This window comes from Scyliorhinus torazame, chromosome 13 (assembly GCF_047496885.1).
Source record: "Scyliorhinus torazame isolate Kashiwa2021f chromosome 13, sScyTor2.1, whole genome shotgun sequence".
Classification (NCBI taxonomy): Eukaryota; Metazoa; Chordata; class Chondrichthyes; order Carcharhiniformes; family Scyliorhinidae; genus Scyliorhinus; species Scyliorhinus torazame.
The window spans coordinates 105,158,481-105,423,462 of NC_092719.1; the positions used below are offsets into that span (position 1 = coordinate 105,158,481).

At 51.6% G+C, this 264,982-nt stretch overlaps 1 protein-coding gene across 4 annotated transcripts; it reads right to left on the reverse strand.

Moving 5' to 3' along the window:
• Window positions 1-94,704: 94,704 nt before the first annotated feature.
• LOC140388217 (aminoacylase-1-like) lies at window positions 94,705-218,477 on the reverse strand. 4 transcript variants are annotated; one of them, XM_072472015.1, is made up of 15 exons: window positions 218,327-218,477; window positions 209,834-209,951; window positions 186,678-186,742; window positions 185,108-185,212; window positions 184,920-185,014; window positions 174,159-174,235; window positions 162,284-162,373; window positions 161,705-161,743; window positions 161,270-161,343; window positions 159,731-159,780; window positions 151,933-152,077; window positions 142,267-142,335; window positions 98,431-98,510; window positions 95,811-95,871; window positions 94,706-95,489 (listed from the first exon to the last, which is right to left on the reverse strand). In XM_072472015.1, the coding sequence occupies exons 2-15, from the start codon at window positions 209,919-209,921 to the stop codon at window positions 95,325-95,327; spliced, it is 1,203 nt and encodes a 400-aa protein (XP_072328116.1). In that variant the 5' UTR covers window positions 209,922-209,951; window positions 218,327-218,477; the 3' UTR covers window positions 94,706-95,324. The 4 variants fall into 4 exon arrangements, with proteins under 4 accessions (XP_072328117.1, XP_072328116.1, XP_072328114.1 ...); XM_072472013.1 differs by having other exon boundaries at window positions 94,707-95,489; window positions 161,687-161,743; XM_072472014.1 differs by lacking the exon at window positions 218,327-218,477 and adding an exon at window positions 216,580-216,600 and having other exon boundaries at window positions 94,707-95,489; window positions 161,687-161,743.
• Window positions 218,478-264,982: the final 46,505 nt, after the last annotated feature.

The window sequence follows — 264,982 nt, forward strand, 5'->3', positions numbered from 1 at the left end:
ACATCCCCACTCCCGACTCACACTGACATCCCCAAACCCAACACACACTGACATCCCCAATCACGACTCACACTGACATCCCTAATCCCGACACACACTGACATTCCCACTCCCGACTCACACTGACATCCCCAATCACGACTCACACTGACATCCCCAATCCCGACTGACACTGACATCCCCAAACCCAACACACACTGACATCCCCAATCCCGTCACACACTGACATCCCAATCCCGTCACACACTGACATCCCCAATCCCGGCTCACACTGACAACCTCAATCCCGACACACACTGACATCCCCAATCCCGACTCACACTGACATCCCCAAACCCAACACACACTGACATCCTCAATCCCGACTCACACTGACATTCCCACTCCCGACTCACACTGACATCCCAATCCCGTCACACACTGACATCCCCAATCCCGACACACACTGACATTCCCACTCCCGACTCACACTGACATCCCCAATCCCGACACACACTGACATTCCCACTCCCGACTCACACTGACATCCCCAAACCCAACACACACTGACATCCCCAATCACGACTCACACTGACATCCCCAATCCCGACACACACTGACATTCCCACTCCCGACTCACACTGACATCCCCAATCACGACTCACACTGACATCCCCAATCCCGACTCACACTGACATCCCCAAACCCAACACACACTGACATCCCCAATCCCGTCACACACTGACATCCCCAATCCCGGCTCACACTGACAACCTCAATCCCGACACACACTGACATCCCCAATCCCGACTCACACTGACATCCCCAAACCCAACACACACTGACATCCTCAATCCCGACTCACACTGACATTCCCACTCCCGACTCACACTGACATCCCCAATCCCGACACACACTGACATTCCCACTCCCGACTCACACTGACATCCCCAATCACGACTCACACTGACATCCCCAATCCCGTCACACACTGACATCCCCAAACCCAACACACACTGACATCCCCAATCCCGACACACACTGACATCCCCAATCCCGTCACACAATGACATCCCAATCCCGTCACACACTGACATCCCAATCCCGACTCACCCTGACATCCCCAATCCCGGCTCACACTGACATCCTCAATCCCGACACACACTGACATCCCCAATCCCGACTCACACTGACATCCCCAAACCCAATACACACTGACATCCCAATCCCGTCACACACTGACATCCCAATCCCGACTCACCCTGACATCCCCAATCCCGGCTCACACTGACATCCTCAATCCCGACACACACTGACATCCCCAATCCCGACTCACACTGGCATTCCCAAACCCAACACACACTGACATCCCCAATCACGACACACACTGACATTCCCACTCCCGATTCACACTGACATCCCCAATCCCGACTCACACTGACATCCCCAATCCCGACACACACTGACATCCTCAATCCCGACTCACACTGACATTCCCACTCCCGACTCACACTGACATCCCCAATCACGACACACACTGACATCCCCAATCCCGACTCACACTGACATCCCCAATCCCGACTCACACTGACATCCCCAATCCCGACTCACACTGACATCCCCAATCCCGACACACACTGACATTCCCACTCCCGACTCACACTGACATCCCCAATCACGACACACACTGACATCCCCAATCCCGACACACACTGACATCCCCAAACCCAACACACACTGACATCCCCAATCCCGACACACACTAACATCCCCAATCCCGACACACACTGACATCCCCAAACCATCATACACTGACATCCCCAATCCCGACACACACTGACATCCCCAATCCCGACACACACTGACATCCCCAAACCCAACACACACTGACATCCCCAAACCCATCACACACTGACATCCCCAAACCCAACACACACTGACATCCTCAATGCCGACACACACAGACATTCCCACTCCCGACTCACACTGACATCCCCAATCACGACTCACACTGACATCCCCAATCCTGACTCACACTGACATCCCCAAACCCAACACACACTGACATCCCCAATCCCGACTCACACTGACATCCCCAAACCCAACACACACTGACATCCTCAATCCCGACACACACTGACATCCGCAATCTCGACTCACACTGACATCCCCAATCCCGACACACACTGACATCCCCAAACCATCATACACTGACATCCCCAATCCCGACACACACTGACATCCCCAATCCCGACTCACACTGACATCCCCAAACCCAACACACACTGACATCCTCAATCCCGACACACACTGACATCCTCAATCCCGACACACACTGACATCCCCAATCTCGACTCACACTGACATCCCCAAACCCAACACACACTGACATCCTCAATCCCGACTCACACTGACATTCCCACTCCCGACTCACACTGACATCCCCAATCCCGACACACACTGACATCCCCAATCCCGACTCACACTGACATCCCCAATCCCGACACACACTGACATCCCCAATCCCGACTCACACTGACATCCCCAAACCCAACACACACTGACATCCTCAATCCCGACTCACACTGACATTCCCACTCCCGACTCACACTGACATCCCCAATCCCGACACACACTGACATCCCCAAACCCAACACACACTGACATCCCCAATCCCGACACACACTGACATCCCCAATCCCGACACACACTGACATCCCCAAACCATCATACACTGACATCCCCAATCCCGACACACACTGACATCCCCAATCCCGACACACACTGACATCCTCAATCCCGACACACACTGACATCCCCAAATCATTATACACTGACATCCCCAATCCCGACACACACTGACATCCCCAATCCCGACACACACTGACATCCCCAATCCCGACACACACTGACATCCCCAAACCATCATACACTGACATCCCCAAACCATCATACACTGACATCCTCAATCCCGACACACACTGACATCCCCAGACCATCATACACTGACATCCCCAATCCCGACACACACTGACATCCCCAATCCCGACACACACTGACATCCCCAAACCATCATACACTGACATCCCCAATCCCGACTCACACTGACATCCCCAATCACGACACACACTGACATCCCCAAACCCATCACACACTGACATCCCCAAACCCAACACACACTGACATCCTCAATCCCGACACACACTGACATTCCCACTCCCGACTCACACTGACATCCCCAAACCCAACACACACTGACATCCCCAATCACGACACACACTGACATTCCCAATCCCGACTCACACTGACATCCCCAAACCCAACACACACTGACATCCTCAATCCCGACACACACTGACATTCCCACTCCCGACTCACACTGACATCCCCAAACCCAACACACACTGACATCCTCAATCCCGACACACACTGACATTCCCACTCCCGACTCACACTGACATCCCCAAACCCAACACACACTGACATCCTCAATCCCGACGCACACTGATATTCCCACTCCCGACTCACACTGACATCCCCAATCCCGACTCACTCTGACATCCCCAATCCCGACTCTCACTGACATCCCCAATCCCGACTCACTCTGACATCCCCAATCCCGACTCACTCTGACATCCCCAAACCATCACACACTGACATCCTCAATCCCGACACACACTGACATTCCCACTCCCGACTCACACTGACATCCCCAATCCCGACTCACTCTGACATCCCCAATCCCGACTCACACTGACATCCCCAATCCCGTCACACACTGACATCCCCAAACCCATCACACACTGACATCCCCAATCCCGACTCACACTGACATCCTCAATCCCGACACACACAGACATCCCCAATCCCGACTCCCACTGACATCCCCAAACCCATCACACACTGACATCCCCAAACCCAACACACACTGACATCCTCAATCCCGACACACACAGACATTCCCACTCCAGACTCACACTGACATCCCCAAACCCATCACACACTGACAGCCCCAATCACGACTCACACTGACATCCCCAATCCCGACTCACACTGACATCCCCAAACCCAACACACACTGACATCCTCAATCCCGACACACACTGACATCCCCAATCCCGACTCACACTGACATCCCCAAACCCAACACACACTGACATCCTGAATCCCGACGCACACTGACATTCCCACTCCCGACTCACACTGACATCCCCAATCACGACACACACTGACATCCCCAATCCCGACTCACACTGACATCCCCAATCATGACACACACTGACATTCCCACTCCCGACTCACACTGACATCCCCAATCCCGACACACACTGACATTCCCACTCCCGACACACACTGACATCCTCAATCCCGACTCACACTGACATTCCCACTCCCGACTCACACTGACATCCCCAATCACGACACACACTGACATCCCCAATCCCGACTCACACTGACATCCCCAATCCCGACTCACACTGACATCCCCAATCCCGACACACACTGACATTCCCACTCCCGACTCACACTGACATCCCCAATCCCGACTCACACTGACATCCCCAAACCCAACACACACTGACATCCCCAATCCCGACACACACTGACATCCCCAATCCCGACTCACTCTGACATCCCCAAACCCAACACACACTGACATCCCCAATCCCGACACACACTGACATCCCCAATCCCGACACACACTGACATTCCCACTCCCGACTCACACTGACATCCTCAATCACGATACACTGACATCCCCAATCCCGACTCACACTGACATCCCCAATCCCGACTCACACTGACATCCCCAATCCCGACTCACACTGACATCCCCAATCCCGACACACACTGACATTCCCACTCCCGACTCACACTGACATCCCCAATCACGACACACACTGACATCCCCAATCCCGACACACACTGACATCCCCAAACCCAACACACATTGACATCCCCAATCCCGACACACACTGACATCCCCAATCCCGACACACACTGACATCCCCAATCCCGACACACACTGACATCCCCAAACCATCACACACTGACATCCCCAATCCCGACACACACTGACATCCCCAAACCCATCACACACTGACATCCCCAAACCCAACACACACTGACATCCTCAATCCCGACACACACAGACATTCCCACTCCCGACTCACACTGACATCCCCAATCACGACTCACACTGACATCCCCAATCCCGACTCACACTGACATCCCCAAACCCAACACACACTGACATCCCCAATCCCGACACCCACTGACATCCCCAATCCCGACACACACTGACATTCCCACTCCCGACTCACACTGACATCCCCAAACCCAACACACACTGACATCCTAAATCCCGACATACACTGACATTCCCACTCCCGACACACACTGACATCCTCAATCCCAACACACACTGACATTCCCACTCCCGACATACACTGACATCCCCAAACCCAACACACACTGACATCCTCAATCCCGATACACACTGACATCCCCACTCCCGACACACACTGACATCCCCAATCCCTACTCACACTGACATCCCCAATCCCGACTCACACTGACATCCCCAATCCTGACTCACTCTGACATCCCCAATCCCGACTCACACTGACATCCCCAATCCCGACTCACTCTGACATCCCCAATCCCGACTCACACTGACATCCCCAATCCCGACTCACTCTGACATCCCCAATCCCGACTCACACTGATATCCCCAATCCCGACACACACTGACATCCCCAATCCCGACTCACACTGACATCCTCAATCCCGACACACACTGACATCCCCAATCTAGACTCACTCTGACATCCCCAATCCCGACTCACTCTGACATCCCCAATCCCGTCACACACTGACATCCCAATCCCGTCACACACTGACATCCCAATCCCGACTCACCCTGACATCCCCAATCCCGGCTCACACTGACATCCTCAATCCCGACACACACTGACATCCCCAATCCCGACTCACACTGACATCCCCAAACCAACACACACTGACATCCTCAATCCCGACTCACACTGACATTCCCACTCCCGACTCACACTGACATCCCCAATCCCGACTCACACTGACATCCCCAATCCCGACTCACACTGACATCCCCAATCACGACACACACAGACATTCCCACTCCCGACTCACACTGACATCCCCAATCACGACACACACTGACATCCCCAATCCCGACTCACACTGACATCCCCAATCCCGACACACACTGACATCCTCAATCCCGACTCACACTGACATTCCCACTCCCGACTCACACTGACATCCCCAATCACGACACACACTGACATCCCCAATCCCGACTCACACTGACATCCCCAATCCCGACTCACACTGACATCCCCAATCCCGACTCACACTGACATCCCCAATCCCGACACACACTGACATTCCCACTCCCAACTCACACTGACATCCCCAATCACGACACACACTGACATCCCCAATCCCGACACACACTGACATCCCCAAACCCAACACACACTGACATCCCCAATCCCGACACACACTGACATCCCCAATCCCGACACACACTGACATCCACAATCCCGACACACACTGACATCCCCAATCCCGACACACACTGACATCCCCAAACCCATCACACACTGACATCCCCAAACACAACACACACTGACATCCTCAATCCCGACACACACAGACATTCCCACTCCCGACTCACACTGACATCCCCAATCACGACTCACACTGACATCCCCAATCCCGACTCACACTGACATCCCCAAACCCAACACACACTGACATCCCCAAACACGACACACACTGACATCCCCAATCCCGACACACACTGACATCCCCAATCCCGACACATACTGACATCCCCAATCCCGACACACACTGACATTCCCACTCCCGACTCACACTGACATCCCCAAACCCAACACACACTGACATCCTAAATCCCGACACACACTGACATTCCCACTCCCGACACACACTGGCATCCTCAATCCCAACACACACTGACATTCCCACTCCCGACATACACTGACATCCCCAAACCCAACACACACTGACATCCTCAATCCCGATACACACTGACATCCCCACTCCCGACACGCACTGACATCCCCAATCCCTTCTCACACTGACATCCCCAATCCCGACTCACACTGACATCCCGAATCCTGACTCACTCTGACATCCCCAATCCCGACTCACACTGACATCCCCAATTCCGACTCACTCTGACATCCCCAATCCCGACTCACACTGACATCCCCAATCCCGGCTCACACTGACATCCTCAATCCCGACACACACTGACATCCCCAATCCCGACTCACACTGACATCCCCAAACCCAACACACACTGACATCCCCAATCACGACACACACTGACATTCCCACTCCCGATTCACACTGACATCCCCAATCCCGACTCACACTGACATCCCCAATCCCGACACACACTGACATCCTCAATCCCGACTCACACTGACATTCCCACTCCCGACTCACACTGACATCCCCAATCACGACACACACTGACATCCCCAATCCCGACTCACACTGACATCCCCAATCACGACACACACTGACATCCCCAATCCCGACACACACTGACATCCCCAAACCCAACACACACTGACATCCCCAATCCCGACACACACTGACATCCCCAATCCCGACACACACTGACATCCCCAAACCATCATACACTGACATCCCCAATCCCGACACACACTGACATCCCCAATCCCGACACACACTGACATCCCCAAACCCAACACACACTGACATCCCCAAACCCATCACACACTGACATCCCCAAACCCAAAACACACTGACATCCTCAATGCCGACACACACAGACATTCCCACTCCCGACTCACACTGACATCCCCAATCACGACTCACACTGACATCCCCAATCCTGACTCACACTGACATCCCCAAACCCAACACACACTGACATCCCCAATCCCGACTCACACTGACATCCCCAAACCCAACACACACTGACATCCTCAATCCCGACACACACTGACATCCCCAATCTCGACTCACACTGACATCCCCAATCCCGACACACACTGACATCCCCAAACCATCATACACTGACATCCCCAATCCCGACACACACTGACATCCCCAATCCCGACTCACACTGACATCCCCAAACCCAACACACACTGACATCCTCAATCCCGACACACACTGACATCCACAATCCCGACACACACTGACATCCCCAATCTCGACTCACACTGACATCCCCAAACCCAACAAACACTGACATCCTCAATCCCGACTCACACTGACATTCCCACTCCCGACTCACACTGACATCCCCAATCCCGACACACACTGACATCCCGAATCCCGACTCACACTGACATCCCCAATCCCGACACACACTGACATCCCCAATCCCGACTCACACTGACATCCCCAAACCCAACACACACTGACATCCTCAATCCCGACTCACACTGACATTCCCACTCCCGACTCACACTGACATCCCCAATCCCGACACACACTGACATCCCCAAACCCAACACACACTGACATCCCCAATCCCGACACACACTGACATCCCCAATCCCGACACACACTGACATCCCCAAACCATCATACACTGACATCCCCAATCCCGACACACACTGACATCCCCAATCCCGACACACACTGACATCCTCAATCCCGACACACACTGACATCCCCAAATCATCATACACTGACATCCCCAATCCCGACACACACTGACATCCCCAATCCCGACACACAATGACATCCCCAATCCCGACACACACTGACATCCCCAAACCATCATACACTGACATCCCCAAACCATCATACACTGACATCCCCAATCCCGACACACACTGACATCCCCAGACCATCATACACTGACATCCCCAATCCCGACTCACACTGACATCCCCAATCCCGACACACACTGACATCCTCAATCCCGACTCACACTGACATTCCCACTCCCGACTCACACTGACATCCCCAATCACGACACACACTGACATCCCCAATCCCGACTCACACTGACATCCCCAATCCCGACTCACACTGACATCCCCAATCCCGACTCACACTGACATCCCCAATCCCGACACACACTGACATTCCCACTCCAAACTCACACTGACATCCCCAATCACGACACACACTGACATCCCCAATCCCGACACACACTGACATCCCCAAACCCAACACACACTGACATCCCCAATCCCGACACACACTGACATCCCCAATCCCGACACACACTGACATCCACAATCCCGACACACACTGACATCCCCAATCCCGACACACACTGACATCCCCAAACCCATCACACACTGACATTCCCAAACACAACACACACTGACATCCTCAATCCCGACACACACAGACATTCCCACTCCCGACTCACACTGACATCCCCAATCACGACTCACACTGACATCCCCAATCCCGACTCACACTGACATCCCCAAACCCAACACACACTGACATCCCCAAACACGACACACACTGACATCCCCAATCCCGACACACACTGACATCCCCAATCACGACACATACTGACATCCCCAATCCCGACACACACTGACATTCCCACTCCCGACTCACACTGACATCCCCAAACCCAACACACACTGACATCCTAAATCCCGACACACACTGACATTCCCACTCCCGACACACACTGACATCCTCAATCCCAACACACACTGACATTCCCACTCCCGACATACACTGACATCCCCAAACCCAACACACACTGACATCCTCAATCCCGATACACACTGACATCCCCACTCCCGACACGCACTGACATCCCCAATCCCTTCTCACACTGACATCCCCAATCCCGACTCACACTGACATCCCCAATCCTGACTCACTCTGACATCCCCAATCCCGACTCACACTGACATCCCCAATTCCGACTCACTCTGACATCCCCAATCCCGACTCACACTGACATCCCCAATCCCGGCTCACACTGACATCCTCAATCCCGACACACACTGACATCCCCAATCCCGACTCACACTGACATCCCCAAACCCAACACACACTGACATCCCCAATCACGACACACACTGACATTCCCACTCCCGATTCACACTGACATCCCCAATCCAGACTCACACTGACATCCCCAATCCCGACACACACTGACATCCTCAATCCCGACTCACACTGACATTCCCACTCCCGACTCACACTGACATCCCCAATCACGACACACACTGACATCCCCAATCCCGACTCACACTGACATCCCCAATCACGACACACACTGACATCCCCAATCCCGACACACACTGACATCCCCAAACCCAACACACACTGACATCCCCAATCCCGACACACACTGACATCCCCAATCCCGACACACACTGACATCCCCAAACCATCATACACTGACATCCCCAATCCCGACACACACTGACATCCCCAATCCCGACACACACTGACATCCCCAAACCCAACACACACTGACATCCCCAAACCCATCACACACTGACATCCCCAAACCCAAAACACACTGACATCCTCAATGCCGACACACACAGACATTCCCACTCCCGACTCACACTGACATCCCCAATCACGACTCACACTGACATCCCCAATCCTGACTCACACTGACATCCCCAAACCCAACACACACTGACATCCCCAATCCCGACTCACACTGACATCCCCAAACCCAACACACACTGACATCCTCAATCCCGACACACACTGACATCCCCAATCTCGACTCACACTGATATCCCCAATCCCGACACACACTGACATCTCCAAACCATCATACACTGACATCCCCAATCCCGACACACACTGACATCCCCAATCCCGACTCACACTGACATCCCCAAACCCAACACACACTGACATCCTCAATCCCGACACACACTGACATCCACAATCCCGACACACACTGACATCCCCAATCTCGACTCACACTGACATCCCCAAACCCAACAAACACTGACATCCTCAATCCCGACTCACACTGACATTCCCACTCCCGACTCACACTGACATCCCCAATCCCGACACACACTGACATCCCCAATCCCGACTCACACTGACATCCCCAATCCCGACACACACTGACATCCCCAATCCCGACTCACACTGACATCCCCAAACCCAACACACACTGACATCCTCAATCCCGACTCACACTGACATTCCCACTCCCGACTCACACTGACATCCCCAATCCCGACACACACTGACATCCCCAAACCCAACACACACTGACATCCCCAATCCCGACACACACTGACATCCCCAATCCCGACACACACTGACATCCCCAAACCATCATACACTGACATCCCCAATCCCGACACACACTGACATCCCCAATCCCGACACACACTGACATCCTCAATCCCGACACACACTGACATCCCCAAATCATCATACACTGACATCCCCAATCCCGACACACACTGACATCCCCAATCCCGACACACACTGACATCCCCAATCCCGACACACACTGACATCCCCAAACCATCATACACTGACATCCCCAAACCATCATACACTGACATCCCCAATCCCGACACACACTGACATCCCCAGACCATCATACACTGACATCCCCAATCCCGACTCACACTGACATCCCCAATCCCGACACACACTGACATCCTCAATCCCGACTCACACTGACATTCCCACTCCCGACTCACACTGACATCCCCAATCACGACACACACTGACATCCCCAATCCCGACTCACACTGACATCCCCAATCCCGACTCACACTGACATCCCCAATCCCGACTCACACTGACATCCCCAATCCCGACACACACTGACATTCCCACTCCCAACTCACACTGACATCCCCAATCACGACACACACTGACATCCCCAATCCCGACACACACTGACATCCCCAAACCCAACACACACTGACATCCCCAATCCCGACACACACTGACATCCCCAATCCCGACACACACTGACATCCACAATCCCGACACACACTGACATCCCCAAACCCAACACACACTGACATCCCCAAACACGACACACACTGACATCCCCAATCCCGACACACACTGACATCCCCAATCCCGACACATACTGACATCCCCAATCCCGACACACACTGACATTCCCACTCCCGACTCACACTGACATCCCCAAACCCAACACACACTGACATCCTAAATCCCGACACACACTGACATTCCCACTCCCGACACACACTGACATCCTCAATCCCAACACACACTGACATTCCCACTCCCGACATACACTGACATCCCCAAACCCAACACACACTGACATCCTCAATCCCGATACACACTGACATCCCCACTCCCGACACGCACTGACATCCCCAATCCCTTCTCACACTGACATCCCCAATCCCGACTCACACTGACATCCCCAATCCTGACTCACTCTGACATCCCCAATCCCGACTCACACTGACATCCCCAATTCCGACTCACTCTGACATCCCCAATCCCGACTCACACTGACATCCCCAATCCCGGCTCACACTGACATCCTCAATCCCGACACACACTGACATCCCCAATCCCGACTCACACTGACATCCCCAAACCCAACACACACTGACATCCCCAATCACGACACACACTGACATTCCCACTCCCGATTCACACTGACATCCCCAATCCCGACTCACACTGACATCCCCAATCCCGACACACACTGACATCCTCAATCCCGACTCACACTGACATTCCCACTCCCGACTCACACTGACATCCCCAATCACGACACACACTGACATCCCCAATCCCGACTCACACTGACATCCCCAATCACGACACACACTGACATCCCCAATCCCGACACACACTGACATCCCCAAACCCAACACACACTGACATCCCCAATCCCGACACACACTGACATCCCCAATCCCGACACACACTGACATCCCCAAACCATCATACACTGACATCCCCAATCCCGACACACACTGACATCCCCAATCCCGACACACACTGACATCCCCAAACCCAACACACACTGACATCCCCAAACCCATCACACACTGACATCCCCAAACCCAAAACACACTGACATCCTCAATGCCGACACACACAGACATTCCCACTCCCGACTCACACTGACATCCCCAATCACGACTCACACTGACATCCCCAATCCTGACTCACACTGACATCCCCAAACCCAACACACACTGACATCCCCAATCCCGACTCACACTGACATCCCCAAACCCAACACACACTGACATCCTCAATCCCGACACACACTGACATCCCCAATCTCGACTCACACTGACATCCCCAATCCCGACACACACTGACATCCCCAAACCATCATACACTGACATCCCCAATCCCGACACACACTGACATCCCCAATCCCGACTCACACTGACATCCCCAAACCCAACACACACTGACATCCTCAATCCCGACACACACTGACATCCACAATCCCGACACACACTGACATCCCCAATCTCGACTCACACTGACATCCCCAAACCCAACACACACTGACATCCTCAATCCCGACTCACACTGACATTCCCACTCCCGACTCACACTGACATCCCCAATCCCGACACACACTGACATCCCCAATCCCGACTCACACTGACATCCCCAATCCCGACACACACTGACATCCCCAATCCCGACTCACACTGACATCCCCAAACCCAACACACACTGACATCCTCAATCCCGACTCACACTGACATTCCCACTCCCGACTCACACTGACATCCCCAATCCCGACACACACTGACATCCCCAAACCCAACACACACTGACATCCCCAATCCCGACACACACTGACATCCCCAATCCCGACACACACTGACATCCCCAAACCATCATACACTGACATCCCCAATCCCGACACACACTGACATCCCCAAACCCAACACACACTGACATCCCCAATCCCGACACACACTGACATCCCCAATCCCGACACACACTGACATCCCCAAACCATCATACACTGACATCCCCAATCCCGACACACACTGACATCCCCAATCCCGACACACACTGACATCCTCAATCCCGACACACACTGACATCCCCAAATCATCATACACTGACATCCCCAATCCCGACACACACTGACATCCCCAATCCCGACACACACTGACATCCCCAATCCCGACACACACTGACATCCCCAAACCATCATACACTGACATCCCCAAACCATCATACACTGACATCCCCAATCCCGACACACACTGACATCCCCAGACCATCATACACTGACATCCCCAATCCCGACTCACACTGACATCCCCAATCCCGACACACACTGACATCCTCAATCCCGACTCACACTGACATTCCCACTCCCGACTCACACTGACATCCCCAATCACGACACACACTGACATCCCCAATCCCGACTCACACTGACATCCCCAATCCCGACTCACACTGACATCCCCAATCCCGACTCACACTGACATCCCCAATCCCGACACACACTGACATTCCCACTCCCAACTCACACTGACATCCCCAATCACGACACACACTGACATCCCCAATCCCGACACACACTGACATCCCCAAACCCAACACACACTGACATCCCCAATCCCGACACACACTGACATCCCCAATCCCGACACACACTGACATCCACAATCCCGACACACACTGACATCCCCAATCCCGACACACACTGACATCCCCAAACCCATCACACACTGACATCCCCAAACACAACACACACTGACATCCTCAATCCCGACACACACAGACATTCCCACTCCCGACTCACACTGACATCCCCAATCACGACTCACACTGACATCCCCAATCCCGACTCACACTGACATCCCCAAACCCAACACACACTGACATCCCCAAACACGACACACACTGACATCCCCAATCCCGACACACACTGACATCCCCAATCCCGGCACATACTGACATCCCCAATCCCGACACACACTGACATTCCCACTCCCGACTCACACTGACATCCCCAAACCCAACACACACTGACATCCTAAATCCCGACACACACTGACATTCCCACTCCCGACACACACTGACATCCTCAATCCCAACACACACTGACATTCCCACTCCCGACATACACTGACATCCCCAAACCCAACACACACTGACATCCTCAATCCCGATACACACTGACATCCCCACTCCCGACACGCACTGACATCCCCAATCCCTTCTCACACTGACATCCCCAATCCCGACTCACACTGACATCCCCAATCCTGACTCACTCTGACATCCCCAATCCCGACTCACACTGACATCCCCAATTCCGACTCACTCTGACATCCCCAATCCCGACTCACACTGACATCCCCAATCCCGGCTCACACTGACATCCTCAATCCCGACACACACTGACATCCCCAATCCCGACTCACACTGACATCCCCAAACCCAACACACACTGACATCCCCAATCACGACACACACTGACATTCCCACTCCCGATTCACACTGACATCCCCAATCCCGACTCACACTGACATCCCCAATCCCGACACACACTGACATCCTCAATCCCGACTCACACTGACATTCCCACTCCCGACTCACACTGACATCCCCAATCACGACACACACTGACATCCCCAATCCCGACTCACACTGACATCCCCAATCACGACACACACTGACATCCCCAATCCCGACACACACTGACATCCCCAAACCCAACACACACTGACATCCCCAATCCCGACACACACTGACATCCCCAATCCCGACACACACTGACATCCCCAAACCATCATACACTGACATCCCCAATCCCGACACACACTGACATCCCCAATCCCGACACACACTGACATCCCCAAACCCAACACACACTGACATCCCCAAACCCATCACACACTGACATCCCCAAACCCAAAACACACTGACATCCTCAATGCCGACACACACAGACATTCCCACTCCCGACTCACACTGACATCCCCAATCACGACTCACACTGACATCCCCAATCCTGACTCACACTGACATCCCCAAACCCAACACACACTGACATCCCCAATCCCGACTCACACTGACATCCCCAAACCCAACACACACTGACATCCTCAATCCCGACACACACTGACATCCCCAATCTCGACTCACACTGACATCCCCAATCCCGACACACACTGACATCCCCAAACCATCATACACTGACATCCCCAATCCCGACACACACTGACATCCCCAATCCCGACTCACACTGACATCCCCAAACCCAACACACACTGACATCCTCAATCCCGACACACACTGACATCCACAATCCCGACACACACTGACATCCCCAATCTCGACTCACACTGACATCCCCAAACCCAACACACACTGACATCCTCAATCCCGACTCACACTGACATTCCCACTCCCGACTCACACTGACATCCCCAATCCCGACACACACTGACATCCCCAATCCAGACTCACACTGACATCCCCAATCCCGACACACACTGACATCCCCAATCCCGACTCACACTGACATCCCCAAACCCAACACACACTGACATCCTCAATCCCGACTCACACTGACATTCCCACTCCCGACTCACACTGACATCCCCAATCCCGACACACACTGACATCCCCAAACCCAACACACACTGACATCCCCAATCCCGACACACACTGACATCCCCAATCCCGACACACACTGACATCCCCAAACCATCATACACTGACATCCCCAATCCCGACACACACTGACATCCCCAATCCCGACACACACTGACATCCTCAATCCCGACACACACTGACATCCCCAAATCATCATACACTGACATCCCCAATCCCGACACACACTGACATCCCCAATCCCGACACACACTGACATCCCCAATCCCGACACACACTGACATCCTCAATCCCGACACACACTGACATCCCCAAACCATCATACACTGACATCCCCAAACCATCATACACTGACATCCCCAATCCCGACACACACTGACATCCCCAGACCATCATACACTGACATCCCCAATCCCGACACACACTGACATCCCCAATCCCGACACACACTGACATCCCCAAACCATCATACACTGACATCCCCAATCCCGACTCACACTGACATCCCCAATCACGACACACACTGACATCCCCAAACCCATCACACACTGACATCCCCAAACCCAACACACACTGACATCCTCAATCCCGACACACACTGACATTCCCACTCCCGACTCACACTGACATCCCCAAACCCAACACACACTGACATCCTGAATCCCGACACACACTGACATTCCCACTCCCGACTCACACTGACATCCCCAAACCCAACACACACTGACATCCTCAATCCCGACACACACAGACATCCCCAATCCCGACTCCCACTGACATCCCCAAACCCATCACACACTGACATCCCCAAACCCAACACACACTGACATCCTCAATCCCGACACACACAGACATTCCCACTCCAGACTCACACTGACATCCCCAAACCCATCACACACTGACATCCCCAATCACGAATCACACTGACATCCCCAATCCCGACTCACACTGACATCCCCAAACCCAACACACACTGACATCCTCAATCCCGACACACACTGACATCCCCAATCCCGACTCACACTGACATCCCCAAACCCAACACACACTGACATCATGAATCCCGACGCACACTGACATTCCCACTCCCGACTCACACTGACATCCCCAATCACGACACACACTGACATCCCCAATCACGACACACACTGACATCCCCAATCCCGACTCACACTGACATCCCCAATCACGACACACACTGACATTCCCACTCCCGACTCACACTGACATCCCCAATCCCGACACACACTGACATTCCCACTCCCGACACACACTGACATCCACAATCCCGACTCACACTGACATTCCCACTCCCGACTCACACTGACATCCCCAATCACGACACACACTGACATCCCCAATCCCGACTCACACTGACATCCCCAATCCCGACTCACACTGACATCCCCAATCCCGACTCACACTGACATCCCCAATCCCGACACACACTGACATTCCCACTCCCGACTCACACTGACATCCCCAATCCCGACTCACACTGACATCCCCAAACCCAACACACACTGACATCCCCAATCCCGACACACACTGACATCCCCAATCCCGACTCACTCTGACATCCCCAAACCCAACACACACTGACATCCCCAATCCCGACACACACTGACATCCCCAATCCCGACTCACACAGACATCCCCAATCCCGACTCACACTGACATCCCCAATCCCGACACACACTGACATTCCCACTCCCGACTCACACTGACATCCCCAATCACGACACACACTGACATCCCCAATCCCGACACACACTGACATCCCCAAACCCAACACACACTGACATCCCCAATCCCGACACACACTGACATCCCCAATCCCGACACACACTGACATCCCCAATCCCGACACACACTGACATCCCCAATCACGACACACACTGACATTCCCACTCCCGACTCACACTGACATCCCCAATCCCGACACACACTGACATTCCCACTCCCGACACACACTGACATCCACAATCCCGACTCACACTGACATTCCCACTCCCGACTCACACTGACATCCCCAATCACGACACACACTGACATCCCCAATCCCGACTCACACTGACATCCCCAATCCCGACTCACACTGACATCCCCAATCCCGACTCACACTGACATCCCCAATCCCGACACACACTGACATTCCCACTCCCGACTCACACTGACATCCCCAATCCCGACTCACACTGACATCCCCAAACCCAACACACACTGACATCCCCAATCCCGACACACACTGACATCCCCAATCCCGACTCACTCTGACATCCCCAAACCCAACACACACTGACATCCCCAATCCCGACACACACTGACATCCCCAATCCCGACACACACTGACATTCCCACTCCCGACTCACACTGACATCCTCAATCACGACACACACTGACATCCCCAATCCCGACTCACACTGACATCCCCAATCCCGACTCACACAGACATCCCCAATCCCGACTCACACTGACATCCCCAATCCCGACACACACTGACATTCCCACTCCCGACTCACACTGACATCCCCAATCACGACACACACTGACATCCCCAATCCCGACACACACTGACATCCCCAAACCCAACACACACTGACATCCCCAATCCCGACACACACTGACATCCCCAATCCCGACACACACTGACATCCCCAATCCCGACACACACTGACATCCCCAAACCATCACACACTGACATCCCCAATCCCGACACACACTGACATCCCCAATCCCGACACACACTGACATCCCCAAACCCATCACACACTGACATCGCCAAACCCAACACACACTGACATCCTCAATCCCGACACACACAGACATTCCCACTCCCGACTCACACTGACATCCCCAATCACGACTCACACTGACATCCACAATCCCGACTCACACTGACATCCCCAAACCCAACACACACTGACATTCCCACTCCCGACTCACACTGACATCCCCAAACCCAACACACACTGACATCCTAAATCCCGACATACACTGACATTCCCACTCCCGACACACACTGACATCCTCAATCCCAACACACACTGACATTCCCACTCCCGACATACACTGACATCCCCAAACCCAACATACACTGACATCCTCAATCCCGATACACACTGACATCCCCACTCCCGACACACACTGACATCCCCAATCCCTACTCACACTGACATCCCCAATCCCGACTCACACTGACATCCCCAATCCTGACTCACTCTGACATCCCCAATCCCGACTCACACTGACATCCCCAATCCCGACTCACTCTGACATCCCCAATCCCGACTCACACTGACATCCCCAAACCCGACTCACTCTGACATCCCCAATCCCGACTCACACTGATATCCCCAATCCCGACACACACTGACATCCCCAATCCCGACTCACACTGACATCCTCAATCCCGACACACACTGACATCCCCAATCTAGACTCACTCTGACATCCCCAAGCCCGACTCACTCTGACATCCCCAATCCCGTCACACACTGACATCCCAATCCCGTCACACACTGACATCCCAATCCCGACTCACCCGGACATCCCCAATCCCGGCTCACACTGACATCCTCAATCCCGACACACACTGACATCCCCAATCCCGACTCACACTGACATCCCCAAACCCAACACACACTGACATCCTCAATCCCGACTCACACTGACATTCCCACTCCCGACTCACACTGACATCCCCAATCCCGACTCACACTGACATCCCCAATCCCGACTCACACTGACATCCCCAATCACGACACACACAGACATTCCCACTCCCGACTCACACTGACATCCCCAATCACGACACACACTGACATCCCCAATCCTGACTCACACTGACATCCCCAATCCCGACACACACTGACATCCTCAATCCCGACTCACACTGACATTCCCACTCCCGACTCACACTGACATCCCCAATCATGACACACACTGACATCCCCAATCCCGACTCACACTGACATCCCCAATCCCGACTCACACTGACATCCCCAATCCTGACTCACACTGACATCCCCAATCCCGACACACACTGACATTCCCACTCCCAACTCACACTGACATCCCCAATCACGACACACACTGACATCCCCAATCCCGACACACACTGACATCCCCAAACCCAACACACACTGACATCCCCAATCCCGACACACACTGACATCCCCAATCCCGACACACACTGACATCCCCAATCCCGACACACACTGACATCCCCAATCCCGACACACACTGACATCCCCAAACCCATCACACACTGACATCCCCAAACACAACACACACTGACATCCTCAATCCCGACACACACAGACATTCCCACTCCCGACTCACACTGACATCCCCAATCACGACTCACACTGACATCCCCAATCCCGACTCACACTGACATCCCCAAACCCAACACACACTGACATCCCCAAACACGACACACACTGACATCCCCAATCCCGACACACACTGACATCCCCAATCCCGACACATACTGACATCCCCAATCCCGACACACACTGACATTCCCACTCCCGACTCACACTGACATCCCCAAACCCAACACACACTGACATCCTAAATCCCGACACACACTGACATTCCCACTCCCGACACACACTGACATCCTCAATCCCAACACACACTGACATTCCCACTCCCGACATACACTGACATCCCCAAACCCAACACACACTGACATCCTCAATCCCGATACACACTGACATCCCCACTCCCGACACACACTGACATCCCCAATCCCTTCTCACACTGACATCCCCAATCCCGACTCACACTGACATCCCCAATCCTGACTCACTCTGACATCCCCAATCCCGACTCACACTGACATCCCCAATCCCGACTCACACTGACATCCCCAATCCCGACTCACTCTGACATCCCCAATTCCGACTCACACTGATATCCCCAATCCCGACACACACTGACATCCCCAATCCCGACGCACACTGACATCCTCAATCCCGACACACACTGACATCCCCAATCCCGACTCACTCTGACATCCCCAATCCCGACTCACTCTGACATCCCCAATCCCGACTCACACTTACATCCCCAATCCCGACTCACTCTGACATCCCCAATCCCGGCTCACACTGACATCCCCAATCCCGACACACACTGACATCCCCAATCCCGACTCACTCTGACATCCCCAATCCCGACTCACACTGACATCCCCAATCCCGACTCACTCTGACTTCCCCAATCCCGACTCACTCTGACATCCACAATCCCGACTCACACTGACATCCCCAATCCCGACACACATTGACATCCCCAATCCCGACTCACACTGACATCCTCAATCCCGACACACACTGACATCCCCAATCTAGACTCACTCTGACATCCCCAAGCCCGACTCACTCTGACATCCCCAATCCCGTCACACACTGACATCCCAATCCCGTCACACACTGACATCCCAATCCCGACTCACCCGGACATCCCCAATCCCGGCTCACACTGACATCCTCAATCCCGACACACACTGACATCCCCAATCCCGACTCACACTGACATCCCCAAACCCAACACACACTGACATCCTCAATCCCGACTCACACTGACATTCCCACTCCCGACTCACACTGACATCCCCAATCCCGACTCACACTGACATCCCCAATCCCGACTCACACTGACATCCCCAATCACGACACACACAGACATTCCCACTCCCGACTCACACTGACATCCCCAATCACGACACACACTGACATCCCCAATCCTGACTCACACTGACATCCCCAATCCCGACACACACTGACATCCTCAATCCCGACTCACACTGACATTCCCACTCCCGACTCACACTGACATCCCCAATCATGACACACACTGACATCCCCAATCCCGACTCACACTGACATCCCCAATCCCGACTCACACTGACATCCCCAATCCTGACTCACACTGACATCCCCAATCCCGACACACACTGACATTCCCACTCCCAACTCACACTGACATCCCCAATCACGACACACACTGACATCCCCAATCCCGACACACACTGACATCCCCAAACCCAACACACACTGACATCCCCAATCCCGACACACACTGACATCCCCAATCCCGACACACACTGACATCCCCAATCCCGACACACACTGACATCCCCAATCCCGACACACACTGACATCCCCAAACCCATCACACACTGACATCCCCAAACACAACACACACTGACATCCTCAATCCCGACACACACAGACATTCCCACTCCCGACTCACACTGACATCCCCAATCACGACTCACACTGACATCCCCAATCCCGACTCACACTGACATCCCCAAACCCAACACACACTGACATCCCCAAACACGACACACACTGACATCCCCAATCCCGACACACACTGACATCCCCAATCCCGACACATACTGACATCCCCAATCCCGACACACACTGACATTCCCACTCCCGACTCACACTGACATCCCCAAACCCAACACACACTGACATCCTAAATCCCGACACACACTGACATTCCCACTCCCGACACACACTGACATCCTCAATCCCAACACACACTGACATTCCCACTCCCGACATACACTGACATCCCCAAACCCAACACACACTGACATCCTCAATCCCGATACACACTGACATCCCCACTCCCGACACACACTGACATCCCCAATCCCTTCTCACACTGACATCCCCAATCCCGACTCACACTGACATCCCCAATCCTGACTCACTCTGACATCCCCAATCCCGACTCACACTGACATCCCCAATCCCGACTCACACTGACATCCCCAATCCCGACTCACTCTGACATCCCCAATTCCGACTCACACTGATATCCCCAATCCCGACACACACTGACATCCCCAATCCCGACGCACACTGACATCCTCAATCCCGACACACACTGACATCCCCAATCCCGACTCACTCTGACATCCCCAATCCCGACTCACTCTGACATCCCCAATCCCGACTCACACTTACATCCCCAATCCCGACTCACTCTGACATCCCCAATCCCGGCTCACACTGACATCCCCAATCCCGACACACACTGACATCCCCAATCCCGACTCACTCTGACATCCCCAATCCCGACTCACACTGACATCCCCAATCCCGACTCACTCTGACTTCCCCAATCCCGACTCACTCTGACATCCACAATCCCGACTCACACTGACATCCCCAATCCCGACACACATTGACATCCCCAATCCCGACTCACACTGACATCCTCAATCCCGACACACACTGACATCCCCAATCCCGACTCACTCTGACATCCCCAATCCCGGCTCACACTGACATCCCCAATCCCGACACACACTGACATCCTCAATCCCGACTCACACTGACATCCCCAATCCCGACTCACACTGACATCCCCAATCCTGACTCACTCTGACATTCCCACTCCCGACACACCGACTCACACTGACATCCCCAATCCCGAAACACACTGATATCTCCAATCCCGAATCACACTGATATTCCCACTCCCGACACACCGACTCACACTGACATTCCCCAATCCCTACTCACACTGACATTCTCACTCCCGACACACCGACACACACTAACATCCCAATCCCAACACGCACTGACATCCCCAATCCCGACACACACTGATCCCCAATCCTGACACACACTGATCCCCAATCCCGACTCACACTGACATCCCCAATCCCGACTCACACTGACATCCCCAATCCCAACTCACACTGACATCCCCAATCCCAACTCACACTGACATCCCCAATCCCGACTCACACTGACATCCCCAATTCCGACTCACTCTGACATCCCCAATCCCGACTCACACTGACATCCCCAATCCAAACTCACACTGACATCCCCAATCCCGACTCACACTGACATCCCCAATCCCGACTCACTCTGACATCCCCAATCCCGACTCACTCTGACATCCCCAATCCCAACTCACACTGACATCCCCAATCCCGACTCACACTGACATCCCAATCCCGTCACACACTGACATCCCCAATCCCGACTCACACTGACATCCCCAATCCCGCCACACATTGACATCCCCAATCCCGACTCACACTGACATCCCCAATCCCGACACACACTGACATCCCCAATCCCGACACACACTGATTTCCCCAATCCCGACTGACACTGACATCCCCAATCCCGTCACACACTGACATCCCAATCCCGTCACACACTGACATCCCCAATACCGACACACACTGACATCCCCAATCCCGTCACACACTGACATCCCCAATCCCGACACACACTGACATCCCCAATCCCGACACACACTGACATCCCCAAACCATCACACACTGACATCCCCAATCCCGACACACACTGGCATCCCCAATCCCGACACACGCTGACATCCCCAAACCCATCACACACTGACATCCCCAAACCCAACACACAATGACATCCTCAATCCCGACACACACAGACATTCCCACTCCCGACTCACACTGACATCCCCAATCACGACTCACCCTGACATCCCCAATCCTGACTCACACTGACATCCCCAAACCCAACACACACTGACATCCCCAATCCCGACACACACTGACATCCCCAATCCCGACACACACTGACATTCCCACTCCCGACTCACACTGACATCCCCAAACCCAACACACACTGACATCCTAAATCCCGACACACACTGACATTCCCACTCCCGACACACACTGACATCCCCAAACCCAACACACACTGACATCCTCAAACCCGATACACACTGACATCCCCACTCCCGACACACACTGACATCCCCAATCCCTGCTCACACTGACATCCCCAATCCCGACTCACACTGACATCCCCAATCCTGACTCACTCTGACATCCCCAATCCCGACTCACACTGACATCCCCAATCCCGACTCACTCTGACATCCCCAATCCCGACTCACACTGACATCCCCAATCCCGACTCACTCTGACATCCCCAATCCCGACTCACACTGATATCCCCAATCCCGACACACACTGACATCCCCAATCCCGACTCACACTGACATCCCCAATCCCGACTCACACTGACATCCCCAATCCCGACACACACTGACATTCCCACTCCCGACTCACACTGACATCCCCAATCACGACACACACTGACATCCCCAATCCCGACACACGCTGACATCCCCAAACCCAACACACACTGACATTCCCACTCCCGACACACACTGACATCCCCAATCCCGACACACACTGACATCCTCAATCCCGACTCACACTGACACCCCCAATCCCGACACACACTGACATCCCCAATCCCGACACACACTGACATCCCCAAACCATCACACACTGACATCCCCAATCCCGACACACACTGACATCCCCAATCCCGACTCATTCTGACATCCCCAATCCCGAATCACACTGACATCCCCAATCCCGACTCACTCTGACATCCCCAATCCCGACTCACACTGACATCCCCAATCCCGACTCACTCTGACATCCCCAATCCCGACTCACACTGACATCCCCAATCCCGACACACACTGACATCCCCAATCCCGACTCACACTGACATCCCCAATCCCGACACACACTGACATCCCCAATCCCGACTCACTCTGACATCCCCAATCCCGGCTCACACTGAAATCCCCAATCCTGACTCACTCTGACATTCCCACTCCCGACACACCGACTCACACTGACATCCCCAATCCCGAAACACACTGATATCCCCAATCCCGACACACACTGATATTCCCACACCCGACACACCGACTCACACTGACATTCCCCAATCCCTACTCACACTGACATTCCCACTCCCGACACACCGACACACACTAACATCCCAAACCCAACACACACTGACATCCTAAATCCCGACACACACTGACATTCCCACTCCCGACACACACTGACATCCCCAAACCCAACACACACTGACATCCTCAAACCCGATACACACTGACATCCCCACTCCCGACACACACTGACATCCCCAATCCCTGCTCACACTGACATCCCCAATCCCGACTCACACTGACATCCCCAATCCTGACTCACTCTGACATCCCCAATCCCGACTCACACTGACATCCCCAATCCCGACTCACTCTGACATCCCCAATCCCGACTCACACTGACATCCCCAATCCCGACTCACTCTGACATCCCCAATCCCGACTCACACTGATATCCCCAATCCCGACACACACTGACATCCCCAATCCCGACTCACACTGACATCCCCAATCCCGACTCACACTGACATCCCCAATCCCGACACACACTGACATTCCCACTCCCGACTCACACTGACATCCCCAATCACGACACACACTGACATCCCCAATCCCGACACACGCTGACATCCCCAAACCCAACACACACTGACATTCCCACTCCCGACACACACTGACATCCCCAATCCCGACACACACTGACATCCTCAATCCCGACTCACACTGACACCCCCAATCCCGACACACACTGACATCCCCAATCCCGACACACACTGACATCCCCAAACCATCACACACTGACATCCCCAATCCCGACACACACTGACATCCCCAATCCCGACTCACTCTGACATCCCCAATCCCGAATCACACTGACATCCCCAATCCCGACTCACTCTGACATCCCCAATCCCGACTCACACTGACATCCCCAATCCCGACTCACTCTGACATCCCCAATCCCGACTCACACTGACATCCCCAATCCCGACACACACTGACATCCCCAATCCCGACTCACACTGACATCCCCAATCCCGACACACACTGACATCCCAATCCCGACTCACTCTGACATCCCCAATCCCGGCTCACACTGAATCCCCAATCCTGACTCACTCTGACATTCCCACTCCCGACACACCGACTCACACTGACATCCCCAATCCCGAAACACACTGATATCCCCAATCCCGACACACACTGATATTCCCACTCCCGACACACCGACTCACACTGACATTCCCCAATCCCTACTCACACTGACATTCCCACTCCCGATACACAGACACACACTAACATCCCAATCCCAACACGCACTGACATCCCCAATCCCGACACACACTTATCCCCAATCCTGACACACACTGATCCCCAATCCCGACTCAAACTGACATCCCCAATCCCGACTCACACTGACATCCCCAATCCCAACTCACACTGACATCCCCAATCCCTTCTCACACTGACATCCCCAATCCCGACTCACTCTGACATCCCCAATCCCGACTCAATCTGACATCCCCAATCCCAACTCACACTGACATCCCCAATCCCGACTCACACTGACATCCCAATCCCGTCACACACTGACATCCCCAATCCCGACTCACACTGACATCCCCAATCCCGTCACACATTGACATCCCCAATCCCGTCACACACTGACATCCCCAATCCCGTCACACATTGACATCCCCAATCCCGACACACACTGATTTCCCCTATCCCGACTGACACTGACATCCCAATCCCGTCACACACTGACATCCGCAATCCCGACTCACACTGACATCCCAATCCCGTCACACACTGACATCCCCAATCCCGTCACACACTGACATCCCAATCCCGTCACACACTGACATCCCCAATACCGACACACACTGACATCCCCAATCCCGACACACACTGACATCCCCAATCCCGACTCACACTGACAACCCAATCCCGTCACACCCTGACATCCCCAATCCCGACACAGACTGACATCCCCAATCCCGACTCACTCTGACATCCCCAATCCCGACTCACACTGACATCCCAATCCCGTCACACACTGACATCCCCAATCCCGACACACACTGACATCCCCAATCCCGACACACACTGACATCCCCAATCCCGACACACACTGATATTCCCACTCCCGACACACCGACTCACACTGACATTCCCCAATCCCTACTCACACTGACATTCCCACTCCCGACACACCGACACACACTAACATCCCAAACCCAACACACACTGACATCCTAAATCCCGACACACACTGACATTCCCACTCCCGACACACACTGACATCCCCAAACCCAACACACACTGACATCCTCAAACCCGATACACACTGACATCCCCACTCCCGACACACACTGACATCCCCAATCCCTGCTCACACTGACATCCCCAATCCCGACTCACACTGACATCCCCAATCCTGACTCACTCTGACATCCCCAATCCCGACTCACACTGACATCCCCAATCCCGACTCACTCTGACATCCCCAATCCCGACTCACACTGACATCCCCAATCCCGACTCACTCTGACATCCCCAATCCCGACTCACACTGATATCCCCAATCCCGACACACACTGACATCCCCAATCCCGACTCACACTGACATCCCCAATCCCGACTCACACTGACATCCCCAATCCCGACACACACTGACATTCCCACTCCCGACTCACACTGACATCCCCAATCACGACACACACTGACATCCCCAATCCCGACACACGCTGACATCCCCAAACCCAACACACACTGACATTCCCACTCCCGACACACACTGACATCCCCAATCCCGACACACACTGACATCCTCAATCCCGACTCACACTGACACCCCCAATCCCGACACACACTGACATCCCCAATCCCGACACACACTGACATCCCCAAACCATCACACACTGACATCCCCAATCCCGACACACACTGACATCCCCAATCCCGACTCACTCTGACATCCCCAATCCCGAATCACACTGACATCCCCAATCCCGACTCACTCTGACATCCCCAATCCCGACTCACACTGACATCCCCAATCCCGACTCACTCTGACATCCCCAATCCCGACTCACACTGACATCCCCAATCCCGACACACACTGACATCCCCAATCCCGACTCACACTGACATCCCCAATCCCGACACACACTGACATCCCCAATCCCGACTCACTCTGACATCCCCAATCCCGGCTCACACTGAATCCCCAATCCTGACTCACTCTGACATTCCCACTCCCGACACACCGACTCACACTGACATCCCCAATCCCGAAACACACTGATATCCCCAATCCCGACACACACTGATATTCCCACTCCCGACACACCGACTCACACTGACATTCCCCAATCCCTACTCACACTGACATTCCCACTCCCGATACACAGACACACACTAACATCCCAATCCCAACACGCACTGACATCCCCAATCCCGACACACACTTATCCCCAATCCTGACACACACTGATCCCCAATCCCGACTCAAACTGACATCCCCAATCCCGACTCACACTGACATCCCCAATCCCAACTCACACTGACATCCCCAATCCCTTCTCACACTGACATCCCCAATCCCGACTCACTCTGACATCCCCAATCCCGACTCAATCTGACATCCCCAATCCCAACTCACACTGACATCCCCAATCCCGACTCACACTGACATCCCAATCCCGTCACACACTGACATCCCCAATCCCGACTCACACTGACATCCCCAATCCCGTCACACATTGACATCCCCAATCCCGTCACACACTGACATCCCCAATCCCGTCACACATTGACATCCCCAATCCCGACACACACTGATTTCCCCTATCCCGACTGACACTGACATCCCAATCCCGTCACACACTGACATCCGCAATCCCGACTCACACTGACATCCCAATCCCGTCACACACTGACATCCCCAATCCCGTCACACACTGACATCCCAATCCCGTCACACACTGACATCCCCAATACCGACACACACTGACATCCCCAATCCCGACACACACTGACATCCCCAATCCCGACTCACACTGACAACCCAATCCCGTCACACCCTGACATCCCCAATCCCGACACAGACTGACATCCCCAATCCCGACTCACTCTGACATCCCCAATCCCGACTCACACTGACATCCCAATCCCGTCACACACTGACATCCCCAATCCCGACACACACTGACATCCCCAATCCCGACACACACTGACATCCCCAATCCCGACACACACTGACATCCCCAATCCCGACTCACTCTGACATCCCCAATCCCGACACACACTGACATCCCCAATCCCGACTCACACTGACATCCCCAATCCCGACTCACACTGACATCCCAATCCCGTCACACACTGACATCCCCAATCCCGACACATACTGACATCCCCAATCCCGACACACACTGACATCCCCAATCCCGACTCACACTGACATCCCAATCCCGTCACACACTGACATCCCCAACCCCGTCACACACTGACATCCCCAATCCCGACACACACTGACATCCCCAATCCCGACTCACACTGACATCCCAATCCCGTCACACACTGACATCCCCAATCCCGTCACACACTGACATCCCAATCCCGTCACACACTGACATCCCCAATCCCGTCACACACTGACATCCCAATCCCGTCACACACTGACATCCCCAATCCCGACACACACTGACATCCCCAATCCCGACACACACTGACATCGCATTCCCTACTCACATAGCGGAAATTAGCTCTGCTGATGCGGGACGCTCCGGGGGCACCAAAATCAGCGGCATTGCAGCATGGCTGTAATTGTCCAATCGAACAGGATCATATGGCGGCCTGCCAATGAATGGTCTGAATGAGTTAGGCACACATTAGCAAAGGCTGAAGGATGATGTGGGAAATTCCAGCATCGTTTGACAGCCGTGCAGGTGCTGCCGCCATTTTGAAATGGCAACGCACCCTTGCTGGGAAGATTAATGGCCATTTGACTGCAGTGCATACAAAAGGTTCGTCAGGTACAGCATTCCAACCAACCAAGACAGCGTATCAAACATCACCTAAACATGATCCACAAAATGACTAGCTAGGCAATCAGACAGATGATGAAGATGATCAGAACATCGATACATGAAGTGAGCAGACATTCTGTATAGTGATCATCAAAGAATGTATTTGAATGTTAGTACAAGGAGAAACTTTGCCACAGACACAGGGACAGCATAAACTATTTGCAAAAACAGGTACAGGTGCAGGTGTAAACATCCTTCCACTTTACAAATTGAAATGTGTATACCTACAGAAGTGGCAAGTGATAACTCATCCAATTACTGCCAAACTTACCATGCACAATAGCTCAGAGATGCCGTCCCTGGGATCCATTACACTTGAGTGAACATGCAAACGTAGAAAATAGGAGCAGTAAATGGCCATTCGGCCCCTCGAGTCTACGCAGCCACTCAATATGATCATGGCTGATTTGTGTGTGTTTCGAATTCCACATTCCCAATTATCCCCCAATCACACTTGATTCCCTTTCCTAACAAGAATCTGTCTGCCTCCACTTTAAAAGTATTCAGTGACCCCCGCCTCCACTACCCTCTGAGGCAGAGAGTTCCAAAATCGCAAAACCCTCTGAGAAAACATAATTCTCATCTCTGTCCTGTAAGGGAGATGATTGAATCTAAATCACTGCCTCCTAGCTCTGGAATCAGCCACAAGAGGAAACATCATTTCCACATCCACCTTGATGAGACCATTCAGGATCTTATACACTTCAATCAAGTTACCCCTCACTCTTCTAAACTCCAGTGGAAACAAGTCCAGTCTGTCCATCCTTTTTGCATAAGACAACCCACTCATTCCAGGGGTCAAGCTAGTAAACCTCTTCTGAACCACCTCCAACACTTTTACATCCTTCATTAAATAAGGAGGCCAAAGCTGTGCACAGTATTCAAAATGTAGTCTCCACACTGCCCTTTATGACTGAAACATAACATCCTTACTTTATGCTCAATTCCTCCATAATAAAGGATAATATACCATTAGCCTTCTTAATTCCTTGCTGCATCTGTTTCCAAACTTTTGTGACTCGTGCAAATGAACATCTAAATCTTTCTGTACCTTGGAATTCTGCAGTTGTTCTATGTTTACGTAACACTCAGCTTTTTATTCTTCCTGCCAAAGTGAACAACGTCACATTTTCCCACATTATACTCCATCTGCCAGACATTTGTCCACTCACTCAATCTATCTACATCCGTCTGTTGTCTTCTTCACAACATACTTTCCTCCCTGTTGTTATGGGCCAGGGTTAGAGAACCCCAAAGTGTATCATGGAGTTCACCTGACCACAACTTTTACTAGATTGTGGTATGGGGAGCACACGGCTCACTCTACAGTTGTGGTACAGCACAAATTGAAAAGTATTTTTTAAAGCAAAACAATGTTTATTCTATGAACTCAAGTTAACCTTCTTAAAACATACAGTGAACATCTTAGCAATCATTAATTCAAATACAACCCCCAAAGAATACAACACTAAGTAATCCTTTAAGCTTTCCTTTTAACATCCATAAGACTTAAAACACCTTTTACCAGAAGCACATCAGATTAATGTCACTACTGTTATTAGTTTTAAATCACCAGGATCAATTTACAGTCTTTAGATTACAGAGAGAGACTCTAATACACCTTCTGGCTGTGACTGTAGCTACCCAGCTCTGAAAACAAAACTAAAACACACCCTGCAGTAAACAGCCTAAAACAAAAGTAAAAAGCTGACAGACAGTCCAGCTCCACCCACTCTCTGACATCACTGCAGTAATAAACACCCATTTCTTAAAGGTTCTCTCACTACAGATACTTATATACATACCCATTTATAAACACCCATTTCTTAAAGGTACTCTCACATGACACCTCCCCCCAAGAAACAAAATAAACCATCAACTTCAAGATGGTTTCATTTTACACCATCCTTTAAGAAATGCACACTGTAAATATACTTTCTCATTTATAAAAAAACAACACAAGCAAACAAGTATAATAATATAGTCCATTTTTTTTCCTTCTTCCTCCAACTGAAATCCTTCTCGATTGACAGTCTCTTTGAACAAGAAGGTCTCTGCAAGATCCATCCATTTCTCTACGCCTCGGCGTTTCTCTTTAAAGTCAGATACTTTAGTCCAATCTGATCACAGAGTCCCTTGTAATTCTCCAACACAGGAGCATTGGTTATCACAGCTTTCAGGCAGTGAAATGACTGTTGAAACTCCGCTGCCCATTGAAATTTTTGACGTTTCTCCAGCAAGTCCATCAGTGGAGCAATCATGCTACAAAACCTTTGCACAAATGTTCGATCAAATCCACTCATGCCAAGAAATCGCATTATTTCCCTTCGTTTTGAGGGTATCGGAAACACCTCAATAACTGTAGGTTTCACATCCCGTGTGACCATTCAATCCTGTCCGATTGTATGGCCAAGGAAAGTGACCTGGGCTGTTCCAAATACACTTTTGGCTAGGTGTAGCACCAAACTCGCCTCCTGAAGTTGATCGAATAACTGGGGCAGCACGGTAGCATTGTGGATAGCACAATTGCTTCACAGCTCCAGGGTCCCAGGTTCGATTCCGGCTTGGGTCACTGTCTGTGCGGAGTCTGCACATCCTCCCCGTGTGTGCATGGGTTTCCTCCGGGTGCTCCGGTTTCCTCCCACAGTCCAAAGATGTGCAGGTTAGGTGGATTGGCCATGATAAATTGCCCTTAGTGTCCAAAATTGCCCTTAGTGTTGGGTGGGGTTGCTGGGTTATGGGGATAGGGTAGAGGTGTTGACCTTGGGTAGGGTGCTCTTTCCAAGAGCCGGTGCGGACTCGATGGGCCGAATGGCCTCCTTCTGCACTGTAAATTCTATGATAATCGATGAAAACTCCATCAGATGTTTTAAATGTTCTTTCCATGTCTGGCTGAAAATTACCAGATCGTCGATGTATACCGCACAATTGGGTAATCCTGAAACGTCTTTGTTAGTTAACCGTTGAAATGTGGCTGGGGCGGTTTGCATGCCAAACGGCATAACTTTGAATTATCATATACCATCTGGAGTCACAAAAGCTGAAATCTCCTTCGCCTTTTCGGATAACGGTAAGTAAATCCACTTTGGAAATAAAAGCTGATTGTCCCCCTTTCTCAATGCAATCCTCCAAACGTGGGATAGGATAAGAGTCCGTTCTTGTAACTGCATTAACCTTTCTATAGTCCACACACAACCGTTGAGTACCATCTGGTTTTGGTACCATCACTGTGGGTGAGCTCCATTGGCTGCAACCCACTTCAATTATGCCATTTTTAAACATACTCACAATCTCTTTGTTAACCTGTGCCAATTTTAAAGGGCTAAGTCTATATGGATGTTGTTTGATTGGAACAGCATTTCCCACATCTACATCATGTATAGCCATTTAGTACTTCCCAATTTATCTCTACAAACTTACCCACGTGATATCAATAACTCATTCAGGTCAGTCCGTTTTTCCTCTGGAAGGTAACTCAACAATTTATCTCAATTTTTAAGAACATCTTCGTTTTCCAATTTAATTTGAGGTCTGTCAAATTCACAGTCATCTGGATTTGGTTCGTCACTTTGAGTTAGAATCATTAAAACCTCCTCCTTTTTCTCTCCTTCCCTTTTAAAGTACCCTTTTAAGCATATTCACATGACTCACTCGATGAGTCTTCCTTCTATCTGGTGTTTTACCACATAATTCACCTCACTTAATTTCCTTTCAATCTGATAAGGTCCACAAAACCTTGTTTTTAAAGGTTCACCTACCACTGGTAACAATACTAAAACTTTATATCCACTGGCAAAACTACGAACTTTGGATTTCTTGCCCGCTACCTGTTTCATCGCATTTTGTGCAACTTTTAAATATTGTCTAGCCAATTCACCTGCTCTATTTAAGTGGTCCTCTTACCTCATGACCAAAAATTAGTTCAAAAGGACTAAATTTGGTTGACTCATTAGGTGCATCCCTAATTGCAAACAGTATGAATGGAATTTCTTTATCCCAATCCTCTGGATAATCTTGACAATAAGCCCTCAACATTGTCTTTAATGTCTGATGCCACCTTTCTAATGCTCCCTGCGATTCTGGATGGTACGTAGTTGATTTAAATTGTTTTATTCCTAAGCTATCCATAACTTCTTTGAATAACCTTGAGGTGAAATTTGATCCTTGATCCAATTGTATTTTTGTGGGTAGTCCATATCTCGTAAAGAATTTAAGTAACTCCTCCACAATCCTTTTAGCTGTAATATTACATACTGGCATGGCCTCTGGAAACCTAGTAGACACATTCATTATAGTCAAAAGATATTTATTCCCACTTTTCATTTTAGGAAGCGGTCCTACGCAATCAATTAGGACCCTTGTAAAAGGTTCCTCAAATGCTGGAATGGGTATTAAGGGTGCTGGTTTTATCACTGCTTGAGGTTTCCCTATCACTTGACATGTGTGACATGATTGACAAAATTTAACTACATCTTTATGTAGTCCAGGCCAATAAAAATGTTTCTGGATTTTAGCTTGAGTTTTCCGTATTCCCAAATGACCTCCCACTGGTACCTCATGTGCAACTCACAACACCTCCTTTCTATACCCAAACAGTAATAGTACTTGATGAACTTCTGCCCACTTTTCATCTGCCTGCATATGTAAAGGTCTCCATTTTCTCATCAAGACATCACTTTTACGGTAATAACACTCTGCTATACACTCAGATTCCTCTTCCGTGTACACTTTCTGATACATCCGTTTTATTTCTATATCTTTTTGTTGTAACTCCGCCAATTTTCCTGAACTAAAAATACCAGCCTCATCCTCCACCTGTTCTTGTTCTTTTTCAACCATCTGATCAAAAATCGTTTCTGATAATTGCACTTCACTCTTTGATTTCTCCTCTTGTCTTAACCTGTGACTTTGCGACCTTGTTACTACACAACCCGGAAAAATCCCAGGATATTCAACCTTCAATCCTTCAGTTGTCTGATTTTCCACTGGCTGATCAACCACAGTAGGCATCACTCCCACCTGCGATCCAGCTATATCATTACCCAAGATAAACTGTATTCCTGGACAAGATAGTTTCTCTATTACTCCTACTACCACTTCACCACACTTCACTGGACTTTCCAACGTTACTTTATATAATGGAACACTACTCCTCTCATCCTGAATTCCACGTATTACCATCTTTTCTGGCAAAATTCTTCCCAAACCACATAACTCCTCATCTCTTACCATTAAAGATTGACTAGCTCCTGTATCTCTTAAAATTGTGACTTCTTTACCTGCTCCTCCTGATACACATGTGTAAACTTTACCCACACAAGTAAAATCTTTAAAGAGATCTGTCACCTTCTTATCAATCACCTCTTGATCAGACTGTGCAATCTTTTGCACCTCCTTCGCTTCACTTGGGCTTTCCTTTACCACTTTAACAAACCCTACTGTCTTATCCTGTTTTACCACATCAGCCTTCCCAGTGCATTCTTCAACCACCAACACTGTGACTTTACATGGCCTAGTTTATTACAGTGAAAACATTTGAAATTTTTCATTTCTTTTCCACCCTCCTGGATTTCTTTTTTAATCTGAGGTACACTCTCCTTATTATCTCCCATCAGTTCACCTTTACCTTTTCTTCTTGAGTATTTCTCATGTCCTCAGTTTCTATCCCTCACAGGCTGAAACTGATGTCGGAAACCAATCTTTGATTTATGAATTAATTCATCATCATCTGCCATTTCTGCTGCTAATCTCGCAGTTTTAACCATCTGCTCTTCCACATGAGTTCTCACTACATCAGGAATTGAATTTTTAAACTCCTCCAAAAGTATAATTTCTCTGAGAGCTTCATACGTTTGGTCTATTTTCAAAGCCCTTATTCACCTATCAAAATTACTCTGTTTGAGCTTTTCAAACTGCATGTATGTTTGACCAAATTCTTTCCCTAAATTTCTAAACCTTTGTCTGTAAGCTTCAGGCACTAGTTAACATGCACCTAAGATGGATTTTTCACCTCCTCATATGTCCCAGATACCCCCTCCGGTACTGATGCAAACACTTCATGAGCCCTACCTACCAGCTTTGTTTGAATCAGTAATACCCACATGTCCTGTGGCCATTTCATTTGTTTAGCTACCTTCTCAAATGAAATGAAAAAGGCTTCAACCTCCTTCTCGTCAAACCTTGGCAATGCTTGGATATATTTAAATAGATTCCCACCAAGACTTCGACAATGACGCTCTTTCTCACTATCCTCATCACTATCATCCAACTGTACGTTTCCCTTTACGCCTGCCAATTTTAACTGACTGTCATGTTTCATGGCCATTTTCTGAAGTTCAAACTCTCTCTCTTTATCTTTTTCCCTGATCTGTATCTCCCTTTCTCTTTCTTGTTGTTCTGCTTGGGCTATTCTTATTGTTTTCCTTTCTTCTCTCTCTTTTTCCTCTCTCTCTCTTTCTCTTTCTTTTTCCTCTCTCGCTTTCGTATTCAAGATGCTTTAATTCTTTCTCATGTTCCATTTGTTAAATTTGCAAACAGATTTTTGTCATTTCCAGTGAGTCAAACTGTATCTCAGGCAACTTTAAATGCTTAGCCACTGCCATAATTACCTAATCTTTTCACACTTTGTCAGGTAATGTTAACTGCAATGTTTTTGCCAAATCTAACAGTCTGCTTTTAGTCTCTGTCCATAAGGTACTGCGTGTGACCGTCTCCACCCCCAAAAACTTCAGAGCCTCTGAAAGAGCTATTGTCCACAACACACTCTCCACTTAAACTAAAATACCACACCTGAAAAGCAACCACAATATGCTCACCCGTCACTGTCTTTAAGTTCACAAAGCCAATCCAATAGATAGATTTTATCCCCCTCGAGCCCCCAATTTGTTATGGGCCAGGGAACCCCAAAGTGTATCATGGAGTTCACCTGACCCACAACTTTTAATCGATGGTGGTATGGGGAGCACATGGCCCACTCTACAGGTGTGGTACAGCAGAAATGGAAAAGTATTTTTTAAAGCAAAACAATGTTTATTCTATGAACTCAAGTTAACCTTCTTAAAACATACAGTGAACATCTTAGCAACCATTAATTCAAATACAACCCCCAAAGAATACAACACTAAGTAATCCTTTAAGCTTTCCTTTTAACATCCATAAGACTTAAAACACCTTTTACCATAAGCACATCAGGTTAAAGTCACTGCTGTTATTAGTTTTAAATCACCAGGATCAATTTACAGTCTTTAGATTACAGAGAGAGACTCTAATACACCTTCTGGCTGTGACTGCAGCTATCCAGCTCTGAAAACGAAACTAAAACACACCCTGCAGTAAACAGCCTAAAACAAAAGTAAAAAGCTGACAGACAGTCCAGCTCCACCCACTCTCTGACATCACTGCAGTAATAAACACTCATGTCTTAAAGGTACTCTCACTACAGATACTTATATACATACCCATTTATAAACACCCATTTCTTAAAGGTACTCTCACATGACACTGTGGAGAGAGAAAACAGAGTTAACGCTTTGAGTTCATATGACTCTGCTTCAGAGTTCTGAAGAAGAGTCAGATGGACTCAGAACGTAACACTATTTTCTTTCTCCACAGATGCTGTCAGACCGACTGGGTCTTTCCAGCATTTTCTGTTTTGGTTTCAGATTTCAGCATTGTCAGTATTTTGCTGATATTACACTTTCCTAACTATCTTTGTGTCATCCGCAAATATAAGTGCACGCCAGCTGATCCAATTCATTGAAATTTAGTATGAAGATTTCTATTGCTAATGAATACAGTGAAGAGTTAATGTTTGTGGGGCATTGACAGTCACATTCTGAGAATGAGAGTATCTACCAATTGTCCACACTCTCTGTTTCCTGCTACACTGCCAACTTCAGAACCAAATCTGCAAGATCCAGGCAAGCGACCGCGAGGAAGTGATGACGGATGGGAACATAAATGGTTTTATTTGACTTACTCACGGCACACTGTACTCCCCGAAGGGTCTCCCGCACCCCGGCCCACACTTGGGCCAGGATAATTATGTCTCAGGGCTCCTTGTGTTAAGGGTGTAGCCCCACACCCTCATCTAGAAACATCGTATTCAGGTGAGGCCACAGGGAACCTAATGGTCAGACCCCGTGGCCTCCAGTAGGGTTATAACGTCCCTCCCCCCTAAGTCCGACACCTCGTCCGTCTCAACAGCTGGACGGGTCTGGTCCTTAGACAGCTTTGCCTGAGGCTGCCTTTTAGGCGTCCGCCGCGTCGGGTCTAATGGTATGTAACAGACTGGGGAGCGATGTTTTCAGGCCAACCGTCAGAACAGCACCACCTCGCTGGAGCAGCGAGCGCCACAGGATCCATGGTGATCTCAGTTGGTTGAATCTCCATGTTGGATTCTGGGCGCAAGTTATCGACACCCGCCTTTCCAAATTGGGTGGGGGGGGCGTCCCCCTCAACGGATGACAGCGGCACCGCCGCTCCACTTTATCCTCGTCGCCAGGCAAGGGACCATGTGGAAGCGATGACGGGTAGAAGCAAAAAGGCTTTATTTGACTTACTGAATACACACTCTACTCTACTCCCTGAAAGGTCTTCTGCACCCTAATCCACACTTGGGATGGGGAATTTATGTCCCAAATGACTCTGCGTTAAGGATATACCCCCACCCCTCATCTAGGGAGATCATACTCATGAGGCCATGGGAAACAAGACCCCATTGCCTCCAGTAGGGTTACAACAAAATCAACAATTTTCTTTCATGCGTTTCAACTCTGGTTAACTATCTCTTATGGGAATCACATTGGTGAATGGTAGAGTGCTCTCTTGAAGCTGGAGCTCCATTTGCCTTATGAACAACTGTAACACTGCCAGAAACCTTTTTAATTCAGTGCAATCCCAGGGCAGCATGGTGGCACTGTGTTTAGCACTGCTGCCTCACAGCACCAGGGACCCAGGTTCGATTCAGGCCCTGGATGACTACGTGGAGTTTGAACTTTCTCCCTGTGTCTGCGTGGATTTCCTCCAGGTGCTCCGGTTTCCTCCCACGGTCCAAAAACATGCGGGTTAGGTGGATTGGCCATGCTAAATTTCTCCTTAGTGTCCAAAAGGTTAGGTGGGGTTGCGGGGATAGATTGGGGGCATGGGCCTAGGCAGGGTACTCTTTCAGAGGGTCGGTACAAACTTGATGGGCTGAATGGCCTCCTTCTGCACTGTAGGGAGTCTATGATTCTAAGGTTAATTATAAGCTATTTTCGTGTGTGATGTTAACGATATTTTAATACTGCGTTAGTAATAAAGTTTGTTTTAATGTACCGTATCCATATTCTGTGTGAAATCACTCCTGGAGCAAGATGTCCCTTCCTCTCAGTCTTACAAAATTAAACTAAAATATTGGGGTTTCTGTCCAGTATCCTAGCCAATGTTGGAGTCTGTTCTGGAATCAGGGGCGAGATTCTCCGACCCGGAATGGCCGTTGGCTGTCGTGAATTCCGCCCCCGCCGCCCGGCGAAGTCTCCGAAGGGAGAAAAGTCGGCAGGGCGTTAATGGCGCCGCAAACGTCGGAGAATGGCACGGGTGGGCGCAAGGCAATGGATTTTGGGTCTGCTGATATTCTCCCGTCCGGATGGGCCGAAGTCCCGCCGACGTGATGACGGGTCACGTCGGCGTAAATCAAACCACCTTTCAATCGGCGTCATCCAGTGCTCAAGGTTTACGCCGACCAGCGAAGAGGTGGGTGACGGCCTGGGGGTTGGCCGCTGGAGAGGCGATGGCGTGGCCGCAGTCTGAATGTGTGAAGGAGAGGTGCGTGTAGGGTTTTTTGTGTGTGTGTGTGTGGCGGGGGGGGGGGGGGTGGTGGTTAGAGTGGGCTGGGCTCCGGGGGAGTGCCGGGAGGGGGGGTGAGTGCCGGGGAGGAGGATGGGGTCCGTGCCGGGGAGGAGTATGGGGTCCGTGCCGGGGAGGGGGATGGGGGGGTCCGTGTCGGGGAGGGGGATGGGGGGGGGTCCGTGCCGGGGAGGGGGATGGGGTCCGTGGCGGGGAGGGGGGTGGGGTCCGTGGCGGGGAGGAGGATGGGGTCCGTGCCGGGGAGGGGTATGGGGTCCGTGCCGGGGAGGAGGATGGGGTCCGTGCTGGGGAGGGGGATGGGGGGGGTTCCGTGCCGGGGAGGGGGATAGGGTCCATGCCGGGGAGGGGGATGGGGTCCGTGCCGGGGAGGAGGATGTGGTCCGTGCCGGGGAGGAGGATGGGGTCCGTGCCCGGGAGGGGGATGGGTCCGTGCCAGGGAGGGGGATGGGGGGACGGGGTCCGTGCCGGGGAGGGACGTGGGGGGGGGGGGGGGGGGGGGGGCAAGTGAGTTGGTCCACCTGGCCAGGTGCCAGCCTCCAACAGTCGGACCCATGCGGTCCATGCCACCTGGCTGGGGGGGAGGAGGGGGTATGGGCAATGATGACATGCCGTCGTTCCCCCCCCCCCCCCCCCACCCTCAGGCCGTCATGTTTTCTGATCAGCCAGCGATGTTGGCCGCCATGGCGACAGCCGCTAATGTCCATGTTGCCGTGGATGAGGAGGAGGAGGAGGAGCGTGCCAGAGAGGCGGCGCAGGCTGCCGCAGAGGGGCAGGCAGCAGCCGACCAGGCTGGAGGGACACCTGACCGACAGGACGAGGAGGGGGAGGAGGACGTCGCGGCCCCACGGCAACAGAAGCATTCGAGGGCGCCCCGTGTGTACCGGCCCCGGCAGTCATACCAGGACCTCACGGACCGAGAATGCAGGAGGAGACTCCGGATGAGCCGGGAAACTGTGGCACACATCTGCCACCTGCTGGCGAACCTGTCACCGCGTGGCACTGGCGGGGGACACCCTCTCCCCGTGTCCGTCAAGGTTACGGTGGCCCTGAACATTTATGCAACGGAGTCATTCCAGGCACCGAGTGGGGACCAGTCCGGCATATCGCAGTCATCAGTGCACCGGTGCATCCGGGCAGTGACAGACGCCCCATATGTCATGGCGCACCGCTACATCCGCTTCCCTGTGGACTGGGCCAGCCAAGATGCCCGGGCCGTGGGCTTCTCTGCCGTGGCCGGGTTCCCCATGGTCCAGGGCGCGATTGATGGGATGCACGTCGCCGTGCGGCCACCTGCAGATAACAGGGCCGTGTTCACCAATAGGACGGGGACCTATTCGATGAACATACAGGTGGTCTGCGACTACCGCATGATGATCCTGCACGTCTGCGCCCGTTACCTGGGCAGTGTACACGACTCATACGTGTTGTCACGATCATACATCACCGGCATGTACGAGGGTCGCCATCCCCAGCTGAGGGGCTGGTTGCTGGGCGACAGGGACTACCCATTGCGATCGTGGCTGATGACGCCTGTACGGAGGCCACGCAATGAGGCAGAGAACCGCTACAATGATGCCCATGTAGCGACAAGGGGAGTGATAGAGAGGTGCTTTGGCGTGCTGAAGATGCGTTTCAGGTGCCTGGACCTCTCTGGGGGCGCCCTCCAGTATCGGTCAGATAGGGTCGGCCGCATCATTGTGGTGTGCTGCGTCCTGCACAATATAGCCCAGCAGAGGGGCGATGTGCCGTATGCAGAGGAGGGCGGAGTGGAGGAGCAGCAGGAAGAGGCGCAGTCCTCCCCAGATGAGGGGGATGGGGGCAATGGTCAGGGCAGACGGGTTAGACACGGGCGGGTGGCAGTCCACCGTTACCGGCTGGGCCAGCGGGCACGGGACAGGCTGATAGCCGCCCGCTTCACTGACTAGATGGGCGTGGGAATCGGGTAGTATGGCTACAGACCGCACACCATGGGAACAGCCGACCACCCACACCCCACACCCATCCACCCACCCAGCACCCTCACCCCCCTCCCCAACCCCACCCACCCCACCCGCATGCACAACACCACCCCCCCAGTGCCGATCCACCTGCGGCACAACGGCCGGGCTCACACAGTTGCCGGTGGACGGGTGTCTATTGCAGGCCATGGAGGATGATGACAACCTGCCCTGCGATGAGCTCCTGGCTCTACATCGTTGGACTATGTCTGACCCATGGCCACAGTACCACCATCCACCCGGACCATCCCTGCATGCGGCTGTGACACTGCAGCGCACGGTCCCGTCCTCTGCCCGGGGGGATGTTGATGGCGGCCCAGGGGGAAGGGGGCAGACTCACCTGGGGCTGAGGTAAGACCACCCCTCACACACACACTTGCGTTCAACGTACATGACACCCCCGCACGCTTTGGACAGAGCACAAAGGCAGCTTCTGTCGGTGTAACATTGACTTTAATAACGAAAGGAATTCATGCTCGTGCCCTAGCCCCTAAAACTCATCTGTGCCCTGCACCCGTGCCAACTTATTCTGTGTCTAATTGTTTGGCCTTACGGACCCTATGACTACGTCTACGTGGTTCCCCAGACGGTACAGCAGAACTGGAGGTGGACTCCTGTGATTCTTGCCCTCTGACACGGGATCCCTTTGGCGGCCGTTTCCTGGGGCGTCCTGGCCTAGATGGGCCAGGCTGCGGCCCGGGCGACTGGGATGGTGAGCTGCCAGCTGCCCGTTGCCCACCCGATGCACCTGGGACGGAAGGGGGGGGAGTCCGAGGTGTCGCAGTGTCCCGGGTCATCCCCTACAGGGGGACCCAGGACGGACCACAGCATCTCCTCCTCCCTCGGGGTGCCCGATGGCCCCCAGGCCTCTACATGGGTGGGGGATGCAAACGGACTGGTCATCCGACGCCCCCCCGACATCTGGCGCTGCCAGTCCTGGAGGCCCGTGCTGGTATCGACAGGGGTCTGCAGGTTTGCAGCCATGGAGCTCAGGGGATTGGCAAACCCTGTCTGTGACTGTGCGACGCCGGCTCGCACATGGGCAATGGCGCCGATGCCCTCAGCGATGGCCTGCAGAGACTGGGCCATGGAATGCAGAGACTGGGCTATGGACTGCTGAGACTGGGCCATGGCGTTGAGCGCCAATGCCATCTGCCGCTGGCGCTGGTTCATGGCCTCCTGTAAGAGGGCAGCCATGTCCTGGGCCACAGACACAGCCTGCACGGAAAGCCCCAGGCCTCGCAAACCGTTCCCCATGTCTGACACCGTCGCACCCATTGCCTCCACCGCGGACGCCACCTGTGCGGTGTCGGCCTGGGTGGCACGCATGACCGGCACCACTCCCAGCTCCTGGACGCGGGTGGACTCCACCACCTGCGACTGCAGCCGCCGCAAGCCGGCCGTCACCCTCTTCGCTCGTCTCTGGTTCGGTGGTTGAATCGGATCTATGGGTGGGTGTGGTAACTCCAGGAACCCGGGATCCATCTGGGCGGCAGATGTTCGCTTGGGCTGGGCTGACCTCCGACCGCCCGGCCCCTCTGCTGCTCCTACCTCCACCTGCTGTACCGGGACGGCTGTGTTGTGCGCACCAGTGAGTGTACCAGACGTCTCATCACTAAAGTGCCCAACCGAGGTGAGCGTCTCTGGCGATGGTGGAGGGTGTTGGTGACAGCAGTGGCATTGTGTCGTGCGCATCGTCCCACTCTGAGTCCATGGCACTTTGGGGTGGCAGTTCGTCTCCGCCCATCCAATCTGTGTCACTGTCCTGCATTTCAGTTTCCTGGGTAGTGGTGTCCTCGGTAGGGGTGTCCTGGGTAGTGGTGTCCTGGGTAGTGGTTTCGTGGCTCGTCTGTGACGGGGGCCTGTGGCTGCCCCTCTCGTCGCTGGGTGGCACACGCCTGTGTCGTCGCACCCGCACGAGACGGGGGCATTGTCTCCCTGTTGCTCCAGGTCACTCCATCTCCAGTGGTCTCCGAGGGACATCGTGCGGGCGTCGCATGCCAGAGGGTCCGGGTCTCTCCATCTCCAGTGGTCTCCGAGGGGCATCCTGCAGGCGTCGCATGCCAGAGGGTCCTGGTCTCTCCATATCCAGTGGTCTCCAAGGGGCATCCTGCGGGCGTCGCATGCCAGAGGGTCCGGGTCTCTCCGTGCCCCGTGGTCTCCGAGGGGCATCCTGCGGGCGTCGCATGCCAGAGGGTCCGGGTCTCCCCGTCCCCCGTGGTCTCCGAGGGGCATCCTGCGGGCGGTCTGCATCTGCGGGGATGGGTGCCTCGACGTTTGCTCCTGCGATACACAATGAAGCATGCATGGTTAGACACGCAGGCAGTGATCAGGTGATATGGGGGAGGGGGATATAAGGGAGGGGGGATATGGGGGAGGGGGGATATGGGGACGGGCTGTCGGTGGCTCACTTGCTGGTGGGCCCCCGACCTCTGCATCAGCAACCTCCCGGTCCTCAGGTCCGCCAGCCAGTTCCAGGGCCCTTTCCTCGTGTACGGTCAGTGGCCTCTCATCAGCGGGGCCTCCTCCAGTCCTCACATGCTCCCTGGTGTTGTGTGCGTGTTTCTCCTGTGTGGGGGGGAGGGGGGGGGTGCGGTGGCAGGGGTAAAAGGCAACAGTGTTAGACAGGTATATGAATGCACGCCATCGGTTGCACGTGTATTGCAGAGGTTAAGGTTAGGGCTGATTCACATGGGGGAATGGGGGAAGGCGGATATGGGGGAGGGGGGATATGGGGAGGGGGGATATGGGGGATATGGATATCGGGCAGGGGGGGGGGAGGCTCACCCTTGCTGCTCTGACGAGGTCGTTCACCTTCTTGTGGCACTGGGTGCCTGTCCGTGGTGTCAGGGCCACAGCGGTGACGGCCTCTGCCACCTCCCTCCACAGACACCGGCTGTGGCGTGGGGCAACTCTGTGGCCGTGCCCGGGAAACAGGGCCTCCCTCCTCTGCTCCACTGCGTCCAGGAGCGCCTCAATGTCACGAGACTGGAACCTCGGGGCTGAGCGGCGGGCGGCCATCCGGTCGGGTGTTCTGGTTGGGTGGGGGGAGCAGCGCGTCCTTAATGAGCCGTCACGCCGTGCGGCGTGTATGACGCTGCACGGCGTGAACCACGTGAGCCAGCGCAGATAGCGTCACGTCGCTGCTAGCCCATTCCGGGCCGGAGACTTTTGACGTTTTTGGCGGCGTGATGCCGGTCGGCGGACTTTGCGCCGATAACGGAGAATTTCGCCCCAGAATTCTGATCCATATTATCATGTTCCACTTCCGAGTTATGTATTACTTTAAAATCCTGCTGTTCCATTTTGGACAATTTACCACATAATGATATTTGCAGTCACAGCTGGAATACCTGGGAACACTCTCCCAGGCATCCCTATGCTATTCATCTGCTCACTCGGAACCCATCTTAGCTTTGCTCACCTCCACTTCAACATATTTGCTTTCACACCTGCACCCTTGTGATATTTTTAACCTTGTAGTCTAACTGTCTCCAGTTTAATTAAATTCATCGCACCCATCCCTACATAAACACACACAGACACACACACAGACACACCCATCTCCACACATACACACACACAGACACACCCATCTCCACACATACACACACACACAGACGCACACATACACACTTACAGACACACAAACAGATATACACACACAGACACACCCATCCCTACACAAACACACAGAGACAGACACACCCATCCCTACACAAACACACAGAGACAGACACACCCATCCCTACACAAACACACACAGATACACACACAGACACACCCATCCCCACACAAACGCACACATACACACACAGATACACAGACACATACACAGACACACCCATCTACACACATACATACACACACACAGACACACACATACACACTTACAGACACACAAACAGATATACACACACACAGACACACCCATCCCCACACATACTCACACATAGATATACATACAGATACACTCATACGCCCACAGACAAACAGATAAATACAAACACAAACACAGACTCACAGAAAAACACAGGCTCACCCATCGCTGCACGTGCACACGCCTGTTTCACAATCTCCCACAGGGATATTAGGAAAATATGTGAGTTCTTTACAGTAATCATACTCTGACATTTTGTACCTGCCTTTGGCTATTTTATTTCTCACAGAAATGACTCAGATTAAAATCTTCTGTCTGAAATAAAAATGCTTAGTTTCCTGCTTTAGGCTACCATCCTCTGTTACGATGTTAAGTTGATTTCAAGACAGTTGGTGAAGTGTAAAACTAGGTACTGATTTCTCAAGTATGCTTTTTGGATGTTTGTAAGTGTTTGTAAGTGTGTATGGTCTCCAAAATGCTTTTCTTTACAGAACGCAGCATTGCAAATGTCTGCTTACTACTGCCTACATAATATCCCAGCAGTCTCTCTTTATAAGTGCTCTGGGTGCTTAATCAACCAATACCCTTTACTTGTGTATCGCCACAACGTAACTATGTCCCTCTCTGCTGCTGTGTCCCCCCTTTGCTGCTGTCTCGCTCTGCTGCTGTCTCTCTCTGCTGCTGTGACTCCCTCTGCTCCTGTCTCTCTCTCTGCTGCTCTGTCTCTCTCTGCTGCTGTCTCTCTCTCTCTCTGCTGCGTCCCCCTCTGCTGCTGTCTCTCTCCCTGCTGCTGTGCCACCCTCTGCTCCTGTCTCTCTCTCTGCTGCTGTCTCTCTCTGCTGCTGTGTCACCCTCTGCTGCTGTCTCTCTCTCTGCTGCTGTCTCTCTCTGTGTGGTGATATGCATCACTGTAAGTACACAAGGGGTTAATGTAAATACACGTAGACTAGATAGACACTAGAGGGAGCACCAGAGACATGACACACAGAAATTCAACCAATAGGCCAGTAAGATAGGACACGACCAATGGGCATTCACGATATACACAGAGGTGACACTACCACAGGAGGGCATTACGCCAACCCATATAAAAGGACACAGCACACATGCTCAGTCTCTTTCCAGTGGAGACACTCAGTGAGTACAGACACAGGGTTGATTGAAACACATCACTCTCACCACGTGGATTGTAGCAGACTGGTTCGTCAGTCTGAGTAGCTATTGAAGGATTAACAGTAGTGTTGAATCCAAGTAGGAGAATCATTAACAGTTTACTAAACGTGTTAAAGCTATCTCCAAGTCTGAACCTTCACATCAAGGAAGCAGCTTATGCAACATCAAGAGCATAACAAAACATGGTACCAGTGAGTAACTGTTTAAATCCATAAAGTTACAACTCAGCAAACAGTGACAACCAGGCAAGATGGTCAAGATTCCGGTTCCACGGCGGCTCAGGTGCCACGGCAATCTCAGTGCAAACTGGCGTGCATTCAGGCAAAGGTTTGAGATCTTCCTGGTAGCAGCCGACCTACAAGATGTGGCCGATGCTGAAAAGACAGAGCTTCTGCTCACCATCGCGGGTGCCAGAGCAGAAGAAAACTTCAAAACATTCAAGTTCTCCAAAGGGCAAAACAGGAGCGCCTTCAGGCAGTCCTGGACAAATTCGAACAATACTGCGAGGAAAACACAAACAATCCAACAGAAAACGGTAAGAGAGGCGCCAATACTCACCACGAGGCCGAGGTGACAGAGCAACGAAAGACAATTTTGATCGGCGGCCATCTTGGAAAAGGTACCGCACACGCGCAGTTGAGACAAATGCGCAAAGTAAAGGAACAGCGATCTGCGCATGCGCAATCCATTCCTACGCTCTACGTCACAAGTGTCATGATGTCAGAGGCCCTGGACCACGCCCACTTAAAGGGTTAATGTCCCAAAACAAGAAAAAAAAATGTTAATACCTTAAAACAAGATTCTTTCACCTGGAACGACAGCACAATGTCTGAAATTCGACCAGTAGCTGAAAGTAACCTCCGCAGAACCCTGCAACGAGCAGTTAGCACCGCCCAAAGAGATGATACAGTCCTTGAAGACTCTGACTCAGACCTTGAATTCTTCTTTGGACATCGCAAGCCCAATGCCAGCTCTGGCACAGAAAGTGATGATACAATCCTTGAAGACTATGACTCAGACGATGATTTCATCATTGGAGATGGCGACCCCAGTACCAAATCCGAACGAGATGTGTTCTATAGTGAAGAATCCGACACAGATGCGGATGTGTTCTTCGGATTTGAGGATCTTCAGCCCAGCTTATATGACATCCCGACTCGTGAGTGCAGGATGATGGTGCGGCCTGACACCAAGAGACAGAGAGCGGTACAAGCCCACAGAGAGCGGCCTGCTGCCATACAGAGAGTGGTCCACGCACCGCGAAGGGTCCCCGACTCCAAACAGAGAGTGGTCAACGCACCACAAAGGGCCTCAGCCTCCACACAGAAAGCGATGAAAGATTCCACAGCGAGACAACTGCACTTCTCCACACAAGAAGTGACTCCAGTGACACAAGCCTCCACAGTGAGCTCGTGGACAGCCTCCATGATAGATGCAATGCAAGACTCCAAAGCGCAGTCAATGCATGAACAAGACCATGAGGGTCTAGCAACCTCCTCTGAGCAACCAGCAGTAGACAATGCAAGTCTGCCACGCTCAAGTGAACAACAGAAAGACTATGACAGTCTGCCATGCTCAAGTGCACAGCAAGAAGACTCTGACAGTCTACCACGCTCCAGTGAACAGCAAGAAGACTCTGACAGTCTACCACGCTCCAGTGAACAGCAAGAAGACTCTGACAGTCTACCACGCTCCAGTGAACAGCAAGAAGACTCTGACAGTCTACCACGCTCCAGTGAACAGCAAGAAGACTATGGCAGTCTACCACCTCAGGTGAACAACAATGCGACTATGGCAGTCCACCCAGATCATTTGAGCCACCAGAAGAAGACTCTGACAGTCTAACCAGCTCAAGTCAACAACAAGAAGACACTGCAGCTCTACCCACTGTACATGAGACAAGTGACGACGGCATCCCACTTCCCGTACCAGATGTGCAACGTGACAGACCTCAGCTAGTGTGTACAGAGGCACTCGACAATCACAGTGAGACTACTGGTGACTCCGGTGACACCACGTTAATTCAAACCTCATTCGTTCGAGCCTCTCCACAAGCAAATGAATTCCTGAACATTTTGACTCCGGACGTGGAGCATCAAGAAACCTCAGAAGATGCAGGTGAACCAGAAAGGGCTGCAGACGGGGAGCATCGACAAGCCAAAACTGACTCAGGTGAAACAGACCAGACTCCAGGCGGGGAGCATCGACAAGCCAAAGCTGATTCAAGTAAGCCGGACATGACTCCAGACAGGGAGCGCCGCGAACTCAGTGACGGCACGCTCAAGGAAACAACAGATGCCACAAAGCACCCTGACACGAGTAACTGTGTGAAGGACTCGTATTATCCACAGAGGGTGGTCCTTGAGCGCAGCAAACACGACAACAAAACCAACCAACACAAAAAAACATCAAAGACTATAGCAAGAAGCGTACCAAAGGCAACAACGTCGACAAGCACGACAGAAACAACACCAATGGGTCTACGACATGTACAACATGGTACAACTCTGCAAATGACACTGTTACTGCTCAGCTCAGTACAATGACATACCATGGCAGGACGATGCATCATACCAATTGACGTTTGCTGCACTACCAACAGGCAACCTGGCTTTCAGGACAGATGCCATCAAGAATTACTACCATAAGCATCGGAAAAAAAAGTCTCCAAATCAGTCAATGAAGTGATTTGAACACTTGAACACCTCCTGATGATCAAACACCAGGACACTGACGGCATTCACAAGGGAATGACAACGTCACCATTGACACTTCTATACCAGACCATATAAATTCATGAACTATTGGACTCATAACTTTTACTTTGTATTGTCTTATCCTCAAAGTTTTTGCAACTATTATTTGGTCTTGTATACTATTGTATAGTCACCACAGTCATCATAACTTGTACATAGCATCACTTATCTACCTATTTTGTTCAATTTTCTTTAACACTGTACAAAAAATATGAAACACGAAAGAAAGGGGGATGTAGTGATATGCATCACTGTAAGTACACAAAGAGTTAATGTAAATATACATAGACTAGATAGACACTAGAGGGAGCACCAGAGATATGACACACAGACATTCAACCAATAGGCCAGTAAGGTAGGACACGACCAATGGGTATTCACGATACACACACAGGTGACACTACCACAGGAGGGCATTACACCGACCCGTATAAAAGGACACAATACACATGCTCAGTCTCTTTCCAGTGGAGACACTCAGTGAGTACAGACACAGGGTTGATTGAAACACGTCACACCCACCACGTGGATTGTAGCAGACTGGCTCGTCAGTCTGAGTAGCTAGAGCAGGATTAACAGTAGAGTCGAATCCAAGTAGGAGAATCGTTAACAGTTTAATAAACGTGTTAAAGCTATCTCCAAGTCTGAACCTTCCTTTGTCAGAGTGCACATCAAGGAAGCAGCTTATGCGACGTCAAGAGCATAACAAAACACTCTCCTGCTGTCTCTCTCTGCTGCTGTGTCTCTCTCTGCTCCTGACTCTCTCTCTGCTGCTGCGTCACCCTCTGCTGCTGTGTCTCTCCCTGCTGCTGTGTCTCTCCCTGCTGCTGTCTCTCTCCCTGCTGCTGTCTCTCTCCCTGCTGCTGTGTCACCCTCTGCTGCTGTGTCTCTCCCTGCTGCTGTCTCTCTCCCTGCTGCTGTCTCTCTCTCTGCTGCTGTCTCTCTCCCTGCTGCTGTCTCTCTCCCTGCTGCTGTGTCACCCTCTGCTGCTGTGTCTCTCCCTGCTGCTGTGTCTCTCCCTGCTGCTGTCTCTCTCCCTGCAGCTGTCTCTCTCTCTGCTGTCTCTCTCTGCTGCTGTCTCTCTCTCTGCTGCTGTCTCTCTCCCTGCTGCTGTCTCTCTCCCTGCTGCTGTGTCACCCTCTGCTGCTGTGTCTCTCCCTGCTGCTGTCTCTCTCCCTGCTGCTGTCTCTCTCTCTGCTGCTGTCTCTCTCCCTGCTGCTGTCTCTCTCCCTGCTGCTGTGTCACCCTCTGCTGCTGTGTCTCTCCCTGCTGCTGTCTCTCTCCCTGCTGCTGTCTCTCTCTCTGCTGCTGTCTCTCTCCCTGCTGCTGTCTCTCTCCCTGCTGCTGTGTCACCCTCTGCTGCTGTGTCTCTCCCTGCTGCTGTGTCTCTCCCTGCTGCTGTCTCTCTCCCTGCAGCTGTCTCTCTCTCTGCTGTCTCTCTCTGCTGCTGTCTCTCTCTCTGCTGCTGTCTCTCTCCCTGCTGCTGTCTCTCTCCCTGCTGCTGTCTCTCTCCCTGCTGCTGTCTCTCTCCCTGCTGCTGTGTCACCCTCTGCTGCTGTGTCTCTCCCTGCTGCTGTGTCTCTCCCTGCTGCTGTCTCTCTCCCTGCAGCTGTCTCTCTCTCTGCTGTCTCTCTCTGCTGCTGTCTCTCTCTCTGCTGCTGTCTCTCTCCCTGCTGCTGTCTCTCTCCCTGCTGCTGTGTCACCCTCTGCTGCTGTGTCTCTCCCTGCTGCTGTGTCTCTCCCTGCTGCTGTCTCTCTCCCTGCTGCTGTCTCTCTCTCTGCTGTCTCTCTCTGCTGCTGTCTCTCTCCCTGCTGCTGTCTCTCTCTGCCGCTGTCTCTCTCTCTGCTGTCTCTCTCTCTGCTGCTGTGTCTCTCTCTGCTGCTCTGCCTCTCTCTGCCGCTGTCTCTCTCTCTGCTGTCTCTCTCTCTGCTGCTGTGTCTCTCTCTGCTGCTCTGCCTCTCTCTGCTGCTGTCTCTCTCTCTGCTGTCTCTCTCTGCTGCTGTCTCTCTCTCTGCTGTCTCTCTCTGCTGCTGTCTCTCTCTCTGCTGCTGTCTCTCTCTCTGCTGCTGTCTCTCTCCCTGCTGCTGTCTCTCTCTGCCGCTGTCTCTCTCTCTGCTGTCTCTCACTGCTGCTGTGTCTCTCTCTGCTGCTGTCTCTCTCTCTGCTGCTCTGCCTCTCTCTGCTGCTGTCTCTCTCTCTGCTGCTGTCTCTCTCTCTGCTGCTGTCTCTCTCTGCTGCTGTCTCTCTCTCTGCTGTCTCTCTCTGCTGCTGTCTCTCTCTCTGCTGCTGCCTCTCTCTCTGCTGCTGTCTCTCTCTCTCTGCTGCTGCTGTCTCTTTCTCTGCTGCTGCGTCCTTCTCCGCTGCTGTCTCTCTCTCTGCTGTGTCTCTCTCTGCTGCTGTGTCTCTCTCTGCTGCTATCTCTCTCTCTGCTGCTATCTCTCTCTCTGCTGCTGTGTCTCTCTCTGCTGCTGTGTCTCTTTCTCTGCTGCTGTGTCTCTCTCTGCTGCTGTGTCTCTCTCTGCTGCTATCTCTCTCTCTGCTGCTATCTCTCTCTCTGCTACCGTGTCTCTCTCTGCTGCTGTGTCTCTCTCTGCTGCTGTGTCTCTTTCTCTGCTGCTGTGTCTCTCTCTCTGCTGCTATCTCTCTCTCTGCTGCTGTGTCTCTCTCTGCTGCTGTGTCTCTTTCTCTGCTGCTGCGTCCTTCTCCGCTGCTGTCTCTCTCTGCTGCTGTGTCTCTCTCTGCTGCTGTGTCTCTCTCTGCTGCTGTGTCTCTCTCTGCTGCTGTGTCTCTTTCTCTGCTGCTGTGTCTCTTTCTCTGCTGCTGTGTTTCTCTCTGCTGCTGTGTCTCTCTCTGCAGCTATCTTTATGCTTTAACTTTCCAAATATTGACTGGAAACACTGTAGTTCGAGTACTTTAGATGGGTCCGTTTTTGTCCAATGTGTGCAGGAGGGTTTCCTGACACAGTGGGCGTCATTCTCCGACCCCCCGCCGGGTCGGAGAATGGCCATTGGCCGCTGTGAATCCTGTCCCCGCCCCTGCCGAAGTCTCCGGTACCGGAGATTGGGCGGGGGCGGGAATCGGGCCGCGCCGGTTGGCGGGACCCCCTGCTCAATTCTCCGGCCCGGATGGGCCGAAGTCCCGCCCAGAAATTGCCTGTCCCGCCGGCGTAAATCAAAGCGGTATTTACCGGCAGGACCAGGCGGGGTGGGCGGGCTCCGGGGTCCTGGGGGGGGGGGCGCGGGGCGATCTGACCCCGGGGGTGCCCCCACGGTGGCCTGGCCCGCGATCAGGGCCCACCGATCCGCGGGCGGGCCTGTGCTGTGGGGGCACTCTTTCCCTTCCGCCTCCGTCACGGCCTCCACCATGGCGGAGGCGGAAGTGACTCTCCCCACTGCGCATGCGCGGGAAACTGTCGGCCGCCGCTGATGTTCCCGCGCATGCACCGCATTTCCGCGCCAGCTGGCGGGGCAACAAACGCCATTTCCGCCAGCTGGCGGGGCGGAAATCCCTCCGGCGCCGGCCTAGCCCCTCAATGTTGGGGCTCGGCCCCCAAAGAAGCGGAGCATTCTGCACCTTTGGGCCGGCGCGATTCCCGTCTGATTGGCGCCGTTTTTGGCGCCAGTCGGCGGACATCGCGCCGTTGGGGGAGAATTTCGCCCCTTATGTAGATAGGAGTGAGAGAGATACGGACAGTGAGAATTTGCTAGTTTGGTGCAGTAAGGTAACCAGGAAAGGTAAGTGGTTAATCTACTTGTGCTGTTTTTCAGTTAAAAGTGCAGGGTAGTGTCTGATTGGCTGAAGCTGCCCCCACCATAACTTAAATTAAACTAATTAATTAATTAGTGATGGCTGGTCAGGTGATGTGCTTGAGCTGCTTGATGTGGGAGCTGGCAGATCCCATTGCGAGCTGCAGCGACCACATCTGCAGTAAGTGTTGGCTGCTCGAAGAGCTCCGGCTCAGAGTTGATGAGCTGGAGTCTGAGCTTCAAACACTGAGGCACATCTGGGAGGGGGAGACTTACCTGGACACTGTGTTTCAGGAGGCAGTCACACCTGTCAGAGTAAGTAGTTTAAATCCTGCTAGTGGCCAGGGACAGCAGGGTGTGACTGCAAGTCAGGCAGGTAAAGGGAACCAGCAGTCAGGAACTCAGGAGCCTCAGCCCTTGACTCTGTCCAACAGGTATGAGGCACTTGCTCCCTGTGTGGATGGCGAACAGGGTTGCAGGAAGGATGAGTCAGTTGACCAAGGCACCATGGTTCAGCAGGCCATTCAAGGGGAGGGAGTAAATAGGCAAGTTGTAGTTGTAGGGGATTCTATTATCAGGGGGATAGATAGTATCCTTTGTGAGCAGGATAAAGAGTCCCGCATGGTATGTTGCCTGCCCGGTGCTAGGGTGCGGGACATCTCTGACCGGCTTGAAAGGATACTGGAGAGGGAGGGGGAGGATCCAGTTGTTGTGGTCCATGTTGGTACCAACAACATAGGCAAGTCTAGGAAAGAGGACCTGTTTAGAGATTATAAAGAGCTAGGATTCAAATTAAAAAACAGGTCCTCAAGGGTCATAATCTCCGGATTACTGCCCGAGCCATGTGCAAATTGGCATAGGGAGGCAAGAATAAGGGAAGTTAACACGTGGCTGAAAGAGTGGTGTGGGAATGAGGGGTTCCTTTTCATGGGACACTGGCATCAGTTTTGGGACAGGGGGGACCTATACCGTTGGGATGGTCTTCACCTGAACCGAGCTGGGACCAGTGTTCTGGCGAAAAGAGTAAATAGGGTGGTCAATAGGACTTTAAACTAAAGATTGGGGGGGAAGGGAAAGTCAGGGAACCAAGAGGTGAAGTAATCAGTGGGAAGCGTAGCTGCTTAGGAATACAAAAAAGCACGAAAAGACAGAACTCAGGAGAGGTTACAATAGTCCCCATCCCACAAAATATGACACAGTGTATGGAAAGGCTCAGTAAACCAAGGTCCACCACACTAAGAAAACAAAAAGGGACGGTCAATAGAGAATTAAAGGTGCTATATTTAAATGCGCGCAGTGTACGGAACAAGGTAGATGAGCTTGTGGCCCAGATTGTGACTGGCAGGTATGATGTGGTAGGCATCACAGAGACATGGTTGCAGGGGGTTCATGACTGGCATTTAAACATCCAGGGATTCACAACCTATCGAAAAGACAGAGAGGTGGGCAGAGGGGGCTGGGTTGCCTTGTTAATTAGGAATGAAATTAAATCAATAGCACTAAACGACATGAGGTCGGATGATGTGGAGTCTGTGTGGGTAGAGTTGAGGAACCACAAAGGCAAAAAAACCATAATGGGAGTTATGTACAGGCCTCCTAACAGTGGTCAGGACCAGGGGCACAAGATGCACCACAAAATAGAAAGTGCATGTCAGAAAGGCAAGGTCACAGTGATCATGGGGGACTTCAATATGCAGGTGGACTGGGTAAATAATACTGCCAGTGGACCCAAGGAAAGGGAATTCATTGAATGTTTACAGGAGGGCTTTTTGGAACAGCTTGTGATGGAGCCCACGAGGGGACAGGCCATTCTGGACTTGGTGTTATGTAATGAGCCAGACTTGATTAAAGATCTTAAAGTAAGGGAGCACTTAGGAGGCAGTGATCATAATATGGTCGAATTCAATCTCCAATTTGAAAGAAAGAAGGTAGAATCAGATGTAAAGGTGTTACAGTTAAATAAAGGTAACTACAGGGGCCTGAGGGAGGAACTGACGAAAATCGACTGGGAGCAGACCCTAGTGGGAAAGACAGTAGAACAGCAATGGCAGGAGTTTCTGGGAGTAATTGAGGACACAGTACAGAGGTTCATCCCAAAGAAAAGAAAGGTTATCAGAGGGGGGATTAGGCAGCCATGGCTGACAAAGGAAGTTAGGGAATGCATCAAAGCAAAAGAGAAAGCCTATAATGTGGCAAAGAGTAGTGGGAAGTCAGAAGATTGGGAAGGCTACAAAAACAAACAGAGGATAACAAAGAGAGAGATAAGGAAAGAGAGGATCAAATTTGAAGGTAGGCTAGCCAGTAACATTAGGAATGATAGTAAAAGTTTCTTTAAATACATTAAAAACAAACGGGAGGCAAAAGTTGACATTGGGCCGCTCCAAAATGATGCTGGTAATTTTGTGATGGGAGACATGGAAATAGTCGAGGAACTGAATAAGTACTTTGCGTCAGTCTTCACAGTAGAAGACATGAGTAATATCCCAACAATTCCGGAGAGTCAGGGGACAGAGTTGAATATGGTAGCCATCACAAAGGAGAAAGTGCTAGAGAAACTAAGAGGTCTAAAAATTGACAAATCTCCGGGCCCAGATGGGCTACATCCTAGAGTTCTAAAGGAGATAGCTGAAGAAATAGTGGAGGCATTGGTGATGATGTTTCAACAGTCACTGGAGTCAGGGAAAGTACCAGAGGATTGGAAAATCGCTGTTGTAACCCCACTGTTCAAGAAGGGAACAAGGAAAAAGATGGAAAATTATAGGCCAATTAGCCTGACCTCGGCTGTTGGCAAGATTCTAGAATCCATTGTTAAGGATGAGATTTCTAAATTCTTGGAAGTGCAGGGTCGGATTAGGACAAGTCAGCATGGATTTAGTAAGGGGAGGTCGTGCCTGACAAACCTGTTAGAATTCTTTGAAGAGATAACAAATAGGTTAGACCAAGGAGAGCCAATGGATGTTATCCATCTTGACTTCCAAAAGGCCTTTGATAAGGTGCCTCACGGGAGACTGCTGAGTAAAGTAAGGGCCCATGGTATTTGAGGCAAGGTACTAACATGGATTGACGATTGGCTGTCAGGCAGAAGGCAGAGAGTTGGTATAAAAGGTTCTTTTTCCGAATGGCAACCAGTGACGAGTGGTGTCCCGCAGGGTTCAGTGTTGGGACCACAGCTGTTCTCTTTATATATTAACGATCTAGATAACGGGACTGAGGGCATTCTGGCTAAGTTTGCCGATGATACGAAGATAGGTGGAGGGGCAGGTAGTATGGAGGAGGTGGGGAGGCTTCAGAAAGATTTAGACAGTTTAGGAGAGTGGTCCAAGAAATGGCTGATGAAATTCAACGTGGGCAAGTGCGAGGTCTTGCACTTTGGAAAAAAGAATAGAGGCGTGGACTATTTTCTAAACGGTGACAAAATTCATAATGCTGAAGTGCAAAGAGACTTGGGAGTCCTAGTCCAGGATTCTCTAAAGGTAAATTTGCAGGTTGAGTCCGTAATTAAGAAAGCAAATGCAATGTTGTCATTCATCTAAAGAGGCTTGGAATATAAAAGCAGGGATGTACTTCTGAAGCTTTATAAAGCATTAGTTAGGCCCCATTTAGAATACTGTGAGCAATTTTGGGCCCCACACCTCAGGAAGGACATACTGGCACTGGAGCGGGTCCAGCGGAGATTCACACGGATGATCCCAGGAATGGTAGGCCTAACATACGATGAACGTCTGAGGATCCTGGGATTATATTCATTGGAGTTTAGGAGGTTGAGGGGAGATCTAATAGAAACTTACAAGATAATGAATGGCTTAGATAGGGTGGATGTAGGGAAGTTGTTTCCATTAGCAGGGGACACTTGGACCCGGGGGCACAGCCTTAGAATAAAAGGGAGTCACTTTAGAACAGAGATGAGGAGAAATTTCTTCAGCCAGAGAGTGGTGGGTATGTGGAATTCATTGCCACAGAGGGCGGTGGAGGCCGGGACGTTGAGTATCTTTAAGACAGAAGTTGATAAATTCTTGATTTCTCAAGGAATTAAGGGCTATGGAGAGAGAGCGGGTAAATGGAGTTGAAATCAGCCATGATTGAATGGTGGAGTGGACTCGATGGGCCAAATGGCCTTACTTCCACTCCTATGTCTTATGGTCTTATGGTCTTATAGGCCAATGAGAGGCGAGGCCGTATTGGATTTGGTACTGGGTAATGAACCAGGACAGGTGTTAGATTTGGAGGTAGGTGAGCACTTTGGTGATAGTGACCACAATTCAATTACGTTTACTTTAGTGATGGAAAGGGATAGGTATATACCGCAGGACAAGAGTTATATCTGGGGGAAAGGCAATTATCATGCGATGAGGCAAGACTTAGGGTGCATCTGATGGAGAGGAAAACTGCAGGGGATGGGCACAATGGAAATGTGGAGCTTGTTCAAGGAACAGCTACTGTGTGTCCTTGATAAGTATGTACCTGTCAAGCAGGGAGGAAGTGGTCGAGCGAGGGAACCGTGGGTTACTAAGGCAGTCAAAACACTTGTCAAAAGAAGGAAGGAGGCTTATGTAAAGATGGGACATGAAGGTTCAGTTAGGGCGCTTGAGAGTTACAAGTTAGCTAGGAAGGACTTAAAGAGAGAGCTAAGAAGAGCCAGGAGGGGACATGAGAAGTCTTTAGCAGGTAGGATCAAGGATAACCCTAAAGCTTTCCATGGACATGTCAGGAATAAAAGAATGACTAAGGTAAGAGTAGGGCCAGTCAAGGACAGGATGGGAAGTTGTGCTTGGAGTCCGAGGAGATAGGAGAGGTGCTAAATGAATATTTTTCGTCAGTATTCACACAGGAAAAAGACAATGTTGTCGAGGAGAATACGGAGATTCAGGCTACTAGACTAGAAGGGCTTGAGGTTCATAAGGAGGAGGTGTTAGCAATTCTGGAAAGTGTGAAAATAGATAAGTCCCCTGGGCCGGATGGGATTTATCCTAGGATTCTCTGGGAAGCTAAGGAGGAGATTGCTGAGCCTTTGGCTTTGATCTTTAAGTCATCTTTGTCTACAGGGATAGTGCCAGAAGACTGGAGGATAGCAAATGTTGTCCCCTTGTTCAAGAAGGGGGAGTAGAGACAACCCCGGTAACTATAGACCAGTGAGCCTTACTTCTGTTGAGGGCAAAATCTTGGAAAGGTTTATAAGAGATAGGGTGTATAATCATCTGGAAAGGAATAATTTGATTAGAGATAGTCAACACGGTTTTGTGAAGGGTAGATCGTGCCTCACAAACCTTATTGAGCTCTTTGAGAAGGTGACCAAACAGGTGGACGATGGTAAAGCAGTTGATGTGGTGTATATGGATTTCAGTAAAGCATTTGATAAGGTTCCCCATGGTAGGCTACTGCAGAAAATACAGAAGCATGGGATTCAGGGAGAATTAGCAGTTTGGATCAGAAATTATCTAGCTGGAAGAAGACAAAGGGTGGTGGTTGATGGGAAGTGTTCAGACTGGAGTCCAGTTACTAGTGGTGTGCCACAAGGATCTGTTTTGAGGCCCCTGCTGTTTGTCATTTTTATAAATGACCTGGAGGAGGGTGTAGAAGGATGGGTGAGTAAATTTGCAGATGACACTAAAGTCGGTGGAGTTGTGGACAGTGCGGAAGGATGTTACAAGTTACAGAGGGACATAGATAAGCTGCAGTGCTGGGTTGAGAGGTGGCAAATGGAGTTTAATGCAGAAAAGTGTGAGGTGATTCATTTTGGAAGGAATAACAGGAAGACAGAATACTGGGCTAATGGTAAGATTCTTGGCAGTGTGGATGAGCAGAGAGAACTTGGTGTCCATGTACATAGATCCCTGAAAGTTGCCACCCAGGTTGAGAGGGTTGTTAAGAAGGCGTACGGTGTGTTAGCTTTTAGTAGAGGGATTGAGTTTCGGAGCCATGAGGTCATGTTGCAGCTGTACAAAACTCTGGTGCAGCCGCATTTGGAGTATTGCGTGCAATTCTGGCTGCCGCATTATAGGAAGGATATGGAAGCATTGGAAAGGGTGCAGAGGAGATTTACCAGAATGTTGCCTGGTATGGAGGGAAGATCTTATGAGGAAAGGCTGAGGGACTTGAGGCTGTTTTCGTTAGAGAGAAGAAGGTTAAGAGGTGACTTAATTGAGGCATACAAGATGATCAGAGGATTGGATAGGGTGGATGGTGGGAGCCTTTTTCCTCGGATGGTGATGTCTAGCATGAGGGGACATAGCTTTAAATTGAGGGGAGATAGATATAGGACAGATGTCAGAGGTAAGTTCTTTACTCAGAGAGTAGTAAGGGCGTGGAATGCCCTGCCTGCAACAGTAGTGGACTCGCCAACACTAAGGGCATTCAAATGGTCATTGGATAGACATATGGACGAGAATGGAATAGTGTAGATGGGCTTTAGAGTGGTTTCACAGGTCGGCGCAACATCGAGGGCCGAAGGGCCTGTACTGCGCTGTAATGTTCAATGTTCTATCTCTCTCTCTGCTGCTGTGTCTCTCTCTCTGCTGCTGCTGTCTTTCTCTGCTGCTGTGTCTCTCTCTGCTACTGTGTCTCTCTCTCTGCTGTGTCTCTTTCTGCTGCTGTCTCTCTCTGCTGCTGTGCCACTCTCTCTCTGCTGCTGTGTCTCTCTCTCTGCTGCTGCTGTGTCTCTCTCTCTGCTGCTGCTGTGTGTCTCTTTCTGCTGTTGTGTCTCTCTCTCTGCTCCTGTGCCCCCTCTGCTGCTGTCTCTTTCTCTGCTGCTGTCTCGCGTTCTGCTGCCGTGTCCCCCTCTGCTGCCGTGTCTCTCTCTCTGCTGCTGTCTGTCTCTCTGCTGCTGCCATGTCTCTCTCTGCTGCCGTGTCTCTCTCTCTGCTGCTGCTGTGTGTCTCTCTCTCCTGTTGTGTGTCTCTCTCTGCTGCCGTGTCTCTCTCTCTGCTGCTGTGTCTCTCTCTCTCTCTCTGCTCCTGTGCCCCCTCTGCTGCCGTGTCTCTCTCTCTGCTGCTGTGTGTCTCTCTCTGCTCCTGTGCCCCCTCTGCTGCCGTGTCTCTCTCTCTGCTGCTGTCTATCTCACTGCTGCTGCCATGTCTCTCTCTGCTGCTGTCTATCTCACTGCTGCTGCCATGTCTCTCTCTGCTGCCGTGTCTCTCCCTCTGCTGCTGTCTATCTCACTGCTGCTGCCATGTCTCTCTCTGCTGCCATGTCTCTCTCTCTGCTGCTGTCTATCTCTCTGCTGCTGCCATGTCTCTCTCTGCTGCCGTGTATCTCTCTCTGCTGCTGTCTATCTCTCTGCTGCTGTCTGTCTCTCTGCTGCTGCCATGTCTCTCTGCTGCCGTGTCTCTCTCTCTGCTGCTGTCTATCTCACTGCTGCTGCCATGTCTCTCTCTGCTGCCATGTCTCTCTCTGCTGCCATGTCTCTCTCTGCTGCCATGTTGATGTGCTGTCAATTACCACGAGACGAGAATGGTGGAACAATTGAGGCTTTATTGCACAAGATGTTGTGCCTCCTGCAGTTGGAACCAGAATGGGAGCAGCACAGGAGAGCAGACACTTTTATACACCACCTGCTGAGAGGAGCCAGCAGACAGGGATTTACCATGGTACCTGTAATACATGGGCATTACCGTAATACATGCAATGTTACTAGTGGTGTTTACCACATTCACCCCCTGTTTAAAAAAGAGTCCGGGGGGGATGAAGAAAACATTACAGATTGAGTCTGTTGGGGGCTCTGACCCTCCGCTGCGATCGCCTCAGTCCTGGTGGTGATGTGGGCGCCGACGTGGACTCCGGGAGCATGTTGTCATCCACTTCGTCACCCCTTAGTGGATCCGGTGAGGGGACGGATCCTGCGGGGAGGGGGCTGCGGTGAGGTTCGCTGGTGGGAGGGTGGGTGGCGCAGGGGTGAATGAAGCAACCGGGAGGGGGTGCGGTATCAGGTCGGGGGTTGTGGGTGGCGACCCAGCGGATGCCAGGCCCCGGAGGGAGATTGTGTCCTGTCGTCTGTGGGGGTGTTCCACGTAGGCGTACTGCAGGTTTGCATGGAGGAGGTGGACTTTCTCAACCAAGGGATCCGATTTATGGCTCCGCACATGCTTCCGCAGGAGGACAGGCCCAGGAACTGTCAGCCACGTTGGGAGCGAGACCCCGGAGGTGGACCTCCTGGGGAAGGCAAACACACGTTCATGAGGGGTCTCATTAGTCGCGGTGCACAGGAGCGACCGGATGGAGTGGAGCGCGTCGGAGAGGACCTCCTGCCAGCGGGAGACCGGGAGATTTCTAGACCGAAGGGCCAGCAGGACAGCCTTCCAGACCGTCCTGTTTACCCTCTCCACCTGCCCGTTTCCCCGGGGGTTGTAGCTGGTCGTCCTGCTCGAGGCAATGCCCTGCTCGAGGCGATGCCCTTACTGAGCAGGAACTGACGCAGCTCATCACCCATGAAGGAGGATCCCCTGTGGATGTAGGTGGGGAAAATGAACAGAGTGAAGATGCTGTGCAGGGCTTTGATGACCGTGGCAGAAGTCATGTCGGGGCAGGGGGTGGTGAAAGGGAATCGGGAGTACTCATCAAGTACGTTGAGGAAGGGCACGTTGCGGTCGGTGGAGGGGAGGGGCCCTTTGAAGTCCATGCTGAGGCGCTCAAAGGGGAGGGAGGCCTTCACCAGGTGCGCTCTATCTGGCCGGTAGAAGTGCGGCTTGCACTCTGCGCAGACTTGGCAGTCTCTGGTTACGGCCCTGACCTCCTCAATGGAGTGGGGCAGGTTGCGGGCCTTGACAAAATGGAAGAACCGGGTGACCCCCTTGTGGCAGAGGTCATAGTGGAGAGCCCGGAGTCGGTCCACTCGTGCGCTGGCACATGTACTGCGGGATAGGGCATCAGGGGGCTCATTGAGCTTCCCTGGGCGATACAAGATCTCATAGTTATAGATGGAGAGCTCGATCCTCCACCTCAAGATCTTGTCATTTTTTATCTTGCCCCTATGCGTATTGTTAAACATGAAGGCAACTGACCGTTGGTCAGTGAGGAGAGGGAATCTCCTGCCGGCCAGGTAATGCCTCCAATGTCGCACAGCTTCCACAATGGCTTGAGCCTCCTTTTCGACAGAGGAGTGCCGAATTTTGGTAGCATGAAGGGTGTGGGAAAAGAATGCCACGGGTCTGCCCGCCTGGTTGAGGGTGGCGGCCAGAGCGACGTCTGATGCATCGCTCTCCACCTGAAGGGGGAGGGTCTCGTCGACCGCGTGCATCGTGGCCTTGGCGATGTCCGCCTTGATGTGGTTGAAGGCCTGGCGGGCCTCAGCCGTCAGGGGAAAAACTGTGGACTGAATGAGTGGGCGGACCTTGTCCGCATAATTCGGGACCCACTGGGCGTAATACGAGAAAAACCCCAGACAGCGTTTTAGGGCCTTGGGGGAGAGGGAGTTCCAGGAGCATGCGGTCGGGGTCAGGCCCTAGAACTCCATTTTCCACTATGTAGTCAAGGATGGCTAAGCAGTTGGTGTGGAACACACTTTTCTCCTTATTCTATGTGAGGTTAAGGAGTTTGGCGGTATGGAGGAATTTTTGGAGGTTCCCGTTGTAGTCCTGCTGATCGTGGCCACAGATGGTGACGTTATCTACGTACGGGAAGGTGGCCCGCAGCCTGTACTGGTCCATCTCTCGCTGGAAGACCGAGACCCCATTGGTGACGCCGAAGGGAACGCTAAGGAAATGATAGAGGCAGTCAGCTGCTTCGAAGGCAGTGTATTGGTGGTCCTCTGGGCGGATGGGGAGCTGGTGGTAGGCGGACTTCAGGTCCACTGTGGAAAAGACTCGATACTGCGCAATCTGATTGACCATGTTAGATATGCGTGGGAGGGGGTACGCGTCGAGCAGCGCGTACCGATTGATGGTCTGACTGTAGTCAATGACCATCCTGTGCTTCTCCCCAGTCTTCACCACCACCACTTGAGCTCTCCAGGAGCTGTTGCTGGCCTCAATGATCCCCTCCCGCAGAAGCCGTTGGATCTCCGACTTGATAAAGGCCCTGTCCTGCGCACGTCTGCTCCAAGTGGCGACGGGCTTGCAGTCCGGCGTGAGGTTTGCAAACAGTGACGGTGGCTTGACCTTAAGAGTCGTGAGGCCGCAGACGGTGAGGGGGGGGCAGGGGTCCGCCGAATTTCAAAGTAAAGCTTTGGAGGTGGCATTGAAAATCAAGACCTAGTAACAGGGCAGCGCAGAGATGGGGGAGGACGTACAGCCTGAAGTTGCTGAACCCTACGCCCTCGATGGTGACCGTCATCACACAGTACCCCCGGATTTCCACAGAATGAGATCTGGAGGCCAGGGAGATTTTCTGGGTGACGGGAAGTACCGGGAGGGAGCAGCGCCTTATCGTAGCAGGGTGGATGAAACTGTCTGTGCTCCCAGAGTGAAAGAGGTAGGTCGTCTCGTGCCCGTTGATCTTTACTGTTGTCGTAGCGGTCGCGAGGTTGTGGGGCCGAGACTGGTCCAGGGTGATGGAGAGGAGCTGCGGAAGATGCTGGGAGGTTCCGGGCCGATCAGCGGTGTCGGAGGTATCAGTGGGCAGCGAACGGCCCGACGAGCAGGGGTCCTGAGGCGCGGTCCAAGATGACGGCACCCACGGGCCGCACGTGGCTTGTGGTGGAGAAGATGGTGGCGCCCACGGGCCGCACGTGGCTTGTGGTGGAGAAGATGGTGGCGCCCCTGGATCACACGTGGGGGGTGTAGCGATGCCGGGCCTGGAAACAGCGGCGCCCGACTGAGCCTGACAAACAGAAACAAAGTGGCCCTTCTTCCCGCACCCGTTGCAGGTCGCGCTCCGCGCTGGGCAGCGTTGCCTGGGATGTTTGCTCTGGCCGCAAAAATAACATTTGGGCCCTCCGGAGCTGGCTGGCGGCCACGCGGCGCAGGCTTGCGGTGAGGTTGAGTAAGCAGCTGGTGGGGACCACGATGCCCACAAGGGTGCCGCGCGGTTGGGGGTGTAGGACTCCAGATTACGGGAGGCCACTGCTAGTGAATTCGCAAGCTGCCTCGTCTCTGCAAGATCGAGCGTACCCCCTTCCAATAGTCGCTGGCGAATGTACGTAGACTTCATGCCCGTGACATAAGCGTCTCTGATTAATAGTTCGGTGTGTTCGACTGCCGAAACTGCCTGGCAGTCACAGTTCCTACCGAGAGTCTGTAGAGCCCGCAAGAAATCGTCCAGAGTCTCCCCCGGGAGTTGCCGTCTCGTGGCCAGAAGGTGCCTGGCGTACATTTGATTCACCGGCTTAAAGTAATGTCCCTTTAGTAGCGTCATCGCTTCAGAGTAGGTGGGCGCATCCCGGATGATGGGGAAAATTTCAGGGCTCACCCGTGAATAGAGGACTTGCAGCTTCTGTGTGTCCGAGAGTTCTTCAGTGGCTGCTCTGAGGTAGCCTTCAAAGCAGGCTAGCCAGTGCTCGAAGGCGGATGTGGCGTTGGTTGCGTGAGGGCTCAGCTCCAGGCGATCAGGCTTGATTAGGAAGTCCATCTTTTAAAATCTTGTGCAATAAATTGATGTACCGTCAATTACCACGAGACGAGAATGATGAAACAATCGAGGTTTTATTGCACAAGATGTTGTGCCTCCTGCAGCTGGAACTAGAATCGGAGCAGCACAGGAGAGCAGACACTTTTATACGCCGCCTGCTGGGAGGAGCCAGCAGGCAGGGATTTACCATGGTACCTGTAATACATGGGCATTACCGTAATACATGCAATGTGTTACTAGTGGTGTTTACCACACATGTCTCTCTGCTGCTGTCGCTCTCTATATTGCCGTGTCTCTCTCTGCTGCTGTGTCTCTCTCTGCTGCTGTGCCTCTCTCTGCTGCTGTGCCTATCTCTCTCTCTAGAACAGCCATCTCTTGGGATATCTGGTACACCCCTTCCCATCTTCACCTTTTCCTAGTGGTTGTGAGCCTACATCCCCTGCAGGCAGAAGGGGGAGAGAGTGTGTCCAGGATTTGTTTTGCTGGAACCCTTAATGCCAGCTGGACATCAGGCATGACGGGCATGTGTCTCCAACACGATCACTGCTGTCGGCCTGGACAGACACTGACACACCGAGAGTTGCCTGTCATCCACATCCAGCCATTCCTCCTGAGCCAGCTGTGACCTAAAAGGCAAACCTGATCGCTTCCTGAGTCATGACCCTTGGCTTCCTGCACACCCTGGAAACGCAGGACACATGACATTTACTCAGATTCACCCTTGCAAGTACAGAATCACCCTCTTCCTGCATAGGATCCAGTCTGTTTGCAATAATCTACCCATGGAACCAGAGTAACCTCTTTGGCATGCTCACACAACGAAAACAGGAAATGAAAAACTCAGCAGGTCTGGCAGCATATGTGGAGAGAGAAACAAAGTTACCGTTTTGTAATAGGTCCACGGAGGCAGAAGTCCCGCCACCAGAATTCCTTTTATTTACAAACCCAACAGCTGAACAACCATGAGCATTCCGTCTGCTGTCTACACCGGGAGTGCAGGGGATCTGACACTCCCTGTTATATACACAGAAAGGGGTTCCCTGATTCGGCCATGTGGTGATACACCACTGTACTTCCTTAGCATTGTACATAGTTATATAATAGTTGTGTGTAACGTGGCCCTGTAATCCTGTGTATTGTACTGTAGCTCTGTAGAGGTTCGGTCACCTGTATGTAACCTGACCTGGCCACGGAGAGCTCCGCCTTGGCCACTCCCCCGGGAGTTAGGTATAAAACCCCGCTTCTCAGACCTGACCCATTTTGTCTGGGGTCGTCTGTGTCGGGTAAGCTTCCTATGTAGTGTATTAAAGCCTTGGTTAAAGTCTCACATGTCTTTGTGGTTCTTGACGCTTAGTGCATCAGGCCACTAATCAGGGAACTCGGATTCTAATTGGCCAATCTCAAAGGCCTGGTGAGTTTAGGGAGTTAGGCTGGAAGTTAAAAGCCAGGACAGACAGAGTTGTCATCTCTGGTTTGTTGCCGGGGCCACGTGATAGCGAGGCTAGGAATAGGGAGAGAGTGCAGCTGAACACGTGGCTGCAGGAATGGTGTAGGAGGGTATTTGGATAATTGGAGTGCATTCTCATAGATTATCATAGAATTTACTGTGCCGAAGGAGGCCATTCGGCCCATCGAGTCTGCACCGGCTCTTGGAAAGAGCACCCTACCCAAGGTCAACACCTCCACCCTATCCCCATAACCCAGTAACCCCAACCAACACTAAGGGCAGTTTTGGACACTAAGGGCAATTTGTCATGTCCACCTAACCTGCACATCTTTGGACTGTGGGAGGAATCCGGAGCACCCGGAGGAAACCCACGCACACACGGGGAGGATGTGCAGACTCCGCACAGACAGTGACCCAAGCCGGAATTGAACCTGAGACCCTGGAGCTGTGAAGCAATTGTGCTATCCACAATGCTACCGTGCTGCCAGTACTGGGGAAGGTGGGACCTGTACAAGCAGGACGGGTTGCATCTGAACCAGAGGGGCACCAATATCCTGGGAGGGAGGTTTTCTAGTACTCTTCGGGAGGGTTTAAACTAATTTGGCAGGGGAATGGGAACCGGATTTGCAGTCCAGCAACTAAGGTAGCCGATATTCAGGGCGCCAAAGCGTGTAATGAGGCAGTGGGGAAGGGAACACTGACAAAGGAGAGTTCTTGCAGGCACGGAGATGGGTTGAAGTGTGTATACTTCAACGCAAGAAGCATCAGGAATAAGGTGGGTGAACTTAAGGTATGGATCGGTACTTGGGACTACGATGTGGTGGCCATCACGGAAACTTGGATAGAAGAGGGGCAGAAATGGTTGTTGGAGGTCCCTGGTTATAGATGTTTCAATAAGATTAGGGAGGGTGGTAAAAGAGGTGGGGGGGTGGCATTGTTAATTAGAGATAGTATAACAGCTGCAGAAAGGCAGTTAGAGGAGTATCAGCCTACTGAGGTAGTATGGGTTGAAGTCAGAAATAGGAAAGGAGCAGTCATCTTGTTAGGAGTTTTCTATAGGCCCCCGAATAGTAGCAGAGATGTGGAGGAACAGATTGGGAAACAGATTTTGGAAAGGTGCAGAAGTCACAGGGTAGTAGTCATGGGTGACTTTAACTTCCCAAACATTGAGTGGAAAATCTTTCGATCAAATAGTTTGGATGGGGTGGTGTCTGTGCAGTGTGTCCAGGAAGCTTTTCTAACACAGTATGTAGATTGTCCGACCAGAAGAGGGGCAATATTGGATTTAGTACTTGGTAATGAACCAGGGCAAGTGATAGATTTGTTAGTGGGGGAGCATTTTGGAGATAGTGACCACAATTCTGTGACTTTCACCTTAGTAATGGAGAGGGATAGGTGCGTGCAACAGGGCAAGGTTTACAATTGGGGGAAGGGTAAATACGATGTTGTCAGACAAGAATTGAAGTGCATAAGTTGGGAACATAGGCTGTCAAGGAAGGACACAAGTGAAATGTGGAACTTGTTCAAGGAACAGGTGCTACGTGTCCTTGATATGTATGTCCCTGTCAGGCAGGGAAGAGATGGTCGAGTGAGGGAACCATGGTTGACAAGAGAGGTTGAAAATGTCTTGTTAAGAGGAAAAAGGAGACTTATGTAAGGCTGCGGAAACAAGGTTCAGACAGGGCGTTGGAGGGATACAAGATAGCCAGGAGGGAACTGAAGAAAGGGATTAGGAGAGCTAAGAGTGAGCATGAACAATCTTTGGTGGGTAGGATCAAGGAAAACCCCAAGGCCTTTTACACATATGTGAGAAATATGAGAATGACTAGAGCGAGGGTAGGTCCTATCAAGGACAGTAGCGGGAGATTGTGTATTGAGTCTGAGGAGATAGGAGAGGTCTTGAACGAGTACTTTTCTTCTGTATTTACAAATGAGAGGGGCCATATTGTTGGAGAGGACAGTGTGAAACAGACTGGTAAGCTCGAGGAAATACTTGTTGGGAAGGAAGATGTGTTGGGCATTTTGAAAAACTTGAGGATAGACAAGTCCCCCGGGGCCTGACGGGATATATCCAAGGATTCTATGGGAATCAAGAGATGAAATTGCAGAGCCGTTGGCAATGATCTTTTCGTCCTCACTGTCAACAGGGGTGGTACCAGGGGATTGGAGAGTGGCAAATGTCGTGCCCCTGTTCAGAAAAGGGACTAGGGATAACCCTGGGAATTACAGGCCAGTTAGTCTTACTTCGGTGGTAGGCAACGTCATGGAAAGGGTACTGAAGGATAGGATTTCTGAGCATCTGGAAAGACGCTGCTTGATTAGGGATAGTCAGCACGGATTTGTGAGGGGTAGGACGTGCCTTACAAGTCTTATTGAATTCTTTGAGGAGGTGACCAAGCATGTGGATGAAGGTAAAGCAGTGGATGTAGTGTACATGGATTTTAGTAAGGCATTTGATGAGGTTCCCCATGGTAGGCTTCTGCAGAAAGTAAGGAGGCATGGGATAGTGGGAAATTTGGCCAGTTGGATAACAAACTGGCTAACCGACAGAAGTCAGAGAGTGGTGGTGGATGGCAAATATTCAGCCTGGATCCCAGTTACCAGTGGCTGTGTCACTGTCTGTGCGGAGTCTGCACGTCCTCCCCATGTCTGCGTGGGTTTCCTCCGGGTGCTCCGGTTTCCTCCCACAGTTCAAAGATGTGCAGGTTAGGTGGATTGGCCATGATAAATTGCCCTTAGTGTCCAAAATTGCCCTTAGTGTTGGGTGGAGGTGCTGACTTTGGGTAGGGTGCTCTTTCCAAGAGCCGTTGCAGACTCAATGGGCTGAATGGCCTCCTTCTGCACTGTAAATTCAATGATAATCTATGATTAATCTAGGATAAAGGTTCGGCACAACATCGTGGGCCGAAGGGCCTGTTCTGTGCTGTATTTTTCTATGTTCTAAGGCATTACACCCTGTGGTAGTCATCACTGTTGTATTATATTGTACATATGGGTATTACGGTAAGGCCCCTGTACTACAGGTACGGGGGTAGATCCCTGCCTGCTGGCTCCGCCCAGGAGGCAGAGTATAAATGTGCGTGCTCTCCGAACAGCAGCCATTTTGTAAGCTGCTGTAGGAGGCCACACATCTCTGTGTAATAAAGCCTCGATTACATTCTACTCTCGTCTCATCGTAATTGATAGTGCATCACACCCCTCCCCCCCCAAAGCCCGAGGAGCCCCCATGGTCCTCGTGACTCATGAGCATCCTGCTTAGTTTTTGCACCGGGTCCGGCTCCTCCACTTCAGCCTCCGACGTAGGGGGGTTATAACGGCTAGGCGCCCGTCTTTTCCGATGTGAGCGCCTGAGGGGCGGTTCGCCCCTCTCCTCCGGCGGCAGGGGTACAGCTGCGGCATCATCCACGGTGTCCATATCCGAGTCCGATGTCCTCACCAGTGCTGTCGGAGGGGCGTGAATAGTTTGTCGGGGAGGGCTCTCCACGGTCCTTGGTATACTGGTCTGAGTCACCTCCGGGGGAGGAAACGAATCTGAGGCCCACACCTGGTCCAGGTGTTTCTTTATTACATGTTTTCCAACACGTATCTCATACGACACAGGTCCTGTCCTGGCCTTGACTGTTCCTGCTACCCATGTGGGGCCATTCACATAATTTCTGACCCATACCTTTTCACCCGTGATGAACTGCCTTTCTCAGTGGGTGTTGTCGTGGCCCCTGCATTGGGCCTCTTGGTGTCGCTCTATTCTGCCACCTAAATTCGGGAATAGTAGACTCAGCCGGGTTCGGGGTCGTCTGCCCACGAGTAGCTCTGCCGGTGCTATTCCCGTTGTGGGGTTGTTCTGTAGTCAGATAGCCAGCGCGACAGTTTGGTGTCCAATGATTCTGCTGACTGTTTCTTCAACCCAACTAAGGTCTGGAGAGCTCTCTGCGCCAAACCATTCGATGCCGGGCAGTATGGTGCCGCCCTTGTGCCGAATCCAATTCGACTTCATAAATTTTGTGAAGTCCTGGCTGGTGAAAACCGATCCATTATCCAAAACTAACACCTCCGGGATACCATGAGTTGCGAACGAGGTGAGGAGTTTTTCCAATGGTAGTTGTTGAATTTTCAGAGTTCATTTTGTAGACATCCAGCCATTTGGAATGGGCGTCTACTATTATAAAAAACATTGAACCCATAAATGGGCCTGCAAAATCGACATGAAGTCGCGACCATGGTCTATCTGGCCATTCCCATGGGTGCAGCGGGGCTGCCGGTGGCACCTTCTGCCCTTGTTGGCATTCTTGGCACCGACCTACCAATGCCACGATGTCTGTGTCCAGGCCCGGCCACCAGATATAGCTTCTGGCCAGCATCTTCATTTTTGAGACTCCAGGGTGCCCATGATGTAGTTCAGCCAGTATGGCTCGACGGCCTTGACTTGGAACTATTACTCGAGCCTCCCCATAGCAGGATCTTCCAAGGTGATCTGCTCTCTTCTGCTCCAGTAAGGGTGGAATTCCGCCTGGACCGGTCTTTTCATCTCCCCAGTTAGCACCATGTGGTTTATTTTTGATAAAACCGGGTCCCTTTGGGTCCATAAACAAATGTTTTGTGCGGCCACTGGAAGGGTGTCCAGGAAATGTAACGTCATTACCGTTTCCTCTACTTTGGTTACTAATGGCGGGGTGTCCGGTAATGGCAGCCTGCTTAGTGCATCGGCGTTTGTCACCCGGGTTCCTGGCCGATGCTCCAGTTGATACTGGTACGCCGGCAGTAGTAGGGCCCAGCGTTGGATCCGCCCGAAGCTATTGGTGGTATTGCTTTGTCTTCTTTCAACAAAGGCTTGTGGTCTGTAATTATAGTGAATTTCCGCCCGTACAAGTACTGGTGAAATTTCTTCACCGCGAAGATCACAGCCAGTCCTTCCATTTGGATTTGGGTGCACTTTCGTTCTGTTGCTGCCAGCGTCCTGGAAGCAAATGCTATAGGTGGTTCCTGCCCGTTTTGTCCTCTGTGTGCCAAAACTGCACCAACGCCATATGGAAACGCGTCGCACGTGAGCACCAACTCTTTCCTGGGGTCGTAGTGTGCCAAGACGTTCTCTGAGGAAAGCTGTTCTTTTATCTTCTTGAAAGCCCTGTCTTGGTGGGCGGACCACTCCCAGGCTTGCCCCTTTTTTAGTAATTGGTGTAGGGGGTCCAAGATGGGAGCTCTGTTCTGTATGAACTTTCCATAATACGTCACCAGTCCTAAAAAAGACCTTAACTCCTGGATTGTGGTGGGGGCCGGGGCATCTTTAATCGCCCTCACCCGATCCTCCAAAGGGTGTAGCCCTGATTTGTCAACCTTGTACCCCAGATAGGTTACTTGAGGTGCGAGGAAAACACATTTCTCCCTCTTTAGGCGCACGCCTGCTGCTGAAAACCTCCTAAGGACTTCCTCCAGGTTTTGCAGGTGTTCTGCCTTTGTTTTTCCCGTAATGAGGACGTCATCCAGGTAAATGGTGATTTGTGGTAGCCCTCGTAATATATTCTTCATTGTCCTCTGGAATATCGCACAAGCTGACGATTCCCCGAATCTTGTGTACTGAAAAAGGCCCTTCAGGGTGTTTATCGTTGAGAATTTTTGGGACTCTTCGTCCAGCTTCAGCTGTAGATATGCGAGGCTCATATCCAGCTTTTAGAATAGGCGTCCTCCAGTCATACAAATCCTCAATCCAGGGAATTGGGTATTTGTCCAGTTGTGAGTAGCGATCAATCGTTTGTTTGAAATCTCCACAAAGGCGGACCAAGCCGTCCGGCTTCAGGATAAGCACCACGGGTGTCGCCCACTCTGCAAACTGGACGGTTTTATTATTCCCTCACGCTCTAAACATTTTATTTCCATATTGACTTTCTGCCTTAACGCAAAGGGTACTAGTCGGGCCTTGTAGAAGGCCTCTGGATCTACATGCAATGTCGCCTTTGCTCCCTTTATTGTTCCGAGCCCTTCTCGGAAAACCTCTGGGTATCTGCATAATGGTCTGCATCAGGCGCCCATTTTCCAGCTGGAAAATGTTTACCCAATCCAGCTGGAACTCTTTTAGCCAGTTTTGTCCCAATAAGCTTGGCCCCACACCTTTCACTACCATTAAAGGCAGCCTAACCAGTTGCTCTCCATAAGCCAGTTACATGTGTTGTGCCCAACACTCTCAGTGGTTCCCCTGTGTATGTCCTCAGTTTTGCCGAGGTCCTGGTTAGGAATAAGAGTTGGAGTCCAGTGCGAATTTTATTGAATACTGTTTCCCCTATCACTGATACCGCTGCTCCAGTGTCGACTTCCAACAACGTGGGATGTCCATTCAACCTTATTGATAATTTAATGGGTTTTGATTTCACCACCGTTACACAATTTAGTTGTTCCTCGGCAGAAGTAGGTGGGGCTTCTGGGGTATGCATTCTCCTGTACCCTGGCCTGCGTGACCTTCTCCAAGATGTTGGTTTTGGGCTTCTATTTCTCCTTTCTGGCTCCGATCCCTGGCAGCAACTACAATATTTTGCCGGGCATTAGGCTGCATGGGTTGCCGTCTGTCTAGACCTAATTTTCCCTTGTTTGGGAGGGCTTCTGTGAGTGGGCCTGGGTAACTTAGTATCCGAGTCATTCCTGAGGGTGGCTATGTAGTTGCCTATCCCCCAGCGGTAGTCCCTTAACTCAGTTTCACTGGTGTGGGCGTCTACCTCCATCAGAGTACCCTGTAACTCGTGCTCTGCTTGCCGCTTTTTCTAAGGACAAAGCCAGCTGCAACGCTTATTTGCAATCCAGCTCGGCCTCTGCTAACAGACGTTTCTGTATCGCTAAATAATTTATTCCACATACCAAACGGTCTTGGAGCATCTCATTTTGCGTCAGGCCAAATTCGCAAGCCTCTGCTAATCGCCTTAATCTTGTTCAAACGTTTGTTACTGACTCCCCAGTGTCACGGAATGCTGAGTAAAACCGGTATCTTCGCAGGATCAGAGGTGGTTTAGGGTCATAGTACTCTTTTACTAAGTCCATCAATTCCTGGAAAGTATTCGTGTCCGGTGCCTCTGGAAAAGTGAGCCTGCGCATAATGGCAAAGGCTGTCGGCCCACACGGGGTCAGCAGAATGGCCCGTTGCTTTTCATCCGGAATTATATCGTTTACTCTAAAAAAGTACTTCATCCGCTCCACATATTTGGCCCAGTCTTTCACTGCAGGGTCAAAAGAGTCCAACTTTCCAGCATTTTCTGTTTTTATTTCAGCTTTCCAGAATCCCGTGTTTCACGTTTAATCAGACAACAAGGATTGGTAAATCAATAATGTGAGTTGTTTATTTGAGCTCCACGACAGCTGCCTGCTAAGCCCCCTGCAAGGCAGTGAATCTGTGGCCTTTTGACGCCAGTTTTCCTGGTGTAAAAGACCACAGTTTTCACAACGGCATGGGGACATAGTCCCGAAAATGGAGAATCCAGCCCCCCATCTAGAGGACTGCTGCTCCGGTCTGTCTTCAGAGGACATGGGATTATACATCACGGGCCGCTCATGGTGGATAGTGACGGACAGCAGTTTAAGATATGCTCCCTTAGGCATACATCACAACAATCTCCCGTTTTTCTAAATTGAAGTTTTATTCTTAAAGAATCAAAAACTATTAATGTTACAGCAAAACAAAGTGTTTGAATACATAATTGCACAAAACAATGAATTTCTAAGACTCTTAAGTGTACTAGCAGTTTGTGTTACAGTTCATTTGGTTTAAGATGTACTTTTCTAAAAGTATTTTTTACAGCGTCTTGCAGTAACCCCATTGCCATTCACTTCAGGTGCAAATATTTCCCAGACCATGTCTGTTTGAAGGAAATTATACATGATAGCATGGCATCAGTTAGTCAGGACGAGGATAGCAAGGACTGTGAAGTGACACCAAGTGAACAGCCGATTAACCCACATACCTGCAAAAATTCACAGTGCCTCTTTAAGGTAAAAGAAGCAAATTGCAAAGGAGATGAAATAATCGTTGATCAATTCCTTTTGATGTGGAGATGCCGGCGTTGGACTGGGGTGAGCACATTCCTTTTGAAAATGAGGAGGAAGGTGGATGAAGAACCAACCAGTGATTCTGCAACCACATCTGTTAAAATAAAACAAAGTTCATGGAGCCAATAACATGCCATCCTCTGTGTCTGAAAGTAAATAAGTATAGTTGAAATCTGGAAAGTAAAAATTGTTTCAGTCTGTAATATTAAATGTGGCTGTGGCTCCGAAGACTCTGATGAGGTAAAAGCTGTAAAAAGAATGGTGCATATACAGCCAATCAACTCTGAGAGGATTGAACTCACAGCTGCACTTGTTCCTGAAGGTAACCATGTGAAGGAAAAGAGAGAATGTAAAGCTGAATGGGTTGCAGAATATTTATTGATTAAAAACAAACCAAATATTTTCCTTAGCATTAACTAGTAGTTTGGCTGTAGAAGATCCACAAAATTTGGATAAACATTCGTTGGATAACCGGAAGAGACTGGCTGCATTGCACTAGGGACAGAAATGCAGAAGAAACTCATTCCAGGGGTGTCCTCTCTGATTTAGACCATCAAAAGCCTGACAAAAGGAAGCATGTTGTCTTTGATTTTCGTAAAGAGTGAAAACAAGACACGGTTTGAAGATATCAGAGGGAGTTCCAAAACCAAAGGTGCAAACCTATCATGAGAAGAAGAACAGAGAGAAGAAATAATAAAGATAATGAAAGAGCATAGACAGAGTTGTATGGAAACGCCAGGGTATACTCTATTAACTAGTCATACTGTAGACATATGAAACTCTGACAAATAAAGCTACATCTGTCTCACCTAAAACCATGGAAACTGGCTCAGTTACAGACTGAAATACAGTGAATGTTCGATATGTTGTGGAAACAAGCGAAAAAGCTGTGGTCCACCAAGTAGAGCTTGAGAGACTGAAGGCTATGTTAGTTGCCAAACCGGTGCTGGTTGCCCTGGGCTTTTCCAGGCCATTTAAAGTGGCCACAGATGTCAGTGACCTGGGGGTAGGGGCAGTGCTCCTAGTCCTTTAGCACTTTGATGTATATGTCCGACATGACAATAAACAAAGCTTAGGTTACATAGACCATAATTCACTTGCGTTTATAGAGAAGGTTAATACCCAAAATGGAAGGTTGTTCCATTGGAGTTTATTCTTCCAACAGTTCAATGTTAAAATTGTATATGTTCCCAGAAAGGATAATGTGATAGCGGATGCATTGTTGTGGGTTTAAAGGCTGACTAGTTACCAATGTAGAGACTGGGATGGGAACCTATATAATAGGGTTGGATTGGATGGATATGTGTTTATGATTTATGTCTTGCATACCTCATAATGAAATGTCCGTGCCTTGAAATTTCATTCTTGTAGGGTGGGAGTCATGTAAGGGTCCTTCCTGTTTATTTCCTTATTTTCCCTTTATTTTATATTGTTGTTATCATTTTTGATCCATGGGTGATTAATGGAAAGAACCTGCTCTCATTCTCCCTCCAGAAAGGCTGTGAATGCTGTATTTCTGAAAATACAGAGACCTGAATGAATCTACAGTAAAACCTTGAACTAAGATTACAACGGACATTGACAGGACGCAGAGCTGGGCTGAGAAGTGGCAGATGGAGTTCAACCTAGATAAATGTGAAGTGATTCATTTTGGAAGGTCGAATTTGAATGCTGAATACAGGGTTAAAAGCAGGATTCTTGAAAGTGTGGAGGAACAGAGGGATCTTGGGGTCCACGTACATAGATCCCTCAAAGTTGCCACCCAGGTTGATAGGGTTGTTCAGAAGGTGTATGGTGTGTTGGCTTTCATTAACAGGGGGATTGAGTTTAAGAGCTGTGAGGTTTTGCTGCAGCTTTATAAAATCCCGGTTAGACACACTTGGAATATTGTGCCCAGTTCTGGTCGTCTCACAATAGGAAGGATGTGGATGCTTTGGAGAGGGTGCAGAGGAAATTTACTAGGATGCTGCCTGGACTGGAGGGCATGTCTTATGAAGAAAGGTTGAGGGAGCTAGGACTTTTCTCACTGGAGCGAAGAAGGAAGAGAGGTGACGATAGAGGTGTACAAGATGATGAGAGGCATGGGTAGCGTGGATAGACAGAGACCTTTCCCCAGGGCGGAAATGGCTGTCACGAGGGGACAAAAGTTTAGAGGTAGGGTCTTTACACAGAGTCGTGGGTGCGTGGAATGCACTGCCAGCAGAGGTGGTGGAGTCAGAGTCATTAGGGGCATTTAAGCGACTCTTGGACAGACACATGGACAGCAGTAAATTGAAGGGGTGTAGGTTAGGTTGATCTTAGATGAAGATAAATGGGCGGCACAACATTGTGGGCCGAAGGGCCTGTACTGTGCTAAACTGTTCTATGTTCTAAAAGCAAAGTTTGGAGAGGAGTAAAGTGCGAAAAACCACCGCCTGAAACAAAGATTCTTTTTTTTCCCTTTTACTTACGTTTTTTTTTAATTTACAAACCTGGTGATTGTAATTATTGGGCAGCCAAGGGCCAAAGTCTTTGGGTATTTTTCTAAGAAGTATTGGTTAATTCAATTGTGTTGTAACTCCAGGTCAAGGGGGGCTGGAATTGACCCCACACTAGCCCAGGGTGTGGTAACATAATTTGGGGGCTTGGGTCAGGGATCTTTGGAACAGTAGACACAAAGTTTGGGTCACAGTATAAATTAAATCAAAACAGAAACACCAGGGGCGAAATTCTCCCCCAATGGCGGGATGTCCGCCGACTGGCACCAAAGACGGCGCCAATCAGACGGGCATCGCGCCGGCCCAAAGGTGCGGAATGCTCCGCATCTTTGGTGGCCTAGCCCCAACATTGAGGGGCTAGGCCGACGCCGGAGGGATTTCCGCCCCGCCAGCTGGCGGAAATGGCGTTTGTTGCCCCGCCAGCTGGCGCGGAAATGCGGCGCATGCGCGGGAGCGTCAGCGGCCGCTGTCAGTTTCCCGCGCATGCGCAGTGGGGAGAGTCTCTTCCGCCTCCGCCATGGTGGAGGCCGTAGCGGAGGCGGAAGGGAAAGAGTGCCCCCATGGCACAGGCCCGCCCGCGGATCGGTGGGCCCCGATCGCGGGCCAGGCCACCGTGGGGGCACCCCCCGGGGTCAGATCGCCCCGTGCCCCCCCCAGGACCCCGGAGCCCGCCCACGCCGCCTGGTCCCGCCGGTAAATACCAGGTTTGATTTACGTCGGCGGGACAGGCAATTCCTGGGCGGGACTTCGGCCCATCCGGGCCGGAGAATCCAGCGGGGGGTCCCGCCAACCGGCGCGGCCCGATTCCCGCCCCCGCCCAATCTCCGATACCGGAGACTTCGGCGGGGGCGGGGGCGGGATTCACGGCGGCCAACGGCCATTCTCCGACCCGGCGGGGGGTCGGAGAATGACGCCCCAGGTTTCTTGTGATATAGCAGGATTGGTCTGGAAGTTGATAAGATTTTTCTTCAGTTAGATGACTTGTCTCTGGTTTATTTAAAAGAGCTTTGAAAGGACAAGTTAGTTGAATTAGCAGGGGAATTAAAAATAGAGGTACCAGCCAGAGCTAGGAAGGTGGAGATAACTGAAGCGATTGCGCAACAGTTAAATTTATAAATGATCTTGATAGTTTCAGAACTGCAGCACTCACAGCCTTTCTGGAGAGAGAGAACAGGTTCTTTTCTTTGTTTGCAGCCTGTAATGGTTCCCTTCATTCATTCAGGTTCTCTGCAGCTTCAGGAATACAGCACTCACAGCCTTTCTGAAGAGGGAGAGAAAGCAGGTCTTTGTCTTTGTGTCCAGGACTTAGTTGCTCCCTCAGGTCTCTGAGAACCATCCCACCGGGATAGGATCCAATCACCACCTGTTACTGTGCAGAATACGGCCTTTTTCTCAATTACTTGGCCACCGGCCAATCAATCAAACCAAGTCCCACCCCAAATCTCTCTCTCTGGTGCCAAAAAGTCTGAAGCTCCTGTTCAAACTAGCGGAGACGAGAAGAGTGTTCTTTCCTGGAATTTATGAATTCCTCATTCTCTCTGCTGTTTGACTTAAAGACACATGTCCATTAATCACCTATTGGTCAAAAATGATAATGGCAAAATAAAAAAAGGGGGAAATAAGGGAATAAACAGGAAGGACCCTAACACACTGCAAACTGTGCCGTGCAGCTTGTTGGCTAATGATCTGTGCTGTATGCAGAGATGCTTCAGTGGGATTTGGACAGGCTGAGTGAGTGGGCTTATGCATGACAGATGCAATGTAGAGTGGGGGAGCCACACTTGAGAGACAGGGTCCGGTGGGCCACGTGATGAACAGCCCACCTGCCGCGGTTCTGCTTCCCTCGTGAAGGGCGTACGAGGACTCTTATCAACAGCTCCACTGCATTATGGCACCCCGAGTCACCGCAATTCGAGTGTCCCTTTTGGTAAGTGGGCACCGACATGGAGATGGATACTGGAGCAGCTGTGTCTGTGATCAACCGACGCACATTTGAGGGCATCCATACCGGCCTCCACACATTGACCAACCATGATCGCCAAAAGTCGACTCTGATTTGGACCAGCTCAAACATTTAGGGATCATCTGTTCCATACAATTCACCAATTGGCTGGCCTTGTCGTGCCAGTCCTCAAACCAGATGGTTCCGTGCATCTCTGTGGGGACTCTAAGATGATGGTGAACCACGTTTCCCATTTGGACTGGTCCCCCGCATCAAGGACCTCTATGCAAAGCTGAGCGGAGAATGAACGTTCACGAAACTGGACATGAGTCACACATATCTACAGTTCATACTGGGCCCAGACTCCCGGCGGTTCATCACCGTGAGCACCCACAGGGGTTTATACGAATATCCCCGGTAGCCATTTGGGGTCTCGTCCACATATGCTATTTTCCAGCGTGTGATGGGGAACATCCTGTGGGGGTTACACAGGGTGGCCATCTACTTGGACGATGTCCTCACCACTGGCACGTCCGACCAGGAACATCTGCCGAACCTGGCCGAGATCCTCCGACATTTAGAGCAGGCGGGCGTCTGCCTCCAGCTGGGAAAATATGTTTTCATGTCCCCGAGGTCACTTATTCGGGGCACCGAGTGGACCAGAATGGGTTACATCCTTAGAGGACAAGGTGCGATTGATAAAACAGGCCCCCGTCTCTGGCAGCCAGACAGAACTTTGCTTTTTCCACGGATTAGTGAATTATTACAGGAAGTTCATCCTGAAACTGGCAACCCTCCTCAGTGCCCTCCACCTCCTGCTAAAGAAGAGTCAACCATGGGTCTGGACACGGTCTCAACAGCGGGCATTAGACGCGGTAAAACTCGTCATCCTCAAAACTACTAATGCACTTCGACCCCGCCAAGCCGCTGCTGTTGGTATGTGACGTGTCCCCTTATGGGATGGGTGCGGTCCTCGCTCACTGCATTGCCGATGGGACAGAATGACCAATCACATTTGCATCCCGCACACTCGCTGATGCTGAGCGCATGCAGACGTGGGGAGAACGTGCAGACTCTGCACAGACAGTGACCCAAGCTGGGAATCAAACCCAGTTCCCTGGCACTGTGAAGCAACAGTGCTAACCACTGTGCTACCTGCCGCCCATACACACCCACTGAGAGGGATACAGACAGAAAAGGAATGACAGAGACTCCACAGCACATGACAGGGACAATGTAAGATGCACACATGCATACACAGAAGAGGGAGCTAGAGAGTCAGAAAGATAAATGTTTCAGTAACCTGTCAGTGGATTTGTTGAATAAAAGTGCCATCTAGTGGGGATTATAATAACCTGCAGAGCTACTGGTATGACAGAGAGGCAGAGTCAAGCAGCGCGTGCCTGACACTGCAGGCCCCCACCCCAATACAGCATTGTTCTGTGCAATCAATTTCTTGTCAGGAATAGAACATAGAACATACAATGCAGAAGGAGACTATTCAGCCCATCGAGTCTGCACCGACCCACTTAAGCATTCACTTCCACCCTATCCCCATAAGCCAATCACCATTCCTAACCTTTTTGGGCACGGGCAATTTATCAAGGCCAATCCACCTAACCTGCACATCTTTGGACTGTGGGAGGAAACCCGGAGGAAACCCACGCAGACACGGGGAGAACGTGCAGAATCCGCACAGACAGTGACCCAGCGGGGAATTGAACCTGGGACCCTGGCGCTGTGAAGCCACAGTGCTAGCCATGAGTGCTACCGTGCTGCCCTAAATACATGGTTCATATCTGTATGTTTTGGAATACAACTTGTCATTGAGGAATATAAGGTTAATAGTGGTGATAACAGAGACTTGGCTCAAGGAAGGGCAGGACTGGGTGATAAATATTCCAGGGTACAAGATGTTCAGGAAAGATAGGGAAGGAAGGAAAGGTGGATGGGTGGCGGTATTGGTGGTTCAAGGACAGAATCAATTTGGCCAGCGCTAAGGAACAAAACGGGTGCAATCACATTGCTCGGTGCAATTTATAGATCACCAACTAGTGAGAAAGATGCAGAGGAACAAATCTGCAGGGAAATTAGAGACTGATGGGAACATTATAGAATAGTTATAATGGGAGACTTTACCTAAACATAGACTTGGACAGTGATGGTATAAAGGATGTAGAGAGGCAAACATTCCGAACTCCCCCGGTAATTGGGTAATTCCCCCTGAACAGGAAAGGCTCCGCAGTATAAAAACCCCGGCCTGGGTGCAGGTTGGGGAGGGTAATCCTTCGGGGCATGGGAATTTAGTCATGTATCTTAATAAATCTCTTTCTTTGTATCCTATCGTGTGACCTATGAGTGTTCCTCGCCCGTTGGATTCTACACTGGCGATGAGGCTGAAGTTGAGTTGTCGCCGGCACCGCGTGTTCCACAACCAGGCCCCAAGACGCCTTACCTAAACCGACCGAAATGCCAGATATCAGAAAGCTGGAGGCCAACAATGTGAGTAACGATGATTGGGCTCAATATATAGAGCGTTTGCAAATTTGTTTTTGGACCAACACCATAATTGTACATGAGCGGCAGACTGTAACCCTACTAACAGCGGTTGGTGGGCCAACGTATGCACTCATCAAAAGCTTGGCACACCTGGATGCGCCTGACTCCCGGTCTTTTGCAGCTTTGGTAGCCTTGGTAGAAACCATTAAAATCTAAAACCGCCGCTCATCATTTCCCGATTCCACTTCCACACGGCCGCCAAAGCCCAAGACGAATCATTTAAGGAAGCTGGCTGAGACTTGCGAGTTTGGGCCTTTGAGCAAATCCCTTTGCGACCATTTATCTGCGGGTACCGGGACGCCGCCACACATACAAAGTTGTTGACCGAAACCCAGCTGACTTTGCAGCGGGTAATTGAGATTGCTGCCTCCCGCCAGAGCACAGAGCTGGGAGTCCAAGAGCTGTAGGGAATTGCGGTATTGAATCTGGGACACTCCAGAAGAAGCCGCCAAGATCCATCCCAGCCGGAGGGCCGGGAGACCCGGTAGTGGGATGCCTACCCAAAAGGCGGCAGCCGCCACTGCAGAGCAACGGTGGAGCACAAGGACGAATCCACAGAACCAGGGTCCGCAGGCAGACATCCCGGCCCAAGGCCCAGTGGGCCACACGATGAACAGCCCACCCGCCGCCCCTCCAGACGGTTATGCACCCCTCGTGACAGGCGTACTAGGACTCTTACCAACAACTCCACTGTGTTATGGCACCTCGAATCCCCACAATTTGAGTGTCTCTTTTGGTAAGTGAGCACCCCCCAATATGGAGCTGGATACTGGAGCAGCTGTGTCTGTGATCAGCCGCCACATATTTGAAGGCAACCGCACCAGCCTGCACACATTGACTCTCCGTGACTGCCAAAAGTCAGCACGGTAGCATTGTGGATAGCACAAATGCTTCACAGCTCCAGGGTCCCAGGTTCGATTCCGGCTTGGGTCACTGTCTGTGCGGAGTCTGCACATCCTCCCCGTGTGTGCGTGGGTTTCCTCCGGGTGCTCCGGTTTCCTCCCACAGTCCAAAGATGTGCGGGTTAGGTGGATTGGCCATGCTAAATTGCCCATAGTGTCCAAAATTGCCCTTAGTGGTGGGTGGGGTTACTGGGTTATGGGGATAGGGTGGACGTGTGGACCTTGGGTAGGGTGCTCTTTCCAAGAGCCGGTGCAGACTCGATGGGCCAAATGGCCTCCTTCTGCACTGTAAATTCTATGATTCTATGATTCTATGAAAGTCGATTCTGAATTGGACCAGCTCAAACATTTAGGGATCATCTGTCCCATATAATTCATCAATTGGGCCGCCCTTGCTATGTCAGTCCTCAAACCAGACGGTTCCCTGATTCTCTGTGGGGATTCTAAGATGCCGGTGAATCATGTTTCCCATTTGGACTGGTCCCCTGCATAAGACCATAAGACATAGGAGGAGAATTAGGCCACACGGCCCATTGAGTCTGCTCCACCATTCAATCATGGCTGATATTTTCCTCATCCCCATTCTCCTGCCTTCTCCCCATAATCCCAGTTTGCCTTATTGATCAAGAACCTATCTATCTCTGTCTTAAAGACACTCAGTGATTTGGCCTCCACAGCCTTCTGCAGCAAAGAGTTCCACAGATTCACCACCCTCTGGCTGAAGAAATTCCTACTCATCTCCGTTTTAAAGGATCGTCCCTTTGGTCTGAGATGGTGTCCTCTGGTTCTAGTTTTTCCTACAAGTGGAAACATTCTCCCCACACCCACTCTATCCAGGCCTCGCAGTTTCCTGTAAGTTTCAATAAGATCCCCCCTGATCCTTCTAAACTCCAACGAGTACAGCCCCAGAGTCCTCAACCGTTCCTCATACAAGCTCTTCATTCCAGGGATCATTCTTGTGAACCTCCTCTGGATCCTCTCCAAGGCCAGGACATCCTTCCTTAGATACGGGGCCCAAAACTGCTCACAATACTCCGAATTGGGTCTGACCAGAGACTTATATAGCCTCAGAAGTACATCCCTCGTCTTGTATTCTAGCCCTCTCGACATGAATGCTAACATTGCATTTGCCTTCCTAACTGCCGACTGAACCTGCATGTTAACCTTAAGAGAATCATGAACAAGGACTGCCAAGTCCCTTTGTGCTTCTGATTTCCGAAGCATCTCCCCATTTAGAATATAGTCTATGCCTCCATTTCTCCTTCCAAAGTGCGTAACCTCACACTTTTCCACATTTTATTCCATCTGCCACTTTTTTGCCCACTCTCCTAGCCTGTCCAAGTCCTTCTGCAGCCCGCCTGCTTCCTCAATACTACCTGTCCCTCTACAGATCTTTGTATCATCTGCAAACTTAGCAACAGTGCCTTCAGTTCCTTCTTCCAGACAATTAATGTATATTGTGAAAAGTTGTGGTCTCGGCACAGATTCTTGAGGCACACCACTAGTCACCGGCTGCCATCCTGAAAAAGACCCCTTTATCCCCACTCTCTGCCTTCTGCCAGTCAGCCAATCCTCTATCCATGAAAGGATCTTACCCTTAACACCATGGGCTCTTAATTTAGTTAACAGTCTCCTATGCGGCACCTTGTCAAAGTCCTTCTGGAAATCTAAATAAATCACGTCCACTGGTTCTCCTTTGTCTAACTTCCTTGTTACTTGCTCAAAGAACTCTTAACAGATTTGCCAGACCTGACCTCCCCTTGACGAAGCCGTGCTGACTCAGTCTTATTTTATCATGCATTTCCAAGTATGCCACGATCTCAATTTTAATAATGGATCCTAAAATCTTTCCATTGACGAAGTCAGGTTAACCGGCCTATAATTCCCGGTCTTCTGTCTCCTTCCCTTCTTAAACAACGGTGCTACATTAGCCACTTTCCAGTTCTCTGGCACCCTCCGTGCCTCCAGTGATTCCTGAACGATCATCACCAATGCCTCCACAATCTCCTGAGCTCTCTCTTTTAGAACCCTGCGGTGTAGTCCATCCAGTCCAGGTGACTTATCCACCTTCAGACCTTTCAGTTTCCCCAGAACCTTCTCCTCAGTAATGGTCACTGCACTCACCTATGCCCCCTGGTTCTCTTGGAGCTCTGGCATCCCATTGGGGTCTTCCACCGTGAAGACTGATATAAAGTAACTATTCAGTTCCTCTGCCATTTCTTTGTTTCCTATTATTACTTCTCCAGCCACATTTTCCAGTGGTTCAATGTCTATTTTTGCCTCTCTCTCACCTTTAATATAGTGAAAAAAACTCTTCCTATCTTCCTTTATATTACTAACTAGCTTGCACTAATACTTCATTTCCTCCCCCCTTATTGCTTTTTAATTGTCCTCTGCTCATGTTTAAAGGCTTCCCAATCTTTGGCTTCCCACTAAACTTTGCCACTTTGTATGCTTTCTCTTTAGCTTTTATGCAACCCTTGACTTCCCTCATCAGTCATGGATCCCTTAGCATGTTTCCTCTTCCTTGGGATGAATTTCTATTGTGCCTCCCAAATAACTCCCCAAAACTCCTCCCATTGCTGTTCCACTGTCTTCCCTGCTAGGCTCCTTTTCCAATCAACTCTGGCCAGCTTCTCCCTCATGTCTTTATCGTTACCCTTATTTAATTGTAATACTGTTACATCTGATTGCAGCTTCTCCCTCTCAAACTGCAGGGTCAATTCTATCGTGTTGTGGTTACTGCTCCCTAAAGGTTCCGTTACTTTAAGTTCCTTAATCAAGTCTGCCTCATTACACATCACCAGATCCAGAATTCCCTAGTAGACTCTGTCACAAGCTGCTCCAAAAACACATCTCTTAGACATTCCACAAATTCCTTTTCCTGGGATCCACTACCAACCTGATTTTCCCAGTCCACCTGCATATTGAAGTCCCCCATGATTATTGTATTATTGCCTTCTTTACATGCCTTTTCTATCTCCTGATTTATTTTCTGCCCCACATCCTGACTACTGCTAGGGGGCCTGAACATAACTCCCATCAGGGTCTTTTTATCTTTGCGATTCCTCAACTCTACCCACAGAGATTCTATGCCTTCTGATCCTATATCACTCCTTGCTATCGATTTAACTTCATTCCTTACTGACAATGCAACCCCACCCCCTTTACCCATCTGCCTGTCCTTTCAATAGGACACATATCCTTGGATATTTAGATCCCAGCACTGATACCCTTGCATCCACGTCTCTGCGATGCCCACAACATCGTACCGGCTGATTTCAATGTGCGCAACAAGCTCATTTTCCGTATACTGCGCGCATTTACGTACAACAGCACGGTAGCACAAGTGATTAGCACTGTGGCTTCACAGCGCCAGGGTCCCAGGTTCGATTCCCCGCTGGGTCACTGTCTGTGCGGAGTTTGCACGTTCTCCCCGTGTCCGCGTGGGTTTCCTCCGGGTGCTCCGGTTTCCTCCCACAGTCCAAAGACGTGCAGGTTAGGTGGATTGGCCATGCTAAATTACCCGTAGTGTCCATAAGGGTTGGGAGGGGTTATTGGGTTGCGGGGATAAGGTGGAAGTGAGGGATTAATGTGGGTCGGTGCAGATTCGATGGGCCGAATGGCCTCCTTCTGCACTGTATGTTCTATGTAATCTATGTAATTCTGAATTGACCACCTCCCTTTTCACACTTTTCAACTTTTCTGCTCTGTCTGAGGGTGATGTTGTTCTTTTATTTTTGTTCTCTATTGCCCCTTCAGTTATGACACCTTCTAAGCTCACATTCTGGTTCCCACCCCCTGCCATACTTGTTTAAATCCTCCCGACTGAATCTAGCAAACCTCCCAGCCAGGATATTGGTGGACCTCCAGTTTAGATGAAACCCTTCCTTCTTGTACAGGTTCCACCTGCCCCAGAAGAGATCCAAATGGTCCAAAAATCTGAAACCCTTCCTCCTACACCACCAGTTTAACCACGTGTTTAGCTGCACTATCCTCCTATTTCTAACCTCATTGGTACTTGGCACAGGGAGTAATCCTGAGATTACAACCCTAGAGGTCCTGTTTTTTAGCTTACTGCCTAATTCTCTGAACTCCTTCTGCAGGACCTCATCACTCTTCCTGCCTATGTCGTTAGTACCTATGTGTACTACAACCTGTGGCTGTTCACCCTCCCCCTTCAGGATGTCCTGTGTTCGTTCAGAGACATCCTTGACCCTGGCACCAGGGAGACAACATGCCATCCTGGAGTCTCTGTCACGTCCACAGAAGCCCCTAGCTGTGCCCCTTACTATAGAGTTCCCTATAACTATCGCTCTCCTGCATTTTGCCCTCCCCTGCTGAGCAACAGAGCCAGTTCTGGCTGCTGTTGTTTTCCCCTAATGGGCTATCCCCCCAACAGCATCCAAAACGGTATACCTGTTAGAGAGGGGGGCAGCCACAGGGGATTCCTGCACTGACAGCCTGCCCTTTCGAGGAGCTCTATGCACAGCTGAGCAGAGGACGAATATTCACGAAACTGGACATGATTCGAGCATATCTACAGTTAATACTGGACCTGGACTCCCGCCGGTTCGTCACCATGAACACCCACAGGGGTTTCCGGATATCCCTGGTAGCCATTTGGGGTCTCATCCACATGCATTATTTTCCAGTGTGTGATGGGGAACATCCGGCGGGGGTTACACAGAGTGGCTGTCTACTCATCACTGGGACATCCGACCAGGAATATCAGGAGAGCCTGGCCGAGGTCCTCCAGCATTGAGAAGGCGGGCGTCTGCCTCCAGCTGGAAAAATGTTTTCATGCCCCCGAGGACACTTATTTGGGGCACTGAGTGGACCAGAATGGGTTACATCCTTAGAGGACAAGGAGCGGCCAGACAGAACTACGCTCTTTCCCTCGGATTAGTGAATTATTACGGGAAATGCATCCCGAACCTGGCAACCTCCTCAGTCCCCTCCACCTCTTGCTAAAGAGTCAACTGTGGGACTGGACACGGTCTCAGCAGCGGGCATTAGATGTGGTAAAAGGGCAGCTGTCATCATCGAAACTACTAACGCACTTCGACCCCGCAAAGCCGCTGCTGTTGATATGTGATGGCCCACCACATGGCCGATAGATCAGAATGACCCATCACATTCGCAGGCCGCAAACTCGCCGAAGCTGAGCGCAATTATGCGCAGATCGAGAAAGGAACGGTTCGCAGACATCTTTGGAGTCCGTAAATTCCATCAAAACATTTATGGGCACACTTTCGCGAACAATATTGACCTATTGGGCCTATTCAAAGAGGACAAGCAATTCCTCCAGTCGCGTCTGCCAGGATGCAGCTTTGGCCCCATCGCTGGGGCATATGAGTATAGCTTGGAACATCGCCCCTGTGCGAAGATCCTGCACTCGGATGAGATAAGCCACCTCCCCTTCTCCCCAAGGCCGCTGACACCCCCCTTCATGGATTAGGTGGTGACTGTGCTCCACTTTATGGACTCATTGCCGTTGATGATGGCCCGAAAAAAGGATTGGACGCAGGCAGACCCACAGTTGTCCCGGAACTGCCACTCAGAGCTGTAACAGGGCCCAACACAGGGCAACACCTGACAATTTGAAGGCCTTCACCTCAGAGTGGAAGACAACGTCCTCCTTTGGGGGACCAGGGTGGTCGTCCCGGAATGCAGGCGAGCCACCGTACTACAGGACTTCCATAAGTAAAAACCGGGGGGGGTCCAAGGTGAAGATGCTCGCCCGCAGTTACAGCTGATGGCCGTGCATCGACATGGATACAGAGAAGTTGGCCCAACACTACGGGCTATGCCAGGAGAACCAGAAAGTTCCACCAGTAGCATTGTTGCACCCTTGGGAATGGCTAGGCCGACCATGGTCGTGCTTTCCCATAGACTTCACTGGTTCTTTTCAGGATCAACGTTCCTGATCATTGTAGACACACACACCCAAAGTGGCCCAAGGTCCACAGGATGTAGGCAATGTACGCAAGGGTGACTGTGGACCGCCTGTGCTACACCTTCAGCGCACGTGGCATCCCGGGGATAATCATCTCCGACAACGGAGCTACTTTCACTAGTACGGAGTTCGAGGCATTCGTGGCCATGAACAGGATCGGCCCCGTATCACCCGGCCTCAATCTGACTGGCCGAGTATTTAAGAGGGAGATGAAGAAGCTGACCAGCAGAACCTGGGAAGCCCGATTGGACTGTTTTCTGTTTAGTTACAGGACCACACGTCGTGCGATCACAGAGGTGGCACCGGCTGGGTCAGCGTCTCATGCGGTTACGTTTGGTCATTCTGGACGCAGGGAAGAAGGTTCAACAGGATCAAGAGCGGAACATCAGAGGCTACTCTGCAGTGTCACTCCGAGGGATGCCATATACGTCCGGAATTCCGGGGATCGTGCTATGCCACACGGGGCAGTATCTTATTCTGTAGGGGGATTGGGCCGGGAATTTAACTGCCATGTGGACCACATCCGCAGCCGCCTCCAAGAATTGCCAATGCCTGCCGCCGTCACCCAGATTCCACAGATCCCCCAGCCACAACATCCGCCGCAACCAGCGTCCACTCCAACCTTCGGCCAGGAGGTGGAGATGCCAACATGGAAGAAGCCAGTGCCATTAATGCTGTGATGCACGTCATAAAAAATGTGGTCTCAGTGCAGGAGGCCATCTTGAGCGCACCAATAACATACAGCAAAAGAAACGTGGTCTCGATGCGGGCGACTATTTTAAGCAACAAGCCCCCTCCGCCATTTTGTGCCAGAAGTGTGGCACTTGACATGGCCCACAGAGATGTCCAGCCTTTAGCAGAGTCTGCATCAGGGGCAGCCGTGCTGGACATTTGTGGAAACAGTGCTCCGTCCGTGTATTGTGAGGATGGGGATGTGGTGATATACCTATGGGCTGCATCATAGTTGGATGGTGCACGACCTCAAAACAGCAGGTGGCAATACAGACACCCCATGCAGTCGCCAGACCAAGGTCATGTGACCTGGGACCTGGATATAAAGAGGCATCTTCAGAAGAAGAAGGAGGGTAATAAGACGTACATGGAATTGGACAGTGCTAGGTGTAAGTTCCAGAGGAGGAGCAAGACTCCATGATAACGTGCTCTGTATCAGATTAGCATCCTACCATGGGACACAATAAAAGGATCCTGGTTTGGACATATCAAAGTGTTTGTTGAGTTATTTCATAAAGTACACGGGACCGAACACAACATCCGGGACCCTTGTAATCTCTCCCTCCTCAGGCCCAACATGGGCTCTAGCCCTGCTGTTGCATTGCTTCCCTCAGCCTGGCAGCCCTCAGCACACAGACCAATGTCTCATGACTCCAAGGAGTCTATCAGAAGCAAACGGGGTAGAGAAATGGCCTGTGATTAGAGCTCCATGAAGAATCGTCCATTGAAGCCGTACTTTGGACAAAGCTGATCTAAATCATTCTTAAATACAGTGAATTGTTAAGGCTCCAATATAGATTCCTGAGAGACCCCACGATCAGATCCTGCCAATTAGAGTATCGGCTCATTATTCCTACTCTCCAACTCTTCACTCAGCCAATTTTGTAACCAGGTCAATAATGTGCCTTCAGCTCCAATATGCTCTAACTCTAGCTAACAGTATCTAATGAGAGACTTTATAATATACCTTCTGGAAGTCGATATAAATAATGCCCTGAGGCATTTTCCTGTCCGCTAATTAAGGGCAGCACTATAGCACAAGGGCAGCACAGTAGCACAAGGGATGTCACTGTGGCTTCACAGCACCAGGGTCCCAGGTTTGATTCCCCGCTGGGTCACTGTCTGTGCGGAGTCTGCACGTTCTCCCTGTGTCTGCGTAGGTTTCCTCCGGGTGCTCCAGTTTCCTCCCACAGTCCAAAGATGTGCAGGTTAGGTGGATTGGCCATGATAAATTGCCCTTAGTGACCAAAAAGGTTGGAGGGGTTAATGGGTTATGGGGATAAGGTGGAAGTGAGGTCTTAAGTGGGTCGGTGCAGACTCGATGGGCCGAATGGCCTCCTTCTGCACTGTATGTTCGATGTTCATCTTCGCAAAATTGAGATTGGTGCTAATTGTTGAGAGGGTGAGATGATGGCGGGTGGGAGCAGACTCGTGCTCAGCACAAACACTGATATGGCTAGGTGGGCTGAATGGCGTTTGTGTACTTTGGAATATATATGCAGTGAAAGAGAAAAACAAAGAAAGCAGACAACCAGAAATTCATGTTCTGAAGCCCCTTGCTTTCAATCAAGCTTTATTTTTGAAGAACAAAATCATATTGAAATCAGACAATATGTCTACTCTCATGCATCATGCTGCTGCCTCAACACCATCTTTCCTCCACCTTTCTCAGCATCTGGACATTACTGGCTAGGCCAGAATGTATTACCCATCCATAATGGACCTCGAGAAGGTGGTGGTCAACGGCCTCCTTGATGTACATGTAACTGGTCAGTGCGAGGTGTAAGTTCCAGAGGAGTAGCAGTCCATGAGGTGTAGGTACACCCACTGTGCTGTTGGGGAGAGTTCCAGGATTTTGACCCAGTGACATTAAAGGAACGCCGATATATTTCCAAGACAGGATGGTGAGTGACTTTGAGGGGAACGTCCAGTTGGTGGTGTTACCATGTATCTGCTGCCCTTGTCCTTCTAGATGGAAGGTGCTGTGTAAGGAACCTTGGTGAGTTACTGCAGAGCATCTTGTAGATGGTACACACAGCTGTCACTGTGCTTCGGTAGCGGAGGGTTTGAATGTTTGTGGAAGGGGGAACAATCAAGGGGGCTGCTTTGTCCTGGATGGTGTTGAGCTTCTTGAGTATCGTTGGAGCTGCACTCAACCAGGCAAGTGTAGAGTATTCCATCACACTCCTGACTTGGGGATGTAGGAAGTAAGTTAGTCGTCGCAGGATCCCAAGCTCTGACCTGCTCTGACAGCCACAGTTTTTATATATATAGCTAGTTCCAGTTTCTGGGTTCCTGCTCCCCCTATTCTCTGGTCTCCTCACAAATCACCTCAAGAGGTTCAAATTCAGAAATGAATTTGTAATTAAATGACAAAAAAAATGGCTAAAAGTATCTGATAATGTTTGGGGTAGGGAGGGATAGGTCGAAATATCATTACAGTGACCGTCTCCAGTGAGAATGTCACACCAGAATTTCAAAACTCACTCTCTGTCAGGGAATCTGGTTGGAACCCTGGAAAACCATTGTGCCGGTAACATGGAGAGGGACATTCCCTCTGCACCACCATGGTTGCTGGCGATGCACAGCCAGTTAACAGACAATGATGCGATGCCCCTACAGTCAAATAGTTCCCCACACAGGAAGACTTGGGGTGAGGCACCGAAGGATTGTGTCTGAGGACAGCAAAAACGTAAAAAGGGCAGCGGGAATGAGCGAGGCTAAGGTAGAAGAACTGCTTATTTCACAAGTGGTTAGCACTGTTGCCTCACAGCTCCAGGGACCCGGGTTCAATTCCAACCTCGGGTGACTGTGTGGAGTCTGCATGTTCTCCCCGTGTCTGCGTGGGTTTCCTCCGGGTGCTCCGGTTTCCTCCCACAGTCCAAAGATGTGCAGGTTAGGTGGATTGGCCATGATAAATTGCCCTTAGTGTCCAAAAAAGGTTAGGTGGAGTTACGGGGATAGGCCTAGGTAGGGTGCTCTTTCAGTGGGTCGGTGCAGACTTGATGGGCCGAATCGCTTCCAGCACCGTACTGATTCTGTGATTCGAAGTCGCCAGGATAGAGAAAAATAAATTAAAAATCTAGATAGCTTCTCTGAGTAAAGGCCAGTCAATTAAAAAACATAAAAGATTAAGATAATCAATAGAATATCTAGTCACATTCATCATTGAAAGTCCGATGAGACAATATATTGAAAGCCTGAGTTAATTCGATACAGGAGGTAAATTTGGCAGAATCAAAACAGCAGAAAGGAGGGGGTGGGAGTGAGGGCAGGGCTGTGAGAGACGGGTGGAGGGAGGGGGAAAAGGGGTGTGAGGGAGGGGGAAGGGGTGTGGGGGAGGGGGGGAAGGGGTGCGGGGAGGGGGGGAAGGGGGGCGAGGGAAGGGGGAGGGAGGGGGGAAGGGGGGCGAGGGAGGGGGGGAAGGGGGGCGAGGGAGGGGGAGGGGGGCGAGGGAGGGGGGGAAGGGGTGCGAGGGAGGGGGGAAGGGGTGCGAGGGAGGGGGAGAAGGGGTGCGAGGGAGGGGGAGAAGGGGTGCGAGTGGGGGTCTGGGGAAGGGAAGTGGGGGTGTGAGGGAGGGGAGGCAGGGATGTGAGGAGTGGGGAAGGGGGAGTGGGGAAGGGGGAGTGGGGAAGGGGGAGTGGGGGAGTGGGGAAGGGGGAGTGGGGAAGGGGGAGTGGGGAAGGGGGAGTGGGGAAGGGGGAGTGGGGAAGGGGGAGTGGGGAAGGGGGAGTGGGGAAGGGGGAGTGGGGAAGGGGGAGTGGGGAAGGGGGAGTGGGGAAGGGGGAGTGGGGAAGGGGGAGTGGGGAAGGGGGAGTGGGGAAGGGGGAGTGGGGAAGGGGGAGTGGGGAAGGGGGAGTGGGGAAGGGGGAGTGGGGAAGGGGGAGTGGGGAAGGGGGAGTGGGGGAGTGGGGAAGGGGGAGTGGGGGAGTGGGGAAGGGGGAGTGGGGAAGGGGGAGTGGGGAAGGGGGTGTGGGGGTGTGGGGAAGGGGTGTGGGGAAGGGGAGTGGGGCAGTGGGGAAGGGGAGTGGGGCAGTGGGGAAGGGGAGTGGGGGAGGGGAGTGGGGGACGGGAGTAGGGGAGGGGAGTAGGGGAGGGGAGTGGGGGAGTAGGGGAGGGGAGTGGCGGAGTGGGGGGGGGACTGGGGAAGGGGAGTGGGGGTCTGAGGAAGGGGAGTGGGGGAGGAGAGTGGCAGAGTGGGGGAGGGGAGTGGGGGGTGGGGAGGGGAGAGGAGTGGGGGAGGGGAGTGGGGGAGGAGAGTGGGGGAGGGGAGTGGGGGAGGGGAGTGGGGGAGGGGAGTGGGGGAGGGGAGTGGGGGTGTGAGGGAGGGGAATGGGGGAGTGGGGAAGGGGAGTGGGGGTGTGAGGGAGGGGAGTGAGGGTGTGAGGGAGGGGAATGGGGGTGTGAGGGAGGGGAATGGGGGGTGTGAGGGAGGGGAATGGGGGTGTGAGGGAGGGGAAAGGGGTGTGAAGGAGAGGAAAGGGGTGTGAGGGAGAGGACAGGGGAGTGGGGAAGGGGAGTGAGGGAGGGGAATGGGGGTGTGAGGGAGGGGAATGGGGTGTGGGGAAAGGGAGTGGGGGTGTGAGGGAGGGGAAAGGGGTGTGAGGGAGGGAAAGGGGAGTGGGGGTGTGTGGAAGGGGAGTGGGGGTGTGAGGGAGGGGAAAGGGGTGTGAGGAAAAGGACAGGGGAGTGAGGGAGGCAGGGGGTGTGAAGGACAGCGTGTGCAATGCGACTGTGTGTAAGAAGGACAGGATGGAGTTTTAGGAAGAGTGTGGGAATTGTGGAGGAGGGTTGTCGGGGAGGTGTGGATGGGAAGGGTCTGGGGAGAGGAGGGGGGGGAAGAGGAGGGGGGCGGTGTCGGGGAGAGGAATGGTGCAGGGGATCTTGAGGAGAGAGGAAGGGGTGGAGGTGAGGGATGAGCTTCCGAGCCCTGCACTCTCAGGTCTCCCCTTCCAGGGGTGGAACTGCGGCGAGAGCGGGGATCAGGCTGGCGTAGATCTCGATGCCGTTCAAAAAGACTCTCTCGTTCAGGAACTCATTATGATCGTGCAGCAGGATAGGAGTCTGGTTCATGGGTGAGAATCCGATAGCAGGGTAACCCATCTGTGGAAGGAGAGAGGAGTGTGTCACGGACATAACAGCAAGATAAACCAAGCCACAACAACCCCCAAACATTTTCCTCATCCCAACAATAATCCCAAACGTCCCACACACTCACAAACACACTAAAACCACAAATACTCGACTAAACACCTTCCTTAACCCGACAAAGCTGCCCCATAAACTGCTCCACCTTGACAAACATCGCCAAGCATAATCCGCAGCTCCCTGCCCCTCAACAGATACATGCCCAGAAACACCACCCCTCTCTGGTCAGGTTGAGAGGCATTCGGACAGGCCCCATGTTAGGATTCAGACACTCACAGCGCGAATGAAGTGGCTATCAGTGGCAGCCGGGAAGATCTCACATTCCAGATTCATGTTCCTGAAAACACAGCACAATGAGGCAGGTACACACCCCTCCCGTAGCACCATAAATTAACACAATTCCACGGAATTCAGTATACAGACCCTGACTATAACAGTCTCACAGCAGTCAGTACACAGTCCGTTATTATAACAGAGTCCCACAGTAGTCAGTACACAGGCCCTCACTGCAACACAGTCCACAGCAGTCAGCACACTACCTCATAGTAACAGTCACATAGTAGTCACTACAATCCCTCATCGCAGTAAGTACACAGTCCCTCACTGTAACAGTCTCACAGCAGTCAGTATGCAGTCCTCACTGTAATACAGTCCCCAGTAGGCAGTACACAGTCTCCCACTGTAACACAGTCCTACAGCAGTCAGAACACAGGCCCTCATTGTAACACAGTCCCACAGTAGGCAGTGCACCATCCTTCACTGTAACACAGACCCACAATAGTCAGTAGAAAGTCCCTTGCTGCAACACAGTCCCACAGCAGTCAGTACACAGTCCATCATTGTAACACAGTCCCATAGCAATTAGTACAGAGTCCCTCACTGTAACACAGTCCCACAGCAGTCAGTACACAGTCCATCATTGTAACACAGTCCCATAGCGATTAGTACAGAGTCCCTCACTGTAACACGGTCCCACAGCAGTCAGTACACAGTCTGTCATTGTAACACAGTCCCTTGATAGTCTGTACACAGTCTGTCATTGTAACACAGTCCCATAGTAGTCTGTAAACAGTCCCACACTGCAACACAGTCCCACAACAATAAGTACAGACTATCACTACAACAGAGCCCCACAGCAGTCAGTACACATTCACTTGCTATAACAAGTCACACAGCAGTCAGTGCAGAGTCCCTCACTGGAAGACAGTCCCACAAGTCAGTAAATAGTCCCTCACTGGAAGACAGTTCCTGAGTAGTCAGTGCACAGTCCTTCAATGTAACACAGTCCCACAGCAGTCAGTACACAGTCCCTCGCTGTAACCCTATCCCACAACAGTCAGTACACAGTCCCTCACTGTAACACAGTCCACAGCAATCAGTACACAGTTCGTCATTGTAAAACAGTCTGTCGTTGTAACACAGTCCCATAGCAGTCAGTACACAGTCCCTCATTGAAACACAGTCCCACAGCAGTCAGAACACGGTCCCTCATTGTGATACAGTCCACAGCAGTCATACACAGTCTGTCACTGTACCACAACCCACAGCAGTCAGTACGCAGTTCCTTACTGTATAACAGTCCCACAGTAGTCTGTACACAGTCTCTCACCATAACACAGTCCCACAGCAGTCAGTACACAGGCCCTCAATGTAACACAGTCCCACAGCAGTCAGCACACAGTCACTCATTGCAACACAGTTCCACAGTAGTCACGCTATCACAGTGCCACAACAATTAGTAAGCAGTCCTTCAGTGTAATACAGTCTTATGGCAATCAGTACACAATCAGTCATTGTAAAACAGTCCCATAGTAGTCCGTACACAGTCTGGCATTTAAACACCATCCCAGTGCAGTCAGTATACTGTCCTTCACTGCAACACAGTCCACAGCAGTCAGTACACAGTTCGTCATTGTAATCAGTTCCACAGTAGTCCATACACAGTCTGTCACTATAACACAGTCCCACAGCAGTCAGTACACACTTGCTTCCTACAGCAAGTCACACAGCAGTCAAGTACACAGTCCCTCACTGCAACACAGTCCCACAGCAGTCAATACATAGTCCCTCGCTGTAACAAAGTCCCATAGCAGTCAGTACACAGTACACTCTTCTAACACAGTCCCACAGCAGTAAGTACACACTCCCTCACTGTAAAACAGTCCCATAGCAATAACTACACAGTCCCTCACTGTAACACAGTCCTGCAGCTGTCAGTACACGGTCCCTCACTGTAACACAGTCTCTACATAGACCCTCACTGTAACTCAGTCCAACAGCAATCAGTGTGCAGTCATTCTCCTCAATCTTTAACATCCTCCAATCTGGTAAACCCTGTTCAGTAACTGATCTATAATAATCTTTAATATTGTCACAAGTAGGCTTACATTACATGGATTGGCCATGCTAAAATTGCCCTTAGTGTCCAAAATTGCCCTTAGTGTTGGGTGGGGTTACTGGGTTATGGGGATAGGGTGGAGGTGTGGACCTTGGGTCGGGTGCTCTTTCCAAGACCCGGTGCAGAGTCGATGGGCCGAATGGCCTCCTTCTGCACTGTAAATTCTATGTTCTATTACGGTAACTGTAATGAAGTTACTGTGAAAAGCCCCTAGTCACCACATTCCAGCGCCTGTTCGGGTACAGAGGGAGAATTAAGAACGTCCAATTCACCTAACAAGCACGTCTTTCGGGACTTATGGGAGGAAACCGGAGCACCCGGAGAAAACCCATGCAGACATGGGGAGAACATGCTGACTCCGCACAGACAGTGACCCAAGCGGGAATCGAACCTGGGACCCTGGAGCTGTGAAGCAACAGTGCTAACAACTGTGTACCGTGCCGCCCTATATAGTGAACAGTTTCCACAGGTCTCAGCAACGGAAATGTCACTACTCACAATTTCTGGCAGGTGCTGATGAATGAGTTCCACCAGGGGTCAGACTTCTCAATTGATGTCACTGTCTGGTCCATGCCTTTCTGCAGGTAAATTGAGAACTGTGAATATTCCTGTCAATAGGCAGTATACAAAACTCGTATCAATACCGCTGTATACACAACTGCCATGAATGCCCACCGCGGTATACACAACTCCCATCAATAACCCGATATACTCAACTCCCATCAATAGCGCAGTATAGAGATCCCCCATTAATTTAATAAAAATTTTAAATTAAAAATGCAATTTTATTACACCACTCCCATCAATAAATCCAGTATACGCAACTCCCATCAATAGTCCAGTATACGCAACTCCCATCAATAATCCAGTATACGCAACTCCCATCAATAATCCAGTATACGCAACTCCCATCAATAATCCAGTATACGCAACTCCCATCAATAATCCAGTATACGCAACTCCCATCAATAATCCAGTATACGCAACTCCCATCAATAATCCAGTATACGCAACTCCCATCAATAATCCAGTATACGCAACTCCGATCATTAATCCAGTATACGCAACTCCCATCAATAATCCAGTATACCCAACTCCCATCAATAATCCAGTATACGCAACTCCCATCAATAATCCAGTATACACAACTCCCATCAATAACCCAGTATACGCAACTCCCATCAATAATCCAGTATACGCAACTCCCAACAAAAAAACGGTACACACAACTCCCTTAAATAGCCCAGTAGCACTGCTCCACATCAATATTGCAGTATTCACAACTCCCATCAATAACCCAGTACACACTACTATCAATAACCCAGTATTCACAACTCCCATCAATAACTCAGTACACACAACTCCCATCAATAACCCAGTACACACTACTATCAATAACCCAGTATACACAACTCCCATCAATAACCCAGTACACACTACTCCTATCAACAACCCAGTACACACTACTCCTATCAATAACCCAGTATACACAACTCCCATCAATAACCCAGTACACACTACTCCTATCAATAACCCAGTATACACAACTCCCATCAATAACCCAGTACACACTACTCCTATCAATAACCCAGTATACACAACTCCCATCAATAACCCAGTACACACTACTCCTATCAATAACCCAGTATACACAACTCCCATCAATAACCCAGTACACATTACTCCTATCAATAACCCAGTATACACAACTCCCATCAATAACCCAGTACACACTACTCCTATCAATAACCCAGTATACACAACTCCCATCAATAACCCAGTACACACTACTCCTATCAATAATCCAGTATACGCAACTCCGATCATTAACCCAGTACACACAACTCCCATCAATAACCCAGTACACACAACTCCCATCGATAGCCTAGTACACACTGCTCCTAACAATAAGCCAGTATACCCAACTCCATCAATACTGCAGTATACACAACTCCCATCAATAACCCAGTATAAACCACTCCCATCAATAACCAGTATACACAACTCCAATGAATACTGCAGGATGCGCAACTGCCATCAATAAACCCAGTATACACAAATCCCATCACTACCACAGTATACACACATCCGATCAATGACCAAGGATACGCAACTCTCATCAATAACACAGTACACGCAACCTCCATCAATAACACAGTACACGCAACCTCCATCAATACCGCAGTATACACAACTCCCATCAATAACCCAATAAACACTGCTCCCCTCATTAACCCAGTATACACAACTCCCATCAATAACCCAATAAACACTGCTCCCCTCATTAACCCAGTATACACAACTCCCATCAATAACCCAATAAACACTCTGCTCCCCTCATTAACCCAGTATACACAACTCCCATCAATAACCCACAAAACACAACCCCTCCATCAATAGCCCAGTACACACTGCTCCCACCAATAACCCAGTATGCGGAACTCCCATCAATGCAGCAGTATACACAACTGCCATCACTAACGACGTATACACAACTTCCATCACTAAAGCAGTACACACAACTCCCATTACCAGCGCAGTATATGCAACTCCTGTCAATACTGCAGTATACACAACTCCCATCAATAACCCAGTACATACTGCCCCATCAATAATCCGGGAGATACAACTCCCATCAAGAACCCAGGATACACAGTTCCCTGTTCACACAGCGAGTGTCCAGTCCGTACACACGGTGTACACACAGCAAGTGTTCAGTCGCACACACTGTGTCCACACAGCGACTGTCCAGTCCGCACATACTGTGTCCACACAGCGAGTGTTCAGTCCGCACACACTGTCCACACAGCGACTGTCCAGTCCGCACATACTGTGTCCACACAGCGAGTGTTCAGTCTGCACACACTGTCCACACAGCGAGTGTCCAGTCCGCACACACTGTGTCCACACAGCGAGTGTTCAGTCGCACACACTGTGTCCACACACCGACTGTCCAGTCCGTACATACTGTGTCTACACTGCGAGTGTCCAGTCTGCACATACTGTGTCCACACTGCGAGTGTCCAGTCCGCACATACTGTGTCCACACAGCGAGTGTCCAGTCCACACACACTGTGTCCACACAGCGAGTGTCCAGTCCACACACACTTTGTCCACACAGCGAGTGTCTGATCCGCACACCGTGTTCACACAGCGAGTATCCAGTCCGCACACACTGTGTCCACACAGCGAGTGTCCAGTCCGCACGCACTGTGTCCACACAGCGATTGTCCAGTCCACACACTGTGTCCACACAGCGAGTGTCCAGTCCGCACGCACTGTGTCCACACAGCCAGTGTCCAGTCCACACACACAGTGTCCACACAGCGAGTGTCCAGTCCACACACTGTGTCCACACAGCGAGTGTCCAGTCCACACACACTTTGTCCACACAGCGAGTGTCCGGTCCGCACACTGTGTCCACACAGCGAGTGCCCAGTCCACACACAGTGAGTGTCCAGTCCACACACAGTGAGTGTCCAGTCCACACACAGTGAGTGTCCAGTCCACACACAGTGAGTGTCCAGTCCACACACAGTGAGTGTCCAGTCCACACACAGTGAGTGTCCAGTCCACACACAGTGAGTGTCCAGTCCACACAGTGAGTCTCCAGTCCACACACAGTGAGTGTCCAGTCCACACACAGTGAGTGCCCAGTCCACACACAGTGAGTGCCCAGTCCACACACAGTGAGTATCCAGTCCACACACAGTGAGTGTCCAGTCCACACACAGTGAGTATCCAGTCCACACACAGTGAGTGCCCAGTCCACACACAGTGAGTGCCCAGTCCACACACAGTGAGTGCCCAGTCCACACACAGTGAGTGCCCAGTCCACACACACTGAGTATCCAGTCCACACACAGTGAGTATCCAGTCCACACACAGTGAGTGTCCAGTCCATACATTGTGTCCACACAGCGAGTGTCCAGCCGCACACACTGTATCGACACAGCAAGTGTCCAGTCCACAGTGTCCACAGCGAGTGTCCAGTCCATACATTGTGTCCACACAGCGAGTGTCCAGTCTGCACACACTGTGTCCACACAGCGAGTGTCCAGTCCACACACTGTGTCCACACAGCGAGTGTCCAGTCTGCACACTGTGTCCACACAGCGAGTATCCAGTCCACACACTGTGTTCACACAGTGACTGTCCAGTCCACGGTGTCCACACAGCGAGTGCCCAGTCCACACACAGTGAGTATCCAGTCCACACACAGAGTATCCAGGCCACACACAGTGAGTATCCAGACCACACACAGTGAGTATCCAGTCCACGCACAGTGAGTATCCAGTCCACACACAGGGAGTATCCAGTCCACACACAGTGAGTATCCAGTCCACACACAGTGAGTGTCCAGTCCATACATTGCGTCCACACAGCGAGTGTCTAGCCGCACACACTGTATCGACACAGCAAGTGTCCAGTCCACAGTGTCCACAGCGAGTGTCCAGTCCATATATTGTGTCCACACAGCGAGTGTCCAGTCTGCACACACTGTGTCCACACAGCGAGTGTCCAGTCTGCACGCACTGTGTCCACACAGCGAGTGTCCAGTCCACACTGTGTCCACACAGCGAGTGTCCAGTCCACACTGTGTCCACACAGCGAGTGTCCAGTCCAAGCAGTGTCCACACAGCGAGTGTCCAGTCCGCACACAGTGTCCACATAGCGAGTGTCCAGTCTGCACGCACTGTGTCAACACAGCAAGTGTCCAGTCCACACACACTGTCCACATAGCGAGTGTCCAGTCCACACACACTGTGTCCACACAGCGAGTGTCCAGTCCACACAGCGAGTGTCCACACAGCGAGTGTCCGGTCTGCAAACCCAGTGTCCACACAGCGAGTGTCCAGTCTGCACGCACTGTGACCACACAGCGAGTGTCCAGTCCACACACACTGTGTCCACACAGCGAGTGTCCAGTCCACACACACCGTGTCCACACAGCGAGTGTCCAATCCGCACACACTATGTCCACACAGCGAGTGTCCAGTGCACACACACCGTGTCCACACAGCGACTGTCCAGTCCACGGTGTCCACACAGTGAGTATCCAGTCCGCACACACTGTGTCCACACAGCGAGTGTCCAGTCTGCACGCACTGTGTCCACACAGCGAGTGTCCAGTCCACACAGCGAGTGTCGACACAGCGAGTGTCCGGTTCGCACACCCAGTGTCCACACAGCGAGTGTCCAGTCCACACACACTGTGTCCACACAGCGAGCGTCCAGTCCACAGTGTCCACAGTGAGTGTCCAGTCCACACAGCGAGTGTCTGGTCCGCACACCCAGTGTCCACACAACGAGTGTCTGGTCCGCACACCCAGTGTCCACACAACGAGTGTCTGGTCCGCACACCCAGTGTCCACACAGCGAGTGCCCAGTCCACACATACTGTGTCCACACAGCGAGTGTCCAGTCCACACACACTGTGTCCACACAGCGAGTGTCCAGTCCACACAGCGAGTGTCCACACAGCGAGTGTCCGGTCTGCAAACCCAGTGTCCACACAGCGAGTGTCCGGTCTGCAAACCCAGTGTCCACACAGCGAGTGTCCAGTCTGCAAACCCAGTGTCCACACAGCGAGTGTCCAGTCCGCAGACACTTTGTCCACACAGCGAGTGTCCAGTCTGCACGCACTGTGTCCACACAGCGAGTGTCCAGTCTGCACACACTGTGTCCACACAGCGAGTGTCCAGTCCACACACAGTGTCGACACAGCGAGTGTCCAGTCCACACACTGTGTCCACACAGCGAGTGTCCAGTCCACACAGCGAGTATCCAGTCCACACACATTGCGTCCTCACTGCGAGTGTCCAGTCTGCACGCACTGTGTCCACACAGTGAGCATCCAGTCCGCAGTGTCCACAGCGAGTGTTCAGTCCGCACACACTGTGTCCACACAGCGAGTGTTCAGTCCGCACACACTGTGTCCACACAGCGAGTGTCCAGTCCACACACTGTATTCACACAGCGACTGTCCAGTCCACGGTGTCCACACAGTGAGTGTCCAGTCCACACACATTGTGTCCACACAGCGAGCGTCCAGTCCACAGTGTCCACAGTGAGTGTCCAGTCCACACAGCGAGTGTCTGGTCCGCACACCCAGTGTCCACACAACGAGTGTCTGGACCGCACACCCAGTGTCCACACAACGAGTGTCCGGTCTGCAAACCCAGTGTCCACACAGCGAGTGTCCAGTCCGCAGACACTGTGTCCACACAGCGAGTGTCCAGTGCACACACACCGTGTCCACACAGCGAGTGTCCAGTCCACACACTGTGTTCACATAGTGAGTGTCCAGTCCACACACATTGTGTCCACACAGTGAGTATCCAGTCTGCACACACTGTCCACACAGCGAGTGTCCAGTCCACACACACTGTGTCCACACAGCGAGCGTCCAGTCCACAGTGTCCACAGTGAGTGTCCAGTCCACACAGCGAGTGTCTGGTCCGCACACCCAGTGTCCACACAACGAGTGTCTGGTCCGCACACCCAGTGTCCACACAACGAGTGTCTGGTCCGCACACCCAGTGTCCACACAGCGAGTGCCCAGTCCACACATACTGTGTCCACACAGCGAGTGTCCAGTCCACACACACTGTGTCCACACAGCGAGTGTCCAGTCCACACAGCGAGTGTCCACACAGCGAGTGTCCGGTCTGCAAACCCAGTGTCCACACAGCGAGTGTCCGGTCTGCAAACCCAGTGTCCACACAGCGAGTGTCCAGTCTGCAAACCCAGTGTCCACACAGCGAGTGTCCAGTCCGCAGACACTTTGTCCACACAGCGAGTGTCCAGTCTGCACGCACTGTGTCCACACAGCGAGTGTCCAGTCTGCACACACTGTGTCCACACAGCGAGTGTCCAGTCCACACACAGTGTCGACACAGCGAGTGTCCAGTCCACACACTGTGTCCACACAGCGAGTGTCCAGTCCACACAGCGAGTATCCAGTCCACACACATTGCGTCCTCACTGCGAGTGTCCAGTCTGCACGCACTGTGTCCACACAGTGAGCATCCAGTCCGCAGTGTCCACAGCGAGTGTTCAGTCCGCACACACTGTGTCCACACAGCGAGTGTTCAGTCCGCACACACTGTGTCCACACAGCGAGTGTCCAGTCCACACACTGTATTCACACAGCGACTGTCCAGTCCACGGTGTCCACACAGTGAGTGTCCAGTCCACACACATTGTGTCCACACAGCGAGCGTCCAGTCCACAGTGTCCACAGTGAGTGTCCAGTCCACACAGCGAGTGTCTGGTCCGCACACCCAGTGTCCACACAACGAGTGTCTGGACCGCACACCCAGTGTCCACACAACGAGTGTCCGGTCTGCAAACCCAGTGTCCACACAGCGAGTGTCCAGTCCGCAGACACTGTGTCCACACAGCGAGTGTCCAGTGCACACACACCGTGTCCACACAGCGAGTGTCCAGTCCACACACTGTGTTCACATAGTGAGTGTCCAGTCCACACACATTGTGTCCACACAGTGAGTATCCAGTCTGCACACACTGTCCACACAGCGAGTGTCCAGTCCACACACACTGTGTCCACACAGCGAGCGTCCAGTCCACAGTGTCCACAGTGAGTGTCCAGTCCACACAGCGAGTGTCTGGTCCGCACACCCAGTGTCCACACAACGAGTGTCTGGTCCGCACACCCAGTGTCCACACAACGAGTGTCTGGTCCGCACACCCAGTGTCCACACAGCGAGTGCCCAGTCCACACATACTGTGTCCACACAGCGAGTGTCCAGTCCACACACACTGTGTCCACACAGCGAGTGTCCAGTCCACACAGCGAGTGTCCACACAGCGAGTGTCCGGTCTGCAAACCCAGTGTCCACACAGCGAGTGTCCGGTCTGCAAACCCAGTGTCCACACAGCGAGTGTCCGGTCTGCAAACCCAGTGTCCACACAGCGAGTGTCCGGTCTGCAAACCCAGTGTCCACACAGCGAGTGTCCGGTCTGCAAACCCAGTGTCCACACAGCGAGTGTCCAGTCCGCAGACACTTTGTCCACACAGCGAGTGTCCAGTCTGCACGCACTGTGTCCACACAGCGAGTGTCCAGTCTGCACACACTGTGTCCACACAGCGAGTGTCCAGTCCACACAGCGAGTATCCAGTCCACACACATTGCGTCCTCACTGCGAGTGTCCAGTCTGCACGCACTGTGTCCACACAGCGAGCATCCAGTCCGCAGTGTCCACACAGCGAGTGTCCAGTCCGCACACAGTGTCCACACTGTGAGTGTCCAGTTCACACATACTGTGTCCACACAGCGAGTGTCCAGTCCGCACACACTGTGTCCACACAGCGAGTGTCCAGTCCACACTGTGTCCACACAGCGAGTGTCCAGTCCACACACACTGTGTCGACACTACGAGTATCCAGTCCGCACACACTGTATCGACACAAGCGACTGTCCAGTCTGCACGCACTGTGTCAACACAGCAAGTGTCCAGTCCACACACACTGTCCACATAGCGAGTGTCCAGTCCACACACACTGTGTCCACACAGCGAGTGTCCAGTCTGCACACACTGTGTCCACACAGCGAGTGTCCAGTCCACACACTGTGTCCACACAGCGAGTGTCCAGTCTGCACGCACTGCGTCCACACAGCGAGTGTCCAGTCCACACTGTGTCCACACAGCGAGTGTCCAGTCCACACTGTGTCCACACAGCGAGTGTCCAGTCCACACTGTGTCCACACAGCGAGTGTCCAGTCCAAGCAGTGTCCACACTGCGGGTGTCCAGTCCGCACACACTGTGTCCACACAGCGAGTGTCCAGTCCAAGCAGTGTCCACACAGCGAGTGTCCAGTCCGCACACAGTGTCCACACTGTGAGTGTCCAGTTCACACATACTGTGTCCACACAGCGAGTGTCCAGTCCGCACACACTGTGTACACACAGCGAGTGTCCAGTCCACACTGTGTCCACACAGCGAGTGTCCAGTCCACACACACTGTGTCGACACTACGAGTATCCAGTCCGCACACACTGTATCGACACAAGCGACTGTCCAGTCTGCACGCACTGTGTCAACACAGCAAGTGTCCAGTCCACACACACTGTCCACATAGCGAGTGTCCAGTCCACACACACTGTGTCCACACAGCGAGTGTCCAGTCCACACAGCGAGTGTCCACACAGCGAGTGTCCGGTCTGCAAACCCAGTGTCCACACAGCGAGTGTCCAGTCTGCACGCACTGTGACCACACAGCGAGTGTCCAGTCCACACACACCGTGTCCACACAGCGAGTGTCCAGTCCACACACACCGTGTCCACACAGCGAGTGTCCAATCCGCACACACTATGTCCACACAGCGAGTGTCCAGTGCACACACACCGTGTCCACACAGCGACTGTCCAGTCCACGGTGTCCACACAGTGAGTATCCAGTCCGCACACAGTGTCCACACAGCGAGTGTCCAGTCTGCACGCACTGTGTCCACACAGCGAGTGTCCAGTCCACACAGCGAGTGTCGACACAGCGAGTGTCCGGTTCGCACACCCAGTGTCCACACAGCGAGTATCCAGTCCACACACACTGTGTCCACACAGCGAGCGTCCAGTCCACAGTGTCCACAGTGAGTGTCCAGTCCACACAGCGAGTGTCTGGTCCGCACACCCAGTGTCCACACAACGAGTGTCTGGTCCGCACACCCAGTGTCCACACAACGAGTGTCTGGTCCGCACACCCAGTGTCCACACAGCGAGTGCCCAGTCCACACATACTGTGTCCACACAGCGAGTGTCCAGTCCACACACACTGTGTCCACACAGCGAGTGTCCAGTCCACACAGCGAGTGTCCACACAGCGAGTGTCCGGTCTGCAAACCCAGTGTCCACACAGCGAGTGTCCGGTCTGCAAACCCAGTGTCCACACAGCGAGTGTCCAGTCCGCAGACACTTTGTCCACACAGCGAGTGTCCAGTCTGCACGCACTGTGTCCACACAGCGAGTGTCCAGTCTGCACACACTGTGTCCACACAGCGAGTGTCCAGTCCACACAGCGAGTATCCAGTCCACACACATTGCGTCCTCACTGCGAGTGTCCAGTCTGCACGCACTGTGTCCACACAGCGAGTGTCCAGTCCACACACTGTATTCACACAGCGACTGTCCAGTCCACGGTGTCCACACAGTGAGTGTCCAGTCCACACACATTGTGTCCACACAGCGAGTGTCCAGTCTGCACACACTGTGTCCACACAGCGAGTGTCCAGTCCACACACTGTGTCCACACAGCGAGTGTCCAGTCTGCACGCACTGTGTCCACACAGCGAGTGTCCAGTCCACACTGTGTCCACACAGCGAGTGTCCAGTCCACACTGTGTCCACACAGCGAGTGTCCAGTCCAAGCAGTGTCCACACAGCGAGTGTCCAGTCCACACTGTGTCCACACAGCGAGTGTCCAGTCCAAGCAGTGTCCACACAGCGGGTGTCCAGTCCGCACACACTGTGTCCACACAGCGAGTGTCCAGTCCAAGCAGTGTCCACACAGCGAGTGTCCAGTCCGCACACAGTGTCCACACTGTGAGTGTCCAGTTCACACATACTGTGTCCACACAGCGAGTGTCCAGTCCGCACACACTGTGTCCACACAGCGAGTGTCCAGTCCACACTGTGTCCACACAGCGACTGTCCAGTCCACACACACTGTGTCGACACTACGAGTATCCAGTCCGCACACACTGTATCGACACAAGCGACTGTCCAGTCTGCACGCACTGTGTCAACACAGCAAGTGTCCAGTCCACACACACTGTCCACATAGCGAGTGTCCAGTCCACACACACTGTGTCCACACAGCGAGTGTCCAGTCCACACAGCGAGTGTCCACACAGCGAGTGTCCGGTCTGCAAACCCAGTGTCCACACAGCGAGTGTCCAGTCTGCACGCACTGTGACCACACAGCGAGTGTCCAGTCCACACACACCGTGTCCACACAGCGAGTGTCCAGTCCACACACACCGTGTCCACACAGCGAGTGTCCAATCCGCACACACTATGTCCACACAGCGAGTGTCCAGTGCACACACACCGTGTCCACACAGCGACTGTCCAGTCCACGGTGTCCACACAGTGAGTATCCAGTCCGCACACACTGTGTCCACACAGCGAGTGTCCAGTCTGCACGCACTGTGTCCACACAGCGAGTGTCCAGTCCACACAGCGAGTGTCGACACAGCGAGTGTCCGGTTCGCACACCCAGTGTCCACACAGCGAGTATCCAGTCCACACACACTGTGTCCACACAGCGAGTGTCCAGTCCACACACACTGTGTCCACACAGCGAGCGTCCAGTCCACAGTGTCCACAGTGAGTGTCCAGTCCACACAGCGAGTGTCTGGTCCGCACACCCAGTGTCCACACAACGAGTGTCTGGTCCGCACACCCAGTGTCCACACAACGAGTGTCTGGTCCGCACACCCAGTGTCCACACAGCGAGTGCCCAGTCCACACATACTGTGTCCACACAGCGAGTGTCCAGTCCACACACACTGTGTCCACACAGCGAGTGTCCAGTCCACACAGCGAGTGTCCACACAGCGAGTGTCCGGTCTGCAAACCCAGTGTCCACACAGCGAGTGTCCGGTCTGCAAACCCAGTGTCCACACAGCGAGTGTCCAGTCCGCAGACACTTTGTCCACACAGCGAGTGTCCAGTCTGCACGCACTGTGTCCACACAGCGAGTGTCCAGTCTGCACACACTGTGTCCACACAGCGAGTGTCCAGTCCACACAGCTAGTATCCAGTCCACACACATTGCGTCCTCACTGCGAGTGTCCAGTCTGCACGCACTGTGTCCACACAGCGAGCATCCAGTCCGCAGTGTCCACAGCGAGTGTTCAGTCCGCACACACTGTGTCCACACAGCGAGTGTTCAGTCCGCACACACTGTGTCCACACAGCGAGTGTCCAGTCCACACACTGTATTCACACAGCGACTGTCCAGTCCACGGTGTCCACACAGTGAGTGTCCAGTCCACACACATTGTGTCCACACAGCGAGCGTCCAGTCCACAGTGTCCACAGTCAGTGTCCAGTCCACACAGCGAGTGTCTGGTCCGCACACCCAGTGTCCACACAACGAGTGTCTGGACCGCACACCCAGTGTCCACACAACGAGTGTCCGGTCTGCAAACCCAGTGTCCACACAGCGAGTGTCCAGTCCGCAGACACTGTGTCCACACAGCGAGTGTCCAGTGCACACACACCGTGTCCACACAGCGAGTGTCCAGTCCACACACTGTGTTCACATAGTGAGTGTCCAGTCCACACACATTGTGTCCACACAGTGAGTATCCAGTCTGCACACACTGTCCACACAGCGAGTGTCCAGTCCACACACACTGTGTCCACACAGCGAGCGTCCAGTCCACAGTGTCCACAGTGAGTGTCCAGTCCACACAGCGAGTGTCTGGTCCGCACACCCAGTGTCCACACAACGAGTGTCTGGTCCGCACACCCAGTGTCCACACAACGAGTGTCTGGTCCGCACACCCAGTGTCCACACAGCGAGTGTCCAGTCCACACACACTGTGTCCACACAGCGAGTGTCCAGTCCACACAGCGAGTGTCCACACAGCGAGTGTCCGGTCTGCAAACCCAGTGTCCACACAGCGAGTGTCCGGTCTGCAAACCCAGTGTCCACACAGCGAGTGTCCGGTCTGCAAACCCAGTGTCCACACAGCGAGTGTCCGGTCTGCAAACCCAGTGTCCACACAGCGAGTGTCCGGTCTGCAAACCCAGTGTCCACACAGCGAGTGTCCAGTCCGCAGACACTTTGTCCACACAGCGAGTGTCCAGTCTGCACGCACTGTGTCCACACAGCGAGTGTCCAGTCTGCACACACTGTGTCCACACAGCGAGTGTCCAGTCCACACAGCGAGTATCCAGTCCACACACATTGCGTCCTCACTGCGAGTGTCCAGTCTGCACGCACTGTGTCCACACAGCGAGCATCTAGTCCGCAGTGTCCACACAGCGAGTGTCCAGTCCGCACACAGTGTCCACACTGTGAGTGTCCAGTTCACACATACTGTGTCCACACAGCGAGTGTCCAGTCCGCACACACTGTGTCCACACAGCGAGTGTCCAGTCCACACTGTGTCCACACAGCGAGTGTCCAGTCCCCACACACTGTGTCGACACTACGAGTATCCAGTCCGCACACACTGTATCGACACAAGCGACTGTCCAGTCTGCACGCACTGTGTCAACACAGCAAGTGTCCAGTCCACACACACTGTCCACATAGCGAGTGTCCAGTCCACACACACTGTGTCCACACAGCGAGTGTCCAGTCTGCACACACTGTGTCCACACAGCGAGTGTCCAGTCCACACACTGTGTCCACACAGCGAGTGTCCAGTCTGCACGCACTGCGTCCACACAGCGAGTGTCCAGTCCACACAGCGAGTGTCCAGTCCACACTGTGTCCACACAGCGAGTGTCCAGTCCAAGCAGTGTCCACACAGCGAGTGTCCAGTCCGCACACAGTGTCCACACTGCGGGTGTCCAGTCCGCACACACTGTGTCCACACAGCGAGTGTCCAGTCCAAGCAGTGTCCACACAGCGAGTGTCCAGTCCGCACACAGTGTCCACACTGTGAGTGTCCAGTTCACACATACTGTGTCCACACAGCGAGTGTCCAGTCCGCACACACTGTGTCCACACAGCGAGTGTCCAGTCCACACTGTGTCCACACAGCGACTGTCCAGTCCACACACACTGTGTCGACACTACGAGTATCCAGTCCGCACACACTGTATCGACACAAGCGACTGTCCAGTCTGCACGCACTGTGTCAACACAGCAAGTGTCCAGTCCACACACACTGTCCACATAGCGAGTGTCCAGTCCACACACACTGTGTCCACACAGCGAGTGTCCAGTCCACACAGCGAGTGTCCACACAGCGAGTGTCCGGTCTGCAAACCCAGTGTCCACACAGCGAGTGTCCAGTCTGCACGCACTGTGACCACACAGCGAGTGTCCAGTCCACACACACCGTGTCCACACAGCGAGTGTCCAGTCCACACACACCGTGTCCACACAGCGAGTGTCCAATCCGCACACACTATGTCCACACAGCGAGTGTCCAGTGCACACACACCGTGTCCACACAGCGACTGTCCAGTCCACGGTGTCCACACAGTGAGTATCCAGTCCGCACACAGTGTCCACACAGCGAGTGTCCAGTCTGCACGCACTGTGTCCACACAGCGAGTGTCCAGTCCACACAGCGAGTGTCGACACAGCGAGTGTCCGGTTCGCACACCCAGTGTCCACACAGCGAGTATCCAGTCCACACACACTGTGTCCACACAGCGAGCGTCCAGTCCACAGTGTCCACAGTGAGTGTCCAGTCCACACAGCGAGTGTCTGGTCCGCACACCCAGTGTCCACACAACGAGTGTCTGGTCCGCACACCCAGTGTCCACACAACGAGTGTCTGGTCCGCACACCCAGTGTCCACACAGCGAGTGCCCAGTCCACACATACTGTGTCCACACAGCGAGTGTCCAGTCCACACACACTGTGTCCACACAGCGAGTGTCCAGTCCACACAGCGAGTGTCCACACAGCGAGTGTCCGGTCTGCAAACCCAGTGTCCACACAGCGAGTGTCCGGTCTGCAAACCCAGTGTCCACACAGCGAGTGTCCAGTCCGCAGACACTTTGTCCACACAGCGAGTGTCCAGTCTGCACGCACTGTGTCCACACAGCGAGTGTCCAGTCTGCACACACTGTGTCCACACAGCGAGTGTCCAGTCCACACAGCGAGTATCCAGTCCACACACATTGCGTCCTCACTGCGAGTGTCCAGTCTGCACGCACTGTGTCCACACAGCGAGTGTCCAGTCCACACACTGTATTCACACAGCGACTGTCCAGTCCACGGTGTCCACACAGTGAGTGTCCAGTCCACACACATTGTGTCCACACAGCGAGTGTCCAGTCTGCGCACACTGTGTCCACACAGCGAGTGTCCAGTCCACACACTGTGTCCACACAGCGAGTGTCCAGTCTGCACGCACTGTGTCCACACAGCGAGTGTCCAGTCCACACTGTGTCCACACAGCGAGTGTCCAGTCCACACTGTGTCCACACAGCGAGTGTCCAGTCCAAGCAGTGTCCACACAGCGAGTGTCCAGTCCACACTGTGTCCACACAGCGAGTGTCCAGTCCAAGCAGTGTCCACACAGCGGGTGTCCAGTCCGCACACACTGTGTCCACACAGCGAGTGTCCAGTCCAAGCAGTGTCCACACAGCGAGTGTCCAGTCCGCACACAGTGTCCACACTGTGAGTGTCCAGTTCACACATACTGTGTCCACACAGCGAGTGTCCAGTCCGCACACACTGTGTCCACACAGCGAGTGTCCAGTCCACACTGTGTCCACACAGCGACTGTCCAGTCCACACACACTGTGTCGACACTACGAGTATCCAGTCCGCACACACTGTATCGACACAAGCGACTGTCCAGTCTGCACGCACTGTGTCAACACAGCAAGTGTCCAGTCCACACACACTGTCCACATAGCGAGTGTCCAGTCCACACACACTGTGTCCACACAGCGAGTGTCCAGTCCACACAGCGAGTGTCCACACAGCGAGTGTCCGGTCTGCAAACCCAGTGTCCACACAGCGAGTGTCCAGTCTGCACGCACTGTGACCACACAGCGAGTGTCCAGTCCACACACACCGTGTCCACACAGCGAGTGTCCAGTCCACACACACCGTGTCCACACAGCGAGTGTCCAATCCGCACACACTATGTCCACACAGCGAGTGTCCAGTGCACACACACCGTGTCCACACAGCGACTGTCCAGTCCACGGTGTCCACACAGTGAGTATCCAGTCCGCACACACTGTGTCCACACAGCGAGTGTCCAGTCTGCACGCACTGTGTCCACACAGCGAGTGTCCAGTCCACACAGCGAGTGTCGACACAGCGAGTGTCCGGTTCGCACACCCAGTGTCCACACAGCGAGTATCCAGTCCACACACACTGTGTCCACACAGCGAGTGTCCAGTCCACACACACTGTGTCCACACAGCGAGCGTCCAGTCCACAGTGTCCACAGTGAGTGTCCAGTCCACACAGCGAGTGTCTGGTCCGCACACCCAGTGTCCACACAACGAGTGTCTGGTCCGCACACCCAGTGTCCACACAACGAGTGTCTGGTCCGCACACCCAGTGTCCACACAGCGAGTGCCCAGTCCACACATACTGTGTCCACACAGCGAGTGTCCAGTCCACACACACTGTGTCCACACAGCGAGTGTCCAGTCCACACAGCGAGTGTCCACACAGCGAGTGTCCGGTCTGCAAACCCAGTGTCCACACAGCGAGTGTCCGGTCTGCAAACCCAGTGTCCACACAGCGAGTGTCCAGTCCGCAGACACTTTGTCCACACAGCGAGTGTCCAGTCTGCACGCACTGTGTCCACACAGCGAGTGTCCAGTCTGCACACACTGTGTCCACACAGCGAGTGTCCAGTCCACACAGCTAGTATCCAGTCCACACACATTGCGTCCTCACTGCGAGTGTCCAGTCTGCACGCACTGTGTCCACACAGCGAGCATCCAGTCCGCAGTGTCCACAGCGAGTGTTCAGTCCGCACACACTGTGTCCACACAGCGAGTGTTCAGTCCGCACACACTGTGTCCACACAGCGAGTGTCCAGTCCACACACTGTATTCACACAGCGACTGTCCAGTCCACGGTGTCCACACAGTGAGTGTCCAGTCCACACACATTGTGTCCACACAGCGAGCGTCCAGTCCACAGTGTCCACAGTCAGTGTCCAGTCCACACAGCGAGTGTCTGGTCCGCACACCCAGTGTCCACACAACGAGTGTCTGGACCGCACACCCAGTGTCCACACAACGAGTGTCCGGTCTGCAAACCCAGTGTCCACACAGCGAGTGTCCAGTCCGCAGACACTGTGTCCACACAGCGAGTGTCCAGTGCACACACACCGTGTCCACACAGCGAGTGTCCAGTCCACACACTGTGTTCACATAGTGAGTGTCCAGTCCACACACATTGTGTCCACACAGTGAGTATCCAGTCTGCACACACTGTCCACACAGCGAGTGTCCAGTCCACACACACTGTGTCCACACAGCGAGCGTCCAGTCCACAGTGTCCACAGTGAGTGTCCAGTCCACACAGCGAGTGTCTGGTCCGCACACCCAGTGTCCACACAACGAGTGTCTGGTCCGCACACCCAGTGTCCACACAACGAGTGTCTGGTCCGCACACCCAGTGTCCACACAGCGAGTGTCCAGTCCACACACACTGTGTCCACACAGCGAGTGTCCAGTCCACACAGCGAGTGTCCACACAGCGAGTGTCCGGTCTGCAAACCCAGTGTCCACACAGCGAGTGTCCGGTCTGCAAACCCAGTGTCCACACAGCGAGTGTCCGGTCTGCAAACCCAGTGTCCACACAGCGAGTGTCCGGTCTGCAAACCCAGTGTCCACACAGCGAGTGTCCGGTCTGCAAACCCAGTGTCCACACAGCGAGTGTCCAGTCCGCAGACACTTTGTCCACACAGCGAGTGTCCAGTCTGCACGCACTGTGTCCACACAGCGAGTGTCCAGTCTGCACACACTGTGTCCACACAGCGAGTGTCCAGTCCACACAGCGAGTATCCAGTCCACACACATTGCGTCCTCACTGCGAGTGTCCAGTCTGCACGCACTGTGTCCACACAGCGAGCATCCAGTCCGCAGTGTCCACACAGCGAGTGTCCAGTCCGCACACAGTGTCCACACTGTGAGTGTCCAGTTCACACATACTGTGTCCACACAGCGAGTATCCAGTCCGCACACACTGTGTCCACACAGCGAGTGTCCAGTCCACACTGTGTCCACACAGCGAGTGTCCAGTCCCCACACACTGTGTCGACACTACGAGTATCCAGTCCGCACACACTGTATCGACACAAGCGACTGTCCAGTCTGCACGCACTGTGTCAACACAGCAAGTGTCCAGTCCACACACACTGTCCACATAGCGAGTGTCCAGTCCACACACACTGTGTCCACACAGCGAGTGTCCAGTCTGCACACACTGTGTCCACACAGCGAGTGTCCAGTCCACACACTGTGTCCACACAGCGAGTGTCCAGTCTGCACGCACTGCGTCCACACAGCGAGTGTCCAGTCCACACAGCGAGTGTCCAGTCCACACTGTGTCCACACAGCGAGTGTCCAGTCCAAGCAGTGTCCACACAGCGAGTGTCCAGTCCGCACACAGTGTCCACACTGCGGGTGTCCAGTCCGCACACACTGTGTCCACACAGCGAGTGTCCAGTCCAAGCAGTGTCCACACAGCGAGTGTCCAGTCCGCACACAGTGTCCACACTGTGAGTGTCCAGTTCACACATACTGTGTCCACACAGCGAGTGTCCAGTCCGCACACACTGTGTCCACACAGCGAGTGTCCAGTCCACACTGTGTCCACACAGCGACTGTCCAGTCCACACACACTGTGTCGACACTACGAGTATCCAGTCCGCACACACTGTATCGACACAAGCGACTGTCCAGTCTGCACGCACTGTGTCAACACAGCAAGTGTCCAGTCCACACACACTGTCCACATAGCGAGTGTCCAGTCCACACACACTGTGTCCACACAGCGAGTGTCCAGTCCACACAGCGAGTGTCCACACAGCGAGTGTCCGGTCTGCAAACCCAGTGTCCACACAGCAAGTGTCCAGTCTGCACGCACTGTGACCACACAGCGAGTGTCCAGTCCACACACACCGTGTCCACACAGCGAGTGTCCAGTCCACACACACCGTGTCCACACAGCGAGTGTCCAATCCGCACACACTATGTCCACACAGCGAGTGTCCAGTGCACACACACCGTGTCCACACAGCGACTGTCCAGTCCACGGTGTCCACACAGTGAGTATCCAGTCCGCACACACTGTGTCCACACAGCGAGTGTCCAGTCTGCACGCACTGTGTCCACACAGCGAGTGTCCAGTCCACACAGCGAGTGTCGACACAGCGAGTGTCCGGTTCGCACACCCAGTGTCCACACAGCGAGTATCCAGTCCACACACACTGTGTCCACACAGCGAGCGTCCAGTCCACAGTGTCCACAGTGAGTGTCCAGTCCACACAGCGAGTGTCTGGTCCGCACACCCAGTGTCCACACAACGAGTGTCTGGTCCGCACACCCAGTGTCCACACAACGAGTGTCTGGTCCGCACACCCAGTGTCCACACAGCGAGTGCCCAGTCCACACATACTGTGTCCACACAGCGAGTGTCCAGTCCACACACACTGTGTCCACACAGCGAGTGTCCAGTCCACACAGCGAGTGTCCACACAGCCAGTGTCCGGTCTGCAAACCCAGTGTCCACACAGCGAGTGTCCGGTCTGCAAACCCAGTGTCCACACAGCGAGTGTCCAGTCCGCAGACACTTTGTCCACACAGCGAGTGTCCAGTCTGCACGCACTGTGTCCACACAGCGAGTGTCCAGTCTGCACGCACTGTGTCCACACAGCGAGTGTCCAGTCTGCACACACTGTGTCCACACAGCGAGTGTCCAGTCCACACAGCGAGTATCCAGTCCACACACATTGCGTCCTCACTGCGAGTGTCCAGTCTGCACGCACTGTGTCCACACAGCGAGCATCCAGTCTGCAGTGTCCATAGCGAGTGTTCAGTCCGCACACACTGTGTCCACACAGCGAGTGTCCAGTCCACACACTGTATTCACACAGCGACTGTCCAGTCCACGGTGTCCACACAGTGAGTGTCCAGTCCACACACATTGTGTCCACACAGCGAGCGTCCAGTCCACAGTGTCCACAGTGAGTGTCCAGTCCACACAGCGAGTGTCTGGTCCGCACACCCAGTGTCCACACAACGAGTGTCTGGTCCGCACACCCAGTGTCCACACAACGAGTGTCCGGTCTGCAAACCCAGTGTCCACACAGCGAGTGTCCAGTCCGCAGACACTGTGTCCACACAGCGAGTGTCCAGTGCACACACACCGTGTCCACACAGCGAGTGTCCAGTCCACACACTGTGTTCACATAGTGAGTGTCCAGTCCACACACATTGTGTCCACACAGTGAGTATCCAGTCTGCACACACTGTCCACACAGCGAGTGTCCAGTCCACACACACTGTGTCCACACAGCGAGCGTCCAGTCCACAGTGTCCACAGTGAGTGTCCAGTCTACACAGCGAGTGTCTGGTCCGCACACCCAGTGTCCACACAACGAGTGTCTGGTCCGCACACCCAGTGTCCACACAACGAGTGTCTGGTCCGCACACCAAGTGTCCACACAGCGAGTGCCCAGTCCACACATACTGTGTCCACACAGCGAGTGTCCAGTCCACACACACTGTGTCCACACAGCGAGTGTCCAGTCCACACAGCGAGTGTCCACACAGCGAGTGTCCGGTCTGCAAACCCAGTGTCCACACAGCGAGTGTCCGGTCTGCAAACCCAGTGTCCACACAGCGAGTGTCCGGTCTGCAAACCCAGTGTCCACACAGCGAGTGTCCGGTCTGCAAACCCAGTGTCCACACAGCGAGTGTCCGGTCTGCAAACCCAGTGTCCACACAGCGAGTGTCCAGTCCGCAGACACTTTGTCCACACAGCGAGTGTCCAGTCTGCACGCACTGTGTCCACACAGCGAGTGTCCAGTCCACACAGCGAGTATCCAGTCCACACACATTGCATCCTCACTGCGAGTGTCCAGTCTGCACGCACTGTGTCCACGCAGCGAGCATCCAGTCCGCAGTGTCCACACAGCGAGTGTTCAGTCCGCACACACTGTGTCCACACAGCGAGTGTCCAGTCCACACACTGTATTCACACAGCGACTGTCCAGTCCACGGTGTCCACACAGTGAGTGTCCAGTCCACACACATTGTGTCCACACAGCGAGCGTCCAGTCCACAGTGTCCACAGTGAGTGTCCAGTCCACACAGCGAGTGTCTGGTCCGCACACCCAGTGTCCACACAACGAGTGTCCGGTCTGCAAACCCAGTGTCCACACAGCGAGTGTCCAGTCCGCAGACACTGTGTCCACACAGCGAGTGTCCAGTGCACACACACCGTGTCCACACAGCGAGTGTCCAGTCCACACACATTGTGTCCACACAGTGAGTATCCAGTCTGCACACACTGTCCACACAGCGAGTGTCCAGTCCGCACACACCGTGTCCACACAGCGAATGTCGAGTCTGCAAATACTGTGTCCACACAGCGAGTGTCCAGTCCACACACTGTGTTCACACAGCGACTGTCCAGTCCACAGTGTCCACACAGTGAGTATCCAGTCCACACACACTGTGTCCACACAGTGAGTACCCAGTCCGCACACACTGTGTCGACACAGCGAGTGTCCAGTCCACACACATTGTGTCCACACAGCGAGTGTCCAGTCCACGGTGTCCACACAGTGAGTATCCAGTCCACACACACTGTGTCCACACAGTGAGTATCCAGTCCGCACACACTGTGTCGACACAGCGAGTGTCCAGTCCACACACATTGTGTCCACACAGTGAGTGTCCAGTCTGCACACACTGTCCACACAGCGAGTGTCCAGTCTGCACACACTGTGTCCACACAGCGAGTGTCCAGTCTGCACACACTGTATCCACACAGCGAGTGTCCAGTCTGCACGCACTGCGTCCACACAGCGAGTGTCCGGTCCGCACACCGTGTCCACACAGCGAGTGCCCAGTCCACACACTGTATTCACACAGTGACTGTCCAGTCCACGGTGTCCACACAGCGAGTGCCCAGTCCACACACAGTGAGTATCCAGTCCACACACAGTGAGTATCCAGTCCACACACACTGAGTGTCCAGTCCACACACAGTGAGTATCCAGTCCACACACAGTGAGTGTCCAGTCCATACATTGTGTCCACACAGCGAGTGTCCAGCCGCACACACTGTATCGACACAGCAAGTGTCCAGTCCACAGTGTCCACAGCGAGTGTCCAGTCCATACATTGTGTCCACACAGCGAGTGTCCAGTCTGCACGCACTGCGTCCACACAGCGAGTGTCCAGTCCACACTGTGTCCACACAGCGAGTGTCCAGTCCACACAGCGAGTGTCCAGTCCAAGCAGTGTCCACACAGCGAGTGTCCAGTCCGCACACAGTGTCCACACAGCGAGTGTCCAGTCCACACTGTGTCCACACAGCGAGTGTCCAGTCCACACTGTGTCCACACAGCGAGTGTCCAGTCCACACTGTGTCCACACAGCGAGTGTCCAGTCCACACTGTGTCGACACTACGAGTATCCAGTCCACACACACTGTCCACATAGCGAGTGTCCAGTCCACACACTGTGCCCACACAGCGAGTGTCCAGTCCGCGCAGTGTCCACACAGCGAGTGTCCAGTCCACACACACTGTGTCCTCACAGCGAGTGTCCAGTCTGCACGCACTGTGACCACACAGCGAGTGTCCAGTCCACACACACCGTGTCCACACAGCGAGTGTCCAGTCTGCACGCACTGTGACCACACAGCGAGTGTCCAGTCCACACACACCGTGTCCACACAGCGAGTGTCCAGTCCACACACACCGTGTCCACAGAGCGAGTGTCCAATCCGCACACACTATGTCCACACAGCGAGTGTCCAGTGCACACACACCGTGTCCACACAGCGACTGTCCAGTCCACGGTGTCCACACAGCGAGTGTCCAGTCTGCATGCACTGTGTCCACACAGCGAGTGTCGACACAGCGAGTGTCCGGTTCGCACATCCAGTGTCCACACAGTGAGTATCCAGTCCGCACACACTGTGTCCACACAGCGAGTGTCCAGTCTGCATGCACTGTGTCCACACAGCGAGTGTCCAGTCCACACAGCGAGTGTCGACACAGCGAGTGTCCGGTTCGCACACCCAGTGTCCACACAGTGAGTATCCAGTCCGCACACCCAGTGTCCACACAGCGAGTGTCCAGTCTGCACGCACTGTGTCCACACAGCGAGTGTCCAGTCCACACAGCGAGTATCCAGTCCACACACATTGCGTCCTCACAGCGAGTGTCCAGTCTGCACGCACTGTGTCCACACAGCGAGCATCCAGTCCACAGTGTCCACAGCGAGTGTTCAGTCCGCACACACAGTGTCCACAGTGAGTGTCCAGTCCACACAGCAAGTGTCTGGTCCGCACACCCAGTGTCCACACAACGAGTGTCTGGTCCGCACACCCAGTGTCCACACAACGAGTGTCTGGTCCGCACACCCAGTGTCCACACAGCGAGTGCCCAGTCCACACATACTGTGTCCACACGGCGAGTGTCCAGTCCACACACACTGTGTCCACACAGCGAGTGTCCAGTCCACACAGCGAGTGTCCACACAGCGAGTGTCCGGTCTGCAAACCCAATGTCCACACAGCGAGTGTCCAGTCTGCAAACCCAGTGTCCACACAGCGAGTGTCCAGTCCGCAGACACTTTGTCCACACAGCGAGTGTCCAGTCTGCACGCACTGTGTCCACACAGCGAGTGTCCAGTCCACACAGCAAGTATCCAGTCCACACACATTGCGTCCTCACAGCGAGTGTCCAGTCTGCACGCACTGTGTCCACACAGCAAGTGTCCAGTCTGCACGCACTGTGTCCACACAGCGAGCATCCAGTCCGCAGTGTCCACAGCGAGTGTTCAGTCTGCACGCACTGTGTCCACACAGCGAGCATCCAGTCCGCAGTGTCCACAGCGAGTGTTCAGTCTGCACACACTGTGTCCACACAGCGAGTGTCCAGTCCACACACTGTATTCACACAGCGACTGTCCAGTCCACGGTGTCCACACAGTGAGTGTCCAGTCCACACACATTGTGTCCACACAGCGAGCGTCCAGTCCACAGTGTCCACAGTGAGTGTCCAGTCCACACAGCGAGTGTCTGGTCCGCACACCCAGTGTCCACACAACGAGTGTCTGGTCCGCACACCCAGTGTCCACACAGCGAGCGTCCAGTCCACAGTGTCCACAGTGAGTGTCCAGTCCACACAGCGAGTGTCTGGTCCGGACACCCAGTGTCCACACAACGAGTGTCTGGTCCGCACACCCAGTGTCCACACAACGAGTGTCCGGTCTGCAAACCCAGTGTCCACACAGCGAGTGTCCAGTGCACACACACCGTGTCCACACAGCGAGTGTCCAGTCCACACACTGTGTTCACATAGTGAGTGTCCAGTCCACACACATTGTGTCCACACAGTGAGTATCCAGTCTGCACACACTGTACACACAGCGAGTGTCCAGTCCGCACACACCGTGTCCACACAGCGAATGTCGAGTCTGCAAATACTGTGTCCACACAGCGAGTGTCCAGTCCACGGTGTCCACACAGCGAGTGTCCAGTCCACACACATTGTATCCACACAGCGAGTGTCCAGTCCACACACATTGTGTCCACACAGCGAGTGTCTAGTCTGCACGCACTGTGTCGACTCAGCGAGTGTCCAGTCCACACATTGAGTGTCCGGTCCGCACACCCAGTGTCCACACAGTGAGTGTCCGGTCCGCACACCCAGTGTCCACACACAGTGGACTGTCCAGTCCACGGTGTCCACACAGCGAGTGCCCAGTCCACACACAGTGAGTATCCAGTCCACACACACTGAGTATCCAGTCCACACAGTGAGTATCCAGTCCACACACAGTGAGTATCCAGTCCACACACAGTGAGTGTCCAGTCCATACATTGTGTCCACACAGCGAGTGTCCAGCCGCACACACTGTATCGACACAGCAAGTGTCCAGTCCACAGTGTCCACAGCGAGTGTCCAGTCCATACATTGTGTCCACACAGCGAGTGTCCAGTCTGCACACACTGTGTCCACACAGCGAGTGTCCAGTCCACATACTGTGTCCACACAGCGAGTGCCCAGTCTGCACGCACTGCGTCCACACAGCGAGTGTCCAGTCCACACTGTGTCCACACAGCGAGTGTCCAGTCCACACTGTGTCCACACAGCGAGTGTCCAGTCCAAGCAGTGTCCACACAGCGAGTGTCCAGTCCGCACGCAGTGTCCACACTGCGGGTGTCCAGTCCGCACACACTGTGTCCACACAGCGAGTGTCCAGTCCACACTGGGTCCACACAGTGAGTGTCCAGTCCGCACACAGTGTCCACACTGTGAGTGTCCAGTTCACACATACTGTGTCCACAGCGAGTGTCCAGTCCGCACACACTGTGTCCACACAGCGAGTGTCCAGTCCACACACACTGTGTCGACACTACGAGTATCCAGTCCGCACACACTGTATCGACACAAGCGACTGTCCAGTCTGCACGCACTGTGTCAACACAGCAAGTGTCCAGTCCACACACACTGTCCACATAGCGAGTGTCCAGTCCACACACAGTGTCCACACTGCGGGTGTCCAGTCCAAGCAGTGTCCACACAGCGAGTGTCCAGTCCGCACACAGTGTCCACACTGCGGGTGTCCAGTCCACACACACTGTGTCCACACAGCGAGTGTCCAGTCCGCACACACTGTGTCCACACAGCGAGTGTCCAGTCCACACTGTGTCCACACAGCGAGTGTCCAGTCCACACAGCGGGTGTCCAGTCCAAGCAGTGTCCAGACAGCGAGTGTCCAGTTCGCACATACTGTGTCCACACAGCGAGTGTCCAGTCCGCACACAATGTCCACACAGCGAGTGTCCAGTCCACACTGTGTCCACACAGCGAGTGTCCAGTCCACACAGCGAGTGTCCAGTCCACACACACTGTGTCGACACTACGAGTATCCAGTCCGCACACACTGTATCGACACAAGCGACTGTCCAGTCTGCACGCACCGTGTCAACACAGCAAGTGTCCAGTCCACACACACTGTCCACATAGCGAGTGTCCAGTCCACACACTGTGTCCACACAGCGAGTGTCCAGTCCGCGCAGTGTCCACACAGCGAGTGTCCAGTCCATACATTGTGTCCACACAGCGAGTGTCCAGTCTGCAAACCCAGTGTCCACACAGCGAGTGTCCGGTCTGCAAACCCAGTGTCCACACAGCGAGTGTCCAGTCCGCAGACACTTTGTCCACACAGCGAGTGTCCAGTCTGCACGCACTGTGTCCACACAGCGAGTGTCCAGTCTGCACACACTGTGTCCACACAGCGAGTGTCCAGTCCACACAGCGAGTATCCAGTCCACACACATTGCGTCCTCACAGCGAGTGTCCAGTCTGCACGCACTGTGTCCACACAGCAAGTGTCCAGGCTGCACACACTGTGTCCACACAGCGAGTGTCCAGTCCACACAGCGAGTATCCAGTCCACACACATTGCGTCCTCACAGCGAGTGTCCAGTCTGCACGCACTGTGTCCACACATCGAGCATCTAGTCCGCAGTGTCCACAGCGAGTGTTCAGTCCGCACACACTGTGTCCACACAGCGAGTGTCCAGTCCACACACTGTATTCACACAGCGACTGTCCAGTCCACGGTGTCCACACAGTGAGTGTCCAGTCCACACACATTGTGTCCACACAGCGAGCGTCCAGTCCACAGTGTCCACAGTGAGTGTCCAGTCCACACAGCGAGTGTCTGGTCCGCACACCCAGTGTCCACACAACGAGTGTCCGGTCGGCAAACCCAGTGTCCACACAGCGAGTGTCCAGTCCGCAGACACTGTGTCCACACAGCGAGTGTCCAGTGCACACACACCGTGTCCACACAGCGAGTGTCCAGTCCACACACTGTGTTCACATAGTGAGTGTCCAGTCCACACACACCGTGTCCACACAGCGAATGTCGAGTCTGCAAATACTGTATCCACACAGCGAGTGTCCAGTCCACACACTGTGTCCACACAGCGAGTGTCCAGTCCACATACACCGTGTCCACACAGCGAGTGTCCAGTCCACACACATTGCGTCCTCACAGCGAGTGTCCAGTCTGCACGCACTGTGTCCACACAGCAAGTGTCCAGGCTGCACACACTGTGTCGACACAGCGAGAGTCCAGTCTGCACGCACTGTGTCCACACAGCGAGTGTCCAGTCCACACATTGTGTCCACACAGCGAGTGTCCAGCCCACACACACTGTGTCCACACAGCGAGTGCCCAGTCCGCGCAGTGTCCACACAGCGAGTGTCCAGTCCATACATTGTGTCCACACAGCGAGTGTCCAGTCTGCAAACCCAGTGTCCACACAGCGAGTGTCCGGTCTGCAAACCCAGTGTCCACACAGCGAGTGTCCAGTCCGCAGACACTGTGTCCACACAGCGAGTGTCCAGTGCACACACACCGTGTCCACACAGCGAGTGTCCAGTCCACACACTGTGTTCACATAGTGAGTGTCCAGTCCACACACACCGTGTCCACACAGCGAATGTCGAGTCTGCAAATACTGTATCCACACAGCGAGTGTCCAGTCCACACACTGTGTTCACACAGCGACTGTCCAGTCCACGGTGTCCACACAGTGAGTATCCAGTTCACACACACTGTGTCCACTCAGTGAGTATCCAGTCCGCACACACTGTGTCGACACAGCGAGTGTCCAGTCCACACACATTGTGTCCACACAGCGAGTGTCCAGTCCACGGTGTCCACACAGTGAGTATCCAGTCCACACACACTGTGTCGACACAGCGAGTGTCCAGTCTGCACACACTGTGTCCACACAGCGAGTGTCCAGTCTGCACACACTGTATCCACACAGCGAGTGTCCAGTCTGCACGCACTGCGCCCACACAGCGAGTGTCCGGTCCGCACACCGTGTCCACACAGCGAGTGCCCAGTCCACACACTGTATTCACACAGTGACTGTCCAGTCCACGGTGTCTACACAGCGAGTGCCCAGTCCACACACAGTGAGTATCCAGTCCACACACACTGAGTATCCAGTCCACACACACTGAGTATCCAGTCCACACACACTGAGTATCCAGTCCACACACACTGAGTATCCAGTCCACACACACTGAGTATCCAGTCCACACACAGTGAGTGTCCAGTCCATACATTGTGTCCACACAGCGAGTGTCCAGCCGCACACACTGTATCGACACAGCAAGTGTCCAGTCCACAGTGTCCACAGCGAGTGTCCAGTCCATACATTGTGTCCACACAGCGAGTGTCCAGTCTGCACACACTGTGTCCACACAGCGCGTCTCCAGTCCACACACTGTGTCCACACAGCGAGTGTCCAGTCTGCACGCACTGCGTCCACACAGCGAGTGTCCAGTCCACACTGTGTCCACACAGCGAGTGTCCAGTCCACACAGCGAGTGTCCAGTCCAAGCCGTGTCCACACAGCGAGTGTCCAGTCCGCACACAGTGTCCACACAGCGAGTGTCCAGTCCACACTGTGTCCACACAGCGAGTGTCCAGTCCACACTGTGTCCACACAGCGAGTGTCCAGTCCAAGCAGTGTCCACACAGCGAGTGTCCAGTCCGCACACAGTGTCCACACTGTGAGTGTCCAGTCCGCACACACTGTGTCCACACAGCGAGTGTCCAGTCCACACTGTGTCCACACAGCGAGTGTCCAGTCCACACTGTGTCCACACAGCGAGTGTCCAGTCCACACACACTGTGTCGACACTACGAGTATCCAGTCCACACACACTGTCCACATAGCGAGTGTCCAGTCCACACACTGTGCCCACACAGCGAGTGTCCAGTCCGCGCAGTGTCCACACAGCGAGTGTCCAGTCCACACACACTGTGTCCTCACAGCGAGTGTCCAGTCTGCACGCACTGTGACCACACAGCGAGTGTCCAGTCCACACACACCGTGTCCACACAGCGAGTGTCCAGTGCACACACACCGTGTCCACACAGCGACTGTCCAGTCCACGGTGTCCACACAGTGAGTATCCAGTCCGCACACACTGAATCAACACAGCGAGTGTCCAGTCCACACACAGTGTCCACACAGTGAGTATCCAGTCCGCACACACTGTGTCCACACAGCGAGTGTCCAGTCTGCATGCACTGTGTCCACACAGCGAGTGTCCAGTCCACACAGCGAGTGTCGACACAGCGAGTGTCCGGTTCGCACACCCAGTGTCCACACAGCGAGTATCCAGTCCACACACACTGTGTCCACACAGCGAGTGTCCAGTCTGCATGCACTGTGTCCACACAGCGAGTGTCCAGTCCACACAGCGAGTGTCGACACAGCGAGTGTCCGGTTCGCACATCCAGTGTCCACACAGTGAGTATCCAGTCCGCACACACTGTGTCCACATAGCGAGTGTCCAGTCTGCATGCACTGTGTCCACACAGCGAGTGTCCAGTCCACACAGCGAGTGTCGACACAGCGAGTGTCCGGTTCGCACACCCAGTGTCCACACAGTGAGTATCCAGTCCGCACACACTGTGTCCACACAGCGAGTGTCAAGTCTGCACGCACTGTGTCGACACAGCGAGTGTCCAGTCCACACAGCGAGTGTCCACACAGTGAGTGTCCGGTCTGCAAACCCAGTGTCCACACAGCGAGTGTCCGGTCTGCAAACCCAGTGTCCACACAGCGAGTGTCCAGTCCGCAGACACTTTGTCCACACAGCGAGTGTCCAGTCTGCACGCACTGTGTCCACACAGCGAGTGTCCAGTCCACACAGCGAGTATCCAGTCCACACACATTGCGTCCTCACAGCGAGTGTCCAGTCTGCACGCACTGTGTCCACACAGCGAGCATCCAGTCCACAGTGTCCACAGCGAGTGTTCAGTCCGCACACACAGTGTCCACAGTGAGTGTCCAGTCCACACAGCAAGTGTCTGGTCCGCACACCCAGTGTCCACACAACGAGTGTCTGGTCCGCACACCCAGTGTCCACACAGCGAGTGCCCAGTCCACACATACTGTGTCCACACGGCGAGTGTCCAGTCCACACACACTGTGTCCACACAGCGAGTGTCCAGTCCACACAGCGAGTGTCCACACAGCGAGTGTCCAGTCTGCAAACCCAGTGTCCACACAGCGAGTGTCCACACAGCGAGTGTCCAGTCTGCAAACCCAGTGTCCACACAGCGAGTGTCCAGTCTGCAAACCCAGTGTCCACACAGCGAGTGTCCAGTCCGCAGACACTTTGTCCACACAGCGAGTGTCCAGTCTGCACGCACTGTGTCCACACAGCGAGTGTCCAGTCTGCACACACTGTGTCCACACAGCGAGTGTCCAGTCCACACAGCAAGTATCCAGTCCACACACATTGCGTCCTCACAGCGAGTGTCCAGTCTGCACGCACTGTGTCCACACAGCAAGTGTCCAGTCTGCACGCACTGTGTCCACACAGCGAGCATCCAGTCCGCAGTGTCCACAGCGAGTGTTCAGTCTGCACACACTGTGTCCACACAGCGAGTGTCCAGTCCACACACTGTATTCACACAGCGACTGTCCAGTCCACGGTGTCCACACAGTGAGTGTCCAGTCCACACACATTGTGTCCACACAGCGAGCGTCCAGTCCACAGTGTCCACAGTGAGTGTCCAGTCCACACAGCGAGTGTCTGGTCCGCACACCCAGTGTCCACACAACGAGTGTCTGGTCCGCACACCCAGTGTCCACACAGCGAGCGTCCAGTCCACAGTGTCCACAGTGAGTGTCCAGTCCACACAGCGAGTGTCTGGTCCGCACACCCAGTGTCCACACAACGAGTGTCTGGTCCGCACACCCAGTGTCCACACAACGAGTGTCCGGTCTGCAAACCCAGTGTCCACACAGCGAGTGTCCAGTGCACACACACCGTGTCCACACAGCGAGTGTCCAGTCCACACACATTGTGTCCACACAGTGAGTATCCAGTCTGCACACACTGTACACACAGCGAGTGTCCAGTCCGCACACACCGTGTCCACACAGCGAATGTCGAGTCTGCAAATACTGTGTCCACACAGCGAGTGTCCAGTCCACGGTGTCCACACAGTGAGTATCCAGTCCGCACACACTGTGTCGACACAGCGAGTGTCCAGTCCACACACATTGTATCCACACAGCGAGTGTCCAGTCCACACACATTGTGTCCACACAGCGAGTGTCTAGTCTGCACGCACTGTGTCGACTCAGCGAGTGTCCAGTCCACACACCCAGTGTCCACACACAGTGGACTGTCCAGTCCACGGTGTCCACACAGCGAGTGCCCAGTCCACACACAGTGAGTATCCAGTCCACACACACTGAGTATCCAGTCCACACAGTGAGTATCCAGTCCACACACAGTGAGTATCCAGTCCACACACAGTGAGTGTCCAGTCCATACATTGTGTCCACACAGCGAGTGTCCAGCCGCACACACTGTATCGACACAGCAAGTGTCCAGTCCACAGTGTCCACAGCGAGTGTCCAGTCCATATATTGTGTCCACACAGCGAGTGTCCAGTCTGCACACACTGTGTCCACACAGCGAGTGTCCAGTCCACATACTGTGTCCACACAGCGAGTGCCCAGTCTGCACGCACTGCGTCCACACAGCGAGTTTCCAGTCCACACTGTGTCCACACAGCGAGTGTCCAGTCCACACTGTGTCCACACAGCGAGTGTCCAGTCCACACTGTGTCCACACAGCGAGTGTCCAGTCCACACACACTGTGTCGACACTACGAGTATCCAGTCCGCACACACTGTATCGACACAAGCGACTGTCCAGTCTGCACGCACTGTGTCAACACAGCAAGTGTCCAGTCCACACACACTGTCCACATAGCGAGTGTCCAGTCCACACACACTGTGTCCACACAGCGAGTGTCCAGTCCAAGCAGTGTCCACACAGCGAGTGCCCAGTCTGCACGCACTGCGTCCACACAGCGAGTGTCCAGTCCACACTGTGTCCACACAGCGAGTGTCCAGTCCACACTGTGTCCACACAGCGAGTGTCCAGTCCACACACATTGTGTCCACACAGTGAGTATCCAGTCTGCACACACTGTCCACACAGCGAGTGTCCAGTCCGCACACACCGTGTCCACACAGCGAATGTCGAGTCTGCAAATACTGTGTCCACACAGCGAGTGTCCAGTCCACGGTGTCCACACAGTGAGTATCCAGTCCGCACACACTGTGTCGACACAGCGAGTGTCCAGTCCACACACATTGTATCCACACAGCGAGTGTCCAGTCCACACACATTGTGTCCACACAGCGAGTGTCTAGTCTGCACGCACTGTGTCGACTCAGCGAGTGTCCAGTCCACACATTGAGTGTCCGGTCCGCACACCCAGTGTCCACACAGTGAGTGTCCAGTCCGCACACCCAGTGTCCACACACAGTGGACTGTCCAGTCCACGGTGTCCACACAGCGAGTGCCCAGTCCACACACAGTGAGTATCCAGTCCACACACACTGAGTATCCAGACCACACACAGTGAGTATCCAGTCCACGCACAGTGAGTATCCAGTCCACACAGTGAGTATCCAGTCCACACACAGTGAGTATCCAGTCCACACACAGTGAGTGTCCAGTCCATACATTGTGTCCACACAGCGAGTGTCCAGCCGCACACACTGTATCGACACAGCAAGTGTCCAGTCCACAGTGTCCACAGCGAGTGTCCAGTCCATATATTGTGTCCACACAGCGAGTGTCCAGTCTGCACACACTGTGTCCACACAGCGAGTGTCCAGTCTGCACACACTGTGTCCACACAGCGAGTGTCCAGTCCACATACTGTGTCCACACAGCGAGTGCCCAGTCTGCACGCACTGCGTCCACACAGCGAGTGTCCAGTCCACACTGTGTCCACACAGCGAGTGTCCAGTCCACACTGTGTCCACACAGCGAGTGTCCAGTCCACACACACTGTGTCGACACTACGAGTATCCAGTCCGCACACACTGTATCGACACAAGCGACTGTCCAGTCTGCACGCACTGTGTCAACACAGCAAGTGTCCAGTCCACACACACTGTCCACATAGCGAGTGTCCAGTCCACACACACTGTGTCCACACAGCGAGTGTCCAGTCCAAGCAGTGTCCACACAGCGAGTGTCCAGTCCACATACTGTGTCCACACAGCGAGTGCCCAGTCTGCACGCACTGCGTCCACACAGCGAGTGTCCAGTCCACACTGTGTCCACACAGCGAGTGTCCAGTCCACACTGTGTCCACACAGCGAGTGTCCAGTCCAAGCAGTGTCCACACAGCGAGTGTCCAGTCCACATACTGTGTCCACACAGCGAGTGCCCAGTCTGCACGCACTGCGTCCACACAGCGAGTGTCCAGTCCACACTGTGTCCACACAGCGAGTGTCCAGTCCACAGTGTCCACACAGCGAGTGTCCAGTCCAAGCAGTGTCCACACAGCGAGTGTCCAGTCCGCACGCAGTGTCCACACTGCGGGTGTCCAGTCCGCACACACTGTGTCCACACAGCGAGTGTCCAGTCCACACTGGGTCCACACAGTGAGTGTCCAGTCCGCACACAGTGTCCACACTGTGAGTGTCCAGTTCACACATACTGTGTCCACAGCGAGTGTCCAGTCCGCACACACTGTGTCCACACAGCGAGTGTCCAGTCCACACTGTGTCCACACAGCGAGTGTCCAGTCCACACACACTGTGTCGACACTACGAGTATCCAGTCCGCACACACTGTATCGACACAAGCGACTGTCCAGTCTGCACGCACTGTGTCAACACAGCAAGTGTCCAGTCCACACACACTGTCCACATAGCGAGTGTCCAGTCCACACACAGTGTCCACACTGCGGGTGTCCAGTCCAAGCAGTGTCCACACAGCGAGTGTCCAGTCCGCACACAGTGTCCACACTGCGGGTGTCCAGTCCACACACACTGTGTCCACACAGCGAGTGTCCAGTCCGCACACACTGTGTCCACACAGCGAGTGTCCAGTCCACACTGTGTCCACACAGCGAGTGTCCAGTCCACACAGCGAGTGTCCAGTCCAAGCAGTGTCCACACAGCGAGTGTCCAGTTCGCACATACTGTGTCCACACAGCGAGTGTCCAGTCCGCACACAATGTCCACACAGCGAGTGTCCAGTCCACACTGTGTCCACACAGCAATTGTCCAGTCCACACAGCGAGTGTCCAGTCCACACACACTGTGTCGACACTACGAGTATCCAGTCCGCACACACTGTATCGACACAAGCGACTGTCCAGTCTGCACGCACTGTGTCAACACAGCAAGTGTCCAGTCCACACACACTGTCCACATAGCGAGTGGCCAGTCCACACACTGTGTCCACACAGCGAGTGTCCAGTCCGCGCAGTGTCCACACAGCGAGTGTCCAGTCCATACATTGTGTCCACACAGCGAGTGTCCAGTCTGCAAACCCAGTGTCCACACAGCGAGTGTCCGGTCTGCAAACCCAGTGTCCACACAGCGAGTGTCCAGTCCGCAGACACTTTGTCCACACAGCGAGTGTCCAGTCTGCATGCACTGTGTCCACACAGCGAGTGTCCAGTCTGCACACACTGTGTCCACACAGCGAGTGTCCAGTCCACACAGCGAGTATCCAGTCCACACACATTGCGTCCTCACAGCGAGTGTCCAGTCTGCACGCACTGTGTCCACACAGCAAGTGTCCAGGCTGCACACACTGTGTCCACACAGCGAGTGTCCAGCCCACACAGCGAGTATCCAGTCCACACACATTGCGTCCTCACAGCGAGTGTCCAGTCTGCACGCACTGTGTCCACACATCGAGCATCTAGTCCGCAGTGTCCACAGCGAGTGTTCAGTCCGCACACACTGTGTCCACACAGCGAGTGTCCAGTCCACACACTGTATTCACACAGCGACTGTCCAGTCCACGGTGTCCACACAGTGAGTGTCCAGTCCACACACATTGTGTCCACACAGCGAGCGTCCAGTCCACAGTGTCCACAGTGAGTGTCCAGTCCACACAGCGAGTGTCTGGTCCGCACACCCAGTGTCCACACAACGAGTGTCCGGTCTGCAAACCCAGTGTCCACACAGCGAGTGTCCAGTCCGCAGACACTGTGTCCACACAGCGAGTGTCCAGTGCACACACACCGTGTCCACACAGCGAGTGTCCAGTCCACACACTGTGTTCACATAGTGAGTGTCCAGTCCACACACACCGTGTCCACACAGCGAATGTCGAGTCTGCAAATACTGTATCCACACAGCGAGTGTCCAGTCCACACACTGTGTCGACACAGCGAGTGTCCAGTCCACACAGCGAGTGTCCACACAGTGAGTGTCCGGTCTGCAAACCCAGTGTCCACACAGCGAGTGTCCGGTCTGCAAACCCAGTGTCCACACAGCGAGTGTCCAGTCCGCAGACACTTTGTCCACACAGCGAGTGTCCAGTCTGCACGCACTGTGTCCACACAGCGAGTGTCCAGTCCACACAGCGAGTATCCAGTCCACACACATTGCGTCCTCACAGCGAGTGTCCAGTCTGCACGCACTGTGTCCACACAGCGAGCATCCAGTCCACAGTGTCCACAGTGAGTGTCCAGTCCACACAGCAAGTGTCTGGTCCGCACACCCAGTGTCCACACAACGAGTGTCTGGTCCGCACACCCAGTGTCCACACAACGAGTGTCTGGTCCGCACACCCAGTGTCCACACAGCGAGTGCCCAGTCCACACATACTGTGTCCACACGGCGAGTGTCCAGTCCACACAGCGAGTGTCCACACAGCGAGTGTCCGGTCTGCAAACCCAGTGTCCACACAGCGAGTGTCCAGTCTGCAAACCCAGTGTCCACACAGCGAGTGTCCAGTCCGCAGACACTTTGTCCACACAGCGAGTGTCCAGTCTGCACGCACTGTGTCCACACAGCGAGTGTCCAGTCTGCACACACTGTGTCCACACAGCGAGTGTCCAGTCCACACAGCAAGTATCCAGTCCACACACATTGCGTCCTCACAGCGAGTGTCCAGTCTGCACGCACTGTGTCCACACAGCAAGTGTCCAGTCTGCACGCACTGTGTCCACACAGCGAGCATCCAGTCCGCAGTGTCCACAGCGAGTGTTCAATCTGCACACACTGTGTCCACACAGCGAGTGTCCAGTCCACACACTGTATTCACACAGCGACTGTCCAGTCCACGGTGTCCACACAGTGAGTGTCCAGTCCACACACATTGTGTCCACACAGCGAGCGTCCAGTCCACAGTGTCCACAGTGAGTGTCCAGTCCACACAGCGAGTGTCTGGTCCGCACACCCAGTGTCCACACAACGAGTGTCTGGTCCGCACACCCAGTGTCCACACAGCGAGCGTCCAGTCCACAGTGTCCACAGTGAGTGTCCAGTCCACACAGCGAGTGTCTGGTCCGCACACCCAGTGTCCACACAACGAGTGTCCAGTCCGCACACCCAGTGTCCACACAACGAGTGTCCGGTCTGCAAACCCAGTGTCCACACAGCGAGTGTCCAGTGCACACACACCGTGTCCACACAGCGAGTGTCCAGTCCACACACTGTGTTCACATAGTGAGTGTCCAGTCCACACACATTGTGTCCACACAGTGAGTATCCAGTCTGCACACACTGTCCACACAGCGAGTGTCCAGTCCGCACACACCGTGTCCACACAGCGAATGTCGAGTCTGCAAATACTGTGTCCACACAGCGAGTGTCCAGTCCACGGTGTCGACACAGCGAGTGTCCAGTCCACACACATTGTATCCACACAGCGAGTGTCCAGTCCACACACATTGTGTCCACACAGCGAGTGTCTAGTCTGCACGCACTGTGTCGACTCAGCGAGTGTCCAGTCCACACATTGAGTGTCCGGTCCGCACACCCAGTGTCCACACAGTGAGTGTCCGGTCCGCACACCCAGTGTCCACACACAGTGGACTGTCCAGTCCACGGTGTCCACACAGCGAGTGCCCAGTCCACACACAGTGAGTATCCAGTCCACACACACTGAGTATCCAGTCCACACAGTGAGTATCCAGTCCACACACAGTGAGTATCCAGTCCACACACAGTGAGTGTCCAGTCCATACATTGTGTCCACACAGCGAGTGTCCAGCCGCACACACTGTATCGACACAGCAAGTGTCCAGTCCACAGTGTCCACAGCGAGTGTCCAGTCCATACATTGTGTCCACACAGCGAGTGTCCAGTCTGCACGCACTGCGTCCACACAGCGAGTGTCCAGTCCACACTGTGTCCACACAGCGAGTGTCCAGTCCACACTGTGTCCACACAGCGAGTGTCCAGTCCAAGCAGTGTCCACACAGCGAGTGTCCAGTCCACATACTGTGTCCACACAGCGAGTGCCCAGTCTGCACGCACCGCGTCCACACAGCGAGTGTCCAGTCCACACTGTGTCCACACAGCGAGTGTCCAGTCCACACTGTGTCCACACAGCGAGTGTCCAGTCCAAGCAGTGTCCACACAGCGAGTGTCCAGTCCGCACGCAGTGTCCACACTGCGGGTGTCCAGTCCGCACACACTGTGTCCACACAGCGAGTGTCCAGTCCACACTGGGTCCACACAGTGAGTGTCCAGTCCGCACACAGTGTCCACACTGTGAGTGTCCAGTTCACACATACTGTGTCCACAGCGAGTGTCCAGTCCGCACACACTGTGTCCACACAGCGAGTGTCCAGTCCACACTGTGTCCACACAGCGAGTGTCCAGTCCACACACACTGTGTCGACACTACGAGTATCCAGTCCGCACACACTGTATCGACACAAGCGACTGTCCAGTCTGCATGCACTGTGTCAACACAGCAAGTGTCCAGTCCACACACACTGTCCACATAGCGAGTGTCCAGTCCACACACAGTGTCCACACTGCGGGTGTCCAGTCCAAGCAGTGTCCACACAGCGTGTGTCCAGTCCGCACACAGTGTCCACACTGCGGGTGTCCAGTCCACACACACTGTGTCCACACAGCGAGTGTCCAGTCCGCACACACTGTGTCCACACAGCGAGTGTCCAGTCCACACAGCGAGTGTCCAGTCCAAGCAGTGTCCACACAGCGAGTGTCCAGTTCGCACATACTGTGTCCACACAGCGAGTGTCCAGTCCGCACACAATGTCCACACAGCGAGTGTCCAGTCCACACTGTGTCCACACAGCGAGTGTCCAGTCCACACAGCGAGTGTCCAGTCCACACACACTGTGTCGACACTACGAGTATCCAGTCCGCACACACTGTATCGACACAAGCGACTGTCCAGTCTGCACGCACTGTGTCCACACAGCGAGTGTCCAGTCCACACACACTGTCCACATAGCGAGTGTCCAGTCCACACACTGTGTCCACACAGCGAGTGTCCAGTCCGCGCAGTGTCCACACAGCGAGTGTCCAGTCCATACATTGTGTCCACACAGCGAGTGTCCAGTCTGCAAACCCAGTGTCCACACAGCGAGTGTCCGGTCTGCAAACCCAGTGTCCACACAGCGAGTGTCCAGTCCGCAGACACTTTGTCCACACAGCGAGTGTCCAGTCTGCACGCACTGTGTCCACACAGCGAGTGTCCAGTCTGCACACACTGTGTCCACACAGCGAGTGTCCAGTCCACACAGCGAGTATCCAGTCCACACACATTGCGTCCTCACAGCGAGTGTCCAGTCTGCACGCACTGTGTCCACACAGCAAGTGTCCAGGCTGCACACACTGTGTCCACACAGCGAGTGTCCAGTCCACACAGCGAGTATCCAGTCCACACACATTGCGTCCTCACAGCGAGTGTCCAGTCTGCACGCACTGTGTCCACACATCGAGCATCTAGTCCGCAGTGTCCACAGCGAGTGTTCAGTCCGCACACACTGTGGCCACACAGCGAGTGTCCAGTCCACACACTGTATTCACACAGCGACTGTCCAGTCCACGGTGTCCACAAAGTGAGTGTCCAGTCCACACACATTGTGTCCACACAGCGAGCGTCCAGTCCACAGTGTCCACAGTGAGTGTCCAGTCCACACAGCGAGTGTCTGGTCCGCACACCCAGTGTCCACACAACGAGTGTCCGGTCTGCAAACCCAGTGTCCACACAGCGAGTGTCCGGTCTGCAAACCCAGTGTCCACACAGCGAGTGTCCAGTCCGCAGACACTGTGTCCACACAGCGAGTGTCCAGTGCACACACACCGTGTCCACACAGCGAGTGTCCAGTCCACACACTGTGTTCACATAGTGAGTGTCCAGTCCACACACACCGTGTCCACACAGCGAATGTCGAGTCTGCAAATACTGTATCCACACAGCGAGTGTCCAGTCCACGGTGTCCACACAGTGAGTATCCAGTTCACACACACTGTGTCCACTCAGTGAGTATCCAGTCCGCACACACTGTGTCGACACAGCGAGTGTCCAGTCCACACAGTGAGTGTCCGGTCCGCACACCCAGTGTCCACACAGTGAGTGTCCGGTCCGCACACACAGTGTCCACACAGCGAGTGTCCGGTCTGCAAACCCAGTGTCCACACAGCGAGTGTCCAGTCCGCAGACACTTTGTCCACACAGCGAGTGTCCAGTCCACACTGTGTCCACACAGCGAGTGTCCAGTCCACACAGCGAGTGTCCAGTCCACACACACTGTGTCGACACTACGAGTATCCAGTCCGCACACACTGTATCGACACAAGCGACTGTCCAGTCTGCACGCACTGTGTCCACACAGCGAGTGTCCAGTCCACACACACTGTCCACATAGCGAGTGTCCAGTCCACACACTGTGTCCACACAGCGAGTGTCCAGTCCGCGCAGTGTCCACACAGCGAGTGTCCAGTCCATACATTGTGTCCACACAGCGAGTGTCCAGTCTGCAAACCCAGTGTCCACACAGCGAGTGTCCGGTCTGCAAACCCAGTGTCCACACAGCGAGTGTCCAGTCCGCAGACACTTTGTCCACACAGCGAGTGTCCAGTCTGCACGCACTGTGTCCACACAGCGAGTGTCCAGTCTGCACACACTGTGTCCACACAGCGAGTGTCCAGTCCACACAGCGAGTATCCAGTCCACACACATTGCGTCCTCACAGCGAGTGTCCAGTCTGCACGCACTGTGTCCACACAGCAAGTGTCCAGGCTGCACACACTGTGTCCACACAGCGAGTGTCCAGTCCACACAGCGAGTATCCAGTCCACACACATTGCGTCCTCACAGCGAGTGTCCAGTCTGCACGCACTGTGTCCACACATCGAGCATCTAGTCCGCAGTGTCCACAGCGAGTGTTCAGTCCGCACACACTGTGGCCACACAGCGAGTGTCCAGTCCACACACTGTATTCACACAGCGACTGTCCAGTCCACGGTGTCCACAAAGTGAGTGTCCAGTCCACACACATTGTGTCCACACAGCGAGCGTCCAGTCCACAGTGTCCACAGTGAGTGTCCAGTCCACACAGCGAGTGTCTGGTCCGCACACCCAGTGTCCACACAACGAGTGTCCGGTCTGCAAACCCAGTGTCCACACAGCGAGTGTCCGGTCTGCAAACCCAGTGTCCACACAGCGAGTGTCCAGTCCGCAGACACTGTGTCCACACAGCGAGTGTCCAGTGCACACACACCGTGTCCACACAGCGAGTGTCCAGTCCACACACTGTGTTCACATAGTGAGTGTCCAGTCCACACACACCGTGTCCACACAGCGAATGTCGAGTCTGCAAATACTGTATCCACACAGCGAGTGTCCAGTCCACGGTGTCCACACAGTGAGTATCCAGTTCACACACACTGTGTCCACTCAGTGAGTATCCAGTCCGCACACACTGTGTCGACACAGCGAGTGTCCAGTCCACACAGTGAGTGTCCGGTCCGCACACCCAGTGTCCACACAGTGAGTGTCCGGTCCGCACACACAGTGTCCACACAGCGAGTGTCCGGTCTGCAAACCCAGTGTCCACACAGCGAGTGTCCAGTCCGCAGACACTTTGTCCACACAGCGAGTGTCCAGTCTGCACGCACTGTGTCCACACAGCGAGTGTCCAGTCCACATACACCGTGTCCACACAGCGAGTGTCCAGTCCACACACATTGCGTCCTCACAGCGAGTGTCCAGTCTGCACGCACTGTGTCCACACAGCAAGTGTCCAGGCTGCACACACTGTGTCGACACAGCGAGTGTCCAGTCTGCACGCACTGTGTCCACACAGCGAGTGTCCAGTCCACACACAGTGAGTATCCAGTCCACACACAGTGAGTATCCAGTCCACACACAGTGAGTATCCAGTCCACACACACTGAGTATCCAATCCACACACAGTGAGTGTCCAGTCCATACATTGTGTCCACGCAGCGAGTGTCCAGTCTGCACACACTGTGTCCACACAGCGAGTGTCCAGTCCACACATTGTGTCCACACAGCGAGTGTCCAGTCTGCACGCACTGCATCCACACAGCGAGTGTCCAGTCCAAACAGTGTCCACACTGCGGGTGTCCAGTCCAAGCAGTGTCCACACAGCGAGTGTCCAGTCCGCACACAGTGTCCACACTGCGGGTGTCCAGTCCACACACACTGTGTCCACACAGCGAGTGTCCAGTCCGCACACACTGTGTCCACACAGCGAGTGTCCAGTCCACACAGCGAGTGTCCAGTCCAAGCAGTGTCCACACTGTGAGTGTCCAGTTCGCACATACTGTGTCCACACAGCGAGTGTCCAGTCCGCACACAATGTCCACACAGCGAGTGTCCAGTCCACACAGCGAGTGTCCAGTCCACACAGCGAGTGTCCAGTCCACACACACTGTGTCGACACTACGAGTATCCAATCCGCACACACTGTATCGACACAAGCGACTGTCCAGTCTGCACGCACTGTGTCAACACAGCAAGTGTCCAGTCCACACACACTTTCCACAGAGCGAGTGTCCAGTCCACACACTGTGTCCACACAGCGAGTGTCCAGTCCGCGCAGTGTCCGCGCAGTGTCCACACAGCGAGTGTCCAGTCCATACATTGTGTCCACACAGCGAGTGTCCAGTCTGCACACACAGTGTCGACACAGCGAGTGTCCAGTCTGCACACACTGTGTCCACGCAGCAAGTGTCCAGTCTGCACACACAGTGTCGACACAGCGAGTGTCCAGTCTGCACACACTGTGTCCACACAGCGAGTGTCCAGTCCACACACACACTGTCCACACAGCGAGTGTCCAGTCTGCACACACTGTGTCCAGTCCACACAGCGAGTGTCCAGTCCACACAGCGAGTGTCCATTCTGCACGCACTGTGAGTGTCCAGTCCGCACACACTGTATCCACACAGCGAGTGTCCAGTCCACACACTCTGGGTCCACACAGCGAGTGTTCAGTCCGCACACACTGTGTCCTCACAGCGAGTCTCCAGTCCACACAGCGAGTGTCCAGTCTGCACGCACTGTGAGTGTCCAGTCCGCACACACTGTGTCCACACAGCGAGTGTCCAGTCCGCACACACTGTGTCCACACAGCGAGTGTCCAGTCCACACACACTGTGTCCACACAGCGAGTGTCCAGTCTGCACGCACTGTGTCCACACAGCGAGTGTCCAGTCCGTACACACTGTGTCCACACAGCGAGTGTACAGTCCGCACACACTGTGTCCACACAGCGAGTGTCCAGTCCACACACCGAGTGTTCAGTCCGCACACACTGTGTCCACACAGCGAGTATCCAGTCCACACACACTGTGTCCACACAGCGAGTGTCCAGTCCGCACACACAGTGTCCACACTGCGGGTGTCCAGTCCACACAGCGAGTGTCCAGTCCGCACACACTGTGTCCACACAGCGAGTGTCCAGTCCACACACACTGTCCACACAGCGAGTGTCCAGTCCACACACACTGTATCCACACAGCGAGTGTCCAGTCCACACACTCTGGGTCCACACAGCGAGTGTCCAGTCCACACACACTGTGTCCACACAGCGAGTGTTCAGTCCGCACACACTGTGTTTACACAGCGAGTGTCCAGTCCACACAGCGAGTGTCGACACAGCGAGTGTCCAGTCCACACAGCGAGTGTCCACACAGCGAGTGTCCAGTCCACACACACTGTCCACACAGCGAGTGTCCAGTCAGCACGCACTGTATCCACACAGCGAGTGTCCAGTCCGCACACACTGTGTCCACATAGCGAGTGTCCAGTCCACATATACTGTGTCCACACAGCGAGTGTCCAGTTCACAAACACTTTGTCCACACAGCGAGTGTCCAGTCCACAAACACTTTGTCCACACAGCGAGTGTCCAGTCCACACACTCTGGGTCCACACAGCGAGTGTCCAGTCCACACACAGTGTCCACACAGCGAGTGTCCAGTCCACACAGCGAGTGTCCAGTCCACACAGCGAGTGGCCAGTCCACACAGCGAGTGGCCAGTCTTCACACAATGTCCAAAAAGCGAGTGTCCAGTCCGCACACACGGTGTCGACACATCGAGTGTCCAGTCCACACACATTGTGTCCACACAGTGAGTGTCCAGTCCACACAGCGAGTGTCCAGTCCGCACACAATGTGTCCACACAGCGAGTGACCAGTCTTCACACAATGTCCAAAAAGCGAGTGTCCAGTCCGCGCACACGGTGTCGACACAGCGAGTGTCCAGTCCACACACATTGTGTCCACACAGCGAGTATCCAGTCCACACAGCGAGTGTCGACACAGCGAGTGTCCAGTCTGCATGCATTCTGTCCACACAGCGAGTGTCCAGTCCACACACACTGTCCACACAGCGAGTGTCCAGTCTGCACGCACTTTATCCACACAGCGAGTGTCCAGTCCACACAGCGAATGTCCAGTCTGCACGCACTGTGTCCACACAGCGAGTATCCAGTCCGCACACAGTGTCCACACTGCGGGTGTCCAGTCCACACAGCGAGTGTCCAGTCAACACACATTGTGTCCACACAGCGAGTGTCCAGTCCACACACTCCGTGTCCACACAGCGAGTGTCCAGTCCACACAGACTGTGTCCACACAGCGAGTGTCCAGTCCACAGTGTTCACACAGTGAATGTCCTATCCACACACACTGCATCCACACAGCGAGTGTCCAGTCCGTACACAGTGTCCACACAGCGACTGTCCGGACAACACACATTGTGTCCACACAGCGAGTGCCCAGTCCACACACTCTGGGTCCACACAGCGAGTGTCCAGTCCACACACACAGTGTCCACACAGCGAGTGTCCAGTCCACACACACTGTATCCACACAGCGAGTGTCCGGTCCGCACACCGTGTCCACACTGCGAGTGTCTGTCCACACTGTGAGCTCATAAAGGCTGCCGATGCTGGGAGAATCTAATCTGCTCAAACAAGATTATCATCCTGTTTTACTGGGAGCTGGGACATTTCATACTTTGGATTTTTGACAATACGCTGAGAACGAACTGCAGAATAAACTATGCAGAAGATTTATTTATCACTTATCACCTGGTTAAACTCGTACTCAACTCCATCACCTGCGTCCTGACACCACGCCTTAATTTGATCCTCGAATGCCTGAAACAAGACAAAGTCACATGGGCTGTATTATCCGACATACTGTCTAAGACACACCTCCCATTGCTGATATAGGAAACAACTTATATTCATAAAGCACCACTGAATGAATTAAACGTCCCAAGGCTCTTTCACTAACACTGTAAAACAGAGCACGCCGCCAAGTCAGAGAGATGTGTAAATGGAGAACCAGGTGGAGAGGGATGTCTCGGCAGGGAATTCCACAGCTTGAGGCCAAGGAGCAGGAAGACATGACCACGAATGGTGGAGCAATCACAATTGGGAATGGGCAACAGTCCAGAATTCGAGGTGAGCAGATATCCCGGAGGGTTATGGGGTTGGAGATTGCAGAGATCGGGAGGAGCAAGGACATGTAGGGGTTTGACCACGAGAAAAGCAGTGTACCAATTCCGCCAGACACGGGGGACCTTCTACGAACACGGAGACAAGGCTGGCCGCCTATTGGCTCACCAGCTGAGAAAGCAGGCAGCCACGAGGAAAATAACGCAGGTTAAGGATAGCAAAGGCAGACTGGTAACAGAGCCAAAGGAGATCAATCGGGCATTCGAGACCTTCTACCCGAGACTCCACTCCTCCGAGCGCCCCGACGGGGATGCGGGAATGAAACAGTTCCTAGAAAGACTGGAACTGCCAGTGGTGGGGGGAGCTGGAAGCACCAATAGACCTGGGAGAAATCATGGAGAGCATCAGCTCCAAGCAGGCGGGGAAGGCACTGGGACCCGACGGGTTCCGGCGAACTTCTACAACAAATTCGCACCAGTCCTGGCCCCACACCCAAGTGTTATGGGTCAGGGTTGAGAGAACCCCAAAGTGTATCATGGAGGTCACCTGACCCACAACTTTTAATAGATTGTGGTATGGGGAGCACACGGCCCACTCTACAGGTGTGGTACAGCAGAAATGGACCAGTGGTTTTTTAAAATATATTTTATTCAAATTTTTTTCGGCCAAACAAAAGAGTACAAAAATCTTTCCCTTTTACAACAATAAAACAATATAAATAATAGTGACCGTTTTTAACAAATAAATAAATAATATATAAACTAAATGGCAACTGCCATAACAAAATATTAACTCTCCCAGATAATAAAGTCAAACAAGCCAATATACATGTCCAACTAAAAATATCCATACAAAAATTTCATATGTAGCCTTTGTCTTTCTCTGTACAGTCCCTCCTCCGGAGCCTCTGCATATTGCCTGTCTACCCTCAGAAGTTCTCTCAACAGTCGCTCCCTTTCTTTGCTCTCTTGCTTCCCTTTGTGGGCCCTTATGGATATCAGTTCCCCTCTGACCACCGCCTTCAGCGCCTCCCAGACCACTCCCACCTGGACCTCTCCGTTATCATTAAGCTCCAGGTACCTTTTGATACACCCCCTCACCCTTAGACATACCCCCTCATCCGACAACAACCCCATATCCAATCTCCAGAGTGGGTGCTGCTCCTTTTCCTCTCCTACCTCCAGATCTACCCAATGTGGAGCGTGGTCCGAAATGGCTATGGCCATGTACTCCGTCCCTGTCACCTTCGGAATCAGTGCCCTTCCCAGGACAAAAAAGTCTATCCGTGAATACACCTTGCGAACATGGGAGAAAAATGAAAACTCCTTACTCCTAGGCCTAATAAATCTCCAGGGGTCTACTCCTCCCATCTGCTCCATGAAGTCCTTAAGCACCTTGGCCGCTGCCGGCCTCCTCCCGGTCTTAGACCTAGACCGGTCCAGCCCTGGATCAAGCCTGTATTGAAGTCTCCCTCCATTACCAGCTTTCCCGCCTCCAGGTCCGGGATACGCCCCAGCATACGCTTCATGAAGTTTACATCATCCCAGTTCGGGGCGTATACGTTCACCAGAACCACCACCTCCCCTTGCAATCTGCCACTCACCATCACGTATCTACCCCCACTGTCCGCCACTATGGTCTTTGCCTCAAACAGTATCCATTTCCCCACTAGAATAGCCCCCCCCCTATTCTTCGCATCTAAGCCCGAATGGAACACCTGCCCCACCCATCCTTTACGTAGTCTGACCTGATCTGCCAGTTTCAGGTGCGTCTCCTGCAACATGACCACATCTGCCTTTAAGTTCTTTACGTGTGCGAGTACCCGTGCCCTTTTAATCGGCCCATTCAGCCCTCTCACGTTCCACGTGATCAACCGGGTTGGGGGGCTCTTTACCCCCCCCTCCCCCCCATGTCGACTAGCCATCCCCTTTTCTCACCCAGCTCCTCACCCGGTTCCCATGTACCTGTATATCCCACCGGCGGTGCTCTCCCGTCCCGACCACCCCGCCCCATAACAGCTCCCCCTTCCCCTTAGCAGCAGCAACCCAGTTAACTCCACCCCACCCCCCCTCCGCTAGATCCCTTTCTAGTGTAGTTGCACCCCCCATGTTGCTCCCAGAAGTCAGCAAACTCTGGCTGACCTCAGCTTCCCCCGTTTGTCCTCAGCCCCTCATCGTGCGAGGCCCCCTCCTTCCTGCGTCCCCGTTCCCGCCACAATTACCATAGCGCGGGAGCAAAGCCTGCGTTTCCCACTCGGCCCCGCCCCTGATGGCGCAGTTCCCTTCTCCTTCCCCTTTCCTTCCCACCGGCACCCACAGTTCCCCATACTCCCCCCCCACCCCCCACGAGGGGAAAAGAGAAGTTACAAAATTGAAAAAATTCCCCCCCCTTCCCCTTCCTCGTCCACATAATCACCCCACCACTTTATTACAGAAGCTTTTTCTCTCGCCAGACTATTCCAGCTTCTCGTCCACAATGAATGTCCACGCCTCTTCTGCCGTCTCAAAGTAGTGGTGCTTCCCTTGGTGTGTGACCCACAGTCTCGCCGGCTGCAACATTCCAAATGTAACCTTCTTTTTGTGGAGCACCGCCTTGGCCCGGTTGAAACTTGCCCTCCTTCTCGCCACCTCCGCACTCCAATCCTGGTACACGCGGATCACCGCGTTCTCCCACCTGCAGCTCCGAGTTTTCTTCGCCCATCTTAGAACCATCTCTCTGTCATTGTAGCGGTGAAACCTCACCACTATGGCTCGAGGTATTTCTCCTGCCTTTGGTCTTCGCGCCAGAACTCGATAAGCTCCCTCCACCTCCAAAGGGCCCGTCGGGGCCTCCGATCCCATTAGCGAGTGAAGCATCGTGCTCACATATGCCCCGACGTCTGCCCCATCTGTGCCTTCGGGAAGACCCAAGACTCTTAAATTCTTCCTCCTCGAGTTATTCTCCAGGGCTTCCAACCTCTCCACACACCTTTTGTGCTGTGCCTCGTGCGTCTCTGTCCTTACCACCAGGCCCTGTATTTCATCCTCATTCTCCGCAGCCTTTGCCTTCACAACCCGAAGCTCCAACTCCTGGGTCCTCTGCTCCTCCTTTAGTCCTTCAATCGCCTGTAGCATCGGGGCCATCACCTCCTTCTTCAGCTCTTCCACACAGCGCCGCAGGAACTCTTGTTGCTCCGGGCCCCATACCAAACAGCCACCTTCCAACGCCATCTTGCTTCGAGCTTCCCTTCCTTGCCGCTGCTCCAGTGGATCCACTGCAATCCGGCCGCTATCCTCTCCTTTATCCATATTTATCCGGGGGGATTCCCTCCTATTTCACCGCACAATGATTTTGGCCGTTAAAAATTGCCGTTGGGGCTCCTAATAAGAGCCCAAAAGTCCGTTTCAACGGGAGGTGCCGAAACGTGCGACTTAGCTGGTCATCGCCGCACCCGGAAGCCTCAATAGAAAGTATTTTTTTAAAGCAAAACAATGTTTATTCTATGAACTCAAGTTAACCTTTCTAAAACAAACAGTGAACATCTTAGTAACCATTAATTCAAATACACCCCCCAAAGAATACAACACTAAGTAATCTGTATGCTGTCCTTTTCACCCAGAAGACTTAACAAACCTTTAAACAGGAGCACATTAGGTTAAAGTCATTACTGCAAGCAGTTATTAGTTTTAAATCACCAAAGGATCCAGAGATAGTCTTTCATGGCAGTGAGAACAGCAGTAGAGCTGCTTTTTCTGACTTCAGCTGCAACACACCGAAAAACGAAACCAAAAAGACAGACACACCCAAGCTTTTCTCAAACTGAAACTAAAAGCAGAACCAGAGCTCAGCTCCACCCACACTCTGACATCACTGCAGCAACATGAGCAGCCAAACATTTCTTAAAGTGACATTCTCATGACATAAGGGACATGTTGGCAGACTCACTGACAGGGGGCACCCTGCCCCCAACGCTAGTGCAGGTCACAATCTCACTAATACCCAAAAAAGATAAAGACCTGACGGAATGCGGATCATACAGACCCATTTCACTGCTGAACGTGGATGTGAAAATACTCGCAAAGGTCCTGGCCAAAAGGCTGGAGGGCTGTGTACCAGAGGTGGTCGCAGAGGACCAAACGGGCTTTGTCAAGGTAGGCAGCTCACAGCGAACATCAGGCGGCTGCTGAACGTAATAATGACCCCCTCTGGGGAGAGAACACCAGAGATGATCGTCTCCCTGGACGCAGAAAAGGCTTTTGACAGAGTCGAATGGAGCTACCTCCTCGAGGTACTGGAATGGTTTGGGCTAGGAGGGGGGTTCACCGCCTGGGTGAGGCTCCTGTACAACGCCCCCAAAGCGAATGTCTGAACTAACACCACCAGCTCTGAATACTTCCAGCTACAGCGAGGAACATGACAAGGCTGCCCCCTGTCCCCACTCTTGTTCGTGCTAGCGATCGAACCCCTGGTGATAGACCTGCGGGACTCAAAAAGCTGGATGGGAATCCGGAGAGGAGACAGAGCACAGAGTCTCACTCTATGCAGATGACCTGCTCCTCTATGTCTCGAAGCCACAGGAGGGACTGACGGCAATACGGCAAATACTGAAAGAGTTTGGAACCGTCTCAGGCTATAGCTTAACCTGGGCAAAAGCGAGACATTCCCAGTGAACCCAAAAGGGGGAGGGACAGAGCTGAAGGGGCTCCCGTTCAAAACAGCCCAGAACAGATTCCGTTACCTGGGGATCCAAATAGCCAGAGACTGGACACAGATCCACAAGTGGAACCTGACCAGCCTGGTGGAGGAAGTAAGAAAGACCTTCAACGGTGGGGTTCATTCCCACTCTCCCTGGCGGGAAGAGTGCAGACGACCAAGATGAACATACTGCCAAGGGTCCTCTTCCTGTTTAGATCCATCCCGATCTTCATCCCCAAGGCCTTTTTCCAAAACATAGACAGGCTAATCATGGCATTTGGGGGGGGGGGGGGGGGGGGGGGGGGAGAGAAGAGCAAGAACCCGAGAATTCCCAAACCGACACTGCAAAGAGGGAAAGTCAGAGGGGGCCTGGCTCTACCGAACATGCAACACTACCACTGGGCAGCAACGGCAGAAAAAGTGAGGGGATGGGTCAATAACCCGACACAGATTGGGTACAAATGGAGGAGGCATCCTGTAAAGGAACAACCCTCCGGGCCCAGGCCACAGCAGCACTCCCATCCTCCTCAACAAGGTACACAACGAGCCCAGTGGTAGCGGTCACGCTGAGAACGTTGATCCAATTGAGACAGCATTTTGGGATAACCAAAATGTCCCTTATGGCCCCTATCTGCGGCAATCACAGATTCCCCCCAGCCTTGCTAGACCACCTTCAAAAGATGGAGGCGGGACGTGGGCAGACTGACGGTCGGGGACTTCTACGTAGGGCGCAGACTGGCGACACTGGACGAACTGACGAGGAAGTGGAAACCAGCAAGAGGACAGGAATTGAGACACCTCCAAATAAAGCACTTCCTCCGCAAAGAGACAGTAGGGAACCCCGGGGCCCCAGAAAGCACACGGCTAGAGGACTGATAGGCACAAGCAGCGTAAAGGGAGGGGCTATGTGGGAAAATATACAGACAGCTACTGGACAGAGCCCGAACACCACTGGATGGGACCAGACAAAAATGGGAGGACGAACTGGGGACAGTGGTAGGATGGGGACTCTGGAGAGAAGCACGGAGCAGGGTGAACTCCACCTCCTCCTGCGCAAGGCTAAGCCTAATGCAGCTCAAAGTGGTGCACAGAGCGCACCTGACCAGAACCCGAATGAGCAGGACAAATGTGAGCGGTGCCAAAGGGGCCCGGCCAACCACACCCATATGATTAGGGCTTGCCCCAAGCTTGCTGGGCTCTGGACAGCCTTCTCCGAGGCAATGTCCAAGGTTGTGGGGGTGAGGATGAAGCCATTCCCAATAGTGAGAATCTTCAGGGTATCGGAGCAGCCAGAGCTACACATGGGGAAGGTGGCCAACGCTCCTGCTTTCACTTCCCTAATCGCACGCTGGAGAATCCTGCTCGGCTGGCGATCGGCAGCGTCACCCAAAGCTGCAGACTGGCTCGCTGACCACTCGGAATTTCTCCACCTGGAGAAGATTACGCACGCCATCCGAGGGTCAGAGGAAGGCTTCCTGGATACTTGGGGGCGGTTCATCGGCCTGTTCCAAAACCTGTTCGATGCCGGCAACGAGGAGTGAGCCAGGGGAAACTGCGCAACCCGGGAGGGGGGGGGGGGAGAACCCAAAAGAGAAACGGAAGGGTGCTGAAACCAATGGAGGGGTGGGGCTGGGGGGGGGGGGGGGGGGGGGGGTATCATCGGCCGATCCAGAGGGCAGCAAAATGTACGTACAGTTAGCCAAATGAAGGACAAAACCTCTCTGTAAAATAAAGCAAATTAACGCAGGCAAGAAAAATGTAATGTATATAAATAACAACTGTTTATAAATATGGGAAATGCTAATAAAAAGATTTTCAAAAAAAACAATGTAGGGGTTTTGTTGCTAACTTTTGGTTGGTTCAATTGGCTCTGTTTTATAACCTTTGCTCTAGAGTCGCCAGGTATCTTTATGATACTGCCACGAGGTTCAAGTTCAAGTAATGATCAATAACTCAATACACCAATTAGTAAGATTCAAATCAAAGCACATTTATTATAAACAGTAAATCGCTACTCATGCATAAACTCTACTTTCTGAGCTATTTCTATCACTAACAGGCCAATACTTAGCTTCGGACTGGCCCACCAGGTCAGGGGAACAAATGGCCTTTTGTTCGGGTACTGAGTCTGCGGGATTCAAAAGCTGGTATGGACTGGTAGCTAGGGGGGCCTATCTCGTAGCGAGCGTTGACTTGAAACTTACGTTTTTGGAGGCCGCCGGACAGGTCACTGTCAAGGGTTGCTTCGCGTTGCTGAGTGACCCTGTCAAGAAGAACGATTTGAACTTGGGGGCTTTACTTTATAGTCCCCAGGGGCATACCCGCCTTTTGGGGCTGACCCCGTACCTGGTTTCAAGTGATTGGACTTTGTTCCAATCGCTTGGTTCGATTTCTCCAATACTGGAGCTGTTCCCTGATCGTTGGGCGGTCTTTAAGTGTCCGTTAACCTCTTTTGTGTTGGCTCCTGCTGGCACCGAGGAGTCTGGCTTGGCCTTGTTTACCTCAAATGTTTCGATTGTTCGTGGGAATCGCTCATTAGTATGTCGATGGCTGCTACATTACTATGCAGATGGCTGCTTGTATCGATGCTGTCTGAGCTTTTGCAGAGTCTAATACACAGTAAACTTGCACCTGCTAGTTTTTGCCTTTGTTGGCTGAATTTCCCTTCAGCCTTTGCTGTTCTCCATTTTAAGTCGGGAAGTGGCCAACCCAGGTGGCTACAGTTTGACAAGGAGAAGTTTAGAATCATCAAGATATTGCCTGACTGGAAGCTAATATAGGTCGGTGAGCACAAGGATAATGGGAAACAGGACACGGTGCGAGTTAAGATGCGAACACAGCGTTTTGGATGAACTGAAGGATACAGAGGGTAGAACGTCACTAACCAGTCAGCTACACGTTGGATAGGGCGGCATGGTGGCACAGTGGTTAGCACTGCTGTCTCACAGTGCCTGGGACCCAGGTTCAATTCCAGCCAACTCTGTGTGGAGTTTGCACTTTCTTCCCTTGTGTGCGTGGGTTTCCTCCGGGTGCTTCAGTTTCCTCCCACTGTCTAAAGATGTACAGGTTAGGTGGATTGGTCATGATAAATTGCCCCTTAGCGTCCAAAAGGTTGGGTGGGGTTTACAGGAATGGGGTGGAGGTGTGGGCTTAAGTAGGGTGCTCTTTCCAAGGGCTGGTGCAGACTCAATGGGCCGAATGGCCTCCTTCTGCACTGTAAATGTTGTGAATGTTCAAGACTAGAGGTAACAAAGGCACAAATGAGGGCTTCAGCAACTGATGAGCTGAGACAGGAGTGAAGTCAAGAGATATTACTGAGAAAGAAACAGGTGGTCTTTGTGTGTCATGTGAGAGTACCTTTAAGAAACGGCTGTTTATCAGTGATGTCAAGGTGTGGGTGTAGCTGGGCTGTCTGTCAGCTTTTTACTTTCGTTTTAGGCTGTTTGCTGCAGGGTGTGTTTTAGTTTCGTTTTCAGAGCTGGATAGCTGCAGTCACAGCCAGAAGGGGTATCAGAGTCTCTCTCTGTAATCTAAAGACAGTAAATCGATCCTGGTGATTTAAAACTAATAACAGTAGTGACTTTAACCTGATGTGCTTCTGATAAAGGTTTTGTTTTTAAGTCGTATGGATGTTAAAAAGGAAAGCTGAAAGGTTTACTTAGTGTTGTGGTCTTTGGTGGTTGTATTTGAATTGATGGTTGCTAAGATGTTCACTGTATGTTTTTAAAAGTTTAAATTGAGTTCATAGAATAAACATTATTTTGCTTTAAAAAATACTTTTCCATTTCTGCTGTACCACACCTGTAGAGTGGGCCGTGTGCTCCCCATACCACAATCTATTAAAAGTTGTGGGTCAGGTGAACTCCATGATACATTTTGGAGTTCTCTAAACCCTGGCCCATAACAAGTGACAGTATAAATATGAGGTCGGTAGCCCATCACAGGATCAAATGTGACAGCAAAGTTACAAACCGACTAGCTTAATTTCTAGAGAGAGAAATGGAGCCAATGGAGAGATTGATACATGACTCCTTTTATCAATGGCTGACACACATCCCCCTTTACTGATATTCGAGATGGAATGAAGGGCTTGTCATTGTGGAGTGGTTGAGGACTCTGGGTCTGTACGCGATGGAGTTTAGCAGGATGAAGGGGGAATCTCATTCAAACTTACAGAATACTGAGAGTCCTGGATAGAGTGAACGTGGAGACGATGATTCCACCAATACGAGAGACTAGAACCTGAGAGCAGAGCCCCAAACTGAAGGGACAATCCTTTAAAACAGAGATGAGGAGGAATTTCTTCAGACAGAGGGTGGTGAATTTGTGGAACTCATTGCCACAGAAGGCTGCGAAGGCCAAATCAGAGTGTCTTTAAGACAGCGATAGATAGGTTCTTGATTAATAAGGGGATCAGCGTTACGGGTAGAAGGCAGAAGACTGGGTATGAGAAAAATATCGGCCATGATCAAATAGCGGAACAGACTCCATGGACCGAATGGCTTAATTCTGCTCCCATGTCTTACGGTCTGATATCTCCCTTTACTGATATATGACACATATCTCCCTGTACTGATATAACCGAGAACAACAAAACCAAAAAAACAGACCCAGTCATACCTTAAGGTCCACAGTTGGGGGGATCCGGATATCAAAGCTGGCCATTAGCTCCTTGGGGACTACATTATGGGCCACACCGCCTTGTAAGAAGGTCAGATTGACAGTGGTGACATCTCCCAGAGTCAGGCACGCACTCAGATTCAATCTAAAACATAGACCAAGAGCATGGTTATAGCTGCGGCTGAGTTACTGCCCTGTACCTGTGTTCTCGAAACCCGTGGTTGTTGCCTCAGATGTCTCCACCCCATCCGTACCTTTCGTTATTTTACAGGTGCTGCCATGATTTCACCCTTTTAGATTTTCCACCTCATCTCGGTCACCCAAGACTGAGAGCCACCCTGGTCACTCTGCTCTGAGCTCGCCCCACCGTAACTCTGTCCTCTATGGGAATGGCTGGCCAAAAAGGACACACCTTTACTCCAGAGGTTAAAAACAGGAAGCACTGGAAACATTCTGACGAAAGCTCACTGAAGCAGCCAATTCACTTTCTCTCCACAGACACTGCCACGGCCGACTGGCTGAGCATTTCCACAGTTTCCTGTTTTTATGATGATTTCCAGCATTGATGGGATTTTGCTCTGCATCAGTCTCCAAGAGTGGTCTCAATGTTGATCAGTACATTATCAACCGTGCTTGTAATGGTTGGGAAATGCATGGTGGAGGAGCAGTCAGTTTGGGGGTGGATGGAGGCGGCCTTGTGTAAGGGGATAAGGCTTAAGGCACTGTTGTTGGTGCCCCTTCTATTCTAGCCGGTCAGTTACTCCACGAGCCTGGTGGGGGCATTTGGAACCAGTGTTGACAACACTTTGGGTTGGAAGGCAGGTCTGTGTGGCTGCTGATTTGCAATTATCATCGGTTTGCGCCGGCGGAGTTGGATGCGAGGTTCCAGGGGTGGCGATAGGTGTGGGGATACATTATTTAGGGATTTGATTGTGGGAGGGAAGTTTGCAGGCCTGGAGGAGATGGGGGGGTGGACATATCAGTTGCCGAAGGGGAATGGGTTCAGGTATCTGCAGATTGAGGAAGGATGAGCCCTTGTTTCCGATTCTGCTTTCCCCGGTGTTGCAGGATAAGCATCTGTCCGAGGATGAAATAGGGGAGGGCAAGGTTGCAGACATGTATGGGGATTTGATGAAGAAGAAGAATTCTCCCGTGGAGGAGGTTAGGTGTAAGTGGGAGGAGGGGTTGGGTGGGGCATTGGGGCCAGGGGTATGGAGTGAAACTCTGAGGAGGGTGAATGCATCCTCATCTTGTGCAAGACTAGGCCTTATTCAATTTAAGGTGCCGCAAAGGGCCCACATGACAGTGTTCAGGATAAGTTGGTTCTTTCCCAAGGTGGAGGATGGGTGCGGGTGGTGTGCAGGGGAGGCCGGTGAACCACGTGCATAGGTTTTAGGGTGTCCGAGGTCGAGGGGGTTTTGGAAGGGATTTTCGGACAAAATGTCAAAACTCTGGGAGTAGAGATAGGTCCGGATCCGGAGGTGGTGATATTTGGAGTGTTGGAGGATCCGGGAGTACAGTGGGGAGGGAGGCTGACTTGTTGGCCTCTGCCTCCCTGATAGAGCGAAGACGGCTATTGGTGTGCTGGAGGGACTCCCTGGAACATAAGAGCATAAGAACTGGGAACAGGAGTAGGCCATCTGGCCCCACAAGCCTGCTCCGCCATTTAATGAGATCATGGCTGATCATGAACCTCGCATCCAACCCCGCAGGCGTAAACCGATGATAATTGCAAATCAGCGGCCGCACAGACCAGCCTTCCAACCCAAAGCGTTGTCAACACTGGTTCCAAACACTCAGTGCCACTGAGTGCCGCTGAGCGCAGGGGCACGGGTCAGCGATTTGGCAGAGTTCCTGCATTCGAAAAAGATCAAGCTCTCCATTCGAGGTCCGGAGAAGGAGTTCATCTCGAGGTGGAAACTGTTCATCGACTTGGTTAAGGGGTATTGAGTTGTCAGCGGGAGTTTTGTTTTTCGTTTGCGTGGGGGGCTGGGGTGAAAAACTGGAAAAGGAGGGCAGATGTTGGTGTGGCAGTGAGGTGAATGGGGGCGGGGGGGGGTATGTTGGGGGGAGTGCAGGGAGGGAGGGATTTATTTCCTGTTGCCGCGGTTGACTTGTGTATTACTTGGTTATGTTTATATTGAAAATGTCTTCAATAAAACGTTTTTTTAAAGTTATTACAGTCAAATAGAGCTGTATGTGGGAATACATTGGGAAGGACAAAAGTAATTATGCATGATGTAGATATAGGAAATGCTATTCCCATCAAACAACATCCATACAGGCTCAATCCACTAAAGTTAGCAAACCTGTTTTCCCTTCAGCACCGCAGCCATCCCTGATGGATGAAATCTTACGGCTGGCGAGGGTTTGACGGGGGGGGGGGGATCTTGAATATCTAAGGGTGGACCATTTCATCGGAACCTGTACCGCTTGATCAGGTGAAGATGAAATGGGAGGAGATGTTGGGACCCACCCTAGATGAGGATGTGTGAAATGAGGCCCTTTGGATGGTGTTGGGGACAACTGTGAGGGGGGGGGGTGGTCAGGCTGTGGTAATGGCTGGGGCGGGGCACACCAGAAGGACCCGCCCCATCACCAGCAGATCTTGCAAGACAAGGCGCATGATTAAACCGCGGGCCGGGGTGTGGTGGTAGTGGGGGTGAGGGTGGTGCGGGGGTGGGGGGTGAGGATGATGTGGGAGTGGTATTGGGGGGGGGGGGGTTGACACACGTGGCATGGGGACCACAACTCAGTGGGGTCTCACTTCCTTGCCCCATGGCCGATCTCCACCCTGGTGACTTCCCTTTCCTCTGGGCCGCCAACCACGTCCAAGCCCACTCCTAAGCTACGGTCAGGAGAGTATGTTCGGTGATCCCCCTCCAGTTTTCTTCTGTTCCCGGTGATTACGGGCAGCCTAGGGAGACCGATGACTCGAACAATGGTCTCTTGCCCCCCCTCCCCCCCCCCCCCCCCCCCCAACCTGGAGATGGATGGAAGATGTTCCTGATCAAGGATCTGTTGCCAAAGAGGGAGGCAATAAAGGTGGAGATCCAGGTGGCAGTCAAGGTGGCTGTGACAGAGGCACTGGTCACCATGCAGTCGACGATCGATGGTGTGGGGAAGAAGCTGGAAACTCAAGAGAAGACAATCCTGGAGCTTGAAAAAGCATCGACAGACCAGAGCAACAGGATTGTTGCTCTGGAGGCCGAGATTGAAAGGTTGGTGACAACCCAGGGGAGCCTAAAGGGGAAGGTTGAGGACTAGGAGAACCGGTCCTGGCATCAGAATATACGGATCATGGGCCTGCCAGAGGGATCATGGGCAGGGGCCCGACAGACTATGTGGCCCAGTTGCTGGGCAACCTGGTCGGGAAGGACAGCTTCGCCAAACCGCCGGAGATTGATAGGACACACAGATCACTCCGACTGAAGCCCAAAACGGGGGAGCAGCCAAGGGCAATAATTGCCAAATTGCATCGGTATCGGGACCGGGAGAAGATCCTATGTCGGGCTCAGAAGACAAAGGCGAGCAACTGGGAAGGACACAGAATCCAAGTCTACCAGGGCATTGGGGCAGACCAGGCAAAGCGCAGGGCCGAATTCAACCAGGCAAAGTTGGCCCTGGACAGGAGTGGAGTGAAGTTTGGAATGTTGTTTCCAGCCAGGCTATGCGTCACAATCCAAATGAAAGAATATTATTTCAATACCCCTGCAGAGGCAGGCGACTTCGGACAAGGGGCAGGAGAGACAGCGCTGAGGGCGAAACAGAGGAAGGAAAAAGGGGAGAAAGAAAAAGAACAATGAAAGACTTAAACCATGTTTGCGCGGGACAGTTCTGCCTCACTCTGAACAACAAAAATGTTAAAACACAGGAAAGGGCAGGGACAGCGGAGCACAGGAGAACAACAATCTAGTGGGCTGAAGAAAGAGGTAAGATCAGCCCCAGGAGGGGCACCACCACACTAGCTGGGGAAAGCTAGCTCAGGAAGTATGAGAAGGGGGGGGGGGCCGCGGCGAACCTCCCGGCACAGAGGGAGCATCTGGCAGCGGGGGGACCCAGAGGCAGGAAGGGAGAGTGCAAAGGGGGAAATAGGGAAGGAGGGACACAGGGAAGGGGGGGGAAGGTAGGCAGCAGAGGGGGGGGGGGGGACATAAGGGATAAGAAAGGGTTGGTTTGTGATTGGCTTCAGCAGGTAAGGTGCAGGTTGAGGGAAAGAGATGACACCACAAGCAGCCACTTTAGTGGGTCCCTGGGCAAAGGGAAACCCCGAAGCACAGGGGCGCGTCCACCAAGTAAATATGGTTGATCCCGCAGGAAGGGGGGGGGGGGAACAGAAATCCCCCACCAGGATTATCACCTGGAATGTCAAGACACACTTGAGAAGTTTGAAAGCCGACAGTCTTCCTCCAAGAGACGCACCCGAGGGAAAAGGACCGACTGCGGGTAGACAGACCTACCACTCATGGTACGGGACGAGGGATAGGGGGTAGCCATACTGATTAGCAAGAGGACAAAGTTTATGGTGACAAGGACGGTTATGGACGAAGGAGGACAGTACGTCATGGTCAGCGGTGTCCTGGACAGGGCACCGGTAGTCTTGGTAAACGTGTACGCACCCAACTGAGATGACACAGATTTCATAAAGACCGTGGCAGAAATCCCGGACACCAACTGAACATGGGGAGGGACTTTTACTATGTGCAGGACTCATTGATGGACTGATCAAACCCCAGAATGGTGCAAAAGACGGGCATGGCTCGGGAATTGGGAGCATTCATGGAACAGATGGGGGTTGTGGACCCATAGAACATAACAGCGCAGTACAGGCCCTTCGGCCCACGATGTTGCACCAAAACAAAAGCCATCTAACCTACACTATGCCATTATCATACATATGCTTATCCAATAAACTTTTAAATGCCCTCAATGTTGGTGAGTTCACTACTGTTGCAGGTAGGGCATTCCACGGCCTCACTACTCTGCGTAAAGAACCTACCTCTGACCTCTGTCCTATATCTATTACCCCTCAGTTTAAAGCTATGTCCCCTCGTGCCAGCCATTTCCATCCGCGGGAGAAGGCTCTCACTGTCCACCCAATCTAACCCCCTGATCATTTTGTATGCCTCTATTAAGTCTCCTCTTAACCTTCTTCTCTCCAACGAAAACAACCTCAAGTCCATCAGCCTTTCCTCATAAGATTTTCCCTCCATACCAGGCAACATCCTGGTAAATCTCCTCTGCACCCGTTCCAAAGCTGCCACGTCCTTCCTATAATGAGGTGACCAGAACTGTACGCAATACTCCAAATGCGGTCGTACCAGAGTTTTGTACAGCTGCAACATGACCTCATGACTCCGGAACTCAATCCCTCCACCAATAAAGGCCAACACTCCATAGGCCTTCTTCGCAACCCTATCAACCTTGGTGGCAACTTTCAGGGATCTATGTACATGGACACCGAGATCCCTCTGCTCATCCACACTTCCAAGAATTTTACCATTAGCCAAATATTCCGCATTCCTGTTATTCCTTGCAAAGTGAATCACCTCACACTTCTCTACATTAAACGCCATTTGCCACCTCTCAGCCCAGCTCTGCAGCTTATCTATGTCCCTCTGTAACCTGCAACATCCTTCCGCACTGTTGACAACACCACCGACTTTAGTGTCATCTGCAAATTTACTCACCCACCCTTCTGCGCCCTCCTCTAGGCCATCTATAAAACTGACAAACAGCAACGACCCCAGAACAGATCCTTGTGGTACGCCACTTGTAACTGAACTCCATTCTGAACATTTCCCATCAACCACCACCCTCTGTCTTCTTTCAGCTAGCCAATTTCTGATCCACATCTCTAAATCACCCTCAATCCCCAGCCTCCGTATTTTCTGCAATAGCCTACCGTGGGGAACCTTATCAAACGCTTTACTGAAATCCATATATACCACATCAACTGCTCTACCCTCGTCTACCTGTTCAGTCACCTTCTCAAAGAACTCGATAAGGTTTGTGAGGCATGACCTACCCTTCACAAAGCCATGCTGACTATCCCTAATCGTATTATTCCTATCTAGATGATTATAAATCTTGTCTCTTATAATCCCCTCCAAGACTTTACCCACAACAGACGTGAGGCTCACCGGTCTATAGTTGCCGGGGTTGTCTCTACTCCCCTTCTTGAAGAAGTAGGTGTAGAATATAAGTTGTATATAATCTTAAGAAATGTTCAACGTTAAAAGGGCTTTAGAAAAATGCTGGTTCATTTTTGTTTTTAGGGGGGAGGTGACGATTTGAAGATGTTTGGAAACTTGGATAATAAATGTAGTGAGCAATTTAAGGCTTAAAAGCCTGGGATTAGAATGTATGTTTTTATCAGAAATCTGTTCTGCAGGGCCTGGGTGGTTTTAGCAGCCAGCAGGTGAAATTGACAAAGGAATGTGTTTTTAAGTCTGGGATAATGCATAGTGATTTGCCTGGGGAAGTCCCTGGGGAGTTAATTTGCTTTGTAGCCTGCACAGATGTTATTTTTCAGCTTGGGGAGATGAGGTCATTGCTGGGTAGAGCCAAGGACGGCAGAGAGACATTTTGAAAAGCTTTAGAGAGGCAGCTGGTGGAGAAACTATGGAGAGAGGAGTTGAATTCTCATCTGTCCGATGCGGAGTCCACAATTCTTCCACGGTAAGATAGATTGAGATCTGTATGTTTCATGGGAAATTGTGTAGTAGTGTTTAAGGTGTAAATTGGAAGCTGTTCTTTTTTGGGTGTGAAGTTAATAAGTTTAATATTGTAGTTATAATAAAGTTTTGTTTTAAAAATACCAAAGCCCTATTTTTCCATGCAATCACTCCTGGAGCGAATCATTCTTTCTGCCCTATCTTTCAAATAAATTAAAATATTGGGGTTTCAGTCCAGTAGCCTAGCCACTCTTGGGGTCTGGTCTGGGATCGTAATACTATAAATAAGTGGCATTTGACCTGTATGTGTGAATTTTGCTTAACTGAAAGTTTAGGAGTAGGTGGAAAAGTTAGCTCAAAGACCTCTCTTTATTTTTTTTAAGAACTGTTTAACTGTTAATTGAGGGGTGGCAGTGGTTAGCATTGTTGCCTCACAGCGCCAGAGACCCAGATTCAACTCTGGCTTTGAGTGACCGTCTGTTTGGAATTTGCACATTCTCTCCCTGTCTGCGGGTTTCCTCCAGATGCTCCAGTTTCCTCCCACCGTCCTGGCCCTCTGTGCAGGTTAGGAAGATTGGCCATGCTAAATTTCCCCTTAGTGTCCAGGGATCTGTAGATTAGATTGGGTTACGTGGATGGGCCGGGGGAGTGGGCCTAGGTAAGATGTTCTTTCGGAGGGTCGGTGCAGACTCGAGGGGCCAAATGGCCTCCTTCTGCACTGTAGGGATTCTATGGAAAATCTGTTTTCGCCTTGGTTGTCAATAGGGTTAATCCTGGGTTAATAATGTTTGTTTCACTGGAATCACTCCTGAGGGTGAAGTATCCTTTCCTCACAGTTCTCAAATTGAAAAATTGTTTGGGTTTCTCGGCCAGCTTCCTGGTATAAATTGGGGTCTTGTCCGGTACCGTAACAATGAATTAATGACATAGATGACGAAACAGACAATCATGTCAGTCACCATCTACTATAATGGTTCAGAATTCCCTCAGTACTGCAGTTTCAGGTCAGACCATTGGGGGGGGGCGTCTGGAGTGAGTGCTCAGAAGTAGCTCCAACAATCCAGTCAAGAAAATGGCACCAACCCAAAGATGACATAACCGGAGACACAACGGAACCTCACCTCGTCTTCTCCTTCTCTCTGAAGTCCAGGAATGAATTGAGAACTCTGCGCTGAAATATTTTTTTTAAAAAACGAAAAAATTAATGAGGCTGTAAGTTAAATTTCCTCAGCGTTAACTTCCCAATCCTCACCGGGGAATAGCAATGCTGTTTGATGCCAAGCAACAATGATTAGATCAGAGATGCGGGGCAGGAGGGGAGCGGAAAGAGGTGGCCAGGAGAGTAGGGGAGTAGGCATGGGGCCAGGGATGCGGGACAGAGGGGGAGCAGGGGACAGGGAGTGGGGAGGGGAGGAAGGTGGGAGGGAGGGGCCAAGAGTTCAGGGGGGAGGAGGGAGGGGGCCATGGGTGCGGTGGTGGGGGAGTGGGCCAGGGGTGTGGGAGAGGGAGGCCAGGGGTGCAGTGGAGGGGTGCCGCAGGTGCGGGGGAGAGTAGGGTGTCGGGGGGGCACCAACAGTGAGGGGTGAGGTTGGGCCATAGGTGCGAGTGAGTGGGGGGTGTCAGTGGTGCGAGGGAATGGGGGCTAGGCATTTGGGGGAGGGGGAAAGGATTTGAGGGTATGCCAGGGGTGCAGGGGAGAGGGGGCCAGGCATACGGGGGAGAGGTGATACCAGAGATACAGGGGGCAGGGGAGGCCAGACGTTCAGGAGTGGGGAGAGCCAGGCGTTCGAGGGAGGGGGAGGGGTAAGGGAGGGGTGCCTGGGTGCAGGTAAGGGGGAGACAGGTGTGCGGGGGAGGGAGCACCAGGGGTGTGGGGGAGGTGGGAGCCAGGATTCGAGGGGCAGTGGGGGTTGCCAGGGGTGCTAGGTGAGGGGGGGTAGCGTGCGGGGGAGGGAGTGCTGGTGGTGCAGGGCAGGGGGAGGCCAAGGGTGAGGGTAAGGGTGTGGGTAAGGGTGTGGGTAAGGGTGTGGGTAAGGGTGGGCCACGGGTTCGGGGGAGGGGGGGCCACGGATTCGAGGGGGGTGGCCTAGGGTTCTGGATTGTTGCCTGGTATGGAGGGCATAAGCTATGAGGAGCGGTTGAATAAACTCGGTTTGTTCTCACTGGAACGAAGGAGGTTGAGGGGCGACCTGATAGAGGTATACAAAATTATGAGGGGCATAGACAGAGTGGATAGTCAGAGGCTTTTCCCCAGGGTAGAGGAGTCAATTACTAGGGGGCATAGGTTTAAGGTGAGAGGGGCAAGGTTTAGAGTAGATGTACGAGGCAAGTTTTTTACGCAGAGGGTAGTGGGTACCTGGAACTCGCTACCGGAGGAGGTAGTGGAAGCAGGGACGATAGGGACATTTAAGGGGCATCTTGACAAATATATGAATAGGATGGGAATAGAAGGATACGGACCCAGGAAGTGTAGAAGATTGTAGTTTAGTCGGGCAGTATGGTCGGCACGGGCTTGGAGGGCCGAAGGGCCTGTTCCTGTGCTGTACATTTCTTTGTTCTTTGTTCTTTGTTGATTGGGCAGATTTGTTACTGGAATAGGAGTTGTGGGATTCAGTAACGCGGAGAGACTGGGGAGAGTGTCACTAAAATTCAACATTTACCAGCTTTTCAGCTGCATTGTTCTCTATGAAGCGGGATCCATGTCCTGGACTCCCCGGGCACCGGACTGTAACCCCTAGAGAGACACATGTGATTTAGGATGGGGTTATTTCAGCATTCTCACCCCTTCACTCATCCACCCCAACTCCCAGGAGGTCAGTACTGGGAAGAGGATTCTCTTCTTTTCCAGTCATCCGCTGGCAACTTCCCCATCAAACATTCCCAAGGCAGGTACAACACAGAATTAGATACAGAGCAGAGCTCCCTCTACACTGTCCCCACCAAACACTCCCAGGACAGATATAGCATGGGGTTAGGCACAGAATAACGCTTCTTATCTATCCCCAATGGCACCCCACCCACAACCTCTCAAGAGGCACTGCACATCTGTTTGCACCCATGAAATTTGAAGTACTTACACCACACATTCCTCTCACCGTAGTACACCGTGTAGCCATTGCTGGGGTTAGCCAGACCTGGGGACACAATGGGGAATATTAGCAATCGTATTCATGGCCAGAAGGAGAGAACTTCACAGTTAATATCAGCCCTGATATCTCAGGTAAGAGCAGAAACAGATGAGCCGGTTACTGCACACTAAGTCAATCAAGCTACAGTCTGATCTGGGGACTCAGGAGATGAAAATCACAGGAGGAGTCCATGCTTGATCACAGCCCAGCGTTAGCAAGTAGCCGACACCTGAAGGGGGTGGAAGAGGGGGAGATCGTGTTGGGGGTGGGGGGGAGGGGGCGCCAATCCATCACTCCAGGATAGAAATCACCTTGCAGCCGCTTCTTAAGTGGGCAAATCAATCACCACTCTGCCAAAGTCGTCACCTGGTGCTTCTCCACAAAGGACAACACACAGACAGCAGGGCACCCCTCTCTCTCTGATACTGGCACAGGATTGGGCACAAGGAGATCTTGTCTAGATGCTGGTCCTGGCACCTTAACACCCGAGAAAGCAAAAAAAAGAAATAACGGAAGACAGGCAGAAAAATGGAGAAGAGGTCCTACCTTCATCAAGACCAAAGCCGATGTTCAATGCCCTGAACTCCTCCTGTTTAACAAACGTTGCCATCCCATTCTGACCCTCAATTTCTTCATCTGCATCACAGAAAATCGCTTCAGACACAGCAATAGAAGATTGGCCACTTCATATTTGGCAAGACTGCTGCGCCCACCTACTCCGTGCCTACCTCCCCCTCGCCCTGCAGCCACCTTCCCCTCGCCCATCTCCCCCTCACCCACCTCCCCTGCTCCCACTTCCCCTGCACCCATCTCCCCTTGCCCTGCGTCCACTTCAGAGAGCTAGTGCAACAAGGTCAGCAATAGAGTGGAAGGGAGGATTGAGAAGGTAAAGGACTTGGTTTAACATCCTATCCGTGGGACTCTTATATTACCTTCTTTTTTAAAAATAAATTTAGAGTACCCAATTCATTTTTTCCAATTAAGGGGCAATTTAGCATGGTCAATCCACCTAACCTGCACATCTTTGGGTTGTGGAGGCGAAACCCACGCAAACACGGGAGGTAGCACTGTGGATAGCACAATTGCTTCACAGCTCCAGGGTCCCAGGTCTGTGCGGAGTCTGCACGTCCTCCCCGTGTGTGCGTGGGTTTCCTCCGGGTGCTCCGGTTTCCTCCCACAGTCCAAAGATGTGCAGGTTAGGTGGATTGGCCATGATAAATTGCCCTTAGTGTCCAAAATTGCCCTGAGTGTTGGGTGAGGTTACTGGGTTATGGGGATAGGGTGGAGGTGTTGACCTTGGGTAGGGTGTTCTTTCCAAGAGCCGGTGCAGACTCGATGGGCCGAATGGCCTCCTTCTGCACTGTAAATTCTATGATAATCTATGATAATCTATGAATGTGCAAACTCCACACGGACAGTGACCTAATGCCGGGATCGAACCTGGGACCTCGGCGCCGTGAGGCAGCAGTGCTAACCACTGTGCCACAGTGCTGTCCTTTATTTTACCCTCCATGAGAATCGGTAGTCTGGTTGGTGGCTTTACTATTATTAATTACTCACTTGAATAGACTTCAATAAGAACGGGGGTAAAAATTTAGAAACAAAATATCAAACAATACATTAAAAAGTCAAGCACATGGCAAAAAGCATAAAGCACAAAAGGAAATCACTTTAACACAAACAAACAGATAGATGATTCAAGAATTCAGGAAGAAAGACCTCGACCGTGAGGTTCTATTTTTAAGGGAATTCTTATCTTTGGTTTAACCCTTCATTTACGTTCATTGGCTTCTAATTCTCAGCTGAGACCTCCTGGTTTGTTCAAATGAATGTCTGTTCCTTAGAGGTAACTTGTTAATCAAACATTGGACATTACTTAAGATTGACTGGTGCCTTTCAAAACTCAGCGTCTGCGTGTGCAATCTTTGGAAAATTACTGGATATGTTTCTCACACTTTCCATGTTACGCAGCTTGTTGGAGACCTTGCTAGAACCGATTAGTTGATTAGACAGAGTACAATACATTCTTAGTCTGAATACACTGGAATGCAATCGTTAATTCATTATGTGAGACAATGACTGGATTCCCAGTCAAGACTCTTTTAATATATTTACTTCTTAACTACATGCATTCAACGAGCAGCTATATGAATAAAACTATGAATAAAACAATCCTTATACTATCTGAAAAAGGTTTTCCAACAGTGCAGCATTCCCTGAGTATTTCATTGGGGGGGGGGGGGGGGGGGGGGGGTGTTAACCTAGGTTTTTGTGATCAAACTTCTGTAGTCAGGCTGAATGTTGCCTTTAAGCTGCATATAGGAACACAAGAAATTAGAGGAATAGACCATTCGGCCCATCGACCTTCCACCATTCAATACATTCTTGGGGTCCACTCCATTTTTCCACCCACTCTTCATAACGAAATAGGGATACGGTATATTAAAACAAACTTTATTACGAACACAATATTAAAATATCTTTAACATCACACTGGAAAATAGCTTATAATTACCCCTTAAACATTGCTACTCAATACAGTGAATACAGTAACCCTTAACTGCTATTTTTTTATCCAAATCGAACATCAAAAAATCTCAACTCTCAATCCACTTTAAATATCATTAACACATAGGAATACCTGCTGTACAGAGATGGTCTTTGAGAAAGAGAGATCTGACTCCTGTCAGAACCATGCAGAAACACCGGACTGCATTTCTTAAAAAGAGGCTTCTCAGCTCACCTTCTAATCAGACAACTCTGAACTGCTTTGGTGGTGCTTGACCTTCTGAGAGGTGGGACTGTTACTCACTCAGTCACGGGGACAGATCACTTCCCTTCAGGGTACCTCTGGACCTGAAGCTCCGGGTTAAGTCCAATGCCAGGACTTGTTGACCACAGAAGGAGCGTTCATACCGTGGTTCACTGAGTTGACAATCAGCTCTGGAACTCTTCCATCACTTCCCCCACTATTCCCCACAGGGCGAAAAACAGTGTGGGTGCAAAGATACACTAAAAAAAAATTTCAGACAAATGAAGAGGGAGTTTTGGAGATGGGATGCACGCCCGCTGTCACTGGCGGGGAGGGTGCAGACTGTAAAGATGACAATCCTCCCTAGATTTCTGTTCGTCTTCCAGTGCCTCCCAATCTTTATCCCATGGTCCTTCTTCAAAAGGACTGGCAAAATCATCATGAGCTTTGTCTGGGCGGCAAAATCCTCGCGGGTGAAGAAGGCGATGCTTGAAAGGAGCTGCAGCGAGGGGGGACTGGCATTGCCGAGTCTGATCAACTACTACTGGGCGGCTAACATAGCCATGATAAGGAAGTGGATGGTGGGTACGGGGTCTATCTAGGAGTGAGTGGAGGTGGCTTCGTGCAGGGGCACCAGTTTGGCAGCCCTGGTCGCAGCTCCCCTACCGCTGTCGCCAGCCAGGTACTCCACCAGCCCGGTAGTGGGAGCAGCCCTGCGGATATGGGGCCAGTGGAGGAGGCATGGGGGGGGGGGGGGGGGGGGGGGCGGCGTCTGTCTGGGCTCCAATATGTGATAACCATCGATTTGCCCCTGGGAACATGGATGGAGGGTTTCGAACATGGCGATGGGTGGGGGTGGGGAGGGTGGGCGATATGTTCCTGGAGGGGAGCTTTGAGAGTTTGAGGGGCTTGGAGCAGAAATTTGGGCTGGTAAGGGGAAATGACTTTAGGTACTTACAGGTGTGGGACTTTGTACACAGACAGGTCCCATCCTTCCCACGCCTCCCGCCAATAGGGATCCAGGACAGAATAGTCTCTAGAGGAGGAGGAGGAGAGGGTAGAGTCTCAGATATCTACAAGGTGCTCATGAAGGGGGAAAGAGTCACAGAAGGAGGAACTGAAACTCAAATGGGAGGAGGAGTTTGGCGGGGAGATGGAGGACGGGCTGTGGGCGGAAGCCCTGAGCAGGGTAAACTCAACCGCAATATGTGCCAGGCTCGGCCTGATTCAATTTAAGGTCGTTCACCGGGCCCACATGACGGTAGCTCGGATGGGCAAATTCTTTGGGGTAGAGGACTAGTGCGCTAGATGCGCGGGAGGACCAGCGAACCATGTTCACATGTTTTGGGCATGTCCTAAGCTTAGGGGGTACTGGGAGGGATTTGCGGGGGTTATGTCCTGGGTGCTGAAAACAAGGGTGGTGATGAGTCCAGGGGTGGCAATTTTCGGGGTTTTGGAAGACCCGGGAGTCCAGGGGGAGAAAGAGGCAGATGTTCTGGCCTTTGCTTCCCTAATAGCCCGGCGGCGAATACTGCTGGCATGGAGGGACTCAAAACCCCCGAAGACCGAACTATGGCTTTCGGACATGTCAAGTTTTCTGGGTATGGAAAAAATTAAGTTCGCCTTGAGGGGATCTGTACTGGGGTTCGCCCGAAGGTGGCAACCATTCATCGACTTCTTCGCGGGAGAGTGAACATCAGCAGGGGCGGCGGGGGGGGGGGGGGGGGGGGGGAAGATTAGAGTAGAGTAGGAGGGATAAACTAGGGGAGAGGAGCGGGCATGTGCAGTATGGTTTGATTGAAGTATTGGTTTTATATTGATGTTTGCACATTTCTGTTATCTGTAACTGTTTACAATGCCAAAAAATACCTCAATAAAATTGTTTGTTTAAAAAAAACGTTCAGGGCAGAAGGGAGAGTAAGCTGCAAAAAGAAAAACCAAGTTGCATCACATTCGAGGCAGCGAGCAAGAAATTAAATACTTTTTGGTTTTCGCAGGAAACACTTGCTCATCCTAAATTGCCCTTCGTGTCCAAAAAGGTTAGGTGGGGTTACTGGGTTACGGGGATAGGTGGAAGTGTAGGCTTAAGGAGGGTGCTCTTTCCAAGGGCTGTTACAGACTCAATGGGCCAAATGACAAATGACCTCCTTCTGCACTGTAAATTCAATGATTCTATGAAGCTGCTCCGGCAAGAGAGAGAGAGCGAGAGAAAGAGAAAGAGAGAGAGCTTCTGCTTTCGAATGCTCTGCCCTCTGTCTTTTTAAATGAGTTTTCACACCTTGCGGCTATCTTCAAAAGCGATGAGCCTCATAATAATAATAATCCTTCACAATGTCAAAACTCCATCTAAACCCGAACAAGTAGACTTAGCGGACAAGCTAACCTTTAAATTCCAAGTTATCCTTAATGTCTTCCATTTTCCAACCTTATCATCTTGATCTCGCTGATTTAAAAAATCTACTTAAATAATTCAGGTTTTCTACATTTCTTGGATTTCAGTCAGTCAGCGCCTCCCCATAATACCATAGAAACGTTACAGCACAGAAGAAGGCCATTCGGCCAATCTTGTCCATACCAGCCCGAGGACACGCAGATGCCCTTTCTAATCCCATTTTCCTGCACCCAGTCCATAGCCCTGTAGCTTGCAGCACTTAAGGTGCAGATCCAGGTACTTCTTGGAAGAGTTTCGGGTCTCTGCCTCCACCACCAACTCGGGCAGCGAATTCCAGGCTCCCACTACACTCTGCGTAAAACGTGCTTCCTCATGTCCCCCTCTACACCTTCTGCCATTTATCTTGAATCTATATCCCCTGGTTCTAGAATTCTCCACAAAGGGAAACAATTTTATCCTGTCCACTATCTCTTCCCCTCTTCATTTTGTTCATTTCCATTGTCACACCTCAACTTTCTTTGTTCCAAGGACAATAACCCCAACCTATCCAATCTCTCCTCGTAGCTACACTTTTCTAGCCCTGGCAACATTCTTGTAAACCTCTTCTGCACTCTCTCCAGAGCAATAAGCTCCTTCCTGTAATGTGGTGACCAGAATTGCACACAATACTCCAGCTGTGGCCCCAACAGTGTTTTATACAATTCCAACATTATATCCTTACTTTTATATTCTATACCTCTGCCAATGAGGCAGAGCATTCCATATGCTTTATTTACAAACTTGTACTGCTGCTTTTAGGGACCTGTGTACTTGTATGCCAAGATCACGCACTTCATCTACCCCATTTATTGTGTGCTCCCTGTAACTGTTTGACTTTCCTAAATGCATGACCTCACAGTTCTCGGTGTTAAATTCCATCTGCCGCTTTATCGCCCACTTCATCAACTCATCTATATCATTTTGGAGATTTAGCTATGCTCTACACTGTCTACCACTCGGCCAATCTTTGCGTTGTCTGCAAATTTCCCAATCGTGCTCCCCACGTTCACATCCAAATCGTTAATATATAACACCAATAGTGAGGGTGCGAACACCGAGCCCTGTGGAACACCACTTGAAACAACTTTCCATTTGCAAAGGTAGCCATCGACCTTACCCCTTGTTTCCTGTTACTAAACCAACTTTTTATCCAGTTTCTCACATTGCCCTGAATCCCATGGACTTGTACTTTTTTGACTAATCTGCCATGTGGGACTTTGTCAAACACCTTGCTACAATCCATGTACACCACATCCACTGCACTACCTTCATCAACCCTTCTTGTCACTTCGTCAAAAAATTCAATCAAATTTGTGAGACAAGAACTTCTTTTCACAAATCCATGCTGACTATCCCCGACTAGTCCTTTCTATGTGACAGTTCTATGTCCCATTTTGCACATATTGGAACCAATAATCTCACCTTGTTTATATTCGAAATACATGACCCTCTGAGATCATTGCATGCCTCTGGTCTCTTGCACATCAGGGAAGGACGATCCACATTGTGGATCGCACAATTGCTTCACAGCTCCAGGGTCCCAGGTTCGATTCCGGCTTGGGTCACAGTCTGTGCGGAGTCTGCACCTCCTCCCCATGTGTGCTTGGGTTTCCTCCGGGTGCTCCGGTTTCCTCCCACAGTCTAAAGATGTGCGGGTTAGGTGGATTGGCCATGCTAAATTGCCCATAGTGTCCAAAATTTCACTTAGTGTTGGGTGGGGTTTCTGGGTTATGGGGATAGGGTGGAGGTGTGGACCTTGGGTGGGGTGCTCTTTCTAAGAGCCGGTGCAGACTCGATGGGCCGAATGGCCTCCTTCTGCACTGTAAATTCTATGAAAGCCTTTGGTCACCTGTCTTAATATCTCCTTTGGCAGCTCAGTCACACATGTCCAAGTCTAATTACATCTGATAACACTCATGAATTTGGATTTTGTTTATTGTCACGTGTACCGAGGTACAGCTTTTTCTGGGAGCAGCGCAACAGATCATTAAGTACATGAAAAGAAAATCAAATTTTAAAAATACGTAATAGGGCTTCTGAGAAGTGCCTTGGGACAGTTGGCTGTATTATAAATGCAAATTTGTTGTTGAACTGTGGCTTGTCAATTCCTTGAGCACATTTGCCTGCACACCCACCCAAAACACCCAAGCCATATGTGGTCTAGTTAAGCTGAGCAGAGAGTTCTGGGCAACAGCTGTCTTTCAAAGTGAGCAATAAATGGACGATGCATTTCATTATGTGAGGAAACTTGCTGTGGAACAGATGTGCTCCCATGTTTCCTACATTACGACAGTGTCTTCACTGCCATTTTTGGACATCCTGTACTCATGAAAGGAGCTATGAATTCATGGCTATTTAGAGTCAGAGACATGGAGATTTACACCACAGAAAGAGGCCCTTTGGTCCATCGTTTCTGTGCCGGCCACCAAGCACCTCTCTATTCTAATCCCATTTTCCAGCACTTTGTCCATAGCCTTGTGTGCTATAGCATTTAAAGTGCTCATCTAAATGCTTCTTAAATGTTGTGAGGGTTCCTGCTTTTACTACCTGTGGTGAATGTGGGAATTTCAGATATGTTGAAATTCTCCGCCCTGCCGCACCAGTTTTTTGGTGAGGCACGCCCCTGCTTGTGGCAGGATTCTCCGTCTCGCCAGCCGGCCAATGGGGTTTCCCATTGTGGGCAGTCCCACGCCGTCAGGAAATCCCCGTGCATGGGTGCGCTGTCGGAGCAACAGAGAATCCCGACAGCGGAGAATCCAGCCCATTATATTTTATGTATTTGGTGCAGTAAAGGTGAAAAGCCAGAGTTAGTGGGCGTATGACTGCTGCAGTAGTGTTTTTAAAATTCCTGGTTTGCAAGACAGCTCGGCTTTTTGGAGCCAGAGGTGCAATTAACGAATCATAAAAGTTTGGGCTAACGGAATTTTTTTGTTATTAAGAGAGCTCCCAGAGGAGTAGACAATTAGAGACATTGGGTGGGATTCTCCGACTTTCGCCGGGTCGGGGAATCCCTGGGGGGAGGCGCGAAGCACACCCCGCCGCCGTTTTTCGGGCGGTCGGATGCAGTTGGCAGCGCCCCCCCCCCACCCCCCGGCAATTTTCCAGGCCCCGACGGGCCAAGTGGCCATCCGTTTTTTGGCCTGTCCCGCAGGCATGGCTTACGTATGGTCCCACACGGCGGGACCTGGCAGGTAAGTCGGCTGGGGCAGTCCTCGGGGGGGGGGGGGGGGATGTGACCCCGGAAGGGGGCCCCACGGTGGTTTGGCCCGCGATCGGGGCCCACCGATCAGCAGGCGGGCTTGTACCATTGGGGCAATTCTTCCTTCCGCGCCAGCCCCTGTAGAGCTCTGCCATGGCTGGCGCAGAAGTGAACCCCCCCGCGCATGCACCAAAACACGCCGGCGGTTCCGCGCATGCGCGAGATCACACCGGCCCTTTGCCGCCGGCTGGTGCGGCGCCAACCCCTCCGCCGTCAACCTAGCCCCCAAGACAGGTGAGAATTCCTCACCTTGGGGGCCCGTTGATGCCGGAGTCGTTGGCGCCGGAGTCGTTGGCGCCGGTTTTCCCGGCGGCGTGGGGACTTAGTCCCCGGAAAGGAGAATCCCGGTCATTGTGTTCAGTTTGGCAACAGGATGGGGTTAATGGGAGGAAACGAGTTGAAGCAGTCTGGAAGGTGAGCCGAGAAAGTTTCTGAAAAAACACAGCCAGAGATTCTGCTTTATTCTGACAGGGCGTCATGTCTCTTTCTTTAAGCAGTCTCAAAAATCTCTCTTTCTCCAAGACATCTCTGTACAGCGAGTATTCCCGAGTGTTAATTGTATCTAAAAGTGGATTGTGATCTGCGATGGTTTTGTTGTTTGAGTGGAAATAAAGATAGCAATTTAGGTTATTGTGGCACTGTATCGATTAGCATTGTTTAAAGGGTAATTGTAAGCTATTTTCTGGTGTGATGTTAAAGATATTTTTAAACCGTGTTAGTAATAAAGTTTGTTTTAAAATACCATATCCGTATTCTGTGTGAAATCACTCCTGAAGCGAGGTATACTTTCCTTGCAGTCTTACAAAATTAAAATAAAATATTGGGGTTTCTGTCCAGTGTCCTAGCCACAGTTGGAGACTGGCCCGGGATTGTGAGACACCCTTTCAGGCAGTGGGCTCCAGATTTCAACCCTCTCTGGATGAAAAGGTTCTACCTCAAATCCCCTCCAAATCTCCTGCCCCTTACCTTAAATCTTTGCCCCCAGTCATTGACCACTCTGCTATGGGGCAATGTTTCTTCCTATCTACCCTATCCATGTGCCTCAGAAGTTTGTACATCTGAATCAGGTCCCTTCTCAGCCTCCTCCGCTCTAAGGAAAACAACCCAAGCCTAACCAACCTGTCTTCTAAGCTGAAACGCTCCAGCTCTGGCAACATCCTGGTGAATCTCCTTTGCAACCTGTCTAGTGTAACCACGTCCTTCCTATAGTGTGGCGACCATAACTGCACACAGTACGACAGCTGTGGCCTAACCAGGGTTTTATACAGCCCCATCATAACCTCCCTGCTCTGATATTCTATGCCCCGGTTAATAAAGGCATGTCTCCCATATGCCTTCTTAACCACCTTATCTACCTGTCCTGCTGCCTTCAGGGATCTTTGGACATGCACCCCAAGGTCCTTCTGATCCTCTGTATTTCCTAAAGTCCCACCATTCATTGTGAATTTCCATGTCTTGTTGGTCTTCCGAAAATGCATCACGTCACTTTTCATGGCTAAATTCCATTTACCACTATTCTGCCAATCTGGCCAGCCCATTTATATAATCCTGTAATCTAAGGCTTTCCTTCTCACCATTTACCACACAACCAATTTTTGCATCATCTGCAAACTTGCTGATCATAGCACCCACATTCCTGTCTATATATTTAATATACATTACAAACAGCAAGGGACCCAGCACCAATCCCTGCGGTACACCACTACACACAGGCTTCCAGTCACAAAAACAACCTTCCACCATCACCCTCTGCCTCCTGCCACTAAGCCACTTTTGGATCCAATAGGGGCTAGTTTAGCACTGGGCTAAATAGCTGGCTTTTAAAGCAGACCGAGGCAGGCCAGCAGCACGGTTCAATTCCCGTACCAGCCTCCCTGAACATGCGCCGGAATGTGGCGACTAGGGGCTTTTCACAGTAACTTCATTTGAAGCCTACTTGTGACAATAAGCCATTTTCATTTTCAATTTGCCAAACTGCCCTGGACCCCATGAGCGCGTGCTTCTTGATCAGTCTCCCATGCGGGGCCTTGTCAAAAGCCTTATTGAAGTTCATGTAGACCAGGCATAGTCAAACATGGGGGCGCGACCCGCGGGTGGGTCGCGGGCGGGAGTCGGGAGGGTCGCGGAGCCGTCCGTTGCGGCGCTCCCGATCGCGCAAATCAGCCGGCTGTTAAAAACGCTGGCTGCAAGCCGCCTTCAAAATGGCCGCGAACACGTAAACAAAATGCGGCCGCACTGCGCATGCGTGCCAGATCAGCACGCATGCGCAAAACTACGCGCATACGCGCCGATGATCGGACAGGCAACCGCAGTGCAGCTGCATTTTTTTTATAAACTGTCGCAGCTTTTTTTTTTTTTTACAAGGTCGGGGGGGCGGTTTATTCATTTTATTTTTATCATTTATTTTATTCATGTTATTTTTTTTTACAAGTTCGAGGGGGTTTTATTTGCTAAAGTTTTACAGGGAAAAAATGCAGAACTTTGGCCAAATTGAGACTCCAAACTTTCTGACACAGGAAGGCTTCACCTCCATCCAATAGGTTCCATTGGAGGAGCGTGTACGAGGGCCAAAGGGACCCAAACCCATTTCCTCCATTTTTGTCAGCAGCAAATAAGGTAAGAGAAAATGGTGGGTCGCGAAGGTCGGCCGGCGTGGGTCGCGAAGGTCGGCCGGCGTGGGTCGCGAAGGTCGGCCGGCGTGGGTCGCGAAGGTCGGCCGGCGTGGGTCGCGAAGGTCGGCCGGCGTGGGTCGCGAAGGTCGGCCGGCGTGGGTCGCGAAGGTCGGCCGGCGTGGGTCGCGAAGGTCGGCTGGCGTGGGTCGCGAAGGTCGGCCGGCGTGGGTCGCGAAGGTCGGCCGGCGTGGGTCGCGAAGGTCGGCCGGAGTGGGTCGCGAAGGTCGGCCGGCGTGGGTCGCGAAGGTCGGCCGGCGTGGGTCGCGAAGGTCGGCTGGTTGGTAAAAATGGGTCCCCAGAAAAAAGTTTGAAAAACACTGATGTAGACTACTATATCAATGCACTGTCTTCATCTACACACCTCCTTGAAAAATTAAATCAAATTTGTTGGACATGGTCTCGCATGATAATGCCATGCTAACTATCCTTGCCTCCTCAAGTAGAGATTAACTCTGTCCTTCAAAGTTTTTTCCAATAATTTCCCGACCACTGATGTTAGACACACTGGTCTGTAATTTCCTGGTTCTTCCCTTCTTGAATAATGGCGCCATATTAGCTGGCTTCCAGTCCTCTGACACCTCTTCTGTGGCCAGAGAAGATTTGAAAATTAATGTCAGAGCCCCTGCAATCCTCTCTGCCTCACACAGCAGCCTGGGATACATCTCATCTGGGCCTGGAGATTTATCCACTTTTAAACTCGCTAGAGCTGCTAACACCCCCTTCCTCTCAATGTTAATCCGTTCAATTGTATCACAGTCCTAATTCCTGCTTCCTATACCTACAGCGCCCTTCTCCATAGCGAACACAGATCAAAATACTCATTTAATACCACACTTGCGTCTTCCGCCTCAACACACAGGTTGCCACTTTAGTCTCGAATAGGCCCTATTCTTTCCCTGGTTACCCTCCTGCCCTTAATGTATTTTTGAGACAACTTGGGATTTTCCTTTATTTTGCCCGCTAGTATTTTTTTTTGATGCCCCCTCTTCGCTCACCTCATTTATTTTTTAAGTACCCCCTGCATCCATTGTTTTGACCCTCCTGTATCTGCCATAAACTTCTCTTTTATTCCTTATCCAATCCTGTATATCCTTTGACATCCACGATTCTCTAGACTTTTTGGTCCCACTCTACCATTTTTCCAATTACTGGATTAAACAGGCTGCTGCCAATCAAAAAAGATTACATAGAAGGCACCATTTTTGTCACAAGCACTGCAGATAAAGGAATTCGGGACAGTCACTGTGCCAACAGCCAATACAACTGCCTCCTTACCCAGGGGAAACTCAAACCCTTTTCATATTTACCAGGAACAAATGACAAGTGAATTGTCCGAGGAAATCGTTTCCCTTCTGATTTCAACTTCCGAATGGCTTCAATGTATCTGAAAGAGACCAAAGAGAAATACTTCTGCAATCAAAATATTTATAACCAGTTCCTGGCATCAGTGCATACATGCCACGATAAACAGTACAGTTTCTCACCCTCTTCTGCCACGACTAGCCTCGATGACCCTGGACCAGTCTCGGCCCGAACACTCTTGACTGCAACAGCGACCATGTCTGATCGACTCTGGGAGCACGGAGAGCTTCATACACCCCAACACGGTAAGGCGCTGTTCTCTCCCCGTTCACCCAGTTAACCAAAAAATCTCTCTGGCCTCCGGGTCTCATTCAGTGGAGATCAAGGGGTTCTGCGTAGCGAACCTCATGGTCCAGGGAATGGAGTTTAAAAATTACCGGCACTACGTCCTTCCCCACCTCTGCGCTGCCACACTCCTAGGGTTAGATTTTCAATGCAACCTCCAAAGCTTAACCTTTAAATTCGGCGGCCCTATACCCCTCCTCACTGTCTGCAGCCTCGCGACCCTCAAGGTCGATCTACCTTCCCTGTTTGCGAACCTCACCCCGGATTGCAAACCTGTCGCCACCAGGAGCAAACGGTACAGTGCCCAGGACCGGACCTTTATTAGGTCGGAGGTCCAGCGATTACTGAGGGAAGGTGTCATTGAGGCTAGCAACAGTCCCTGGAGAACTCAAGTAGTGGTTGTAAAGACCGGGGAGAAGCATAGGATGGTCATCGATTATAGCCAGACCATCAACAGGTATGCGCAGCTTGATGCGTACCCTCTCCCCCGCATATCCAATCTGGTCAACAGGATCGCACAATACAAGGTCTTTTCCACGGTGAATCTTTAGTCCGCCTACCACCAGCTCCCCAGATGTGCGGCCCTACCACTTCCTAAGGGGTCCCTTCGGTGTCACAAATGGAGTCTCGGTCTTCCAACGAGAGTTGGACCGAATGGTTGACCGGTACGGTTTGCGGGCCACGTTTCCATACCTCGACAATGTCACCATCTGCGGCCACGACCAGCAGGACCACGCCACCAACCTCCGAAAATTCCTCCATACCGCAAAAATCCTTAATCTCACATATAACAAGGATAAATGCGTGTTCAGCACCAACCGTCTAGCCATCCTCGGTTACGTAGTGCATGATGGATTTATAGGCCCAGACCCTGAACACATGTGCCCCCTCATGGAGTTCCCCCTCCCACTGCTCCAAGGCCCTGAAACGCTGCCTGGGACTTTTCTCTTAATATGCCCAGTGGGTCCCCAACTATGCGGACAAGGCCCGCCCGCTGATCCAATCCACTGTTTTTCCCCTGTCAACAGAGGCCCACCAGGCCTTCAGCCGCATCAAAGCGGACATCGCAAAGGCCACGATGCACGCCATTGACAAGTCCCTCCCCTTCCAAGTCGAGAGCGATGCGTCCGACGTAGCTCTGGCAGACACCCTCAACCAAGCGGGCAGACCCGTGGCCTTCTTCTCACGCACCCTCCACGCTTCAGAAATCCACCATTCCTCAGTTGAAAAGGAGGCCCAGGACACAGTAGAAGCTGTGCGGCATTGGAAGCATTACCTGGCCGGCAAGAGATTCACTCTCCTCACTGACCAACGGTCAGTGGCCTTCATGTTCGATAATGCTCAGCGGGGCAAGATAAAGAACGACAAGATCTTACGGTAGAGGATCGAACTCTCCACCTACAACTATGAGATGTTGTATTGTCCCGGGAATCTAATCGAGCCTCCTGATGCCCTATCATGTGCCAACGCACAAGTGGACCGCCTCCGAGCCCTCCACAAGGACCTCTGCCACCCGGGGAGTGGTGCGACCATCAATTCACTCAAGGACTCATGTCGGAGTAAAAGAGTGGTTTTAATTAACTATCAACTTTGCTTGCCTGCGACTGATACATACTGAGGACAGACCCACAGGCAAGCTACTCTTATGCTCCTTCAAAGGGGCGGAGCCATGGGTGGAGCCATGGGCGGAGCCCGTACACACTCCAACATCTCCCCCTGTGGAAGAAGCCATACAATGGCCCACAGATAAAACCCACAGGGTTAATAACATAGAACATAACTGGTGAATTAACTGTATTTACATTCACCACATTCATCCCCTGTAAAAAAATAAAGTCCGGCGGGGGTGATGGGTCACAAGTTCAGCCAGTCCGGATCGTACACTGCGACCGCCGAAGCACTGGTGTTGCAGCCGCTTCAGGTGGCTTGGGAAGTGGGTCCGGTGCAGCCCCAGGGGTGGACTCCAGGAGCGGCTCTTCCCGAGCTTCATTCCTGCGGACTGGTGTGCCGGGTGGAAGGGAGCGCGGGAGCCAAATGGGCGCGGGGGTGCTGGGCATGGGAGAAAGAACGGGGTACAGCGCGGGGGGTATTGTGGACGTTGTGGTGGCGGAACCTGCGGGCGCAAGGTCTCGGAGGGAGACGGTATCCTGTCGACCATCGGGGTGCTCAACATATGCATAATGCGGGTTTGAGTGCAGGAGCTGGACCCTCTCTACCAGGGGATCGGTCTTATGGGTCCGAACATGTTTCCGGAGGAGAACTGGACCCGGTGACATCAGCCAGGGTGGGAGCGAGGCCCCTGAGGTAGCTCCCCTAGGGAAAATAAACAAGCGGTCATGAGGAGTCTGGTTTGTGGCCGTGCAAAGGAGGGACCTAATAGCATGGAGCGCATCGGGGAGGACTTCCTGGCAGTGGGAAACCGGGAGATTCCTGGACTGTAGGGTCAGTAGGACGGTCTTCCAGATCGTCGCGTTCTCCCTCTCCACCTGTCCGTTTCCCCGGGGGTTATAACTGGTAGTCCTGCTCGAGGCGATGCCTTTACTGAGCAGGTACTGACGCGGTTCGTCGCTCATGAACGACGAGTCCCTGTCGCTGAGGACGTAGTTGGGGAAACCAAACAGGGTGAAGACACTGTGCAGGGCTCTGATAACAGTGGGAGTGGTCATATCGGGGCACAGGATGGCAAACGGGAAAACTCATCAATAATATTGAGAAAGTAGGTATTGTGATTATTCGAGGGGAGGGCCCTCTGAAATCGATACTGAGGCGTTCAAAGGGCCGGGACGCTTTCACCAGGTGGGCCTTATCTGGTCGATAGAAGTGCGGTTTACACTCCGCACAGATTTGGCAGTCCCTAGTTACAGCTTTGACCTCCTCGGTGGAGTAGGGCAGGTTGCGGGCCTTGATATAATGGGCGAGCCGGGTGACCCCTGGGTGGCAGAGGTCGTCGTGGATAGCCCGTAGTCGGTCCTCTTGCGCACTGGCGCATGTGCCGCGGGACAGAGCATCTGGGGACTCGTTGAGCTTCCCAGGACGATATACTATATCGTAATTATAGGTGGAGAGTTCGATTCTCCACCTCAAGATCTTATCGTTCTTGATTTTGGCCCGCTAAGTATTGTCGAACATGAAGGCAACCGATCATTGGTCGGTGACGAGGGTAAACCTCCTACCAGCGAGGTAGTGCCTCCAGTGCCGCACGACTTCCACGATGGCTTGAGCCTCTTTTTCAACCGAGGAGTGTCGAAGTTCAGAGGTGGTGAGGGTGCGTGAAAAATACGCAACCGATCTGCCTGCTTGATTGAGAGTGGCGGCGAGAGCGACCTCTGATGCGTCGCTCTCCACCTGAAAGGGGACGGACTCATCCACTGCGCGCATCGCGGCTTTGGCGATGTCCGCCTTGATGCAGTTGAAGGCCTGGCGGGCATCGGCTGCCAGAGGGAAAAGGGTGGCCTTAAATAGTGGGCGGGCTTTGTCCACATACTGGGGGACCCACTGGGCGTAGCAGGAAAAAAATCCAAGGCACCTCTAGAGGGCCTTGGGACTGTGAGGGAGAGGGAGTTGCAAGAGGGAGTGCAGACGGTCAGCGTTGGGCCCTAGGACTCCGTTTTCCATGGCGTAGCCGAGGATGGCTAGCCTGGTGGTGCGGAAAATGCATTTCTCCTTATTATAGGTGACATTAAGTTTTTGGGTGGTTTGGTGAAATCGGTGGTGGTTGGCGCGTGGTCGGCGCGTGGTCCTGCTGATCATGGCTGCAGATGGCGATGTTGTCCAAGTACTGAAACGTAGCCCGCAGCCCGTACTGTTCCACCATTCGGTCCATTGCTCGTTGGAACACCGAAACCCCGTTCGTGACGCCAAAAGGGACCCAGAGGAAATGAAAAAGGCGGTCGGCTGCCTCAAACGCCGTGTAGTGGCGATCCTCCGGACAGATTGGGAGCTGGTGGTATGCAGACTTCAGATGCACCATGGAGAACACGCGGTAGTGAGCGATCTGATTGACTATGTCTGCAATCCGGGGAAGGGGGTACTCATCAAGTTGCATTAACCGGTTAATGGTCTGGCTGTAATCAACCACCATTCGGAGCTTCTCCCCGGTTTTGACGACCACCACCTGAGCTCTCCAGGGGCTATTGCTGGCCTCTATGACTCCTTCCCGCAAGAGACGCAGGACCTCAGACCTAATAAATATTCTGTCCTGCATGCTATATCGCCTGCTGCAAGTGGCTACTGGCTTGCAATCAGCGGTGAGATTAGCGAAGAGGGAAGGAGGGTCGACTTTCAGAGTGGCTCGGCTGCACACAGTGAGTGGGGGCACGGGTCCGCCAAAGCTAAGCGTCAGGCTCATGAGATAACATTGAAAATCGAGCCCTAAAAGGAGGGGGCCGCAGAGGTCTGGGAGCACGTACAGCTGGAAATTAGTGTACTCAGCGCCCTGTACCACTAAGGTTACCGTAGTGCACCCACGGATTTGTACCAAGTGTGACTCGGAGGCGAGGGAAATTGTTTGTTGTGCCGGGAATATCGGGAGCGAGCAACGGCTTATCAGATCTGGGTGGATGAAACTCATGGTGCTCCCGGAGTCGAACAGGCAAGGTGTCTCGTACCCGTTAATCCGGACGGCCTTCATTGAGCTCTTGAGGTGCTTGGGTCGCGACTGGTCCAAGTTGACTGCGCTGAGTTGAGGGTAACCGGCGGCGTGGTCGGCTATGCTGGGGCGGCCCCCCGGTGAATATCCGAGCAGGTCGTACGCGTCAAGCGGCGTAGCACATGGCGTCCAAGATGGCGCCCCCATTGATCAAGCGTGGCGAGCGTCGAGGAAGATGGCGTCCAAGATGGCAGCCCCCATGGATCGCACATGGCCGGCCGCGTGGGGGAGAATGGCCAAAATGGCGGCCCCCGTGAGTCGCACGTGCTGTGCGGAGTCGGAGTCGGCAGGCACGTTGCCACATTGCGAGGTCTGCGGGCCCGAGAGTCGGTAGTCCGGGTCTGAGAGTTCGCGTGCTTAGGCCTGGCGAGGCAGGCCTTGGCGAAGTGCCCTTTTCGGCCGCAACTGTTGCAGTATGCGTTGTGGGCCGGGCAGTGCTGTCGAGGGTGTTGAGGCTGGCCGCAAAAATAACAAGGCAACCCCCCATGATGAGCGGGCGGGCGCGCAGCACAGGCCTTGGGTAGTCTCTGGTCGGGAGCCCACGAGGGGGTCGAGTGTTCGGCCGGAAATGCAGTGAGGCTCTGGAAAGCGACCTCCAGTGAAGTCACCAGTTTCACCGTCTCGTCCAGGTCCTGGGCCCCTTTCTCGAGCAGTCGCTGCCGCAAGTAATTTGATCTGACCCCCGCAACGTAGACGTCTCGGACGGCGAGCTCCATGTGCTGAGTGGCCGTAACGGCCTGATAGTTGCAGTTGCGCGCGAGGGCTTTGAGGTCGCGCAGATAGTTGTCCTGTGACTCCCCGGGGCGCTGGCGTTGAGTAGTGAGAATATGGCGCACATAGACCTCGTTCACAGGCCGCACGTAGATGCGCTTGAGGATTGCGAATGTGGCGGTATATGAGGTGACCTCTTCGAGTTGCACAGAAATGCGGTGACTCACCCGTGCGTGGAGGAGACTCAATTTTTGTTCGTCCGTGACGGATGGCGTCGACGACGCGGCAAGGTAGGCCTTGAAACACCGCAGCCAGTGTGAAAAGATTTCCTTCGCCTCCGCGGCCTGTGGATCGAGCTCCAGTCTGTCAGGTTTGAGGGCTGACTCCATAATCGTTTTTGTTCAGAAAGTTAATTAAATTGATGCAACCATCAATTCACTCAAGGACTCGTGTCGGAGTAAAACAGTGGTTTTAATTAACTATCAACTTTGCCTGCCTGCGACTGGTATATACTGAGGACAGTCCCACAGGCAAGCTACTCTTATACTCCTTCAAAGGGGTGGAGCCATGGGCGGAGCCGGTACATGCTCCAACACCCCCCCCCCCTGTGGGTGAAGCCATACAATGGCCCACAGGTAAAAAAAACCCCACAGGGGTAATAACATAGAACATAACTGGTGAATGAACTGTATTTACATTCACCACAGGGGTCACTCGATTCTTCCATTTCATTGAGACCCTCAACCTGCCCTACTCCATCGAGGAGGTCAGGACAGCCACCAGGAACTGCCAAATCTGCGCGGAGTGCAAGCCGCCTTCTACAGGCCAGAGAAAGCCACCTGATAAAAGGCTTCCCGTCCCTTTGAGCGCCTCAGTATGGACTTCAAAGGGCCCCTCCCCTCCACCGACCGCAACACGTACTTCCTGAACATAATTGACGAGTACTCCCGGTTCCCATTCGCCATTCCCTGCCCCGACATGACCGCAGCCACCGTCATAAAAGCCCTCCAGCGGGCGCACAAGTCGGACCCATTGGTCGAGAGGGTCCATCTCCTCCACGTTAACCCTCAGTACGCATACGTGGCGTACCCCGACAGCCGACAGGTTACAGTCTCCCTCCAGGACCTGGCGCCCGCTGGATCCCCACCCCCACCGCCAGTCCCATCCTCCCTCCCACCGGCGCACCCCACAGCCGCCCCCTTCCCAGGTGGATCGGTCCTCCCACCAGTCCCGTCTCGGGGTGATGAAGCTGCCGAAGAAGCCAAAGCCACGCTCCCGGAGTCACAGATGCCCGAGCCGCCGCCTGCATCACCACTGAAGCTACGACGATCGCAGAGGACGACCAGGGCCCCCAATCGACTAATTGCTTCATTCTGAATTGTAAATAAATTTTGTAAATAGTTGCGATGTAACGTGGCAAAACCACTGTGCTGATGTATACCAGGTACCTCCATAACCTTAACCTCTACCACTGTATAATGCGAGGCCACCACCCCCGCCGGACTCTTTTTTTTAAACAGGGGATGAATGTGGTAGTCGGTATTAGAGGTATTATGGTACACTGTAATGCTGTAAGGCCATTGGTGTAGAATGTACTGCTTTCATTGGTTTAGCCTGCCTGTTGGTTGCGCCCAGTAAGGCGGAGTGCAAGAACCCGTGTCGCCCCAGCAGCTGCCTTCTGTGCCTGGGGGAAAATCTAGTGCACTAAAGCCTTCAATTGTCTCCAATCTCGCTTCTGGAGTTATTGATCGAGCATCAGACAGATAAGCACGGGGTTAGATATAGAGTAAAGCTCCCTCTACACTGTCCCCATTAAACACTCCCAGGACAAATACAGCACGGGGATAGATACAGAGCAAAGCTCCCTCTACACTGTCCCCATCAAACACTCACAGGAGAGATACTGCACAGGGTTAGACACAGAGTAAAGCTCCCGTGTACAAGCACAGGGTTAGATACAGAATAAAGCTTCCTACATTCTTACCATCAAACATTCCCAGGATATGTACGGCAAGGGGTTTGATACAATGTAAAGCTCCCTGTACACTGTCTCCATCAAACATTCCCACGGCAGGTACAGTACCTGGTGAGATACACAGTAAAGCTCCCTCTACGCTGTCTCCATCAAACACTGCCAGGATAGGTACAGCATGGGGTTAGATACAGAGTAAAGCTCCCTCTACACTGTCCCCATCAAACACTCCCAGGACAGGTACAGCACAGGGTTAGATACAGAGTAAAGCTCCCTCTATACTGTTCTCATCAAACACTTCCAGGACAGGTACAGCACAAAGTTAGATGCAGAGTAAAGCTCCCTCTACGCTGTCCGCATCAAATATTCCCAGAGCAAGTTTAGCACAGGGTTAGATACAGAGTAAAGCTCCCTCTACACTGTCCCCTTCAAACACTCCCAGACAGTTACAGCACAGGGTGAGTTACAGAGTAAAGCTCCCTCGACACTGTCCCCATCAAACACTCCCAGTCCCCAATCGGAAACCCTGGCTCAACCGAAAGGTCCACTCCCTGCTAAAGTCCCGGACGGAGGCATTCAAGTCTGACGATGCTGACCTTTATAAGAAATCCAGGTACGATGTACGGAAAGCCATCAGGGACGCCAAAAGACAATACCGGATCAAACTAGAGTCCCAGGCCAATAACACAAACCCAAGACGTCTGTGGCAGGGCTTATATGAGATTACAGGCTGCAAAGCAAGGCCAGGCGGAATCTCTGGGGCTGGAGCATCCTTCCCCGATGCACTGAGCAACTTCTATGCCCGCTTTGAACAGTCAGCCAATACATCAGTGCCACCCGCCACAACAGCCTTGGACACACCCATACCCACTATTACAGCCTCGAGGTAAGAGCTGCCTTCGTGAAAGTAAACCCGCGGAAAGCGACAGACCCCGACGGTGTCCCTGGGCGAGCACTCAGAGCCTACGCTGATCAGCTGGCGAGTGTATTCATAGATATCTTCAACACCTCACTTCTCCACTCCGAGGTCCCTACCTGCTTCAAGAAGACCACCATAATACCAGTACCAAAGAAGAACAAGGTAGTGTGCCTCAACGACTACCAACCAGTGGCCCTGACGTCTGTTATCATGAAATGCTTTGAGCGGCTAGTCAGGAGACAGATCAACACCAGCCTCCCAGATGGTCTCGATCCATTGCAGTTCACCTACTGTGGCAACCGATCCACAGCAGATGTTATCTCTCTGGCCCTACAATCAACTCTCGAACATCTCGACAACAAGGACACCTACGTGAGACTGCTGTTCATAGACTACAGCTCCGCCTTCAACACCATTATCCCAACAAGACTAATAACCAAACTCTGCAACCTTGGACTTGACCCCTCCCTGTGCAGCTGGATCCTTGACTTTCTCACCAACAGACCGCAACTTGTCAGGATAGGTAACAACACCTCCTCCACAATATTCCTCAACACCGAGGTCCCGCAAGGATGTGTGCTCAGTCCTCTATTATACTCCCTATATACACACACAACTGTGTGGCGAGATTCAACTCCAATTCAATCTATAAGTTTGCAGATGATACGACTGTAGTGGGTCGTATCTCAAACAACGACAAATACAGAAGGGAGATAGAACATTTGGTTGCGTAGTGTACCGAAAACAACCTCTCTCTAAATGCTGGAAAGACCAAGGAACTGATCATCGACTTCAGGAAGCGTAGCACGACACCCGCCCCCCCCCCCCCCCCGTCTACATCAATGGCTCCGAAGTAGAGATGGTCGATAGCTTTAATTTCCTGGGGGTCACCATCACCAACAGTCTGTCCTGGTCCACTCACGTTGATGCAACAGTCAAGAAAGCTCAATAACGTCTCTACTTCCTATGGAAGGTAAAGAAATTCGGCATGTCTGCACCAACTCTCACAAACTTCTACAGATGTGTCATAGAGAGCATCCTATCCGGCTGCATCACAGTTTGGTATGGCAATTGCTCGGTCCAAGATCGCAAGAAACTGCAGTGTGGTGAACTCAGCCCAATACATCACACAAGCTTGCCACCCTCACACTCATTCTGTATACACCTCCCGCTGCCTCAGAAAGGCAGACAGCACTGTCAGAGACCCCTGGCACCCAGGATTTGCATTCTTCCAGGCCCTTCCATCAGGCAGAAGATACAGAAGTCTGAAGACCCGCACATCCAGACATAGGAACAGCTCCTTCCCCACAGCTACTAGACTCTTAAACGACTCTCCCTCGGACTGATCTGTTCCCTGTAAGAACACTATTCACAACACCCTCTGCTGCTCTTGTCTTACCTTGTTCCGCACTGCAACCAATCACTAATTGTTGATGCACCACTGTCAATGTACTCTGTTGATTATTCTTTTGTCTACTATGTACGTACTGTGTACGTTCCCTTGGCCGCAGAAAAATACTTTTCACTGTACTTCGGTACATGGGACAATAAATATCAATCAATCAATCAGCACGGGGTTACATACAGAGTAAAGCTCCCTCTACACTGCCCCCATCAAACTCTCCCAGTCAGGTACAGCACAGGGTTAGATACAGAGTAAAGCTCCCTCTGCATTGTCCGGTCAAACATTTCCAGGTCAAGTAAAGCACAGGGTTAGATACAAAGTAAAGCTCCCTCTACACTGTCCCCATCAAATACTCCCAGGGCAGGTACAGCACAGGGTTAGATACAGAGTAAAGCTCCCTCTACACTGTCCCCATCAAACACTCCCAGGGCAGGTACAGCACAGGGTTAGATACAGAGTAAAGCTCCCTCTACACTGTCCCCATCAAATACTCCCAGGACAGGTACAGCACGGGGTTAGATTCAGAGTAAAGCTCCCTCTACACTGTCCCCATTAAACACACCCAGGACAGGTACAGCACAGGGTTAGATACAGAGTAAAGCTCCCTCTACACTGCCCATCTAACACTCCCAGGACACACTTTGACTGGAATCTAAAATAATTATTGGAGTCAGAGTGCCCATATCTCTGACCTTGCTGAAATGAGCTAATTCAGCACGGACAGGGAACTAATGCCAGATCCTTCGCAGCCAGTCGATGAACTCACTGAATGGTAACACACTTCATGTCCTGTGCCCCTCGGCCATAAATATTCCCCTGTTGGTCCTTCACCGCTTCAAATGGATCGTGTTTCCAGTGCTCCTGCACACAGAAAAATGGAGTGAGCCCAGTACCACCAGCGGAATTCCAACCCACATCCCCAACATTCCCACTGCTCTCCTCTGCAGATCCTACCTCGAAGACTGGTACCACATCTGTGTGGGAGTTGAGGAGAATAGATTTCAGCTTGGGGTCCGTCCCCTCCCAGGTAATGATGACAATTGTACGTCCTGGGTGAACCTAGTCAAAAAGATGAAGTTTCAGCTCTCCGCCCAATCCATTCTGCATTCAAAACAACTGACAATTCTACAGTGTCTGTGACATAGTCACAAAGCACCTGCCCAAGCGGAAGCAGAAATTGTGACAAAAATTCATTAGACGAGGCAAACGAAGGTTGAGCTAAAGAAATGGGTTTCAATGTATTTGTTTTTTTTACTTTTAATGGGCCAGCACAGTGGTTAGCACTGCTGCCTCGCGGCACCAGGGACCCAAGTTCGATTCCGGCCTTGGGTGGCTGTGTGGAGTTTGTACGTTCTCCCAGTGTCTGTGTGGGCTTCCTCCAGGTGCTCCAGTTTCTTCCTGCAGTTCAAAGATGTGCAGGTTAGGTGGGTTGACCATGATAAATTGCCCTTTAGTGTCCAGGTCAGGTTATGGGGTTATGGGGATAGGGCGGGGTGAAAGGGGTGTGGACATTGGCAGAATGCCCTTTAGAAAGGTCAGTGCAGAGTCAATGGGCCGAGTGGCCTTCTTATATGATTTATTACCCTTGGACTGAGTGGCTTTTTAGGCCACTTCAGGGGGCATTTTAAGAGGCAACCCCTGTGCTGTGGGCCTGGGTTCACACTTAGGCCAGACCGGGGAAGGAAGACAGATTTCCTTCCCCAAAGGGCATTAGCAAACCAGATTTTTACGACAATAAACAATGGTTTCATGATCATCATTAGACTTTAAAATCCAGATTATTATTGAATTAAAATTTTGCCATCTGCTCTGGTGCGATTCGAACCCAGGTACCCAGAGCATTACCCTGGGATTCTGCATTACTACTTCAATTACAATACCACTGCGTCACCGCCTCAGTGGAGGAGAGATGGGCGAAGAGGTTTCGGGAGAAAATTGAGACCGCGTCAGTGGAAGGCCCAGTCACTGATGCCTGTACAATGCAAATCAGGAATGGGCCTAGGGTTGGTGCAGACTCGGTGGATCGAGTGGCCTCCTTCTGCACTGTAGATATTCGATTGAATTTGAACACAGAGATGAGAATTCTTTATTGGGTCAATGTCGGACAGCAAGGCTCGTGATGATGGGTGTGAAGGATTTTAGTGTAGTCTGCATGGTGTAGGTACACCCATCGTGATGTTCGTGAAGGAGTTCAAGGTTTTTGATCCCATGACAGTGAAGGAACAGACGATATATTTCCAAGTCAGGATGGTGAGCGACTCGGAGGTGAAAGATGGTGGCGTTGCCATGCACCCTTGGTGACACAGCAATGTCAGGTGGACATGCGCACCAAGACCACCTTGCCAAGTACATCCCCCCAAATGAAGCAACCTGCTTCAGGGACCTCAATTATAAGTCTTTAAAATGGGAGAGTTGTGCCTCCCACTATTCCTACATCTCCTATTTCCTTCCCCACACTTCATGGAATGAGCAAAGTCCAGGTTCTTTGTTAGATATCTGTTGCAATACTGCGCCGATTTCTCACCTCAATCTTCTTACAGGGAAGGCCCAGTTCCACACTCAACCTCTCCAGGAACTTAACTGCACCATCTGAAAAAAAAACACAGGCATTGTGAGCCCTGAAACATCCACGGACAGACTGAGTATTTTTATAACATTGTTACCCTCCAAACTGGAGGAATGGCACAAAGATGAGAGGAAAGAATTCAAACCAGTGGTGAAAGAGCAAGATCTGGGTGTTCTTGTATATTAACCTTCACATGACAATTCACTAGAAAACAAAACATACCATTTTGTCCTTGTACATGACCTTGGATCGGCGTCAGAATACTGTGTCCAGTTTTCATGTCTTCACATGGTAAGCAATAGTGAGGCTTTGGAAAGGTGCAGAGAAGAGTGATAAGACTAATTCATGGCTGAAAACTTCTTAGTGACCCCAAAAAGGCTCAAAGAAATAAGGATATTGCACTCTACAAAAGTGTCACTCCAGGAGCAAATTGATCCAAGTTTATAAAATTACAAAGGAACTATGTTTACCTGGACCAATTGTTTCAGCTAAATCATACAAAGGCAAAGCAAGGTTCGATATTACGAGGTGGTTCCTTTCCCAGAGAATCCTGAACCTCTGGAACAGGTTGCTGTCTGTAGGAGTGGCCTCTAATTCACCATATTCTTTCCAGCGAGAGGCGAACTAGTTTCTGACTGGGTGGAAATCACATTGAACACGTTCAGTATCCTCCAATATGAATCAAGCCAGAGTGGTCTCCGAGATTGCTTGTGACAGCCTGAGGGGGTGGAAGAGGAATATTCGGAATATTCCCCCTAATTGGCCTGGGTTCTTAATTTGCTTCACTACCTCCCCCGGAAGATCCCATGTTTCCGGGTGGACTGGGAAGTATCTGTATGTTGGCATGATTGACTGGGACAGGCTCAGTGGACCAGAAGGCCTGTTACTATCCCTTAATTTAATTTGATTGGCTGTATACAAGTGGTAGCAAAGAGCGGAAAAAGACACAAAGTTCCTTGGTGACTAGTAGTAGCCACTAGGCTTAATTTTAGATCAAATAGGAACATGACCCATGAATTGGGGAAGAGGTCCCATTACAGTTGGGGCTGTACAGACAGAACAGGAGACAGAGATCTGGAGCAACAAACTATCCTGAGGAACTCCTGCAATGATGTTCTGGGACTGGAATGACTGACCCCCAACAACCACAACCATCATCTTTCAGGCTCGGTACTACTCCAACCAGTGGAGATCTTTCCCCCTGATGCCCATTGATTTAAATTTTTGCTAGAGCTCCTTAATACCATACTCGGTCAAATGCTGCCTTGATAGCAAGGACAGTCATTCTCACCTCACCTCTGGAGTTCAGCTTGTTTGTCCATATCTGAACCAAAGTTGTAATGTGGCCTGGAGTTGAGTTTTCCAGGCCCCATAGCCTTTTCAGTGTCTAGTGCCTTCAACCATTCCTTGATATCATGTGGATGCTGCATAACTCTGGAGGAGGCCGAGATGGACCATCCACTTGGTACTTCTGGCCAAAGATGAAAAAGCTTCAGCTTCATTCTTTGCACTGCTGTGCTGGGCTGATAGTAATGGACTGGGGCTGGTGGAGGTGTCATGCTGCCCATTATCCCACATGGGATAAGAGGAACTAAGCCCAAGTAAGTAAGAAGCACCTTGAGACATACTAAAGGCCTGGTATAAAGATAACTTGTAGCAATTGAGATCATGGCACTTCACATTATGGTTGACATCAAACCCACATAAAGTGATATTAGGCCAGATCCATAGAATCCCTACAGTGTAGAAGGAGGATATCCCCGTAACCCCTTAACCTGCACATCTTTAGACACCTAAAGGGGCACTTTTAGCTCTGCCAATCCAGAAGGTTGGTCAAAGAAATAGGTTTTAAAGAATGTCTTAAAGGGTGCAGAGGAGAGGTTTGGTTGGGGAGGTGGAAGGCCTAAGGAGCTTGTACGTTCTCCCCCTGTCTGCGTGGCTTTCCTCCAGGTGCTCCGATTTCCTCCTGTCATGCACACAATGAGATACAGACAGGCAGTGACAGACACCCAGTACAGCCAATCAACACACAGGACAGAACACAACCAATCACCAGGCAGAGCACTAGTGGGGGGTTTCCCATGATAAAACACACGAGGCATCAGCACTCTGCCTCTTTCCACTGGTGACAGCTGTAGTGACAGTCAGGGTGTATATATCAGTTAGCACCTTCTACACGTGGCTCAGAGCTAGTCTGGTCTAGTTAGTTATAGTTAGTACGCTAGATTAGTAGAGTGTCAACCCACAGCAAGCTGTGTGCACTGCTCAGCAAGTTCAATAGAGTGCATTGAACTTACATCAAAGTTTGGTGTCTACTTTCAAGTACAACTGCATCCAGTTGCAGTCCGTGTTACCCCAGGGTGAATAACACCACACCTCCCACTGTCCAAAGGTGTGCAGGTTAGATGGGTTGGTCATGATAAATTGCTCTTAAGTGTCCGAAGGTTAGGTGGGGTGACAGGGTTATGGGGATAAGGCAGCATTGGGCCTAGGTAGGGTACTCTTTCGGAGAGTCGGTGTAGACTCAATGTGCTGAATGGCCTCCTTCTGCACTGTAGCGATTCTATGATTCTAATACAGAAGCATTGGGGATGGGGGAAAAGAGGATTTACAATGTGTGGATATACACATCGGGAAAGCATCGACATGCTGACTCTCTTTTGGAAAAAGGATAGGAGTAACCCAATTTTTTTTAATTTTTTTTTAAAGGCAAATAATTAAAGTTATGAAAGGCTTTGATGGACTGGATACTGAGACAATGTCCGGGTCTCTGAATTACAGGTCCAGTAATATAGCCACAATGCTACTGGACCCAGAATCCTCGCTTTAATGAGTAACATTTTATCACTTTTTGAGAAAGATGAATTATGTTCGATAAATGTTGTGAATTCATTATCAGGCAAAACTGTAATGGAAAAATGAGCTGACTTTAAAGGGGAGACAGCTTGGGGATTCCCCAAAAAGGGAAGGATGTGGCAAACAAGTCCAGACCCCTTGGATGACAAGCAAGATAGACAGTAAAATGGAACAGGAAAAGGATATATGACTGATGTCAGGTGGATAATCCAACTGAGAATGAAGCACAATACAGAAGGTCCAGAAAGGAATTGAAAAAGAAAACAAGTGAAGTAAAGGGATTATAGAAGCTCAAGGAATTGGAAGCAAATTATTAACCTGGCTCAGAATACGAGTGAGCAGGAGTCAGAGAGGCGGGATAATGAGCAAAGACTCTAATTATCAGGGTGTAACTCATTCTGTCCCACTGGAATCTGTGTCAGGGCCTCAACTATCCACTGTATTCATTCATGACTTGGATGATGGATGGAAAACCACAAATCCAAATTTTCCAATGACAAAAACAGGCAGATGGAAGCATAAAATAGAGAATTTAATATACTATGTGACTGGGTAAAACTGTGGCAAATGTGAGGTCACCCTCTTTGGACCGAAACGGGATAAGATAGGATTCTTTCAAAGTGGTGAAATGCTAGGAATAGTGGACATTCAAAAAGACAAGCAGAAAATAATCAGAAAGGCAAATGGAATGCTGGCCTTAATATCTAGAGGAATAGAATACAGGGGGCACATAAGCCCTGTTTCAGCTACACAAAGTCTTGGTTAGACCACGATTATCATAGCAAATTACTCTAGGTGCTGGAGGTCTAAATTAAAAACAGAAAATACTGCAAAGATTCAGCAAGTCTGGCAGCAGCTGTGGAGAGAGAAATAGAATTAACGTTTCAAAGTCCAATATGATTCTTTTTCAGAACTGGTTAGACCACACATGGAGTTACTGAGCAGTTCTGAGCACCACACCTAAGGACGCTTATATTGACCTTGGGGGTAATGTAGTGATTACCAGAACCATAGCTGGACCCCAAGGCATCAGAATTTGCACATTATGGGGCAGCACGGTGGTGCAGTGGTTAGTGCTGCTGCCTCACGGCGCCAAGGTCCCAGATTCGATCCCGGCTCTGGGTCACTGTCCGTGTGGAGTTTGCACGTTCTCCCCGTGTTTGCATGGGTTTCGCCCCCACAACCCAAAGATGTGCAGGGTAGGTGGATTGGCCACGCTAAATTGCCCCTTAATTGGAAAAATGAATTGGGTACTCTAAATTTTTTTTTTAATTTTTTTTTAAAGAATTTGCACATTATTAAGGGGGTTTGTGGGGGGGGGGGGGGGCGGTTATGATTGCTACAGTCATGTTTTTAAAGAATCCTGGTTTGGAAGACATCTAGGCTTTTTGGAGCCAGAGGTACAATTAAAGCATCATAAAAGTTTGGGCTAACCAATTTCTGTTTGGATTAAGCGGGTTCCCTGTGGAGTTGTTCATTATGGGTATAATGGTTAGTTAGTAAGATGATGTTCATAGAATTTCATAGAATTTACAGTGCAGAAGGAGGCCATTCGGCCCATCGAGTCTGCACCGGCTCTTGGAAAGAGCACCCTACCCAAGGTCAACACCTCCACCCTATCCCCATAACCCAGTAACCCCACCCAACACTAAGGGCAATTTTGGACACTAAGGGCAATTTATCATGGCCAATCCAACTAACGTGCACATCTTTGGACTGTGGGAGGAAACCGGAGCACCCGGAGGAAAGCCACGCACACACGGGGAGGACGTGCAGACTCCGCACAGACAGTGACCCAAGCCGGAATCGAACCTGGGACACTGGAGCTGTGAAGCAATTGTGCTATCCACAATGCTACCGTGCTGCCCCCTGTTGTTAATGGGAGGAACCAAGGGCTGAAACAGTCAGATGTTGATGTTTCAGTTTTAGACTGGGATGTCAACAAAAATCAAGCATCTGCTCTCGATACAGTTTAATGATCTGTCTGTAGGAGGCCTGACAAATCTGTTAGAATTCTTTGAGGAGGCACCGAACTAGTGGACGTGATCTAGTTGGATTTCCAGAAGCCCTTTGACAAGGTGCCATACAGAAGGCTGATAAATACGATAAGAGCCCATGGTGTTCAGGGCAAGGTACTGGCATGGATAGAGGATTGGCTGACTGGCAGAAGGTTGACAGTGGGTAGAAGAGGGTCTTTTTCAATATGGCAGCCAGTGACTAGTGGTGTTCCGCAGGGGTCAGTGTTGAGACCACAGCTTTTCACAATATACATTAATGATCTGGAAGAAGGAACTGAGGGCTTGTTGCTAAGGTTACAGATGATACAAAGATATGTAGAGGGACAGGTAGTATTGAGGAAGCAAGGAGGCTGCAGATGGATAGTGGACAGGCTAGGAGACTGGGCAATGAAGTGGTAGATGGGATACAGTGTGGAGAAGTGTGAGGTTATGCAAGGAAGAATAGAGGCATAGACTATTTTCTAAATGGGAAAAGGATTAGGAAATCTGAAGCACAAATGGATTGAGGAGTCCTTGTGCAGATACTCTAAAGGTTAATACGCAGGTTCAGTTGGCAGTTAAAGGTAAATGCAATGTTAGCATTCATATCAAGAGGGCTAGAATACAAGAGCAGGGATGTACTGCTGAAGCTGTACAAGACTCTGGTCGGACCCCATTTGGAATATTGTGAGCAGTTCTGGGCCCCGCATCTAAGGAAGGATGTGCTGACCTTTGAGGGGGTCCAGAGGAGGTTCACAAGAATCATCCCAGGAATGAAGGACTTGCCATATGAGAAGCGGTTGAGAACTCTGGGTCTGTACTCGATGGAGTTTAGAAGGATGAGGAGGGATCTCATTGAAACTACAGACTACAGAGAGGCTAAGATAGCGATTTTTCCAATAGTAGGAGAGACTAGAACCCAAGGGCGCAGCCTCAGACTGAACGGACAATCCTTTAAAACTCAGATGAGGAGGAATTTCTTCAGCCAGAGAGTGCTGAATCTATGGAATTCATTGCCACAGAAGGCTGTGGAGGCCAAATCACTGAGTGTCTTTAAGACAGAGCTGGATAGGTTCATGATTAATAAGGGGTTCAGGGGTTACGGGAAGAAGGCAGGAGAATGGGGGTGAGAAACAGATCAGCCATAATGGTGGAGTAGACTCAATAGACCGAATAGACTATTTCTGCAACTGTATCTTATGGTCTTAGGGACTAGCCGTTTCTTTCCAAATAGTTGTTAGGAGCTAGAAGGTAGCTATGAAAGCAATTTCTGAAGACTTCATCTGGGGTTATGGGGTTACAGGGATAGGGAAGGGGAGCAAGCATACGGCAGAGGAATGGACATAGGTAGGATGATCTTTCTGAGGGTTGGTTTAGACTCAATGAGCCAAATGGTTTCCTACTGCACTGTCAGGATTCTATGATTCTAGAGATCCTGCATTATTTTGACGTGGTAGGGTGTCGTTCTTTAAAACAGTCAAAAGATCTATTTTTCTAAAACTGGAATATCCAGACAGCTCGGTTAGCAAGTGCTAACTGTATTTAAAAGTGGATTGGGATCTGAGATGGTTCTGTTGTTTTGATGGAAGTAAAGATAGCAGTTAATAATAATAATCTTTATTGGTGTCACAAGTAGGCTTACATTAACACTGCAATGAAATTACTGTGAAAATCCCCTGATCGCCACATTCCGGCGCCTGTTCGGGTACACAGAGGGAGAATTCAGAATGTCCAATTCACCTAATAAGTACGTCTGTCAGGACTTGTGGGAGGAAACCGGAGCACCCGGGAGGAAACCCATGCAGACACATGGCAAACATGCAGATTCCGCTAAGTGACCCAAGCCAGGCATCAAACCTGGGACCCTGGTGCTGTGAAGCAACAGTGCTGACTACTGTGCCACCCAGTTAAGCATTATTGTGTCATTGTATTGATTAGCATTGTTTAGAGGGTGATTGTAAACTGTTTTTCGTAAGCACTGGTGAGACCATATCTGGAGGATTGTGTGCAGTTTTGGTGTCCTTATCTGAGGAAGGATGTTCTTGCTATGGAGGGAGTGCAGCGAAGATTTACCAGGCTGATTCCTGGGTGGCGGGACTGTCATATGAGAGACTTAGTCGGGTAGGATTATATTCATTGGAATTTGGAAGAGTAAGACGGAATCTCATAGAAACTTACAAAATTCTAACAGGATTAGACAGGGTAGATTCAGAAAGAATGTTTCCGAAGGTGAGGGAGTCCAGAACTAGGGGTCATAGTTTGAGGATAAGGGGTAAACATTTTAGAACTGAGGTGAAGAGAAATTCCTTCACCCAGAGAGTGGTGAATCTGTAGAATTCGCTACCACAGAAAGTAATTGGGGACAAAACATTATGTAATTTCCAGAAGGAATTAGATATAGTTATTGGGGCTAAAGGGATCAAGGAATGTGGGGGGAAAGCAGGATCAGGGTATTGAACTTGATGATCAGCCATGATCATAATGAATGGCGGAGCAGGCTCGAAGGACCGAATGGCCTCCTCCTGCTTCTATTGTCTATGTTTCTATGTCCCTCTCTCCATTATTCCCTCTCCTCCAGGGTCCTGATCCTCTCCCTTGTTATTCTCTCTCTCCCAGTGTCCTGATCCTCTCTCCTTTATTCCCTCTCTCCTAGTGCCTCGATCCTTACTCCAGTATTCCCTCTCTTCCAGTATGCTGACCCTCTCCCCTGTTATTCCCTGTCTCCCAATGTCCAGATCCTCTCCCGGTACTCCCTTTATCCCAGTGTCCTGATCCTCTCTCCGATACTCCCTTTATCCCAGTGTCCTGATCCTCTCTCCGATATTTCCTCTCTCCCAAAGTCCTGATCCTCTCCCGTTATTCTCGCTCTCCCAGTATCTTGACCATCTCTCCATTATTCCCGCTCTTCCAGTGTCCTGATATTCTCTCCGTTATTCCCCATCTCCCAGTGACCTGATCCCCTCTCTGTTATTCCCTCTCTCTGTTTTGCCCTCTCCCCATTAAGCCTTCTCTCCCAGTGTCCTGATGCTCTCCCTTGTTATTCCCTCTTTCCCAGTGTCCTGACCCTATCGACGTTATTCCCTTTTTTTCCATGTCCTGATCCTCGCCCTTGTTACTCCGTCTCTTCCCATGTCCTGCCCCTTTCCTATTATTCCTTCTCGCAGTGCCGACCCTCTCTCTTTTTATTCTCTCTCTCCCAGACTCCTGACCCCCTCTCCGTTATTCCGTCTCTCTGTTATTCCTTTTTTTAAAATAAATTTAGAGTACCCAATTCATTTTTTCCAATTAAAGGCCAATTTAGCGTGGCCAATCCACCTATCCTGCACATCTTTGGGTTGTGGGGGCGAAACCCATGCAAACACGGGAAGAATGTGCAAACTCCACACATAGTGACCCAGAACCGGGATCAAACCTGGGACCTTGACGCCATGAGGCAGCATGCTGCCCTGTTATTACTGCTCTCCCAGTGTCCTGATTCTCTCCCCATTATTCTTTCTCTCGCTGTGCCCTGACCCTCTCCCTTGTTAATCCCTTTCTCCCAATGTCCTGACCTTCTCCCCTGTTATTCTATCTCTCCCAGTTATCTGATCCTCTCTCCATTATCCCCTCTCTCCCAGTGCCCTGATCCTTTTCCCATTATTCCCTCGATCCCAGTGTCCTGATCCTATCCCTTGTAATTCTCTCTCTCCCAGAGTCCTGACCCTCTCTCCGTTATTCTCCCTCTACCAGTGTCCAAACCTGCTCTCCGTTATTCCCTTTCTCCCAGTGCCCTGATCTCTCTTGCTATTCCCTCTCTCCCAGTGTCCTGATCCACTCCCTATTATATCCCCTCTCCCAGGGTCCTGACCCTCTCCCTTGTTATTCCCTCTTTCCAAGTGTCCAGACCCTCTTCCCTTGTAATCCCCTCTCTCACCGTGTCCTGTCGCTTCCCATTATTATTCCCTCTCTCCACTGGTTTACAAGCCAAATGTCACACTCAGTCTCTTAACCCTTCTGCAATCACAACCAATTTACTGTTTGCAGAAAAGTGTAAAATTCCTCCTGCAACATCTAGTGAGTGCTTCAGTGTGAAATATACACAGCAGAGTCATTTAGGTCACCAGTTAGCAATTCAAATCAGTATAAGAGTCAAGAACAAGACAAGTCCGGTATTTATATAGCACCATTCTAAAGCAAAGTTTGACTGGCCGAAAGTATTAACCTGTCCTTCCTCTCTCTGCAGCCTGACCTACTGATTTTCAGAAATAGTCAGACAATCCATGTTACTGATGTTGGTTGACTGATAAATGGCAGAGAGGTCACCAATGTCAACCCTTTTCCTCGACCTCAAATAATAATAATAATAATCTTTATTGTCACAAGTAGGCATTAACACTGCAATGAAGTTACTGTGAAAAGCCCCTAGTCATCACATTCCGGATCCTGTTCGGGTACACCAATAAAAAGGAAGGACGGTAGAAAGAGGGAAAATCGACCGCGGATATCTAAGGAAATAAGGGAGAGTATCAAATTGAAGGAAAAAGCATACAAAGTGGCAAAGATTAGTGGGAGACTAGAGGACTGGGGAATCTTTAGGGGGCAACAGAAAGCTACTATAAAAGCTATAAAGAAGAGTAAGATAGATTATGAGAGTGAACTTGCTCAGAATATAAAAAGATAGTAAAAGTTTCTACAAATATATAAAACAAAAAAGAGTGGCTAAGGTAAATATTGGTCCTTTAGAGGATGAGAAGGGAGATTTAATAATGGGAGATGAGGAAATCGCTGAGGAACTGAACAGGTTTTTTGGGTCGGTCTTCACAGTGGAAGACACAAATAACATGGCAGTGACTGATAGAAATGAGGCTATGACAGGTGAGGACCTTGAGATGATTGTTATCACTAAGGAGGTAGTGATGGGCAAGCTAATGGGGCTAAAGGTAGACAAGTCTCCTGGCCGTGATGGAATGCATCCCAGAGTGCTAAAAGAGATTGCTAGGGAAATTGCAAATGCACTAGTGATAATTTACCAAAATTCACGAGACTCTGGGGTGGTCCCGGCGGATTGGAAATTAGCAAACGTGACACCACTGTTAAAAAAGGAGGTAGGCAGAAAGCGGGTAATTATAGGCTAGTGAGCTTAACTTCGGTAGTAGGGAAGATGCTGGAATCTATCATTAAGGAAGAAATAGGGAGGCATCTGGATGGAAATTGTCCCATTGGGCAGACGCAGCATGGGTTCATAAAGGGCAGGTCGTGCCTAACTAATTTAGTGGAATTTTTTGAGGACATTACCAGAGCGGTAGATAACGGGGAGCCAATGGATGTGGTATATCTGGATTTCCAGAAAGCTTTTGACAAGGTGTCACACAAAAGGTTGCTGCATGGCATTAAGGGGAAAGTAGTAGCATGGATAGAGGATTGGTTAATTAATAGAAAGCAAAGAGTGGGGATTAATGGGTGTTTCTCTGGTTGGCAATCAGTAGCTAGTGGTGTCCCTCAGGGATCAGTGTTGGGCCCACAATTGTTCACAATTTACATAGATGATTTGGAGTTGGGGACCAAGGGCAATGTGTCCAAGTTTGCAGATGACACTAAGATGAGTGGTAAAGCAAAAAGTGCAGAGGATACTGGAAGTCTGCAGAAAGATTTGGATAGGTTAAGTGAATGGGCTAGGGTCTGGCAGATGGAATACAATGTTGACAAATGTGAGGTTATCCGTTTTGGTAGGAATAACAGCAAAAGGGATTATTATTTAAATGATAAAATATTAAAACATGCTGCTGTGCAGAGAGACCTGGGTGTGCTCGTGCATGAGTCGCAAAAAGTTGGTTTACAGGTGCAACAGGTGATCAAGAAGGCGAATGGAATTTTGTCCTTCATTGCTAGAGGGATGGAGTTTAAGACTAGGGAGGTTATGCTGCAATTGTATAAGGTGTTAGTGAGACCACACCTGGATTATTGTGTTCAGTTTTGGTCTCCTTACCCGAGAAAGGACGTACTGGCGCTGGAGGGTGTGCAGAGGAAATTCACTAGGTTAATCCCAGAGTTGAAGAGGTTGGATTACGAGGAGAGGTTGAGTAGACTGGGACTGTACTCGTTGGAATTTAGAAGGATGAGGGGGGATCTTATAGAAACATATAAAATTATGAAGGGAATAGATAGGATAGATGCGGGCAGGTTGTTTCCACTGGCGGGTGAAAGCAGAACTAGGGGGCATAGTTTAGAGGCTGTTTAGCACAGGGCTAAATAGCTGGCATTGAAAGCAGACCAAGGCAGGCCAGCAGCACGGTTCAATTCCCGTAATAGCCTCCCCGAACAGGCGCCGAAATGTGGCGACTAGGGGCTTTTCACAGTAACTTCATTTGAAGCCTACTTGTGACAATAAGCGATTTTCATTTTCATTTCATCATTCATAGCCTCAAAATAAAGTGAAGTAGGTTTAGGACTGAGTTTTGGAGGAACTTCTTCACCCAAAGGGTTGTGAATCTATGGAATTCCTTGCCCAGTGAAGCAGTAGAGGCTCCTTCATTCAATGTTTTTAAGATACAGATAGATAGTTTTTTGAAGAATAAAGGGATTAAGGGTTATGATGTTCAGGCCGGAAAGTGGAGCAGAGTCCACAAAAGATCAGCCATGATCTCATTGAATGGCGGAGCAGGCTCGAGGGGCCAGATGGCCTACTCCTGCTCCTAGTTCTTATGTTCTTATGTTCTTACACAGAGGGGGAATTCAGAATGTCCAATTCACCTAACAAGGACTTCTTTCGGGACTTGTGGGAGGAAACCGGAGCACCCGGAAGAAACCCACGCAGACACGGGGTGAACGTGCAGACTCCACACAGTGACCCAAGCCGGGAATCGTACCTCATATCCTGGTGCTGTGAAGCAATAGTGCTAACCACTGTGCTACTCTGTCGCCCTGTCATGGGATCAGTTACATCACCTGAGAGGAATGTTGGGCCTCACTTCAACTTCTCACTCAAGGCACATCGCCAATGGTGCAGCCTCGGTACACACAAACTGAGATGGTGGGGACACGCTTTCAGTGCACTGAGTGGGATGCGGATTCCCTATCGGTACACCGGCAGTAGGATTGGGATCCCTATCAGTACACACGCAGTGGGATGGGGATTCCCTATTGGCACACGGACAGTGGGATGGGGATTGCCTATTCGGAACACACGCAATGGGATGGGGATTCCCTACCGGCACCCGGACAGTGGGATGGATATCCCCATCAGTACACGGACAGTGGGATGGGGATCCTTATCTGGATACGGAAAGTGAGATAAGGATCCCTATTCGTGCATGGACAGTGGGATGGGAATCCCTGTCGGTAAACGGGCAGTGGCATGGGGATCCCTATCAGTACAGGGACAGTGGGATGGGGATCCCTATCAGTACAGGGATAGTGGGATGGGAATCCCTATCGGTACACGGACAGTGGGATGGGAATCCCTATCGGTACACGGACAGTGGGATGGGGACCCCAATCAGTACACGGACAGTGGGATGGGGACCCCAATCAGTACACGGACAGTGGGATGGGGACCCCAATCAGTACACGGACAGTGGGATGGGGACCCCAATCAGTACACGGACAGTGGGATGGGGATCCCTATCAGTACAGGGACAGTGGGATGAGAATCCCTATCAGTACAGGGACAGTGGGATGAGAATCCCTATCAGTACACGGACAGTGGGATGGGGATCCCTATCAGTATAGGGACAGTGGGATGAGAATCCCAATCAGTACAGGGACAGTGGGCTGGAGATCCCTATTGGTACACGGACAGTGGGATGGGCTGTTATCTGGGAAGTGGATGCCCTAACGGTGCACAGACAGCAATGGCCCACACCCCAATGTTCATCTGTCCTTCTTCTCAGGTTACGAAACCCTTATCCTCCAATGCTCCCTTTCTTTTTGCTATTCTGCTGTCACCATTTATATCACTGCTGGACCCAATTGTTATTTAGTTTTCTGTCCAATGATCACTGCCTCCTGTCATTCACTGTTTTACAATTTAAACACCCCTACCTTGCTCTCCTTATTTTCCCTTGACCCCTCTGTATTGACGATGAACTGTTAAATCGGCAATAGTTTTTGGATCATAGCCGCCATATGATGATCTCAAAGCTCCCAGTTGATCGGGACCTGCAGTATTTAACTCGATTTCCACCCCCATGGAATGCTGCACTGACCTGCTGAGTATTCCCAGCATTGTCAGTTGTTAATCGGAATAGTTCTTCTAATCGAGAGCAACAGATACGTGCCAACCATTGCGACCTGTTTACATCTTTTTTTTTTTAAATATTTTATTGAAAATTTTTGGTCAACCATCACAGTACATTGTGTATCCTTTACACAATAATATAACAGTATAAATAACAATGACCTGTTTTATAAACAAAGAATAAATAATATATCACAAAAACTAAAACTAAATGGCAACTGCCTTGTCTCAGATAAACACTCTCCAAAAATATGATTTAACAGTCCAATATACAATTATTTATAGCAACGACCTATACATATTATACATATATATTAACAACCCTGAGAGTCCTTCTGGTTCCTCCCTCCCCCCCCCCCCCCCCCCCCCCCCGCTGGGCTGCTGCTGCTGCCTTCTTCTTTTCCATTCCCTCTATCTTTCTGTGAGGTATTCGACGAACGGTTGCCACCGCCTGGTGAACCCTTGAGCCGATCCCCTTAGGACGAACTTAATCCGTTCCAGCTTTATAAACCTTGCCATGTCATTTATCCAGGTCTCCACCCCCGGGGGCTTGGCTTCCTTCCACATCAACAGTATCCTGCGCCGGGCTACGAGGGACGCAAAGGCCAAAACATCGGCCTCTCTCGCCTCCTGCACTCCCGGCTCTTGTGCAACCCCAAATATAGCCAACCCCCAGCTTGGTTCGACCTGGACCCCCACTACTTTCGAAAGCATCTTTGTCACCCCCACCCAGAACCCCTGTAGTGCCGGACATGACCAGAACATGTGGGTGTGTTTCGCTGGGCTTCTCGAGCATCTCGCACACCTATCCTCTACCCCAAAAAATTTACTGAGCCGTGCTCCAGTCATATGCGCCCTGTGTAACACCTTAAATTGAATCAGGCTTAGCCTGGCACACGAGGACGATGAGTTTACCCTACTTAGGGCATCCGCCCACAGCCCCTCCTCAATCTCCTCCCCCAGCTCTTCTTCCCATTTCCCTTTCAGCTCATCTACCACAATCTCCCCCTCGTCCCTCATTTCCCTATATATATCTGACACCTTACCGTCCCCCACCCATGTCTTTGAGATCACTCTGTCCTGCACCTCATGCGTCGGGAGCTGCGGGAATTCCCTCACCTGTTGCCTCGCAAAAGCCCTCAGTTGCATATACCGGAATGCATTCCCTTGGGGCAACCCATATTTCTCGGTCAGCGCTCCCAGACTTGCGAACTTCCCATCCACAAACAGATCTTTCAGTTGCGTTACTCCTGCTCTTTGCCATATTCCAAATCCCCCGTCCATTCTCCCCGGGGCAAACCTATTGTTATTTCTTATCGGGGACCCCACCAAGGCTCCAGTCTTTCCCCTATGCCGTCTCCACTGTCCCCAAATTTTCAAAGTCGCCACCACCACCGGGCTTGTGGTGTATTTCTTCGGTGAGAACGGCAATGGGGCCGTCACCATAGCTTGTAGGCTAGTCCCCCTACAGGACGCCCTCTCCAATCTCTTCCGCGCCGCTCCCTCCTCTTCTCCCATCCACTTACTCACCATTGAGATATTGGCGGCCCAGTAGTACTCACTTAGGCTCGGTAGTGCCAGCCCCCCCCTATCCCTACTACGCTGTAAAAATCCCTTCCTCACTCTCGGGGTCTTCCCGGCCCACACAAAACTCATGATACTCTTTTCGATCCTTTTGAAAAAAGCCTTCGTGATCACCACCGGGAGGCACTGAAACACAAAGAGGAATCTCGGGAGGACTACCATTTTAACCGCCTGCACCCTCCCTGCCAGTGACAGGGATACCATGTCCCATCTCTTGAAGTCCTCCTCCATTTGTTCCACCAATCGCGTTAAATTTAACCTATGCAATGTACCCCAATTCTTGGCTACCTGGATCCCCAAGTAACGAAAGTCCCTTGTTACCTTCCTCAGCGGAAAGTCCTCTATTTCTCTGCTCTGCTCCCCTGGATGCACCACAAACAACTCACTTTTCCCCATGTTCAGTTTATATCCTGAGAATTCTCCAAACTCCCGAAGTGTCCGCATTAGCTCTGGCATCCCCTCCGCCGGGTCCGCTACATATAACAAGTCATCCGCATACAGAGATACCCGGTGTTCTTCTCCTCCTCTAAGTACTCCCCTCCACTTCTTGGAACCCCTCAATGCTATTGCCAGGGGCTCAATCGCCAGTGCAAACAATAATGGGGACAGAGGGCATCCCTGCCTTGTCCCTCTATGGAGCCGAAAGTATGCAGATCCCCGTCCATTCGTGACCACACTCGCCACTGGGGCCCTATACAACAGCTGCACCCATCCAACATACTCATCTCCAAAACCAAATCTCCTCAGCACCTCCCACAGATAATCCCACTCCACTCTATCAAATGCTTTCTCGGCATCCATCGCCACTACTATCTCCGCTTCCCCCTCTGGTGGGGGCATCATCATTACCCCTAGCAGCCTCCGTATATTCGTATTCAGCTGTCTCCCCTTCACAAACCCAGTTTGGTCCTCATGGACCACCCTCGGGACACAATCCTCTATCCTCATTGCCATTACCTTGGCCAGAATCTTAGCGTCTACATTTAGGAGGGAAATAGGTCTATAGATATCGTTGCCTCAGACATAGTCGGGGGCAGCTGTCCCCATTCCTTTGCCTCATTAAAGGTCCTCATCAGTAGTCGCGGGGCGAGCAAGTCCACATATTTCCTGTAAAATTCAACTGGGAATCCATCCGGTCCCGGAGCCTTCCCCGCCTGCATGCTCCTAATTCCTTTCACTCCTTCCTCTATTTCAATCTGTGCTCCCAGTCCCACCCTTTCCTGCTCCTCCACCTTGGGAAATTCCAGCCGGTCCAGAAAGCCCATCATTCTCTCCCTCCCATCCGGGGGTTGAGCTTCGTATAATTTTTTATAAAATGCCTTGAACACTCCATTCACTCTCTCCGCTCCCCGCTCCATCTCTCCTTCCTCATCCCTCACTCCCCCTATTTCCCTCACTGCTCCCCTTTTCCTCAATTGGTGGGCCAGCAACCTGCTCGCCTTCTCCCCATATTCGTACTGTACACCCTGTGCCTTCCTCCACTGTGCCTCTGCAGTACCCGTTGTCAGCAAGTCAAATTCTACGTGTAGCCTTTGCCTTTCCCTGTACAGTCCCTCCTCCGGTGCCTCCGCATATTGCCTATCCACCCTCAGAAGTTCTTGCAGCAACCGCTCCCGTTCCCTACTCTCCTGCTTTCCTTTATGTGCCCTTATTGATATCAGCTCCCCTCTAACCACTGCCTTCAACGCCTCCCAGACCACTCCCACCTGGACCTCCCCATTATCATTGAGTTCCAAGGACTTTTCAATGCACCCCCTCACCCTGAGACACACCCCCTCATCTGCCATTAGTCCCATGTCCATTCTCCAGGGTGGGCGCCCTTCTGTTTCCTCCCCTATCTCCAAGTCCACCCAATGTGGAGCGTGATCCGAAATGGCTATAGCCGTATACTCCGTTCCCCTCACCCTCAACGCCCTTCCCAAAACAAAAAAGTCTATTCGCGAATAGACTTTGTGGACATAGGAGAAAAACGAAAACTCCTTACTCCTAGGTCTGCTAAATCTCCACGGGTCTACTCCTCCCATCTGCTCCATAAAATCTTTAAGCACTTTGGCTGCTGCCGGCCTCCTTCCAGTCCTGGACCTCGACCTGTCCAGCCCTGGTTCCAACACCGTATTGAAATCTCCCCCCATTACCAACTTTCCCACCTCTAGGTCCGGGATGCGTCCTAGCATACGCCTCATAAAATTGGCATCATCCCAGTTCGGGGCATATACGTTTACCAAAACCACCGTCTCCCCCTGTAGTTTGCCACTCACCATCACGTATCTGCCCCCGCTATCTGCCACTATAGTCTTTGCCTCAAACATTACCCGCTTCCCCACCAATATAGCCACCCCCCTGTTTTCCCATCTAGCCCCGAATGGAACACCTGCCCCACCCAACCTTTGCGGAGTCTCACCTGGTCTATCAGTTTCAAGTGCGTTTCCTGTAACATAACCACGTCTGCCTTAAGTTTCTTAAGGCGTGCGAGTACCCGTGCCCTCTTTATCGGCCCGTTCAGCCCTCTCACGTTCCACGTGATCAGCCGGGTTGGGGGGCTTTTTACCCCCCCCCCTTGTCGATTAGCCATCCCCTTTTTCCAGCTCCTCACCCGGTTCCCACGCAGCTGTGTCCCCCCCCAGGCGGTGCCCCCCCGCCCATCCCACCCCATGCCAGCTCCCCCCTCTCCCCAGCAGCAGCAGCCCAATAATTCCCCCCTCCCACCCCCCCCCCCCCGCTAGATCCCCCACTAGCGTAGTTACACCCCCCATGTTGCTCCCAGAAGTCAGCAAACTCTGGCCGACCTCGGCTTCCCCCGTGACCTCGGCTCGCACCGTGCGACGCCCCCTCCTTCCTGCTTCCCTATTCCCGCCATGATTATCATAGCGCGAGAACCGAGCCCGCGCTTCCCCCTTGGCCCCGCCCCCAATGGCCAACGCCCCATCTCCTCCACCTCCTTTCCTCCCCCCACCACCTCCTGTGGAAGAGAGAAAAGTTACCACATCGCAGGATTAATAACATAAAACTCCTCTTTCCCCCCTTTTTACCCCCCTCTTCGCCCCCCATACTCGCCCCACCACTTTGTTTCAAACATTCTTTTTTTAATAACCCGCTCATTCCAATTTTTCTTCCACGATAAAAGTCCACGCCTCATCCGCCGTCTCAAAGTAGTGGTGCCTCCCTTGATATGTGACCCACAGTCTTGCCGGTTGCAGCATTCCGAATTTTATCTTCCTTTTTGTGAAGCACCGCCTTGGCCCGATTAAAGCTCGCCCTCCTTCTCGCCACCTCCGCACTCCAGTCTTGGTATACGCGGATCACCGCGTTCTCCCACTTACTGCTCCGAGTTTTCTTTGCCCATCTAAGGACCATCGCTCTATCCTTAAAACGGAGGAATCTCACCACTATGGCTCTAGGAATTTCTCCTGCTCTCGGTCCTCGCGCCATCACTCGGTATGCTCCCTCCACCTCCAGCGGACCCGCCGGGGCCTCCGCTCCCATTAACGAGTGCAGCATCGTGCTCACATATGCCCCGACGTCCGCTCCCTCCGCACCTTCAGGAAGACCAAGAATCCTTAGGTTGTTCCTCCTCGCGTTGTTCTCCAGCGCCTCCAGCCTTTCCACACATCGTTTATGGTGTGCCTCATGCATCTCCGTCTTCACCACCAGGCCCTGTATGTCGTCCTCATTCTCGGCAGCCTTTGCCTTCACGACCCGAAGCTCCCGCTCCTGTGTCTTTTGCTCCTCCTTTAGCCCTTCGATCGCCTGTAATATCGGGGCCAACAGCTCCTTCTTCATTTCCTTTTTGAGTTCTTCCACGCAGCGTTTCAAAAACTCGTGTTGTTCAGGGCCCCATGTTAAACTACCACCTTCCGACGCCATCTTGGTTTTTGCTTGCCTTCCTTGCCGCTGCTCTAAAGGATCCACCGCAATCCGGCCACCTTCCTCTCCTTTTTCCATCCGTATCCAGGGGGGATTCCCTTCTGGTTCACCGCACAGTACTTTTAGCCGTTAAAATTGCCGTTGGGGCTCTTATTAAGAGCCCAAAAGTCCGTTCCACCGGGAGCTGCCGAAACGTGCGACTCAGCTGGTCATCGCCGCACCCGGAAGTCCGCGACCTGTTCACATCTTATCTGCTTACATGGAGAAATGTTTAATAATCTGAGAAGGAATCCACATCATCATCTTTTTAAGAAACATTTTCAGTCTGTAGCCGGTATTTATAGCCCATTCCGAATTGCCCTGATGCTGATGAGGTGTCGTCTACTTTTACACCACTGAATGGCTAGCCCATCACCTTCAGATGACAAGGATCAAGCGCGTTGGTGTTGGACTTGCGTCACATAAAGGCCAGACGTGTTCTCTCATCTCCCCTGAAGGGCGTGAATGAATCCAGTTTGGTTTTTATGATGAGCCAATAGCTTTATGGTCACTTTTACTGATCCCAGCTCCAGGTTTTTCCAACCTGAATTCAACATTCTCAAACTGGTGGGGTCCATGGTCCATTCTACAGTGCAGAAGGAAGCCATTCAGCCCATCGGGTCTACATGGACCCTTTGTAAGAGTATCCCACCTGGGCCCACTCCCTGTCCTATCCCCATAACCTAACCTACACATCTTTGGACTAAGGGACAATTAAGCACGGACAATCCACCTAACTTGCACATCTTTGGGCTGTGGGAGGAAACTGGAGCACCTGGAGGAGACCCATGCAGACACGAGGAGAATGTGCAAACTTCACAGTCTCCCAAGGCCGGAATTGACCCCGGGTCCCTGACGCTGTGAGGCAGCAGTATTAAGCACTGTGCCGCCCACATTCTCTAGATTGTTAGTCCACTGACATAACCACTACACTACCACAGTTCTCACAGGGATCGACAGGTGAGATGTAGGAAGGATGGCCAGGGAACCTTGAACCAGGGACACAGTCTCCAAATAGGCCAATTAGGATTGAGGAGGAATTTCTTCATTCAGACAGGTGGTAAATCTTTGGAATTCTCTACCCCATAGAGTTGCGGAGGCTCAGTCATGGAGTATGGTTCCTAGTCGGCGAATAGATTGGTCTGTGTCTTCCTACATCATCACACATCAGATTAAAGGAAAGGGGGAGGAAGAATTTGCATTTCTGTTGAACTTTGCACACACCCAGCTGCACAATGGCACCTCAAAGTCATAGAGGTCCACAGCACAGAAAAGGTCCTTCGGCTTATCGTGTCTGCGCCGGTCTCAAAAACCACCACCTAACTATTCTAATCCCATCTTCCAGCACTTGGATGGGGTTGGCCCATAGCCTTCTTTGCCCTGAGATCGCAAGTGCACATCAAAATATTTCTAAAATGTTGTGAGGGCCTCTGCCTTCCCCACCCTTTCAGGCAGTGAGTTCGAGAATCCCACCACCCGCTGGGTGAAAATGTTTTTCTTTACATCTCCTCTAAACCTCCTTCCCCTTACCTTAAATCTATGCCACCTGGCCATAGATCCCCTCACCAAAGAGAAACATTTTCCCTATCTACACTCTCTATTCCCCTCATAATTTGATATATCTCAATCTCCTCCGCTTCAAGGAAAACCACCCAGTCTATCTATTCTCTCTTCATAGCTAACACTCTCCAGCCCAGGCAACATCCTGGTAAATCTCCTCTGCACCCTTTCCAGTGCTAAAACATCCCTCCTGTAATGTGGGTTCCAAATACTCTAGCTGTGGCCGAACCAACATTTCATACAGTTCCAGCATAACCACCCTGCTCAACCACCACTCTATGCCTCGGCTAATAAAGGTAAGTCCACCATAGGCCTTGTGTGAAGGCCTTTCCTGTTGTTTCCCTTATTTCCCATTGCTTTTACATTGTGATTATCATTTTTATCCATCGATATTTAATGGACATGTACCTTTAAGTTGAACAGTGGAAATGTGGAACTCAAAAGTTGCAAAATAGTACACTGCTATTGGAGAATTAGCTTGTGAACTCAGACTTTCTTGTATCCGAGTGATCGGAGGGATTTGGTTTGGCTGGTGGCCAATGAATTGGCCGAAGACCGTTTTCTGCCTGGCGACAGGCAGTAACTCGATCTTACTCGAGAGGAATAGTTTTCAAAGGACCCAGAAAGGGAGAGTCGGGACCTGGACGCTGATAGAATCATAGAATTTACAGTGCAGAAGGAGGCCATTTGGCCCATCGAGTCTGCACCGGCCCTTGGAAAGAGCACCCTACCTAAGCCCACACCTCCACCCTATCCCCGTAACCCAGTAACCCCACCCAATCTTTTGTACACTAAGGGCAATTTAGCATGGCCAATGCACCTAACCTGAACATCTTTGGACTGTGGGAGGAAACCGGAAACCCGGAGGAAACCCACGCAGACACGGGGAGAACGTGCAGACTCCACACAGACAATGACCCAAGCTGGGACTCGAATCTGGGACCCTGGAGCTGTGAAGCAACTGTGCTAACCACTGTGCTACCATGCTAGAAGAAGCTGTCTCTTTCTCTCTGTCTACCTCACTCTCTTTTTCTCAAGAAATGCTGCCTACCTGTTGTTTTGTGACCTGCACAGAAGTTTTGAGACCTGGGGCGGCATGTGGCACAGTGCTTAGCACTGGGACTGCAGTGCTGAGGACCCAGATTCGAATCCCGGCCCTGGGTCACTGTCCATGTGGAGTTTGCATTCTCCCCATGTCTGCGTAGGTTTCACCCCCACAAACCAAAAATGTGCAGGTTAGGTGGATTGGCTACGCTAAATTGCCCCTTAATTAGAAAAAAAAAAAAATTGGGTACTCTAAATTTACTTTTAAAAAGTTTTGAGACCTGAATGAATCTACAGTAAAAACCATTACAGACTGGAAGCAAAAACCTCCAACTGAAGGCCTAAGTTGGAAGAAAGGTGTACTGAAGACATCCATCTGAAGCAGAGCCTTTTATCTTTTACTTCCCCTCTTTCCCTTCTATGTTTGTAGAGAGTGGGGTGAGTTAAAGAGGTGGGGGGTGGTTAGGAATTTGATAATAGTTAACCAGTTGTATTTGCTGCCTATTTAATTATAGTTACTGTTATTAATAAAAATTAATTGTGCTTAACTTTACAAATCTAGTGACTGTAGTTATTGGGCAGCCAAGGGCCAAAGGCTTCAGGTTTTTTCTAAGATTGAATTGTTAATTTCAATTGTGTTGCAACTCCGGGTCAACTGGGGCTGGAATTGACCGCTCACTAGTCCAGGGTGTGGTAACACTTTTAAAACACTGTATCTACCTACCCTGCTACCTTAAGGTACCAGTGTACATGCACACCAATGAATTACTTTTGAAATGTCACTGCTTAATTTAATGCAGGAAGACGGAACTGATCATTTCTTGAATCATCCAATGGTGACAGTACAGGAGGCCATTCAGCCCATCCTGTGTGCTGACTCTTGGCAAGAGCAACTCACCCAATCCCAATCCCCCCACCTTTCCCTGGAGCCCTGCAAAATCTTTCTCGTCAGATAATCATCCGATTTCCTTTGGAAAGCCAATACGGAATCTGCCTCCACCACAGTCTCAGGCAGGACATTTCAGATCCCAACCACTCGCTGCATGAAGCCTCTGGTTCTTTTTCTAATTGCCTTTAATCAGCGTCCTCTGGGTCTCCACTCTCGCACCAACAGGAACAGTTTCTCCCAATCTACTCTGTCCAGACCCCTCATGGTTTCCGATTAAATCTCCTCGGTACCTTCTCTTCTCCAAGGAAAACAGCCCCGAGATAAACAAATCTATACTGCATTAGATGAGGTTCTCTCTCACGTGTGCTGCCAGACCGGCAGAGGATTTCCAGCGTTTTCTCTCATTATCTTTGATCGTGTTGGGTCAGGGATAAATACTGGCCAGGATAGAACTTCCCAACTCTAATTCAAAGAGTCCCCCGCAGGATGTTTCATGTTCAGTTACGAAGGCAGATAAGGTTTCCGCTTAACAGCTGAAGCTAAAGTAGACATTAAGCACTGTCAGTCTGGACAGGGAGTTACCACTGACATAGGGGCTGTTGGGGTGGAAGACTATGTCTGCCGTAAGGGTCCCAAGAGAAAGGAGCCCCTTATTGTGAATGGACACAATATAACCACCGCCCCCGCTGAAATTCCCCACCAACTTACAAACTTACTCATGTGGTAGTTGGCCCGTGTGGAAAAATGCCACATTGTGGTTCACTGTTTTATGAAAGGCCCTTCACTCTGACCTGCCTGTGCTCCACCAATCCTAGAAATGCGTGATGCTTGTAGTGGGCCACAACAATAGAAACTATCTTTGTCCAACATTAACATCTCCCCTCTCCCCCCTTTCTCCCCCCCCCCCCCACTCTTGAGCAGTAGAAACAAAGTTAGCAAGAAAAAAAGCGAAACATTTGGCCGAACAAATAGCATATGTAAGCTGGTGTGTGTGAGCATCTACAAGTTGAAGGTATGTCCCACAGGTTAGGTCGGAGTTCAGAGTCTCAATTTCCATCCAGCTTACCATAGTCTGGCTGAGGGTGTACAGTTCTGATTCTCAGGTACTCCCGGAACAACCGGACAGCCGGCTGATCTTCTTGCAGTCCACCCATGCTGTGGAAATGCTGTGCAAGTACGTCACTCTGTGTGAGACACAGCAGATTTGGAGAAAATCATTGCTATAGTCACAGGCACTGCTGATAACACGGGTAGCAACACACAGGAACAAGGGAAAAGACACATGGGAACATAGCATAACGCAGAACACAGGCAGTGGAACATAGGACGCAGGCAGTGACACACAGGAACACATAGAAACACAGGAAACAAGCAGTGACACACAGGAATCTTTAGCAACACAGAACACAGGCGGTGACAAACAGGAATACATAGCAGCACAGGAACATGGGGAATAATACAGGGGAACACATGGCGAAACAGGGACGGAGCGCCTGATGGAGGAGCCGGGTTTGTGAGAGCGGCCGAATGGGTGCCGCGCATCAGGGAGTGGGGAGGGCCTGTGTGAAAGCTGCCCAGGGAACTCCAAGTCACCCAGGATACAGGTGTCACCCAGGATACAGGTGCCCCCCCCCCACAAGACCCATGCCCCTCCCCGAGACCTATCCACCCCCTCGCCGCCCCATCCGTTCCCCTCCGCCGATACCCATCCCCCCACTGCCCCCGAGAACCATCCGCTCCGCTACCCGGGGACCTATCTGCACCGCCCGTGCCCCAGATGCCTCCGCCCCCCCCCCCCCCCCCCCAAGACCCATCCGTCCCCCCAAGGACCCATCCGCCCCCCCAAAGACCCAACCGTCCCCCCAAAGACCCATCTGTCCCCGCAACGACCCATCCGTCCCCGCTCTCCAAGACCCAGTCCCATCCCCCTCCAAAACCCAGCCCCAACAGCCCCCGAGACCCATCCTCCCGCCCCCCCCCCTCCCCCCCGAGTGGAACATTGTCTTTGTATGTCAAGTAGCAGGACGTGTATAGGGACATACAGAATTGGTAGTCCGATTGGTGGGATGTGTCAAAAATAGGTCTTTATTATTGTTAATTACTCACTTGAATAAGAACTGAATAAAAAAAATTTTTTAAAAAAACTTAGAAACAAAATATCAAACAATACATTAAAAAGTCAAGTACATGGCAAAAAGCATAAGCACAAAAGGAAATCACTTTAACACAAACAAACAGATAGATGATTCAAGAATTCAGGAACAAAGACCTCAACCATGAGGTCCTACTTTTAAGGGAATTCTTATCTCTGGTTTAACCCATCATTTACTTTCATTGGCTTCTAATTCTCAGCTGAGACCTCCGTGTTTGTTCAAATGAATGTCTGTTACTTAGAGGATGATTTGTTAATCAAACATTGGACATTACTTAAGATTGACTGGTGCCTATCAAAACTAGCTTAGTGTCTGCGTGCCCAATATTATGAAAATTACTGGATATGTTTTCTCACACTTGGCTATGTTACACAGCTATGCAGAGACCTTAAGAATTGATTAGACAGAGAACAATACATTCTTAGTCCTGAATACACTGGAATACAATGGTTAATTTATTATATGAGACAATGACTGGTGTCCCACAGTCAAAACACTTTTAATATTTTTGCCTCTTAGCTATATGCATTCACCTAGCAGCTATATGAATAAAACTTTGATTACAACTAGACTCTATCAACATGTTAAACGGAATCATCCATAAAGTGATGGATTGCTATGAGGCAGAACCTACTCAGCAATAACCCACTCAGTGGCGCTCAGTCTGGGTTCCAACAGAGGAATTCAGCTCCTGATTCATTACAGCCTGGACAAAAGAGCTGTGCAGTGAGTGTGACTGCCCTTGACATTAAGGTCCGAGTACGGCATTAGGGAACCTATCAAAATTTGAGTCAATGGGAATCAGGGAGAAATCTCTCAGCAGACTGGGGTCCTGTCCAGCAGAGGGTGATTGTGGGTGTTGGAGATCGGGCACCTCAGTCCCGTGACATCACTGCAGGAGGGGCGGCATGTTGGCACAGTGGTTAACACTGCTGCGTCACAGCTCTAGGGATCAATTCCGGCCTCAGCTGACTGTGTGTGGAGTTTGCACTTTCTCCCCGTGTCCACGTGGATTTCCTCCGAGTGCTCCAGGTACCTCGCACAGTCCAAAGATGTGCAGGTTAGGTGGATTGGCCATGCTAAATTGCCCTTAGTGTCTAAAAGGTTCGGTGGGGTTATTGGTTTGCGGGGATAGGGTGGAGGCATGGGCTTAAGTAGGGCGCTCTTTCCAAGGGCTGGTGCAGACTCGATGGGCCAAATGGCCTCCTTCTGCACTATAAATTCTATGATTCTATGACACAGGCAGTGACACACAGGGACACATAGCAACACAGGAAAACAGGCAGTGACACACAGGGACACATAGCAACAAAGGCATATTTGGAATGACACACAGGAAAACATGGTGACACAGGGACTCAGATGGTAACATAAGAACTAGGAACAGGAGTAGGATATCTGGCCCCTCAAGCCTGCTCCGCCATTCAATGAGATCATGGCTGATCTTTGTGGACTCAGCTCCACTCTCTGGTACATACACCATACCCCCGAATCCCTTTATTCTTTAGAAAGGTATCTATCTTTTTCTTAAAAACGTTTAAAGAAGGAGCCTCAACTGCTTCACTGGGCAAGGAATTCCAGAGATTCACAACCCTTTGGGTGAAGAAGTTCCTCCTAAACTCGGTCCTAAATCTACTTCCCCTTATTTTGAGGCTATGCCCCCTAGTTCTGCTTTCCCCGACCAGTGGAAACAACCTGCCCACATCTATCCTATCTATTCCCTTCATAATTTTATATGTTTCTATAAGATCCCCCCGCATCCTTCTAAACTCCAATGAGTACAGTCCCAGTCTACTCAACCTCTCGTCATAATCTAATCCCCTCAATTTTGGGATCAACCTAGTGAATCTCCTCTGCACTCCCTCCAGTGCCAATATGTCCTTTCTCAGGTAAGGAGACCAAAACTGAACACAATACTCCAGATGCGGCCTCACCAACACCTTATACAATTGCAGCATAACCTCCCTAGTCTTGAACTCCATCCCTCTAGCAATGAAAGACAAAACTCGATTAGCCTTCTTAATCACTTGTTGCACCTGCACACCAACGTTTTGCGACTCGTGCACCAGCACACCCAGGTCCCTCTGCACAGCAGCATGTTTTAACATCTGACCGTTTAAATAATAATCCATTCTGCTGTTATTCCTCCCAAAATGGATAGCCTCACACTTGGCAACATTGAATTCAATCTGCCAGACCCTAGCCCATTCACCTAACCTATCCAAATCCTTCTGCAGACTTCCGGTATCCTCTGCACTTTTTGCTTTACCACTCACCTTAGTGTCGTCTGCAAACTTTGCCACATTGCACTTGGTCCCCAACTCCAAATCATCTATGTAAATTGTGAACAACTGCGGGCCCAACACTGATCCTTGAGGGACCCCACTAGTTACAGGTTGCCAACCAGAGAAACACCCATTTATCCCCACTCTTTGCTTTCTGTTAGTTAACCAATCCTCTCCCCATGCTACCACTTTCCCCTCAATGCCATGCATCTTTAGTTTATGCAGCAACCTTTTGTGTGGCACCTTGTCAAAAGCTATCTGGAAATCCAGATATACCACATCCATTGGCTCCCCGTTATCTACTGCACTGGTAACATCCTCAAAAAATTCTACCAAATCAGTCAGAAACGACCTACCCTTTGTGAACCCATGTTGCGTCTGCCCAATGGGACAATTTCCCTCCAGGTGCCCCGCTATTTCCTCCTTAATGATAGATTCCAGCATTTTCCCTACATGGCCAATCCACCTAACCTGCACATCTTTGGACTGTGGGAGGAAACCGGAGCACCCGGAGGAAACCCACGCACACACGGGGAGGACGTGCAGACTCCGCACAGACAGTGACCCAAGCCGGAATCAAACCTGGGACCCTGGAGCTGTGAAGCAATTGTGCGATCCACAATGCTACCGTGCTGCCCCTTTTATTATTTGTAGAAGCTTTTACTATCTGCTTTTATGTTCTGAGCAAGTTTACTTTCATAGTCTACCTTACTCTTCTTTATAGCTTTTTTAGTAGCTTTCTGTTGTCCCCTAAAGACTTCCCAGTCCTCTAGTCTCCCACTAATTTTTGCCACTTTGTATGTTTTTTCCTTCAATTTGATACTCTCCCTCACCTCCTTAGATATCCACGGTCGATTTTTCCCCTTTCTACCGTCTTTCTTTTTTGTCGGTATGAACCTTTTCTGAACACTGTGAAAGATCGCTCGGAAGGACATCCACTGTTCCTCAACTGTTTCACCATGAAGTCTTTGCTCCCAGTCTACCTTAGCTAGTTCTTCTCTCATCCCATTGTAATCGCCTTTGTTTAAGCACAAAACACTTGTGTTTGATTTTACCTTGTCATCCTCCAACTGTATTTTAAATTCCACCATATTGTGGTCGCTCCTTCCAAGACGATCCGAACTATGAGATCATTAATCAATCCTGCCTCATTACACAGGACCAGATCTAGGACCGCTTGTTCCCTTGTAGGTTCCATTACATACTGTTCCAGGAAATTATCCCGGGCACATTCTATAAACTCCTCCTCAAGGCTGCCTTTACCAACCTGGTTAAACCAATCGACATGCAGATTAAAATCTCCCATGATAACCGCTGTACCATTTCTACATGCATCCGTTATTTCTTTGCTTATTGCCTGCCCTACCATCCTGTTACTATTTGGTGGCCTATAGACTACTCCTATCAGTGACCTTTTCGCCTTACTATTCCTGATTTCCACCCAAATTCATTCAACCTTGTCCTCCATAGCACCAATATCATCCCTTACTATTGCCCGGATGCCATCCTTAAACAACAAAGCTACACCACCGCCCTGACCGTCCATTCTATCCTTTCGTATAGTCTGATACCCTTGGATATTTAACTCCCAGTCGTGACCATCTTTTAACCATGTTTCAGTAATGGCCACTAAATCATAGTCATTCACGATGATTTGCGCCATCAACTCATTCACCTTATTCCGTATACTACGAGCATTCAGGTAAAGTACACTTGTGCTGTTATTTATGTCCTTGTTATGAATCCTAACACCTTGATCAGTAACTTTTCACAAATTATTTTTCCTCTTACCCTTTCTCTTAATTTTCCTTGTCTTTGAACCCATATCTCTACATAATAACCTGTCACGTAACCTGCTGCCTTGCTCTCCATTAACCATTATACTGTCCATAGCTTTACCCTTCCCTTCCCCCCAACTTGCTAGTTTAAAGTCCTTGTGACCAACCTATTTATCCTATTCGCTAGAACACTGGTCCAAGAATGGTTCAGGTGAAGACCGTCCCAACGGTACAGGTCCCTCCTGCCCCAGTACTGATGCCAATGCCCCATGAAATTGGAATCCCTCTTTCCCGCACCACTCCTTTAGCCACGTGTTAACTTCCCTAATTTTCTCAACCCTATGCCAATTGGCACGTGGCTTGGGTAGTAATCCAGAGATTATAACCCTGGAGGACCTGTTCGTTAATTTAGTCCCTAGTGTTTGATAATCCCCAAACAGGTCCTCTTTCCTAGTCTTACCTATGTTGTTAGTCCCAACGTGGACCACAACAACTGGATCCTCCCCCTCCCTCTCCAAAATCCTTTCAAGCCGATCAGAGATGTCCCTCACCCTGGCACCGGGCAGGCAACATACCATGCGGGACTCACGATCTGGCTTACAAAGGATGCCATCAATCCCCCTAATTATAGAATCCCCTACAACTACCACTTGTCTTTTTGCTCCCCCCTCTTGAATGGCTTCCTGTACCATGATGCAGTGGTCAGTCAATGCATCCTCCCTACAGCCCTCTTCCTCATCCACACAGGGAGCAAGTACCTCATACCTGTTGGACAAGGTCAAGGGCTGAGGCTCCTCAACTCCTAAACTCAGGATCCCCCTACCTGCCTCCCTTGCAGTCACACCACTCTGTCCCTGACCACTGACCGAATTAACAGTACTTATTCTACCGGGTGTGACTGCCTCCTGAAACAAAGCGTCCAGGTAATTTTCCCCCTCCCCGATGTGCCGCAGTGTGTGCAGCTCGGTCTCCAGCTCATCAATTCTGAGCCGAAGTTCCTCGAGCAGCCAACACTTGCTGCAGATGTGGTCACTGACGGTCTCAATGGGATCCACCAGTTCCATCATCATACAGCAACAGCACATCACCTGTTCAGCCATATTCAACTAGTTAATTCATTTAAATAATTTTTTTTTAAAAATGTTATAGAACCTCAAGGATAAACCCGAACACCAACAAAAACACAGCCCTCTCTCGCCACTCACCCAAACTCAGATGCACTCTGTTCCAATCAGCACTCACCTAAACTCAGATGCACTCTGTTCCAATCAGCACTCACCTAAACTCAGATGCACTCTGTTCCAATCAGCACTCACCTAACCTCAGATGCACTCTGTTCCAATCAGCACTCACCTAACCTCAGATGCACTCTGTTCCAATCAGCACTCACCTAAACTCAGATGCACTCTGTTCCAATCAGCACTCACCTAAACTCAGATGCACTCTGTTCCAATCAGCACTTTGCGTCTAAAGGCACTCCTGCCACACCTTTTGTACCCTGCCTGATTTCCAATGAGCCAATAGGCCCGCTCCAGGAAGTGAAGTCTCCAACTGCCACTCGACCTGTAAACTAAGCTCTTTTAAATATGCACTCACCTCTCCCAGCAACCCTGCAGCCTGTGGCCTGCTCCAGGAACTGAAGTCTCTTTTAAATATGCACTCACCTCTCCCAGCAACCCTGCAGCCTGTGGCCTGCTCCAGGAAATGAAGTCTCTTTTAAATATGCACTCACCTCTCCCAGCAACCCTGCAGCCTGTGGCCTGCTCCAGGAAGTGAAGTCTCTTTTAAATATGCACTCACCTCTCCCAGCAACCCTGCAGCCTGTGGCCTGCTCCAGGAAATGAAGTCTCTTTTAAATATGCACTCACCTCTCCCAGCAACCCTGCAGCCTGTGGCCTGCTCCAGGAAATGAAGTCTCTTTTAAATATGCACTCACCTCTCCCAGCAACCCTGCAGCCTGTGGCCTGCTCCAGGAACTGAAGTCTCTTTTAAATATGCACTCACCTCTCCCAGCAACCCTGCAGCCTGTGGCCTGCTCCAGGAAATGAAGTCTCTTTTAAATATGCACTCACCTCTCCCAGCAACCCTGCAGCCTGTGGCCTGCTCCAGGAAGTGAAGTCTCTTTTAAATATGCACTCACCTCTCCCAGCAACCCTGCAGCTTGCTCCAGGAACTGAAGTTTCTTTTAAATATGCACTCACCTCTCCCAGCAACCCTGCAGCCTGTGGCCTGCTCCAGGAAGTGAAGTCTCTTTTAAATATGCACTCACCTCTCGCAGCAACCCTGCAGCCTGCTCCAGGAACTGAAGTCTCTTTTAAATATGCACTCACCTCTCCCAGCAACCCTGCAGCCTGTGGCCTGCTCCAGGAAATGAAGTATCTTTTAAATATGCACTCACCTCTCCCAGCAACGCTGCAGCCTGCTCCAGGAACTGAAGTCTCTTTTAAATATGCACTCGCCTCTCCCAACAACCCTGCAGCCTGCTCCAGGAACTGAAGTCGCTTTTAAATATGCACTCACCTCTCCCAGCAGCCTGTGTCCTGCTCCAGGAACTGAAGTAACACATGAACATATGGCAACAGACAAGACACAGCAACACACAGGAACATAGCAACACACAGAACACTCCACTCACACAGGATCACAGTGACACACAGGTACACAAAGACACAGGAATATAGGTAATGACGTACACGAACATGGATAACTCTCCATTTATTTTTCTCACTCCCTCTTTTTCTCTCCCTCTATTTAGCTCTCCCTTTGTATTTATTTCTCCCTAATTTCCTCTCTCTATTTCGTTGCCTAATTCTCTCTATTTCCCACCCTTTTTCTCTCTATTTCTCTCCCTCTATTTCCTATTTTCACTCCCCATCTATTTCACTCTCATACTCTATTTACTATTTCTCTCTCTAAATCTCTCACACAATTTCCTATTTTATCTCTCTACTTCTCTCACAACTTCCCTCTCACTACTCTATATATTTCTCTGTCCCACACTCTATTTCTCAATCTTTCTCTATATGTCTCTGTGCCACTCTATTTCTCAATCTTTATTTCTCTCCCACACTTTATCTCTCTCGTACTTTCTCTATCTCTCACACTTTTACTCCCCTCCCACACACTATTTCTCTCTGTCTCTCTATTTCTCGATCTTTATTTCTCTCTTACACACTCCATTTCTCTCACCCACTCTCTCCCACACTATTTCTCTGTCCATCACTCCCTTTCTCACACACACACTCTCTCCATTAGGCCTCGCTGTTGCTCTGATCCCGAATCCGAGGCGGGGAGGAGCCGAAGACCGGCCCGGAATTAACCCGCCTGCAACCTCCGCAGTCACCTTGTCCGGGATCTATGGCCGCTCTCCCCTGGCCGGTCTCTCCGCGGGCTCCGGGTCGCTGTCTCGGGCTCTCCGCGGGCTCCGGGTCGCTGTCTCGGGCTCTCCGCGGGCTCCGGGTCGCTGTCTCGGGCTCTCCGCGGGCTCCGGGTCGCTGTCTCGGGCTCTCCGCGGGCTCCGGGTCGCTGTCTCGGGCTCTCCGCGGGCTCCGGCTCGCTGTCTCGGGCTCTCCGCGGGCTCCGGGTCGCTGTCTCGGGCTCCGGGTCGCTGTCTCGGGCTCTCCGCGGGCTCCGGCTCGCTGTCTCGGGCTCTCCGCGGGCTCCGGGCCGGCTCTCTTGCTGACTGCTCGGAGGTGACTGCCGGCCAAGGGGCAAGTTTAACTGAGGAGCAATGATCAGAGCGGCTGTTTGGATCTGAAGCAGCAAACTCATGCCAAACTCCACAATAATCTCACTGCCACCGGCCAGAGTGCAGAGAAACTAAACCAGGCGCGACTGAGTTCACCCTCGCTGACTGTTCAAAAATCTATCCATCTTTGCATTAAAAACATTCTGTGGAGATGCCGGCGTTGGACTGGGGTGCACACAGTAAGAAGTCTTACAACACCAGGTTAAAGTCCAACAGGTTTGTTTTGATGTCACTAGCTTTCCGAGCGCTACTCATTCTTAAAAACATTCAACCAGGTTACCTCAGCTGCTTTATTGGGCAGAAATTTCCATAGATTCACAACCCTTTGGGTGAAGAGGTTCCTCCTCAAAACGGTCCTAAATATGCTCCCTCGTTTTTTGAGGCTGTGCCCCCTAGTTCCAGGTTCATCAGCCAGTGGAAACAACCTTCCTGCTTCTATCTTAACTATCCCTTCATAATTTTATATGTTCCTATTTATTCTTCTAAATTCCAATAAGTATAGTCCCAGTCTACTCAGTCTCTCCTTATAAACCAATCTCTCAACTCTGGAGCACACACACTGACATGAGTTCACACTCACAGGTTGAGTTTTTTTGGAAAATATTTTATTGAAGCATTTATACTTTTCACAGTTTAACACATTAACATCCCTTAAACAACCACGCAGGCTGACACACGTAAAGAAAGAAAAAAAACCTACAGAACAACACCCCCTACTCCCCCTGCTCTATTCCCTAGCTGCCGCAAACTATATTCTCTGTCCCGTTGTAACATTGCCATGCCTCCTGTTCCCCCCCCGCCCCCCTTACTGCTGACGTTCAATTTTCCTTGAAGTAGTCTATGAACAGCTGCCATCTCAGGGCGAACCCTTGAATTGATCCTCTCAAAGCAAATTTAATTTTCTCCAGACTGAGAAACCCTGCCATATCGCTGACCCACACTCCTGACTTCGGGGGCTCCGGGTCCCTCCATCCCAGCAAAATCCATCTCCGGAACACCAGGGAGGAGAAGGCCAGAGCATCGGCCTACCTCCCCCTCCCTTTGTTGATTCCCAAATTTCTTTCTCTGTCAGTCTGGCCTCAATAAAAGTTGAGATGGATTCGCACGTAAAAAGAAGTTATTTATTTAGCTTGCAAGCTTGATTCATTTCATAGAAATATAAGAGACATCCAGTTTCCTATATCCCAGAAAGCGAATGAACAAAGAAACAAAGGGATCTCTGCAAATCAATTCAAATGGTATCAAGTTTCACATGCTCGACGCCCATAGGTCAGCCTATATCCCTCCTGACCTGTTTGATCTATTCTGATTGGCTCACTTCCAATCCCTTTCTCTGGCCCCTATCAATGCAGTATCACTCTCATAGACACACCTCTTCCTGCTTTTTCCATGCGGTCTCAAATCCCTTTGTCCCTAACTGCCAGAATCAAAGTGGCTTATTTCTACATTACATTAACTAGTATCTCTAAAGTAACTATTTTATATCACATTCGTCATTCCCTCCTTTTATCATTCCATGATAACCGAACTATCCAATCCATAGCTACGGTTCCTCATCTAAAAGATCCGTCGCTGCATTTCCAATTCCTGTCTTAGCCCCCCTTCATCTGCCTCACCCTCATGGATTTTAACAGTTAAATTTTTTTTTTGGTGATTGGGGCGGTGATCTGATCCAGTGCACCCCGCATTCTACCCATCACACATTTAAGGATGGCCAGGCCCACAAAGATGCAGCCGATAGCTACCACTAGATACATGGCCATATTTATCAACCAGTCCTTCCATCCTCCAAATCCCCAGTTACCCCAAGAGCCCGGATCCTGCATCCCGTCCAAGTGATCCCGTATGCGATCCATAAATTTAGTAATGTTAGCGGTCAAGTCCTGAACTCCCATGATACACTTGCCCTGTACTATGGCGCATACCCCACCCTCACGGGCCAGAAGATAGTCAAGAGCATACCGGTTCTGCATTGCAAACAACCGTAGCTGAGACAACTCCTTGGTTATTGCCCCGAGGGCTCCCAAGGTTTACTACCCGGGTTTTCCTCAGTTTGGCCTTTAACTAACTTAAGTGTATCTCCCGGTAACCTACGTTCTAGCTGTACTTCCCTTCTCATACGCCCCGTCCTCTCTCTAGTCCCTTTCTCTTTCTCATAGCCTCTTCCTACACTCTTCTGACAGCCTGATTTTACCTTTATTGTACCACACTTAACACATCCAAAATCAAATTTACATGTATTCCAAAAACAAGGCAATGTCCATATAATGTTCCCTTCCTATCGCCGGGACCGGTGCAACTGCTTCATAACTCCTGCATTCTCCTTAACTTTGATGACCTTCCATGAGTCGATACCATGTCCTCGTATATGGGGGCAGCGAAGAACATCACCTTTGCATAGGTGATGTATCCTTGTAGATTGGTTGGGGCTACACAGATACATAATATTCCCCTTTTCCATGTCCATCGCCAATAACACGCCAAGCGAAGTGAGGCCAAATATCAGACAGACGATGCGTAGCCACTCCATCCTGTAAAATAGCACTGGAGAAGGGAGGCAGGTTAGTATCCGACCTTTTACAGTAGTGGAGATGGACTCAATTTACAGTGATGTAGGTGGACCCAAGCACTTCGCCCCTCCACTTTAACTGCTGTGGGGGTGGTAAGGAGAACTTGGAAGGGCCCATCCCATCGCGGCTCCGACCCCTTCCTAGCCCAATTTTTGACCATGACATAACTACCGGGCTGGACTGAAAGTGAGCTAGGTACTGGGGGCAATGGCTGGTGAGCCGCGCGGACCTGGCCATGGAGTTCCTTGAGCACTTGCGTGAGGGCTAGAACATAGGCGGTCATTTCTTCAGTCATCTGATGAAACTGAACCAGTCTGGGAACCTGCAGGCTCCAGGGAGTTCTAAGAGGCCTGCCATAAAGAATCTCGGCGGGAGAGAGCCGGGCCGGTCCCGCAGGTGTAACCCGCAGCTGGAAGAGGGCAACGGGGAGCAACTTAAGCCATGTCAGTCCCGTGTCTGCTCTTAATTTAGCCAATTTAGTTTTGAGGGTCTGATTGTGTCTCTCAACCAACCCGGCCGCCTGCGGTCTGTAAGCACAGTGTAACTGCTGGCGTATGCCCAACTGGGAGCAAAACTCCTTGTTAATTTGTCCAATAAAATGAGGCCCATTATCAGAACTTAACTGAGCTGGTATACCGTACCGGGGAATGATTTCCCTCATCAAGACTTTAACCACAGTAGCAGCTTTATTATCGATAGTCGGATACGCCTCGACCCATCTGCTGAACACATCCACAATGACCAAAACATATTTATAACATTGACACCTTTCCAACTCAATGTAATCCATTTGGAGCGTCTCAAAGGGACCACTGGGCAATGGGGTTTGCCCCTTCCCACAAGGGATACCTTTTCCGGTGTTATATTGCTGACAAATCAAACACCGATTACTGATACTTTGGGCCAACCCCTGCATTTTAGGGTGCCACCAAGTGTCCAGCAACAAATCACTAGTCCCTCGAGCCCCACAATGAGTTGCAAAGTGTACACATTCAATGACCCATAAAGCCAGCACATCAGACATACAAGTCTGATGTGCAGGCGTGGTCCATAAAGAGGAAACCGAATCACATGTACAACCTAACCGTTTCCACATTTGTTTATCACTCTCAGGAGCGTCCTCCTGTAACCTTATGACGTCTTGGATGGTTGGCATTGACTTGTCAGAAGCAGACATATTTATAGTAGATCGTTTAGTCTGACTTAACATCTTAGGCACCATCACTTGCTGAATTTGCGCGGCTGTTCGCGCTGCACGATCTGCTCGTTCATTACCAACGTCAACTGGGGTTGTACCATTCGTGTGAGTCTGGGGGGCTGGGGGCTGGGAGTCTGGGGGCTGGGAGTCTGGGGGCTGGGAGGCTGGGAGTCTGGGGCTGGGAGACGGGGGCTGGGAGTCTGGGGCAGGGAGACGGGGGCTGGGAGTCTGGGGGCAGGGAGTCTGGGAGCAGAGTATCTGGGTCAGGGAGACGGGGCTGGGAGACGGGCTGGGAGTCTGAGGCAGGGAGACGGGGGCTGGGAGTCTGGGGGCAGGTAATTTGGGGCCACTGAGTCTGGGGGAGGGAGTCTGGGGGCAGGGAGTCTGGGAGCAGAGTATCTGGGTCAGGGAGACGGGGCTGGGAGACGGGCTGGGAGTCTGAGGCAGGGAGACGGGGGCTGGGAGTCTGGGGGCAGGGAATTTGGGGCCACTGAGTCTGGGGGAGGGAGTCTGGGGGCAGGGAGTCTGGGGGCAGGGAGTCTGGGGGCAGGGAGTCTGGGGGCAGGGTGTCTGGGGGCAGGGAGTCTGGGGGCAGGGAGTCTGGGGGCAGGGAGTCTGTGGGCTGGGAGTCTGGGGGCTGGGAGTCTGGGGGCTGGGAGTCTGGGGGCAGGCAGTCTGGGGGCAGGCAGCCTGGGGGCTGGGGGCTGGGAGTCTGGGGGCTGGGAGTCTGGGGGCTGGGAGTCTGGGGTCTGGGGGCAGGGAGTCTGGGGGCAGGGAGTCTGGGGGCAGGGAGTCTGGGGGCTGGGAGTCTGGGGGCAGGGAGTCTGGACAGGGAGTCTGGGAGCAGAGTATCTGGGGCAGGGAGACGGGGGCTGGGAGTCTGGGGCGGGGAGACGGGGGCTGGGAGTCTGGGGCAGGGAGACAGGGGCTGGGAGTCTGGGGGCAGGGTGTCTGGGAGCAGAGTATCTGGGTTAGGGAGACGGGGGCTGGGAGTCTGGGGGCAGGGAATTTGGGGCCACTGAGTCTGGGGGCAGGGCGTCTGGGGGCAGGGCGTCTGGGGGCAGGGCGTCTGGGGGCAGGGCGTCTGGGGGCAGGGAGTCTGGGGGCAGGGAGTCTGGGGGCAGGGAGTCTGGGGGCAGGGTGTCTGGGGGCAGGGAATCTGGGGGCAGGGAGTCTGGGGCAGAGAGACAGGGGCTGGGAGTCTGGGGGCAGGGCGTCTGGGGGCAATGAGTTTTTGGGGCACTGAGTCTGGGGGAGGGAGTCTGGGGGCAGGAGGTCTGTGACAGAGAGTCTGAGACAGGGGGGCTGGAGTCGCGAGCCTGGGGCAGGGAGGGGGCAATTTTCAGCCTACGTTGCAGTCAGCGAGAATGGCAATGCGGATGCAAAATATGGCGAGAATCAGGAAATATTTTCCAATTTTCCTGGCCCCTCGCCAGTGACATACGAGAACACTGCAGGGGGGGCATGGTATCTCATTTAAATACATTAGCATCTTATTAACTAGCCATCCAACGAGACTCTGCCCCCTCACTGAATATTCATTGCACACCAGCAGGACATCACGCTGGCGCGATTTACAACCAGCAGGACATCACGCTGGCGTGATTTACAACCAGCAGAACATCACGCTGGCGCGATTTACAACCAGCAGGACATCACGTTGGCGCGATTTACAACCAGCAGGACATCACGCTGGTGCGATTTACAACCAGCAGAACATCACGCTGGCGCGATTTACAACCAGCAGAACATCACGCTGGCGCGATTTACAACCAGCAGGACCTCACGCTGGCGCGATTTACAACCAGCAGGACATCACGCTGGCGCGATTTACAACCAGCGGAACATCACGCTGGCGCGATTTACAACCAGCAGGACATCACGCTGGTGCGATTTACAACCAGCAGAACATCACGCTGGCGCGATTTACAACCAGCAGGACATCACGCTGGCGCGATTTACAACCAGCAGAACATCACGCTGGCGCGATTTACAACCAGCAGAACATCACGCTGGCGCGATTTACAACCAGCAGAACATCACGCTGGTGCGATTTACAACCAGCAGGACATCACGCTGGTGCGATTTACAACCAGCAGAACATCACGCTGGTGCGATTTACAACCAGCAGGACATCACGCTGGCGCGATTTACAACCAGCAGAACATCACGCTGGCGCGATTTACAACCAGCAGGACATCACGCTGGCGCGATTTACAACCAGCAGGACATCACGCTGGCGCGATTTACAACAGCTTTCTAAAATCGAGATCAGCAGGCTCAGGTCACCAGTACCCTCACTGTGAGGTTCATGGATCATGGGTGTTGCCCCATGAGATGCCAGGCTGCAACGACAGAGTGGGGGGCTCTGAGAAGGGGTGTTTTCCTGTCTCAAGAGGCCTGAAGAGGGGGGAGGACGACTGCAGTGAGAATGAACCCCCACATGGAACTTAATGGAGGCCAGGTTGTCAGGGATTAGTGTCTGGGTGGCTGGCTGTTCGAGTTGGAAGAGTCGTTTAATCCACAGCCCATGGAGTCGGGAGAATGAGGGTGCCCTCTGAGCATGAAGTTGACTGCAAATTGCAGGCTTCACATGCAAGGGGCCCAGGACCTAAGGCCTGGAAGCTTACAGCCTGAAACAGGAGGAGGAAAAGCAGGTTTGTACTGAGGATTTGTATGAGAGGGGGAGAGAGGGTGCAAGAGGAGGTGGGTGAGGAGGTGAAGAAAAGGCTATCGTTGGCTGGGCCCCTCTTCGGCCCAAGTTCCCTTCCTCCCCCATCAATTGAAGGAAAACTTGCAAATCAACCCGCCCTCCACTCCACCTGACCTAGGGCACATGTCCATCCTGCGCCCCACCTATTCTATTCCCTCCTATGCCTCTCTGTCTTCCCTCTCCGCGTGTCTCAATCTAACACCATGGAGAGAGGGCCTTCTTTTATAACTTGCTCTCTCCCTTATGATAAACATAACAATGACCATTTGGAGTAGCTGTAGCAAAACCCTACAACAACACCTTTTTTTGTTGGAGGCGAGCCCTCTAGGTACACCTTTTCAGGAGCAGTGGCGCGCTCGGTCTCTGCTCCCCCCATCGTCCAGAAGCCATTTAAATTCAGAATCAGAAAACTTCAGAATCAGAAAACTGGGTTGCCGGCCCCTGGGCCATTGTCACAGCCTCGAAAATGTAGTATTCTTCACACCCTGGAAAGGGGGCTCACGGTGGATGGAACCCTCCTGCTGGTGGATCCACAGGCGACCACAGCCCAGAGATTAATATTATCAAATGTCCTGCCCTCCGTCCTCAGTGAGCTCCTCCTCCCCCATCTCCATCAGTTGGGGGAGGTTTGCACCGGGGAAGCGCCGCTCCCGCTCAGCCTGAAGGAAACGAGCCTCAGAATCCAGCTGGTCAGACCCGGCCGGTCCGGTACGCCCGTGCCTATGGTAAAGGGACGCTGGACATGTGCGGGGAACGAGCGCCGGCTGAACGACTTCCTCACCGGGCTCCTGAACGGGTGGAGGGACACATGTGCCTCTCCCTCTGAGCCTTAAAGTCGTGATGGTGACAGGAGCAAAACATTTCTAACATGAAGGTGACCATCAATGGCAGCAGAGGGGCACAGCGCAGGTTCCAGAACCTCGCGGTTGTCCGGTACAGGAATTATGCATGTGCTACCTACAAGAAACCCACACCGTTCCGGGGATGAAGCCACGTGGCTTCTGGAGTGGTGAGGGGGTGTCTACGAGTCACCAGGCCTCCCATTCTGGTGGGGTAGCTATCTTGGTGGCCCCACATTTTGAGCCGGTACTCTTGGGGGTCAAGGACCCAGTGCCAGGCCGATTGCACGAGTTAGCATTACACTCTGTGTGCTTCACCGGATGTCTATGTATTTACATTGTGTATTTATCAAATATCCTATATTTTTCATGTCTGGAACGATCTGTCTGGACTGTTCACAGAACAATACTTTTCACTGTATCTTGGTACACGTGACAATAAATTTAAATCATATAAAATCAAATTGCTGCACCGAATGGCCTGCGAGGGGGGGGGGTTGCTTCACTTAGTAAATATCTATGCTATCAACATTTTTTGAACAAGTGCCCACTCTTCTCATCTCCATTGACGTGGGCGAGTGCATCAACCTCGGGAGGAGGTTTCAACTGCACCCTTGGGACAAAGAACCACCTCGGTGCCCAGTGGTGGTGAGGTTGAGGTTGAGGGACCTGGTTGGGTCCCTCGACTTGGTGGACGTCTGGCGATTTCTCCATCCTGATTCCGACGTGTTCACTTATGTGAGGTCTAGAGACGGAGTGTCCAGAATCGACCGCCTTTACATTTCAGAGGCATACCTGCCCTGTGTTCCAGCTGCTTCTGTGCAGCAGGTGCCATGCTCGGACCACTAGTGTGGGCGGAGCTCGCTCCATCTCATGGTCCGCGTACTGGCACTTTAAAACCTGTTGCTGGAGGACGAGCGGTTCCTGGGCTCGTTTTGTCAATTCTGGGCCAGCAGGAGAAGGAAGCAGGTAGGCTTTCCCCCCCTGAGATTATAGTAGGACGTGGGCAAGACTTAGTCAGTCCCTTCTGTCAGGAGTATGCGAGGTGGAAATCCAGGGTTGAGGAGTTGGAGAATGAGGTGCTCGACCTGGAGTCACGTCTCGCTCAGCCCAATGAGGATCCGACTTGCGGCTGGTGTACAGAGAGAGGAAGGGCACCTGCAACTTGTCGGCTCCCACGGTGCATACGGGAGGTCACAGATCCAGTTCCTCATGGACCTGGACCACAACTCCACCTTCTTCTATTCGTTGGAAAAAAGACACGGGTTCTATCAGCAGCACTTTATGCTGCTGGCCAATGATAGATTTCTCGTCTCAGAACGGGAGGGCATCAGGACCCACAAGTGTCCACCCCTACGTATCCCCATAATCCCATAACCTAACCTGGACACTAAGGGTAATTTAGCATGGCCAATCCACCTAACCTGCACATTGTTGGACCGTGGGAGGAAACCGGAGTACCCGGAGGAAAGCCACACAGACACGGGGAGAAAGTGCAAACTCCTGTTATGGGAGAGGTGTTTTCAGAACCCCAAAATGCATCATGAAGTTCAACCAACCTCCCCCTTTAATGGATTGTTGCTTTTGAAGCACACGGCTTGTTTCCCAGGTGTGGTATTACAATTATGGACACGTGGTTTTTAACACAAATCAATCTTTATTCCACGAACTCAACTTAACCTTTTAAATAAACATTGGATCACTTAACACCCCTTCCTTCAAAGATGACCGCGAAAATAATACAACACTAAATACTCCCTCAAAATGTTCCTTCAAACATCCAAAAGGCTTCAAACCTTCAAAACAGTAACACACCAGGTCACAGTTAATATATATTTTCTGTTGGATGGCAGAGATATATCAGCTTGGTTGACTTCAGCTCCAGCACCTTGCTTTTCTTCCTGCAGCTCTCTGTAAACACACAGACACACCCAAGCTGCTCTCTCAAATTGAAACCAACAGCAGAAGTGAGCTCAGCTCTAACATCACTTCAGTAATATGATCAGCTTCATTCCTTAAAGGTACATTGCTTAAACATCCATTTCTTAAAGGTACTCTCACATGACACCTCCCCCCAAGAAAAAAAATAAACCATCAACTTCAAGATGGTTTCATTTTTCACTTTTGCACCATCCACTAAGAAATGTACACAGTAAATATACCTTTTTGTTTTTAAAAAAAACACACGCAAACAGGTATAATAATATAGTCCATTTTCCTTTGTTCTTCTTCCTCCAACCGAAATCCTTCTCGACTGACAGTCTCTTTGAACAAAGTCTCTGCACAATCCATCATTCCTCTACTCCTCGGCATTTCTCTTCAGAATCAGATTCTTTAGTTCGATCTGGCCACGGAGTCCCTTGCAATTCTACAACACAGGAACATAAGAACAAGGAACAGGAGTAGGCCATCTGGCCCCTCGAGCCTGCTCCGCCATTTAATGAGATCATGGCTGATCTTTGTGGACTCAGCTCCACTCTCCGGCCTGTACACCATATCCCCGAATCCCTTTATTCTTTAGAAAGGTATCTATCTTTTTCTTAAAAACGTTTAAAGAAGGAGCCTCAACTGCTTCACTGGGCAAGGAATTCCAGAGATTCACAACCCTTTGGGTGAAGAAGTTCCTCCTACACTCCGTCCTAAATCTACTTCCCCTTATTTTGAGGCTATGCCCCCTAGTTCTGCTTTCCCCGACCAGTGGAAACAACCTGCCCGCATCTATCCTATCTATTCCCTTCATAATTTTATATGTTTCAATAAGATCCCCTCGCATCCTTCTAATCTCCAATGAGTACAGTCCCAGTCTACTCAACCTCTCGTCATAATCTAATCCCCTCAACTTTGGGATCAACCTAGTGAATCTCCTCTGTACTCCCTCCAGTGCCAATGTGTCCTTTCTCAGGTAAGGAGACCAAAACTGAACACACTACTCCAGATGCGGCCTCACCAACACCCTACACAATTGCAGCGTAACCTCCCTAGCCTTGAACTCCATCTCTCTAGCAATGAAAGACAAACTCGATTAGCCTTCTGAATCACCTGTTGCACCTGCACACCAACTTTTTGCGACTCGTGCACCAGGTCCCTCTGCACAGCAGCATGTTTTAACATCTTAGGAACATTGGTTACCACAGCTTTCAGGCAGTCAAATGCCTGTTGAAAGTCCGCTGTCCATTGACATTTTTGGCGTTTCTTTAGCAAGTCCATCAGTGGAGTAATCATGCCACACATTTTTTTGCACAAAGGTTTGATCAAATTCATTCATGCTAAGAGATCGCATTATTTCCCTTTGTCTTGAGGGGATCGGAAACTCCTCAAGGAAAGTGATTCAGGCTTCTCCAAATTCACTTTCGGCTAGGTTCATCACCAAACCCGCCTTCTGAAGTCAATCGAAGAACTCCATACAATGTTTTAAATGTTCTTTCCATGTCTGGAAGTTGGAAATAGACGCAGAATGTCCCACTTTCTCAAAGCAATCCTTCAAACGTGGGCTCGGATAAGAGTCCGTTCTTGTAACTGCATTCCCCTTTCTGTAGTCCACACACAACCGTTGGGTACTGTCTGGTTTAGGTACCATCACTATGGGTGAGCTCCATTGGCTGCAACCCACTTCAATTATGCCATTTTTAAGCATACTCTCAATCTCTCTGTTAACCTGTGCCAATTTTAAAGGGTTAAGTCTATATGGATGTTGTTTGATTGGAACAGCATTTCCCACATCTACATCATGTATAGCCATTTAGTACTTCCCAATTTATCTCTACAAACTTACCCACGTGATATCAATAACTCATTCAGGTCAGTCCGTTTTTCCTCTGGAAGGTAACTCAACAATTTATCTCAATTTTTAAGAACATCTTCGTTTTCCAATTTAATTTGAGGTATGTCAAATTCACAGTCATCTGGATTTGGTTCGTCACTTTGAGTTAGAATCATTAAAACCTCCTCCTTTTTCTCTCCTTCCCTTTTAAAGTACCCTTTTAAGCATATTCACATGACTCACTCGATGAGTCTTCCTTCTATCTGGTGTTTTTACCACATAATTCACCTCACTTAATTTCCTTTCAATCTGATAAGGTCCACAAAACCTTGTTTTTAAAGGTTCACCTACCACTGGTAACAATACTAAAACTTTATCTCCACAGGCAAAACTACGAACTTTGGATTTCTTGCCCGCTACCTGTTTCATCGCATTTTGTGCAACTTTTAAATATTGTCTAGCCAATTCACATGCTCTATTTAAGTGGTCCTCTTACCTCATGACCAAAAATTAGTTCAAAAGGACTGAATTTGGTTGACTCATTAGGTGCATCCCTAATTGCAAACAGTATGAATGGAATTTCTTTATCCCAATCCTCTGGATAATCTTGACAATAAGCCCTCAACATTGTCTTTAATGTCTGATGCCACCTTTCTAATGCTCCCTGCGATTCTGGATGGTACGTAGTTGATTTAAATTGTTTTATTCCTAAGCTATCCATAACTTCTTTGAATAACCTTGAGGTGAAATTTGATCCTTGATCCAATTGTATTTTTGTGGGTAGTCCATATCTCGTAAAGAATTTAAGTAACTCCTCCACAATCCTTTTAGCTGTAATATTACATACTGGCATGGCCTCTGGAAACCTAGTAGACACATTCATTATAGTCAAAAGATATTTATTCCCACTTTTCATTTTAGGAAGCGGTCCTACGCAATCAATTAGGACCCTTGTAAAAGGTTCCTCAAATGCTGGAATGGGTATTAAGGGTGCTGGTTTTATCACTGCTTGAGGTTTCCCTATCACTTGACATGTGTGACATGATTGACAAAATTTAACTACATCGTTATGTCGACCAGGCCAATAAAAATGTTTCTGGATTTTAGCTTGAGTTTTCCTTATTCCCAAATGACCTCCCACTGGTACCTCATGTGCAACTCACAACACCTCCTTTCTATACCCAAACAGTAATAGTACTTGATGAACTTCTGCCCACTTTTCATCCGCCTGCATATGTAAAGGTCTCCATTTTCTCATCAAGACATCACTTTTACGGTAATAACACTCTGGTATACACTCAGATTCCTCTTCCGTGTACACTTTCTGATACATCCGTTTTATTTCTATATCTTTTTGTTGTAACTCCGCCAATTTTCCTGAACTAAAAATACCAGCCTCATCCTCCACCTGTTCTTGTTCTTTTTCAACCATCTGATCAAAAATCGTTTCTGATAATTGCACTTCACTCTTTGATTTCTCCTCTTGTCTTAACCTGTGACTTTACGACCTTGTTACTACACAACCCGGAAAAATCCCAGGATATTCAACCTTCAATCCTTCAGTTGTCTGATTTTCCACTGGCTGATCAACCACAGTAGGCATCACTCCCACCTGCGATCCAGCTATATCATTACCCAAGATAAACTGTATTCCTGGACAAGATAGTTTCTCTATTACTCCTACTACCACTTCACCACTCTTCACTGGACTTTCCAACCTTACCTTATATAGTGGAACACTACTCCTCTCATCCTGAATTCCATGTATTACCATCTTTTCTGGCAACATTCTTCCCAAACCACATAACTCCTCATCTCTTACCATTAAAGATTGACTAGCTCCTGTATCTCTTAAAATTGTGACTTCTTTACCTGCTCCTCCTGATACACATGTGTAAACTTTACCCACACAAGTAAAATCTTTAAAGAGATCTGTCACCTTCTTATCAATCGCCTCTTGATCAGACTGTGCAATCTTTTGCACCTCCTTCGCTTCACTTGGGCTTTCCTTTACCACTTTAACAAACCCTACCGTCTTATCCTGTTTTACCACATCAGCCTTCCCAGTGCATTCTTCAACCACCAACACTGTGACTTTACATGGCCTAGTTTATTACAGTGAAAACATTTGAAATTTTTCATTTCTTTTCCACCCTCCTGGATTTCTTTTTTAATCTGAGGTACACTCTCCTTATTATCTCCCATCAGTTCACCTTTACCTTTTCTTCTTGAGTATTTCTCATGTCCTCAGTTTCTATCCCTCACAGGCTGAAACTGATGTCGGAAACCAATCTTTGATTTATGAACTAATTCATCATCATCTGCCATTTCTGCTGCTAATCTCGCAGTTTTAACCCTCTGCTCTTCCACATGAGTTCTCACTACATCAGGAATTGAATTTTTAAACTCCTCCAAAAGTATAATTTCTCTGAGAGCTTCATACGTTTGGTCTATTTTCAAAGCCCTTATTCACCTATCAAAATTACTCTGTTTGAACTTTTCAAACTGCATGTATGTTTGACCAAATTCTTTCCCTAAATTTCTAAACCTTTGTCTGTAAGCTTCAGGCACTAGTTAACATGCACCTAAGATGGATTTTTCACCTCCTCATATGTCCCAGATACCCCCTCCGGTACTGATGCAAACACGTCACGAGCTCTACCTACCAGCTTTGTTTGAATCAGTAATACCCACATGTCCTGTGGCCATTTCATTTGTTTAGCTACCTTCTCAAATGAAATGAAAAAGGCTTCAACCTCCTTCTCGTCAAACCTTGGCAATGCTTGGACATATTTAAATAGATTCCCACCAAGACTTCGACAATTACGCTCTTTCTCACTATCCTCATCGCTATCATCCAACTGTACGTTTCCCTTTACGCCTGCCAATTTTAACTGACTGTCATGTTTCATGGCCATTTTCTGAAGTTCAAACTCTCTCTCTTTATCTTTTTCCCTGATCTGTATCTCCCTTTCTCTTTCTTGTTGTTCTGCTTGGGCTATTCTTATTGTTTTCCTTTCTTCTCTCTCTTTTTCCTCTCTCTCTCTTTCTCTTTCTTTTTCCTCTCTCTCTTTCGGATTCAAGATGCTTTAATTCTTTCTCATGTTCCATTTGCTAAATTTGCAAACAGAATTTTTGTCATTTCCAGTGAGTCAAACTGTATCTCAGGCAACTTTAAATGCTTAGCCACTGCCATAATTACCTAATCTTTTCACACTTTGTCAGGTAATGTTAACTGCAATGTTTTTGCCAAATCTAACAGTCTGCTTTTAGTCTCTGTCCATAAGGTACTGCGTGTGACCGTCTCCACCCCCAAAAACTTCAGAGCCTCTGAAAGAGCTATTGTCCACAACACACTCCCTACTTAAACTATAATACCACACCTGAAAAGCAACCACAATATGCTCACCCGTCACTGTCTTTAAGTTCACAAAGCCAATCCAATAGATAGATTTTATCCCCCTCGAGCCCCCAATTTGTTATGGGGCAGGGAACCCCAAAGTATATCATGGAGTTCACCTGACCCACAACTTTTAATAGATTGTGGTATGGGGAGCACACGGCCCATTCTACAGGTGTGGTACAGCAGAAATGGAAAAGTATTTTTTAAAGCAAAACAATGTTTATTCTATGAACTCAAGTTAACCTTCTTAAAACATACAGTGAACATCTTAGCAACCATTAATTCAAATACAACCCCCAAAGAATACAACACTAAGTAATCCTTTAAGCTTTCCTTTTAACATCCATAAGACCAGAAGCACATCAGGTTAAAGTCACTGCTGTTATTAGTTTTAAATCACCAGGATCAATTTACAGTCTTTAGATTACAGAGAGAGACTCTAATACACCTTCTGGCTGTGACTGCAGCTATCCAGCTCTGAAAACGAAACTAAAACACACCCTGCAGTAAACAGCCTAAAACAAAAGTAAAAAGCTGACAGACAGTCCAGCTCCACCCACTCTCTGACATCACTGCAGTAATAAACACCCATTTCTTAAAGGTACTCTTACTACAGATACTTATATACATACCCATTTATAAACACCCATTTCTTAAAGGTACTCTCACATGACACTGTGGAGAGAGAAAACAGAGTTAACGCTTTGAGTTCATATGACTCTGCTTCAGAGTTCTGAAGAAGAGTCAGATGGACTCAGAACGTAACACTATTTTCTTTCTCCACAGATGCTGTCAGACCGACTGGGTCTTTCCAGCATTTTCTGTTTTGGTTTCAGATTTCAGCATTGTCAGTATTTTGCTGATATTACACTTTCCTAACTATCTTTGTGTCATCCGCAAATATAAGTGCACGCCAGCTGATCCAATTCATTGAAATTTAGTATGAAGATTTCTATTGCTAATGAATACAGTGAAGAGTTAATGTTTGTGGGGCATTGACAGTCACATTCTGAGAATGAGAGTATCTACCAATTGTCCACACTCTCTGTTTCCTGCTACACTGCCAACTTCAGAACCAAATCTGCAAGATCCAGGCAAGCGACCGCGAGGAAGTGATGACGGATGGGAACATAAATGGTTTTATTTGACTTACTCACGGCACACTGTACTCCCCGAAGGGTCTCCCGCACCCCGGCCCACACTTGGGCCAGGATAATTATGTCTCAGGGCTCCTTGTGTTAAGGGTGTAGCCCCACACCCTCATCTAGAAACATCGTATTCAGGTGAGGCCACAGGGAACCTAATGGTCAGACCTCATGGCCTCCAGTAGGGTTATAACGTCCCTCCCCCCTAAGTCCGACACCTCGTCCGTCTCAACAGCTGGACGGGTCTGGTCCTTAGACAGCTTTGCCTGAGGCTGCCTTTTAGGCGTCCGCCGCGTTGGGTCTAATGGTATGTAACAGACTGGGGAGCGATGTTTTCAGGCCAACCGTCAGAACAGCACCACCTCGCTGGAGCAGCGAGCGCCACAGGATCCATGGTGATCTCAGTTGGTTGAATCTCCATGTTGGATTCTGGGCGCAAGTTATCGACACCCGCCTTTCCAAATCGGGGGGGGGGCGTCCCCCTCAATGGATGACAGAGGCACCGCCGCTCCACTTTATCCTCGTCGCCAGGCAAGGGACCATGTGGAAGCGATGACGGGTAGAAGCAAAAAGGCTTTATTTGACTTACTGAATACACACTCTACTCCCTGAAAGGTCTTCTGCGCCCTAATCCACACTTGGGATGGGGAATTTATGTCCCAAATGACTCTGCGTTAAGGATATACCCCCACCCCTCATCTAGGGAGATGATACTCATGAGGCCATGGGAAACAAGACCCCATTGCCTCCAGTAGGGTTACAACAAAATCAACAATTTTCTTTCATGCGTTTCAACTCTAGTTAACTATCTCTTATGGGAATCACATTGGTGAATGGTAGAGTGCTCTCTTGAAGCTGGAGCTCCATTTGCCTTATGTACAACTGTAACACTGCCAGAAACCTTTTTAATTCAGTGCAATCCCAGGGCAGCATGGTGGCACTGTGTTTAGCACTGCTGCCTCACAGCACCAGGGACCCAGGTTCGATTCAGGCCCTGGATGACTACGTGGAGTTTGCACTTTCTCCCTGTGTCTGCGTGGATTTCCTCCAGGTGCTCCGCCCTCCCACGGTCCAAAAACATGCGGGTTAGGTGGATTGGCCATGCTAAATTTCTCCTTAGTGTCCAAAAGGTTAGGTGGGGTTGCGGGGATAGGTTGGGGGCATGGGCCTAGGCAGGGTACTCTTTCAGAGGGTCGGTACAAACTTGATGGGCTGAATGGCCTCCTTCTGCACTGTAGGGAGTCTATGATTCTAAGGTTAATTATAAGCTATTTTCGTGTGTGATGTTAACGATATTTTAATACTGTGTTAGTAATAAAGTTTGTTTTAATGTACCGTATCCATATTCTGTGTGAAATCACTCCTGGAGCAAGATGTCCCTTCCTCTCAGTCTTACAAAATTAAACTAAAATATTGGGGTTTCTGTCCAGTATCCTAGCCAATGTTGGAGTCTGGTCTGGAATCAGGGGCGAGATTCTCCGACCCCCCAGCGGGTCGGAGAATGGCCGTTGGCTGCCGTGAATTCCGCCCCCGCCGCCCGGCGAAGTCTCCGAAGGGAGAAAAGTCGGCAGGGCGTTAATGGCGCCGCAGACGTCGGAGAATGGCACGGGTGGGCGCAAGGCAATGGATTTTGGGGCTGCCGATATTCTCCCGTCCGGATGGGTCGAAGTCCCGCCGACGTGATGACGGGTCACGTAAATCAAACCACCTTTCAATCGGCGTCATCCAGTGCTCAAGGTTTACGCCGACCAGCGTGGAGGTGGGTGACGGCCTGGAGAGGCGATGGCGTGGCCGCAGTCTGAATGTGTGAAGGAGAGGTGTGTGTCGGGTTTTTTGTGTGTGTGTGTGGCGGGGGGGTGGTTAGAGTGGGCTGGGCTCCGGGGGAGTGCCGGGAGGGGGGGTGAGTGCCGGGGAGGAGGATGGGGTCCGTGCCGGGGAGGAGTATGGGGTCCGTGCCGGGGAAGGGGATGGGGGGGGGTCCGTGTCGGGGAGGGGGATGGGGGGGTCCGTGCCGGGGAGGGGGATGGGGTCCGTGGCGGGGAGGAGGATGGTGTCCGGGGAGGGGGATGGGGTCCGTGCCGGGGAGGAGGATGGGATCCGTGCTGGGGAGGGGGGTGGGGGGGGGTCCATGCTGGGGAGGGGGATGGGGGGGTTCCGTGCCGGGGAGGCGGATAGCGTCCGTGCCGGGGAGGGGGATGGGGTCTGTGCCGGGGAGGAGGATGGGGTCCGTGCCGGGGAGGAGGATGGGGTCCGTGCCGGGGAGGGGGATGGGTCCGTGCCAGGGAGGGGGATGGGGGGACGGGGTCCGTGCCGGGGAGGGACGTGGGGTGGGGGGGGGGGGGCAAGTGAGTTGGTCCACCTGGCCAGGTGCCAGCCTCCAACAGTCGGACCCATGCGGTCCATGCCACCTGGCTGGGGGGGAGGAGGGGGTATGGGCAATGATGACATGCCGTCGTTCCCCCCCCCCCCCCCCCCCCCCCCACCCCCAGGCCGTCATGTTTTCCGATCAGCCAGCGATGTTGGCCGCCATGGCGACAGCCGCTAATGTCCATGTTGCCGTGGATGAGGAGGAGCGTGCCAGAGAGCGTGCCAGGCAGGCTGCCGCAGAGGGGCAGGCGGCAGCCGACCAGGCTGGAGGGACACCGACAGGACGAGGAGGGGAAGGAGGACGTCGCGGCCCCACGGCAACGGAGGCACCCGAGGGCGCCCCGTGTGTACTGGCCCCGGCAGTCATACCAGGACCTCACGGACCGAGAATGCAGGAGGAGACTCCGGATGAGCCGGGAAACCGTGGCACACATCTGCCACCTGCTGGCGCACCTGTCACCGCGTGGCACTGGCGGGGGACACCCTCTCCCCGTGTCCGTCAAGGTTACGGTGGCCCTGAACTTTTATGCAACGGAGTCATTCCAGGCACCGAGTGGGGACCAGTCCGGCATATCGCAGGCATCAGTGCACCGGTGCATCCGGGCAGTGACAGACGCCCTATATGTCATGGCGCACCGCTACATCCGCTTCCCTGTGGACTGGGCCAGCCAAGATGCCCGGGCCCTGGGCTTCTCTGCCGTGGCCGGGTTCCCCATGGTCCAGGGCGCGATTGATGGGATGCACGTCGCCGTGCGGCCACCTGCAGATAACAGGGCCGTGTTCACCAATAGGACGGGGACCTATTCGATGAACATACAGGTGGTCTGCGACCACCACATGATGATCCTGCACGTCTGCGCCCGTTACCCAGGCAGTGTACACGACTCATACGTGTTGTCGCGGTCATCCATCCCCGGCATGTACGAGGGACGCCATCCCCGGCTGAGGGGCTGGTTGCTGGGCGACAGGCGATCGTGGCTGATGACGCCTGTACGGAGGCCACGCAATGAGGCGGAGAACCGCTACAATGATGCCCATGTAGCGACAAGGGGAGTGATAGAGAGGTGCTTTGGCGTGCTGAAGATGCGTTTCAGGTGCCTGGACCTCTCTGGGGGCGCCCTCCAGTATCGGTCAGATAGGGTCGGCCGCATCATTGTGGTGTGCTGCGTCCTGCACAATATAGCCCAGCAGAGGGGCGATGTGCCGCAGGCAGAGGAGGGCGGAGTGGAGGAGCAGCAGGAAGAGGCGCAGTCCTCCCCAGATGAGGGGTATGGGGGCAATGGTCAGGGCAGACGGGCTAGACACGGGCGGGTGGCTGTCCACCGTTACCGGCTGGGCCAGCGGACACGGGACAGGCTGATAGCCGCCCGCTTCACTGACTAGATGGGCGTGGGAATCGGGTAGTATGGCCACAGACCGCACACCATGGCAACAGCCGACCACCCACACCCCCCACCCATCCACCCACCCAGCACCCTCACCCCCCTCCCCAACCCCACCCACCCCACCCGCATGCACAACACCACCCCCCCATTGCCGATCCACCTGCGGCACAACGGCCGGGCTCACACAGTTGCCGGTGGACGCGTGTCTATTGCAGGCCATGGAGGATGATGACAACCTGCCCTGCGATGAGCTCCTGGCTCCACATCGTTGGACTATGTCTGACCCATGGCCACAGTACCACCATCCACCCGGACCATCCCTGCATGCGGCTGTGACACTGCAGCGCACGGTCCCGTCCTCTGCCCGGGGGGATGTTGATGGTGGCCCAGGGGGAAGGGGGCAGACTCACCTGGGGCTGAGGTAAGACCACCCCTCACACACACACTTGCGTTCAACGTACATGACACCCCCGCACGCTTTGGACAGAGCACAAAGGCAGCTTCTGTAGGTGTAACATTGACTTTAATAACAAAAGGAATTCATGCTCGTGCCCTAGCCCCTAAAACTCATCTGTGCCCTGCACCCGTGCCAACTTACTCTGTGTCTAATTGTTTGGCCTTACGGACCCTATGACTACGTCTACGTGGTTCCCCAGACGGTGCAGCAGAACTGGAGGTGGACTCCTGTGATTCTTGCCCTCTGACACGGGATCCCTTTGGCGGCCGTTTCCTGGGGCATCCTGGCCTAGATGGGCCAGGCTGCGGCCCGGGCGACTGGGATGGCGAGCTGCCAGCCTGTCCTGCCCGTTGCCCACCCGATGCACCTGGGACGGAAGCGGGGGGGTGTCCGAGGTGTCGCAGTGTTCCGGGTCATCCCCTACAGGGGGACCCGGGACGGATCACAGCATCTCCTCCTCCCTCGGGGTGCCCGATGGCCCCCAGGCCTCCACAGGGGTGGGGGATGCAAACGGACTGGCCATCCGACGCTCCCCCGACATCTGGCGCTTCCAGTCCTGGAGGCCCGTGCTGGTATCGACAGGGGTCTGCAGGTTTGCAGCCATGGAGCTCAGGGGATTGGCAAACCCTGTCTGTGACTGTGCGACGCCGGCTCGCACATGGGCAATGGCGCCGATGCCCTCAGCGATGGCCTGCAGAGACTGGGCCATGGAATGCAGAGACTGGGCTATGGACTGCTGAGACTGGGCCATGGCGTTGAGCGCCAATGCCATCTGCCGCTGGCGCTGGTTCATGGCCTCCTGTGAGAGGGCAGCCATGTCCTGGGCCACAGACACCGCCTGCACGGAAAGCCCCAGGCCTCGCAAACCGTTCCCCATGTCTGACACCGTCGCACCCATTGCCTCCACCGCGGATGCCACCTGTGCGGTGTCGGCCTGGGTGGCACGCATGACCGGCACCACTCCCAGCTCCTGGACGCGGGTGGACTCCACCACCTGCGACTGCAGCCGCCGCAAGCTGGCCGTCACCCTCTTCGCTCATCTCTGGTTCAGTGGTTGCATCGGATCTATGGGTGGGTGTGGTAACTCCAGGAACCCGGGATCCATCTGGGCGGCAGATGTTCGCTTGGGCTGGGCTGCCTCCGACCGCCCGGCCCCTCTGCTGCTCCTACCTCCACCTGCTGTACCGGGACGGCTGTGTTGTGCGCACCAGTGAGTGTACCAGACGTCTCATCACTAAAGTGCCCAACCGAGGTGAGCGTCTCTGGCGATGGTGGAGGGTGTTGGTGACAGCAGTGGCGTTGTGTCGTGCGCATCGTCCCACTCTGTGTCCATGGCACTTTGGGGTGGCAGTTCGTCTCCGCCCATCCAATCTGTGTCACTGTCCTGCATTTCAGTTTCCTGGGTAGTGGTGTCCTCGGTAGGGGTCTCCTGGGTAGTGGTGTCCTGGGTAGTGGTTTCGTGGCTCGTCTGTGACGGGGGCCTGTGGCTGCCCCTCTCGTCGCTGGGTGGCACATGCCTGTGTCGTCGCACCCACACGAGACGGGGGCGTCGTCTCCCTGTTGCTCCAGGTCTCTCCATCTCCAGTGGTCTCCGAGGGACATCGTGTGGGCGTCGCATGCCAGAGGGTCCGGGTCTCTCCATCTCCAGTGGTCTCCGAGGGGCATCCTGCAGGCGTCGCATGCCAGAGGGTCCTGGTCTCTCCATCTCCAGTGGTCTCCAAGGGGCATCCTGCGGGCGTCGCATGCCAGAGGGTCCGGGTCTCTCCGTCCCCCGTGGTCTCCGAGGGGCATCCTGCGGGCGTCGCATGCCAGAGGGTCCGGGTCTCTCCGTCCCCCGTGGTCTCCGAGGGGCATCATGCGGGCGGTCTGCATCTGCGGGGATGGGTGCCTCGACGTTTGCTCCTGCGATACACAATGAAGCATGCATGGTTAGACACGCAGGCAGTGATCAGGTGATATGGGGGAGGGGGGAAATGGGGGAGGGGGATATGGGGGAGGGGGGATATGGGGACGGGCTGTCGGTGGCTCACTTGCTGGTGGGCCCCCGACCTCTGCATCAGCAACCTCCACCGGGTCCGCCAGCCAGTTCCAGGGCCCTTCCCTCATGTTCGGTCAGTGGCCTCTCATCAGCGGGGCCTCCTCCAGTCCTCACATGCTCCCTGGTGTTGTGTGCGTGTTTCTCCTGTGGGGGGGGGGGGGGGGGGGGGGGGCGGTGGCAGGGGAAAAAGGCAACAGTGTTAGACAGGTATATGAATGCACGCCATCGGTTGCACGTGTATTGCAGAGGTTAAGGTTAGGGCTGATTCACATGGGGGAATGGGGGAAGGCGGATATGGGGGAGGGGGGGATATGGGGGAGGGGGGATATGGGGGAGGGGGGATATGGGGAAGGGGGGTTATGGGGCGGGGGGGATATGGAGGAGGGGGGGATATGGAGGAGGGGGGATATGGGGGAGGGGGGATATGGGGAGGGGGGATATGGATATCGGGCAGGGGGGGGAGGCTCACCCTGGCTGCTCTGACGAGGTTGTTCACCTTCTTGTGGCACTGGGTGCCTGTCCGTGGTGTCAGGGCCACAGCGGTGACGGCCTCTGCCACCTCCCTCCACAGACGCCGGCTGTGGCGTGGGGCGACTCTGCGGCCGTGTCCGGGATACAGGGCATCTCTCCTCTGCTCCACTGCGTCCAGGAGCGCCTCAATGTCACGAGACTGGAACCTCGGGGCTGAGCGGCGGGCGGCCATCCGGTCGGGTGTTCTGGCCGGGTGGGGGGAGCAGCGCGTCCTTAATGAGCCATCACGCCGTGTGGCGTGTATGACGCCATACGGCGTGAACCACGTGAGCCAGCGCAGATAGTGTCACGTCGCTGCTAGCCCATTCCGGGCCGGAGACTTTTGACGTTTTTGGCGGCGTGATGCCGGTCGGCGGACTTTGCGCCGATAACGGAGAATTTCGCCCCAGAATTCTGATCCATATTATCATGTTCCACTTCCGAGTTATGTATTACTTTAAAATCCTGCTGTTCCATTTTGGACAATTTACCACATAATGATATTTGCAGTCACAGCTGGAATACCTGGGAACACTCTCCCAGGCATCCCTATGCTATTCATCTGCTCACTCGGAACCCATCTTAGCTTTGCTCACCTCCACTTCAACATATTTGCTTTCACACCTGCACCCTTGTGATATTTTTAACCTTGTAGTCTAACTGTCTCCAGTTTAATTAAATTCATCGCACCCATCCCTACACAAACACACACAGACACACACACAGACACACCCATCTCCACACATACACACACACACAGACGCACACATACACACTTACAGACACACAAACAGATACACACACACAGACACACCCATCCCTACACAAACACACACAGATACACACACAGACACACCCATCCCCACACAAACGCACACATACACACACAGATACACAGACACATACACAGACACACCCATCTCCACACATACATACACACACACAGACACGCACATACACACTTACAGACACACAAACAGATATACACACACACACAGACACACCCATCCCCACACATACTCACACACAGATATACATACAGATACACTCATACGCCCACAGACAAACAGATAAATACAAACACAAACACAGACTCACAGAAAAACACAGGCTCACCCATCGCTGCACGTGCACACGCCTGTTTCACAATATACCACAGGGATATTAGGAAAATATGTGAGTTCTTTACAGTAATCATACTCTGACATTTTGTACCTGCCTTTGGCTATTTTATTTCTCACAGAAATGACTCAGATTAAAATCTTCTGTCTGAAATAAAAATGCTTAGTTTCCTGCTTTAGGCTACCATCCTCTGTTACAATGTTAAGTTGATTTCAAGACAGTTGGTGAAGTGTAAAACTAGGTACTGATTTCTCAAGTATGCTTTTTGGATGTTTGTAAGTGTTTGTATGTGTGCATGGTCTCCAAAATGCTTTTCTTTACAGAACGCAGCATTGCAAATGTCTGCTTACTACTGCCTACATAATATCCCAGCAGTCTCTCTTTATAAGTGCTCTGGGTGCTTAATCAACCAATACCCTTCACTTGTGTATCGCCACAACGTAACTATGTCCCTCTCTGCTGCTGTATCCCCCCTTTGCTGCTGTCTCGCTCTGCTGCTGTCTCTCTCTGCTGCTGTGACTCCCTCTGCTCCTGTCTCTCTCTCTGCTGCTCTCTCTCTGCTGCTGTCTCTCTCTCTCTCTGCTGCGTCCCCCTCTGCTGCTGTCTCTCTCTCTGCTGCTGTGCCACCCTCTGCTCCTGTCTCTCTCTCTGCTGCTGTCTCTCGCTGCTGCTGTGTCACCCTCTGCTGCTGTCTCTCTCTCTGCTGCTGTCTCTCTCTGTGTGGTGATATGCATCACTGTAAGTACACAAGGGGTTAATGTAAATACACGTAGACTAGATAGACACTAGAGGGAGCACCAGAGACATGACACACAGAAATTCAACCAATAGGCCAGTAAGATAGGACACGACCAATGGGCATTCACGATATACACAGAGGTGACACTACCACAGGAGGGCATTACACCAACCCATATAAAAGGACACAGCACACATGCTCAGTCTCTTTCCAGTGGAGACACTCCGTGAGTACAGACACAGGGTTGATTGAAACACATCACTCTCACCACGTGGATTGTAGCAGACTGGTTCGTCAGTCTGAGTAGCTATTGAAGGATTAACAGTGGTGTCGAATCCAAGTAGGAGAATCATTAACAGTTTACTAAACGTGTTAAAGCTATCTCCAAGTCTGAACCTTCACATCAAGGAAGCAGCTTATGCAACGCCAAGAGCATAACAAAACATGGTACCAGTGAGTAACTGTTTAAATCCATAAAGTTACAACTCAGCAAACAGTGACAACCAGGCAAGATGGTCAAGATTCCGGTTCCACGGCGGCTCAGGTGCCACGGCAATCTCAGTGCAAACTGGCGTGCATTCAGGCAAAGGTTTGAGATCTTCCTGGTAGCAGCCGACCTACAAGATGTGGCCGATGCTGAAAAGACAGAGCTTCTGCTCACCATCGCGGGTGCCAGAGCAGAAGAAAACTTCAAAACATTCAAGTTCTCCAAAGGGCAAAACAGGAGCGACTTCAGGCAGTCCTGGACAAATTCGAACAATACTGCGAGGAAAACACAAACAATCCAACAGAAAACGGTAAGCGAGGCGCCAATACTCACCACGAGGCCGAGGTAACAGAGCAACGAAAGACAATTTTGATCGGTGGCCATCTTGGAAAAGGTACCGCACACGCGCAGTTGAGAGAAATGCGCAAAGTAAAGGAACAGCGATCTGCGCATGCGCAATCCATTCCTACGCTCTACGTCACAAGTGTCATGATGTCAGAGGCCCTGGGCCACACCCACTTAAAGGGTTAATGTCCCAAAACAAGAAAAAAAAATGTTAATACCTTAAAACAAGATTCTTTCACCTGGAACGACAGCACAATGTCTGAAATTCGACCAGTAGCTGAAAGTAACCTCCGCAGAACCCTGCAACAAGCAGTTAGCACCGCCCAAAGAGATGATACAGTCCTTGAAGACTCTGACTCAGACCTTGAATTCTTCTTTGGACATCGCAAGCCCAATGCCAGCTCTGGCACAGAAAGTGATGATACAATCCTTGAAGACTATGACTCAGACGATGATTTCATCATTGGAGATGGCGACCCCAGTACCAAATCCGAACGAGATGTGTTCTACAGTGAAGAATCCGACACAGATGCGGATGTGTTCTTCGGATTTGAGGATCTTCAGCCCAGCATATATGACATCCCGACTCGTGAGTGCAGGATGATGGTGCGGCCTGACACCAAGAGACAGAGAGCGGTACAAGCCCACAGAGAGCGGCCTGCTGCCACACAGAGAGTGGTCCACGCACCGCGAAGGGTCCCCGACTCCAAACAGAGAGTGGTCAACGCACCACAAAGGGCCTCAGCCTCCACACAGAAAGCGATGAAAGATTCCACAGCGAGACAACTGCACTTCTCCACACAAGAAGTGACTCCAGTGACACAAGCCTCCACAGTGAGCTCGTGGACAGCCTCCATGATAGATGCAATGCAAGACTCCAAAGCGCAGTCAATGCATGAACAAGACCATGAGGGTCTAGCAACCTCCTCTGAGCAACCAGCAGTAGACAATGCAAGTCTGCCACGCTCAAGTGAACAACAGAAAGACTATGACAGTCTGCCACGCTCAAGTGCACAGCAAGAAGACTCTGACAGTCTACCACGCTCCAGTGAACAGCAAGAAGACTCTGACAGTCTACCACGCTCCAGTGAACAGCAAGAAGACTATGGCAGTCTACCACCTCAGGTGAACAACAATGCGACTATGGCAGTCCACCCAGATCATTTGAGCCACCAGAAGAAGACTCTGACAGTCTAACCAGCTCAAGTCAACAACAAGAAGACACTGAAGCTCTACCCACTGTACATGAGACAAGTGACGATGGCATCCCACTTCCCGTACCAGATGTGCAACGTGACAGACCTCAGCTAGTGTGTACAGAGGCACTCGACAATCACAGTGAGACTACTGGTGACTCCGGTGACACCACGTTAATTCAAACCTCATTCGTTCGAGCCTCTCCACAAGCAAATGAATTCCTGAACATTTTGACTCCGGACGTGGAGCATCAAGAAACCTCAGAAGATGCAGGTGAACCAGAAAGGGCTGCAGACGGGGATCATCGACAAGCCAAAACTGACTCAGGTGAAACAGACCAGACTCCAGACGGGGAGCATCGACAAGCCAAAGCTGATTCAAGTAAGCCGGATATGACTCCAGACAGGGAGCGCCGCGAACTCAGTGACGGCACGCTCAAGGAAACAGAAGATGCCACAAAGCACACTGACACGAGTAACTGTGTGAAGGACTCGTATTATCCACAGAGGGTGGTCCTTGAGCGAAGCAAACATGACCACAAAACCAACCAACACAAAAAAACATCAAAGACTATAGCAAGAAGCGTACCAAAGGCAACAACGTCGACAAGCACGACAAAAACAACACCAATGGGTCTACGACATGTACAACATGGTACAACTCTGCAAATGACACTGTTACTGCTCAGCTCAGTACAATGACACACCATGGCAGGACGATGCATCATACCAATTGACGTTTGCTGCACTACCAACAGGCAACCTGGCTTTCAGGACAGATGCCATCAAGAATTACTACCATAAGCATCGGAAAAAAAAAGTCTCCAAATCAGTCAATGAGGTGATCTGAACACTTGAACACCTCCTGATGATCAAACACCAGGACACTGACGGCATTCACAAGGGAATGACAACGTCACCATTGACACTTCTATACCAGACCATATAAATTCATGAACTATTGGACTCATAACTTTTACTTTGTATTGTCTTATCCTCAAAGTTTTTGCAACTATTATTTGGTCTTGTATACTATTGTATAGTCACCACAGTCATCATAACTTGTACATAGCATCACTTATCAACCTATTTTGTTCAATTTTCTTTAACACTGTACAAAAAATATGAAACACGAAAGAAAGGGGGATGTGGTGATATGCATCACTGTAAGTACACAAAGAGTTAATGTAAATATACATAGACTAGATAGACACTAGAGGGAGCACCAGAGACATGACACACAGACATTCAACCAATAGGTCAGTAAGATAGGACACGACCAATGGGTATTCACGATACACACACAGGTGACACTACCACAGGAGGGCATTACACCGACCCGTATAAAAGGACACAGTACACATGCTCAGTCTCTTTCCAGTGGAGACACTCAGTGAGTACAGACACAGGGTTGATTGAAACACATCACTCCCACCACATGGATTGTAGCAGACTGGTTAGTCAGTCTGAGTAGCTATAGCAGGATTAACAGGAGAGTCGAATCCAAGTAGGAGAATCGTTAACAGTTTAATAAACGTGTTAAAGCTACCTCCAAGTCTGAACCTTCCTTTGTCAGAGTGCACATCAAGGAAGCAGCTTATGCGACTTCAAGAGCATAACAAAACACTCTCCTGCTGTCTCTCTCTGCTGCTGTGTCTCTCTCTGCTCCTGACTCTCTCTCTGCTGCTGTGTCACCCTCTGCTGCTGTGTCTCTCCCTGCTGCTGTATCTCTCCCTGCCGCTGTCTCTCTCCCTGCTGCTGTCTCTCTCCCTGCTGCTGTGTCACCCTCTGCTGCTGTGTCTCTCCCTGCTGCTGTATCTCTCCCTGCTGCTGTCTCTCTCCCTGCTGCTGTGTCACCCTCTGCTGCTGTGTCACCCTCTGCTGCTGTCTCTCTCCCTGCTGCTGTCTCTCTCCCTGCTGCTGTCTCTCTCCCTGCTGCTGTCTCTCTCTGCCGCTGTCTCTCTCTCTGCTGTCTCTCTCTGCTGCTGTGTCTCTCTCTGCTGCTCTGCCTCTCTCTGCTGCTGTCTCTCTCTCTGCTGCTGTCTCTCTCTCTGCTGCTGTCTCTCTCTCTGCTGCTGTCTCTCTCTGCTGCTGTCTCTCTCTGCTGCTGTCTCTCTCTCTGCTGTCTCTCTCTGCTGCTGTCTCTCTCTCTGCTGCTGTCTCTCTCTCTGCTGCTGTCTCTCTCTCTCTGCTGCTGCTGTCTCTTTCTCTGCTGCTGCGTCCTTCTCCGCTGCTGTCTCTCTCTGCTGCTGTGTCTCTCTCTGCTGCTGTGTCTCTCTCTGCTGCTATCTCTCTCTCTGCTGCTATCTCTCTCTCTGCTGCTGTGTCTCTCTCTGCTGCTGTGTCTCTCTCTGCTGCTGTGTCTCTTTCTCTGCTGCTGTGTCTCTCTCTCTGCTGCTATCTCTCTCTGCTGCTGTGTCTCTCTCTGCTGCTGTGTCTCTTTCTCTGCTACTGCGTCCTTCTCCGCTGCTGTCTCTCTCTGCTGCTGTGTCTCTCTCTGCTGCTGTGTCTCTCTCTGCTGCTATCTCTCTCTCTGCTGTTGTGTCTCTCTCTGCTGCTGTGTCTCTTTCTCAGCTGCTGTGTTTCTCTCTGCTGCTGTGTCTCTCTCTGCAGCTATCTTTATGCTTTAACTTTCCAAATATTGACTGGAAACACTATAGTTCGAGTACTTTAGATGGGTCCGTTTTTGTCCAATGTGTGCAGGAGGGTTTCCTGACACAGTGGGCGTCATTCTCCGACCCCCCGACGGGTCGGAGAATGGCCGTTGGCCGCCGTGAATCCTGCCCCCGCCGAAGTCTCCGGTACCAGAGATTGGGCGGGGGCGGGAATCGGGCCGCGCCGGTTGGCGGGACCCCCTGCTCAATTCTCCGGCCCGGATGGGCCGAAGTCCCGCCCAGAAATTGCCTGTCCCGCCGGCGTAAATCAAAGCTGGTATTTACCGGCAGGACCAGGCGGCGTGGGCGGGCTCCGGGGTCCTGGGGGGGTCGCGGGGCGATCTGACCCCGGGGGTGCCCCCACGGTGGCCTGGCCCGCGATCAGGGCCCACCGATCCGCGGGCTGGCCTGTGCCGTGGGGGCACTCTTTCCCTTCCGCCTCCGTCACGGCCTCCAACATGGCGGAGGCGGAAGTGACTCTCCCCACTGCGCATGCGCGGGAAACTGTCGGCCGCCGCTGATGTTCCCGCGCATGCGCCGCACTTCCGCGCCAGCTGGCGGGGCAACAAACGCCATTTCCGCCAGCTGGCGGGGCGGAAATCCCTCCGGCGCCGGCCTAGCCCCTCAATGTTGGGGCTCGGCCCCCAAAGATGCGGAGCATTCCGCACCTTTGGGCCGGCGCGATGCCCGTCTGATTGGCGCCGTTTTTGGCGCCAGTCGGCGGACATCCCGCCGTTGGGGGAGAATTTCGCCCCTTATGTAGATAGGAGTGAGAGAGACACGGACAGTGAGAATTTGCTAGTTTGGTGCAGTAAGGTAACCAGGAAAGGTAAGTGGTTAATCTACTTGTGCTGTTTTTCAGTTAAAAGTGCAGGGTAGTGTCTGATTGGCTGAAGCTGCCCCCACCATAACTTAAATTAAACTAATTAATTAATTAGTGATGGCTGGTCAGGTGATGTGCTTGAGCTGCTTGATGTGGGAGCTGGCAGATCCCATTGCGAGCTGCAGCGACCACATCTGCAGTAAGTGTTGGCTGCTGGAAGATCTCCGGCTCAGAGTTGATGAGCTGGAGTCTGAGCTTCAAACACAGGCACATCCGGGAGGGGGAGACTTACCTGGACACTGTGTTTCAGGAGGCAGTCACACCTGTCAGAGTAAGTAGTTTAAATCCTGCTAGTGGCCAGGGACAGCAGGGTGTGACTGCAAGTCAGGCAGGTAAAGGGAACCAGCAGTCAGGAACTCAGGAGCCTCAGCCCTTGACTCTGTCCAACAGGTATGAGGCACTTGCTCCCTGTGTGGATGGCGAACAGGGTTGCAGGAAGGATGAGTCAGCTGACCAAGGCACCATGGTTCAGCAGGCCATTCAAGGGGAGGGAGTAAATAGGCAAGTTGTAGTTGTAGGGGATTCTATTATCAGGGAGATAGATAGTATCCTTTGTGAGCAGGATAAAGAGTCCCGCATGGTATGTTGCCTGCCCGGTGCTAGGGTGCGGGACATCTCTGACCGGCTTGAAAGGATACTGGAGAGGGAGGAGGAGGATCCAGTTGTTGTGGTCCATGTTGGTACCAACAACATAGGCAAGTCTAGGAAAGAGGACCTGTTTAGAGATTATAAAGAGCTAGGATTCAAATTAAAAAACAGGTCCTCAAGGGTCATAATCTCCGGATTACTGCCCGAGCCACGTGCAAATTGGCATAGGGAGGCAAGAATAAGGGAAGTTAACACCTGGCTGAAAGAGTGGTGTGGGAATGAGGGGTTCCTTTTCATGGGACACTGGCATCAGTTTTGGGACAGGGGGGACCTATACCGTTGGGATGGTCTTCACCTGAACCGAGCTGGGACCAGTGTTCTGGCGAAAAGAGTAAATAGGGTGGTCAATAGGACTTTAAACTAAAGATTGGGGGGGAAGGGAAAGTCAGGGAACCAAGAGGTGAAGTAATCAGTGGGAAGCGTAGCTGCTTAGGAATACAAAAAAGCACGAAAAGACAGAACTCAGGAGAGGTTACAATAGTCCCCATCCCACAAAATATGACACAGTGTATGGAAAGGCTCAGTAAACCAAGGTCCACCACACTAAGAAAACAAAAAGGGACGGTCAATAGAGAATTAAAGGTGCTATATTTAAATGCGCGCAGTGTACGGAACAAGGTAGATGAGCTTGTGGCCCAGATTGTGACTGGCAGGTATGATGTGGTAGGCATCACAGAGACATGGTTGCAGGGGGTTCATGACTGGCATTTAAACATCCAGGGATTCACAACCTATCAAAAAGACAAAGAGGTGGGCAGAGGGGGCGGGGTTGCCTTGTTAATTAGGAATGAAATTAAATCAATAGCACTAAACGACATGGGGTCGGATGATGTGGAGTCTGTGTGGGTAGAGTTGAGGAACCACAAAGGCAAAAAAAAACCATAATGGGAGTTATGTACAGGCCTCCTAACAGTGGTCAGGACCAGGGGCACAAGATGCACCACGAAATAGAAAGTGCATGTCAGAAAGGCAAGGTCACAGTGATCATGGGGGACTTCAATATGCAGGTGGACTGGGTAAATAATACTGCCAGTGGACCCAAGGAAAGGGAATTCATTGAATGTTTACAGGAGGGCTTTTTGGAACAGCTTGTGATGGAGCCCACGAGGGAACAGGCCATTCTGGACGTAGTGTTATGTAATGAGCCAGACTTGATTAAAGATCTTAAAGTAAGGGAGCACTTAGGAGGCAGTGATCATAATATGGTCGAATTCAATCTCCAATTTGAAAGAAAGAAGGTAGAATCAGATGTAAAGGTGTTACAGTTAAATAAAGGTAACTACAGGGGCCTGAGGGAGGAACTGACGAAAATCGACTGGGAGCAGACCCTAGTGGGAAAGACAGTAGAACAGCAATGGCAGGAGTTTCTGGGAGTAATTGAGGACACAGTACAGAGGTTCATCCCAAAGAAAAGAAAGGTTATCAGAGGGGGGATTAGGCAGCCATGGCTGACAAAGGAAGTTAGGGAATGCATCAAAGCAAAAGAGAAAGCCTATAATGTGGCAATGAGTAGTGGGAAGTCAGAAGATTGGGAAGGCTACAAAAACAAACAGAGGATAACAAAGAGAGAGATAAGGAAAGAGAGGATCAAATTTGAAGGTAGGCTAGCCAGTAACATTAGGAATGATAGTAAAAGTTTCTTTAAATACATTAAAAACAAACGGGAGGCAAAAGTTGACATTGGGCCGCTCCAAAATGATGCTGGTAATTTTGTGATGGGAGACATGGAAATAGCCGAGGAACTGAATAAGTACTTTGCGTCAGTCTTCACAGTAGAAGACATGAGTAATATCCCAACAATTCCGGAGAGTCAGGGGACAGAGTTGAATATGGTAGCCATCACAAAGGAGAAAGTGCTAGAGAAACTAAGAGGTCTAAAAATTGACAAATCTCCGGGCCCAAATGGGCTACATCCTAGAGTTCTAAAGGAGATAGCTGAAGAAATAGTGGAGGCATTGGTGATGATGTTTCAACAGTCACTGGAGTCAAGGAAAGTACCAGAGGATTGGAAAATCGCTGTTGTAACCCCACTGTTCAAGAAGGGAACAAGGAAAAAGATGGAAAATTATAGGCCAATTCGCCTGACCTCGGTTGTTGGCAAGATTCTAGAATCCATTGTTAAGGATGAGATTTCTAAATTCTTGGAAGTGCAGGGTCGGATTAGGACAAGTCAGCATGGATTTAGTAAGGGGAGGTCGTGCCTGACAAACCTGTTAGAATTCTTTGAAGAGATAACAAATAGGTTAGACCAAGGAGAGCCAATGGATGTTATCTATCTTGACTTCCAAAAGGCCTTTGATAAGGTGCCTCACGGGAGACTGCTGAGTAAAGTAAGGGCCCATGGTATTTGAGGCAAGGTACTAACATGGATTGACGATTGGCTGTCAGGCAGAAGGCAGAGAGTTGGGATAAAACGTTCTTTTTCGGAATGGCAACCGGTGACGAGTGGTGTCCCGCAGGGTTCAGTGTTGGGACCACAGCTGTTCTCTTTATATATTAACGATCTAGATAACGGGACTGAGGGCATTCTGGCTAAGTTTGCCGATGATACAAAGATAGGTGGAGGGGCAGGTAGTATGGAGGAGGTGGGGAGGCTTCAGAAAGATTTCGACAGTTTAGGAGAGTGGTCCAAGAAATGGCTGATGAAATTCAACGTGGGCAAGTGCGAGGTCTTGCGCTTTGGAAAAAAGAATAGAGGCGTGGACTATTTTCTAAACGGTGACAAAATTCATAATGCTGAAGTGCAAAGAGACTTGGGAGTCCTAGTCCAGGATTCTCTAAAGGTAAACTTGCAGGTTGAGTCCGTAATTAAGAAAGCAAATGCAATGTTGTCATTCATCTCAAGAGGCTTGGAATATAAAAGCAGGGATGTACTTCTGAAGCTTTATAAAGCATTAGTTAGGCCCCATTTAGAATACTGTGAGCAATTTTGGGCCCCACACCTCAGGAAGGACATACTGGCACTGGAGCGGGTCCAGCGGAGATTCACACAGATGATCCCAGGAATGGTAGGCCTAACATACGATGAACGTCTGAGGATCCTGGTATTATATTCATTGGAGTTTAGGAGGTTGAGGGGAGATCTAATAGAAACTTACAAGATAATGAATGGCTTAGATAGGGTGGATGTAGGGAAGTTGTTTCCATTAGCAGGGGACACTTGGACCCGGGGGCACAGCCTTAGAATAAAAGGGAGTCACTTTAGAACAGAGATGAGGAGAAATTTCTTCAGCCAGAGAGTGGTGGGTATGTGGAATTCATTGCCACAGAGGGCGGTGGAGGCCGGGACGTTGAGTATCTTTAAGACAGAAGTTGATAAATTCTTAATTTCTCGAGGAATTAAGGGCTATGGAGAGAGAGCGGGTAAATGGAGTTGAAATCAGCCATGATTGAATGGTGGAGTGGACTCGATGGGCCAAATGGCCTTACTTCCACTCCTATGTCTTATGGTCTTATAGGCCAACGAGAGGCGAGGCCGTATTGGATTTGGTACTGGGTAATGAACCAGGACAGGTGTTAGATTTGGAGGTAGGTGAGCACTTTGGTGATAGTGACCACAATTCAATTACGTTTACTTTAGTGATGGAAAGGGATAGGTATATACCGCAGGACAAGAGTTATATCTGGGGGAAAGGCAATTATCATGCGATGAGGCAAGACTTAGGGTGCATCTGATGGAGAGGAAAACTGCAGGGGATGGGCACAATGGAAATGTGGAGCTTGTTCAAGAAACAGCTACTGTGTGTCCTTGATAAGTATGTACCTGTCAGGCAGGGAGGAAGTGGTCGAGCGAGGGAACCGTGGTTTACTAAGGCAGTCAAAACACTTGTCAAAAGGAGGAAGGAGGCTTATGTAAAGATGGGACATGAAGGTTCAGTTAGGGCGCTCGAGAGTTACAAGTTAGCTAGGAAGGACTTAAAGAGAGTCGTTACACGGCCGCCAAAGCCCAAGACGAATCATTTAAGGAAGCTGTCTGAGACTTGCGAGTTTGGGCCTTTGAGCAAATCCCTTTGCGACCATTTTATCTGCGGGTACCGGGACGCCGCCACACATACAAAGTTGTTGACCGAAACCCAGCTGACTTTGCAGCGGGTAATTGAGATTGCTGCCTCCCGCCAGAGCACAGAGCTGGGAGTCCAAGAGCTGTAGGGAATTGCGGTATTGAATCTGGGACACTCCAGAAGAAGCCGCCAAGATCCATCCCAGCCGGAGGGCCGGGAGACCCGGTAGTGGGATGCCTACCCAAAAGGCGGCAGCCGCCACTGCAGAGCAACGGTGGAGCACAAGGACGAATCCACAGAACCAGGGTCCGCAGGCAGACATCCCGGCCCAAGGCCCAGTGGGCCACACGATGAACAGCCCACCCGCCGCCCCTCCAGACGGTTATGCACCCCTCGTGACAGGCGTACTAGGACTCTTACCAACAACTCCACTGTGTTATGGCACCTCGAATCCCCACAATTTGAGTGTCTCTTTTGGTAAGTGAGCACCCCCCAATATGGAGCTGGATACTGGAGCAGCTGTGTCTGTGATCAGCCGCCACATATTTGAAGGCAGCCGCACCAGCCTGCACACATTGACTCTCCGTGACTGCCAAAAGTCGATTCTGAATTGGACCAGCTCAAACATTTAGGGATCATCTGTCCCATATAATTCATCAATTGGGCCGCCCTTGCTATGTCAGTCCTCAAACCAGACGGTTCCCTGATTCTCTGTGGGGATTCTAAGATGCCGGTGAATCATGTTTCCCATTTGGACTGGTCCCCTGCATAAGACCATAAGACATAGGAGGAGAATTAGGCCACACGGCCCATTGAGTCTGCTCCACCATTCAATCATGGCTGATATTTTCCTCATCCCCATTCTCCTGCCTTCTCCCCATAATCCCAGTTTGCCTTATTGATCAAGAACCTATCTATCTCTGTCTTAAAGACACTCAGTGATTTGGCCTCCACAGCCTTCTGCAGCAAAGAGTTCCACAGATTCACCACCCTCTGGCTGAAGAAATTCCTACTCATCTCCGTTTTAAAGGATCGTCCCTTTGGTCTGAGATGGTGTCCTCTGGTTCTAGTTTTTCCTACAAGTGGAAACATTCTCCCCACACCCACTCTATCCAGGCCTCGCAGTTTCCTGTAAGTTTCAATAAGATCCCCCCTGATCCTTCTAAACTCCAACGAGTACAGCCCCAGAGTCCTCAACCGTTCCTCATACAAGCTCTTCATTCCAGGGATCATTCTTGTGAACCTCCTCTGGATCCTCTCCAAGGCCAGGACATCCTTCCTTAGATACGGGGCCCAAAACTGCTCACAATACTCCGAATTGGGTCTGACCAGAGACTTATATAGCCTCAGAAGTACATCCCTCGTCTTGTATTCTAGCCCTCTTGACATGAATGCTAACATTGCATTTGCCTTCCTAACTGCCGACTGAACCTGCATGTTAACCTTAAGAGAATCGTGAACAAGGACTGCCAAGTCCCTTTGTGCTTCTGATTTCCGAAGCATCTCCCCATTTAGAATATAGTCTATGCCTCCATTTCTCCTTCCAAAGTGCGTAACCTCACACTTTTCCACATTTTATTCCATCTGCCACTTTTTTGCCCACTCTCCTAGCCTGTCCAAGTCCTTCTGCAGCCCGCCTGCTTCCTCAATACTACCTGTCCCTCTACAGATCTTTGTATCATCTGCAAACTTAGCAACAGTGCCTTCAGTTCCTTCTTCCAGACAATTAATGTATATTGTGAAAAGTTGTGGTCTCAGCACAGATTCTTGAGGCACACCACTAGTCACCGGCTGCCATCCTGAAAAAGACCCCTTTATCCCCACTCTCTGCCTTCTGCCAGTCAGCCAATCCTCTATCCATGAAAGGATCTTACCCTTAACACCATGGGCTCTTAATTTAGTTAACAGTCTCCTATGCGGCACCTTGTCAAAGGCCTTCTGGAAATCTAAATAAATCACGTCCACTGGTTCTCCTTTGTCTAACTTCCTTGTTACTTGCTCAAAGAACTCTTAACAGATTTGCCAGACATGACCTCCCCTTGACGAAGCCGTGCTGACTCAGTCCTATTTTATCATGCATTTCCAAGTATGCCACGATCTCAATTTTAATAATGGATCCTAAAATCTTTCCATTGACGAAGTCAGGTTAACCGGCCTATAATTCCCGGTCTTCTGTCTCCTTCCCTTCTTAAACAACGGTGCTACATTAGCCACTTTGCAGTTCTCTGGCACCCTCTGTGCCTCCAGTGATTCCTGAACGATCATCACCAATGCCTCCACAATCTCCTGAGCTCTCTCTTTTAGAACCCTGCGGTGTAGTCCATCCAGTCCAGGTGACTTATCCACCTTCAGACCTTTTAGTTTCCCCAGAACCTTCTCCTCAGTAATGGTCACTGCACTCACCTATGCCCCCTGGTTCTCTTGGAGCTCTGGCATCCCATTGGGGTCTTCCACCGTGAAGACTGATATAAAGTAACTATTCAGTTCCTCTGCCATTTCTTTGTTTCCTATTATTACTTCTCCAGCCACATTTTCCAGTGGTTCAATGTCTATTTTTGCCTCTCTCTCACCTTTAATATAGTGAAAAAAACTCTTCCTATCTTCCTTTATATTACTAGCTAGCTTGCACTAATACTTCATTTCCTCCCCCCTTATTGCTTTTTAATTGTCCTCTGCTCATGTTTAAAGGCTTCCCAATCTTTGGCTTCCCACTAAACATCGCCACTTTGTATGCTTTCTCTTTAGCTTTTATGCAACCCTTGACTTCCCTCATCAGTCATGGATCCCTTAGCATGTTTCCTCTTCCTTGGGATGAATTTCTATTGTGCCTCCCAAATAACTCCCAAAAACTCCTCCCATTGCTGTTCCACTGTCTTCCCTGCTAGGCTCCTTTTCCAATCAACTCTGTCCAGCTTCTCCCTCATGTCTTTATCGTTACCCTTATTTAATTGTAATACTGTTACATCTGATTGCAGCTTCTCCCTCTCAAACTGCAGGGTCAATTCTATCGTGTTGTGGTTACTGCTCCCTAAAGGTTCCGTTACTTTAAGTTCCTTAATCAAGTCTGCCTCATTACACATCACCAGATCCAGAATTCCCTAGTAGACTCTGTCACAAGCTGCTCCAAAAACACATCTCTTAGACATTCCACAAATTCCTTTTCCTGGGATCCACTACCAACCTGATTTTCCCAGTCCACCTGCATATTGAAGTCCCCCATGATTATTGTATTATTGCCTTCTTTACATGCCTTTTCTATCTCCTGATTTATTTTCTGCCCCACATCCTGACTACTGCTAGGGGGCCTGAACATAACTCCCATCAGGGTCTTTTTATCTTTGCGATTCCTCAACTCTACCCACAGAGATTCTATGCCTTCTGATCCTATATCACTCCTTGCTATCGATTTAACTTCATTCCTTACTGACAATGCAACCCCACCCCCTTTACCCACCTGCCTGTCCTTTCAATAGGACACATATCCTTGGATATTTAGATCCCAGCACTGATCCCCTTGCATCCACGTCTCTGCGATGCCCACAACATCGTACCGGCTGATTTCAATGTGCGCAACAAGCTCATTTTCCGTATACTGCGCGCATTTACGTACAGCACCCTCAATTCTGAATTGACCACCTCCCTTTTCACACTTTTCAACTTTTCTGCTCTGTCTGAGGGTGATGTTGTTCTTTTATTTTGGTTCTCTATTTCCCCTTCAGTTATGACACCTTCTAAGCTCACATTCTGGTTCCCACCCCCTGCCATACTTGTTTAAATCCTCCCGACTGAATCTAGCAAACCTCCCAGCCAGGATATTGGTGGACCTCCAGTTTAGATGAAACCCTTCCTTCTTGTACAGGTTCCACCTGCCCCAGAAGAGATCCAAATGGTCCAAAAATCTGAAACCCTCCCTCCTACACCACCAGTTTAACCACGTGTTTAGCTGCACTATCCTCCTATTTCTAACCTCATTGGTACTTGGCACAGGGAGTAATCCTGAGATTACAACCCTAGAGGTCCTGTTTTTTAGCTTACTGCCTAATTCTCTGAACTCCTTCTGCAGGACCTCATCACTCTTCCTGTCTATGTCGTTAGTACCTATGTGTACTACAACCTGTGGCTGTTCACCCTCCCCCTTCAGGATGTCCTGTGTTCGTTCAGAGACATCCTTGACCCTGGCACCAGGGAGACAACATGCCATCCTGGAGTCTCTGTCATGTCCACAGAAGCCCCTAGCTGTGCCCCTTACTATAGAGTTCCCTATAACTATCGCTCTCCTGCATTTTGCCCTCCCCTGCTGAGCAACAGAGCCAGTTCTGGCTGCTGTTGTTTTCCCCTAATGGGCTATCCCCCCAACAGCATCCAAAACGGTATACCTGTTAGAGAGGGGGGCAGCCACAGGGGATTCCTGCACTGACAGCCTGCCCTTTCGAGGAGCTCTATGCACAGCTGAGCAGAGGACGAATATTCACGAAACTGGACATGATTCGAGCATATCTACAGTTAATACTGGACCTGGACTCCCGCCGGTTCGTCACCATGAACACCCACAGGGGTTTCCGGATATCCCTGGTAGCCATTTGGGGTCTCATCCACATGCATTATTTTCCAGTGTGTGATGGGGAACATCCGGCGGGGGTTACACAGAGTGGCTGTCTACTCATCACTGGGACGTCCGACCAGGAATATCAGGAGAGCCTGGCCGAGGTCCTCCAGCATTGAGAAGGCGGGCGTCTGCCTCCAGCTGGAAAAATGTTTTCATGCCCCCGAGGACACTTATTTGGGGCACTGAGTGGACCAGAATGGGTTACATCCTTAGAGGACAAGGAGCGGCCAGACAGAACTACGCTCTTTCCCTCGGATTAGTGAATTATTACGGGAAATGCATCCCGAACCTGGCAACCTCCTCAGTCCCCTCCACCTCTTGCTAAAGAGTCAACTGTGGGACTGGACACGGTCTCAGCAGCGGGCATTAGATGTGGTAAAAGGGCAGCTGTCATCATCGAAACTACTAACGCACTTCGACCCCGCAAAGCCGCTGCTGTTGATATGTGATGGCCCACCACATGGCCGATAGATCAGAATGACCCATCACATTCGCAGGCCGCAAACTCGCCGAAGCTGAGCGCAATTATGCGCAGATCGAGAAAGGAACGGTTCGCAGACATCTTTGGAGTCCGTAAATTCCATCAAAACATTTATGGGCACACTTTCGCGAACAATATTGACCTATTGGGCCTATTCAAAGAGGACAAGCAATTCCTCCAGTCGCGTCTGCCAGGATGCAGCTTTGGCCCCATTGCTGGGGCATATGAGTATAGCTTGGAACATCGCCCCTGTGCGAAGATCCTGCACTCGGATGAGATAAGCCACCTCCCCTTCTCCCCAAGGCCGCTGACACCCCCCTTCATGGATTAGGTGGTGGCTGTGCTCCACTTTATGGACTCATTGCCGTTGATGATGGCCCGAAAAAAGGATTGGACGCAGGCAGACCCACAGTTGTCCCGGAACTGCCACTCAGAGCTGTAACAGGGCCCAACACAGGGCAACACCTGACAATTTGAAGGCCTTCACCTCAGAGTGGAAGACAACGTCCTCCTTTGGGGGACCAGGGTGGTCGTCCCGGAATGCGGGCGAGCCACCGTACTACAGGACCTCCATAAGTAAAAACCGGGGGGGGGGGTCCAAGGTGAAGATGCTCGCCCGCAGTTACAGCTGATGGCCGTGCATCGACATGGATACAGAGAAGTTGGCCCAACACTACGGGCTATGCCAGGAGAACCAGAAAGTTCCACCAGTAGCACTGTTGCACCCTTGGGAATGGCTAGGCCGACCATGGTCGTGCTTTCCCATAGACTTCACTGGTTCTTTTCAGGATCAATGTTCCTGATCATTGTAGACACACACACCCAAAGTGGCCCAACGTCCACAGGATGCAGGCAATGTACGCAAGGGCGACTGTGGACCGCCTGTACTACACCTTCAGCGCACGTGGCATCCCGGGGATAATCATCTCCGACAATGGAGCTACTTTCACTAGTACGGAGTTCGAGGCATTCGTGGCCATGAACAGGATCGGCCCCGTATCACCCGGCCTCAATCTGACTGGCCGAGTATTTAAGAGGGAGATGAAGAAGCTGACCAACAGAACCTGGGAAGCCCGATTGGACTGTTTTCTGTTTAGTTACAGGACCACACGTCGTACGATCACAGAGGTAGCACCGGCTGGGTCAGCGTCTCATGCGGTTACGTTTGGTCATTCTGGACGCTGGGAAGAAGGTCCAACAGGATCAAGAGCGGAACATCAGAGGCTACTCTGCAGTGTCACTCCTAGGGATGCCATATACGTCCGGAATTCCGGGGATCGTGCTATGCCACACGGGGCAGTATCTTATTCTGTAGGGGGATTGGGCCGGGAATCTAACTGCCATGTGGACCACATCCGCAGCCGCCTCCAAGAATTGCCAATGCCTGCCGCCGTCACCCAGATTCCACAGATCCCCCAGCCACAACATCCGCCGCAACCAGCGTCCACTCCAACCTTCGGCCAGGAGGTGGAGATGCCAACATGGAAGAAGCCAGTGCCATTAATGCTGTGATGCAAGTCATAAAAAATGTGGTCTCAGTGCAGGAGGCCATCTTGAGCGCACCAATAACATACAGCAAAAGAAACGTGGTCTCGATGCGGGCGACTATTTTAAGCAACAAGCCCCCTCCGCCATTTTGTGCCAGAAGTGTGGCACTTGACATGGCCCACAGAGATGTCCAGCCTTTAGCAGAGTCTGCATCAGGGGCAGCCGTGCTGGACATTTGTGGAAACAGTGCTCCGTCCGTGTATTGTGAGGATGGGGATGTGGTGATATACCTATGGGCTGCATCATAGTTGGATGGTGCACGACCTCAAAACAGCAGGTGGCAATACAGACACCCCATGCAGTCGCCAGACCAAGGTCATGTGACCTGGGACCTGGATATAAAGAGGCATCTTCAGAAGAAGAAGGAGGGTAATAAGACGTACATGGAATTGGACAGTGCTAGGTGTAAGTTCCAGAGGAGGAGCAAGACTCCATGATAACGTGCTCTGTATCAGATTAGCATCCTACCATGGGACACAATAAAAGGATCCTGGTTTGGACATATCAAAGTGTTTGTTGAGTTATTTCATAAAGTACACGGGACCGAACACAACATCCGGGACCCTTGTAATCTCTCCCTCCTCAGGCCCAACATGGGCTCTAGCCCTGCTGTTGCATTGCTTCCCTCAGCCTGGCAGCCCTCAGCACACAGACCAATGTCTCATGAGCTCCAAGGAGTCTATCAGAAGCAAACGGGGTAGAGAAATGGCCTGTGATTAGAGCTCCATGAAGAATCGTCCATTGAAGCCGTACTTTGGACAAAGCTGATCTCAATCATTCTTAAATACAGTGAATTGTTAAGGCTCCAATATAGATTCCTGAGAGACCCCACGATCAGATCCTGCCAATTAGAGTATCGGCTCATTATTCCTACTCTCCAACTCTTCACTCAGCCAATTTTGTAACCAGGTCAATAATGTGCCTTCAGCTCCAATATGCTCTAACTCTAGCTAACAGTATCTAATGAGAGACTTTATAATATACCTTCTGGAAGTCGATATAAATAATGCCCTGAGGCATTTTCCTGTCCGCTAATTAAGGGCAGCACTATAGCACAAGGGATGTCACTGTGGCTTCACAGCACCAGGGTCCCAGGTTTGATTCCCCGCTGGGTCACTGTCTGTGCGGAGTCTGCACGTTCTCCCCGTGTCTGCGTAGGTTTCCTCCGGGTGCTCCAGTTTCCTCCCACAGTCCAAAGATGTGCAGGTTAGATGGATTGGCCATGATAAATTGCCCTTAGTGACCAAAAAGGTTGGAGGGGTTAATGGGTTATGGGGATAAGGTGGAAGTGAGGTCTTAAGTGGGTCGGTGCAGACTCGATGGGCCGAATGGCCTCCTTCTGCACTGTATGTTCGATGTTCATCTTCGCAAAATTGAGATTGGTGCTAATTGTTGAGAGGGTGAGATGATGGCGGGTGGGAGCAGACTCGTGCTCAGCACAAACACTGATATGGCTAGGTGGGCTGAATGGCGTTTGTGTACTTTGGAATATATATGCAGTGAAAGAGAAAAACAAAGAAAGCAGACAATCAGAAATTCATGTTCTGAAGCCCCTTGCTTTCAATCAAGCTTTATTTTTGAAGAACAAAATCATATTGAAATCAGACAATATGTCTACTCTCATGCATCATGCTGCTGCCTCAACACCATCTTTCCTCCACCTTTCTCAGCATCTGGACATTACTGGCTAGGCCAGAATGTATTACCCATCCATAATGGACCTCGAGAAGGTGGTGGTCAACGGCCTCCTTGATGTACATGTAACTGGTCAGTGCGAGGTGTAAGTTCCAGAGGAGTAGCAGTCCATGAGGTGTAGGTACACCCACTATGCTGTTGGGGAGAGAGTTCCAGGATTTTGACCCAGTGACATTAAAGGAACGCCGATATATTTCCAAGACAGGATGGTGAGTGACTTTGAGGGGAACGTCCAGTTGGTGGTGTTACCATGTATCTGCTGCCCTTGTCCTTCTAGATGGAAGGTGCTGTGTAAGGAACCTTGGTGAGTTACTGCAGAGCATCTTGTAGATGGTACACACAGCTGTCACTGTGCTTCGGTAGCGGAGGGTTTGAATGTTTGTGGAAGGGGGAACAATCAAGGGGGCTGCTTTGTCCTGGATGGTGTTGAGCTTCTTGAGTATCGTTGGAGCTGCACTCAACCAGGCAAGTGTAGAGTATTCCATCACACTCCTGACTTGGGGATGTAGGAAGTAAGTTAGTCGTCGCAGGATCCCAAGCTCTGACCTGCTCTGACAGCCACAGTTTATATATATATATAGCTAGTTCCAGTTTCTGGGTTCCTGCTCCCCCTATTCTCTGGTCTCCTCACAAATCACCTCAAGAGGTTCAAATTCAGAAATGAATTTGTAATTAAATGACAAAAAAAATGGCTCTAGTATCTGATAATGTTTGGGGTAGGGAGGGATAGGTCGAAATATCATTACAGTGACCATCTCCAGTGAGAATGTCACACCAGAATTTCAAAACTCACTCTCTGTCAGGGAATCTGGTTGGAACCCTGGAAAACCATTGTGCCGGTAACATGGAGAGGGACATTCCCTCTGCACCACCATGGTTGCTGGCGATGCACAGCCAGTTAACAGACAATGATGCGATGCCCCTACAGTCAAATAGTTCCCCACACAGGAAGACTTGGGGTGAGGCACCGAAGGATTGTGTCTGAGGACAGCAAAAACGTAAAAAGGGCAGCGGGAATGAGCGAGGCTAAGGTGGAAGAACTGCTTATTTCACAAGTGGTTAGCACTGTTGCCTCACAGCTCCAGGGACCCGGGTTCAATTCCAACCTCGGGTGACTGTGTGGAGTCTGCATGTTCTCCCCGTGTCTGCGTGGGTTTCCTCCGGGTGCTCCGGTTTCCTCCCACAGTCCAAAGATGTGCAGGTTAGGTGGATTGGCCATGATAAATTGCCCTTAGTGTCCAAAAAAGGTTAGGTGGAGTTACGGGGATAGGCCTAGGTAGGGTGCTCTTTCAGTGGGTCGGTGCAGACTTGATGGGCCGAATCGCTTCCTGCATTGTACTGATTCTGTGATTCGAAGTCTTCAGGATAGAGCAAAATAAATTAAAAATCTAGATAGCTTCTCTGAGTAAAGGCCAGTCAATTAAAAAACATAAAAGATTAAGATAATCAATAGAATATCTAGTCACATTCATCATGGAAAGTCCGATGAGACAATATATTGAAAGCCTGAGTTAATTCGATACAGGAGGTAAATTTGGCAGAATCAAAACAGCAGAAAGGAGGGGGTGGGAGTGAGGGCAGGGCTGTGAGAGACGGGTGGAGGGACGGGGAAAAGGGGTGTGAGGGAGGGGGGAAAGGGGTGTGAGGGAGGGGGAAAAGGGGTGTGAGGGAGGGGGAAGGGGTGTGGGGGAGGCGGAAGGGGTGTGGGGGAGGGGGGAAAGGGGTGCGAGGGAGGGGGGGAAGGGATGCGAGGGAGGGGGGGAAGGGGTGCGAGGGAGGGGGGGAAGGGGTGCGAGGGAGGGGGAAAGGGGTTCGAGGGGGGGAAGGGATGCGAGGGGGGGAAGGGGTGCGAGGGGGGGAAGGGGTGCGAGGGAGGGGGGAAGGGGTGCGAGGGAGGGGGGAAGGGGTGCGAGGGGGGGAAGGGGTGCGAGGGGGGGGAAGGGATGCGAGGGGGGGGAAGGGGTGCGAGGGGGGGGAAGGGGTGCGAGGGGGGGGGGTGCGAGGGAGGGGGGGGGAAGGGGTGCGAGGTAGGGGGGAAGGGGTGCGAGGTAGGGGGGAAGGGGTGCGAGGGAGGGGGGAAGGGGTGCGAGGGAGGGGGGGGAAGGGGTGCGAGGGAGGGGGGAAGGGGTGCGAGGGAGGGGAAAGGGGTGCGAGGGAGGGGGTGCAAGGGAGGGGGTGCGAGGGAGGGGGAAAGGGGTGCAAGGAGGGGGAAGGGGTGCGAGGGATGGGGGAAAGGGGTGCGAGGGAGGGGGAAAGGGGGGAAACGGGTGCCGGGGGGGGGGAGACGGGTGTCGGGGGGGGGGACTGTTGCCGGGGGGGGGGGGGGAGAAACGGGTGCCGGGGGGGGGGGGGGACGGGTGCCGGGGGGGGGGGGGGGGAACGGGTGCCAGGGGGTGGGGGGGAGAACGGGTGAGGGGAGAAGGAAAGAGTGAGGGGAGAAGGAAAGAGTGAGGGGAGAAGGAAAGAGTGAGGGGAGAAGGAAAGAGTGAGGGGAGAAGGAAAGAGTGAGGGGAGAGGGAAAGAGTGAGGGGAGAGGGAAAGAGTGAGGGAGAGGGAAAGAGTGAGGGAGAAGGAAAGAGTGAGGGAGAGGGAAAGAGTGAGGGAGAGGGAAAGAGTGAGGGAGAGGGAAAGAGTGAGGGAGAGGGAAAGAGTGAGGGAGGGGGAAAGAGTGAGGGAGGGGGAAAGAGTGAGGATGGGGAGGCAGGCGGTGTGATGGAGGAGAAGGGGAGTGGGGGAGGGGAGTGGGGGTCTGGGGAAGGGAAGTGGGGGAGGGGGTGGGTGTCTGGGGAAGGGGAGTGGGTGTCTGGGGAAGGGAAGTGGGGGTGTGAGGGAGGGGAGGCAGGGATGTGAGGAGTGGGGAAGGGGGAGTGGGGAAGGGGGAGTGGGGAAGGGGGAGTGGGGAAGGGGGAGTGGGGAAGGGGGAGTGGGGAAGGGGGAGTGGGGAAGGGGGAGTGGGGAAGGGGGAGTGGGGAAGGGGGAGTGGGGAAGGGGGAGTGGGGAAGGGGGAGTGGGGAAGGGGGAGTGGGGAAGGGGGAGTGGGGAAGGGGGAGTGGGGAAGGGGGAGTGGGGAAGGGGGAGTGGGGAAGGGGGAGTGGGGAAGGGGGAGTGGGGAAGGGGGAGTGGGGAAGGGGGAGTGGGGAAGGGGGAGTGGGGAAGGGGGAGTGGGGAAGGGGGAGTGGGGAAGGGGGAGTGGGGAAGGGGGAGTGGGGAAGGGGGGAGTGGGGAAGGGGGGAGTGGGGAAGGGGGGAGTGGGGAAGGGGGAGTGGGGAAGGGGGAGTGGGGAAGGGGGAGTGGGGAAGTGGGGAAGGGGGAGTGGGGAAGGGGTAGTGGGGAAGGGGAGTGGGGAAGGGGGAGTGGGGAAGGGGGAGTGGGGAAGGGGGAGTGGGGAAGGGGGAGTGGGGAAGGGGGAGTGTGGAAGGGGGAGTGGGGAAGGGGGAGTGGGGAAGGGGGAGTGGGGGAGT

Coding starts and splice junctions, on each gene's coding strand:
- LOC140388217 (XM_072472013.1), bottom strand. CDS start 209,921: ATGGGTGGACTGCAAGAAGATCAGCCGGCTGTCCGGTTGTTCCGGGAG. Junction 159,781..161,269: donor ACAATGCAGCTGAAAAGCTG/GTAAATGTTGAA, acceptor AAAATATTTCAG/CGCAGAGTTCTCAATTCATT. Junction 98,511..142,266: donor TTGAGTACGAGTTTAACCAG/GTGATAAGTGAT, acceptor ATTTACCTGCAG/AAAGGCATGGACCAGACAGT.